Source organism: Rutilus rutilus (assembly GCF_951802725.1).
Source record: "Rutilus rutilus genome assembly, chromosome: 12".
Taxonomy (NCBI): Eukaryota; Metazoa; Chordata; class Actinopteri; order Cypriniformes; family Leuciscidae; genus Rutilus; species Rutilus rutilus.
The window spans coordinates 39,249,691-39,502,807 of NC_140217.1; the positions used below are offsets into that span (position 1 = coordinate 39,249,691).

Genomic DNA, 253,117 nt, shown 5'->3' on the forward strand with positions numbered 1-253,117 from the left:
AGTATTATACTTTCTTATATGGTCTACACACACACACACACACACACGTATACGTATATATACATATACATATATATGTATATGTATATATCATGTATATATGTATATATATATATATATATATATATATATGTATATATATATATGTATGTATGTATGTACGTATGTATGTACGTATATATATACACACATATATATATATATATATATATATATATATATATATATATACACATACATATACAGTACGTACACACACACACACACACACACACACACACACACACACACACACACACATACATATATACACATATACATACATACATGTACACATACTGTATATGGCAGACGCCTTTATCCAAAGTGAATTGCATTGAAGTTTATCATGCATTCCCTTGAAATCAATGACCTTGGCGTTGACTGGCATTACTTTTTTATTTAATTATTTAATTATTTTTTAAATAGTAGCTTTGTTTAAGTTTTACTATAAAATAGGAGTAGCTTTTAGTTTTGCAAGCTACAGATTCAAATACACTAAAAGTTTGAAGAGTTCAAACTCCTCAGATTATAGAGAATCTTTCATTCTGACCGGCTCCATTTATGCGAGTTGTTCTCTAAAACGCTGTGAGTTCTTTTCTTTTATCTTTCAAGAGCAGTCGAGAGTTACTCGAAATGACCTATTTTTTTGACAAACTTGTATTAAGTCACAGAGATATCTCCTGAGATGAAAGGCAAAAATATACACAAGAGTTGTGTTGGCTTTCATGAAGGTTTCATAAGCTATTGATTTAATTTCCTTTTGGGATTCTACTGTCAAAAAAAAGAGAGAGAGAGAAAAAAGTTAGTGTTCTAATAGAGATTTAGCACTGGCGCTCTCCAGTTAAAAGAGCTTAATTAAACAGGCCTCGTCAGGTCGTCTGCTGAGACTCGCTCCAACACCGTGAACCAAGAACAACACAACACAAAAATGTCAAACACTGAAAATGGATTTTTTTTTTTTTTTTGCCTGTGCCAAACTCTTAAAACTTGGACATAAAAATAATAACAAGCTCTGTGACAGCAAGCTGCTGGTCCCTGGGTTTTATGTATAAGTGTTTTACAGGGAGCTTTGCTTTATGAGCATTATGCAATGATTTTAGTGCTTGTCTTTGAGGGAGGAAACAAAATCACCATCCAATTTATTCAGCCGTTCTCCATGACTGCCAAGAACACAACAAAGCGACTTCAGATATGAAGAAAACAGCAATGCATTAGCCTATGTATTTGTCATGTACAGAAGCAGAATTGGTACATTCTTACCAATATAAGTGCAGCTTATTTTAGTAGAGATGCAATCAGATTTATGATTCTCTCCAGGGACGCAAAAAAAATCCCACAGACTCGGAAAACATCTTTCCATTCCACTGCACTACTTTTCCATTGTTTTTCAATATAATCCTGCTCTAGATGGACGTGATTGACCGTTGCACTCGCGCCTCGCGCATGACACGCCATTCTAATAACGTGGCGCTCAACCTTGTTCTATTGCGCTGCACTTTTAACTCTTTCCCCACCATTGATGAAAATTTTCGTCTTTTGTGAGAAAATGCTTCATTGAGGGATTTTCCAGCTTTCCGTGTTTTCACTGTTATACGGTAGGAGGCGCTATTACACATCTTCTGAAAGAGTTCTGAATCTCCTGATCAAAACACAGGCGAAGAAGAAGCAGAAACAAACGATATGTAAGCAGATGCGTTTGTAAAATAACACGATCACTGTGATTTGATCATCGTTCTGAATCCGTTCCAGTTTGATTTTTGACAAAAACTCCGCATTTTGCTCAAAATGTTGCTTTTTTATGCAAATTGTCCACATTCATTCCTTTCAAAAAAGGAATGCATTTATTTAGAATAATATTTATTTATTTTTATTTATTTTTAAAGCAGAGTTCTCAGAGTTCAGAGTTCTTTCTTTTGATGGATTGCATGTTCAGATATAATAATACAGCAAAATATTCTTGGGTCCATTCAACTTTTGTAAAAATGTAAAATAAAATAAAATGCTGGTGTTGGCTGGCACCTTCTTTTCAAGCTGGCGGGGAAAGAGTGAACAGATAATAAACATTCTGTGTGAATCGGCCCTTACTTCTGATTGGACCTGTAAGCAACCAATAACAACTTCACAGAACAGCAAAGCAACTGCATAGCAACATTCTCTTCATTGTGAAACTCAGTCATGTTTCCTCAGGCCAGCAAAGCCTTTAGCAAAACCTCATTAAAACTTAGTTGATCCACAACTCTGGCTTCCCCTGAACACTTTTGACCTTGCATATGTGACATAGCATTTTCTGGGGTTGGTGTTTTGTTGGTGGCCAGACTACAAAAGCAGCAACTGGCCAGTGTTTGTGATCATGAACTTCTAGAGAAATGGGCAATCTGTAGTTCTACAGATGTCAAATCAAAAATATAGTGTGTAGACTCTTGAGAAAAGGCACTTCCACAATACATACTTGTTTTGTCAAAAGTTGCTTAATTCCTTGTCATGATGCTTTAAAGTCCAAACAAAATGAGTCCAGAATTATGCTGTATAAAAACATTTTTCAAAGATTAGTCTCTACTTCAAAATGTCATGTTCAATTCAATGTTACTTGCCATTGCCATTTCTTTGTAATTATTTGGAAATATTTTTTTCAGTGAGCAAAAAACAACAGGATTATCATCTTAAAACATTCGCAATTCATGTTAGAAAACATGGATCCACAGAAATCCTCAAATGTACATTTTTTCAATAGAAAATACACTTTAATTGATATCCTGATTAAAATGATATACAAAATGGTTAGTAAATGTGCTTTCATACATGCATATTACTCAACACAGCGACTTTAAGCAAAATGACAAGCACAGAAAATACCAACACGTCATATAGACATTTTCTCAAAAAGCAGTTTGAAAAAATCATATCAGATGTTTCTCTTCGCCTGCGTTTGACAGTTTACAGCATGAAACACTCAATACCCTCCCTAAAACAATAATGATTTTTTTTTGCTTCCTTTTTCTATTCAACTTACAAGAGCGTTTCTGTATTAGTGCTCTGTAAAAGTTGGGGTTTAAAGTTAATAAGCTGAACAGATTTCTCATTTACCCCTGTCTACCATCTCCTCAATACTGCCGGGAGAAGCAGCTCTCTGGCGCGCAATAAGGGAAGCAGTTAAATTTAGCAATTATCCTTCTCTGGTTATATTGCACTAAGGGAGAGAGCCGAGAAAATGAGAGTCTTTTTGTAGCCTCATTGGATAACCCCGCACGCCTCTTTTTGCCCTCCATGGTCACCCTTCCCCAGGGACATTGTTGTCACTTCGCTTTAGCAGTAACGGTCAGTAAGGCTGGCAGTGGTAATAGCTTTTGATCCAGACAAACCCGTGGCTAAATGAGCTCAGAGGAACTGCCTCCTTGCCGGGGCGATTGCTGGACATTAGTGACTTTCAGGACAAACATCTGCCTTCATGCAACATGAGGGACTTTAGTTTGGAAACTCTCTTGCGATATCCTTTGCCACAACTAGAAGGTTACAAGTTGACTTTATTGGTTAAAGTGCCCCTATTATGCTTTGAAAGGTTCTTAATTTTGTTTTGGAGTCCCCTACAAATAGGTTTACATGCATCCAAGGTCAAAAAACACTTTCATTTTCTCATAATAAACATTGCAGCAACACCTCATTTCTCAGCATCTGAAAATATTTCATCTGAAGATTCAGTCTCTCTAATCCCCTCCTTTCCGAGAGCCTGCTCTGCTCTGATTAGTCAGATGGTTCAGTCTGCTGTGATTGGTCAACTGCTAACAGCGTGAGTCAAAAACCAAACAGACACTATCATATCTGAATTTCAGCTCTGGATCTTCCTCAGCACTGACACACAGTGTTATGAATAGTAACAATGGCATCAGTTTTACATGATCAATTCCAGCTTACTGTGCAGAAAACAGCGTCATCTCGACATGAACAACACAAACCAAACTCTTCCAGTCTCAGATACAACTACAGTGTTTGAGGGCGGAGCAACGTAGATGTTGTTCACAGCAGCCAATCAAGACTGTAGGCTGGCATTACTGACCCAATCAAGACTGGCATTACTGACCCAAGCAAGACTGGAATTACTGACCCAATCAAGACTGTATGCTGGCATTACTGACCCAATCAACTGACCCAATCAAGACTGTAGGCTGGCATCACTGACCCAATCAAGACTGTAGACTGGCATTACTGACCCAATCAAGACTGTAGACTGGCATTACTGACCCAATCAAGACTGTAGGCTGGCATCACTGACCCAATCAAGACTGTAGACTGGCATTACTGACCCAATCAAGACCGTAGGCCGGCATTACTGACCCAATCAAGACTGTAGGCTGGCATTACTGACCCAATCAAGACTGTAGGCTGGCATTACTGACCCAATCAAGACTGGCATTACTGACCCAATCAAGACTGTAGACTGGCATTACTGACCCAATCAAGACTGTAGGCTGGCATTACTGACCCAATCAAGACTGTAGGTTGGCATTACTGACCCAATCAAGACTGTAGACTGGCATTACGGACCCAATCAAGACTGTAGACTGGCATTACGGACCCAATCAAGACTGTAGACTGGCATTACGGACCCAATCAAGACTGTAGACTGGCATTACTGACCCAATCAAGACTGTAGGTTGGCATTACTGACCCAATCAAGACTGTAGGTTGGCATTACTGACCCAATCAAGACTGTAGGTTGGCATTACTGACCCAATCAAGACTGTAGGTTGGCATTACGGACCCAATCAAGACTGTAGGCTGGCATTACTGACCAGTCTTTCAGAATCAGTTCTTTCTTTTAGAAGACAATATGTTTACACTGATATCATATCAGAATGATTTCTGAAGGATCATGTGACACTGAAGACTGGAGTAATGATGCTGAAAATTCAACTTTGATCACAGGAATAAATTACATTTTACAATATATATATATTCACATTGAAAACAGTTATTTAAAATTGTAATAAAATTCACAATATTACTGTTTTTAATGTATTTTCGATCAAATAAATGCAGCCTTGATGAGTGGAAGAGACTTTCAAAAACATTTAAAACTCAGTAGTGTACAGTAGTGTAAGTCACAGTCAAACTTTCCTAACAAATTGATCAAGTTCAGGAATGCACAGGTTTTGCTCATGCTTAAATCTGCAGCATAGCTCCACTGAAGCTCTAACACTTGCTGTCCTGATTAATGTGTTTGGCACAAACTGATTTATTGATCACTGCAAGAAAAAATTTAAACTTGCCTTCAAAGCAAAACAACATCCATTTGTAATCCTTTTTTTTTTTTTTGCTATACATTGTTTTGTCTGTTTTATCAAGTATATTTGTACATAACTTTGGTCAACTGGGTTTAATTGCAAAGTAAATAAGTAAGAAAACATCAGCACCATGAAATCACATCAGGACTCATGTAGGACTCATGTAGGACTCATCAGGAGTAAACAGGCATCATGTACAAAACCGGCTTTTTCCTCACATCCCACGCAGCTCACATGCAATCTAAAACCCCTCTCCGAACTAAGAGCTTTCCCACTTACACCATCACTCTTACTACAGAGACCGAAGGCAGAGATCCTGAAGAAACCTCTGCACTGACCGTGATAGTGATGTACTGTATCCCAGTCTTCAAGGAGAAGGAACTAGATGAAATATTCTGAATGATACCAATCTAGCCTACTATCTGACTTGATGGAATCATAACCACACCATGTTCATTCACCTGGCCAGAAATAGACACTACGCACGATCACTTATGTAGCCTCAGTGGTCACTGCAACTTCCTTTGCATGTGTTTGGAAATGTGATAAAATTAAGGACAACATTAAATCTTGAGGAAATGTCACTCAATTGGACAATACGATCCGTCTTTGTGCTAAAGGTATTTAAAGCTTCTGGAACTCATTACTAAAAATGTATTAAAATGTTATATTTACTATAGTTACACTGCAGAAAAAGATGTTCTTACTTGTTTACTTGTTTTCCACTACAAATATCTTAATTCAAATGATAATATTTTAATATCTTAAGTCATTTTACTTCTCAAGTAAATATAACTGTATTCAAGAATATTTGGATATTTTTACAGGAAAGAACTTTTTTTTTTTTTTTTTTTTTATACTGTGTACTTTTATATTATAATATAATTGTGATTGAGATTTACTAGAAATATAACAGAAAGAGTAGGCGGAATAGAGAATATACCGGAAGCATTCAGTGGGATTTAAGCTGAAATACTTAGGCGGTCGAAGTACACATATAGGGTCCGTTAACTTATGAAAAACAGGCCCAAACCCCAAGAGTTTGGGTCCCATCCACCAGTCGCTTGCAGCTGTCTGTCATTCTCCATCTGTCTGGAGGATCGCTGGTGTTTGCTATCAAAGTGATCCCTGAAGCGCTGTTGTGCTAATTACTCATGTCAGAGCTGCAAACACTCAACGCTGAGACCTAACCCAGCACCTCCTACAACGCAGAGACGCATGCTAACACCCACAACGCAGAAAGTCTCCAGCAGCTTCAGGGGCTTTTACAGTGAAAACAAAGTTATTGTTGTGTCTCTGCCTGAAATGCAACTCTCTTTATGCTTTGATAAATAGAAATCATTTTTGCTTGTTTTAAGCACAAACTGCACTATTTTGATAAACAAGAAAAATCTGTGGAATAAGAAAAATGAAAACATCTTAAGCAATTTTGCATCCTCAGAAAATTCATTATGTTTAAAGGATGTTTCGATATTTTTACTTTTACAGACAAAAATACCAATTAAGAAAAATGCACCAAAAACAGATCGCTCTCAATTAACCTGCAGTACTGGAATCATCCACCGTTACATTTAAAGGGATAGTGCACCCAAAAAAATTAATTCTGTCATTACTCACCCTCTGTATGAGTTTCTTTCTTCTGCTGAACACAAAAGAAGATATTTGAAAGAATGTTGGTAATCAAACAGTTGAAGGTAGACTTTGACTTCCATGGCATTTTTTTTTTTCCTACAATGGAAGTCAATGGACAACAATTTTATTTTTGGGTGAACTATCCCTCTAATAGACATTTCTATTTGTGTTGCCACTTTAATTTCACCAATGTGTCTGAACAAAAAAATAAAATAAAAAGATTTCATTTTAAAATATTTGTTTAATTGTAATGATATTTTATAGCCTTGGTGAGCATAAGAGACTCCTTTAAAAAAAAAAAAATCTTTAAAATGTAAAATTTATGACCAGTACAGAGTGTGTATATTATATTATATATATATTATATGTTTATATATACAATTTAGATATTATACATATCATTTATTATAAATATTAATGAATACGGTATTATTTGTTATATATATATATATTGAAGAAAAAAAAAATCTGAACATTACATTTATAAACTAAAATTATTTACTAGCAAAAAAAATTAAATTTTATAAAGTGGCCCTTTTTTTCTGAATATTCTGAGATGACGTGCAGCTTTGACGCTTTAATCTGCTTCCGTGTAACACCCAATCCTGGTCATCAGCCCATCTTCTGCAGATTTTGCCTATACCACTGCAGAAAACACACTCAGTTCTCTCGAGACCTTTCTGAACGTGATTCAAAATCATGCCCTATTTGCACTCTTGGGCTTCCAAGGAGAAATCGATTGGCTTTGCTGTCATCACGCTGCATCAGAGGAAGAGAATGTCATATTTGTGCTATGTGTATATATATGCGCTGATGAAACCACACTTGGCACTGGAATGGTGTATGAGATTGGCATGTTTGTTCTTGCAGAACTCAAGAAACGCAAATACAAGCCTTGTTGCTGCAAGCCTCGCTTTTCCTGCGATTCAAGGCAAAGACGGGAAACATACTGTTGCATTTATCCTGCTAATGAGAGAATGTCTCATTTGCTCATGGCACCGCTGAGGGCACAAGCTACAACACTGTGCCCTGATCCATAATAAGCCAGCAAAAGTCAGAGAATGAGAACTTCAAGCTTTTCTCCAATTAGGATGTGTTTGCCTGGATAATATAACGCTTCATGACATTCGCCTGCCCTTGGCATTTACGGCACTGTACGCTGGTTCAGAGATACATGTAGAAAATTATGAGGATCTAGCCAATGTTGAGAGAAAAGCCCATGGGGATTGGCTCATTGGGGCACAAGGCCTTGCGGAGGTTTGGCATCGTTCAGAGGCGATAGCCTTTGCTCCCATTGGACTTAAATGGTTATTTTGGAGATTGCACATGACATATGTTCGGACATTTGAGGAAAATGCAATGCAACAACAACTGAAGCAAATGTTCAAAATTGTGGGGGAAAAAAAACCTCTCTGCCCAATTTTGAATCGCCTGCAGCCCAAATTAATATTTGATTCTGAGCAGAAAGTTATTCTCTCAGCTAAAGGCTCAGTAAGCTTGGCACTCATAAACTTAGTGGAAACCGTTTGACGTATTCGCATGCATTCAGACAGTGAACTGGAATCTCCTAATTACTTCCACCACTTCTCAAGTTCATATTTCACTTTGTCAACATCATTAAAGATGCTTGATGCAAACTGACGTGGCACTGGTAACCATGTCAAAGACTTGCGCACATATTCTGCCTGTGAAATGCACTGACGGATGAGCGTTAATTAAATCTTGCATTATGTAAATAATCAGAAAGCAATTTATAAAGCTACACATCAAGTCAGAATCAGCATGTAGGAAACAGAGTTTGTTATTTTGTTAAAGTTCCACTCACCTCTGTCTCTCGTGTCATATGTGAAGAGACGACTCGACGCCCGTGAAGAGACGACTCGACGCTGGCGATATGTTTATGCCCTAAATCAATACATGATTAACTAACTGTATTTCTCTATGTACATTTCTGAAATGCACTTTCTGTAAAGCTGCTTTGAAACAATATGTATTGTGAAAAGCGCTATACAAACAAATTTGAATTGAATTGAATTGAATATGTCAGATGCATTTAAAGATCCCGTAGAATCCAATTTGGAGTTTTGTGGCTTATAATCCATGTTTGTTATAGCACTAACATCTGCTATACTAAAAAAAAAATGGACAAAATGGCCCTTTAGCATATTTGTGCTAGCATGTGGAGCATTTGTCACCAACTATCAAGTGGTTTTGCTGAACTGTGACACACCAAAGACCCTTTGATGAGTCTATTCTAACGTCCTTTTTCAATAGACTGTCAACACCAGGTGATCAAGATTTGGCAGACTGCCTCTGCTGGTAGATCCTGTAATTGCACCAGTGTTGCCAACTATTTTCAATGGAAAGTAGCTGAAAGTTGCTAAATGTCGCTGGATGACGTAATGCAGCCAACTGTTGATTTTTTCTCCTAATCCGTGCTCACATGCTGTATTTTAATATAACGTCACCGAATGTACGATAAAGCTGTTCTGGTCATGAAGTAATTACTTATTCAAACGTGGTTCGTTACGTGGAAAAAGACATTCAACCTTCATAGATTAAACCGATCAAAGCAAACGGGGCATTGTGATGCAACACGCTAATGAACGCTTCAATACAACATCATCATGCACCCGTTCAGAAAGACAAATGTTCCAGTTCACATTGTTTATTTGTATGTGTCCAGTGTAGACAGCCTTAAACAGCTGTGGTGACCAATGCTGATATGTTGGATGGGTTTATTATAAGTGAGACGCTCGCGTTCGTGTGTTTTTAGTTTACTCAATTGTTTACTCATGACACATAGCAACTCAGCTAAAAGTATTCATAATAAGTTGGACCTTTATTGAAAGTACCCTACTTTTACCTGTTGAGACATGCCTTCACAAGCACCTGTGTTTGTGATGTTTGTGTTGAGGAAGGAACAACGCTTTTGCAAAAATATGCTGTATTTTAGTAATCCCGCTATAGGTGCCAGGAGTGTCACAGAAACGACATATTTTAAAGTCCCTCGGTGGTGAAAATCGAGCTTTTAATGTTGTTTATGTGTCTATGTGGTGTTTTTAATATGCTTTAAGACAAACCATGTGTAAGTTCATAAGTCAACACCATTGCTGAGTATTTCCTCCTTAAAACTGCAGTGAACCAAAGACAGTCTCAAAAACACGCTTTGAAATCGCTGGTGTTTCTGACGTCACAAACTACCTTGTAACCAATCAGATCAACGTGTGATCGTCAACCAGTGGATCTCTGAGCTGAGTGAGTGGAGGCGGGGCTCATTTGCATATTCATAGAACCGCCCATACTAAATGAGGCAAGGGTGTCGAGTTACATTCAAGCTATTTTAAGACATGAAGAATGTTTTTTCAAGGAAAAAAACATTTAAATATGTAATTTTGGTGATCAAAGATGAGTTTTAACAGATACAATTATTGACCACAGGGGGACTTTAAAGGTAAAAAGTCCCCCTCAAAAAATACTGTTTCAATTACAGTCATTTTCCCTGCATGTCAGTGAGTCTTTGATTACGGTTGAACGATCACTCATTATAAGATGCAGACAGTGTTTATCTCAATATAGTCACTCAGTAAACAATGTAGGCTGCTGCCACCCACATTTATAATTGCAATATGAATATGCAGTAATTAAATAGCCAGTGTTGTTCAATGCTATCTTGCCCAATGTTGTTTAGATGATGACGGTCTCAGATAACGGCGAACGACAAAAGACATTTGACCTCATCTAACTGACCAAACCGAGAAGAGTTCAGGAATTTAAAAAGGTCATGTTTAAACATATCAGGTGTTCCTTTCGATTAACATGAAAATATGTGAATAAATAAACTGGGTAAACTGTGCAGAACATTAGCATAGAGATTAATTAAGCATAGAGAGGATGTGTCAGCAAGCATGTGTGACTGATTCTGAAAATCTCTCAATATTATCTGCTAATTAATCAGAAATGGAGTCTGAAGTGTGACATAGCGGTCAATCCTTTTGTATTGCTTTTCTTGTGGGGCTTTGCATTCTTATTAAAGCTGGTGGACTAACTATGCTTCTCGCACACACACAAAAACAATCTGGCATAATAATATAATTACAACATTCATTAAACTGATTAAAATGCAATCAATTAAATGATTATTATTATTACTTACAAAAAGATCCTGGTTAGTTTGCATTTGCATGTTTTTCTCCTTTGTTTCATTAATAAAATGTTATGTGAATAAACACTTTTTTTCATAAAAAAAAAACTCAGATGTGACATCTTGACCAATTTCAACAAATTTGCTCCCCGCTGTTGCTTCTGTATGGCATTTCCTCTGTCATCAGCAGATGGCATGAGCAATAAAAACGCATACCTCGAGGTCAGGGAAAGCCGGCGTGTCTTTTTTTTTAGACTTTCGATTTACAGTTTTAATAAAACCACCATATTTCTTTCAAGCTCTTGTATTTATAGAGTGCTGAATTATGCCAGCAAACATTACCCCAGTGAGACTGGAGTTATGGGAACATCACCCACATCACACATGATGGATCTGTCCTCTGAAATATGGCCCGAGGGCCCGTCCTGATGCGGCCTCACAATGTGGATTAACTATCTGTCGGCGCGCGAGAGAAGAAGATCGAGAGTTGAGAGGCAGAGTCGAAGAGAAACATTTCATGTTCCTCCATCAGTAGGCGGGTATTTCTGGCCTGCAACAAATCTTCAATCAAAACAAAAGCACGTCGCAGGTCTTCAGAAACATTCACCTCTGTGTCAAACGTGACTCCTGCTAGTCTGAACCTTTGACTCAAACCCAGCAGAAGAGTAAATCCTTCCCAGATTCAAATTCAGCTCAGGAAAACTTGGGCTCACAGTAAAATATGAAATATGACTGCAAAAGAAATGAAGAAAGAACAAACCCTGTTTTTCAAAAAGCAACATGATATGTTATAATAATAATTCTTTTGGAAAACAATGTTTTTTCTTATTGCAAATGTTGCCATGCATATTGCATGTTTCTGAAGCCAGTGCATGCATTTTGTGGGATTAATCTTCTTATTGCATCATTATGTATCACAGCACTGACAATCAAAATCCAATGTGATGTCACATATGATGCATTAATATACAGTGCATGGTAAAATGTCAACCATTTGAGATGCTATTAGACATATATCATGCATCAACAGTAATATGAACTCAACGTCTGAGTCAAATACAGCAGCACATTCATTATGATGGCTATCTGTGCATTGATTAATTCACTCATCTATGCAGTTTTGTGTCAACAATTAATATTTGTGAAAAAGCTTATTTTTAATCCCGTGTCACTGGATAAACAGCGCTTGTCATTCATGGCACTAGACAGAAATATGATATGCAGAACAAAAATAAAAAATAAGGCATTGTTCTTTGTGCTACAGATAATAATGATTGCTCAAATCATCTTGAGACAGTAAGAAACCCTCCAGACCACTACAGCAACCACACTGCAACATGCGGAAAATTGCGATGTGCTGCGTCTGAAATCGTGTTGTGTCTGAGAAGGAACTTAGCAACTACATGTCAGCTAACTCTCATCAGAGTATTAGTAAACTGTTAGGTTAGGGTTTGGGTTAGAATAAGTAGACGTGTGCTGTAAAGTTACTAACGTCTGTTGAGCATCAAAATAAAGTGTTAGCAGATATTAAGCAGACAGTCTACTAATATTCTAATAATTGCTAGGTGACATTCAGAGTTACATATAGTTGGTATAATGTCTGGTAATGTTTCGATAACCATCTAAATAAATAATGCATGTCCAATATTTTAAATAAACGCACCTGTAACGTTCATAGACACTTGTGAAATATATTACTTACTTTCTATTTTAGTTTGCATTTTGGGACATCACATGTTTTTGAGAGGGTAACATTTGTATTCTGTGCTTTGTTTTGCCTCTTTATCAATATTCCTCGCATGCAACGAGCCATGTCAGTCACTACTTGAAATATGAGAGTTCATCCTCCACACAGATTAAATGTCATCAGCACATTCAAAACCCGCAAATCCTTCCTTCCATCTAGAAGCGTAAGAGTGGCAGAACGGACTCCTCCTCTCTGATTAAAGTGCATGTCGAAGTGTGTTTATGTTCCTACATTGGAGTCTCATTACAATGCATTCATTCGCTGGTCAAAATAACCTCTTCTAGCCCCTTAATCCTGCGTGTGTCTAATGAGGGCCATGCTGGCCTCTTATCACAGCGACAACAGGTCACTGAGATACCTATTTCCACTAATACACCACCTCTCCAAATGATTGAAAAATTATAATCGGCAGTGCCTGGTGTTTGCTTCCTCAAGGTTCATTTCAGATGCTTGGTCAAGTGTAAAATGAAAGATAAGGGGAGAGAGAGAAGGATGCATAAGTGGTGGCAGTTCGTAAACAAGAAAGTAAATGACTATCCGAGTACACGCTTGCTGTCCGCCCCATCATCAGCCCAAACTAAATTGGCTTTGCAGGCTGGCTATATAGGGTGAGGAGGGGGAATATTTGAATTCAGTTTAATATAATGAGTGCATGTTACTATTTGGATGGTTTCTGAAAATGTGGCAACAGAGAATGTAATGGTAGTACACTGCACATTATTAAATAGGATAGGCTTAACAATAAAAATGCATGTTTATTTTTTGATGGAAGTGAACTGTGTATTGAAAACATTAATTTTTGCTCAGACTATCTGCACAGTTAAACGTTTGCAATCTCATTTCAAATAACCACACAATCCTAAAGACCTTCAGGGTGGCGTCATATTATTCTTTTTTGACAGGAATGAAAACGCGACAGCGAGGAATAGAAGTACAGTGTGTGTTCTATGGATTGTGCTGTTGTTTAACAACATATTTCAAAAAAATAAAAATCAATAAAAACTCCATAAAACTGTTTTTGGAGCTGCGAGTTGTGTAAATTGCATGCAATCTAGCAGCTTTATATTGTGCTTACCATTGTAAAGACTGAGTCCATCTAATGAATGACTGAATAAAATTCAACATGACATCTACCCTGACTAAGGTCTCTTCCTAAATGATGATTCAGCTCACAATGGGACTACGGATGGAAATTAGCATTGTGCTAAATCCGGCGTGTTTACGTCAACTTATATTGTACATTCATCAATATGCACTGTCCCATCCAAATAAATAAATGAAATGAGAAATGACACTGGTGATTATATCAAATCAGTGGCTGCATCCAAAAATCGCATACTTCCCTAATATACAGTAGGCAAAAAACAGCATGTAACAATGTCTGAATTCACAGTACTCATAAAAGAGTATGCAAAAAGTACCCGGATGACCTACTACTTCCGGCGTAATTCTGAAGTGTACATATGATGGACACTTTACTATCCCGTGAGGCCACGGGAGAGGATTTTTTAAATGGCGGTAAAGCGACACAACTGATGCTGTTAGGTAACATGATAATGACAGCATTGCAAACGTAGTGTGTACAGATAACATTCAAACTACTTTTTTAGCGGTGGCGAAACTCAAAATGAGTACGTAAAAGTATGTGATTTCGGGTTCGAGCGCAGATCATTACGCCAGTAGGTGGCGACAGTAGGCGCGTTTCCATTACAGATTTGCGCAAAACTTTAGCGATTTTTTCTAAATGTCGACAAAAAACTATTGCGAAATGACGGTGTTTCCATTAACCGATGTTATGCGACTAAAACTTCATTTTTTCCTCTCGCGATAAGTTAAATCATTCCAAAAACCATGGCAACGGACGTTGGTAGGTTTATGTACTATTGTTACAGAGCAGGCTCCCGCACCGCCTCCTCTTCACCACCGGAGGGAACCTTCCCCGGAATATTAACTTTACCCATTGAACTCCATTTCCCATAATACCGCTTACCTGGGACTGATTGCGTTACACACCTGCACCTCATTTACACACACTCATATAAACCACTTCCACACACACATTCAATGCGAAGTCTTGATTCTGCCCCGGCCATCATTTCTGAGCGTTTATTCCTGTGTTTGATTTCTGTTATTGACCTTGGACTGTTTATGGTTTCTGATTCTCTGCTGCCTGCCCTGACCTGGATTGTCTATTGATTCGTGATTCTTGCTGCCTGCCTCGACCCTTGCCTGTTCACCTGGTTTGTCTCTGCCTACTGTGTTTGACCCTGCCTGTCTTGACTACTCTCTAATAAAGCTGCAAATGGATCCCACTGTCTCTGCCTCATCACAACAACTATATCCCAGCCACTGCACTAGCCATTATTATTAATCGAAGGAGATGTATGTGTTTCCAAGCATTAATGAAAAACGACCCTGATTATAGTTGTGAGCGGCACATATGAGGTGTTTCTCCCACATATCTGCTTCGAGGTCTTGATTGTGGCATTTATTTGAGGTTTAGAATTCATTATTCCTGTAATTCTTGCCTGAAATGCGAGCGTAAAAACTTTTTTGCGTTTTTGCGAAATTGACGTTTCCATTGGGCGTATTTTCAATTCGCAATTTCAATTTGCGCAATTTGAAGGGTAATTGAAACGCGGCTAATGACTCTCTTTATGAGTGAGTTATGGAATCATTCAGTGAAGAACAAATCCTTCAAGGAACAAGACTGGTTCAATTAGAGACTGATTTTTTTCACGGCCGTTTTTATTTATATTTTTTTATTTAGATAGTTCTATATTACGATTCACATCCCCCCTATTTTTTGCACATTTTGCATTTTGTTATTTTCTTTAGTAGCGCAATGTTAAAGTTATGTAAATCACTGAAATATTTTTCTTCAGAATCATAACATCGGTTCTAAAGCATTGTTCAGCTCCTACTTCGGCACATACTAAAACGTTGAATTCAAAAATAACAGAGACCATTATTATTGAGAGAAAATTGGTTTTGCTACTCTTTCCTTCATTCAGCACTATCTCACGGGAACCACATATATCTTTCTTCCCTTGTTTTCATTTTCAATTAATTTACTGAATTTACTTTCATCTCAGGGTCTTATAGTCCCCCCCAAAAAAATGTCTCCTGTGTGCAGTGACTTTTGTGTGATGTTTGTAGAAGTGATTTATTCCAAGGTCTCTCTGCTGGGTCGAACTCACTATCAGACCGACTGCGTTGGGTTTCGAGTTTTTTTTGTTGCAGTTTGTCCTTCACGTCTCTGTAATACAATCAGCAATAATCCAAGACTAAACAATGGCAACACTGTCAGTGAAAGGAGCATGAATACTAAGGATCTCAACACAACAAAAATAAGTCAAATAAAATATCAAAGCTTGACCATGACCAGCAGGACAAGCAGTTTGGAAAATGGATGGATGGATGCCATGTTTAATGCATGCATCTTTTCCCTTTAGAAACTACTTCCGGTCCTGCCTATATATATATATATATATATATATACTGTATATAACGCATGCAAGCGAGGTGAGCTCATTGCACAAGATTAATATTCTGTGTGTCAATGTGATCATACTATTTGCACAGTTTATGAACTTGAAAAATCCATCAAAACTGAAGCAGCAATTATCTCAGCAATATGTCCTCGCTCTCGATAAACTAACTGCCCTCTGCCATGAACAGCGATCAATACGGTATTTATTTATAAAGTGGGCATGCATCCTAAACGAAAGACTTATGGGATAGTGCATGCTCTGAATCGCACTGCAGTGTTTCTTTTACTGTTCTCATACTTAACTGTAAGTCATGCTGAATTCACTTTGGATAAAAGTGTTGCTTAAATTAATAACTAATCTCTGTAGTCGCCAGACAGTGACCCAATCTGACAAATGACAGCTTGAACACTAAATGGGTTTCTGTCGGTCAGTGGGATTTAGTACCACAGAACCTTTACATCTCAAACACTGTCACGTCACTTTCAAAGAGTGGGAATAAATTGATGCTAAATACGCAGCATATTTTGAAAATGTGGTATGCCACGTGTGAGTACCGAACAAACGACTCTGTTCTTTAATGACTGAATCAAAAAGACCTCAGGAGTTACCAGTTTGAATCAATCTGAAAAATCCCTTAGTGAAAAAAATGAAACGAATCCCTCAGGATGGTTCGTTTGAGAAGAACCCAATGAATCAACATGTCATGAACTGAACAGCAAAATGCATTTTAGTGCATCGCATTTTTCAATACATCGCCACTTCATTTGGCATAAAGAAAACCAAGACAGGCCTATAACTCTTTGTTCATTCATGATTATCCTGATAAGGCTGGGTGATATTTTACATTTTCAATACTGATATGCAATAAAGTGATGTGTCACTGCTGGTTACCCAGCATGCTTTGTGGCAGAGGTTAAATCAGAGTGTATTTGATCTAATTACTGTCTAGGACTACAAAACAGTGTGAAATTGCTTTCGAGGGGGTTGACATTAATCGGCTGTAGTTGCAGATTTGACAGTAATTTTGCATAGTATGATGACTTGGTGCCATTGTGGAGATCTATGGTCCAAAAAGTGTAGGGCCGACTTGCATGTAATATGTTGCCGAATGCAATAAATATAGAAATTAATCCTTCTATAGCAAGTCAGTTTGGTGTGAAAACACACAAAAACACACCTACACACACTCAATTTAGTGATGAACTATTGTAATGCAGCATTTTTGTGAATCCAAGGGGAAATTAAGTTGTATTGGTTCAAATGTTTTTGTGGGTTACTGTATGCATTGTGTGTTTTCAATTCCAATAGAATTGCAAAGCAATGTGACAAAATACAGAGGAAAAACTACAATGTCTTGATCCAAATTGACCAAATACAAACATATGTCAGTGATATGCTTACACAGACGTTATAAGTGTTTGTTGCGAGACCTTGACAACAAGCTTTGGGTTTGATTAATCAAATTATCATCACACCTATTTTTAACTCTAATGTAAATGTGGTTTTCTGAAAAACTCCAGCGCATCCGAGCAGGACTAATAGGCAGGAGACGAGAAAGTTGCCTTCGAGACACATTGGTGAACACCCTCTAATGACCATTATTTATTTCAGCTGTCTTCCCCTTCCGAGATACTAATCTTACTCTCATCCATTCAGCATGGGGATGCCATTAGGAAAGAGAGAGGGGGTAATTACTATGTCTTGTTAATTGTGAATATAACGGCAATTAATAACGTGCCTGATACAAGTAGGGACAAAAGTAGCTTTATTTAAAAGGTATGGTTGACACAAAGCTGTGTGATTGTGCACGTTCTTTTTTAATTAACCTCTTTATCAGTTTAAAGACTGTAATGAAATGTTTTGCTCAACACAGATGTGATATGGTAAATGAATATCTCCATTGTGCAAAAGTAGGTCAATATAGTAGCTTAAAATGAGTAGGGGAGAGCAGGGGCGAAAGTACCATTTTTTAGAAAAACATCATTTGAAAAGATGATGTTTTAGATAGAGATATATTTTTGCTGTGGTCAGTCACTCACAAGTGTGGTCTATCAATACCAGGTGGTATTTTGTAAAAATGTAGAACGACTTCAGTATAATTTCACTTTGAACTTGAACTTCACAACTCAGAAAGTAACACACAGGTGGGTCAAAAGTAACACAACAATATACAAGCTAGATTTTTTGTGTTACTCTTGTTTTTTTTTTTTTTTGCCTAAATATATCCGAGTATGACCTTATTGAACTGCAAACATATTTTGGCCTTTATCTTTGCTAAATAAAATTAATTTACATTTTCATTTTCATTTTAAATTTCAGTTTCATCAATGTTACCCAACAGTACAAACTTGAATTGTTTAGAATATTTTTTTTTTATTGGCAATGTCAATCTATTTTATAAAATGTTTTTTCAACATGAAAAATATGACAATTTAACTAAATTAGCATAATATAAATTCTCAACATAATGTAACAATAGTCATGTTTCCATCCAGCTGTTTTTATGCATACATTTAAAATGTGCATAAACACATCTGGATGGAAACCCTGCAAATTCATAGGTGGAGGTGGAAAAGCTATAAGGTATGGCTAAAACCTAAATGTGACTAAGGTAAATGGAAACAGATTGAGGGGAAAAAAAAATGGTGACACTGAAATCAGTTGATTTAAATGTGACTTAAGCTTTAAACGCCCTCTCATAAACATCTGGCTGAATCAGACCTCTATCTGTCTTTCTGACCCTCACTCTTGCCATATTCTGTTGGTATAATATGACATAAACATGTTTTAATGAGCAGCAGGACCAAAGAAATACTTGTTTTCAGTATAGCGGGACAAAAGTAACAAGTGTTACTTTCGTCCCGATAGGAACTCCTGACATTTAAACCCGATTTACTTATTGACAAGGCAAACTTCAGGATGTGTTACAGCACTTAATAACCTGTTTGGTCATAACTGTGTGACACATGAAATGAAAAACACAACTTGTAATTAGAAAAAAAGTACCACTTCAGTAATTTACTTATCGTACTCGAAAACTGCTTTCCGGACATAACCGCGGGAAACGATGACGAAATCACGTGCTATTTGGCAGCTCCGTCAAGGGTTGCGTACTGAACGTGCTGTCATAGCTTGAAATGAAGCTCTGAGAAAATCGCTTTGTTACTTTCACCCCGGTTCTCCCCTAAATCATTGATTACCTAAATGTCAACAGTTCACTAGAGCAGTTTTATACATACACAGAATCGTATTTGAAATCACAAGGACATATCTGCAATAAAAATTACAAGAATTGCACATGAAAAGATTTTCATAAGTGGCAGCAAAGGCTAATGAGACATGGACTGAGTTGTCATAATCACCCACACTCATAATTACCATCTTATGGTTAGGTTATTGATTTCACGTAGTGAATCCATTCTGCTGTGGTCAAATGTCAATGTTGACCATTCAACTAGCGGTTACACTCCAATCAAGAGCAATCTGTAGTATTTGTCTCTGTTCAAGGGTTTGCTTTCTAGTGTGAATCCTTTTAAACTCTCTCTCTCTCTCTCTCTCTCTCTCTCTCTCAAAAGAAAAAAAAAACGTAAGTTTAATGATCTGTTTACTCACATCTAGGAGACCGCAAACGAATCACTGCCCTTCTCATTTGCATATGACATTAATAAAACTAATGATGTAAAAATACTCATAATTAATTGTCACATATCTTTCCATTTCAAGCTCGCTTATGCAGCAAAAAGCATATTTATGCATAGTGCAATCAAGAAGTCTGAGAACACGGTGAAAATAGCTGATTTAATACCTTTAAACCTTTATAAAAATATTTAAAAAAACAAAGAAAATGTGAATTTTTTTTTTTTAAATAATTCAGATTCTGCACTATTTTTTAGGTCGCCAATCAAGAATATTATATATATATGTATATATATATATATATGTGTGTGTGTGTGTGTGTGTGTGTGTACAGTAAATGTATAGATCTTATTATAAGCAGTGTTCATACTGCATATGATGTTGTATGATGGATGAGTCCAAATAAATGATGTCGGGAGACGCTGATGTGTTTATGGACTAAAATCTGGCCGCTGCAGCTGTCGAGATTTTACCCCATAACTCCATGCAAAAATTTTTATTGTGATCATTTTCATGAGTATGCTAAACTGCTTGACGGCAGAGAAAAAACTGCAGAACACCTGCTGTAAAACAGCAATAGCACTTTAAACGGGCATCCCTGTAATAACCATCACTTTTCAGCGCTTGGCGTCTTCCGAGGAGAGTATTGACTCGCAGGCATTAGCTGAAAATGGAGCTGATCTATTAGCCTGATGCGCTTCTCACAAGAGTCAAGCACCAGAGGACAAACCTGCCACCGTTTAAGTTGATAAATGAAGGATGTTTCTTCCGTGCAATGTTGTGTTTGATGGATACTGGGTTGAGTATATTTGAGTGGAATATTTAACTGGCTAACCTTTGATTCACCTGTCTCAGATAAGGCTGAAAATATACCACAGTGTCGTCAAATCACAGGAATATATATAGTCCACATCTGTAGCTGTAAAGTCATGTATATGCTAGTGTATTCCTAAAAGTTGATAAAACTCACATTTAGCAAATTTATATATTTGCATTCAACCAAAGACACTGTCAAAAAATGTTTGCAATAAAATACTCCCCTTATTGTCCTTAATACAATCTGATTCTGACCAGCAATATTAAGTAAATCATGACTCACAACTACTGGTTATTTAAAAAAAAAATAACCTTCTAACCTTTATAACCTTTTTCATTATAAGAAATGAGATACAAGAAAGAATACAGCACTTGTCAACATGATGGGTATTTACAAATACATTTACAACAAACAATTAAAAAAATTATATTATGATAAACAATAAAAAATAAAAAATAACTGACTCGAAAACAGTCAAATGACATGGTTTAATGAAACACTGTACTAAAATAAAGGGAACATAGAATGAAAAAATGAAAGCATGAATGAATGAATGAACAAATGCATGAATGAAAGCATGAATGAATGAATGAATAATGAATGAATGAATGAATGAATGAAAGCATGAATGAATGAAAGTATGAATGAATGAAAACATGAATGAATGAATGAATGAAAGCATGGATGAATGAATGAAAGCATGAATGAATGAAAGTATGAATGAATGAATGAATGCATGAATGAACGCATGAATGAATGAATGAAAGTATGAATGAAAGAATGAATGAATTAATGAATGCATGAATGAATGCATGAAAGAATGAACGCATGAATGAATGAATGAATGAAAGTATGAATGAATGAATTAATTAATTAATTAACGCATGAATTAATTAATGAATTAATGAATGAATGAAAGCATGAATGAATGAAAGCATAAATGAATGAATGAATTCATGAATGAATGAAAGCATGTATGAATGAATAAAAGCATGAATGAATGAATGAATGAATGAAAGCATGGATGAATGAATGAAAGTATGAATTAATTAATTAATTAATGCATGAATTAACGCATGAAAGAATGAACGCATGAATGAATGAAAGTATGAATGAATGAAAGTATGAATTAATTAATTAATTAATGCATGAATGAATGCATGAATGAATGAATGAAAGAAAGTATGAATGAATGAATTAGAGTCTTTAGACACTGAGAATTTCTCAAATGCCTTTTTGCAGTTCAAAGATCAGTTGGATGTCAATTCCATCAGATATTGTAAATAATTTCTTTCCTGATCAGCATCATCTGCGTGATGAATCTGCTGTTTGATTTGCAGCATCGCTACTTTCAGCAGCTTTTCGGGTCTCTAAATAGTTCTACGTATTGCGGTTTGTGGATCTCATTGGAATAAGTTCCTCTTCGACCTCTGGGATCTGAAATCGCTGCCAATTTCTGAGGGACTGAAACAAGGTCATGTGTGATTATTTTAGGTTTGTGAAGAGGAAGACTGTACAGTATCAGATGTCCCTGGTGAAACGTCGCAAGCATTGAAGCAACAGAAAGATAAATGATGCTGTCGCATTCTCTGGCCTGACGTATATGACCGAGTCTCCTCTCTGCCTCCATCGCTCTACTCGTTGTTTATAAAAATACAATAGGCTTAAGAAAAGGACAGGTTATGGTGACAATATGAATAACAGCACTGACCGAGGCCTTGAATGTGAATGCAGCTCTCTTGTGCTCATGCATGCATTTTAATAAAGCACAACTGGAAATGTGAAGCTTTTGAAACTCAAAACTTTTTAGACAGGAGATCTCTCCGTCAAAAAAATGATTTGTTTGCATGATAAAACTCTTGCTTCTCCTGATGCTGCAGTGCAAAGTGACATCCTCATTATTTTCAATCAAAGACAAGAGGGTGGGGAGGATGCTAACCTTGCCAATGGCGACTCTGGCGCGCGCGTGTGTGTGTGTGTGTGCTTGGCATCAGCGGGCATGCTGAGACAGCTCGGCGTCAGTCAGCGGCTCATGTGGAGAGAGGTCGCGACCCTGCTCCGAGGAAGCCTCGCTTTGATCAATCCGGAAGACGCACGATAATTTTGGCTTCCTCTGGCCACCAACAATTTAATTAACTTGATTGGGAAATGCAGCGAGCTAGACCTCAGATGCTCTGGAAAGAAATTCTTCTGTCTACTTTCTTTCTAACTGTGCTGCATGACTGAATTCAGTGTGATAATAGTATTTAGTGGACACTTTTATCCACAGAGTCTTCCACAAGACTGCATGTGCAATCCCTGAGGAACGACTCCAGGATAATGTGACCCGGTCAAGGGCAAAGTGGAGATATTAGAGGATTATTACTGCAGTAATACTAATATTTTTCACATCCAGTGCGCAGATTTACACTTTATCTATCTATCTATCTATCTATCTATCTATCTATCTATCTATCTATCTATCTATCTATCTATCTATCTATCTATCTATCTATCTATCTATCTATCTATCTATCTATCTATCTATCTATCTATCTATCTATCTATCTATCTATCTATCTATCTATCTATCAATCACTTTATATACTGTCTATCACTTTATGTACTATCTATCCATCCATCCATCCATCCATCCATCCATCCATCCATCCATCCATCCATCCATCCATCCATCCATCCATCCATCCATCCATCCATCCATCCATCCATCCCCCCATTATGTGTCATTGCCTAATATTGCAATTGTAAGCCAATATATGCAACTGAATTAGTTTCATTTTAATCACTGGCTTCATTACCTTAACCTCAAAGCAGAGGTGAACTTGACCTTTACTGTGGCAGATTCACTTCGACCTAATCAGGCACGCACTAACTCCTTAAAGGGATAGTTCACCCAAAAAAATACAACTCTGTCTTCATTTACTCACTCTAAAGTTGAACCCTGTATGAACACAAAAGAAGAATGCCCTCCATTGACTTCCATATTTTTTATTATTTTTTTCCTACCATGAAAGTCAATGGGTATGTAAACTGTTTTATTCTAGGAGAAACAACTGAGATGTTAAATTGATTTTTCTTCCTCATGGGCCTTGTAAATCAACCCAACTTTGGCTTGCAGTTCAGTTCCTATTCCGACTAAATATATTATTTTCCGAGTGTTGTGTTGTAATTTTAATTCTGAAGACTCAGATGTTTCACTCTAATGGCAGATTTAAACTACCTCACTAGATTTCCAAGGAAAACATCTCTTGAAAAATGCATGTGGAATATAAAACTGACATAACACTGAGAAGACAAGTAACCACAGATTTGATTTACAGCAGAAAAAAAAAATCATCGAGGACCCCATTCTTCTTCTAAATTTTTCTTTGTTCACCAACTCCCTGCTATTTTGCCCAAAATGAAATTGATTTGCATAATGAAAGGGGATCAGATTTACTGTCCGGGGGGAGGAAAGTGTCATAATAAAGGATGTTCTCAGAGGGAGGCTGATGGCGAGGAGCGTGACGAACTACGGGTGGAGAACAGAGGTGAATACGGGAAACAATAAAATGTAATTACTCCCCTCGCCCTGTAATTCCTACTCGTACAAATACCCAGCTTGCGGGCGCACGTTATTTCATTTCAGGAAGGCCACAAAGGCTCCTCTGAGGCGCTGATGAGTTTTACAACATGACAATTCTTTCAATCAGAATTGTTGGAAAAGTGAAATAACAATATAGCTGACTTTGCTAAGCTCGCCGATCTCTCCCTCTCATGGAGGTACAACTAATTACTTTCTCATTCTCATGCTAATATGGGGTCCTCAACACGGAATCTAATTATTCCGTTATTTGTTATATCTCTGTTAGAGGAATGTTAAAGCAGGGTTGAGATGTGTGTCATTGAGATGGAAATGACTTCCAGACACTGTACTGGGGATTGTGTCAAAGCTCTTTAACCAGTCTGCTTTGGTTGAGGCTTTTCAAAGGCTGAATATTATCTTGTACGGTTTGTCCCGGAGGACATCGACGGATAGTTCTCCACAGCAAAGGGTGAGAAATTTTAGGGCAGAAAAATCAATGGCGGATAAAAGCACGAGATCTAAAACTGGTCTTGGTGTTAAAGGTGAAACTCTCCAATGTTAAATAATACATTCAACTATAAATAAGCCATTCGTAAGTTGATTTCCTCGAAAAGTGTCACTGTTGAAAGAGTTTACCCCTTTCACACAGCGCGTTGATCCCGGGAAACTGCCGTAAAATTGCTAGAGTGCCTTCTGTGTGAACGCAAACACGGGATGAGGACCTAGTAACATTGCCGGTGTTGTGCCGAATTTCGACCCCCTGCCAAATTATTACCCCCCTCGTTGAAGTCAGTACCTGATTGCCTAATCCTAACCCCACCCCTAATCCTAACCCCTCCCCCACAACTAATCCTAAACCTACCAATACTAGGGGGGGTAATAATTTGGCGGGGGTCGAAATTCGGCACAACACCGGGATCAGTCCCGGAACGCGCCCTGTGTGAATAAAAGCCAGGACCAATGCCGTAAGCAGAGTGTCGTGGTGATGACGCACGTGCCGTCGCGCGACTCTGTTGCTCTTAGAAGAAAGTGAAAAACTGTTCGTCATCAACAAAGAAAGAACGAAAAATGTCTGCAAACTGGAATGAACGCACTCACAGATTCCGGAAACGATCCCGTGACAAATCCCGGGACACATTATCCGTGTATTTTCCGGAATCTCTGTGTGAAAGGGTCTTTAAAGGGATACTCCACTTTTTTTTTGGAAATAGGCTCATTTTACAACTCCCCCAGAGTTAAACAGTTGAGTTTTACCGTTTTCGAATCCATTCAGCCGAACTCCGGGTCTGGGGGTACCACTTTTAGCATAGCTTAGCATAGATCATTGAATCGGACAGGACCATTAGCATCTCTCTCAAAAAAATTATGAGTGCAGCAGGCGTAATGATATGACGCAGCGCCTGAAAATAGTCTCCAGCTTGGTAACTTCCAACGTGACCGGGACTAAGTTTGTCTAACCTATTAGACCTATTTTCAGGCGCTGCATCATATCATTACGCCTGCTGCACTCATGGTACGGCAGCAAAGTTTCTTGATTATTACGCAGGAGAGTATAGTATAGAGAGTATAGTTCCTAGCCATATCAGCCTAGAAAATCGCAACTTTACATTTTCCGTCGGTCTTAGTACACGATGTAACTACAGAAGAGTCAAGTTTTAAATAGGAAAAATATCGAAACTCTTTGGTCATTTTTTTGAGAGAGATGCTAATGGTCCTGTCCGATTCAATGATCTATGCTAAGCTATGCTAAAAGTGGTACCGCCAGACCCGGAGTTCGGCTGAATGGATTCGAAAACGGTAAAACTCAACTCTTTAACTCTGGGGGAGTTGTGAAATGAGCCTATTTCCAAAAAAAGTGGAGTATCCCTTTAACTAACACAAGCCAGTTCCTTCACTGCAAAATAAATAAAAAAAAAATTCTTACACAGTGTTTTTGTCTTGTTTTCAATTACAAATATCTAAAAATGTATTAAATCAAAGTACATTTGCTTGAGTATCAAAATAACTTAAGATAATAAGTCTTGTTTTCTGGAGAAAAAAAAAGAGAGAAAAAATTAAGTGAATTTATTCTTAAAATAAACAAAAAGAAAAAACAAAAATCTGCCAATGGGGTCAGAAAAATTAACTTAATTCAAAGGGAAAACCAGGAACTTACAAATGTGTTATAATATAATACAAAATAGAATAGAATAGAATAGAATAAAATATAATAGAATAGATTAGACAGTAATATAATATAATATAATATAATATAATATAATATAATATAATATAATATAATATAATATAATATAATATAATATAATATAATATAATCAATAGAATTCAACCATATTCATGTTCTTTATTAAAACATTCACTCAGAGCGGGAATGAGCCATGTGTCCCTCTTCTGAATGACACTGATTTATGCCGAATCAGCTGATGATCCCCTATAGGAAAATCCACATAACTCACAAACAAAAACCACTGTTTCCCCCGTCCAGTCTTTGAGGAGGACGCATGCTTTAACGGTTCCTCTCAGATAATGAAAGAGAGGGTGTGATGGCTCTGTTCCTCAATAATGTATGAGGCTCTCGTCTGCGATGCTGTCACTCCTCTTGACAAATGCCAGGGGTGAAAGGGAAGTAAGTGTGAACAAAACACTTTGTCACATATACAGGCTCTCTGGGCCCTTTTCCTTTGCATGGACAGATATATATGCACATTCCTAATGCCACATCTCTGCAAGCCAATAGCATTTAGAAAGAGGAGACGGCATGTTGACAAGGGCTGTGAGGGTTATGCTATAATAAATACTTGTGCACTATACAGCAGTTACACTAAATAAGATGCATAAAAATGTAAAATGATTTGCCACAAACATTTACCAATTACTATTCAATATGGTCATATATCAGGTTGTCAATAAATAGTTATTTTTTTATTGCATAAAGCTGAAATAAAATAAAATATAAATTTTAGATGAAAAACACCCAAAATTTGGAAAGTTGCTTAAATAATTAATATAATTATGTATCTCAATATGGCCATACATTGTCGATAAAAATGGATTTCAATCCGTGGTGTTATCGTCAAAAAAATACAAATAAATAAATAAATAATACGTTTTTGTTAACTGCCATAAAGCTGGAATACAATAAAGCATGAAAAACTTCAACTTAAAAGTTTAATAAGTACAAATAAGTAAAATAAGTTGAAGTACTAAAATTACTAAAGCTAAAACTGAATAAAAAAAATAAATTAAAGCTAAATGGAAATGTATAAAATGACACACACACACAATAATTGTATTTTAAATAAAAATTAAAATGAATAAAAACTAAAACAAATTTTTTTTTTTACCTAATTCAACTTAAAATCAAGTTCAGATGGTGTTTTTAAGTAGAATCAAGTAATTTCAACGTATTTTCAAAAATCTTGAATACCAGATTTTTATTTTCAAAAATCTCATTCAATTATTTTGATGAGTTAAAATGAAAATAAAAGCTAATTCAAAATATGAATAAACATTTTAATTATACAATCAAAAATTCTATTAAATTTACCATCTGTTGAGAAACTATCACAGGCCTGGAACTTTCTCTCTGATTCACTTCTGTCTGTGTGCTCATCACATGTATCTCAACTGCATCCACTAAAGCAGAAAAAGCTATTACACACTGTTTATTCTAATTAAAAAAGACAAGTGTAGACCTTGTTTCCGGATATTGGACTTCGGTCTCGGCAGATGAGTGCAGATGAGCTGGATTAGGGGGAATTAACTTTAATTTAAGAACACGTGAATTTTCCAGTGAAGAGGCAGCATTATCCCACTTCACTCACTCAGAACTGGCTATTGTTCAAGAGATGTCCGTCTTGAGTGAATGGAAATGCTGATTAAGATAAGCACTAGTCGACAATATCTGCACCACTCTGCTTCACATGTTTATACCAAAACCTCAAACCTCTTCGTTCAGAGAAATAAAGTTAGAGCTGATTTAAGTTAGGAATGCATTTGGTTGGCAAGACTACATTCACACCACTTCCTTGCTAATGCTTGCTAAAGCATTATTTTTTGTTCCTCTTAAACCACACAGAATATGCATGTTCTTTGAGCATTTGCCTAATATGAGGGGTAAATGCATGGCATCTTTAGGTATAAATGGTTCTATTTTTCACAGAGTTGCCGACTGTTGTAACCCAGGCTCAGTTTCCACGGTGGTCGTGATTGGTGCAATCATCGAGGGGTATGAACACTTCAGACACCGGAGAAAGGCTTCTATCCATGTTCCTTCACTTATATCAGGTCATTTCAGCGGGCTATAACAATTTACTCCAACCCAGTAAAACGAGGGCTAGCTGACAGAAATGAGTGGTATATTCCGATATTGGTAGCGAGGGTGATAAACTTAACCTCAATATCCATTATCCTATCTGGATGAAGACGAGCTGAGGCAAAGCTGATCTAAAACGCTGCATGAACTTTATTAAGTATAATTCAGCACGAAGATGATCTAAACAAGCGAAGGCAACGTAACAGTGTTCATGAAACACAAACAACACCAGACAATGAACCAACTAAACAAACGGCAATATATACTGAGAGAACTAATGAGGAACAGGTGTGAGAATCAATGAACAATGAATAAGCATGACAACAAGGAAAACATAAAGGAAACACAGGAAATGAACTAAGAGTCTTTGAAAACAAAATATAAAATGTGACAACTATAACTAATATATACTGTATGTATTAGTGCTGTCAAAAGATTAATCACATCCAAAATAAAAGTTTGTGTTTACATAATATATGTGTGTGTGTTTACATAATTATTATGTATATATACACACACATGCATGTATATTATTATTGAAGAATTTTTTTTTTTTTATAAAATATTTACTCAAATTATATAAACATATATACAGTATATACATGCAAATTTTTTGGTTGTGGGACAGCAGTTTGCACCAAATCTGTAGAATGGCCCATATATATATATATATATATATATATATTCAAGATACTGGAAAAATAATATAGCTGTAATAGTAGATCAATTTGACTAAAATAACACTGTAATCAACACCTCAAACTATTATTTGAACCTCACAGTCATTTGCTAAATACTAAAAACACTGAGCTTATACATCACATGTAACGCCACAAGCGCAGGCCTCTGAGGCTGTATCGATCGAGTTACTCGCTCTGATTCTTCACTGATGCACGACCGTGAACAAATGTACACATGTCTCTGTTGGCGGAGAAACGTTTAGTTTTATGATATTGCAGCGTCTGCACTTCCACAGATGTGCTTACACTCCTCCACCCACCGAGGTTTGGTGTGCAGGGAATTACATTAATTTGACAATAAATCTTGAGGGCGTTCATTGTGGATGGGAACCTGAATTTCAGAGTGCTGGCTGGACACTTTTCTGCTTCTGCCATCATCCAACTATGTCCATCGTCAACTGACTTATGGCGTTCTTACAATTAAAGTTTCTCTGCTGACCTGAGTGTGTGTGACGACACACGGACACAGTCTGCATAAAAATACAGGTCTGGCACGGATGGACTGGGCATTGAGGCAGTATTGACATGGAAACCTGTTGTTGAAACCAGTTTTAAGGAATGGTGCATGCAAAAAATTCTATATACAACGGTATCTCACGACCAATTCGTACGAGTGAGTAAAGTTGGCTAATTCGTACGAATTTGTATGATTTATCTTAACCCACGTGATGGTTAGGTTTAGGGGCGGGGTCAGGGGTAGGTCATTCGTGCGAATTCATACGAGTCGGGGAACTTGTAAAATATGTACGTTTTAGCAAAAATCATTCGAATTCGTACCCTGGTAATCCAGAGTTCTCGCGAGAGCACTAGTTGAATTTTCTCAGCGAGTTACTAGTGTCGAATAATGATGCTCATTAAATATGCCCCTCGATCTGAGCTGCACCAATCACATCGGGTTATCTGATATAGGCGGGCCAGAGGCGAGATGACGACAGCGCTGCGACGTCGAAGTCATTAGTAAACACTGCAAGATGGCTATGGATGAACACCAGTCGTTTGAAACGGCTTTGGCCGCTACAATGAACGAGTTAGACTTGGCTTTTTCTCTAAAAGAGGAACAGAAGACGCCGCTCGAATCCTTCCTTTGCAAGAAGGGCGTTTTTGCTGTTTCGCCGACCGGATACGGTGAGAGTCTAATCTACCAGTTAGCTCCGCTGGTAGCTAAGCGATAACTTGTTGTGATTGGTCGTAGTGTTATCCAATTGCGTGCAGCGAGATTCTCAAATGCACGCTTGGTGCCGCCCCTCGAGCCGGCCGAGTTTCATTAGTCGACGCCTGACCATTCATCTTTCAGATTTAGTTCTGGATTTCCAGGCTATCGAATTCGTACGAGTGAGTAAAATTTGTGTGCGTGTAATTAATAAAATGTTCATAAAAATTGAAATAAAGGTTAGAGATGAAAAGGTTGCTGGCCTGTGTCTGGTGTAATATTCACCCGTCACTTACCCATCACTAGCACACCACTATGTTCTTGGCCACTGGGCGGACAATGCATGACACTCCCATCAGGCTTCGCATGAACTCCCAGTAGCAGTGAGGATTTCACAGGACAGGCCTTGATGAAAACCAATCTCCAAGACTCCAATCTGTCAGTAAACATTTAGAGAGCAGATTACACTGAGAGTGGGTCGTTGTGGGTAAACTGGTAGAACAACAGGTGTGTGTACACAGTGGATCATAACAGCTTGTGTGTGTGGGGGATATTAAGATCACAATTAGCACCGTAATTCACACCGGCACACAACAAAATGCAAAAATATATAGACATAATTTGGATATGAAGTAATGCACATATCAATGCATCAAAAAAGTATGTCACACTTTATATTCACCAAAGTTTCCACACAAATATGAAGCAGCACAACTGTTTTCAACATTGATAATAATCAGAAATATTTCTTGAGCAGCAAATCATCATATCAGAATGATTTCTGAAGGATCATGTGACACTGAAGACTGGAGTAATCACAGGAATAAATTACATCTTAAAATATATTCACATTCAAAAACAATTGTTTTTAATTATAATATTTTACAGTATTACTGTTTTTTACTGTATTTTGATCAAATAAATGCAGCCTTATATATGCACATAACAAAGAAACCATGATGTCTCTGTCACCTGTCAGGAAGACTCTTTTCCCCATCCAATCAAATCCTGCTGTACATCTACATGATTGAATATCCTCATTCACCCAGAAATGTGTCATATTACTGAAGTTAAATGGGTTGGGAACAGCATTTCATGATTTTTAAGCCACTGATACATAACTGATGTGTTTTTGTAATGTGGCTCTTTCACAGACAGTCCTGCTTTATTGAGTTCTTTTCCTCCAGTCTACAGGAATATGGAAGCATGTGTGTCGGCTCTCTTTGTTCTGTCTTTCTAAAAGCCGGCTCCTCGCTTCGGATGCTGCCGCAAACAGACACATTTACACCCAGAGTCTGAATTCCAGCAATGAAGCGACTGGCAGTCTCTCGCTTTCCCTGGAACTCTCACATTGGCAAACATGATGAACTATGAAATAAGCCCAGCATGATGTAAATAACACACTTTACACACACGCAGCAGGAATGCAAATATGCACCAAATGCATTTTCATTGCAGATTACTACTTACAGCAGAGGCTGTCATACGCGTCGTTATCGCACAATCTGACAGACTGTCACTTTGACTGAAGGATGTTTGTAATAGAGATCCACCACACTGTTAGAAAAATCTGTAGAAATTACAGTATTACTGGCAGCTACTTGCCAGTAACTTACTGTAGATTTAAATTGATGTTATTTACTGGCAACAATTTGTTCAAAATTAAATGAACATTAAACATTAACAAGTCTTTATCTTTACAGAATAAAACTAAAATAACAGCCTCATGCAAAGCATTCTGGGAACCAAAATCTGAAGGAAAAAAAAAACAGAAAAAGGTTGATAAAGATTTCTGGTTCCCAGAATGCTTTGCATTAGATTGTTATGTTATAGTTTTATTCTGTAAAGACAAAGTTAATGTTTAATGTTCATTTAACTTTGAACAACCTGTTGCCAGTAAATAGCATAAATTTAAATCTACAGTAAGTTACTGGCAAACAGCTGCACAACTACAGCAAATTTTTTACAGTGCAGCTTTCCCATTCAGCATAATGACTGGCACATGAACACCACTATTTTAGTATCATTGAGATACTAATATAGTTTTTGTTAACATTTTGAAATAGTATTTATTTTTATAGTTTTTATATAGTTTATTTTTTTATAGTCTATAGTTTTTGTTCATTTTCATTTTAGTTTTAGTCATTTTATTACATCAAGTTGATATTTGAATTATTTAATATTTTATTCCAATTAACATTTATTTGATTTCAAGTAGGTAAAAAAAATCAGCGTTCAGGTAAAAAAAAAAAAAAAAAAAAAAAAAAAAAAAACCTCTACAGCATTTATTAATCTTAGTTAATTTCAACATTTACTAACACATTATTAAAAATCAAAAGTTCTATTTGTTAACATTAGTTAATGCACGGTGAACTAACATGAACAATAAATGAACAGTTTAAGTTTTATTACCTATAATGTTATCAAAATATTAATAAATACTGTAACAAATGTATTGCTCAGTGTTATGTTAGTTAAGTGTAACTGAATTTTATTTTATTTTATTTATTGGTATTAGTTTTAATAAAATATTGTTTTTACTATTCGGCATGTGTACAGTTAGATGACTGTAAATAATTAAGGTTTGTATAACAGTTTTAGTAAATGTTTTAGTTATTTTGTGTGATATATCATTTTTATTATTTATTTTTTAATGTCTACATTTTTTAAGTTTTTAGTTGTATTATTATTTTAAACTTAATAAATTTATTTTATTTTTAATTTTTATTTCAAGTAATGATTTTTTTAGTTTTAGGTTTAGTTGATGTATGGAACCACAGAAATGTTTGTAGCCAATCACTTGCACCATAAATGTCATGTGACTAATCTGCAGGAAAATGGCATCAGTACTGATTGGCTAATGACAACAATAACACTCATGCTCAATTTGAAACAGCACACTGGCATACTACGCTCACTGTACGATATCTATACCATATCTAAATAAATATGCAAGTAAATTAGTAAGATTAGTATGCAATTTCAAACTCAGCCAGTGTCTCTCAAGCCCTTCACTTGCCCTGAGCTGTGATGTCAAAGGCAGCAGACACGAAAAATATGTTCACTTCACACTTTAAAAGCCCCAAAAAAGAATCTGTCACTGGTAAAACATTTACTGTATAATATGATGAAATATTTAAGCAATATCAGACGAGCGCTGACTATTAGGCCGACTGTCATTTGGTTGTAAGCACTGAACTTGTATTGAACCCGGAACATTCCATTAACATTCGTCTTAAATTAAACCCGACCGAAGTGGAAACGTCACACCATTATTGACAGTGAAATGTAGAGAGTTAATCGAAGTGCCACAAACTTCAGTGCCCTTATTAGTGTGCATGATGCCTGTGATTCCGGCAGGCGTCTGGCTGGGGGTGTAAAGGGTGTAAATTGGCTGCTGTGTTCCTTCATCGAACTGTAAAGTGGATGTCGCCACAGTTAATTAGTGCAGAGCATTGTCATGACAGCGAGGACCATCAGTTCAGCGAATGCTGACGAAACTTCAGTGCTCGAGGGGAGTGAACTACTTCACCTTTTGAACCAACTAACAGCTTATCCACGTCACTAAAGCATGATATTAAAGCAATAAATCACTCAAGACCCGTGTTGAGGAAAGATCAGTTTAAAAGTAATGTGTTACAATATTGCATTACTCCCTAAAAAAGCAACTAATTGTGTTACTTAGTTACTTTTTATGGCAAATAGAGTGTCACGTTACTTTTGCATTACTTTTTCTCACCTGGGCTTGTTTGTTTGTTTGTTTGTTTGTTTGTTTGTTTGTTTGTTTTTTTAATAACAAAACCCCCAAATGTTCTATTTTTGGCAAACGTAAAGTTCAGAAGTGAAATGAATAAGCCTCAGGAAGGAGATGCACACACACACACCTGTACAGTAAAGGGTGCCGCTCAAACAAACCAAACACAATTGTGCTTTAGTTAAAGTCATTTTTGCTTATTAGTATGGTGGAATATTGGATCATAGAAGGTCAGCAGCGAAGACATTGGTTAATAAAGTGAGATTAAATACACAAAGTATATTTGTGTTAACATTTAATTATTGCAGGTTTGCGTAATATTCTGAGTTTGCATTTCACTATATTTATTCATATTTGAGGAATACTGAGTCTGGTTTTGCGCAAGTGAGATGAGTAAATATGCATGTTCACATTTAGGGCCAGATTTATTAACAGCTTACGCCAGTGCAAACCCTCTTTTGGAATAAAAAAAATACTATTAGGATTTACTAAAAATTAGCGCTGGAAAGGCGTGGACAGGGTCATTTTTGCGGCTGATCTTATTGCATATGCATATGTAGGAATTTCCCTTTCAGACGCAAAATGTATGAGAGGAGAGCATTTAAATGAATCATGCAAGGTGATTTACTAAGGTTTGCACTCTGTTCACCAAATTTACTGGTGTTTGTGCCATTATTTACAGCTAAAAAAAAACACGTCTTACTAATTTGCACTGCTCTTGATAGATTGTGTTGGTCATTATGGAAACGATCCGGCTGCGTCTGTGTTTGCTAATTTGTGTGTCGTCTGTAGATCACACACAGAACTCTACACTCACATTGGTGCTTTCACGGGATTGCGCTCTTATGCTTATTTGCCCTGTTCAGTAATTCTGGCCCTAAGTATAGAACTATAATAACCATCATGTTTCCACAGCGCCTCTGCACTTACGTACTCCCCATTTCTCTCAACATGGGCACAGGAGAGCAGCCAGTCAATAAATGTGAAAACACAGTAACTTGCGTTACTTATTTGAAAAAGTAACTTTGTTGTAAATCTAAAAGTAATGCGTTTCTTTACTAGTTACTTGAAAAAGTCACTTGTGTTACTTGTAATGAATGCATTACACCCAACAATGCTCAAGACTGTCATTACTGCAGGTGAAGGGTTTGTTCCTTTAATGAAACAACAGCATTATGATAACAGTCAATAATGATAAATAACTCACCCTCATGTTACTCAAAACCTGTATGACTTACTTTCTAAAGTAGGACACAAAAGGAGATGTTTAGCAGAATGTCCGAACGTGAATGATGATTTGTAGCATGAAATAAAAAGCACCAAGTAATTCATAAGACATGTGCGTTTTATAGTCTTGTGATGTGTCATGTCATGTGATGCTTTGACCCAAATTTAAAGGGGTCATGAACTGGCTTTTTAATTTTTTTTATATTGTTGTCTGAGGTCAACTTATGATGTTCGCTTGATGAAAATGAATAAGTAATAGGCTATTTTCTACCCTGGTTTTGAGCCTAGCTCCTGAAACGGTTTTTATGGGCGTGCCGCATTGAAGACTTGGAAGTAAACGCCCACTGCTATGATTGGATAACAGTTTTGCATATTATAATTGAGTTTCATGTCATGCGCGGATCGGTGGGCGAGGCTAAACCGGCAGTGTTGAAGTAGGCGTTAATCTTCTTCTGTGGATGCGGGGTTTGAGACCCTTTGACGTCATAGATCCCCACTTTGAAAAACCTGCCGTTTGCTGAGCCTGGTGTCAATAAAAGCTTTTATTGGACTAACAAGGAAGTTTTCAGTTCTGAAACTTACAGGATATTCTTATAGTACGATGACCTTTAATATGTCAAAAGCTCAAGGAAAATTTGATTTCTCAGTTCATCACCACTTTAAATGATTATTCAATCATAATCATTGCTTGTACAGTACATGTAATGCTAATATTCAATTCACACTTACACCAGATTTCTATTTCAACTAAATGCTGTGCTTTTGAACTGTCTATTCATCAAAGAAAAAAAAAAAAAGAAAAAAAAAAGATTTTGGTTTCCAGAGGCATGAAGCAGCACAACTGTTAAACAATTTTAATATAAAACTGTGCATATCATCTATGTTAGAACATCTTCAAACACTTGAATCATAAGACTTATTAAATTGCAGGTCAGCCATGATGACTGACACGAGTGTGTAAGCTTTACATACGGTGAGAATACATATAGACAGAATCCTGCGCTCTTCTATCAGAGACGCGATGGATATGTAAGCTGATAATTGTTCGCAAACAAATCCTGATCGGGAAAACAAACGTTGAGAGTTTTTCTCATGAAAACTCAAAACACAGAACGTTGGTTTCTACTCAAGATCATATTGGTATTCTCGATCTGAAACACAGATAGCCGTGTTTGTTCCAGAGACAATCATTCTGGTTTGTTTTCACCGAGTGATGTTCTACTCTGTCGCCGCGTCACGTTAACGTCAATATTTGCAGATGGATTCGATTTGTTTCAATGCACAATCAATTATAGCAATTGGTCAGGTTGATTTTATAAGGGAGCACAGTGATGTTAATCATCACAAGTCTTCACAGTGTATTATGCTGTACAGACCAACCCGTATAGAACAGTGCTATTGTTAACTAAAACTAAAATTAAAGCTATTAAAATCGTTTAATTAGAAATGTTGCCTTGGCAGCAAATGAAACAAGTTGATAAATAATAAAATGACAAAGGCACAGAACAAAATGACACCAAAAAATAACTAAAATGAACAATAAAACAAAAACATGAATGCTAATGAAAAATATGAATAAAACGAATATAACACTGTAACAAATAATACCTTATTTTTAAAAAGTTACCAATAAGTTTAATTTGAAGTAATAAAATTACTGAAATGAAAATAAATGAAAGCTAAATATAATTATAAAAGACTAATAAAAATGGCAAAAGCATAAACAAAAATTTTAATGAATGCAAAAAAACATAAAAATAAAAGCTAATTCGAAATATTAATAAATGCTATATTAGTATATACAGTAAATATAAAATGAAAATTATCACCAAATTGATCCAATGAGTGAATCAATTTAACAAGAGCAGTTCATTCATTCAAAATATGATGTTATACTATTCTTGGAATGTTGGAATGTTCTCCAGGGAATGTTGACAGAGGAATGAGTCTGTGCTCTTTTAAATTAAATACGAGGACAAAACAGACACACACACACACGTTGCCTTGGAGCGATACACACTCTTGTTCTTCTGTCATTGCATTAGTCAGTGGCTGCATCTCCATGACATTTGCTTGATGAGGTTTTCATTACGGCTTTGGGGCTTCGGAATTCCTTTAACAGCATAATGATCCCGCATGGACGACTGTCAATGAAGATCAAGGTCAAAGAACGCGTAATTCCATTCTGTCATTTCCCTGTTACCTTTTAATAAAACATGAGAAGATTGGATGAATCATCTACGGCACGATTCCATCTTCGGCCTGCATTAGCCTCGTGCTTTTTTTCTGTAATTGTGCGCTGTTTTGATGTCACTCCTATCTGTGTTTGAACGGTTTTGATTCTGCGCAAACACTGTGTTTTGAAACGTCTGTCTAGACTTGCTCTGGGTGGCCACTGACGTGTGCAGGTTTATACACTGCCATAAGAGCTCATCCATCAAACGCAGTCGCGGCTCAAAGCAAAAACAAGCTCCAGTAAAATGAGAACATCTGCTGCTGCACTGTGTGTTAAAGCGACATCCCTGTGTTCAACATCATCATCCGTTCTGCACTTCCTTTTCCTGACAAAACCTCATCCGGGTCATATTTCCCTCCAGGGTGATTATTTTTTTTTTATATATACAATTTGCATAAAGAAAATTACAATGATTTAAGGTTTGTTTTTGCATTGATATAAAAGTGACATTATATTTATGACAATTAACATTTTCTCCTAATATTCTCATTACTGTAAAGCAAAAACAGACACATTATTTAAGACGCAGTATTTCTTATGTTGCAAATTGTAATCATTTTGCATAAAGTAAATCATTTTATTATATATTTTTATAAAGGGTACTGTATTACAATAATGATCACTAAGAACAATGAGAATTACAAAAGCCCAAATAATAATTCTGAATGCAATACAGAGTAGGGATGCACGATATATCGGCCACCATATCGGTATCGGCCGATATATGTTCATTTTTAATGTTATCGGTATCGTCCCATTAAGAACATTTGCCCGACATACTAAAGCAGATAAATAATATATAATTTCCTTCAGCTGAGACGATGGTTTTGAATTGCCTGAAATATGATTGGAATCACTTCAAAAAAAGAAAAATAGGCTACATAAAATTCTAATGAGAACATTATAATTGTGTGTTTGGGACGTGGTTTTTATTGGTGAGACTTTAGTTCTCAAAAATTATATAAAAATTTAGATTTACATTTATCTGCCAATATATCGGTTATCGGCTTTCAAATATAAAGAATTATCGGTTATCGATATCGGCCAACATTTTCATATCGGTGCATCCCTATTACAGACATTATTATAATAAGAATTTGGAACTAAAATGCATGTAATTGCTATTAAAATGTAAAAAAACAAATGAATAATTAGCATGTTTTCGTGAGATTCACTCTTTTTGTGGCACAAAAACTCAGCATTCGAAAAATCTTGAAAAACCGTAAATATTTATTGATGATTTCAATTGTATTTTAGCCATACATCTGCATGTTTGGGTGGACATTGAAGGGTGCTGGTTCTGGGAAAAACACGAGCGCTTCACCCCGTCTTGATGCCATCGCTCTCGTTCACCAGCCTCAACCCAACACACAACGATCAAAAACCAATCGAATCACCCGAGGAAAGCCATCTGGAAACGTCTTGTTGGCACACGCACGAATCATCAATGAACATGTATATCTTGGGATGTCTAAAAAAGAACCGATAAAGAACCCGTCAGATGGCCTCTTTTGTCTCTTGTCGTGTATTGTGCCACGTTGTCTTTCAAGATTCCCCCTTGAAAAGATTCAATGCCGAACGCAACTTCCACAACAAGGGATCTGGATAATTAGTTGAAAAGCAACACAACACACAAAATGTATGACAAGACAAAACCGATGCTCACGAAACCTGCCAAGGAATTATTTCACTTCAGAATCAAAGAAATTTGTATTTTGCAGAAAGTAAATGAAGCCTAGTAATTATTTTTATGACAATTAATCACATTTTCCGTAAATTCTCCATACTGCAATACAAATTACAGTAATTTAACTGTATTTAACTATATTACAGACCAAAGGATCTATTGGGAATAATGAGAAATACAAAACATTTGGAGGGAAAACGTGCTTAATTTCCATAAGCACAATATCACAAACCTTTGCACCCTTAAAACAGACTTCATTATCTTCATGCAAAATGTATTTTCTTCTTTTATTCTCATGATTTGTGGGTGAAGCGTGACCTGGGCATGTTTTCGTGAGATTCACCCCATACTATAGCCGTTACTTTTCTCCACCAGAATCGGTTTCGTATTTTACAAAAAGAGTCTCTAAAAAATAAATACAAATATTTTCAAGACTGATTTACTGTCACTGATAGTTTGCAAACTTGATTCAACAATCCCACCCCAACTCGTGTTTTTTTTTTTTTTCTTCCCCGGTCAACCTTGATTTTTTCCCACAGGATCTTCAGTCTTTGTCTGTCACCCTGACAACTTCAATATTCTTCAAAAATTATGTCCATTTTTTTCTATTTCAGTCCATTGCCAGGATGAATAAATAAATAAATAGAAAGCAATAAATACATAAATATTGTTTTACTTTTTTTTGTTTGTTTTTTTGTTAGTTTTTCTTTAAATAAATACATATTTATTTAAGGTTTTTTTTTTTTTTTTAAATGTTGGTATTTAAAAAGACATTTCCATTGTCTTCCTCCAGATCCCACTGAGTTAAAATCCTTATTTCCACAGATGGGCAAAGAAATCACAAAAAAAAACAAAAAAACCCTGAAACAATGGGAGTTTTGAGTAGTGCATTTGGCACGGCCCCGCTTCTTCTTGCTCTCTCTGACAGGTGAGAAGATGTTGGAGGTTTGCCCAGCACCCGGCCTAATGCTCTTCTCCTTCAATATTTGTCCTGAACTTTTCTACAAGACAAGAAGTCACTTTGCAAAGCGTAACGGGTGACATTTAATCTCTCCGGACTAACTGGGATCCAGAAAAACTTCACTGCGGAACTGTGGGCGAAAGCGTCAGGGAGGAAAACGACTCCAGGACCGGGACAGTAGGGTCTCTGAGAGCGGATCAGGGAAGAGCATGGTGCTAGGACCCCTCTTCTTCGGCTTGGGCCGGGGCGTAGTAGCCCGCCAGCTGCCTGAAGCGCGGTCCCCAGTCGCTGAGGTATGAGAAGTCCTGCTCCGAGGTTGTGGATAGCGTACGGATGGAGCTCAGCGAGAGAGCCGGCGAGCTGCTGCCCTCGAAAGCGTAAGTCTGGAACGAGTCGTAAGGCGGCACCGATAAGTCCGCGTCCGCTTGCTCGACCTTCTTGCGTATGTAGCCTTTGAAAACCGTGAAGTCGGCCGGCCCGCCGTCTCCTACCACTCTGTTTTGGATCCACTGAGGGACGGAGCGCAGGTCGGGGCCAGAATCCGAGCTTTTGACCTCTGGAAAGTCGTAGAGGTTGCGCAGGGCGCTCATGTCGTACGCCTGGGTGTCTTGCTCTCCGCCGCCCTCGTCGTTGTATTTGATGACGTTGTCGCGCATGTCCTCCTCGTCTTCGGACATGCGCTGGCCCTTCCGGTGACGTTTCAGGGTCAAGATCAGCAGCACCAGGACTAAAGGAACAATGAGAGACAAGCAAGAGAGACACTTTATTTAACACATGTTAACATGAGATTAGAGATGACCTCATGTTACGAAGAATCGCATTTTTGAAATATAAAAAAAGTTCCTTGTACTATGAAAGTCAAAAAAGAGAATTTATTGAAATTGACATTCGAGAACATTGTGAACTTTCTGAGGAGGAACTAGAGGAGTAATTAATTTACACTACTGTTCAAAGGTTTGGGAAAATTAAAATGAATAGTTTTATTCAGAAAGGATGCATTCAATTTTTCAAAAATGACAGTAAATAGATGTATACTTTTATATAATATGACCTGAAATGTAAACAAATTAACTTTTTATTCATCAAAGAATCCCTGGAAAAAATATCAGAAATGTTTCTTGAGCCGCAAATCATCATATCAGAATGATTTCTGAAGGATCATGTGACACTGAAGACTGGAGTAATGATGCTGAAAATTCAGCTTTGATCACAGGAATAAATGACATTTTAACAATATATTCGCATAAAAAACAGCTATTTTAAATTGTATTAATATTTCACATTATTACTGTTTTTACTGTATTGTATTTTTGATCAAATAAATGCAGATTTGGTGAGCAGAAGATACTTAATTCAAAAATATTAAAAAGCAAAAACCATTTCATGACACGTTTAGTTTTGGGTTTTGTTTCATGTTAATTATTATTATATATTTTTATAAAGGGTACTGTATTACAATAATGATCACTAAGAACAATGAGAATTACAAAAGCCCAAATAATAATTCTGAATGCAATACAGAGTAGGGATGCACGATATATCGGCCACCATATCGGTATCGGCCGATATATGTTCATTTTTAATGTTATCGGTATCGTCCCATTAAGAACATTTGCCCGACATACTAAAGCAGATAAATAATATATAATTTCCTTCAGCTGAGACGATGGTTTTGAATTGCCTGAAATATGATTGGAATCACTTCAAAAAAAGAAAAATAGGCTACATAAAATTCTAATGAGAACATTATAATTGTGTGTTTGGGACGTGGTTTTTATTGGTGAGACTTTAGTTCTCAAAAATTATATAAAAATTTAGATTTACATTTATCTGCCAATATATCGGTTATCGGCTTTCAAATATAAAGAATTATCGGTTATCGATATCGGCCAACATTTTCATATCGGTGCATCCCTATTACAGACATTATTATAATAAGAATTTGGAACTAAAATGCATGTAATTGCTATTAAAATGTAAAAAAACAAATGAATAATTAGCATGTTTTCGTGAGATTCACTCTTTTTGTGGCACAAAAACTCAGCATTCGAAAAATCTTGAAAAACCGTAAATATTTATTGATGATTTCAATTGTATTTTAGCCATACATCTGCATGTTTGGGTGGACATTGAAGGGTGCTGGTTCTGGGAAAAACACGAGCGCTTCACCCCGTCTTGATGCCATCGCTCTCGTTCACCAGCCTCAACCCAACACACAACGATCAAAAACCAATCGAATCACCCGAGGAAAGCCATCTGGAAACGTCTTGTTGGCACACGCACGAATCATCAATGAACATGTATATCTTGGGATGTCTAAAAAAGAACCGATAAAGAACCCGTCAGATGGCCTCTTTTGTCTCTTGTCGTGTATTGTGCCACGTTGTCTTTCAAGATTCCCCCTTGAAAAGATTCAATGCCGAACGCAACTTCCACAACAAGGGATCTGGATAATTAGTTGAAAAGCAACACAACACACAAAATGTATGACAAGACAAAACCGATGCTCACGAAACCTGCCAAGGAATTATTTCACTTCAGAATCAAAGAAATTTGTATTTTGCAGAAAGTAAATGAAGCCTAGTAATTATTTTTATGACAATTAATCACATTTTCCGTAAATTCTCCATACTGCAATACAAATTACAGTAATTTAACTGTATTTAACTATATTACAGACCAAAGGATCTATTGGGAATAATGAGAAATACAAAACATTTGGAGGGAAAACGTGCTTAATTTCCATAAGCACAATATCACAAACCTTTGCACCCTTAAAACAGACTTCATTATCTTCATGCAAAATGTATTTTCTTCTTTTATTCTCATGATTTGTGGGTGAAGCGTGACCTGGGCATGTTTTCGTGAGATTCACCCCATACTATAGCCGTTACTTTTCTCCACCAGAATCGGTTTCGTATTTTACAAAAAGAGTCTCTAAAAAATAAATACAAATATTTTCAAGACTGATTTACTGTCACTGATAGTTTGCAAACTTGATTCAACAATCCCACCCCAACTCGTGTTTTTTTTTTTTTTCTTCCCCGGTCAACCTTGATTTTTTCCCACAGGATCTTCAGTCTTTGTCTGTCACCCTGACAACTTCAATATTCTTCAAAAATTATGTCCATTTTTTTCTATTTCAGTCCATTGCCAGGATGAATAAATAAATAAATAGAAAGCAATAAATACATAAATATTGTTTTACTTTTTTTTGTTTGTTTTTTTGTTAGTTTTTCTTTAAATAAATACATATTTATTTAAGGTTTTTTTTTTTTTTTTAAATGTTGGTATTTAAAAAGACATTTCCATTGTCTTCCTCCAGATCCCACTGAGTTAAAATCCTTATTTCCACAGATGGGCAAAGAAATCACAAAAAAAAACAAAAAAACCCTGAAACAATGGGAGTTTTGAGTAGTGCATTTGGCACGGCCCCGCTTCTTCTTGCTCTCTCTGACAGGTGAGAAGATGTTGGAGGTTTGCCCAGCACCCGGCCTAATGCTCTTCTCCTTCAATATTTGTCCTGAACTTTTCTACAAGACAAGAAGTCACTTTGCAAAGCGTAACGGGTGACATTTAATCTCTCCGGACTAACTGGGATCCAGAAAAACTTCACTGCGGAACTGTGGGCGAAAGCGTCAGGGAGGAAAACGACTCCAGGACCGGGACAGTAGGGTCTCTGAGAGCGGATCAGGGAAGAGCATGGTGCTAGGACCCCTCTTCTTCGGCTTGGGCCGGGGCGTAGTAGCCCGCCAGCTGCCTGAAGCGCGGTCCCCAGTCGCTGAGGTATGAGAAGTCCTGCTCCGAGGTTGTGGATAGCGTACGGATGGAGCTCAGCGAGAGAGCCGGCGAGCTGCTGCCCTCGAAAGCGTAAGTCTGGAACGAGTCGTAAGGCGGCACCGATAAGTCCGCGTCCGCTTGCTCGACCTTCTTGCGTATGTAGCCTTTGAAAACCGTGAAGTCGGCCGGCCCGCCGTCTCCTACCACTCTGTTTTGGATCCACTGAGGGACGGAGCGCAGGTCGGGGCCAGAATCCGAGCTTTTGACCTCTGGAAAGTCGTAGAGGTTGCGCAGGGCGCTCATGTCGTACGCCTGGGTGTCTTGCTCTCCGCCGCCCTCGTCGTTGTATTTGATGACGTTGTCGCGCATGTCCTCCTCGTCTTCGGACATGCGCTGGCCCTTCCGGTGACGTTTCAGGGTCAAGATCAGCAGCACCAGGACTAAAGGAACAATGAGAGACAAGCAAGAGAGACACTTTATTTAACACATGTTAACATGAGATTAGAGATGACCTCATGTTACGAAGAATCGCATTTTTGAAATATAAAAAAAGTTCCTTGTACTATGAAAGTCAAAAAAGAGAATTTATTGAAATTGACATTCGAGAACATTGTGAACTTTCTGAGGAGGAACTAGAGGAGTAATTAATTTACACTACTGTTCAAAGGTTTGGGAAAATTAAAATGAATAGTTTTATTCAGAAAGGATGCATTCAATTTTTCAAAAATGACAGTAAATAGATGTATACTTTTATATAATATGACCTGAAATGTAAACAAATTAACTTTTTATTCATCAAAGAATCCCTGGAAAAAATATCAGAAATGTTTCTTGAGCCGCAAATCATCATATCAGAATGATTTCTGAAGGATCATGTGACACTGAAGACTGGAGTAATGATGCTGAAAATTCAGCTTTGATCACAGGAATAAATGACATTTTAACAATATATTCGCATAAAAAACAGCTATTTTAAATTGTATTAATATTTCACATTATTACTGTTTTTACTGTATTGTATTTTTGATCAAATAAATGCAGATTTGGTGAGCAGAAGATACTTAATTCAAAAATATTAAAAAGCAAAAACCATTTCATGACACGTTTAGTTTTGGGTTTTGTTTCATGTTAATGTTTCATGTCTTTTATTTTGAAGTTTAGTCAAAGTTATGGTTCCTGTTTGTCATGTGATTCCCTTGCCCACATGTGACCATGTCATGTGCTTCCCCAGTCTCATGTAATGTTTTGATTGGTTCCCTGGGTTCATGTGTTATGTTCTTATTGGTTTATTGTGTCCATGTGCGTCTTGTTAAGTCATTAGACTTTGTGTATATATAACTCTCATGTCACCATTGTATATATTCAGGTTTATGTTCACGCTGTAATAGTTAAGTTATGCCATCGTCATGTTTTGTTTATTTGCATTTGCTCAAGTTTAGTAAATAAAGCTGCACCTGAGTTCACTTCAGCTCGCCTACAGTAGAAATAGTCACAATTAACCTCGCAATGCAAATCTTGACCACGGCAGAGAGGAACGCTAACTAAATCAACCTTTGAATCTCATTTAAAAAACATACGTTAAAGGTGAGCTTTGTAAACATATGCCTCAACATCACTTTTCATGAGAAATTATAACATATTAACAGAGTTTATTTAAAATATGCAAAGCCTACATGTGTCAAGCATCGCAGTTCCCAAGAAAATTACTTATTAGAAAACCAAATTGTCTCAAACAGGAGAAGGAAAATCCATTAACCTCAAATTGACTCTTCAGTAAATAACTGAGCCGCTTGTACAGCAGAAGTCGACTTCTCTCGGTGGATCGCATCACAACACGAGGAGGATATTAACAAACCCAACCTGGCATCTCATCGCAGCTAGGGAACTTATTACCAACCACATCTTAATCTTAATGAGAGACTTGTCCTTTCTGCATCACGAGAACAACGCTCGAAATAATCTCACAGCAGTTTCTATTAGAAATTACCCTTTGCTAAGCTCCGCCCCTCTTGGTCAATTAATTTTCGGTAAAGTGTGCTAAAGCGGTAAAATATATTGACTGGATATTACAGCTTTTTACCATCGCTATAGGACCCATTTCTCAATACTTATTCAAAACCCTTCACACAGTGAGCAGTGAGCACAGCATCAGTCTATGTGGCTAAACTGTGGATCATTTATCATTGAATGCATTTTGTGCCAAAACAATAGCTATGTTTCCATCAGCCTATTTTTTATGTGCATTTTGGGATTTCACAAAAAAAACGCTGGATGGATACGCCAAGATGCGCATTAATTCAAAAAAACATATGCGCTTATTTGAGTCTGATAAATGTTTTATCTCATAAGAAAACATGTGCATAAACTACAATGGAAACACATTGAAAAGAATAAATTCTTTGCGCAATGGGACGGCATAACTGGACTAACCAGTGGACTAACCAGCATAAATTATATATATGCTATTATATATATGTGACCCTGGACCACAAAACCAGTCTTATGGGTCAAAATTTTTTTATTGAGATTTATACATCACCTGAAAGCTGAATAAATACATTTTCCATTGATGTGTTAGGACAATATTTGGCCCGAGATACAACTGTACAACTATGAAAATCTGGAATCTGAGGGTGCAAAAAAATCGAAACATAGAGAGAAATCACCTTTAAAGTTGTCCATTGACGTTGGCGATTGTGCTGCATTCACTCACAAAAATAAATGTTTTATATATTTACGGTAGGAAATTTACAAAATATCTTCATGAAATTTTTGGCATAAAAGAAAAATCAAGATGTTTGACCCATACAATGTATTGTTGGCTTTTGCCACAAATATACCCGTGCGACTTGTGACTGGTTTTGTATATGTATAATTTGGTCCAGTAATACATGGTAATGCATGGACGGCAGTGAATTCTAAACAGTAGAGAGTCGGTCTTGTTTTGTAAAGAAATTTTAAAGGTTTTTGTTCAACAGAATGAGTGACAAAGCGTGTTTGTTGAATGACAACTTTTGCTTGTGTTATGGACAATGAGCTGATTTGAGACATGAATGACGGTCGTGCAAAGTTGGTTAGGAGAACTGTGTGAAGAGTTTTGAAAAGTGACCTAAGTATTGATAAATGTGTCCTACTGATTGCAAAAACCCCCTGAAAATTGCACAAAATCTCTAGAAGGGAGCAAAAACGTGTCAGGTTAGTATATTGCACACATACAGCAACAGCTGCTTAGGCAGGATCGGTCAATAACATTCGAAGGCGGTCAATTGAGTGCATTATTCATGAGGATTTGAGACTGGTTAATAAGTGATATATCTGCCATCCCAATGTCTTCATTCACTAACAATACATGATTGAGAGGAGAAGTGTAGAAAGGATTACAAATAAATGAGACTTTCACAAAGCTTCGCCGTGAGGTGGAGTGCAGATATGATTGAGGAATTAAACATGAACTGAAAAGGCAAACAATTGAGATGGATCATTTAATAAATGAATGAGTCGGAAAACAAAAGCGGCATCCGTCTCAATAAACCAATGAATCCTTAATCTGTGCTGAATTATGTTCATTAGCGTCTGCATTTGTGATCGCATACCGTCTTTCTTACATTTGATCTGTCAGTGTTGTTTAAATAAGCACATAACCGGCGGCTAAACTCACTGCTGCATTCACAGATATGGCTGACTCTTTCAGCTCATAGAAAAGTCCAACCAATTACAATTTAGGGAACACTGATACATTTAATATGGATTTCCGGTTAGGAAAAAAAAAAAATGTCTGACCTAATTCCCTCCATGCCTCTGTTTTAAGCCTCCTAAAAGTGGAGACAAAAGCAGTGATTTAGCAATGTAGGTTACTACGCTTGTGGAGGTTTTGAGATTGACTGTTCAAAAGTAGCTTGCGTGCACAAACCCAAAACCCAAGGTATTAAACTTTATGCGCCCACAGCGTTTGCGCAATGGAAATGATTTATACCTCAAATCACGCTGTTACTTTTCTAAGCAATCAGATTTATGATTTTTTGGTCCAACAGACCAGAATAAAATCTAGAGATCAGAATATCACAGAGACTCTTTTCAGTTCACACGGTAAGAAAACCACCTAGCAACACCCTAGCAACCACCCACAGTGCCCTAGCAACTACATAGCAACATCCAAGCAATCAGCTACAACACCATAACATTGCAGCAATCGCTGGAATAATTGATATTGAGCTATGTGTTTAATTAAGCTAGTTTGCGTGCACTGTGTTATGCTGTAGTTTTAATACAGTGTCATGTTCACAACATCATTGTGTTTTATGATGGTGTGGGATGAAGCGTGCACTGTGTTCAATTTTGCTGTCTGCTTTCTGCCGGACAATACATCGACATTTAATTAAATCTGCTGTCATCGTTTGGCTCTCCATCACACAGCTCATGTAAATGTAAACATTTTTGATGGTTTAAGTATTAAGTACTATACTAATAACATGTGTGGAAACTGCAACTCGAATAGAACGTAGTTTACGTCACAGTCCGGTTGGGTACTAAAAGTCGCAAAACGTTCATTTTGATTTCAAAGGGACTTTATCAGCAACGATACAAACTATTATGATCCATTACCTCAAAATAATGTCTTGTGGTGCAAAGTTCAAATTCAGTAAGTGATCATCTAAATATCATCTGAATATTTCATTAAGCATGTTTTCTCTGGAGGCACATGTCTGATCAAAGGCTATCCATTTTACATAATCATTAATGTTATAAGAGAGCCATTGTCTTGGCTGGCGTTCTAATCTTGAGAGGGAAACGTCTGCGGGTCCGGAAAGGATTTCTTTCATCTTTCCTTTTGAGGACGAATGACAAGGATGAAAGCGCTCAGACAACCATTTATGAGATAGTAGAAAACTGTAGCAAAGTACTTAAAAGTGCTGAAAAAAATCATGCATTTTAAGAAACACTTTTCAGATTTACATTTATTTTCGATGCAGTCTTTAATGTCCCTTTTAAATGCTCTTTGTGAGTTAGAAAAACTCTTGCTCTAATTAACCCAAGACATATCTTTCTAAATACATTCCAAAAATGGCAACACTTCGGGAACACTATTCGCATGCATATTATTAACATTATGGCTGTTTATTAGTACTTATAAAGAACATATTAATGCTACATCCCTTCACCCTACCCAATACCCAAACATAACCACTACCTTACTTACTATTAATTAGGAGTTAACTGAGTGAAAAGACCCTATAGTTGATAGTGAATAAGTGTTACCATAAAAATAAGATGGATGGATGGATGGATGAATAGATTTACATAAGCAAAACATGCATTTGAGGACAAAATATATATCTAGAGTGCAGACTGCACACTAAGAAGCTTGTTTTATGGATGGCTTTTCTGGTAGAACAGGACACACAAGTAAATTAAAGTATGAGCGCATTATGAAGGCTCTCGCTGTGAAGTTGAAGCTAATTTTGCTCGCCATGAACCATCCGTCTAGCGCTGAGCTTTGCAAGCAGCTCCAACCATATGAAAACTGACAAAGCGGTGTACAAACAAGACAGAAAATGAACACACTCGGCCCCTTTCCGGAAATGACAAATCAATCTGATATGGACATTTCCAATTCACAAGCCGTAGCCCACACCTGGAGTTTCATAACTTCCCTTTCACATTTCACAGGACAAACCGGGTTGAAAGAATTATTATTACGTACTGCTGTTTATTTCTTTCAGCCAACACTTTCTGTCAGTGTTTATCTACCCTAAACATGTTCGGAGGAGAAAAGATGGCAGGTAAATTAATCTGTGCAACTGATTTGTAATAGGCCAGTCTGCAATTGTTTACTGACCAACAAAGGGCTAAAAACATGGGAGCGATTAACGCCGCAGACAGAAGCGCACGGCTCCCTGGCTCTTTGATTCAGTATTTTTCCATACGCCTTGGAGAGATAAGTCTTTGACCAAGCTCTCCCTTCATGTTATTCTTCGATTCTGGCATGATCAAGGACTCTAAATGGCTGTGAGCCAGGTAAAGTGAATTGAGTTTCACGGACTGCATTTGCAGTGCATGATGCATACTAAATTACGCTCAGGCATTAAAGTGGTAATTCCTGTGAAGATGCATGCATACAGACTAGTCTTTAGACACATTACGGGATTACATGCATCGATTACATAGGCTGGTTTAGAATTAGCAGGAATTGAATCACTAAAAGGTCGCAGCACTTTTTTCCCCCCCCCAACAACCCAGCACACTTTCTCCATCTGGAATGAGCTGTGAATCCAGACCCCCATCGCGTCCTATGTTGTACTGAAGGTATGGGGTGAAGAACCGCATTATGTACCTGCCTTTGTGAAACATGTTGCGACTCCTTGCCGTGCAGATGTTCGGTTAAGCGGACCTGACAAGACGGCTAATTTACCCTTGGGCGGCCGGTGGCCAGGACTCCCATCATGGCAGATGGGCTGTAATTGGGACGGATGTGTGCAGATGCCTTGCTGCACCCAAATGGATTTATCACGTCACCCTCAGAATGAACTGATGGAGGAGTTGTTTGTTTGAAGGTAATTAGGCAGAAATTTGTTTTCATTCCCTCCTTATCATGCCACAAATTGATCTAATAGGAATGGTGCGGCATTGAAAGAAGGCTGTGATCAGGAGGGACACCCTTTCCCTTCAACGTCATGAGATCTATCCGATCTTTGCACTCAATGCCTGGGAGAAGAAGAGGAGACATTCTGGTGAAACTTTTCATTACATTTAAACTAGACTAGAAAAGACTGGTCTTGACTAAACTAGACTAGCCCACTATGACTTTTATTTCCAAATACAAATTTGATTCCATAAATCAAATCAAATAAAAAGAGAAAAGTTATAAACATTCAAGGAGTGAGGCAAGAGAGGCTGTGCAATCAGAAGCTGTGCTTTCAAACACCTAAGATTTCAAACAACTAGCATTAAACTTTCATACGTTTCTGCCTTTCTGCTTTACTGCTTTACTTCAGTTTTAATTGATGTCCATTTCAGAAGAGGATCATGTCCTTTGGGACGACATTTAAATTGAATTATTAATTAGAGATCAATTTTGAGGTGCTTCGCTCACACATTAAAACTAATGTCAAGATGATGAGATATTTTCGGAGAATGAGTGATATTTGTCCATGAAAAAAACTCACCACCGTAATGCTAGAGTAGTTGCTTAGGCATTGCTATGCAGTTGCTAAGGTGTTTTACCACATTGCTATGCAGCTACTTAGATGGTAGCTAAGTGCTTTCTTACTGTATTGCACTCTCAAGTCTGTGATATGACTGCTACCTTTCAACACGCCCCCTACTTTTTGGCATACCCCTACCTTTCCACATGCCCAATACCATTCGACACACCCCTACTTTCTGAAACACTTCTACCTTTCGGCACGTCCACTACTGTTCGTCACCCCCCTACTTTTCAACACAACCCCTACTTTTCAGCACGCCCCAAATGTTCGACACGGTCCCTACTCTTTGGCACACCCCTACATTTCTGAATGCCCCCTACCTTTCCACACACCCCTTACCCTTCAGCACGCCCCTACCTTTCCACACGCACCCAACCTTTCGACGCGGCTCCTACCTTTCAACACACCCCCAACTATTGGACACACCCCATACTTTTTGGCACACCCCTACATTTCGACACAGCGCCTACCTTTTGACACACCCCCTACATTTCGACACACCCTCTACCTTTCAACACACCCTCAACCATTGGACACGCCCCATACTTTTTGGCACACCCCTACATTTCAACACACCCTCTACCTTTCAGCACGCCCCCAACTATTGGACACGCCCCATACTTTTTGGCACACCCCTACCTTTTGACACACCCCCTACCTTTCAACACACCCCCTACTTTACGGCACACCCCAGTCCTCCACCTTTCAGCACAGCCCCTACCTTTCAACACACCCCCAACCATATGACACGCCCCCTACCTTTCAGCACATCCCCTACCTTTCAGCACGCCCCCAACCATTGGACACGCACCATACTTTTTGGCACACCCCTACATTTCGACACAGCGCCTACCTTTTGACACACCCCCTACATTTCGACACACCCTCTACCTTTCAACACACCCTCAACCATTGGACACGCCACATACTTTTTGGCACACCCCTACATTTCAACACACCCTCTACCTTTCAGCACGCCCCCAACTATTGGACACGCCCCATACTTTTTGGCACACCCCTACCTTTTGACACACCCCCTACCTTTCAACACACCCCCTACTTTACGGCACACCCCAGTCCTCTACCTTTCAGCACAGCCCCTACCTTTCAACACACCCCCAACCATATGACACGCCCCCTACCTTTCAGCACATCCCCTACCTTTCAGCACGCCCCCAACCATTGGACACGCACCATACTTTTTGGCACACCCCTACATTTCAGCATAAACCCCTACCTTTCGACATGCTCTCTACCTTTTAGCATACCCCCTACCTTTCAACACGCCCCCAACCGTACGACACGCCCCCTACCTTTCATTACTCCGACCTGCAGATACCCACACTTGGCTGCAACAACAACTACAGTGAAAACTATTGCAAAAGATGTAGTGATAGCTAATAATAAAAAAAAGTTTATACATCAAATTGTTGCCTTATTAGTTTGTCTTAACCAATTTCATGTTATATAATTACAGTCCTCAACCACGTCCTCAAAGGTCCTGATTCCAGAGATCAACCTGAACATGAACAACATGTTTGACATGTTCGCACTTGACTTCTCCAGAGAGATGATGATGATGGAAGTCAACAGTTTGGACACACTTTACTGAATCTACTTGATATAAAGCCATGTTATTTTAGTATCATTTAGATATGATTATAGTTTTTATTCATATTTTGAACTAGATTTTTTTTATGAATATATATTTATTTAATTACAGTTAAAGTTTTAATATTTTGTTTGTGTGTGTTTTTTTTAAATATGTCTATATCATTTTTATAAAGTTTTATTTCAGTGTTAATTTTAGTCTTTTGTTGACTTGGCAACTAGCTGAAAACAATAAGTTTAATACGTTTGTTATATATATTTTATACAGTTAATGTTTATCTTATTTCAAGTAATGAAAATGTTTTTCATGGTTTTATTTTATAATAATATCTAAAGTTGATGTTTAAATGCTTAAAAATATTATTTTATTCACAAAACTAAATATGTATTTATTTGGAGTGGATAGGGAAGAAAAAAGGCATAAACAATGCTTTCAAAGACTGTATTATTATTTTACAACAAGCTCTAATTCTTTTTTTGAAAAGTCCCTGACTAAAACTATGAGCAATAATGATAGTGATGCTTGACTGAGAAAACATGGCTAATTAAACAGAAAGGATGTGCGTCTGATGACCCGCACACGACTTATAAATGATTTACCGCAGGAAAGATGAGCAACAGGGAGGAAAAAAAAACCCTGCTCAGCTGACTGAGAACAATTCATGTGGCGTACTTTATAAGCGACTGCAGAGGACAGAGAGAGAGAGAGAAAGAGGGATGGGAAAAGCTCTAAGTGGAGAGGAGAGAAATAAAGACAGATATACTGAGGCCAGAAGAAAGTCATAAAACTTTCAGCGATGACAACAGAACCGCAGTCCAACGGCTCTTCGACACGGGAACAGGAGTGCCGTGGATGTCTGGAAAGGATGCTCTATTTAAAGCGCTCAGTGATCCGCGGGGACAGTGGTGCTGATGCTGCTCTTTTCACGAGCTTCCCTTAACTCACCAGTTCTCCACTAGAGAGGCTGGATGTCATTCACTGAGGCCTGTATTGTGTGCGTGTCCGCTCTGCGTGAACAAAAGCTTTCGTACTCTTCCTGATAGAGGATGAGCAACTGCAGTCAGTGGGCAGAGGATGCTGTATGAAATATTGATCAGCTTTCATGTCATTCTAGTTTGGTTTTTTTGCCTCCCGCTGCATTTGAACCCACGAATAAGGTTTTAAAGAATGATGATGGACCATTAAAAGAGTTACAGCGGTCGTAGAGGCAAACATGATGTGTGCGTGAGTGTGTGCGTGTGTGTGTGCGCACAGGCAGCACAAATGTTCAGCACTTGCTTGACTCTATAGGACTCTGCTGGTCTCAATGCGTCCTCAATGCAGATAATAATGCTCAAACACGCATTCTCAAATGGATGTACTTGCATCTTCGAGATCCATCAGTCACCTGGTGATTTCATCAGTTCATTTGTTCACTATAGGATTCAGACCCATGACCTCTGCAATGTTCTACCAGTCAAGCTGATGTTGGTAGTCAATATACTGTCAAATCTGTCACACTGTTTCAAAGCTATACCGATAACATAATATTGAATGCATATAGCATGAGACTGGTGTGACAGAATCACATATCAACACAGTTTGTCAAAGTCTTTCATCGCAAAACCAGCAAAAAACAAACAAACAAAACTTGGTTACTTTTGCATGGTATCCATGCGAGTATGTGATGCAACTATCTGTAACGCACTGTCTACATTCAACGAACTCCACCCACAGGAATTACATCATTAGTGCATAACAAGTTCATCCACCTAAAAAAGTAGTACACGCTCAAAAGGACAATGATCAACACTAAAATACACGCTTTACTTAAGTTTCTTGCCTGCTTGGCTTCCTGAAGCATGCATTTCACATTTGTAGTTAAAGAGGCCATATTATGCCCTTTTACAAAGTCTTGATTTAGTTTTTTTACTAGAACAGTTTTTCATGCTTGAATGTTCATTATTTTTCCCATATTCTCCATTGTTGCAGCTCCTCTCTTCCCAGTCTGTCAGTAACGCTCTGTTTAGTTCCTGTCTCTATGAAGCCCCTCCTTCTGAAAAGCACACTGTGCTCTGATTGGTCGGCTGGAGCAGTGTGTTGCGATTGGCCGAGCGCTTCGAGCGTGTTTGGGAAATGTCCCGCCCCTTACCATGACCGCCAGTTTAACACACTACTAACTAACTCAACCAGGCCCCGCCCCTTTATTCTGTGTATGAATTATTTAAATGAGGAATATTGTGACGTGTTCGTTCCCGGAAGAAAAATCAAGACTACAATGGAGGCGTTTCAGGGAGTTCAGAAACAGAATTTCCATTACAGATTTTCCACGTTTCCATTACAGATTTGGGCAAAACTTTTGCGATATTTTCTAAATGTTGATAAAAAACGAATGCAAAACGACGGCGTTTAAACTAACCGATGCGGCTAAAACATCATTTTTTCCTCTCACGATAAGTCAGTCCAAAAATCATGGCAACGGATGTTGGTGGGTTTACGTATATCGCAGCCACAGCACTAGCCAATATTTTTAATGGAAGGAGACATAAGTGTTTTATCCAACCATTAATGGCAAGGAAAGACCCTATACTTGTGAGCTTGAGTATGAGTATGAGTATGAGGTGTTTCTCCCTCATATCTGCTTCAAGGTCTTGATGAATTGTGGTATTTCTTTATTGTTTAGAATCCAGTATTCCCGTAATACTTTAGTCTTTTATGAGTTTAATAAAGAACTCTGTCTTGTCTTCTGTCAAACGCACCGCGTCATCTACGTCAGGTGACCTAAATACGGAAAAACTGTTTCCGTTGCACACACACACACACACACACACACACACACACACATATATATATTAAAGTTTTGAATTTCATACATTCATTTCTTATTCAAACAAAATCCTGTCATCCAGTATCTCCAGCTTCCTCTTTCATCCACATCAGTACAAAGGACATAAAAAAAATGTGGATGTTGGAAAATAGCAATGTCTTTTCTGTTAACCAAACACTTTTTAATCTCCACTATTGTTTCAATGCAAATGAGCAAGCGTGCCGTTATTGTAACGTAGTGATGTGTGTGTTCAAGTAATCCAGATATGAGCAGATTCTGCGCAATACACTGTATTTAATATATCATGATGACTCACGAGTTGAATATTTGTGCTAAATCTGCACAGATTTGGCTTGTACGGACTTCCCCAGCAAAGTGAGTAAACATAATCACACCCCAAATTGGCAAGTGATCGGACAGCGTTTGAGTTTTACCCGCATTTGGCGGGTTGGCGGGTGTTCATTTCAAACCCTGCTCACAGACGTTGTAAATCAATAAAGAAAGTTGGTGAAGTAAAAGGTTTTACCTATGAGAATGAGGATGCACACCAGCAGTGCGATGAGAGCTCCAGGGCTGAGCGCAGTGGACATGACGTACGCCGTGGCGTTGCAGGACTGGATGGCCCCGTCCGGGTCACAGCCACACACGTGTATGGTGAGGGTCCCCGTGCTGCTGAGGGCCGGAGGGCCACTGTCCACCACCAGGATGGGCAACAGGTACACGTTCTGCTCCTGACGGTTAAAGCCGGACCGCTGCGTTCTGATGCCGGCTGTGTTGTCTAGTGAGAGGAGAGGACAGACAGAATGTTACGTAATCTGGCTCAATATATGCAATCTGTTATTCATACAAAAAATATGCATTATTTTATTACTACTGAAGAGGTGAGCCTGAAATCAGTCTAATTATACAGGACTTTTAATTACGACCAATTAGTCAACTTGCTGTTAAGACAACCCATCAACTTTCAACGCTTTTAAAAAATTAGGGGGGAAAAGTAAATATTTTAGTATATTTAGAAGTTCAGAAGTCGAAACATTTCAAAAAAGAAATGAATACTTTTCCGCAAGGATACATTCAATTGATCAAAAGCAAATTGATTTGACAGTAAAGACGTTTGCACTGTTACAAGAACATTCTATTTAAAATAAGTGATTTTTTTTTTCTTTTTTTCTTTTTTTTCAGCATCACCATTACAGAAAGTAAATAAAATAAAAAATCTTAAATAGAAACGTTTTTTTTTTTTAGTAAAACACTTATATTTCACAATATTACAGTTTTTACAGCATAATACTGTATACAGTATACTCTCAGAAAAAAAAAGGTACAAAAGCTGTCACTGTGGCGGTACCTTTTCAAAAGGTACATCTTTGTACCTAAAGAGTGCATATTAGTCCCTCAAAGGTACATATTGGTACCAAAAGTGTACATATTAGTACCTAAATGGCACATATTAGAACCCTTTTGAAGGGTACTGTCCCAGTGACAGCTTTTATACCCTTTTTTCTGAACCTACACACACATATATATATATATATATATATATATATATATATATATATAGACATATTTGCCCTTTATTCGAATGTTTATAAGCATATTTCGTAGCTGTACTTGGAGTCAATTTAAAAAAATATTTTTACATTTTTTTGTGATAACACCATGAAACATGCCAAACTGTGCGGACATGATTTTGGCCAACCAACGAAATAGTAATAACTGAAAACAACCATAAATTAAACTCACTGCAGGCTTTTAGCAAGAAACAGCAAGTCTAAAGTTCCCCAGAACTGCCCAAAAGCTTTTACAGCGGCTGCGGAAACGCCAGATGTATGAATGTGACTAACACTGACAAACAGCAAAATACTACAGCAACAGCTCAACTAATGGACTTGCATACAGGCACAAAAGCCATCCATCATGCAGGACATTCATCACTGTCACCTCCAGCGCTAGAGCATGACTTACTGATAAATACAGCACGCGTTACCAGATCCGTTAGAGACACGGGGAGTTCTGCTGCTATGACATTGTGACTTGACTGGACCAGTAAATCGTCTCTCATTCTCATAAATAGGCTATAGCGCACACCATTAAATAGGCACCAAATCCATTTCCCTTTCTAAAGTCTCAAAACATCAGAAATGGAGACATTATCATAACCAAACCACCGTTGAGTTGTTTTCCCTGCAATGAGCTGAAGTAAATACCGAGATCCGAACGCCAGTGTGTTTTAAAATGTGACCGAGACACCAGTCATTGATCGGGTTATGTCAAATCCATCAACCAATCATTTATTAAAGAGCAAGGAGCCGTGACCTTTCAATATTAATCTAGTTGGGCCGCGTCTTTCTGGAAAACACCTAAATGACAAAAAGAGGACGCAGAAGGAAACCATTGATTGAGTTCAGCACCTCGTATCAGCATTCAGATTAGTTTCATAATTGATTTCGAGTCATCAAAAGCTGTGAATCAAATTTAGTGCTTACGTTTATAAGGGTTTCTGCACTTTTTGACCGATGAATTACTGTGACCTTTCCAGTCGTTGGATATGGATTTTTAAAAGGATTCATTTCGCTAAACAAGTCATTCAGAGTGACTCGCAAAAAAGAATCGACTCAAAAGAATCATTCGCTCACAAAATAAGACAACAACAATAACTAGCTGATGAAATATTGTAAAAAAAGAGCTTAAAATGTATATAAAGATTTTATTTAAACCCATCTGGAAATAGAAAACACCATTTTAAATTGATGACACCAGGGAAACCTTGGTTCATGCTTGGGCTTTTCAATCAGATTTGAAATGTAAAAATGTATTTATGTGATTTTGCAAAATACAATATACATAATCTTTGAATTTTTACATAATTTACATAACTTAATACATAATAATTAAGATTATACATAATAATTAAGAATGATTTTATTTTTAAATGTTTAAGCAGATCACAACGGCTGCATTTATTTGATCAAAAATAAGGTAAATACGGTAATATTGTGAAATATTATTACCATTTAAATAGGTGTTTTCTATTTGAATATAATTTTAAAATGTAATTTATTTTGTGATGGCAAAGCTGATTTTTAATAGCTGAGTAATAGCTGCTTTGCACAAAGGAATAAATATATGATATATTACAATAGAAAACACTTATTTAAAATTGTAATAATATTTCACAATATTACTTTTACTGTAAGCAGCCTTGGTGAGCAGAAGAGACTTCTTTCAAAAACATAAAAAAAATAAAAAATCTTAATTATTTCAAACTTTTGACCTGTATTAGCATATAAAATAATAAAATACATTCCAAAAAAGTGGATGGATACTTGAGCCAAAATAAACATGAATGTCATCACATTAGATAACAAAATATCACTTAAGACACAGATCCGGTCACTTGATCTGATGAATTACATTCACACATTTATACGAGTCCAAACACTTGTTTTGGGCATCTGTATTTGCCAGACGGAGTCGTAACGTTTCTGTATCACAGGATCAGCCGACTGAGGGCAGAACAGTCCATTTTGGATACAGAATATGGAAAGAGAACTGTGAAAACAAACCAGAACAAAACTTACCGCCGATGCCAAAAACAATCCCCAAACAAACTGAGTAACAATGAACAATGCCCTCTCTTGCCTGCGCTATATGTTCTGTTCCGACTAAAAGCACGCCAACGGGCAACTGGGGAGCAATCGGACACGGGGAATGTTAGTGGCATACGAGGGAAAGACAAATCAAACCCTGGTGAGAGAAAACAGCCTCGTGCTCTCGACTGGCTCCAGACAAGCTGTCCAAAATCAAAAGCCAAAAGATGTTTTGTTTGGAGTCGTCAATCAAATTCCCAACGTGCCAAACAGCTCTCGCTCTCTCTCTCTCTCTCTGGAAAGACTCCGATGCGGCTATTCAAAGCACAAAGTAAGATATGAATTTAACATTACAGTGAAAGGACAGTTGAAACAACAGGAAAAAGTTTGCTAAGAAACCTGCGTTTGTCCTCGTGTGTCGGATCACAGAGGGAGAAGGTAACGCAGCGATGCGCTGTCGAAGAGAAAAAAGTGACAGATTTAATCTGACAGGTTGACAAATGTGTCCATGAAAACAGAAGTATGGGGGATATGGGACGTGGGAGGATGCAAAGTGTGTTCTTTTGAGTGCGCTTGAGAGGGGAAACCTGTGTAGGTGTCATTTTAGGAGAGTTTCTGGGTCATATTTCATCCCCAAATCAAATGAGACAAATGCTGTTAGGCTGCTATTCCCTGTTATACCTCTCAAACAGAGCGCAGATCCGTTCTGTGCCACTAGTAGAACAGAAATGAAACGCTTCACCTTTAATTAACCTTCTTCTTTTTTTCTTTTTTTTTTGAGAATTAAGCACATTTCCCCCAGAATACCTTTAGCAAAATAGAAAAGAATAATACTATAAAATGTATAGATATTATTCAAAATATTTTATATATTTTTATTGTTAATCAATCACTATTGTAATTAATATTAATAATAATATTGAATCATTTACATGATAAATCACATGCATACACACATATATATTTGTTATATATTTGCATATATTAATTATTATTCATTTTACATATATATAATGATATCTGCTATCGTTCACAATGATTTGCATACTGCCTTGTAATTGTATTTTCTCATTCTCCTGCTGTTTGTGCTTGATCTTATCCTCCATATAGACACTTCTGGTCTTTTTGTCTTGATTTTGGGGTTAAATATGACCTGGGTGTTTCTTCAGGATATTCACTCTTTTAATGAACACAGTGTTTTAGTAAACATGTGCATTTCTAACAGCTATGGTTTGTGTGTCTCAGTGTGTGTGTGTGTGTGTGTGTGTGTGTGTGTGTGTGTGTGTGTGTGTGTGTGTGTGTGTGTGTGTGCGTGTGTGGGTCTCCACTCAAGCGTGCTTCATGTGTTTGTGTTTGTGTGGCCCTCACGTGTTCCGCTGACATTTCCCTGGCTCTCCACAGTTGACATTTCCATCCTGTCAGATCAGTCTGGATTTGCCCATGCGTCACATCAACTAACACACATCTCTAAAGAAACTTACACACATCTCTAAAGAGCCTGGCAATAACACAACCCCCCTCAGCCTGACGGGACCGGCGTTTGGGGAAAGGCAACAAATATAAGACTGACAAAGCAAAACAGAAATGAAAAATATACATTTGAGAGCTATCTAAGGAGAAGATGCCCGATTATTTGCAGATGGATTCACGTCAATAATCTTAGCGCGCTCCCAACCCAGATGGCACTATAGGGACCCAAAGTATACTGACAACTAGAATACTTTATTTTTATTTATACCATGGTCTGTCTGAATACTTGATTCTGATTGGCTGGATGGTGTACATTAAAATCTCTCTCTCTCTGTAATTCTATCAAATACATGTATTTTTTATCTATCTATGTATGTATGTCTGTCTGTCTGTCTGTCTGTCTGTCTGTCTGTCTGTCTATCTATCTATCTATCTATCTATCTATCTACCTACCTACCTACGTGTGTGTGTGTGTGTGTGTGTGTCTGTCTGTCTGTCTGTCTGTCTGTCTGTCTGTCTGTCTGTCTGTCTATCTGTCTGTCTGTCTGTCTATCTATCTATCTATGTATGTATGTATGTCTGTCTGTCTGTCTGTCTGTCTGTCTATCTATCTATCTATCTATCTATCTATCTACCTACCTACCTACCTACGTGTGTGTGTGTGTGTGTGTGTGTGTGTGTGTGTGTGTGTGTGTGTGTGTGTGTGTCTGTCTGTCTGTCTGTCCGTTTATTTATTCTTTTAATTTTGTAATTATATGTGTAATGTGTTAATCTGCTAAACATTTGTCAACTTTTGACATGCAATAAAAGCCACAAAACTTCAATTTTGGGTCTTTAAATGATGACTCTTAAAGTCAAAAACAACAGAATTCCCAGTGCATAACAGAAACTCCATGCATATGAATTGGACAGAAATATTAAATACCCCTCATTCTCTGTTTCCGAACACAAACACCAGATGCCACAACAGAAGGTAATGTCAAAAAAGTGACAATGCGGCCTACCTCTCGGGAGCGTTCATGAAAGATTGCATTTGTCAAGTCAGACTTACGCTAAGGTTTATTTTTTTTCTGCCCATATTGGTCTTTTCGGGAGAGTGAATAAACTCGGTTCATACTTTTCTGTCACCTCATGCGGGTCGGAGACAGCGGAGCGTCCTGTCGAGGGAGTGTCGGACACGAAACAGCCTGGAGGAACTGTATCCATGTGATTATCACGAGCGCGGAGTCAAAGATAAGGTGTCCACTTGGGGAAGTTCGCTCAAAGATACAGTAAAAATGCTTTGTAGAAACTCTCACTGGTCGGATGATTCTTTTAACAAAAAAATCCTTTCTAACAGAACATCAGACTCAACAAACAGACCTGATGTTTCTATTTCGCCTGAAGATGGACAGACGGTCTAAACCTGTCCAACACGAGAGGATTAAGCAGAAGACTGTTCTCGTATTGATTTCTCCTTTGCAGGAGACAGACCTGAGCTGTGGTCATCATGCCATGCAGGAGTCAAAGGTGAAATGTCTTTGCAAAAGAGTTACAATTCTGCTTCAATACTCGTAACTGAGCCAAAGATAGTCCGGAAAAAAACCCTGCACCTTTTCTGATGTTAGCTGTAAATTTGATTACATGCCCATTCACTATATGTGGGACCTTTTTGACTAATTTCAATAGATAATAGAGACAGTACTGATCAAATATGGGTTTGATTAAGATTTTTTAAATGTTTTTGAAAATAGTTTCTCATGCTCATGGACCAAGGCTGCTTTTATTTGATCAAAAATACAGTAAAAAACAGCAATATTGTGAAATATTATTACAATTTGAAAGAACTGTTTTCTATTTGAATATACTATAAAATGCAATTTATTCTTGTGAATTTTCAGCATCATTCCTCCAGTCTTCAGTGTCACATGATCCTTCAGAAATCATTCTAATATGATGATTTGATGCTCAAGAACCATTTCTGATTATTATCAATGTTAAAAACAGTTGTGTTGCTTCATATTTTTGAGTTAACCGTGATGCACGATCATTCAAACGTTTGAGGGAATACGTAAAATGTTACAAAAGATTCTATTTCAAAAAAAACTATTTCATCAAAGACATCCAAGAATTCCGCCAACAGTTTTAAACACTCATACAAAAATAAGGACCATTATTAATAATCATCAAATCAACATACTAGAATGATTTCTGAAGGATCATGTGACACTGAAGACTGGGGTAATTATTACAAACTTTTGACTGGTAATGTAAATGCAATATTCGTGCACGTAAAAGAAAACGTTCCAATGCATCCAAAATGTCTAATAAAGAGGTAAAGACCCAGTCTCTCACCCTTGATGTCCCACAGTGTAAAGTGTCGGTTGTTGGAGGCTTCGGGTGCCAGCGTGAAATAAAAGCGATGTCCAGTCTGCGGTTCATCTCTGTCCACTACGCTGATGGTGTGAATGAGCTGGAGAAAGAGACAGAAAGAGATGTTAATAAACCTGCAGCGTACATGCATGAGTCCTCAAATCATAAGTGTTGTTGAATAAGGCGTGCTGTTACGTTAATAAGTGTTCAGATCACACAACAGGTGAAAATCTCACAGATGCACGCTGAAGGAACGTAGACGAGATTGCATGATTACTCATATTTACTAGTCAACTACTCATCCAGAAAAGTAGTCGACAAGTCAATATTTACCTTATGTAAATGACTCACTGTACAGTGTGCAGCTTCAGCGGTCTGTGTTGTTTCAGGCAAGTCTAGAGTACGTCCACACCGCTGAGATGACACCGGTGACAAACCAAAATCTGCATACTACCTATATTGCCAAGTTCATGCAGCTGGCGTTGTCACAAACGGTGCAAACACAAGCCGTGTCTTACAGTTCCTGTCAGCCTCTGGACAATAAGTTGAAGGGAAGGTCTTTTTAATTGCACTCAGACCATCTCAGATGTCCACAGCTCATTTATAATGTGCTTTGTGAATGCAAAACTTTCACTTTTAGGATATTAATAGATTCCAGATATATTCAGGCAACTGTTGGGCACAAACATATGTGGATGCACACAACCATAATGGCAGAACTCAACTAGTCAACCTGCTGCATAACATGTTGCACAACAGTTTTGAACAGTGATCTGTAATGATTACATATCACAAATGATGCACAAGTAAACATACAGTGAACCCGGAGCGTTTTGCAATCACGACGCACATTAGAAACAACGGTGCGGACATGTTTTCCTCTGAAAATGTAACAACAGAATGTCTAAATCTAAAACTAAATCTGCACTGAGCTCTCGGCCTACCAGGCTTTCGAATGACAGTTTCTGTGATAAATCAGAAGTGCAAGGCGAAGAAGTTGCTGTCGCAGTGTGAGTGGGTGTACTTGTGAGAGGCATCGGGCCCAGTTACTACATTAGCCGGTTTGTGAGACAACAGATGGAAGCGTTTAGGAGGGCGGGAGGAACAGAGGCTCGGGAAAAAGAGAGGGAGTGGGCGGCACTTCAGAAAATCCCGCAAAAATTCCCATGTTCTCTCGTTGCTCTTTTCTCATTACACGGTCATCAAAAGGCTCGCACGCCATTTAAGTCAATTTTTAGGGAGGTGATAGAAAATCCAAAAGTGTAATTAGAGGAGAGAGGAGGAAAAAATTAAAATTCTTTTTTCAAAGTCTTTCCTGCTCCCTAAAGTACAAATGAAGTCAGAGAGGAACACTCAAGCTTCCTCGGATTGGAAAATGAAAAGGAAACGCGCGCACACACACACGGAAAGTGAAAGCAAGGACAAATGCTTGAGACGCACAGTAGTATACTCAAAGGAGACCTCACACTAACACTGATGTCTTCCCTTCAAAATGATTAAAGCTGGAGTTTCCAAGAGTGGTAAATGCTTGTCTTTAAGCCTCAGTCCTCCAGGACGCGCTCGGTTTGACGGGGTCTGCTTTGACTCTACCGCCACGGGGAACCTAACAGTCGCTGAAGCTTTTAAAGAAATATTTCACCTAAAAATGAACGTTCTGTCATTGTTCGCTCACTCGCATCGTGCCATTTCAAACCTGTACGCTGGTTTTTTTGTGCAACACTTTTTCATGCAATAGCTCTCAAGCTCCAAAAAACTGATATAAAAGTGGTCTATATTTATGCACTTGTGCACTATATTCCACGTCTTATAAAGTCATACGATAGATTAAGTCTCTCAAATATCATGCTTAATTCTGCATTTTGAAGTGGTGCACAGAAACCATGACTTTTGGCATCAATACATAATATTGACTTTTATACATTTGGCAGATGCTTTTATCCAAAGCAACTAACATTGCAGTCAAGCTATAAATAAATATACATACAAATAAATTAATAAATAAATATAAATAACATCAAAGTGATGCTTTCAAATGTCATTTTAAAAATCTTAACATGAACACAATTAAGAGATTTGGCAGAAGGGAATATTATCAGTGAACATCAGCTTAAATTTCAGTCTGTTTTTAAATAGGTATTATATAGTATAAGCTAAGCATATATTATATAATACTGTATTTTTTACTGTATTTTTACTGTGTTTTTGATCACCATAAACTCTCTTTGTATGCAAAAGATTCTCCAAAATTTGTATTTATTTTATTATTATTATTGAAATCATGGGAAACAAATAACAGACTCAAGGTTGAGTAAAAATGAAAAAAATATGTATTTGTGTGATCTACTTCTTTAAACAGTTGATATATATATATATATATATATATATATATATATATATATATATATATATATATATATATATATATATATATATATCTAGCAACATCTAACGGCACACATTTGAAGGAAACTATCTCCCATTGTGTACTGATGTTTTTGTTTTTACCACTGCAGTAAGAAACACACACACACACACACACACACACTCTTGTTTAAGTATGTTATTTACAGTATGTTTCTGCCCTGAGGTGCTGATACCCCTGTACTGTATAAGAGCTGGACGGCACATTTACTCATGCTGGTTTCAAGCCCACTGACTGTCAGTCACGCTCACACGGAAACATATTCTGGCACAGAAACAGACCTTGGTGTTAACATTCATTCACGGCAGTGCTGTTATCACAGACTGTGAGCTGCACGCAGGCTTGCCAATCATTACCAGAGGAAGTTAACGTAAAGTTAAGTAAAAAAAAAGCCTAGTGTGAAATCCTACTTCTTGTCGTTTGGTGTTAAACACATGCAAACTTCGGCTATACATTTAATCCTTAAAAGGTGGCTTAAAATTTTATTTTCGGTCAAAACAGTGGAAGTGTGGACGGCTTAGGAGTTCAACCTGAGTCATGTGTAGATGCTATTCCCAGTCTCTCTCTCTCTCTCTCTCTCTCTCTCTCTTTCTTTCTTTGGGAGTTGGTCATTATATATATATATAGATAGATAGATATATCTACAGATATAGATATATTTATAGTGTTTCCTTATCACTTAACATCAAATTAAGAAACCTGGTTGCCTTCACATTTTGCACTACAAATTTGAGTTAATACAAACAAAGAGATTAGTTTAATTAATGGAAACTCAAAATATTACGTTATCTAGACAACATTAGTGGATCTAAGTTGATTTGACAAAAGAAAAAAAAGTTGTGATAACAAATCATGAAAATATGTTTTATAGTGAGAGAAAAACACTTTTACAGCACACATCAATCTTGATTAAAAATAATGTCCACATATATTAACTCCTTTGTTTAACAGTAAGTTATATATGTGAACATTAGTTGATGCACAATGAACTAACAAAGTAACAAGATAAAAAAAAAATAAAAAAAAAATAATAATAATCTTCTATTGTCAATAATAGCTAATTATTTTCATTGATGCAACCTTTCCACCCTTATTGTAAAGTGTTGGCAGTTATAAAATAAAAAAATTTTAATGGAGGGACAATTGAAGTATAGTGATCCAACATCAAAATTAACCAGCTGTGACCAGCATAGACATTCATTTGGGGTATAATTAAACCACCAGGCAATGAACCCTGAAATTACAAATGTTCTGGATACTAGAGTAAAACTCCAGGTGTTGAAACTCCAAAGCATATTTCATAACTCTGGGAGTACTTGCAGCTGATAATGTTTATGGCTGATTCCATCCTCAGCAGCTTTAAACTAAACTCTAGCCTATTCTTCCCATGCGCTTCATTATTTGCAGCGCTCCACTTCTGTCTGCGGATGATAATGCATACGCCACAGCGACGGCAGGTCACGTTTAAGACACTTTAATCAACATGCTCCAACTCCAGTGACTGCCGGCATTGTCTGGGGTGCAGAAAACTCCATAAAGAGCCTTACACAAACTCCAGCCACACGACCGAGAAGCAGGGAAACGGGGCATGTTATATTTTAAAGATGTTTGTTTATTGGCCTCTTCCCAGCGTGAAAGAGAAGTTTTGCAGAAGTCCCGCTGAGCGCCTCCTTCCAAACATCCCTCATCTACTGCATCGGTTTGCACTAGTGCTTGTGGATAAAATGCTGCCCGTGAGTTTGCAAGGTTGAGAATTGGGAAGCGGGTATTTTTTTGTTGTTGTTGAAAAAAAAAGCCGGATCCAAATTATTTTCACGGTGTTTGGATCTGTTAACACTTCCTGGGCCTTATTACTTCATTGATGCACCACTCTTATGAACTGCCTTTTCTAGGAATCAGACAAAACAGAATATTTAAGATTTAAAATACTTGCACATAGGCAAAATTCATGCATTTTTTACTAAGCGGATACATATCTGATCATGAAAAGATCCAGTTTAAATGTCTTCCAAGATGCATTCATTATTACTTGAGGCTTTTATATTTTAACTTGCATATATAAATTGGATGTTTTAGCATGTATATGATGTGTTTGGTCTTGGTGGACAGAATACTGCAGCGGCTGCTGTTGATTTCTGGACTTGCTAATAGATAAGTAAGTATGTACGGACATGCATAAATCCTGTAGCAGATCTGGGCAGGTGGAGCTGGGGGAGGTGGAGGGTTATAGCAGGCTGCAGGACTAGACAAGCAATCTTATTAGCTGCAGGATCAGCAGAGGCCAATCAGCTTGTGCCATGCGGTAATGCTGTGATTGCTTGCAGATTGCATGTAAAGAAGATCAGCCTGCGCCCTCTAGAGTTTCATGACTGAACTATACATATGTGTAGAGTAATGTGGTGCTTTCCCATATGTGTAGAGTAATTATTCCACTTATACTACAGTTACCACACCTCACGACATTGTTCAGGTTTTTACCCTTTTAAACACTCTTGTGTGTAGGACAAATTTGTCATGCATTATTAATCATAGTAAATACTATAATAGTACATAAATAATGCTAAAATTATATGACCACATTTACATGACCTAAGCATGAACGTGCATGTATCGGACAGCAATCTGATCCTTCAAAACGCAAAGTGACCAATTGTACAATTATTCAGAAATCGTTTTCATACTTAAGAGAGCGTAACAAAACCTAATAATTTCAAAAAGAATCATTTATTGATTCTAAAATGTAGGACGGTCTGGCGGAGGAAAAATAAGAGCAGAGCAAGTTTTGCACGTTGAAAGATGAAGACAAAAAAGTTTTTCTTTTGAATAGCGTGCACTGATGAATCATTCACAATAAAACCAGGAACATGCATTAAGAATTAAACAGGGTCAGTTCTTCATGTTGACTTTAAGGAACCAGAGTTGTTAATTGGAACGATCCCATCCCTCCTATTTTGTGACCCTCATTTGTTTAATGAGTTGTTGTTGGGTTGGTAAAAAAAGAAATGTGTAAATGAGAAAAGAACATATATGAAAAAGAATAAATGAATGCCCTGAACACTGTTTTCTTAACAAACGTTAATTGCGATGCCAAGGACAGAAACAAGGTCAAATTATATTTCCAATTTTGAGGGCAAAATTAATGCCTGAGGGGGTTTCTGGAGGGAAAAGAAGGAGGGATGGAAAAACAGAGACTTCTGAGAAAGATAGACGGAGGAAAATAATGTGAAGGAGGGGAAGATTGTGAGAGAGAAGCACTGTGTGGGAGTTTATTGAGTGGCAAACACAGCTCCCTCAAGCAAAATCATCTAATTAGATTTCCATCCAACAGCCCCCTCATGACCTCTTAAGCTGAGAGAGTCGAGAAGCCAAGAGTCTCCCAAACGGCTTCACGTTCTCCGGAGGCTTCCGGGACCAAAGGTCTTCTGCGAAAGTCTTCCTCCTTCCCACAGAGGAGGAGGACGTCGACCTCCGAGATGGAACGGGGAAGTTCAAGGATAAAGAGTTTTAATTCCACAAGTTTAAATTTGCGTGAACATCCACCAGCGATGAGGAGACGAACTAATTGTAAGCAGTTGGCGGAGGCGATAATTAAATATACACAGTGCGTGGGAAACCTGGAAACATCTAATTGTGATTTCTAGGCCAGGAAAAGTCAAAGAAATAAAGACTGTAAAGAAATCTCTAATTATGCTCCACTTTAAAATTGGTAATTGGCTAGAAATCGGTGTAAAATAGTTTCCAGTAAAAAAAAAAAAAAAAAAAATACATGTCCATTAATCACAAATGATTGCATGGAAAATCAGTGATTAATCATTTTAGAGAATCAATTTATTTCATTAAAACTGGTTTAAAAAAGATTTGAGTCCCTGTACAGAGAACAAAATTAGGAAATCAATTATCTATTTAGCAATTTAATTAATTAAAAAAAAAAAAATTTTTTTTAAAAATGCAATAAAACAACAATGCACTTAAAATTATTTAATATTTTATTGTTACGTTTAACTACATGTGTAACTCAACACATGCAGATAACAATAAAAGATGTATTTTTCTTTGACTTTAACCACTACAGGAATGTCAGAACAGGTTCACTGCATACAGGCTCCTCTCATTATTAAATCAGAATGGATATTCAAATGAAAAAGCACCATTAACTAGCATCCAAAATGTGGCCAGAAAGCAAAAGGGAGAAGCAAAAGTGTAATTTTCCCTCTTCCACATAAATAACCCTCATTATCACAGCTGACCTTTCTGTTACTCTGCATTTCACACTTCACATTTCAGCCTCCTCAGAGGAAAAAGCGCTGCAAATATATATATATTTATTTGTCAATTTAACACACGATTTATTCATTTATATTTTTACTTTTGAAATAATACATTGAAAATGTATCCCTTACTTTTTAAAAGTGGCACTCATAGTTCTCCATACACCGTGTACAAATAATGTTCACTCGGAAACTGCTCAATTTCACAAACTATCACAATGAAACTGCAAGTTACACGTCGAAGTGACATTTTTAAAGTAGAAAAACTGAAATCGTATATATTCTTGTAAAATGCAGTAATCTGTTTTATTTACAACTCTTAAAAATGATCTTTATAGTGTAGGTCAGAGCATAAGTCCTGTGTTATTTTGTAACACTGTATTATATTATAGTTTTTTTATTAATATTTTGAATTTTGTTTTATTTTAATATTTTCCGTTTTCATTTTCATTTTAGTTGAACTTTAGTTACATTTAATCATTTAGCAGTGATGTGTTTTTCAAAAAATTTATTAGTTTTTCATGTCTATAAAGTTTTTATTCATTTTTATTTTATTTTATTTAATTATATTTAAATTTATTTAATTTGAGCTATTTTAGTACATTAAGTTAAATGTTATATATATATATATATATATATAAATTTTTTATTATTTTTTTTATATATATATATATATATTTTTTTTTTTTTTTTTTGTCATACAAATAAATTATGAATGCATGTAAAAGCAAGAGAGAACCGATGAAATATTAATAATTGATTAATATTTTTGTCAGATAAATACCTTCACCGAGTTTGGTATTTTGTTCACTACGGAGGCCCTAAAGGGACCTTTGCAAAAATAAAAATATACAGACTTTCACGTGTTCACGAGAAACCTTTTGCAAAGGTCCCTTTAGGGGCTCTGTAGGTCTCCCCTCATATTTAAAATATATATATAAAAAAAGAATACTTTCCTCATATTTTGATGGCTAATCAAACTTGTAGGTTCGTTAAAAACAAATATCACTTTTGGCCACTGTATTTTGAATGAAATAACCCATCTGCAGGAGTGGATTGAACACTGGTACAGTGTGTGTGTGTCATCATACGAGCGCGATCCAATCCATCTACACGTGCATGCGTGTGCATGTGAGCCACAGTGTACTTCCCCCCTCAAACATTAATCATCTAGCCGGGACCGTCCCGCGGGAGGACCAGACCCTTGTGATCTGTCACAGTGAGCCGCTCTGTGTCGTTTGATGTCTTGTGTGGAGTCGACAGGCCTCTCGTCCCCGGGCCGTTCTTAGTATTTGCCTTTCCACCCGGCCTTTCCCTGCACACGCCACACTATATGATATCTGTCTCTTCTCATCCGATCAGGCCCGCGTGCCCAAATACCACAGGGTTACGAGTCGAATGCCACACGCTCAGACTGCTTCACATGTCAATCTGAACAAGGGTCAGGCATGTAGATGATGTCGGAAAACCAACGAGATCATGAATGGGACACAGCGTGAATCTGAGACCTCTGGGAGGAAGCTTCAAATGTCTCTTTGTTCATTTGTGTCTTAAAGGCATCTTAGGTCACCGTAACTGTGGGCAGAAATGCGAGTTTAGGGGGGAAAGACAATGGGAACAGTTTACAATAAGTTAACTAACATTATTAACAATGCACTTGTTGCAGCATTTATTAATCTTGGTTAAGATTGGTTAATGATAACACAGCTCATGTCAGCTGAGGTCCATCACGTAATATTAACAGATTGAATGATATATTAGGAGATGTGATTCCTCAATGCTTTAGAAGTTTTTTTCAGTGTTAGTTCATGCTAACTAATGTAATTATTATCAGCTCTAATCTGTTCCCTAATTTTTGTACCAGGGTATAAATAAATAAAAACATGGTAGTAACAAAAGCAACACAATACTACGGTATTATCATGGTATTTTAGGACTACTGCACCTAAAAATGCACGATTGTACCATGGTACTACAATGAAAATAAAAAAAAAGGTGATGGATTTAATTAGAATTCACTCAGAAATTTCTAGCAAAGTTCATACAATAATTACAAAGAAACCGATGTTTTTCCACATCAAAAGTTGTATCTTTTAACAAAGTTAATCAAATGAACGGACAAATAACTGTATTTCTATTATCTAGCATTAACCAGCAATAATAATTGTAAGTTTATGTTAGGTAATGCATTAACTAATGGTAACAAGTTAGACCTCATTGTAAAGTTTTACTGATATTTTAGATATGGTACAATAATAATATCATGCATTTTTGGACAATACCATGATAGCAATACTAATGTGTGTGTTGTTTTTAGCGCTACCCAACTATAAACAAATGAAAACCACGTCCCGTGGACACCGCGGCCTGACACATCTACCTGACACTTAAATCCGCGTGAGCTCATAAACACTTTCTCCTTCCATGTCTAACAGCGGTGTGACATCGCTGGATGGGGAGTCGTGCCCCCGGAGCCAAAGCTGCTTATGAGCGATCGGCTAAGTCCTTTTTCATGTCTCTAGCCCTCTTTCTCTCCCTCTGTCTGATTTATTCACCTTTTACACACAAACAAATACGCTGTGTTGTCATCCTTCAAATGGGATCAAACTCCATGCATTTAGCGGCTTAAGCTAATCTGATTTCACTGTTGTTCTATCAGAAGTGCAAGCGGTGACGCTAGCGAGCGCTAGAGCGGGAAAAGCCAACGCTAGTGTGGCACACCAACAAAGCTTGTAGAGCGCAACATAATCTACTGTGAAATGTGAAGTTTTTGAATCGGACGAGAGGCCATATGAAGAGAATATGGCACGGTTTGCAAATTATACATAATACATAATAAAACTTTAATTCTGTAAGGAATTTCTATAGGTGATTTTCGAGGCACAATCTTCTGAAGTTTGTATTGTGCAATTCAAACGGTCAAAAAACCTGTATACTATAATTGTGAAATGTTAATCTGTTCTCTACAATAAGTTTATATTATTTAACATTGGTTAATGCATTAGCTAATGATCAATTTGTTGCAGTATTTATTAATCTTTGTTAACATTAGTTAATAAAAATACAACTGTTTTTAGTCAGTTCATCTCAGCTCGAATCCATTAAACAATATTCACAGATACAACGTTTGATATTAATAATGTGTTCGTAAATGTTGAAAATGGAACTTTACTGTAAACCTTTTACCTTACTGTAAAATAAATATCATATTTTCAAACAGGGTTATGCATCAAGAATTTAATTGAAAATGTAATTTATAATTCCAAAATTTGTATAATTTTTTTATTGAGCTTGCAATACAGAATTTCAGAATTTAAGGAAGTACAGTAAAGAAATGTTTAAATGCAACCTAAAGAAATTAGTATTTTGTTTATGTATTTAATCATATTAGTTTATATATTTTGTAGGGATGCCAGATATATCAACCACCATATTGTTATCGGCCGATATATGTTAATTTTTTATGTTATCATTATCGGCCTGATAAGAAACTTTGGCTGATATAACAAAGCCGATAAATGATGGATTATTTCCTTCAGCTGAGACACTACAGATGCGCACTGATCACCATGATGGTTTTGAACTGCTTAAAATATAATTGAAATCACTTTTAAAAAAAAGGAAAAAACAGTAAAGTGCAACATGTGCAGCACAAGTCTGTCAGATAGGCTACAGAACATCATTGTAATTGTGTGTTTGGGACAAGGCTTTTAATGATGAGACTTTTGTTTTGGTAATCAGGCTCTCAGAACTATATACAACTTTGGATTTAGATTTATTGGCCAATATATAGGTTATCGGCTTTCAGATATAAAGAATTATCGGTTATCGTTATCGGCCAAAATTTTCACATCGGTGCATGCCTAATATTTCGTAATAAGTTAACCTTAGTGGAACACAGCGGATGAACACTACATTTCCCAGAATGCATCATTTGTGTTGAATTTCTTTGAATTACTTATATTTATTTATTTATTTATTTAAATTCCAATTCAGCTTCTTGTGTGTTGTGGCCAATTCAATTTAAATTCACTCTAATTATTAAATGGAAAGAGAGAGCCAATTCTTCAATTCAACACTGCAATCCTCAATATATAACATAACAGAAAGAAATGCATTTCTCAACTAATTTTGAGCATGTACGATAGTACTAATTATTATACATATTTAAACATGAAGAGTGTCATTTTTCTCTGTTCTTAAGATGAATCGATTGCTGTATTCCTCATTTGTAAGTCGCTTTGGATATAAGCGTCAGCTAAATTAATAAATGTTAAATCAGCTTAATATGCAAAGATACAACAAGTAACCGTTCCCAACTTGTAAGCCAATCTGAAGCTGAATCCACTGAAAAGTGCTCAACACAGCAACACGGCCTCAACCAGCCTGTTGAAAGCAACAAACCAGATATCACTGGTGACAGATTTATTCAAAACGCAACTCAAGTGAAGCACATAAACAAGTTCCCTCTCGTGACTCAGGCGTGGGTAAAAATGATGCATGTAAAAACGCCTCGCCGCTGAAGGATCCGCGCCAGTGTTTATGTGGGGGACGGGGTTTGTGCATCTTAAAGCGCCAATCTCAGGTGAGAGATAAATGACTCTAATTGTGTGTTCCTCCACAGGACTAATTCCCCCCCAATCACCCGAGTGATTAATCACAGAGCAAGAGAGCGTGCGAAGTTTGGACGCACAATCCGCATCTTGCTCTGCGGGCGTCTCTTACTCACCTAAGCCAATTTAGTCGACACAACGCAATGGGGAACCCCCGGGGTGATGGGAAACAAATCACGTAAACATGCTACAGGTTATCGTAAAGCTATTACAAAAGCTGCATCTGAAGCTACAGCAGGGGGCTTCCAAAGAGACCTGCGCTTAATGAGACAAATCTATTATGTTAAGCCATCAACCTCTGTATTTGAGGGCCCGGGAACGCTTGCAATTTTTCACCTTAAATGTGCTTCAGAAACGGCGGGTGTCGCGGCCCTTCGGTTTGAAACTGTCCTGCTGAAAGATGAAATGTCTCCCGAGCTGTTCCACCTTTTTCTACTCGCCTCAGTATATACTGGTATTGTGTAGCGCTCAGTCTTTGTTCTGTCCACTGAGATGCCCAGATGAAAAGCAGCTCCACAACGCAACGCTATATCACAGAACTCATGATCATGGTTGTTGAGGTGTGGGAAACACCCATATTACCCATATATAACACCCATATAGTTATCACAAGAAAGAAAAAGGAAAACTTTTGTGTCACCCTTTCTTTCAGGTAAACTTTTACTTCATCTTACGCTACATAACCTTGTAACCCCTAAAAAAGTCATTGCTGGTGACAATACGGCTTCTCTCGCTAGTTTCCTTCCAGTTCTAGTGCTTTCCAAGAACATTTTCTAGATGTGTGATTTGATGTAGTTTCCACATAAAGTCAACATGAAATCTGAAATCGACTGGATTTTCTTTCTTAAAGGGATAGTTCACCCTAAAATGAAAATTCTGTCATCATTTACTCACCCTCATGTCGTTTTAAACCCGTTTGATTTATTTATTATGTGGAACACAAAAGACAATATTTTAAAGGATGTTTCAACTGTTTTTTGCCCATAATAAGTCCGAAACAACATTGGACCCCATTGACTTTCATTGTGTGGACAAAAAACACTTTGTGATCTGCAAGTCATAAGGGTATGGAGCGAAAATATGGTAGAACTTTTATCCCTTTAATACACATCTTGTGCACGATTCATTGATGTATGCTATTCCAATAAATACAATACAAACAAACAAACCAACATAGACACGTACAATGATAAAAACATATACGTGCATAATAGGTTAAAAAACATTCACTGTGTAGTTGTACTTTTATGTTTTTGAAAGGCTCTTTAGTCTTCATTTTCACAGCTGTCATTCATATTCACATGAATAAATGAAGCTTTATCTCTGGGGGTTTCTTCAGAACAAAAGGGTAGTTAATATAGTGACTCACTAGAGAATTTAATTAATCTCAGGTATGTACTTGCTGGAACAACTATGTTTCATCTGTGCATCACAAAGACTAAAATGCTTGTAAGCAGCATATTTACATTGCTCAACATTTGTATTCTACATTAAATATATATTTAATTTAAATCATTCAAATTGTGTTTCAATGCTTAAAACAATTTTTTTCAAAATTGAGCAAAAAGAAGCACTTCTGCACACCTGAGAATAAAATAAAATCTTTTAATAGTTAAACAACTTAAAAAAAAAGAAAGGAACATTCATTCCTTTCTTTCTCCAAGGATGAAAACGGAAGACTACAAATTCCCTTCTTTCACACATCCAAAAGATGTAGTACAAAGGTAACTAGTTCTTTACAACAACACAAAATCTCTAAAAGTCCTTAATCCCACATAACAGTCCTCATTCGGCGGCTCTATTGTCGAGCGAAGCCCTCAAGCCACGCAGAAAGAAGGATTGCACACAATTTCCCATGACATCTCCAAAAGCAAACAACCTTTTGTTGTTCTGTACATTTCACGGATGCTCAAAAAGATGGGGTGGAAAATGTTCAACCGCATTGGATCAACAAATAAACAGAGCTTCCAAGACAAACAACTACTTAAAAAAACAATTCTGCACAGAGATGAGAATTGGGGAATTGGGGTCACGATTAAAAAAACAAAAACAAAAGACAACCATGATATATATATACAGTATATCTATGAAGACCTCTGATGCAAAAGCCTCTAAAAGCCACCTCTGTCGAAAATTTGATAATAATATTGAGTGAATGCTCTCCGTTCATCAAATACTTTCACTTCAAACCCTCTAAATCCCAGCCTTAACCCATTCAGAAATGCTTGGGTAGAAACCTATTCATAGGAGCCTGATAAAAATGTTAATATTAAACAAAAACTTTAGACGGATTTCGAGGCTTTTGCATCTGAAGTCTTCATATGTAGCTCAGATTGTGACTAATGCCATCGGAAATGTAATGTTAAACGTCTCTACATAACTCGAATGAAAAGAAGTGCCACAAACTACTGTCACATGCAGCACTTGCTCAGTGTCAAGTACATGGATTACTCTGCTATTATTATGTTTAGTTGTAGCTCACGGATAAAGACGTGCAAATGACTACTTTTCATAGTTAATGGCAGTACAAAGCAACACAAAAATATAAATATATATTATATGGCTTCTTCAGAGCTGTCATGTCAGCTTTATTTATATAGCACTTCAAATTCAAAGCAGCTTCACAGTGATAAACAGGAAAATAACAGCGGTAATGTTGTAGATTTGATCAATGAGGAAACAAATTCAATTTCAGCAAACTAGGGATAAACGTTACTCTTTTGAAAAGAGTAACGTATAGTTTAGTGGACTTTATATATGAAGACTAGGAGTAATATTTGTCTTATTCTTCAGAAATACATTTTTTTGTGCTCATGAACAAACAGCATGAAGGTAAATAAAGTGAACATGTGTTCTTTTATTCCACGTGTAAACAAAAGCAACAAGTCGAGACTAGGCGCTGCATGTGAGTTTGCTGCACCGCTGACTGGACACTGCACACTTTCTTCGCAACTAGTTTATAAATTGCCTTTGGGACGAAATGTCAGACGGATCATTCTTTCCAATTGAAAAAGGTCCACAGTCGGAGCAAAGCAATAATGAAACTATTTTGACAAAAAACAGGAAAGCGATTGGCTCCGTACTAAATCTGACACGCCGTGATTGTTCTGCCACGACTCCAATGTTTCTGTCCGGGTTGGGAGGTCTTGTGAGGTCAGCGGAGGTCATGCAGTGTCTTTAAGATGCTTCACTTTTTAGGACACGGCCAAATAGGAAGGAGAGATTGGTGAGTGGAGCCAAACTACATTAGCCCAGCGAGATCAGACGAGATATTGAGCTTTGGAAAAACAAATCTTGTTAGGCGTTGTAAACTGCCGTCAAACTGAATCAGGGAGGCCATGCTGAGAGCGGCATTCCCACAATGCAATTAGACTCTCGCCACTTCATCACGCCGCACACCTGATGTTCCCCGAGCGCTCGGCGACTGATATATACGTATTAACGCTGAGCCCAGCTGTCTGAGAGGAGCCGTCTGATGTCAGATTACATATGCTTTTCATGGAAATGACAATTTTTCCCTTCCAGGTACCAATCGCAGCTGACAGCTTTATCAACACAAGAAGCCATTGGGAACAACTAAGTCAGTGTCTTGTGACCGGAGATATCATCCTGAGGAAATCGACAGCGCACATGCAATACTGATGATTTTTGTGCGGAACAACAGATCTCGTTTCCGCTGCCTTTCAAACGCCGATGCGATCAAAGCGGCGCGGGTCTGGCGAGCGCGATTTCTGATTAGATTGATGAGACTTCTCAATGTGCAAAACACAGAGACGTCACGTTATCTCACCTGGCCAGGCTTGGCGTCCTCGCAGATTGAAGCCTCGTAAGGAGTGGCGAGTTCGGGAGGGTTGTCGTTCACGTCCAGGATTCGGATGCTCACCGCCGACTGAGACGACATGGACTGGTTATCTGAGGGAGACAGAGATGAAACAATCATCATGATGGACGAGAAGTCATATGCAGTTCTAAAAAAAAAAATTACATTATTTTGGCTGGGTAAAAAGTGCCATTGATGAGCGCTGCGTTTTACCCAAAGTTGAACATTCTTCAACTCTCGGCGACCGATAACTCTCAGTGCCTCGTTACGCTCCTGGCGTTTTAAAAAACAATTGGAAAAATACACCAGCCGCATGAAAAAAACACTTTGGTGGCCTATAAGTCACTTTAGATAAAACCATCTGCCAAATGCACACATATATATTCTATATAAGTATTATAAACTGGTTTTAGACCAGTGTATTGTATATAAGTATATTTTGGCAGATTTGTTTGACTTTTCAAATATAAACAAGTGAATAAAATCTGCTAGAGACAACAAATCGGTATATGGTTTTCTCCATCATTGTCTGACTCCGGTTTGAACATAAAAGACTAAACGTTTTTGAAATTTTCAGTTGCTTGCGTGTGAGGTAATCAAAGCTGCTAGGGACACAAGTTGTTGTAGCTCCGCCCTCTGTGCCGGAAGCAGCAGCTCATTTGCATTTAAAGGAACAGACACAAAAACAGTGTGTTTTTGCTCACCCTCAAAAAGTGACAATTTTAACATGCTATATAAAAATATCTGTGGGGTATTTTGAGCTAAAACTTCACATACACACTCTGGGGACATCAAAGAGTTATTTTACATCTCGTGAAAAGGGCATCATACCACCCCTTTAAGTCTGTAACACCGCCAAATATAAAACAGAAGCATTGAAGTATATCACACTACTGTACTGCCATCACAGTTTGTGTCTGAGGCACTTTTACAATAACTATACTCTGTGAATTCATCAGGAATCTAATTTTTGAGAAACATTTTTGAGAAAATTTTCAATTAGGAAGTCAATTAGAAATTTTAATGATAAGAGCACACCGTTTGGGGCTGGCATAATGATATAAACACAGATAAATGGATTCAATATTGGGCTGCAATACCATTTTGATCATGGCCTTATTAAGCTACAATAAAAATGGAAATATTATTGGGAAATGTGTACATAATTAGTTCATATAAGTAAAATGATCTAGTAATTAAAAAAGCTCTCTGTGTTGGGTGCGACTGATCCTTAGCTAAATTCTGTGCTTCATTATTTCATTAGAAATGTTTTAATTTTCACAAGAGATGATTCTCACCACCACAGCAGGCCAAGGAGAGGGCCAGTGTTTTCACTGTAATGAGACATAATTACCTTTTTTAATTAACACAGCTGTAATGCTTGTGTTTATTTGCAGGGATGTACAGTAGTCCACGCATGTTATGTTATTTAGCATATGTAAATTAGGTCTATACTAATTTAAATATGCTGTTTCATTGCCTTGTTTTTCAAGCCTTGCTTATGCATTATAAAACACAAACACATTTGTAAAGCACATACATTTCTGGAAGTCGGCAAATTCACCCCAAAATCAAACGAAAGAAAAGAGAAGTTATTTTATAATAATGATATTATATATTATATATAATGCATGAAAAACAAACAATTGAACAAACAATAAAATAAATAAATGAACAAACAAACAAACAAATCATTTGAAATCATGTAAATTGTAAAGTATTCATCATGGTGTAGTATTTACTATATTGCCTGATATTTAAAGTAAAGTAAAAATAATGCAGGAAAAACTTACAAAAAATGAATGAATGAATGAATGAATGAATGAACGAACGAACGAACGAACAAACAAATGACCGAATGAACGCATGACCGAATAAATATTTCAACTATGTAAACTGCAAAGTATCAATTCTGGTGGTATTTACTTTATTGCCTGATAATTTACTGATTTAAATAAAAAGTTTATTTCATTGTAAAACATTTTCACTTTTGATTCTTTGGTAGATTTGGACATGTTTTCAGGAGAGTCGCCCAAATACACCAAGAAGACAATGGAACAAGTGAGGAACAGATTTCAAGTTGTATTCCCCTAAAGCAGGCAATACTTTCTCCGTGCTTATAGAGCACACATCAGATCTAAATATATCTACCGATGTGTCTGAGATATGAAGAGAAGGGATTTGAGCAGATTACAAGATGCAGGTCTTCTTCTACAGTCCCTGCCCAGCAGATGTTGGACGGCCACATATCTTCATGACATATTACCAGTCAGGTACTATATTAGAAAACCGCCACTTCAATCCTGTTTGAAAGCATGTGGATGGAGCTCGGCGCGCGAGTTACAAGGAAATGAAGTCTTGTGGGGTACGGCAGTACAGTAAATCCAACAGGACGGGAGGGGGATCATACATTTCTATCTCAACAATCTTTGTCTCAAACATGTAGACGGCACAGCAATATACACTGATCGTCAGTAACAGCGAATCATAAATGACTGATGATAGATTTGAAGGAATTATAGTCTGCTCTGATCCAACTTCCACTCCAATATATACATTTAAATGTTCCTTCTCTTAAAAGAGCTTATTTATCAAAGAGACAATTTCTTTCCGATCTCAGTAATATGTGAATAGTATCATCGGAGTGACATGTTGTCCCCTATAGCGTGGGCAATCAAGAACCATCCTGAATACAGGGATTTCAAACAATCGTATCACCTTAACATTTGGCCGTTCTTATTTGAAAGAATATCAAAGATGTGGGAACAGAAGGCTATCACTTTCATTGTTATCCTCAGTTTATATTTAAGACAGAGCTTCGTTTACATGATGAGCCGGAAGCCGAATGTAATACAGTATAAAATGTTTGAGCAGAGATTATTCTGCATTCTGTTTGACTCCGCTGAATCCGAAGAGCTGTCTGCACTTTGTTCCGGCTTTGCTGTAATAAACTACATTTTTGAGATCTTCGACGCCACACATCATTTTTTCTTACACACTGGTTTGCCTAATGAGGACCAGTCATGCTTTTTTCAAGGTTCATCTTTCTTCAGTGTGTAATGTTGCTGTTTGAGCATGAAAAAGCTCTGCAAAGTCCCTCCAACGGGAGTTATTCTCTATACCACTGTTTCTGAACTCCCTGAAACGCCTCCATTGTAGTCTTGAGTTTTATTCTGGGAATGAACACATCACAATATTCCTCATTTAAATAATTCATACGTAGAATAAAGGGGCGGGGCATTTCCCAAACAAACTCGAAGCGCTTGACCAATCACAACACACTGCTCCAGCCGACCAATCAGAGCACAGTGTGCTTTTCAGAAGGAGGGGATTCATAGAGACAGGAACTAAATGGGTGCGTTACCCAAAAGCATCGTTAGCCAACTGTGTTCGCAAGTTCCGTCGTTATCAGCATAGTTCAACGAGTCGGTGTTTCCCGAAACCATTGTTCAAACGAACATTCGCAAACAGCATCGCAAAGTTATTTAGTTGGAACGACAGAGTTTCTAGTTTGCATGACATGTGGACTTAATAAATCCTAATCTTGAGCCAAATAAGCAAGCTGACATTCAGTACATCCTGTGTCTTTAATTTAGAATACATACAAATGTCATTTACGTCTTTTAGTTTGTCAAGAGATTTAAAGCACCGTTTTTGAAGAGTGCGCATGTGCGAATGTGCTCTACTATGTAAGAACGAGCCTATGATTGAATCTGGAAATAAAGCAAAATAACTGAGAAAACTGAGAAATAGTCCTCAGATGTCATGTCTGTAATTTATAGCAAAACATCTAGCATTAATCTGATCTCAAACTGATTCATTTAAAGAAGTTATTACTCCACCACCTGCATGACGTCATAAACTAACGTGGTTGAACGACCAATTTGCAACAATACGGTTTCGGGAAACAGTCGTGACTAGCTAGTTGATTTCTTCAACGATGCATCGTACTATAGTAGTTAAGCAGCGAGTTACGTCGTTGTTCGGACAGACTGGAAGAGAGGGGCTGCAACAATGGAGAATATGGGGGAAATAATGTGTTTTTTTAACAGAAAGTCAAGCCCAAAAACAAAATCAAGACTTGGGGCATAATAGATCCTCGTTAGCTTAATAGTGTGGAGGGTTATTGCACATAGGTCTAAATATAACATATAAAATAAGCTGAATGAAAACTATGCATCCTCTTAGTCTTTCATAAGTTGAAATGAGAGCGGATGCATATTTATTTATTCTTTAATTACATGTTCAAAATGGCCCTGTGTGAATAAGATCCTACATCAGATTTTCTGCATATTGTAAGAACAACATATTTAAACAATGTCTACACAATCTTTTTCATGATTCATATCCAGTTAAATGTTTGTCTCAAAAAAAAAGAAAAAAAAAAAGAACAGAAGCAAATCAAGAAAAAGTTCACATTGCCTTTGGTGCATTTCTGACTCATATGAGCCCCAGTGGGAGTCGACTCGCAGCAGGCTCAGCTTCCCTGCGTGCTAGTTGGCACTGAATGAGTATAACTGACACAGACTGCAGACCTATGGCCTAAATATGAAATTAAACTCATCTTGTTTTATCAGCGCTCCCGGTTGCGCTAACCGTGCCTAATGAGCTTCAAATGTTGAGCAAATTGACAAAACAATATCTCTGTCCTCAACCCACGCCAGAAGACATGAGAAGCACATCCAGGAGCAACAGTTTGGCATGAAAGCAAGAAGTGATTTTTTCCTAAGTCCGGATAAGCTTGAGTAATTTAAAATAGTATAAAGTAGGCTAAATTTAACTTTAATAGTACAAACACTGCTTTATTTTCAGTGCGTCATGGCCACTCAGACAGTGGATGTCAGACACAATAAACATCTCTGAGCTCCAGTCATCGCTGTGGATGAAATGTGTGAATCATGTTGTTGAACTTCATCTGACTCCTCAAGAATAAAACAATCCTCGCCAGTACAGTCAGACTTACTAAGATAGATAGATAGATAGATAGATAGATAGATAGATAGATAGATAGATAGATAGATAGATAGATAGATAGATAGATAGATAGATAGATAGATAGATAGATAGATAGATAGATAGACAGACAGACAGACAGACAGACAGACAGACAGACAGACAGACAGACAGACAGATAGATAAAAAGTTGATTCAACAATTTTGCTCTAAATAATATAATTGCAAGTAAACAAGATGCATCATGTCTGATGATCAACCATAATTGTAAAAAACACAAACATTTTCTTAATATATATTTTTAATTAAAAAGATATCAAGATGTGTAACCCTTTTTTTGTTGTTGTTGTTGTCTTGTTTTAATCACAAATGATTAAATGATTAAAGTTTCATGCTTAACACAAGTTGCAACTGTTTATATAAAACAATTTATCCTCGATGTCAAATCCAACTTTATGTTATTTTAGTAGTTAATCACCGAAAGCATGAACGCTTTAAATTCAAGAGACATTTAAAAATCCAAAATCATCAATTACCTTTGTACAATAACCTATAATGATGATTGACACACAAAATCTGAAGCAAAGCCACATGAGAAGCGGTGAACTCGACGCTGTGTGCTGTCGCTGTACTGTGGCTTTCTCATTAAAAATGAAGCCACAGAGTTTGGCTGTGATTACAGAAGTGTCATTTTTTCGTTACAAATAAACCTCTCCGTATTGCTAATGGTCAAAAAGGGCCAATTTTAGAGCAGGAACATTGAAATGCTTACAAATCCAGAGAGAGTGCAGAGCAGTTATTTTTCACTCTCCACACCAAATGTCCTTTCTGTCGAGATAAAGACACAACTGTGTTCATAGTATCTCTTTACCCTAAGGGTAAGACATAATGGTTTTTCCTCTATTTATCACCTGAAAAAGACGAAGAGAGTAAGCGCGAGAGAGAAACCCTGTCTGCAGTTTGATATCTTACACCCTATCAAACGCACAGAAATTATATGTCAGTCTTCTTCAGCTGATAGGATTCTGCAGCGAGCCATCTCTCTGCCAGACTTTCTGACAGTAAAACTCCAGCCTGGAAGCGTCGTGCCAAGACTTCAGAAAGAAAAGGACCTGATAACTCCCTCTGGACAGAAAAGAAAATTTCCTCCCCTCAAGTCAACTTTCACAGCGCAAGTGCAGCGCATGTGTTCGGTTGGCGCGCGGACGCTTTTGCTACGCCTGCTTTGCCAGGACTAAACCGACGCCCTTGAAAAGATTGAAATTGTATTTATTCCCAGTCGACTGAGGCATATTGAACAGCCATTTCTGCGCATGACAGAGCTGAAAGGTCTTCCCAGATTTTGTCTGAAATATCATATTTACTAATATCACCAGCGATGGCGCATGAAACGTTCTCCACACATCGATCTGCAAACGTAACTCTTCAATGAACACTCATTACGTTCTTGAGTGGAGTGTGAAATTTTAAAATACGAATGTACGGGGGAATTATAAAAAGCATTTCCAAACTGGCCACTCGATGCCTCATTGCCCACTGACTCTGATTCCATATATTTTGCAGTGAACAAGCACAGGCTGAAATTCGCTGTGAATTTTGATTAAGCCATTGACTTCGATAATGATTTTTTTTTTTTTTTTTCTGTAGAAAATGACTTTATTTAGCAGAAAAACCCAGGTCAGTGTTTGTGTCTGAGACTGGGATTGAAGCACTTTCTGTCAACTTTACTGTGACGGTCCTTGACTAAAGCTCAAGATGTGACACAACTGACATGGCAACCATATCTCTTGATAAAAACGAACTGTTCAAAAATGAGATCTGAATGTTAAAAGAGGAAAGAGGGCAAGGGTCACATCATCCCAGCTCAGCTAATACATCTAGATGAAAAAAGATGATGGACGTTTTCAACAAGATATAGTGGCCCCAAAACATATCTGGACACTTACAAATGCATGAATGCCATTGCATTATATCAAGTGTCTGTATTTGTGCATTGTTATTTATTTACAATAAATGACACTTGCATGATATTATATTATCTCATTGCATGTTATCTAATGCAATGGAATTCAGACCATCAGACAATAAACCTTTGCGCAGTTTTTAAAGTTCATTTCTACATCAATCTATCATGCAAAAAAAAAAAATCACTGGGGTTATACATTCTTTATGAACACAATAACTGCTTAGCTCCGTCCACCAATCTAGCTTCGTTATCTCAGCATTGTCTTTATAAGACACTGTTGCAGCATCCCAGAGTGCTTTGAAAATGTTATTTCTGGACGTTCAAAAAGCCACGTTTTTTTTTTTTTTTTATGTTTTGAAAACTAGTTTTTTTCTTTTCTTGGTTATGCGAACTTTAAAAGGATAGTTCATCCAAACTGAAAATTCTCTCATCATTTAATCATACAGTGTACGGGGGGAAAAATACCATGGAAATCAATGGGGATCCATCAACTGTTTGGTTACTCACAGTCTTCATAACTTCTTTTGTGTTCAGCAGAAGAAAGAAATTCATACAGGAATGGAATTTTCATTTTTGGGTGAACTATCCCTTTAATATAAACATTCCATTTGATCATTCTTCAAACATTATTGGAATGTTACTTTTTGAATGTTTATCTTGAACATTCTGAGGCAAACAGTAACATTTAAAATGTTAGATGAATGTCTAACTAAAATGTTTCAGGACAAAAGCATTCTGTATAAATAATGTATTTGTGCTAACGTTTTCAGAACATTATTACCAGACCAGATAACTTTGAACAAACATTCTATTAACGTTACTGGAAGAACGTTTGTTCATAATTTTGAGAGAACCTTGCCAAAACGTTGCCTAAAGTTCTGAGAACGTTCCTTGTTAGCTGGGATCATATCAAACGGCATATTAAACTGAAAGCCATCCCTCTGTTTTGACTTTATTCCTCCGAATTAGATGCACAGAATTGAGGCCACTTCGTAGACGACTGAAAGCAGTTTGCGATTGATGAAGTGAAGTGTACCTGCTTGCACCGCTGTAACCGTGATGTTGTGCCAGCCGGCAGTCTCTCGGTCCAGGATCTTTCCCAGAGTGATGTCACCTGTTACAGGATCGATGTTAAAGATCTGCTCCTGGTCTGTGCTTTGGTCTATAGAGTACCTGGGCATAGAGGACAAATACGGGTTTAAAGAGACATTCACTCAAAAACCTTTTTCTTTGCAATATTTTTTATTTATAGACTGGGGCTGTCAAGCACTGAAAATGAACAGAGCAATCTTTAAGCTGAAAATCTGCACTTCCACTCTAATGCAACTCAGAACTTGTTTGGCATACAGCTAAACATGCAACAAATTCAATACCATAGATGAAGAATAACAGGGAAGAGAGGAAATTGCACTCTACTGTCATGGGTTGTGAAAGCTTAATAGTGCAAAGGTCTATTTTGATACTTTGATGGTGCTCTTATGTCCCTGACAGCAACTGTCACCATCCACTTTTACATCATACATAATTACATACTACAATTAAAAGATGTTACAAAACGGGTTCTAAAACCATGTCACCCACACACACTTCTCTCCAAATGTTCAAATGCCATTTAACCAAATGTGTTATTACTCAGGTAGCTGCTGTAAAAATGTCAACAGTTTAACTGTAACTTGCAAGATGCTCTTCAAACTTTTGCTCTGTCATAATAGTTGTCGACCTGAAAGAGAATATTGATCAAAAGAGATAGTTGGTGCTCACTTTAGAAACCCCTGTGAAAACACAGAGAATCAACTTGAGTTGGATTTGGAATTGAATTAATAATGTATTCTATATTCCAATTCAGCTTCTGAATTTGAAGTGAATTTGAACTGATATGGAACACAGGATGCATGATTGCAATTTGAAATGAACTCTATGGAGGTAAATTAAAATGAACTGAAATTCAAATGAATTCATATGATTGCAATTTTTAATTACATTAAAAAAAGAAAAAGAAAATTAGATTAGATAAAAAAAATGTATATAAGTTGTAGTTTATTTAGTTTTAGTTATGTTAGTACTTCAATATAGACAAAAAAAATAATAATAATAATAATTCCTTGGAAACTAACTGAAATATGTTTTATACATTTTTATATGTATATATTATTTCAAGTTTAAAAAAAATGGTTTTAGCTGTAGTTAATAATAAGACAGACAGACAGACAGACAGACAGACAGACAGACAGACAGACAGATAGATAGATAGATAGATAGATAGATAGATAGATAGATAGATAGATAGATAGATAGATAGATAGATAGATAGATAGATAGATAGATAGATAGATAGATAGATAGATAGATAGATAGATAGATAGATAGATAGATAGATACTATTTTATTTTATTTTTTGATGAAGATTTATGAGTGCACAAACCTAATTCAAGATACAAATTACTTTGAGTTTGTATTCATCATAATTAAAACACTAATTGTAATTTCTAGTCATGAATTATGAGGACAAACTAGAGTCAGTACTTCAATTGCCCTCTCCAAACAAATGATTAATATTTCATACAGTGCTTTGATAAACCATTCCATATTTTCATCCCAATCGGAATACAAACACCTCTGACAGAATGATGAGGTGACCAAACTCAATGAGGTTTTCGTAATTTTTCCCACCGACTCGCTGTACTCACTTCATTTTTTAAGACCCCTGGGGGTTTAATGTCAGCTTCTGCAGTTTTAGACTTTATATGGAATACAAATTTATACAAATTAATTCACTTCTTATTTTACCTTACGCTTATTACTCTGTGCCAATAGGTTAAGGCGGCTCTTTGGAAAAAGTTAAAGTGCCCAAAGGAGATTGCAGAAAAGAACCTATTAAAGCTGAGGTGGAGAAGAGTCTGAATTTAGTCCGTGGAAAAGATTTTTCAACTACATTATTCTTATTGACTTTTAATTGTCATGGAAGCACAAGTGCAGAGCTGGTTGATTTAAAAAAGCCCTTGAGTTGTTCAACTTCTGCATGTATTAATGCACGACTGGATTTAATACATTCTTCATGTATAGATAAAGAACAACAAAAACGTACTGAAATATGGTAATGGTAAATATGGAAATGGTATTCCAGCATGGAAATAATAAGTCCGATTGCTTAGGAAACTAATTGGACATTTTTTTTGAGAAAAATAAAACCTGCTCTACACTGCAAAAACTGATTTTCTTCCTCAGTATTTGGTCTTCTTTTCCAGTACACATATCTAAACATCCTTAAATTGAGATACATTTGAGCAGAAAAATGACTTGCGATATTAAGACTTGTTTTTTGAAAAATGTATCAAATTTAAGCAACCTTAACAGCGACAAATGTCCACACCAAATGTGACACGACTACGAGACGGCACAAAATCAATCCCTAATCACAGCCAATCAGAAGAGCGTGTGGGCGGAGTCTCAATGCAAGCGCACTGCACTCACAACCAAATCAATCCAAAATCACAGCCAATCAGAAGAGTGTGTGGGCGGAGTCTCTCTGCAAGCGCACTACACTTGCAACCAAATCAATCCAAAATCACAGCCAATCAGAAGAGCGTGTGGGCGGAGTCTCTCTACAAGCGCACTGCACTCGCAACCAAAACAATCCAAAATCACAGCCAATCAGAAGAGCGTGTGGGCGGAGTCTCTCTTCAAGCGCACTGCACTCACAACCAAATCAATCCAAAATCACAGCCAATCAGAAGAGTGTGTGGGCGGAGTCTCTCTGCAAGCGCACTGCACTTGCAACCAAATCAATCCAAAATCACAGCCAATCAGAAGAGCGTGTGGGCGGAGTCTCTCTACAAGCGCACTGCACTCGCAACCAAAACAATCCAAAATCACAGCCAATCAGAAGAGCGTGTGGGCGGAATCTCTCTGCAAGCGCACTGCATTCCCAACCAAATCACATCCGATCAGAAGAGCGTGTGGGCGGAGTCTCTCTTCAAGCGCACTGCACTCACAACCAAATCAATCCAAAATCACAGCCAATCAGAAGAGCGTGTGGGTGGAGTCTCTCTACAAGCGCACTGCACTCGCAACCAAAACAATCCAAAATCACAGCCAATCAGAAGAGCGTGTGGGCGGAGTCTCTCTGCAAGCGCACTGAACTTGTAACCAAAACAATCCAAAATCACAGCCAATCAGAAGAGCGTGTGGGCAGAGTCTCTCTTCAAGCGCACTGCACTGGCAACCAAAACAATCCAAAATCACAGCCAATCAGAAGAGCATGTGGGTGGAGTCTCAATGCAAGTGCACTGCACTCGCAACCAAATCAATCCAAAATCACAGCCAATCAGAAGAGCGTGTGGGCGGAGTCTCTCGTCAAGCGCACTGCACTCGCAACCAAATCAATCCAAAATCACTGCCAATCAGAAGAGCGTGTGGGCGGAGTCTCTCTTCAAGCGCACTGCACTTGCAACCAAATCAATCCAAAATCACATCCAATCAGAAGAGCGTGTGGGTGGAGTCTCTCTTCAAGCGCACTGCATTCCCAGCCAAATCAATCCAAAATCACATCCAATTAGAAGAGCATGTGGGCGGAATCTCTCTGCAAGCACACTGCGCTATAAACCAAATCAATCCAAAATCACTGCCAATCAGAAGAGCGTGTGGGCGGAGTCTCTCTTCAAGCGCACTGCATTCCCAGCCAAATCAATCCAAAATCACATCCAATTAGAAGAGCATGTGGGCGGAATCTCTCTGCAAGCACACTGCGCTATAAACCAAATCAATCCAAAATCACTGCCAATCAGAAGAGCGTGTGGGCGGAGTCTCTCTGCAAGCGCACTGCAGAAAGATCAACTTAATTCAACTTCATTCAAAGGGAAAATGGCGATTTTTACTTGTTTTAGGCAAAAACTCCCTTGCATCTTGATTTAAGAATGCTTAGATATTTCTACTGGAAAACAAAACAAAAATGTTATTATTATTTTTTTTTTCAGTGAAGTACCAATGTCCCTCCTGGAGCTCATAAAAAGCCACAAGGAAAACAAACAAATATTTCCTGTCCACATAGCAGGAGTGTGTTTTTCCAGCAGGTACAGTGCTCTCTGAGGGCTCGGTCCACCCCGTGTCCCGCTGGTATTGGGTGGTTCGGGCACAAGAGAGAGTGATGGGGCTCTGGGCAAAGCCCCTGTTTGCTAGCCGAGTCCAATGGAGATGATTAAAGTGGTACCGATGGGCATGGGCTCCATGCCATATGCAGATGTGTGCCAGCCAACCAGCCGAGTTGCTTGCCACGGCGCTGTGCTTTATAACACCTGGAGCACTTTGAGCGCAGCCTCATGCATTTTTAATGGAGGTAATTTGCAAAGGCTATGTGTATGTGTGCCAGAGAGACTATACGGCCAGCCAAAGCCTTTTACTTCCCTTGTGCGTCACCTTTGAGCAGCAGCAATGAGTAAATCATATTTCTGTGCGCTGATGGCTCTGGAGAATAAAGAGCTCTATCAGGATGTCGAATTGCATGACAAAAATGCAGGGCGGGCATCTTTGGTAATGGCAATTCAGATGGCGTGCCCACTGACCACCCGCAGTGCGTTCACTGACCATCTGATGCATTTACAAAAATAGAAACAAACGCTAATTTGATTGACTGGTTCCTCAAGTAACGACATACAGGGTTCTTTATCAATCAACCCGGACGCAAATGATCATTGCCACAGATTAACAGGTTAGACGTTAGAGTCATCAAATATTGAGGAGCAGGTTTTAGTTTGTGCTAGAACACGACGGACCGAACACCACCGGAATTGGATCCGACATCTATTTCAGTGGATCCACCACGAAAATAATTGACCTGTAGATTATAAAATGTACATTTTACATTTAAACCTGTACATTTAAAAACAGGTTAGTTTTTTTTTTTTTTTTTTATGTGAGTAAAAATAGCTTCTGTTAATTGAAATAAAGCTAATATAAATATAAAATAAAATATTAAATGTAGAATAAAATATTAAATATTGAATAAATATTAAATAATAATAATATATAAAATGTAGAAATTAGAAAAGTTTGCTTCGGAAAAAGCTTATTATATATATATACACTCACCTAAAGGATTATTAGGAACACCTGTTCAATTTCTCATTAATGCAATTATCTAATCAACCAATCACATGGCAGTTGCTTCAATGCATTTAGGGGTGTGGTCCTGGTCAAGACAATCTCCTGAACTCCAAACTGAATGTCAGAATGGGAAAGAAAGGTGATTTAAGCAATTTTGAGCGTGGCATGGTTGTTGGTGCCAGACGGGCCGGTCTGAGTATTTCACAATCTGCTCAGTTACTGGGATTTTCACGCACAACCATTTCTAGGGTTTACAAAGAATGGTGTGAAAAGGGAAAAACATCCAGTATGTGGCAGTCCTGTGGGCGAAAATGCCTTGTTGATGCTAGAGGTCAGAGGAGAATGGGCCGACTGATTCAAGCTGATAGAAGAGCAACTTTGACTGAAATAACCACTCGTTACAACCGAGGTATGCAGCAAAGCATTTGTGAAGCCACAACACGCACAATCTTGAGGCGGATGGGCTACAACAGCAGAAGACCCCACCGGGTACCACTCATCTCCACTACAAATAGGAAAAAGAGGCTACAATTTGCACAAGCTCACCAAAATTGGACGGTTGAAGACTGGAAAAATGTTGCCTGGTCTGATGAGTCTCGATTTCTGTTGAGACATTCAGATGGTAGAGTCAGAATTTGGCGTAAACAGAATGAGAACATGGATCCATCATGCCTTGTTACTGTACCACTGTGCAGGCTGGTGGTGGTGGTGTAATGGTGTGGGGGATGTTTTCTTGGCACACTTTAGGCCCCTTAGTGCCAATTGGGCATCGTTTAAATGCCACGGCCTACCTGAGCATTGTTTCTGACCATGTCCATCCCTTTATGACCACCATGTACCCATCCTCTGATGGCTACTTCCAGCAGGATAATGCACCATGTCACAAAGCTCGAATCATTTCAAATTGGTTTCTTGAACATGACAATGAGTTCACTGTACTAAAATGGCCCCCACAGTCACCAGATCTCAACCCAATAGAGCATCTTTGGGATGTGGTGGAACGGGAGCTTCGTGCCCTGGATGTGCATCCCACAAATCTCCATCAACTATCCTATCAATATGGGCCAACATTTCTAAAGAATGCTTTCAGCACCTTGTTGAATCAATGCCATGTAGAATTAAGGCAGTTCTGAAGGCGAAAGGGGGTCAAACACAGTATTAGTATGGTGTTCCTAATAATCCTTTAGGTGAGTGTATATATACAGTATATATATATATATATATATATTTATATATTTTGTTTTATTATTATTATTTATTTATTTTATATATATATATATATATATATATATATATATATTTTTTTTTTTTATTATTATTATTTAAAAAAAAAATTAAGGGGAAAAGCCAACAAACTAAAATGAAAATGAAAACTGAGAATATAAAAATAAAAGCTAATTAAAAATATGATTAAATACTATAATAGTATGTAAATAAAGAGCAAAATAATATTTATATATATTTATATATTCAATACCGATCAATGCTTGTGTATCGTCTGATATCTGATATGAAAACGATATATTATGCATCCCCATTTTAACAAAAATAAAATAAAAATCCATTCTAGATTTTATTGCAGTATAATCAGTAAAGTAACAATGGAGTGAAATTCCAGATAAACCTGCATCTTAAAGGCATATAAAAACAAACTTTGGTCGATCACTTTACACGCCAGTCACGCGGTCTTTTCCTGCATAAGTGTGTGTTTCTCGGCCAGGATAAGCTGGAGTGTGGACCAGACTTTCTGCCTCGAGTCATAGGTCTGGAAACGCAAGACTACACAACAGCAGACAGAAAGTTTTTGCGATTGAGCAGACTTTTGACATGCTTTCCAAGGCCTTGAGGTAAAGAAGCTTTTCTGGACTGTGCATGTGTGTTTGTAAAGAAGGATGGCAGGTTGATAACTGTGTGTGCCAAGGTGCCAATAGTTTGATGGGAAAAGCCTCCGGCCAGCAAATTCCAAGAGCCACACTTTGTTACGCTTCCGTGACTCGGTATATCTCCAGTAATAGGCTCTTCAATGGAAGAAATTGATCCTTGTCTAAACTACGAAGTGGACTGTGGCCAGGGTGTGAACACACACACACACACACACACAAACACAAATAAACAAACTGTTTTGCCTTTTCACTTTATCTCATTGAGGCTCAGAGTCACTGAAGTTGTGCATTGTGATAAAATAGCTGATAAAGCATTGTGGCTGCCAAGCTTAATGATGTATTTAAATGAAAGAACCCTGTAAGATCTATAGCTGCAGAGTTGTGCAACAAAGTTTTGCCCATGCAACAATTTTTCTAAAAATGTCTGGGCAAATTACTACTAAATATTTAAGGCTGCAGTGTTTCTTAACGTGATTTATACATTTATAAACAACATTACAATCACAATCAGTCAACGTAAAGCATCTGCAACCCATTTTAGCTCCTTAAAGTGACACATTTCCGAATGAAACCTTACTCTGAACGATCGAGGAACATCTCCCTCATGTGTAAATCCGTTTATTTGCGGGCCACACTGTACCTGACGGGGACTTTTTCCATGTCCGGATCTTTTGCGATCACGGTTCCCACCCGCACACCCATCCGAGCATCTTCCTGAACCTCCATGATGGTGCCGGCCGGAGGGATGAAGATGGGAGGCTCATCCACATCCGACACGCTGACCCTCACGATGGTTTGGTCCCGGAAAGACCCGAGATCCTTGAAACGAGGGTCCACGTGTTTGTTTACGGCCTCTACGACCACATTATGTGTGCGTTTGCTCTCAAAGTCTAGAGGCTGGAAAGAAAGAGGCAATTAGAAACTCCTCAGGAAAGGATCAGTAACATGTTGTAACACTACATGCCTTCTGTCGTCTGATTTATAGACTTTTTAGAAAGTACAAATATTTTTAGTATAATTGTACAAACGTCCAGTGAAATCTTTACTGATTTTTTATAAAGTAAACGTAAGGATAACTTTTATGTTGTTAGTTATATTTCAAGATGAGCACTTACTTGACTGAAGCATCTTCAGTTTATTTGATTATCCATACATATTTTTTTTGAAAAATCACGAGTATCAAATATGATCATCAGGTTTTTGAGGAAGGTTTATTTGTTCATCTCTCAATCATCATTGCATTGCATTGCATTATGTTTTAAAACTACAGAGCTTTGATCATAAAACTAAGCATTTAAATATCATCTTACTAAGACATATTATTTGCAGATATTGAGTAACGACTGATATTTCTATGCATTTTACGTAAGTAGTTTGTTATAGTGTTATAAAAATCGAATTCATTTACAAGCTATCAGAATTTCATCTTACTTCTTGACCATATAAATATCAACATCTGCACGAAATTGAATATTTTTGCTCAGTTTGGGCCTCTGAATAAAATTATATTAAGAGCTCCATATTTTCACTATATCATATGAGCCATAAAAGCCTGATATATCAAATGTGAAACAAAACATAAAACACATGCAATATTTTTATTTTTTTTTAGATTTTGTCTAATGGTTAAAAAAATAAAATAAAAAAATAATCAGACTATAATTATTTTTCTATGACAGGCTTTTTTAGGGTTATAGAAAAACAATTAATATTTTTCAATATTTTTCAGTGTAAAATTTGAAGTACACCTTTGTGCATCTGTGCACATCTGTTGAATCACCGCTTGATGTTATAAAACAGTAGTTGCACTGAACATCAGAAAGCACACACACACACACACACACACACAATACGGGCACATGAAGGGCAGGACGACCTTCAGAGCGTGAAATGGCACGACTGAGAGTTCTTCCATCTACCTTTTTGATGGTGATGACGGCCTCTTGTGTGTCTCCATCGGTCGAGACCCTGAACAGCTCCCCCCCCTCCTCATCTTTGATCAGGTAACTCATATCCGTATTCTCACCCATGTCTGCATCTGTCGCGATCACCCGGCCAAGAGGCGTCCCAACTCCGGCACCCTCAGAGACCGAAAACTGATACATCTCTGTGAGGGAGACACAGGGCACAACTTTCATTTCTGTTACATTCATGGTGAGAATGCATGCATATTAGGGCTGGGAAAAACAGACGAAGAAACAACCTTTTGATGATATTTATATAATAAAACATAATAATACATATACTTTCTAAGTATGTATGTATTTGATCTAAATGAATTAAAAGCTGGATTTTCTTCAGTCACAGTAAAAATCTAGTTCATGTTTTTACTAAAAGACATTTTTCACTAAATGAACAGAAAAAAAAAATATTTTAATAATTTTCATTTTATATGCACCAATATAGCAGAAGCAAATGCTCACCAAGCTGCACTTATTTAATCAAAAATACAGTAAAAAATGAAATATTGTGAAATATTATGACAATTTAAAATAACTGGTTTTTCTGTGAAAATATTTTCAAATGTAATTTATTCCTGTGATCAAAGCTGAATTTTCAGCATCATTACTCCAGTCTTCAGTGTCACATGATCCTTCAGAAATCATCCTGATATGATGATTTGATGCTCAAGAAACATTTCTGATTATTATCAGTGTTGAAAACAGTTGTTCTGCTTCATATTTTTGTGGAAACTGTGATATTTTTGTTTCAGGATTCTTTGATGAATAAAAAGTTCAAAAGAACAGCATTTATTTGAAATAGACTATTTTGTCACAAAGAAAGAAAGAAAGTCTGCGTATGTAATCATTAAGAATCAATTACTCTGGAGAACATGAATGTGCTGTTCACACCCTGAAGCCGACTGTTACGCTGTATTTACTTTGAAGCAGTTTCAAGAACACAGCACAATGACAAACCTCATTTTAATAAGCATCTTGGCCTTACATAATGTCCATATGTAATATGTTTGAGTGCAGTATGTGTCATAGCGGAGTATAAAGATCTCGGTTTGGCCCACAACGCAAAAAGCAGCTTAATGAATTAGATGCTACAGCAAAACTGGCATAAATGAGGCTTTTGTGGAGAATGAGAGAGGAAAAAAAAGAGGAGAGTCATCGAGATATGGAGAAAAACAGACATCAGGGCATGTGAGACAGTATTACAGCGAGTCTCTTTGCTGTAATAAAGCTAATGCTGCTTTTCCTCTGGAGGAAATGGAAAGCGAGAGCGGAAGAACAGTAGAAAAGGGAAATAATACCTGAATGTGTTTCATTGCTCTTTATACGGTGTGGCTGCAAACACACACACACACACACACACACACACACACGCACGCACACGCACACTCACACACACACACACACACACACACACACACACACACACACACACACACACGTTCCAGACTAAATGTATTAAAGCATTGCCCACATGGTCAGCTCTGATGTGAGCAATGAGACAAAGTGCTTTTTATTTGTCTGAGCCACTCCACATACACTATGGGCCCTATCTTGCACCCAGCGCAATTGACTTTGTACACTTACGCATGTATCATTCCTATTTTGCACCCGACGCACAGCGGACTTTTCCCTCCACAGACGCACGTCTGTAAATTAGGGAATGAACTTGCGCTCCCGGGGGCGGTTCAGCGAAAAGAGGAGGCGTGTTCCGGCGCAAACGTTCCCTGGTGCTATTTTGCAGTTTCAGAAAACAATTCCGCCACTGACCAGGAAAAACCTCGTCTAAAGTCAGTGCGTTTCCAGTGGCGCGTTCAGATGCTATTTTAAGGACGCATGCTTGGCCATAATGTAGCGTGTGCACAACGCGCATACACTTTGCTTCTCTCATCTACACACAGACGCAGCAGTTCACATTTTTGTAAACCATACATAATTACAAAGAAAAATATTAACACACGAGGGAGATCATTGTGGTGTCCATGAAGATGTGAAAAAATAGGCACAAATCTAGCTTACACATTTACCCAAATTATTATACGCCTGTTTAACCGAAGCTAATTTGGCTGGGTTTCTCCATCCCCAATGTCACTTCTCTGTGTTTTAGATTTTAGTCATTTACCAACCCATTTTAGATTTGAGTCATTTATCCCGCCGGTATAATAGCAACAGCGCCCGAGACCCGCCCACAAAGTTACTTGCGTTTTGCGTTTGATACTTTGTTTCAGATCGTTAAAATAGGGCCCTAAAAGTCAAGCACATTGACTAGAACATATATCTGTCAATTGTATACAGTATATACCTTTGAGAATGTACTGTAACATCATTATATGATCTTTTTTTATATATATATAATTCAAGAAAATCAGGCATTATGATGCAACACTAGGAGCACAAAATTCTACATAGGTTTAGTATAATAAGATTTAGTCTACCAAACTAACACAAGCAATTTTTTTTTAAATGAAATTAATACTTTTATTCAGCTAGGATGCAATAAATTGATCAAAAGTGACTCTAAAGACATTTATTATGTTAGAACGCATTTCCTTCGAACTTTCTATTCATCAAAGAATCGAAGATATAATAAGAAAAATAATAAGAAATGCAGCAAATCATCATATTATAATGATTTCTGAAGGATCATGTGACACTGAAGACTGGAGTAATGATGCTGAAAATTCAGCTTTGATCACAGGAATAAATGACACTTTACTGTATATTCACATAGAACACAGCTATATTGAATGGTAATAATATTTCACAATATTACTGTTTTTACAGTATTTTTGTTCAAATAAATGCAGTCTTGGTGAGCAGAAGAGACTTCTTTAAAAAAAAATTGAAAAATAATCTTATCGGCCCCAAACTTTTGCACTGTAGTGTACATTCAGTTATAACATGTAACAAATATATTAAAAATGTATAATAGCGTAGAAAGTACAGCCTCACACAGATAAGATCTACCTAAAATCAACAAGCTATATTTCTAATCAGAAAATCCCTGCCAAAAAGAAGTTCTTTCAGCCAGTGGAATTATTTCGGGCTCCAAGGCTGCCAGATTTGGACAGGGGCTTGAATGGTAATGACCGAACACATACGCCTGACAGGCTCTGACCGACGGGACGTTTGATAGACCTTCAGAACTGACAGCAGAGCTTTAGCGGCGTTCACACTGACAGCCATTTACAGCAACAAAGAAGCCATTCGTTTTCAATCAGAGTCGGTCATTTGAAGGAATACAGCAACCTCGAAACTTCTGTTATCAATTACTCATCCTCACCAAGATGATCTTGGAGGCTCTTTGCAATACTGGGACTGTCAAGCTACAAACTGACAAAACAGCACCATAGAAGTGACAAAATAGCATTTATACGCTTCTGAAGTCATACACTTGCTTTGTGTGTTATGTATGCATTGTATTAGCTAGTCATGGTACATGAATTCAGGTCTGATTTGTGAACAAATCGTTCATTTGAGTTGAATGTTTTACATTATATCAATATATCCAGTTCACATAACCAGCCTAAATGATTTGTTCATGATTCAGACTGATCCAATTCTTCACTGACTCAATGAATCAGCTCATTAGAGAGAACGATTATCAATCAATAACGACTTCAATTTGGGTCATCTTTTTTTTTTTTCATGTATTTATGATAGTTTTATAGTGCTTTTGCATCTGTTTCAAAGCTGGAACATATTCAGTGTCATTCATTGTAATTGCACAAAAAAAAAAAAAAAACAGGACTAGCACATTCAAAATATCTTGTTTCTTGTTGCCTGAAGAAAGAAAGTCATACGGCTTGAGGGAGAGCGAATAATGGCAGAACTTAGTCTAGGGTGAACAAATCCTTTTAATCAACTTATATCATGGTCTGTCTGAATACTTGATTCTGATTGGCTGGAAGGTGCAATAAAACCGTTTAAAAGGTGCAAAAAATCACTGTTCTATATTAATGCACTGTTAACAAGAATTTCCTAAAGGTTGCCTCTCCATTGCTGTATATTTTTCTCCACATAAAGTGTGCAACAGTTTTATGGATAAACTGCCACAAGTGTGATTGATTATTCATAATCATAACGTTTATATGGTAGCACTTTACAATAAGGTTCTACTTGTTAACATTAGATAACTACATAATTTAACATGAACTACAATAAACAATACTCACACATCATTTAATAATAATAATAATTTTATATAACGCCTTTAAAAGTTACATTCTCAAAGCGATTTACGGGAACAAGAAACCACAGCAAGATAGATAGATAGATAGATAGATAGATAGATAGATAGATAGATAGATAGATAGATAGATAGATAGATAGATAGATAGATAGATAGATAGATAGATAGACACAATTCACTAAAATGTTTTAAGATGAAATAATGCATTTTTAAAATCAAAAGCTAGTTTATGTATTAGTTAAAGTACTGTGAACTAACATGAACAATTACATTTTTTTACAAAATATATATATTTTTTTTTTTTACAAAGCTTAATAAAAGCTTTAAAAATATATTGCTCATTGTTAGTTTATGTTAGCCAATGCATTAACTAATGTGAACACTTGAGACCTTTTACAAAAAAAATGTAAACTTTATGGCCTGGTTTCACAGACAGGGCTTAGATTAAACCAGGATTAGACCCTAGTTCAATTAGGACATTTAAGTAGCTTTTATAAACGTGCCTTAGAAAAAAATGCATTTAGTCTGGGACTAGACTAGAAACAAGGAGTATATCTTATTTGTAGGCCTGGAAATCACAACTTTAAAATTCCAAGGCCATTTTCCTCAGAGCCATCATAAAATGTGATGGAGGACAGAGCTGAGAGACATAAACTGGACTCTAAGGACAAGGCTGGCGGCATGCGGCTGACTGACATCACACACTCACTTTGAGGGAAGCGTGGAGGGTTGTCATTAACATCCGTGATCACTATGGTCACAGTGGTAGAACCAGAGAGACCACCCATTTGGCCCGCCATATCCGTTGCCTTGACAACCAGCTCATAACGGTCCTGCGTCTCCCGATCGAGATCCGCCACGGCTGTCCGGATCACTCCTGAAGCCAGAGGAAAGAAGAAGAGAGAGAGAGGCTGGGTAAATGGGTGTTGAAAAGGTCACACGAGCAACGTTACGTGCTTAAAGCCACTAGTTCTTCTTCTTTTGCTTTCAGCATTATCTTCAGTTTAAAGAAAATGTTATGCAATTTAACGTGCTGTTTGGTGATTTTAAATATCGACAGCGTTTCTCAGAAATCACTTACTACACCTTTAACCAGTGATTAACGTTCTTCTTCTTCTTAAAAAAAAAAACAACAAATATTGACATTATTTAATAAACAAGTGCAACTTTATCCTTAAATCTTCATGAACCACCCGCATTTTTTAACTAAAACTGTTCAGTGAAATAAAGCTGAAATAAAATCAAATATAAATGTAGCCTTGGCAACTAACTTCAATAAAATAAGTACTAAAATAACCTAAACATAAACACAAATAAACAAATAAAGCTAAAAAAAAAAAAAGCCTTTTTTCAAGATTTATGCATTTCATTTAATAGTAAATTTCCATCAAACTGAATTGAATAATCCTTACGTATATTTATGTGATTCATATTCGTAATTTTTTTTTTTAAGTTTACATTTAAGTTTAAGATTATACAAAATGTTTTATTTAGCTCAATTTTTTTTTTTTTTTTTTTACTAATTTAATAATTTGCAAGGATTATTCAATTCAATTCAATTCAATTTTGTGTGTAAATTCAAATGCGTAAATCTTGTGTGTAAATAGAAATCTTAAAAAAATAATCAAATTTGGTCAAATTACCGAAGCTGAAATTAAAATTAAAATTAAAACTGAAGATTTAAAATACTAATGAATGCTATAGTAGAAGGCTATATAAATAACACAAAAATTTGGCAAATTAGAAAAGTTGCCATAACAACTAACTCAAATTATATAATCTTAAATTGAAGTACTAAAATTACTAAAACTGAAATACAAATAAAGCTAAATAGAGATATAAAAAAAATCTAATAATAAAAATGACAACAAAATGACTAAAACTTAAGCTAAAATTAAAAAGAAAACAGAAAATATAAAAAGCCAATACAAATAAATGATATTAAATAATACTAAAATAATTTTTAGCTACATGAGATACAAATAAAGAGGCAACTGTCTGACAATTTGAAGTGTTCACACAGATTATATATATATATATATAAAATAATCAACCAAAATATTTTATAAAAAAAACATTCCGTAAAGTTCATCGGACTGCATTTCTAACCGGTGGTTCTGTGTAGAAATAATTATAGATTAGTGCAGATAGAACAAGCTACTCTTATCAACATAGATTAATCATCACAAAGCTCTGATGGGGATTTCAGCGGGTCTTTAATGTAGATGTAAGATCCTGGCTGATGAAATCTTTCACTCATCTTTACTGTAAACCGTGTCCTGCGGTTTGAGTGACAGTGATTTTTAGTGGCTTGTCATATTTCATGTCAAATTCGCCGCATCCAGTCGAGCTCCTGTGACATCAGGACAGAAGAGAGAGCGAGGAAAGGTTATACGCAACAGGTTGTGCTTATCTTTCGCCACCATTCTTGGGGGGAAAAAAGGCGAATTTTGATTTTTCTTCGATCTGAAATGGACCAACGCAGCAGGAGTGTCAGGCTGGCGTGTGTCCTTTACCATTCTCATAATTTCCATGCCTGAGTCGAACCAATGCCATGGCAACAAAGGATAATTGCAGTCCTTCAGAGTAACACACAGTGACATTGTCTTTATTTCATTCCCAAAATATCTTGATTCCAGGACCAGTGTTCCTACAGGAGAAAAGTGGTTTACAGACTTTGAATGACTGGTTTTGGATGTCCTATAATATAATATAATATAATATAATATAATATAATATAATATAATATAATATAATATAATATAATATAATATAATATAATTTTCATATTATATTATTGTATTATGCATTAGAAAAACAATGCAGGACCAATATAAACAGGAATAGTTTTTACATTTTTGTTAAAAAAAAGCACATAACAAACATAACATTTAATTAATTTCATATTATATTATTATATATTATGCATTAAAAAACAATGCAAAAAATAGGACCAATATCTCAAATGTAAATAAAAAAAATAAAAAAAATAAAAAAAATTATACAAAAACATAAACTAACATTTTAATATAATATAATTTTATATGTATTTTTATATTATAGTTTATTTAGCATTGAATATATATAAATATGATGATATATGATGTGATGAAAACAATGTCACAATGCAAAAAAACACACACACAAATAATTTTTTATTTTTTAATAATAATAATAATAAATAAAAAAAATATATATAAATAAATATAAGAAAGTACAATAAATATTACCATCTAAAAAGTAAAACTGTGCATTTGAGAGGAAGTGTGCTTGAATTTTCAGTCACAATGGAAAAAGAATCTTAATGGCTAAAAAAATATGGGTTGAAAAATGACCCAGACATGTTTTCATGCTCCAAACAACACTATTCTGAAACATTCTGAACATAAGATAATAAAAAGGTGCTGTGTTTCTGTAGTCAACAACGAAAAAAAAGAAGAAAAAAACATAAACCATGGCACTCCTTGTGAGTTTGTGCAACAAACAAACGCTCGTCTGGCGGCCTGTGTCAGTTTCTTTGCTTTGTTTCTATCTGCATTTCTTCCTCTCTCTCTCTCTCTCTCTCTCTCTCTCTCTCTCTCTCTCTCTCGTGTCACACCGCTGAGGAACTCTGCATTCCCAGTGAGGAACCGCTAGCCATCGGCAATGTTTGTGTGGAAGAGTACATCTGTGCAAAGAGCTCGCTGCTAAAGATACGTGTGCTGCTTTTAAGAGTCCAGAGCATAATTCTCTCTTTCTCTCTTCAACCACATAAAGCTGCTGACCTGAGGTCAGATCCATTACAAGTACAGTCTGAAGTTGAGCCAATGCAAAGCACTCCACCTGAAAGACTTTTGAAGGAAACATGGAGTTCTGGCTAGATTAGGGTCAGGCATCGGGCAGGATGAACACAAATGAGATCGCCTTAATATCTCAACTGTTTCAATGAAAGCAAATGGAGAAGTCTACTGCTCCTCGGATGTTTTTCCTGGTAAAAAGACCACAGTAATCTCTCTTGTTTCTCTTCTAGATGCCAACAACGCTCAGAATTAAGTCTGCAATCCGAGTCAGAGATCTGGCACATTTCTCATCAAATTCTTCCACGATCAAGCTGCTATCCAGATTCATTTTATAGCTCTATATTCTTAGTTTCTCTCAACGATGGTCTCAATCATGTGTATTGTTCTGGAAAGACATGTAAAAAAATATTTTTGGAGACTTAATGAGCTTTGAAAGAGCATTAAAATCTCCCTCTGGAGTTTCAAACTTGTAAAATGAAGCAAATATTATCGAAATACGCTTTACAATTTCAGTCTTTCCACTTCAAAATTTCACATTTATTTAATGTGTGACTCGCCATTTCTTTGTAATTATTTGTGCAATTTACCAGCAATTTCTGAGAGAAAATTGCTCAAAGTAAATCCTCAGCGTAGAGATCTTTTCCATATCCTGGTAATTTCGGGGCAGCAAGAGGTTGAAAAGCTCCTCTCATTTGAGAAAATTGCAGAAGCAAATGAGAATATCATCAAACGGCTCGAACATGTGGAGAACATGAGATAAGAAACCGTAGTTCAAAAACACCGGATCTAATAAATTGATATTAATATCAATCTCCTCAAATAGCCTTTTTGTATACCCCGTGTCAAAGACTAAATGCCCCGTCCAGGGATTATAACGCCGGTTTTCTGGAGGTTCAGAGAAAGAAACGAGGTCAAAACACGCAGCTCATCTTCTTCCAGCTCATCTAACTGTCCTCAGATCAGTAGGAAGGAGCGTGCGAAAAGTCCAGCGGTTAACGTGGCACAAGCCAAGCCATTTATCATCCGGTGCTCTAAGGTCTCGTGCCCGCCGGCCCGAAAAAGAAATCATTAAAAGTTTAGTGCTAGTTCCCCGGGGATGAACGCAGGCAAAACACACGCTGAGATATTCCCGGGAGATTCCAGTGATGACGGCCAGTTCATGTTTACTTACACCGCTGCATATAGCTCCACCAAAACCTCACGCCAGCAGAAAAACATTCTGATGCTACACTCTTTATAATTATTTCATGCGAGGAAACTGAAAATATTTTTCACAGCATTCAAAAACACACTCATTTATAATAAATGAAAAGGTGTAAAACAAGATGGCGTTCAAAGGCTTGCATGGGGTCAATATGATTTTTTTTTTAAAGTTATTTATAATTATTAATTATTCAGCAAGGATCCATTAAACGGATCAAAAGGGATCAAAATAATATAAAATATATTAAAATAGAAAACTTTACATTTTAAATTGTAAAAAACTATCGGGCCATAAAAAGTCACAGCTTTTCAAAAGTTTCGGGTCACTCAGAAAGGAAGTGTTAGTAAAGACATTTACAGTATAATGTTAAAAAAGGGAAGATTTATATTGCAAATATAACCGTTTTCAACATGGATAATAATCATAAATGTTTGTTGAGCATCAAATCATCATATTATTAGAATGATTTCTGAAGGATCATGTGACACTGAAGACTGGAGTGATGATGCTGAAAATTCAGCTTTGGTTACAGGAATAAAATGCATTTTTACAATAATACAATAGAAATAATTGTATTTTAGTGCCTTTGTAAGCATAAGAGACACCAAACTTTTGAACAGTAGCATATGATTAGGGTGACCATATTCCAGGACATGTCCGGCCGGGATTTCGAGATCGCCCAAAATATCCGGGATACGGCTTTTGCTTTCTTGTCACCATTCATTTTGTTTACATGCACACTTTTTGATTCAGTAGTACTGAATTAATTCCGATTGGTGAATCTGAATGTAGTGTTTACATGAACGCTAAACAAGTGATCGGTTGATGTGCGTTTTAGCATTGCTAAGAAAATTCCTGTGTTTTCGTCTCGATCGGGATCCGTACGAAGCAGAATGCATGACCTGCAAAGCTGGCACGTATGTGTCAGTGTCAAATAACGTAATAATGTAAACATAATGAATGGTGACTGTAGAAAGCAAAAGCCGAATCCCGGCCATTTTGGGCGATCTCGAAATCCTGGCCAGACATGTCCTGGTTAAACAGGACGTATGGTCACCCTACATATGATATATTTTTCTCTTTACTTTCTCCATAAGGAATACAACAAAACAACTTCAATAAAGAGAAAGATCTAACTTGAGGATTCTAGGAATCTAGCTATTTCATTTTTAAAAATAAATAAATAAATAAGAAATGTATGTATTAACTGATGCCATCACTCATGTAATACATCAATGCTAAAAATCTAATTATCTGTGCATCTTTCTTCTTCCTGAACCCTGTTGCACTCTATATTTCTACTAAGAACAAAATTTCACTCAACAGACAATTTGCTACATGTCTAGGAACTCTTTTTTGGCAAACCTCAGTGCTGGTGCACTTACAAACACCTTGGAAAATAAGCTACACTAAATTATAGTACAAGCAGCAGAAAACTATTTCTACTAGAATGACTGTCTGTCTGATGGCTTAAAATCAGTGGGCAATTCACTAGAATGACAAAAAACTAATTTAGTCAACAACTGAAGAGTTGTATTTTACAGTTTCTGAAAGTGAGAGGAAGTCATCGTGCAAAACTTGACACCGTGATGTTTGCATGCAAATGCGCCAATTAAAAGTAGTATCCAATTTGTGGATGACATGCAAAAGGCTTTTGACATGATTATATATGCTCCCATTTATAAGAAATGATTATGTAGAGAACAAATTGATGTGCTTACCGGTTTGTCGGTCAACAGTAAAGAATCTCTCTCCGTCCAGGACGCTGTAAACGATCCGAGCGCTGCTTCCGTAGGTCGGGTCATCCGCGTCCGAGGCCATGACCTTCATCACCGACGTCCCTGTATTCAACACATCAGTTGTTTTACGTTAGATTGTTGTTTCATCAAGTAAAACAATATTTTCATAGACCTCATTTCCATCAAGTTGTAAGCGTTTCCACAGCATTTAGCTGTTCTTTAAGTCAATTTATTCAATGCATTTCCTGAGCCAATTGTGCGCATCTCAACAGCCTCCTGGCTCCCGATACAAAGCACATATTTACATTTAGTCACACGTTTTAACTAAAGCAAAGCCTGCAGCCTATAAAACTTAATGGACCTTATTCCTGAGGGGGAAATGCAATCTTCTCGCACGAAAGGCCCGGAAAACGAAGACGGGGAGAAGATAAGGCACACAGAGTTTAAAGGAGGAGTGTTCAGCCTCATGTCATTCCAAACCTGTACGATTCTCTCTTTTCGGTGGAACACAAAAGGAGAATTTCGCAGGAATCTCTAACAAAGCTCTTTTATCTACAACAATTGCTTATAGTGACCATGTCTGTCGAGCTACAAAAGGGACAAAAAAGTCTTCTGAAGGGATGTGATACCTGTGTGCAAGGAAGAGACTGAAATCTGCTGGTATTCCCTGAAAAATCTGAATGTGAACGGAAATAAGATGTCAGAATTTCATGGAACATCATCAGTGAATAAAGACTTGAATTTAAAATGGTCCAGTACGTCAGAAAGTGAACGCTCGTCCAGTGTAGACAGCGTCAGTCATTATAATGGCTTTTGACGCGACACTCAAACGGCAGCTGTTAAGTGACTGAACGCCAATGGTGCGATGATGTATAACTATTCGTCGAAGTCTTGATCTGGAGGCGGGGATATGCAAATGTATTTGCCTGTGTGACGTCGCAGATCACGCAATATCCAAACAAGCAGTTTTAGGAGCTTGATTAAATAAAGGCAACGGCTATTTATTTACACTAAGTGAAAATAGCATATTTTCTGAGCGATATCTGCTAGTTACACCAAAGTAGCAATAGATTCTATTTACACTAGGTGAAAATAGCGGTAGATTATATTCACACTATGTAAAAATAGCAGTATTTTCTTTGCAATAAGTGTAAATAGTAATTAGAAGCGATTTATACTTATAAATAGTGGCAGATTTGCACCCCAGTGTTGTTGTACATAAAACGATATGCGATAATAACATAGATTGCAAATGATTATATTTATTAAAATGATTAAATGGATGCCACGTTATTGGGACAATAGCCGCTTTCCGACCAAGTAGTTACAGGAACTTAGTTCTAGGAACTGTCCACTTCTAAACAGTTCTAAGAACTACTCTCCTCTAACTACTACTCTTGCGTTCGCACTGGCCAAGTGGCCATAGAAACTGGTAGGAGGGGTAAGGGCGTGACGCAAGCACGGTGACTTTTATTTTGACGGCGCAACTGACTTTTATTTTGGCGGCGCTGAGAACGCCAGAGAAAAAGATTGCTCGCATTCTCTGTGTTTATTAGTTAGCGATCTGTCTAACAGTACTGTTTAATATGTTATTAGATAGAACTGTTATAGAAAGTAGACAGTATATGAAAAAAAGGTTATTAGCCTATCTGTTGCTAGCTGGGCAGATGAACATAATCATGTTTGGCTTGGTCCCCTCAAAGTTGCGTTGGATTTTCTCTTCAGCATAAAGGTTTAGAGACCCATCTATCACTGTTTTCCATGTTTGTATCTAGTTTCTGGAGTAAATATAGGCTATAATCTGTGTGTTTACATTCTAGCTGTTTTAAAAAATGGCGGGTGCTGGTGCTCCGCGTGCGTTCGGTCAATCAGCGTACACTAACGTCACGGGTAGTTCCTATAGTGCTGGTTTAGACCCTACTCTGAAGTAGGACCTAAATTAGTTCCTCCAAATGGAGTTCCTAGAACTAAAATCGTTCCTAGTTCCTGCGGTGCGAACACGCCGACATCCGGGTACTTTAGCCAATAGTTCTAGGAACTGTGAAAAGGTTCCTCCGGTCGGAAAGCGGCTAATAACGCCTTCCCTACACTAACCCCTAAACGATAAACACTATTGTTAAAAACTCTTTTTTTCCACTTTTCGAAGATTTTCTTCATTTTTATTGAAAATAAATGCCTTTCCGAACTGCGTCAAAACTTTCTGCCACACGCCTTACAGCTACAGTATTGCTGCTGTTGACAATCTAGTGTCTTACGCTTTTTGTCTGGCCCAACCAGACGTCAGTGGGCGGAGTTAGTGCAAATAGACACTCCGTTAAAGAAATGTTTTGTTTATAACGAGGAGGACGTTTTAAGCTCTGAAACTCAGGATGTTTTACTGGTACAAAGACCTCTTATACGCATGTCAAAAGATCAAGGCAAATTTGATTTCTCACGTCATGACGCTTTATATACTGAAACATTATTTTCAGCAAACAGGTCTGAAACATCAAGGTGAGTAAATGATGACAGAATATAGATTTTTATTCTAATTATTCCTTTAAGAGACTCTTCAGTGCTCGGCGACTGCACATGTAGTGAAGAAACGGCGCTCAAGGACAACTCCAGCACCTTTATCCAGGCCGATCGGTCTGCAGGTAATTGGTGACAGCTGGTGGTGTCCACTAAAGGTCATGGTTGCAGTCTCTCACGGAGGCCTGTCACGATACTGTCCGGACACATAATAGGCCTATGCTAATTAGGTTAATTAACAGGAAGTGTCAAAATCTCGTTTGTCTTCAGTCACAAAAGCCGCCTCCCATGAGGGCTTACAGAAAAGGACAATGTTTTATCATTAAAGCTAACCACTTTCACCGAAGCCAAACACCCCGATCGGTATCAGTCTGATAGCTTTTCGCTTTCTCTAACCTTCCATCCGTTTCGCGGCCTGAGCCGTGGCGTGAACAGAAGCAAACATCAAACGCTCGGGTAAAACTCGCAGGGTATTCTTACACATTTGCTGTTTTCTGTGTACGGCCACTCTTTCAAGTTCAGTTTTGTTTATAGCACTCTATTTTGCCTAATGGGGCTGTGGAGGCAAAGCTACCGCGAGGAAGATTTGCTGGTGTATCAAGAAAAAAGTCTTTGCGTATCGCCATTCAGAACAACAAACAACTGCCAACCATTTTCAGAAAAAAATGATTAAAAAAAACACGCTTTCATAGCGATCTTCAAAAGATCACGGACGCCTACTCTGCTCTAGGATAACTTTGAAAACCGTTTGCATTGCATTAAAAAACCTGACTGTAAGATAGCATTTCTCTTGTTAACTGGGAGTTGAGATGCAGAAGCCATTTCCTTTCATGGGATTACTTACTTATCTTAATTTTCCACAGGTAATAATCAGCATGAAGCTGTCCGACGGCCCTCCCTGAGTCTAGTAATGCCACTAGTGAAAAACTATATAAATGCAAATGCTATTTTATTGTGTTTACACTCAAACAGGATGAGCAAGCTCGAGCAACGTCTCTTATTAATGCACAGCCTCGGATTCACTAACAGGTCATTAGATCTTGGTTTATGAGTCCTGCGGTGGCTCCTGGGAACGCATAAAAGGAAAACACACTTGAGAAGTTTGAGACATACACAATTATATTACTGGAAACTATTTACCACCATCAGCCGAAGAAAAAAAGCATTCAACCTTGATGCATTAACAAAAGTGTGCATGATTTGATTTTAACATGAACTGTAAAAAATAAAGGTTCTTTACCTTTAGTAAGTCCCTCTGCAGTCAATAACTGTATCCCTATGATAATGACATATTGAAATGTTTTTTGTTTTTTGTTTTTTTCTGTGAAAATAATTTCTTCATTCTTTAAATAGCTTGAATGTAACTCTACACCAATGGTTCATTAGTATATGTGGATATATGAATATGCAAATTAGTCTCCGCCTCCACTCTCTCACAGCAGCTCGGATTACGATACACTCGGACTGTAGTAAACACTATGGTTTTATACAGCCATATATGTTTGAACCCAAATCTGATTCAGAAGAAGGAGAGAAAGAGCGAATTATACAGGTAGGAAAACAAGAGCACACTCAGTTGATACTGTAATAATATCATATTGACGAAATGGATTTGGCAAACACTCCTGTGCATATTTGTGTTTGCGCTCTGGAGAATATCAATGTTTCTATTTACCACATGTTTTTGCAGCGGTGAGCAATGTAGCCAATCACAGACATGTTTGTTGATCTCTTGAATGCAGTGACCAATCAGACGTGTTTAATTTAGTCAGAATCCACGCACGTTCTGCATGCTTTTGCTCATTAACAAAGTGTAGGCATTATGTTAATAAGAGATTCTTTGTGCAATGTAGATTATTGATTATAAGAGAACTTTGTGAGAACTTTTAGTGATTGTAAGCTGTATTTGCAAGTTTATAGGCTACAATCCATTCAGAATTTGAATAAAAGTCGACACACAACGGTAACTGATATGATTATCCTTTGTCTTTACTATATCAAACAGCTAATAATGTGTTGCTGATATTACACAAACCACATTTCCGTTCTCCATCTCAGATTTAGACAGTTGCCTTCTAACAATCAGCATCCTTAGAAATAATGATAGAAAAAGCCCCGCCTCACACGTTAACCGGATTGGTTACATATTTATGACGGTAGGGAACAGGGGTGGTTTCAAAACCGTGTTTTATGGCATCGTATAAAGTATAACATTACCATCCAATACCATGGTACTGCACTTTTTTGCAAGTGTGGTCTGCTTCATTTCCAAAACATTAAAGGTTTCAAGCCTGAGATAAGGAAAAGGCTGCTCGGGAGTGTAATAGTAATGTGTTTGTGCTCTCTGTGTGTTCTACCAAGTGTAAATATTGCTCCAGAAGTAGATGGAAGGGGAAAAAGTGCATGTTTGCAGCCCTTGATCCAGCTCTTCACAGTTATAACCCACACATGCACGCGCACACACACACACATGTTGTGTTTTCATGTTTTATGAGGACTTTCCAAAGACATAATGGTTTTTATACAGTACACACTGTATATTCTCCTACCCATCACACTAAACTTTCTGCATTTTTACATTTTCAAAAAGCATCACTGAGTCTGATTTATAAGCTGTTTTCCTCATGGGGACCAAAAGATTTCAGGATTTGGGATATTGCCATCTTTGTGGGGGGACACACACTACTGTATATAGCATCCTGCAAGAGTGGACTGGGAATTCAATATGTGCAACCTTTATTTAATATTTACTTATTCGTTCATTTATTCATTTACTAAAATAGCTTCAAAAGGACAGCAAAGCAAACGCTAAGAAAACTAATCTAAAATAGCCTAACAAATGTCATGTGTGAGAGAAAAAAAAAGATAAAAATACATGCAGAGTTTTAGCAACAGATTATTCTCTGCTATCGGTTACAGATGCAGTAGCGATCCTTCATCATAGAGGAAAGATTCTTTTTCTTTGCGCTGAAGAAAAATAACTAGACATGTGATGAGAAATATTTGAGTTCATGTTGAGACTTCTGACTCTTACAGACTTTAGTATCTTGGCAAAAATGAGCAACGTTTGAAAAAATTGTTGAGATCTCTTGTGAAACTCTAAAGTAGTCTTTTTCTCAGGAGAATATATGCAGCATTTGTATATATATATATATATATATATATATATATATATATATATATATATATATATATATATATATATAGTACCAGCTTTTGAAAGAATAGTAATGCTTTTGAAAGAAGTCTCTTATGCTCATCAAGCCTGCAGTTAAAAAAAAAAAAAAAAAAAAAAAAAAAAAAACAGTAATATTATGAAATATTATTACAATTTAAAATAATGGTTCTCTTTTTTAATATACTTTAAAATGTAATTTATTTTTGTGATGCAAAGCTGAATTTTCATCAGCAAGTACTCCAGTCTTTGGTGTCTTATGATCCTTCAGAAATCATTCTAATATGCTGATTTATGATCAATGTTGGAAACAGTTGTGCTGCTTAATATTTTTTTTATAACCTGAGATACTTTTTTCAGGATTATTTGATGAATAAAAAGTTAAAAAGAACTGTATTTATTTAGAATAGAAATCTTTTGTAACAATATACACTACCGTTCAAAAGTTTGGGAACAATAACTATTTTTTTTTTAAAGAAATTAGTACTTTAATTCAACAAGAATGTGTTAAATTGATAAAAGGTGATGGTAACGATTTATATTGTTAGAAATGTTTTTATTTTGAATAAATGCTGTTTTTATGAATAAATGCTGTTAACGTTTTACTCATCAATGAATCCTGAAAAAAGTATTCCAAAAAAATATATTAAACAGCACAACTGTTTCCATCATTGATAATAACTGAGTATCAAATCATCATATTAGAATGATTTCTGAAGGATCATAAGACACCAAAGACTGGAGTACTTGCTGATGAAAATTCAGCTTTGCATCACAAAAATAAATTACATTTTAAAATATAGTAAAAAAGAGAACCATTATTTTAAATTGTAATAATATTTCATAATATTACTGTTTTTTTTTTTTTTTTTTTTTTTTTTTTAACTGCAGGATTGATGAGCAGAAGAGACTTCTTTCAAAAGCATTAAAAATAGTAGTGTTTCCAAACTTTTGACTGGTACTGTATATATATAGCATTTAGAATTTCTTTATGAATACATCTATATCTGAAATACAGCTGTATTCATGAACAAATGCTATAATAATTAGTGATTAACTAATTACTGTGTGCTGTGCATGTGTCTAAAATAAAGTCTTTATTATGCTAAACTTAAACAGTTACACAGTCATGAATATTTACAGCTCTCATCTGCAAAAATGTCTTTAATTACCCCTTTAATTTCTACATACAGTAAAATGAAATATGAAACATTGAGTAAAAGGGTGTTGATGTAAAAATTATATTTTGCAAAACAAAACAACACTTATTGGTATTAAAAACAAGCTTCATTTGCTTTTGTGACATTCTTTTCCTAACAATTAAGCACATTAATTAGTCAATTGTCAGTAGCTGATTCAATTAGTATGCTGGTTTTAATTAAAAAACAACATTGAGTCTTGGCAAGATGGGTTTTTTTGTGACTGTATTACATTTACAGTAACCCTAATCCTAAAAGATGTCCTAGTGCAACAAATATAAAATAATAAGCCATGAGAATCCGTGCATTGCAGTGACTTTACGTGAAGCACTGCGGTGAAATCTGACCTGAACATTTCCCAGCGTGATTCACTCCTTGACCAGCGACTCCAGCGAGTGTTTCTATGAGAAGGAAAGCGCTCAGCCCTAGGAAGTAATCACACGTACAGCACTAGAGTTCAGCAGACGTGCCCTTCACCCGCAGCATCCTCCACCTCTTGCTCATATTTGCAGAGCGAGACACGAGGTGTGTGTGTGTGTGTGTGTGTGTGTGTGTGTGTGTGTGTGTGTGTGGATTAAACAGGGCTTGTGTAGAGCAGGCCGGGCCGGATTGTTCTCCTCGGGTAGAGTCTCCACACATACAAGCCTAGATCGGCACAATCATAAAATATAGAACAAACAATAAGCTGATGTGGAACCTCTCCATATGATTCCCACAGTGGACACCTCTGGTCAAGAGACTTATCTCGGGGTGGGAGTGAGATTAACCCACTAGGTGATCTTCGATCAGATGTCATCCGTATGAAAATCTACAATCCAGAAGGTTTGAGATGAAGAGCTGTTCATGGAAGAGCCAAGGGAAGCATGAGCACTCTGCCATACCAAAAGCAGAGTAAACAGCCAATGAAAAATGCATACGCAAAGGACGCGAACCTCTAAAGTAAAATTAAATTGAATGTGCTCGGCCTTATGGAAGACTGCGTGGGAAGCTTCTGCCTCCTCATCCCTCGCTGATGGTAAGATGTATGCATAAATGCACTTGAGTCATCCCTGCTATGGAATGCATTTACATGTAGTCATATATATATATTTTAATATATTGGATAAAATATTAAACTCATGTAATTTAGTCACCAACTTTTGCATTGAAAACCTGACAATTTTTTTTTTTTTATATATATATATATTTTTTTTTTTGTATGTGTCAGCAGTAAAATTAGGGTAATATTGTGCTGCAAAATACAAATGACACACACACACACACACACACACACACACACACACACACACAAAACCCCGTAATAGTCTTAAAATAGACTTAATTTCCTTTGTAACAGTGCATTTTCAGTCAAGCACATTAATCACCCAATTGGCAACAGCTGATTTAATTATTATGCATTATTGTAGTTTGTTGGTTTAAATATATATATATATATATATATATATATATATATATATATATATATATATATATATATATATATATATATATATATATATATATTATTATTTTTTTTTTTCAATGACTGTATTTCAACAAAGGAACTAAACAGTAAGTCAAGAGGCTGTGCATTACAGTGGCTTTACATTAACAAAATATTTTTTATCTATTTTTTTCAGTCTTTTATCAAAATGTTTGACATTACTTTTGTAAAATCCCAGTTTATTGCTGACATCATCCCCCAATAAGTGACAATTTCTGTGAGAAATCAACTGCACAAACATCAGTAAGCATCAATGGATTTGATGAATTAGTTGGTTTGTATCTCTCTAAAACCTTCTTTCCTGTCAGATAAAATAACATAAATCGGTACAATACTTCATTAATAAAATATGAAAGTTAATTTGACATCCTCATGTAATCTAACTGTCAATCCCTCACTGAGCAATGACTGAATCTTAAACGAACACACCGACTTTTTGGGAAGCACTGACCAAGTAGCAGTGCTTCGCCTTCTGAGAATATATTTCCCAGTATGTATACGGTTAGAAGATGGCTGTGTCTCATGTGACCTTGTTATTTGTACACACTGTGACTCTACAGATCACAACATGTAAATAGGAAAATGTTGGCGTTATTTTGTCACTTATTGGGAGCAGTATGCTAGCTGGAGCCGTTTACCTCCAGTCTTTGTGCTAAGCTAGGCTAGCTGTGGGTGCGTCAGACAGAGTTACGGCACGCGCGGAGATGAGAAGGGTATGTAACTCTGGGGGATACGGTGAATAAGCTAAAGTCCCAAAAAGTCGGCGTCTTCCTTTAAGCTCTCACCATCGTGCGAATAATTAGTAAAGTTATAATTAGTAAAGTTGAAGTTTCCGAGCATGACCAGAGCATTTTTATAGTAAAGCTTCCTTAGATGAACACACACGCATATTCATAAAAGCTAAAGAGTTCAAAAAGGCACTGCATAACAGCAATGACCCACTTAATGGTGTCAAGAAAGTGTGTTTGAGTCTGCCAGCCGCACACCAGGGTGAAGAAGACGGAGCAGATGGCCAGGAGAGGTTAGCTCATGCAAGACCAGAGACTGACAGCTATTTAAGAGCTGCAGTCGTAAAGGAGATTTGTGCTAGCGCGCTAAAGCAGTCGGCCCCGCGCGCTCACTTTCTCCTCTATTTAACCCTGTCAGAGTCGCACGCACCCAACGCCCCCAAATCACTCTGCATTATCAATCGTTTAGTGCTCCCATAAAAGCCAAAGTGTTTTCACATGAAAAGTTATTCCTCTCAACACTTGATTCACTTTTCATTCGCCCCAGCTAAAAATGAAGAACACGGGCTTAGATTTGACTAACGGCTGAAAAAATAGAAAGAGGTGGGTAATGTTGTGTTGTAAAAGTCAATGGCCCGCAACCGTGATCCTCGAGGAAGTCCCGCAAGGATTTACATGGGATATATTTCATGCACTTTGACAAAGACGTACTTAAAAAGTCCCTATCCAGGGTGTTTTATAGGACAACTATGCATATTCTTGCAACCATCACTATTGCTATTGTGCTCCAGACTTGCACTGGCAGCATTTTATTCAGTAAATGCTTCTGTAAGAGTAAATGCATGATACAACTGCCTAAAAAGACACAAAAAAAAGATGGCATGCGTAAACTAAATATTTTTAAGGTATTTGCCCATGAATATTCCGCTAAATGAATGAATGACAGAATTGTAATGTTGGGGTGAATTCTTCTTTTCATCAGAGATCAAAAATCAGAAGTATATGGCATCAAAAGCCACAGACTGCCGATGGATTGAGGCAGTGCAGAAATCTCAAAATCTAAGCACACTAAACACGTGCAGAGGGGGATTAGATATTAATCCCATTTTATTCAATTTAACACTGAGTAAAAGCAGATTCATTTTCATTTTGAATATTTAAAGTCAATCTGTTTAAAATAGACCAGAACGCCCCATTTCTCCTCTCGTCCCTTCTCAGAATGTGACAATGTGCGTAAAGCGCTTGCAGCTATGAAGTACCTAATATCTGGCGTATCTTCTTCAGCGAATCCTTTACACACGGTGTGCTTTTTTCTAGTCTCTAGTACTTTATTAAAAAGTGAAGCATCCAAGTTTACAGCAGCCTTGGTTCGGGGACTAATTTCCCCATTCATTTTCTCCATAAGAATCCATCATTAAAGATTTCTAAACCAAACAACCCAGGCTTTGATTTGAACCAAACGTATCTGTAAACTTTGAAATCAACTACTCCTCTCATGATGCATTGCAAAATTACATAATCGGATCAAAAACTATCATGCAATATAAACATATTGGGCCCTATTTTAACGATCTGAAGCGCAAGTATCAAGCGCGAAACGCAAGTAACTTTGTGGGCGGATCTCGGGCACTGTTGCTATTATACCGGCGGGATAAATGACTCTTGCGCCCGACACAAATCTAAAATGGGTTGGTCTGAAGTAGCGTCATTACTCATAGGTGTGGTTTGGGCGTAACGTGAAATAAACCAATCAGAGCGTCATCTCACATTCCCTTTAAGAGCAGGTGTGCTTGTTCCATGGCGGATTGCTATTATAACGGTGGATTTGCCAGACGCACGCCAGGAGCGGTTCACAGCCGAGGAGACCGACGTTCTCGTCAGGGCCGTAAAACACAGAGAAGTGACACTGTATGGGGATGAAATGTGTAAGCTAGATTTAAGCCTATTTTTTCACATCTTCATGGACACAACAATGATTTCCCTCGTGTGTTAATATTTTTCCTTGTAATAATGTATGGTTTTCTAAAAATGAGAACTGCTGCGTCTGTGTGTAGATGAGAGAAGCAAAGTGCATGCGCGTTGTGCACACGCTACATTGATTATGGCCAAGCATGCGCCCTTAAAATAGCATCTGAATAACATGCGCAACGCGTCACTGACTTTAGACGAGGTTTCTCCTGGTCTGTGGCGGAATTGTTTTCTGAAACTGCAAAATAGCACCAGGGAACGTTTGCGCCGGAACACGCCTCCTCTTTTCCCTGAACCGCCCCCGGGAGCGCAAATGCATTTCCTAGTTTACCGACGTGCGTCTGTGGAGGGAAAAGTCTGCTGTGCGCGGGTGCAAAATAGAAATGATACATGCGTCGCTGTACAAAGTCAACTGCGCTGGGTGCAAGATAGGGCCCATTGACTTGAACTATCCCCTTCCTAATGCACTTTAGAATACCTCGATGTGTTTTTGTGCATTAGATGCCGTGACTCCTCTAGAGAAGATGAGCAACGTCAAATCAAATCAGCTCGGACGTCAGAATGCCGGAGTTCAAACCCAGTGACATAACCTTTCCATCAGTGGTCCAGCTCATCAATCACACCCATCCATTATACAGCACTTTTGTCACATGGAGGCATATTAACCAGAGATCGAGAGGCCTGTCAATGTACAATAAGACCGCATGTCACACACATGTTCCTTCAATCACAGGTGAGGATATTCATGTCGTTCAGGATGATTACAGAACTAAAGCCTAAAAGTTACCCCAAACTTTGACACTGTTCTTCTGCTGCCTTGTGAGTGCTGTTATTTCCTTCTGGAAATGCAAATCTGTTTTTGAATATGATGGTGCCGCCAGCTTTGTGTGTCTATTATCTGACACTGTCAGAAACCAGATTGGTAAATCATTCAAACATTCCCTCTAATACTATAGTAAAACTCGTACAAGCATCATATTATTTGTGCATGCATCTGAGGAGTTTTGAAACTGTAGGCAAAGCATTGCTGAATCTTAAATATTTAAAGCGTTACTTTGGCTCTCACAACTCGAGAAAGGGAAGAGATGCATTTGGTTTAATTATTCAATGATAGCTTTACTCAAAACAAACAAGAGTCAGAATTTTCAAAAGGCAGATATATCCTGAGGTGCTTATAATCTAAATATTGAGGAAAAATATCTGTCTTGGCGAGTTTGGAATCATTTTAAACATTTTAAAGATTTTGTTTTTTAAAAGATGTTTGAAAGAAGTCTCTTCTGTTCACCAAGGATGCATTTATTTGATTAAAATTACAGAAAACAACAGTAATATTGTGAAATATTATGTTTTGTGTTTTCTATGTGAATATATTCACTAATTATTTATTCCTGTGATCAAAGCTGAATTTTCAGCATCATTACTCCAGCCTTCAGTGTCACATGATCCTTCAGAAATCATTATAATATGATGATTTGCTGCTCAAGAAACAGCCAAATTGCCAAATATAAAGACTAACATAAGCAATATGATCCTTATAAGCAAACAAAGCATCCTTTAAGCAAACATAAGCAGAATGCAGAGTTCATAAACCTTTTTTTTTTTTTTTGCAAACAAACACAGACAAAAGATCAACATCCTCTATTGTGATTCCAGGCTAATGTGATTAGCAGGCAGTGTGAGAAAGAGAGAGAGAGAGAGAGAGAGAGAGAGAGAGAGAGAGAGAGAGAGAGTCTGAGTGTGTGTGAGAGAATGTGAGTGTTTCTCTGTGTATGTGTCAAATGTGTCAAATGTGTGTGTGTGCGTGTGTGTGTTTTGTCCCTCTCTGCCGGCTCATCAGTGGGTTAGCCAACATGAAGCATCTATAGTGTGTGAATAATATGCACACAAATGCGACTTGGCTTCAACAGCACGCTAAAGGCCATGCATATCAGCGAAGCCACTGGAGAGAGAAAGACAGGAAGAAAGAGAGGCAGAAAATGACAAAGGCGGTAAGTGAAAATGAATATGCCCGGGGCTTGTCCGTGATTACTTTTTTTATGATTATTGCTGAATTCTCTTTGCCGGAGTGGTAAGACGGCGCGCAAGCTTATTAGATCAGTTGTTCACACATCTACGGGGCGAGTTTGCTGGAAAGCGACTACATGTGGTTAAATTATCTCTGTCTGCTGCGTGACAATTAGCCCTATTACCTTCAACCACGCGTTAGCTGGTCGGTTAAAGCTTTCTGGCTGGAAAATTACAGAAGCTCTTCATGTCAGATCAAGGGGACCAGTGGAGTTTAATATGAACCATGAGCCAGGCTTCGCAGTCACACAATACAACACTCAAGATCCCAGTGCTGTTAATGAACACACACACACACACAACCAATTAAAAGTTTGTACACATTTGTCCGGTTAAATGTTTGAAATTAGTTTTGCAAGCGATAATAAATTGTGCCTACTGTATTTTTGATCAGATAAATTCAGCCTTGGTGAGCAGAAGAGACTGAATATAGCAGAACAATCTGAATTATTACAAACTTTTCACAGGTACACTCACACACACACACTCACAAATATACACACACACACATTTGACACATACACAGAAAAACACTCACATTCTCTCAAACACACTCAGACTCTCTCTCTCTCTCTCACACACACACACACACACACACACACACACACTCTCTCTCTCTCTCTCTCTCACACACACACACTCTCTCTCTCACACACACAGACACACACACACTGACATTTTATATACTTTATTTGATCCCACATTACAAGTCAAATTTCATTAGGAATCAAATTTTTTAAATAATCCAACAGATTAAAACAAATCAGCACATTGTTATGGATTAAACCTGTTCTAAGGGTACAGGAAACATCGCCTCTTCCATACAAACATGCTCCCTATAGTTGCTGAGATTGAACAGTACTTTGCCAAGTGTTTGGCCCTTGTTTTAGAAATCCCCCCAATGCAAAGTCCACGGATCGCCAGCCTGTGTACATGACCTAGACTACCAAACACCAGTACAATAAGCTGGCATTTGTATCCAAAGTTCTCAATGATCGATACCAATGACTGATATTTTAGAATCTTAGAGCAGTAAGAATCCTCCATAAACAAGTCAAATGCACATGAAACTTCAAATAGTGTAACTTTTTTTCCATTCTGAGAGATTTTAACAATATCGGGTGTATTAGCAATTCCTGAAAAAGTGTTTGCAGGTGAGTTAAACCATTCAGACTGTACAGTAGTGTGTTTAAAGATCTGCTCATCACCCACACAGGGGACCTGAGCAGCAATGAGGTCCACAAGTCTGTCGTGTCTGGCAATATATAGTCCTTTAAGTGATGAACAACTGTTCATGATGTGGGCCACTGACTCCAGGTGTTGAGGGGGGGCATGCAGCATGCAGAGGGGCGAATGGGTGGAAGGAAACCACACTGATAAGTTGTATTTTGTAGGAAGAACCTGCAGACGTGCTTTTACGCAGAAGGTGAGGATCTCATCACTGATGGTGGCATTGCTGTAGATGGTGTGTGACACAGAGTGGTCCGCGCAGGGCAGTTTTGCTAACTTTCCCTGGAGTTTCAGACTGGACCAGTACTCCATATTTTGAGCTCTTTGAATAGACAAGAGAGTCTGCCTTGATGTTCTAGGCTGGAGCAGGAGAACAGTGTTGGTATGGTGCAGTCTGGCTTCCACGATGACAGATGAGTCCTCTACGACTGCATCAGAGACATCCACAGGTCGACATTGAGAGGTCCACTTCAGGTTAGTGCCTGTTCTCCAGCATAAGTCATTTAAGTCTGGCCAGTCTGATGACACACCAAATCCCTGTGCCCGTCCATCCAGCTTTCCATTTGTCTTTCTTTTAAAGCCCAGGAAGCTGTCTTCTCCGCCGCATGCGTGCAGCACCTTCCGTTTTTTAAAGTCCAGCAATAAAGATGCCCTGGCCATCTGCCTCACGCTGGCATCATCACAGTTCAGCATGTTGGTGAGGTGGGACTGTCTTGTGGCGGTGTACTCCCACATGCAGTGTGGAACTCCAAGCCCCCCGTCCTGTCTTTTCTGAAAAATTAAACATCTTGTAGAATGTGTGTTGAGACAAAGCCATTTCCTAATCACGCTTACGGTTTTGTTGTCCATTTCACGCAATACTTTTTGCGGAATATGGACATTTGCAAAAAGATGTTGAATCTTAGAAAATGCTATGTCTCTTATTGCTTGCACTTTTAGAGTAACAGGAAGAGGTGAAGCATCAATGAGATCCAGTCTGGTCATAAACTGATGTGCCATGTCAGTCACTTGCAGACTCCACTCTCCGGCGATGTTAAACTTGTGACCCAGATAGCTGTAGGTCTCGTGTCTAGTGTACACTCTGAGTGGCTGGTCTAAGATGGTAAAGGAGGGGGGTTGGTCTGCCCTGGATCTATACCAACGGTTGCCACCGCTCCTCCTCTCATAGAAAACTGCACATTTACTGTGCTTTACTTGTAAGCCAGACCATGTCAGGAATCTATCAGTACATGACAACATGTTTTTAATCACGCCTTCATCTCGGGATGCAATGACCACATCATCAGCATAGCCCTGGACTGGGTTCGGTGACAGGACGTGGGGCGGGGCATGTGCACAGAGCCATTTTAGCCACTGATTTATTGCAATGATAAAGTTCACAGCACTCCATGGACAACCAGTTTTGATTCCGACCTCCAGTGGTATTGGTCTGGTGAGGTCTTTTCCACAGATCACTTGTACGTAAGAATCACAATATACATCTTTTATTATGTCCACAAAGATCTTAGGGAGCTGTATGTCTTCCAATGCATCAATCATGACTCTATGAGGCAATGTGCCAAAGGCATCTCTGAAGTCAAGGAAGGCAATGTACAGCTTAGCAGATTCATGCTTAAAATCGTCAATGGCAGTTTTTAAGCAAAAAACATGTTCATTCATGCCTTGTCGCTCAATATAAGCTTTTTGTTTGTTAGACAGAATTCCAGCATCAACCAGCCAAGGTAATATTCTTGAAAGCAGACACTTCATAAAGACTTTGTATACAGATGGCAATAGAGAGATGTCCCTCCATGTTGAGGGATCTTCTGGTACATTGTCTTTCTTCGGTATTCTATGAATGAGTGCTCCCTTCCATGAACTAGGGACTTTGCCATTAATCAAACAGGTGTTAAATATGCTTTTCAATATGTAGCAAGATGTTTGCTTTGTGGCTTTAAGATTCTCGTAGGTAACCCCATCTGAACCACTAGCTTTGTTATTGGGCAGATCTAAAATTACTTTCTCAATCTCTTCTATTGTAAACGCCGATGTCGGTGGCGGCGACTCAGTCATTATGTTGTCTAAGTCATCATTCCACGGCGGTAATTCAAGCGCGATAGTAGTTGGATCAGACTGACATTTTTTCCGATAATAGCTGTACACTCGCTCGGTGTTACCAGTATCTAACGGTGGTGTGGGAAACATGCAGTCATTTAGGATAATGTCAATCGCCTTTGCTCTACGGTGCTGCCATAGATAGGTTAGTTTGTTTTTTCCTACCTTTTGAGGGTTTCTCTGGTGCTGTTGTCTGGCAGACGCAATAGCTGGTTGTATTACCTCGCGCACGTACCGCAGTTGTTTTTCGATCCAATCGGCCGGGTTTGCAACAGGGTTTGATTTGGATCGCGCATAATCATCAAGTGGTAAAGTCCTTAAAATCCGCACTACATACTTGAGTAACGGTAGTCCAAGTTGTCCTCCATCTGTGCGTTTTGTGGAAAATAGTCCGGTTTTGAAGAAGGCCCCATTGAGAACTGTAAACAACTTTGACCACTTCCTGAAATCTCCGGTGAGTACAAAGTTTTGTTTTTCTTGTAAACACTTTGTATCCAGGCCTTTCCTAAATTGTCTTTCGTGATACTGGAAATGTATCCATTCATTTTCTGTCAGCAATCGTTCAAAATCCGTGAACTCAGTAGATAAAATGTTGCAGGCCGACGGTAGATGTTCTAGGGTAGAATCCAGGACTTGCCGGCGGTGTTTGTAAATTTTACCGCTATGTATCGCCTGTTTAAAGGCTAGTTTGATGGATGTTATCAAACACATAACAATGAGTGCTGTGCGTAAAATCAAAAATCACACACACACACACACACACTCTCTCTCTCTCTCTCTCTCACACACACACACTCTCTCTCTCACACACACAGACACACACACACTGACACACACACACACACACACACACACACACACACACACAAACACACTCTCAGACGTACACACTCACGCATACACACACACACACACACGCTCTCACACTCACTCACACACACAGGCACATAGTCACGCACACACACACTCACAAATATACACACACAGACACACATTTGACACATACACAGAGAAACACTCACATTCTCTCACACACACTCAGACTCTCTCTCTCTCTCTCTCTCACACACACACACACACACACTCTCTCTCTCTCTCTCACACACACACACACACACACACACACACACACACACACACACACACACACACACACAATGTATACATTTTATAACATATCAAATATATAAAATAACCATTATTTTGCTAACAAGCAAGGTAACTCCATAACTATCTATTTTATATTGTTTGACACATATAGCTTCAAACGATATTAGCATATTTGTATGTGCAATAAATAATATTTAAATAAGTTCTCAGAAACTTATTATGAACCAAATTTTTCACGCACCTAAATGAAAACGGTGAGTTAGTTTGGCCGAGTAACACTGACCTTATTCCTGAGGCTCTAACAATAAGCCCATTAGAGCAGTTCTGTCCAGCACAAACACAAGCAGAAAACATCAGGAAATGCTTGACTAAGCAGAGCCGTTATTTCATTACACTCGCTGCTGTTCAATGTATAAAACATGAAGTCCACACTTCTTTAATGTATAATTTGACTGAAAGGTGGAGAACCCCACAGGGAACGAAGGACACTCTCTCTCTCTCTCTCTCTCTCTCTCTCTCTCTCTCTCTCTCTCTCTCCCGATGTGCTGAGGAAGCAGGAATTAATTTCAATCAGGAAGTTCACAGCCGTGCAGCGCTGCAGTGATTACATTATTGTAACCTGCATTTAAAAATCTTTTATATCCGCAAACACGCACACAAGAGCTTTGAGGCGCAGCTGACACCAAACACACTGGGAATAATACAAAATACAGTGCCAGTTCATGCACGGTATCCGATGGCAATACCGTGGTACTTTTGACATGTGCATGTACATTTATATACTTACAAAAGTACTATGGTACTACAATGGAACTTTTTTTACAACGCCTCTTTATTGGGCCTTGTGCAACAACGCTGAGGATGCAAAACACAGTGCATTATGAATTGTGATCTGAACCATGAATGGAAACCATAAAAAGACATTGCCTGAAATAAAAGAAACATCAACTAAAAATATATCATTTTCATATAGCTGAAGTTACTGAAGTACTAAAATAACTAAAACTAAATAAACTACAATCTAAAACTTTATAAAAAACTATATAGAAATATTGAAAAAACAAACTAAACTAAATTGCTAAAATTTTAAATAAAATTAAAATAGAAAATCTGAAAATGAAATATAATTGAAAATATTACCAAAAACTATAACATTATATCAATGATAGAAAAATAACGCAGATCTGATCGAACACACAATATTGAAATATACACTAGCGGTCAAAAGTTTGAAACATTTTATTATTATTTTTATGCTTTTGATAGACGAAACAGCACTTCCATTCAAAAGTTTGGGATAAGTATTATCTTTAGAAATATTTTTATAGAAATTAATACCTTAATTCAATAAGGATGCCTTAAATTAAAAAATATATATTTTGAATGTTACACAATATTTCTATTTTAAATAAATGCTGTTCTTTTGAACTTTCTATTCATCCAAAAAATCCTGAAAAATCAAGGTTTCCACAAAAAAAAATAATAATAATTGAGCACTGAAAATGACTGATAATAATTAAACACTAACTTATCATATCAGAATGATTTCTGGAGGATCATGTGACACTGAAGACTGGAGTAATGATGCTGAATATTCAGCTTTGATCACAGGAATAAATTACACTTTACTGTATATTCACATATAAAACACTTATATTAAATTGTAATAATATATAACAGTATTACTGTAGTTTTGATCAAATAAATGCATCCTTGATGAGCAGAAGAGACTTCTTTCAAAAATCTCTAAAATGATTCCAAACTCAAATACCAGTATTTAAAAAGCAACAGGTCCGCATGTAAATCCAGTGTAAAACTGTTCTTAACTGTAAAACATCTTACCGATAGGAGAGAGTTCTGCCACACTTCCGATGTAGGGTCCTTCCAGAAACTTGGGCTCGCTGTCGTTGATGTCCTGGACTTTGATGACGAACTCCGACTCGGGTTCAAGCGGCCCGTCCGTCAGACGGTCTCGTGCTTGAGCTCGCAGGGTGTAGAAGGTCTTCTCTTCGCGGTCTAATCTCTCCGTGGCGTGAATGTCACCGGTGACCTCGTCGATGATGAATATAGTGCCTGCTCCCTCTCCAGAGATAGTGTACTTAATAGAGCCGTCCCCTTCATCCGAGTCGGAATGGATCTGTTGATTAAAGCACAGAGGACACATCCTGAGTGTGTGTGAAGTGGGTGTGGAGTGCTGTTGTTCAAGGGAACTATCTCAAACACTGAACCGGCATTTGAATTGGAATGGCGAGGAAAGACATTTACTGAATTACAATGCAAAGAAAGTAAACACCTGGGGGGGATTTCAGTAGTCAAACACAAGATGCAAAACATGAAGAAAAATCATAATTAATATCTGACATATTTTGTTGGATAGATGGATGGATGGATGGATGGAGTATAGATAGATAGATGGATGGATGGATGGATGGATGGATGGAGTATAGATAGATGGATGGATGGATGGATGGATGGATAAATGGATAGATAGATAGATAGATAGAAAGATAGATAGATAGATAGATAGATAGATAGATAGATAGATAGATAGATAGATAGATAGATAGATAGATAGATAGATAGATAGATAGATAGAACATATTAATATTATATATTAAATATATTTATAATATTAATATAGATATATTTTTTACTTTAAACATAATAATGAATGCAATCATTCAATTATTATCATTAATAAAATAGTGATATTAATGAAAGAATAAATTCTATGAAAACATTGAGCATAAGAAAACGTGCTCTTCCATCATAAAACTATAGGACATTTTTTTAAATATAAGCAATAGTTTTTTTTTATTTAATTTTTTTTATTTAATACTTTATTTTTATTAAATTGAATGAATATTGAACTGTATAATAAAATATTCTAATATTTTGCAATAATTAACATATCAATTAAATTAAAATGTCAATTTAAAACATTGCATATTAAAGCAACACCAAGTATCTTTTGCTCTCGGGGTCCCCCTACAGTTGGGAAACAGTATTGTCTTGTACTGCGGTCGTAAAATCTGTCATGGTAACATCAGGGGATACACGTGCATTTGTTGACAAGCACCCCGAACTCTGCAGGAGTTCTCACGTCTTGGGCAGACTGCCTGCGTTGCGTGTGAAATGTCTTCATCCCAGGTACAGTGGCATATATTTCAGCATGTCATATGAATATAATTTCATGGGTTTTATTTTTTACAAACGCCAAAAGATCGCATAGCTCACGTTTGCAAGCCAGCGTCATTATAGTAGCCTATTGGCTACTGTTTTACAGAATGCTAATTCAATTCAATGTTTGTGTGGTAGGTAATAGCCATATATCGTCAATATTATAATATCAAGCTACCATAGATGAATCTGCAAAGTTGAAAAATGGATTTGCATTATAGCCTGAGGCAAGACACTTTCACCAGAAAAATAAATAAACAAACATGACTATCAGCCTGCAGTCATTAGGCTACTTAGCCTAAAAGATAATTTTGTCCGTCTAATCATGTATTATTTACTTGCAAGAATGTATCCTACCAAACTTGTACACGCCGTTTAGACATAGGCTTACTTCTGACTTTTTTTTTGTTTGTCCGTTGCTGCTTTGGCCATGACAAAAACATACGCACGAAAGCCGGAAAACAAACGCTGGTTGGCCTCTCACGTCCAAATTTGAGGAAGTGGTGGGGGAAGTGACGTATGCCGTAAAGCAGTCGAATTTTGTAGTTCTTTTTGTGCTCGGGTTACTACCCGAACCCCGAACTTACGTAGTGCCAGTAAAAGCGATACAGACCCCGTCAGGCTATGGCAGACCTGTCATTCAACCTATTGTAAGTCGATGTACCATCACAAGGGTCTTGGAAATATATTATGAAGGTTGAAAAACTACATAGTGTTGCTTTAAGGCATTTAAGGTATAATGTTTTTAGAAATAAAAAGAAATAATACATTTATCTTAGAATATACTGTATTATTAAACATCCTCAGCTGTGATTCAGATCCTCATGTGCAGAAAGGCAAACAGTAAACACTGTTCGAAAAAAAAAAAAAAAGCTAAGCAAACGAGTGAACGAGTGAATGACTGGATGAGTGAATGTTTGAGAACACATCATATCCATGTGTAAAATACAGTGATTCATCGTTGTGTTTCCTCGTGAGTTCATCAGTGTGGCGAGTTGCCACGTTGAAAGGCAAAATTCCCAGTTTTCCATCCTCTCTTTCCACACTGACAGCTCCTCTAGCTGTAGCTGAAGCCTCTTGGCATCTCATTGAGTCATTACTATGGCAACAGATGTACGGAAGACATACCGGATATTCACTACAAAGCCTGACCAAATGCATTTCATCATTTACAAAATAATCTGGAAAGAGCCAGTCCTAAAAATGTTACAAAGTCAAAAAAGAAATACCCTTATTTACTTCCCGAATGCTTGTTCCTGCAAGTGTGTTCCTGGTGATTCGTCAGAGCACATCAGGGTTGTTCAGAACCATTCAATTCTAATTCAATGTCTACTCTATTTTTTTTTTTAACTAGAAATGCAAAGTTTGTCAAGATAAACTTTGAACTTGTTTGAAAAGAGAGAGACACAACAGACAAACTCATGATGCATAAATTCAAGTCTGTACATCCCTGCATTTATTCCCTATTAAACATCCTATTTCACACTAAAATATCACATTACAGAAGTGAAATGGGTTGCGAACACCACTTTAACTGGCTAATTGTGTGGTTCAGTTTACGGTCTAATGCCATCTAAGTTTGTTTAAGCGTATTTCACCCAAGTAATGACTTTTTGTTGGACTATATTCCCTTCATCTATGGATCAGTAATGATGGCAGTCAGTTCAAGAATCGCTGCTTTGGGGAGGTGAAGGTTTTTAGACACACAGCCAGCCGGAGGCTCACTGTGTTTAAAGGGAGACGTATTTCTAAACCCAGGCCTGCAAGTGCAGTTTAGAGCCATCATGGGGTCCGACAAACAAAAGAAAAGAAATAAATCTCAAGAAATCACCTCTACATTTCATAGGATTTTCAGAGAGGTGAAAACTGTCAGACTTGCTAAAGCAGATCAAACCAGCAACAAATCTTTTCTTTTCTTTTTTTTAGTGGAGATTATGATGTTTATACAGCCAAAAAGTAAGATGAACTTCAGATAGCGTGTAATGTAAATCAATGAGGTCTTAAAAACAGTATAACAAAGCACTTACAGTACATAAAATGCATCTTAATATCAGTCGTCACTCTATATCTGCCTGTAATGTCTTAAGATGATATTTAAATGCTTTGTTTTATGATCAAAGCTCTGTAGTTTTAAAGCGTAACTCTCGCCAAAAGGCTCTTTTTGTTAATCTACCCGAGTCAAACTTTCGTGTAAAAGCATAATTAGAATGGAAACGGCACTTTTAAGTTAACACTTTATCAGTTAAGGCCTCATTATACTTCTGCGTCGGACATACGCCGGAGCCTATACGCCGTAGGCAACGTGTTGGTTTTAATTTATACTTCTGTGTCATTGTCCGCGTTGACGCGCACCTGGGGAGCATGAAACCCCGAGGGAGGGGTTCTGGCAGACCAATCACAGCGCTTGTGTCCGCGTAGAATTGACGCGTTGTTACATTTTTGGAGAGGTGCACGTCAGGGTACGCCGAAGGGTACGCGCGCTACACACAGCCTACGACGTAGCTACGGCGGCAGTTCGACGCAGAAGTATAAAACAGGCTTTAGTGTTTCCAGTGGCTGTCATTTTGTCAGTCAAAACTAGTCGATCTCCGAATGCAACATAACATGAGGAGCGTACAGATGGAAAGCTCCTAAAGCTTGTTTCCACATAAATTCACGGATAATTTCACGGAAAGTTATCATGCTTTTCATTGAAATTGCAAGTTCATGACATTTCCTCATATGGAGTCAGTTCATCACGTTGCGTTCGGAGATCGACTACTTTTGACTGACAAAATTACAGCCGACGGAAACACTAACTGATAAAGTGAGTCGTACAAAACTTTTCTTTTTAGTAAACTTTGTGTACACAAACAATGTTCTCAATGCTGGAGTTCATGTGTAGAGCCCCTGGTGATACTTCCAGCACAGTTTCATGTTGTGTCGAGCCTTCTTAGTGTTTTAAAAATATCATAGTCGTGTCACAAGCACTCCCATTCAAAAGGCATTTTGAGCTAAAACGAAGGCATTTTGAGCTAAAACGAATATACTGTCAATCTTAAAAGGGGCGTTTCCATTTTAATTATGCTTTTCCACGAAAGTTTGACTCGGGTAGATTAACAAAAAGAGCCTAGGTTCGATTTTGGCGAGAGTTACCCTTTAAAACTTACAATGCAATGATGATTGAGACTGAGAGATGAACAAATAAACCCTCCTCAGAAGCCTGATGATCATATTTGATACTTGATAAAAAATGATGCATGGATAATCAATCTGAACCCAAGTTACTTCAGTAAGAGTTCATCTTGAAGTATTACCAACAATGTAGAAATGATTCTTACATTTACTTTATAAAAATCAGTAATGATTTCACAGCAAAAAAAGACACGTGACGCACGAGCTGAAGGAGGACGTTTTGACTAAAAGGCTTTTTAATCTCTAAATCAGATGACAGGAGGCATTAAGATGTGTTGTTTTTCAGTAAAGGTTTGAGGTGATCTATTGAGATGCAGAGGTTTCTGCACTGCAGTGTTGTAATGCTCCGTCGACTGGATCATTGTGGGATTTCTTTAGCTTCAGTCTCTGTTTCCCATTATAATGTGCCTCTGTCTGTAGCCTGGCAAAATCTGCAAAACAGCAGTGGACAGAGCGAAATCACCCTCTCCATCATCAGCGTGTTAAATATTTTATAAAGCCTTAATTAAATAGCAGCTTCTATCACCCCCGTGGGGATTTTCATTAGGTATTTGTCGTAAAACATGGGAATAACGCAAGCCGGCCTACAATATTGCATTCTTTTCCGTCTCTTTCCTCATTTCAAATCCCACCCTCGGTCGAATAAAACATGCACTTGAAACTATCCTCTTTTTTGGCGTATCAATATTTCAGCAGTAATAAAAAAATGAAATAAAAAAAACTCTCTAACAGGAAGACAAAGAAAGCTGGGCAATATCTCAAGAGCTGGAGGATTAAAAAAAACTATTTCTCCCTGTCTGTTCACAGGGAGAGTTTGTTCAAAGAACGCTCCTGGAGTCTTTTGTGTGCATTAGCGCATATTGAGATCATATGATCAACATCAACATCTGTTCCCCCAATTATGTGCATAAAAATAATACGACAGAACTGCTGAGTGTCCTGGATTTCCTCTGACTCCGCTGCTTTCCCTAATGAAATGAGAACGCACAATAAACATGCCACAGCGGGAGTGAAATGCATCTTTTACCTGACAAACGATGTTATCGGCGGATGGCAGACGGGAAGCGGTTCTTAATCTGCGCTCACATCACACCGCGGTAAACGGTGCGACCGGGGTCTCGTCTGAGCAGGACATGTCAAACCACAGGTCATGTGGAGGTCTTATCCTCTTTAGCTACCTCTCTGCCTAAAATATTTAGTCTTTGATTCATCGGTGGCCATTCACAATATTGATTATACTGCCTTCATTACTTAGTCTTCAACTAAATAGCATCACTTGCATCAGCCCTCGAGCCTGAGCAAGACTGCAAGTAGGATGAAAATCTAAAGAGCTTTTCATAAGAAACACTACAGCTCTGGTGAGATTATTTGCTGTCGACTGTCCACATATTAGGCTCTTTCTATCTGAGATAAGTGACTGACTTGGAGCACTACATATGGAAAACTCACAATTAGCATGACACAAAGTAGATTTGACTCAAAACAGATTCTGACATTGAGTCAGTATAATGTTGAAATGTTGATTAAAAATACACCTGTCGTAAAATCTGACATTTGAAACATAAGTCAGAATTTTTGAACCTTTATTGAACCTTTAGACAAAGTACTAGATGTGTTTTTTATTCAGTATCGTATTTGATACATCAGGCTTTTATTTTATTCAGAGGCACAAACTGAGTAAAAATGCAATTTAGTGCAGATGATGCTATTTATATGGCCAAAAGTATGAAATTGTAATGCAAATAAATGGCATTTGTATAACAGTGTTGCAGACTTACATAAAATGCTTATAAATATCAGTTGTCATTCTATATCTGCCAATAATGCATTTAAATGCTTAGTTTATGATCAAAGCTCTGTAGTTTTAAAACATATAATGCAATGCAATACAATGATGATTGAGAGATGAACGAATAAACCTTCCTCAAAATCCTCATATTTGATAATCACATAAAAAAAAAAATAAAGTTTGTTTGTATATATTAATTAAAGCTAAGTTGCTTCAGTCCAGTAAGTGTTCATTATCAATTATCAAGATTTTCATTATCAATCGCCATCCGTTCTCTCGCGGCTCTCAGACTCGTGTCGTTCTCTCGCGGCTCTAGGCCTCGCGTCGTTCTCTCTCTGCTCTCGGCCTCGAGTCGTTCTCTCGCGGCTCTCGGCCTCGTGCCGCTCTCTCGCGGCTCTCGGCCTCGTGTCGCTCTCTCGCGGCTCTCTGCCTCGAGTCGCTCTCTCGCGGCTCTAGGCCTCGCGTCGTTCTCTCTCTGCTCTCGGCCTCGAGTCGTTCTCTCGCGGCTCTCAGACTCGTGTCGTTCTCTCGCGGCTCTCTGCCTCGAGTCGTTCTCTCGTGGCTCTCAGACTCGTGTCGTTCTCTCTCTGCTCTCGGCCTCGAGTCATTCTCTCGCGGCTCTCGGACTCGTGTCGTTCTCTCTCTGCTCTCGGCCTCGAGTCGTTCTCTCGCGGCTCTCGGACTCGAGTCGTTCTCTCGTGGCTCTCAGACTCGTGTCGTTCTCTCGCGGCTCTCTGCCTCGAGTCGTTCTCTCGTGGCTCTCAGACTCGTGTCGTTCTCTCTCTGCTCTCGGCCTCGAGTCGTTCTCTCGCGGCTCTCAGACTCGTGTCGTTCTCTCGCGGCTCTCTGCCTCGAGTCGTTCTCTCGCGGCTCTCAGACTCGTGTCGTTCTCTCTCTGCTCTCGGCCTCGAGTCATTCTCTCATGGCTCTCGGACTCGTGTCGTTCTCTCTCTGCTCTCGGCCTCGAGTCGTTCCCTCGCGGCTCTCGGACTCGTGTCGTTCTCTCGCGGCTCTCGGCCTCGAGTCGTTCTCTCGCGGCTCTCGGCCTCGAGTCGTTCTCTCGCGGCTCTAGGCCTCGTGTCGTTCTCTCGCGGCTCTCGGCCTCGAGTCGTTCTCTCGCGGCTCTCGGCCTCGAGTCGTTCTCAGCCTCGTGTCGTTCTCTCGGCCTCGAGTCGTTCTCAGCCTCGTGTCGTTCTCTCGCGGCTCTCAGCCTCGTGTCGTTCTCTCGCGGCTCTCGGCCTCGAGTCGTTCTCTCTCTGCTCTCGGCCTCGAGTCGTTCTCTCGCGGCTCTCGGCCTCGAGTCGTTCTCAGCCTCGTGTCGTTCTCTCGCGGCTCTAGGCCTCGAGTCGTTCTCTCGCGGCTCTCGGCCTCGTGTCGCTCTCTCGCGGCTCTCGGACTCGTGTCGTTCTCTCGCGGCTCTCGGCCTCGTGTCGCTCTCTCGCGGCTCTCTGCCTCGAGTCGCTCTCTCGCGGCTCTCGGCCTCGAGTCGTTCTCTCGCGGCTCTCGGCCTCGTGCCGCTCTCTCGCGGCTCTCGGCCTCGTGTCGCTCTCTCGTGGCTCTCTGCCTCGAGTCATTCTCTCGTGGCTCTCGGACTCGTGTCGTTCTCTCTCTGCTCTCGGCCTCGAGTCGTTCTCTCGCGGCTCTCGGACTCGTGTCGTTCTCTCGCGGCTCTCGGCCTCGAGTCGTTCTCTCGCGGCTCTCGGCCTCGAGTCGTTCTCTCGCGGCTCTAGGCCTCGTGTCGTTCTCTCGCGGCTCTCGGCCTCGAGTCGTTCTCTCGCGGCTCTCGGCCTCGAGTCGTTCTCAGCCTCGTGTCGTTCTCTCGGCCTCGAGTCGTTCTCAGCCTCGTGTCGTTCTCTCGCGGCTCTCAGCCTCGTGTCGTTCTCTCGCGGCTCTCGGCCTCGAGTCGTTCTCTCTCTGCTCTCGGCCTCGAGTCGTTCTCTCGCGGCTCTCGGCCTCGAGTCGTTCTCAGCCTCGTGTCGTTCTCTCGCGGCTCTAGGCCTCGAGTCGTTCTCTCGCGGCTCTCGGCCTCGTGTCGCTCTCTCGCGGCTCTCGGACTCGTGTCATTCTCTCGCGGCTCTCGGCCTCGTGTCGCTCTCTCGCGGCTCTCTGCCTCGAGTCGCTCTCTCGCGGCTCTCGGCCTCGAGTCGCTCTCTCGCGGCTCTCGGCCTCGAGTCGTTCTCTCGCGGCTCTCGGCCTCGTGCCGCTCTCTCGCGGCTCTCGGCCTCGTGTCGCTCTCTCGCGGCTCTCTGCCTCGAGTCGCTCTCTCGCGGCTCTAGGCCTCGAGTCGTTCTCTCGCGGCTCTCGGCCTCGTGCCGCTCTCTCGCGGCTCTCGGACTCGTGTCGCTCTCTCGCGGCTCTCTGCCTCGAGTCGCTCTCTCGCGGCTCTCGGCCTCGTGTCGTTCTCTCGCGGCTCTCTGCCTCGAGTCGCTCTCTCGCGGCTCTCGGCCTCGAGTCGCTCTCTCGCGGCTCTCGGCCTCGTGTCGTTCTCTCGCGGCTCTCTGCCTCGAGTCGCTCTCTCGCGGCTCTCGGCCTCGAGTCGCTCTCTCGCGGCTCTCGGCCTCGTGTCGTTCTCTCGCGGCTCTCTGCCTCGAGTCGCTCTCTCGCGGCTCTCGGCCTCGTGTCGCTCTCTCGCGGCTCTCGGCCTCGTGTCGTTCTCTCGCGGCTCTCGGCCTCGGGTCGTTCTCTCGCGGCTCTCGGCCTCGAGTCGTTCTCTCGCGGCTCTCGGCCTCGGGTCGTTCTCTCGCGGCTCTCGGTCTCGAGTCGTTCTCTCGCGGCCCTCGGCCTCGTGTCGTTCTCTCACGACTCTTGGCCTCGTCCTGCTTGCCACAGTGTGCAACAGGTTTACTAGCAGTTTTCATCATGTCGATCATTTAGAGGCCTTAGATATTAGTGTATTAAATATGATCAAGTCAAATCTCACTTTGCAGTCCTCCAGCCACCAGTAAGACACTGCCGATTTAAACTGGGTAAACCATTTAGACCAGGAAAAGACTACCATGGACAAACAGTTAGAGGCTGAATTGGTATTTTAGTGTTGTTACTGTACCATGAAGTGGCTGACGGAGCAGCTGAGCTCCAGGCTGTGTGACCTGCCACCTCTCGGGTCAGAACACTAACAAAGCAAACCTGTTAGCTAGCAGTCGCAGTGAAGGAAGCGAGCCGACACTCCAGATCTCTCACCTCTGATGAGCGCCGAGGCAAGAGAAGACACTGCAGTGCATGGACCGTGACACCAGCGACACGACCAAATGTGAATGAGTGAGACGTGCCGGTCAAAAAGTCAAATTATAGGATATACTATACTATACTCTTGTGCTGAAATATGTTTTGAAGCATTTGAATGCATCTTGGGTTGCACTGAGCTCTGCAATGGGTACAAATATTTTATTTAGCATGAATATTTCATAAACACTCTACCGTTCAAAAGTGTGGGTTCGATAAGATTTTTTAATGTTTTTGAAAGAAGTCTCTGATGCTCACCAAGGGTGAATTTATTTGATGAAATACAGAAATATTATTACAATTTAAAATAAGTGTTTTCTATTGGAAAATATTGGAAAATGTAATGTATTCCAGTGATTAAAGCAGAATTTTCAGCATCATTACTCAGAAATCATTCTAATATGATGATTTGCTGAAACATTTCTGATTATTATCATCTATGTTAAAAACAGTTGTGCTGCTTCATATTTTTGTGGAAACCGTGACACATTTTAGTTTTCAGGATTCTTTTGATGAATAGGAAGTTCAAAAGAACAGCATTTATTTGGAATATAATCTTTTGTAACATTAAATTTAAATGTCTTTACTGTCACTTACTGACCCCAAACTTTTGAATCATAACTGACATTATGTCAGAAGTCCTGCATTTGTTGTAAAAAGAGTAATTATGAACATCTCAAGCAAAAGTTAAGCGATGTTATCGATGCCACATTTCTATGCCATTAATCACTGAGAACTTCCAACGTGGCTTGTGATGAATTTATTTTTAAGGGCCGGATAATTAAACAATTTTCATTTCAGCTCAAACTGCAAAACAAAAAACGTTTGACATTCTCAACCGAGACTTCAACCTAGACATCTGCACATGGGGTCATGACAGCGCAAACCTCATCTGCAGACACAGGCCCTTTGTTTAGTTGAAATTCATTAGCTACACAACACTCTTTCTCAAGTGAAAGATCAAAACATTAATAATGGATTCATAAAGCTTCAGACTGCAATCAACATGCACATTCTGCAAACACCCCTGACATTTAAACTATTGCGATTCATGGATAAAGAGATTTTGCATGAACATTGTGAAACATTTTCAACCAGGAGTTTTGGCCCGTCAGACAGAGCGCCGAGGAAGGCTTAAGAGGAAGAAAGGGTATGAAATGGAGACTACAAAGAGGAAACATTCAAAGTAGGACACAACTTTAAAGCCCCTCTGAAGTGCCTTGCAGCATTACTCAATGTGCTGATGTAATTGAAACTGAAACAGGAAGAGAGGGCGGGGCATATTGAACAGCTCCTCCCCCTTTTAAAATAACCAATAGCGTTTCGATTACACATCACAGCTCGGCTAGAGCCGTTGAAGCTCCTAATCCCTAACCATCCATAATCTCCTCCATATCGCTTAAAAATACAGCATTCTGTGCAGAATTCAAAACGGGTCTGATAAGTTTTGTGGTCTGTGCCGCCTCGATCATATGATCCGCTCTGTGGTGTCCAGGGTTTAAAATTAACACCCGCCAAATGCGGGTAAAAATCAACTGTGGCGGGTAACGCTGTCAAATCACTAGCCAATTTGGCGTGTTACTTATTATGTTTACACACTTTGCTGGGGAAGTTCGTGTATGCCAAATCTGTGCATTCTGCGCATTCAACTTGAGAGTCATCATGATATATTAAAAACAGAGTATTGCGCAGAATCTGCGTATATCTGGCTTACTTGAACACACACGTCACTACGTTACAAATAACAGCGTGCTTGTTCAATTGCATTGAAGCAATAGTGAAGATTAAAAAGCATTTGGTTAACAGAAAGGACATTGCTATTTTCCAACATGCGTGCGTGACACTAACATGAAACCAAACTTCATTCATCTAAATGGAAAGATGTCTGAATCATTCCATATCCCCTTTATAGCGCACGATGTGCCATTCACCATGTAGAAAAGAGTAAATGTGTGAATAAGTGACAGATTACAGCCGCAGCTTCAGCATCTATTTATAGTGTAGGGGGCGGGGCTTCATATTCTAGAGAGCATTTGATTGGACAGAAAATCTGATGATAAGCTGAAGTGCAGAGTGATGTCATCAAAATCATTTATCCATATTGTCGGAAGTGAGAGACTGTTAGTTTTGAATGATAATATCTTCTAAATGTGATTTTTTTTTCATTGTTTGGAAGCACACTAGCTTTATTTAACAGTAAGGCTAACATATTCATACTAAAAGCCAAATAAACTGCAATTTTGATTTCAAGGGGACTTTAACCTGATACTCAGATTCAATAAGCAGTGCATGGAACGATAGTGTGCTTTTAAGATGGGGGGGATGAAATGCTGGAACTGGATTCTCAACCCTAAATGTTGAATAAATAATTGTTTATATACGCTGGCTTTAAATAAATACGTTTCACCTTCCTTTCAAACACAAAAGACAGAAAGTGAATGTTCCTGCATGAGCGTTTGAGCAGGTTCGCCCAAGCCTGCAGGAAATTATTTGAACACGTTGAGACATCCTTGGCATGCACGTTACGAACGCCGGCGTCTGTTCAGCGTCTCAGCACTACACGTTCAAATCCTATCAATCAATGTTCGCCGCTTGTCTGAAGGAAGAGGCTGGCAGCCTTTCAAAGCGCAGTGGAAATCTTTCCACTTTGCTGCGCTGCCCATATGGCGGGATGTTCTTGTCGGTGTTCGCCATGTAAAAACTCTCTTTCCACTGTTCATTTTTTCTGCCCTGCTGCCTTTCCCTGCAAAGAGACTTCTAATATTTATCGACTCGAGGTTTACATATGTCTGGACTTCATGGCTTAACAGTGAAGGCGGGAAAATGGTGCAGTGGCCTTTTCGGCAGGAAATATTGCAACTTTCACTCTCTCTAAGAGCTCTCTGCAGAAGAGGGACTGATGCGTAGAATTAACCTTCACAATGTTCGTCTTTCTCCGACAAGCCTTTTGAGGTTTGAAAGTCTAATGTAAATAGCATAAGGTCACCAGAGGCTTCTGTGAATTCAAGTGCAGAATTCCTCGAACACTTCTGAAGACATTCTTACAAAAAGACATCTGCTGAATAAAAGACTGGTGTCATGAAGCATTATTGGGCTTAAAGTTAATGGGTGCAATTAAAGCTATTAAATTAAAAGAATGAACAAGATACCAAAGCCACTTTAGCAGGAACAAAGGTTTAGAGCAAAAATCCATGTGATAAAAGACAAAGAATAAAGGAAAAACGTCTCTATTCATCTAACTTCGCTTTGGCAGGGCTCATTATCAAAAGTCACTAATGTTCAAACTTTTTGACGAAACTCAACATGAAACTGGACCTTGGCCGTGACATTTCCAGGTGAGTTTTTGTGTTTGATTTGCCAAATTACACTACACAATGGGGGTAAAAATGTGAATAGGTTTGTATGAATGTGCTCAAAAGTCTATTTGTAAGCGAACATTTGCACACTTTTTAATCTACAGTGGTAATGAACTGATTTTGTTTTTTGTTTTTTTTTATTATGTTACCCGAGTATGATTTTTAGAATTTAGAAATACTTTAGAAATAAAAGCCCATTTTCTACCCTGATTTTAGCACTCTGTTTGAAGGGGCGTGTCGGCTGTGAGACTTCAATGTAAACGCCCACTGTTGTGAATATTTTGCATATGAAATAAGTAATGATTTTTGAAGTGTTGATTATAGCGTTATATTTAGATTGTGGCATGAAAGGTTGCAGTGATGAACATTAGAAAGATGACAGACAGTCTGTTGAGCGCGTGAATGCAGTGATCTCATCATTGCAGCTCAGTTTCTGCACTCTCACAAATGCCTTTATCATAACTAACATTGCAAACAAAATGCAAATAAGAGATTCATTGATTATAATGGGTGTTTTGGCAAGAGTCCAGAACTCAATCACTGATAAACTCGCGCTGTTTGATTGACAGCTCCAGCGATTATAAAGGGAGTGTTCTTTGATCGCTTTCTGTATATAATCAAAATTTAAATAACAGATTATTTTCATGGTACTAAAAGAAACAATGTGAAGTTGATTGTCAAGTCAATGGCTTGATTTACTGACGCATAAACAGCAATAAACAATTCTGAGAATGTCTGACTGTACATGGATCACATCAGGAAAAACTGATCACAGATTAGGCATTAGAATTAACGGTTACTTACATGTTGTGGCATTACTGTTGGGTCCATATCTTACAGTAAAAGACTGTTTTCAAAGCCTGCGCCAAAATTTGACGGATTTACCAAAGTGAAATGTACTGAACAAACAAATAAAAGACATTCACATAGTCGAATGCACTATATAAATAATGAATACACATAAATAAGCACTTTCATAGCATAAAAATCCTATGGTAGGTAATGTTATATTTAGTCCAGTTATTCTGTATCTCTCCTTCTCATCTTACTAATGCTCCAGTGGGCGGGGCCAAAGCCGCAATCATGTAGAAGTAGACGTTGATATGATTCTGCAGAGGCCGTCTTTCGTCGCAATACTACGTCATAATGTGACAAAATTCCAAATCTACTCGTTTTCTGAGCTTGGATTCAATAAAAGCTGTTTTGGGACTAACAAGGAAGTTTTGAGTTCTGAAACTTATGGGATGTTTTTACAGTACAATGACCTCTTACATGTCAAAAGATCAAGGAAATTTTGATTTCTCAATTCATGGCCCCTTTAAATGTTATTAAACTGCAACACACATTACGTGGCATACAGATATTTATAGTTTTGCCACGTAACACAGACACATAAAACGTAGGGCTAAGTGAAATTAATTTTACAAATGTATTGAAGAGAGCTGCCAACGAAGGGTCCAAACATTTAGAAAAAATATCATTAGCAGATTAATCACAGGACTGTGCGAAAGGGATTGTTTTAAATGACCGTTACTGATAAAAGGCACGTTGGTCATATTTAATTCTATATCACCCTAATTAAAGTCTTTGATACGGTGAGCAATAGACATACAACACCAGCAGCCCCTATTAATAGTCTCGGCTCATAACTTCAGAGAGAGCCGTAACTCTGGGTAATTTTATTAATAAAATCATCTCTCTCCAGAATACCCCTTCCATTTCCCATATCATCCTTTATGGCTCCCATTTAGACATCAGCTCCTCTTTTCCTGGCACTCACACACAATCTCTTAATTACTGCTGCACAAGTCACTTATATCTCTACACCACACTATGGCTGGGCAATACAGCTAAAACAATTGATCTTATATATATATATATATATATATATATATATATATATATAGTAAAGAAATATCACTGCCATTGTTTTGGGATGGTTTTCCACACTGTTTTTGCACTGAAGGAGCATGGAAGTATAATAAAATAAAAACAGCAATATTTACCAATCCATTTTTAATTAAGTACTTAATATGAAAGTTTTCGATTCATTGCAAATTACTGTTTGAACTTAACTGCATTTTTTTTGCTACTGAAGTTTGCATCTTGACACTCTCGGGAGATCACAAAACTAATCAGATAAAACAGATTTAAAAATAGCATTAAAATTATTGCAATTTTCAATATATATGTTAATTATCACAAATATACTGTGAATAATATAGCCCAGCCGTGCACCACTTAAAAACAAACTTGCACACAAAATCACTTTGAGATTCCTCTCAAGCATAGCTAATGTAGCCAAACACAAGGTGAGAACAAGATCTTAAGAGAACCTGTTTTAGTTTGGCCCTCATAGATATAGAAGAAATTCAAGCCTTACAGCTAAACTTGAGCTTGATCTGTCCTAGTCAACTAGCCTGACACTATCCACACACTTAAAGCATTTGAGAATTGCCTCATTTAAATGCACAGCGCATGCATCTCTCTTGGCTTTCATTGTGCTGCAATATATTTTCCCTTGCATAGAAAAATAAGCAGCAAGAGTGCAACCAAAAGTACGTACGTGACAAACATGCGCCAGTCCTACCTTTCCAACGTAAAGTGGCTCCGTCCCGGTGTATTCCTCCACAACGAAAAACTGATTCCAAACCCATCCTCTCTTCACCCTTTCATGAGACATCGCCCATTGCTCAGGACCTCTTTCCGTCATCCCAACACTAGTTCTTATGGTCTGACCGGACAGCCATCCACAGCACTGCAAAATTCCCAGAGTCACTGCCAAAACCTGAGCTCCTCCTCTCCAGTGGGGAGCCATGTTTGAAAACTCTCTCGTCTCTACATGGGGCAGAAGTTAGAAACTCGTTCAGGATGAAGTTTTCTTCCTAACTGCCTGATTGCTTGAGAAAAGCTCCTTGACTCTGAGGTTGAGGAGGTAAACGAGAGTTCACTGCTGCTCAATGAAACTATAAATCCAATCGGTTTTTGGTCATTTTTTTTTTCCAATCGTAGAGGCCACTGGGTCCTCAAGAGGGCATTTAAGAGGAATCTTTCTTGAGAAGATGAGGCAGTCTCGGTGATACACAGCTATAGCTCCTCCGTTTTGAAATCGGTGTTGGGTTTTTTCAATGATGGGGTACCAATCACAAAGCCATTGAAGTCCTATTTCTTCTTCAGTTGAGTTTTAAGTTGAAGAGCTACTGGTCAAAACTGCAGACATCAATTCCATTGTGAGTCCGGAAATTAATTAACACTCCACGCTAGCGGCATTGATAAAAAGGATGTAATCCAATGTCCTCTATACCTTTTCATTTCCATGTAAGTACATTTCACATCCAAAAAAGAAATCCTCAAATTTCATGGTGCAAGATGTTACTCAAAGTCGAAGGCATCATCACAATCTAGATGTCGAGAGCCAGAGGTCGCAGACTCTTATGCGTCACCGGAGCTTATAAGGTACTTGACCTGCAGGGTTTGAGAGTTTGACATTGGTGAGTTCATGTCGACCTCAGCATCTGATCACCTGTAACACAGCAAAGATAATTGATTAGAGGAGCAAGAGAGCATAATTAAATAGCTATGCAGCTTTTTCCAGTTGCAATAATCAATAGTGAAACAAACTGTATCGATTCTTGGCTTCTTGTTATGGCGTTCTCATTCTCGTTAAACAAATACATAATTCAATAAGTGCCACAGTGAATTTGCAGTCCTCTCCGACACACAAAGTGATTTTAAAGTGGTTGCGGATCTAAACTCTTTAACTTTCTCTCGGATTTCATAGAAATGCAGCAAGAAAACACACCTTCATTTAGGTGATCTACCTGAAAAGCATTTCTGAAGGCAGAAACTTTGTACTCAGCAAGAATCCGGATAATGTGTTAAGCCCAAGAGCAATGTCTTCTGTGTTAGGGAGCCAGGTGTGGTTGGAAAAGGAAAAAAGGAAGGTTTATATATCATGAACTTGAGCCCAAAGCATCTGTCTGCCGAGTTGCGGCCCACGGCAGAAGGCTTACACTGGGGGCTATCTGATTAATTGCATGAGGGAGCACTAATTGGATAAAAGTATTAATCAATTAATTCAATCCATTAGAGCGGCAACCCTAATGCTTAAAACAAACACTGGTCAGGAAGGTGAAGATAAGCTATGGCCCTATTGTGCATCAGCCAAAGCGCCATTGGGCAAGGGAAATGATTAATGGTCTTTGAGGCTTTCAGAATAAGAGAAAAACAACAACATTTAGCATTGGTGAAATGTCACAACCTCAAGGCTAAAAGATTACAGCTCCTGCGGACAAGCGTGGGCCAAGAAAGGCCCTTCAGGATATTGGTTGTTTAACCATTGGCACACGGTTGCAGACGAAAGGCTAACCTTCAGTTTGCGTCATCTAGCTAAGACGTCCTTATATCTTGAAACAGAAACGACCTTCTAAAGAGGGTAAAAAGTTAAACACTGAGGAAAAGGGAATAAAGATTTGCACAAACAACTGACAGCAATTTGCATTAAAACTGTGAACATAAATGGTGAAAAGCAGGACGTCGACACAAAGCTGTCTTGAAAACCTGGTAAAATTAGCACATACTGTGTGTGTTTTTTATTTTTATGTCTGAGTGATAAAATCACCTCATTATCAGCCTTTGGGAAGACAGTTAGGCCTGGTGATCTTCTTTTACCGCAAACCGTGAGTATCGAGAGAGACAGGCTAAGCACAAATGTCCAGAAAGCATTTCAATGTTAAATCGTTATCATGCTAAAAATACCATGTGCAATTTACACAGTAGTAGGTTTCCAACCTATTGCAATCTTATTGCGCAATACCCACACTAGCACTTTAGCAGATGGTAAATAGTGAAACACTGACTTTTGTTTTGACCATGCCTTGTGCATTTCCTAAAGATAAACATGCAGTTTTCACCAGGGTCGCTTATTGAGCTTATTAGCCACCTGCAGTACGGATTCATGCTTGATTTTTTAGCTTATGCAATCTAGCTTTTTTAATAGGGATATTTTTATTTACCAAAGCAAAAGTTGACAAAGGTTTCCTGCACTAACCGTTATATTTTATTTTTTGATGCTAAGGGGTTGTGACATGCGTGACATTTAGCTACGCTTCAACTAGCATCTCAGGTCAAGCGGTGATTCGGGTCACACTTTGCATCTAAACGCTCAGGATGGAGAAATATGAAGTAAAGTTCAGTACAAACAACTGATCCTTAAAATATGTACACAGTTTAGAGCATGTATGGCTGATTACAAACAGAAAACATCAGAAAGCCCCCCCAAAAAATCTCTATTATGACTTCAAACCACAAGCCCAAAAATTGCCAATCAATCAATCAAAAGCATCAAACAGCCTGATTTTACATTTCATTGATCAAATGTAATATGTTTCATCTTTCCAATTAGTGTTGAAGTGTTCTTGTCTTAAGAGGAAACTTCAAAGTAATGTTGTTTATTTCTTTTTGCCTCAAAGAAAACCTATTTAGGGCAAGTCAAGATTAGTTCGTTTTTGACTATCTAGAGTTTCCTGCAAAGGCCTGAACAAGTACATATGATAAATAATAAACTATTTGTATCAAATATTTTTTTCTGGTTTAATGCACTCCTCTGAAGTAGCTTTGCTCAAAAATCTCAACCCTTTGGCGATTAACGGGGGGGGAAAAAAGCAAAAGCTAGTTAAAAACTATCCTAGTAAGCCTCTCATTGTGCGCTCTTGAAATTTCCATGATGAGTACACACAATTCGGCCCTTATTAAGATGTGGTATGGAGCGTAAATGAATTTACTTTAAGGGTCTGGCTCTTCAAGGTTGGTCATTCTCTTGGCTAAGTAGAACGACGTCAATTAGCGAGTTTCTGTGGAAAGGCTGGTCGTGTAAAGCCCAGCAACACAGGCCGGTCTGATACAGTCGTAATGCCTCCGCTACCACCCAAACCGCTATTGGCAAGCCGGACGCACTCATTCGTGACCTATTAGGTCGTGGATTGATTATAAAACATGGCTGCTACTTCTCATCAGACGCCAGCCAGAGAGCAGAGGCCGTGACAGTCGGCAACCGGAGCCAGAGAGGAGACTGATCACCGGCGAGTGATGGGCTTCAGGCCAGAGACAGAGAAAGAGACCATACCTCTCTCTCTCTTCCGACAATCTCCTTTTCACCTGCACGACATCCATCTCTTTAATGGGAATCACCGACCGCCTATCAGCCGCTCCTGCACAAACAACCACGACGCTTGTGAGGAGAAAGCGCTCTTATGTATGTTTTGCTTCCAAATTGGGAATTGCCGGACTTTGTCAAAACCGTTCAAGTGAGAAAAGATCCAAAAGATCAGAGTGATTAAAATCTGGGAGGGTTTTAAAAAGAAAAACAGTATTTGGAAACGAATAGCCTGAGGTTAATAAGCTGAGCTGGCCCTCTTCTACGGCTGTGCGATGTTTTGATGTGTGATCCGATTATACGTTTGCCAAACACTCCCCCAAGCATGTATCAATGCATGAAAGCTCTCATCAAAGCCAAAGCACATGGACTTCTAATGACTGTGGTCTCTTAAAATGAAACCACAGCCGGAGTCGAATTCCCACACCTTGACTATTGCAATCCGACATTTAAAAATCACATATAATAACGACGGCTGATTAAGAAAAACTAAGCAGGCAACATGAGCACTACTATAATATGTGCAATAAAACAAAACACAGGCTTTAAAGTCAACAACACATTCATTCAAGACTTCACTTCAGTAATATGGTGTATTTCTGAGTGAAACAGAGCATCCAATGAGCTAAGTAATGACATGATTTTAGAATCACCATCAACAACATCCTACAATTAGTAAAGAGATATTTTACTATAGGCTACCATTAACCAATGACCAGCACTGCCTAGTTAGCAAACAGAAAAGAAAAGCCCCAAATCAAAGGTCATTAAAAAAAAAAAAAAGCCTATATAAATATATATTAGCATTTTTTAATTAAAAATATTTTTTATTGCACTTATTACCATATCATTTAACATGCTACTTTAGAGTGAACTAAATAGTTGCACCAAAGTTAAGCAATATTTCATTTAATACTGTAATAAATGAAAATGTATAATTGAATACATTTTAAATAACGATCAAATATTGCACATCAGGGTATTTGTTCACCAATTAAGCATCATTAGTTTTAATTACCTGTTTTAAAGAAGAAAAAAAAGGAAAAAACATGGCAACTAACATGAAGGCTATATACAGTAAATGATTATGTAAAAAAAAAAAAAAAAAAAAAGTATAAATAAACCCCCAATATTTTCTCTCAAATACAGCTGCTCGTCAAAATCCACTCAGTATTAGCGGCGCATGTAGAAGTTCATCACGCCACGCACACAAGCCGAAATATTTGGGAATGCGGCATCAATTAGCAGCACTCGCAAACACCTGGACAAGCCTGAATACCTCTAGTGTGGCTTCACTCCTCCATTTGGCTGCGACTCTGAGCTCTAGAGACCAGCTATTATGCCCTGGAATGGGGATCCGGTTAGAAGTAGCCCCTGTCCAAGACACGCTGTTTCCTTGGCAAAGTGTAGTGGAGCGTGTTGTAGGGCCGGAGCGGAGGGGGTGAAAGTGGACTGGATTGGCAGGCTATGGCAGCTGTAATGGATTGAGCATCAAGAGTAAATGGTGCCGTAGCGTATGCTGCCTCTCATTAAGCCCCGTGTTTGCTTACAGGAAGTAATGAGAGGAGACATATATTGTCACAGCCTTAGAAAAGCAGCATTGGTTAATTACATTAATTGTAGTTTGCTGCCTCCTGCCACATCCTCTCTAATTCCCTCCCTTCCTGTATGACTACGATACAGTCTAAGCCCATCTTATACACTTATGAAAAGTTTTTTTATTGGCATTGATGGTTCCATGAAGAACTCTTAGTCAAGTCAAGTCACCTTCATTTATTTAGCGCTTTTAATAGATTGTTTCAAAGCAGCTTTCCTGTAAAAAAGGTTATATTCAAGTGTCTTAGTTCCTATATGCCAAAATCGACGCATTCGTCGCAGCATCCGTCCAGTGAGCCAATCAGATACACTTGAAAACGCAACGTTTAATCCTTCCTTCCACACTGAGACAGCGTTTTTGTCCTGCACAAACTGAGCATTTTGAAGATGCTTTCCCAAGTGGATACATTTTGAAAACAAAGTTTTCATGTTTTAGTGTGGACTGTGAAAACTGAGGTGTGTTTAGTCATGTGACGCATATTGTACCCATAGATATCTATGCTTATACCGGCGGCATTATAGTGTTTTTTTAAATAAATTATTTTGTACAATCTTCATTTTACATCCCGGCAAAGATGACCTAAAATTACTGTTGTTCACAAAACACGATGGAAATTGCATTTGAGGCCATTCATGAAATAGTGATTTTGAGTGCGGCCAGTAAGTGGTGAGATATTTTGCTGATAAAATGATCATGCCAGAAGAATATGAGTAAATGTATTGTGCATGATCTCTCTATATCACCTCAGTGGGCTTTTTTATAACGCTGTGAGATGATTTCCGAAGTTTCAATGTGGACGAGAAACTTTTGGAAAATGCCAGAAAAAAAATATAATTTTCTCCAAGTGTCTCAAAAACACACTTTGAAATCGCTGGTGTTTCTGACGTCACAAACTACCTTGTAACCAATCAGATCAACGAGTGATCGTCAACGAGTGAATCTCTGAGCTGAGTGAGGGAGTGGAGGCGGGGCTCATTTGCATATTCATAGAACCGCGAATATTAAATAAGGCAAGGGTGTCGAGTTACATTCAAGATTATTTTAAGAAAAAAAACGTTTAAATATGTCATTTTGGTGATCGAAGATGAGTTTTAAGGGATAAAATGATTGACTACAGGGGGACTTTAAGGCCTGTTCACACAACAACTATAATAATAACTATATCAGTGTCCACAATAATGTTTTGGTCTTATTTCTTCTTATTAAAAGCACACACTGCAGTTCTGTCATCTGCTGCTTTAAATGATCAAGCTCTCTAAAGTCGTAGAAGAATGAAGAATAAAGTTCTCAAAATGAATATGAAAACTTTATAGTTATCGGTATAGTTACCGTCCTTGGTGTGAACGACCTTTATATGAAATTGCTGTGAAAACTCCTTTTAGGAACCGTTGTTTTTAAGAGTATCCTCCCTTTAGATTCTTCTATTCTGTCCACATCTCGTTCACCCTATTATTTTCTCCATATCTGTCCGTCTCTCTGCAGGCTTTTCACCCTGCGAGCTGCGCAATTACCCAGTCGCTCGTCTCACGGGTGACTGGCAGGAGAGGAAGGCCTGGCGCTGGACAATGATCACTGGTGGAGGGTGTGCAGAGCTGGGATGAGATGGACGCCTCTGGCAAAGGCATGAGGAGGTGGTCAGCCATCTGACAGCTGTCCCCGAGCTCCTTGGGGCCCTTACCGGAGGCAGCGGCCTCTTCTTTACTGGTGCCAAACAAGGGTCAGAGTTTGGTTGGTTGGCTTTATCAGTTAACTCCTGCTGGCACATGCCGTAACTACACCAGATCACATGTTGCTCAGTAGAAGGAGGTCTAGAGAATGTCTGAAAGTTGTATATAAGTATGTCAACCCGATCTCAAGGAAATTTGTACGTATTTTATGAGGTGGTTAATTCATACGTATTCATACATTTTTTGCTAAATTGTACATATTTTACGAGTTGCCCAATTCGTATGAACTCGTACGACCCCTGACCCTGTCGCTAAACCTACCCATCACTGGGGTTTAGACTGAGGTCATACGAATTCGTACGACTTAGTCGTGTGATAGCGTTGAGTATGTCCATCTTTATCCGCATACATACAGTACACTCATGTAAAACAATATCTATGTAGTGCATCTCAACTCCTTGATTGTTTGTATCGATGCAAAATGTAAACTGTATTATCGGCCAGATCTGCTAATAGCGTGAAGATTTTAAGATATTAAACATTAACATTATGATTTTCTGTAAATCTGCTTTAAAAAAACGTGTATTGTGAAAAGTGCTATACAATTGAATTTGACTTGACATTTATCTCAGTGGCACCCGAAATCACACGTGATAATATTGTCAACAAAATAACGGAAAAATGTTAACGCTCAATAAACGCTTTTTCATTTTTCCAACGACAATAAAGACAAGATTACAAAAAAAAACTGAGGCATTGTGATACAATTTTTACTATTTTAGCTAAAAAAACACAAAAATACGAGAAAAACGTAATGCTGCATAATATTAACAATGCACTGAAACTGTTTTTAAAAGAAGAAAAATGAGTTTATGCAAATAATCCAAACATACTATGAGCTGAAAGAGCTAAACTAAACCTCTTTGTTTTTGTTAACTTATACTGTACGCAGGCTGCTATATTGAAATTAAATATATCCACAATATATACAAAATATTACAACTCACACTTGCACATACAAGCAGATGAACTTGAACCAAGTTAAGTGAACGTAAGCTACAATGAAATATCCTAATGATTCTCTAAAACAACATGAACAACTGTCCCTAAAACAAGAAGAATTCCAACACTTTCTACAGCAGAGAATTCTTCAGTACACTCATTATATGTCGTTATTTCTCACACTACAAAGAATCATATCCTTCATGAGTATTTTTGCCTTGCTTTCCAGGTAAAATATAAAAAATCCTCAAGATCAGCAATGCATGAGATATTAAGCCTTTAAGAGATTGTAAATATAAGTGCATTTGTCTTAATGGACTAGCAGGTTGTTGTTGTTGTTGTTTTTTCTTCGTCACTTTTTTGACTTAAACTTGCCTTAAGAATCTACCAGTATGACCAAATGCACTTAAAGACACAAAACTATGCAAATAAGTCCTAATATCGTATGCAGTGTTGCTTTTTAAATAACTGTATAATAATATTTTTTAGATATGTTACCAGGAAATCAAGGCAAAGGCACCAATTAAAAACTTTTTGTAGTGGACTGTTTTTTTAGGTTATATTTTGTTATGAATAAAAAATAATACATTTTCATATTTTAACATGCTCAAAATTTGTTCATTTTAATGTTATTTTTGTTAAAAAAAAAAAAAAATCATTTGAATGAAATGTAAGCAGCATTTAAATTTCACAAAGAAGGTACAAAGACTGGGAGCATCAGACCAGCTGCAACAATGAGCAATTAAAGACATTTTAAAGTCCCCCGTGGTCAATAATTGTATCCCTTAAAACTCATCTTTGATCACCAAAATGGCATATTTCAGTGTTTTTTCCTTGAAAAAAAATATTCATGCCTTGAAATAGCTGAAATGTAACTCAACACCCTTGCCTCATTTAGTATATGCGGTTCTATGAATATGCAAATGAGCCCCGCCTCCACTCACTCAGCTCAGAGATCCACTCGGTGACGATCGCAGTTGACGAGGTAGTTTGTGACGTCAGAAACACCAGCGATTTCAAAGCGTGTTTTTGAGACTGTCTTTGGTTCACTGCAGTTTTAAGGAGAAAATACTCAGCAATGCTGTCGACTTATGAATTTGCACATGGTTTGTCTTAAAACATAAAAAAAAAAATATATATATCTCCAGACCACTAGGTGGCACTAGAGGGTTTGAGTTAGAGACTTCAAATTTGCTATGGTGACAGTTCAGACTGTCCTCTATCTGTGTGCCAAATTTCATAACTTTCTCCCAAGTGGTTAGACTCAAGAGCAGAGGAAGAAGAAGAAGAAGAAGAAGCAGAATAATAATAATAAAAAGAACACTAATGTTTACAATATGTGCCTACACACCTACAGGGCTTGGTCCCTAATGAAAGAATATGACATGGTGAAATATTGTTCTACGTTAAATACAAATTTACAGGACATTTCAAATGACAACTTTTTTTTACAAAATGATCAAACCTCAGCGATCTCAGCAGCGATCTGGGCTTATGCAGCGTTAATTTAACATCGGGCGAACAAGAGACGTCCACCACAGCGACAGCGTTCACGGTTAGCATGGTTATAGGGTCTTACTCTGCCCTTGACAGGGTGTTTACATCCCCTGCGCGCTTTACTGTCAGCTTGCGTTGGAACATTTACCAGTGTGTCCCTGACATATCAACCTGATAACAGCGCACAGACAAGAAGAATGCAATTTAATTTGCTTTGAAACACACTCAGCCACTTCATGCTAATCTCCAGCTGTTTGAATCCCAATACACTCAAAACAAATGTGAAGCATGTCTAGCGATTGACTAGAATATTGACTGAACGAAAAATGCAAATTTCAGATTGACTAGCGCACTGCCGGGGAATCGTTAAGACACTGTTTTCATTTTGATGCATCAGCATGAACGCCACGGAGTACAAAGTTTAGGACTTTGTTAATGCATTAAAATGTCAAAGCCTAAAGAGAATTGCATGCTCAAATCAGCGCGTCTTGAGTATTGATTCTAAAGAATGGGACGAACGTCTAAATTGCAGCGCTGAATGAGATTTCGTTGTGATGTATACTGTCCCGAAAGCGTCCAAATGAAAACTGCAGGCTTGATAAAGCAGAAACTTATTCAGCGAAACAGGACCTTTTGTAGTGGAATAAATAAGCCGGCGAAAACCTATTGTGTTGATCCTTTACAGCGGCTAAATCTCAGCTATTCAAAATGCACGGGCTGCATTGTGCATAAACAATCCAATTGTGAGCTCCTGTCAACGCGCACAACGGTGAGGAGAGAGAGGGAAGGCGACACCTTATTTGACCACTTCATCATCAATCTCCATGTGCAAGTCTTCGGAGAGGGCGAGACCGCATCTCTTCCACAATGCAGTTCATTTTCTGCACGTCAGCTGCACAGCTGGAACATCTCATTGTGGATCCGTGTGGATCCCAGCCGAGAGGAGCAGCCGGCCGTAAGATTCCCATTAGGCCAAGTTTGGGTCACAGAGGCCTGAGATCTTATAGCCTGACTTCTCTCACCTTTAGCTGATCAACTGTAGGAGGAAAATAACCTCGGACCAGACAAACGCATCTGCCTTAAATGAGGAGCTCAGGGATGCAGGTCGACTTGTTTCCACACACTGGGGAAAATGAGCCAAACAGGCAAAGAAATTCCCCGGCAAACAGTGGAAATCCACTCTCCTGTGACCTCAAGGGCTGCACGCATGATGACAGATGTGGCCAGGTAAAAGAAAAATTGCTGAGGGAATGAAAAGCATTGGATCAACAGGGTTGTGCACAGTATAGAGATGAAACATTTTAACTTAAAAAAACTTCAAAAATATCGGCACATAGGAAGCTGAATGGTATTGACAGGCTTCAGATTTCGGTGATTGGAGAGAGAAAAAATATATATAATCTTTTAATATATATAAACCCTAATTCACTAAACAGGAAGTGTAATTTTCTAATTGCAATTTTTCAACAGTACATCATTTTATGTAAACTTTCAACATCCAAAGTTTGTCCCGACTAACTATACTTATTGAATTTCTTTTATTTTCAATTCTAGTTTCTGTTTGTTACCAAAAATTAAATTTTCTTGAAACATTATCTCAGATAATTCTGAATGATGCACAACCCTGGACAACAACACAGTGATTTTACTATTACTGAGTTGAACACAAAGGCTTCTGAAATGTGTGTGTGTTCAAACAAAACGTTTTTTTTTTTTTTTGGTTGATAGTTAACAATGTCAGGGATATGAATATATTGAATCAGGCGGGTGATGATTTAATGCATCTGGACTCGATTGAATAGTGAAAAGTTGCTGTTATTTTGAACCACTCCCCTCCTGAAGAAGTCACATGATTGACGGCCTCTCCAAAGCACTTCTCTCTCTTCGCCACACTTGTCGTTATACAAATCAACAGCTAGCGAGCCCTAAAGAGTCCCTAGTTTATATTTATTTCCCATCAAACACTATCAGACACTACAAACGTGTATTTTGACAGGCCCGGCCCATCTCTCACAAGGCTTCTGGGGATACGCAGAGAAAACTGGCAACCTCTGAAACCCAACACAAACCCTGGAGGAACGAACGGGAGAGCAGCAAAAATGTCCAGATATTATATTACACAAGTCCAAAAATCTCAGAGAAGTCATTATCACACCTCCATCTCAAGCAAGCACTCAGGGCACAATGTGAGCCTACTCTGACTCCTAGCGCCGCAGAGTAATGGGAAAAATCATGTAGATTGGAGTCTTTAGCTTCCACGTCTCCAGGGCTGCTTGCTGAAATTGGAAAAAACAGTGCAGATGGCAGGAGAGCCAAACACATCTCCTGCACTATAAATGGCAGCATCAGGCGAGTGCACGCCAAACATCTGGACAATTGTGTATTTGTCATTTTCATGACCTTTTCAAGGCGATGACAAATCTAAAACGTGGCCGTGGCATGCTTGGGTGAATCTCACCAAAACTAGTATGCCGGTCATATTTCACTGCAAAGTAAAAAGCCTAAGGATCGTATTAAGGAGATTTTTGCCATTGTGACATTTATTGCATGATAGTTAAAGGTACATTATGTAAGAATTTTGCATTAAAATATCCCATAATCTCAAGTCAAGTGTTATATATTTTGTTAAGTTGATTACTTACAATATCCCAAATGTTCCCAACTATTTTTAAATCGTGAGAAAATTGCGATTTTAACCAAGGAAACGGGGCGTTAGAGCAGGGGGGAGCTGGGAGTCGCCAGTCAATTGCGTCATATCCGCGTTACCCTCGGTTTCCGCCCGTACTGCGTGGAGTCCTGCACAAATGCGGAAGTTGTAGTTGTAGCGTCTATCAAGCAACAAACGTTAGCTTGTTTCGTGCTGTCGTTATGGAACACAATTATTCTTTACCGATTGCAGCTGGTTCTGTCGACAAAGCATGCTTAATTTTATATTTTCCAAATGTAGCATTCGGTAATAGTTATGTTTATGTAAGGGAAGTATTATTGCTTTAGATTTGTGTTTAGTTTATTGACATCGTTTATCACGTCTGGTGTTTATGGCCATGTAAATAAATATAGCATGTGTTATACATAAAGATTAATCAGTATTTTGGCAAATGATGTGGGTATGTTCGAATGTACTTTTACAACAATTGTTTAGAACACGTAAAACTGCGCCGCGTTATCACAACAATGAATTCGACATACAGTAACATCTATGATAACCAATGTAGTATTAAACCTTACTTTTCTTGCGGTTAATTCATTTTAATGAAATAAAAGTGTGATGAGGTTCAAGAGTCAGGAAGGAAGAAGACAGGGGTCGGCGTGACTGGGACTCGTACTTTATTCAAATAAAACAAAACAAACAAAAGTCGCGCACAACGCGCATTCACCGTGGCAACCGCGACGGCACAAAACAGTTCAAAAATGAGAGCTCGGATCCACCGGTTTTCTTTCTCTGCGTCCAATTCTCTCTCCAGTCTCTCTGTCGTTCCAGCGCGCGGCTTATAAGCGGTCTCTCCACGCGGATCACTGCAATAAGACACAGGTGTTCGTCATTTGCACTTGACCTACTTGCGGGACGCTCGTCTCTTCTCTCTCCCATTACAGACCGCGCTGAACCACGCCCCCCTCGCCACAAAAAGCATGTCATTATAAAAAAAGAACTTAGCCTCATCCATGAACATGATTTTTCGATTCCCGTCTGACTGATTTACATCCACGGTGGAGTTTAAAACGGCTACGCCGTTGTTGTTGTTTGGAATGTAGCGCCCTCTAGCGGCAGAAAAATCTTGCATATTGCACCTTTAAGCGCATCCCAATCCTATTCTCATTACCATAATGTTCAGAAGTTTACGGTCATAAGATTTTTTATTTTAATTTTTTTAAAGAAATTAATACGTTTATTCAGCCAGAATGCGTTAAAAGGATCAAATAAATATTTCAAATAAATAATATTTCAAATAAATTAACAATCATGGTTTCCACAAAAATACCAATGTTTTCAACATTGATAATAATAAGAAATAAAAAAGCAAATTAGAATGATTTCTGAAAGATCATGTGACACTGAAAACTGGAGTAATAATGCTGAAAATTCAGCTTTGAACTCAGGAATAAATTACACTTTACTATATATTCACATAGAAAAAAAAATATTTCACAATGTTACCGTTTTTACTGCATTTTTGATCAAATAAATGTAGCACTGGCGAGCAGAAAACTTTTCAAAAAATTACCGACCCCAATGATTAAAGTGTGTGTTAATACATATACACATGTTCTGTTTGGAAGTGAAATGTGACTTAGACACGTTTGTGAGTTTTTGGTTTTAACTGACCTCTAAACGCCATATCCTGAATATTTTGTCAGAATGAAAAGCACTTCATTGAAGGCCATCACCCTTATTCTCCGCCGATGACTGACATGCCCATTACTCTTGTCGTCATTACAATATTGGCTAATAAAATCTAGTCAGAGGTTTCCTTCGCCCCAGGCGCAAAATATGTAGCCTATTGACAGAGGGAAATTAAAATAAATATGCAACAAGGACATCAGCCGGAGAAGAGGGAAAATTGGCGTTCGGTGGCGTATTAGAGAGCACATTGAAAGTGCAGAAAGAGCAAGACCCACCATCAAAAGACAAGCAACATTTACTTATTTAGTTTTCATCAAACTGTTCATGCATAAAGTGCAAACAGCCTGTTTGATGGGGTTGCGGATGCAACTGAATGATGATGACACAGTTGTGTAAACATCTGCATCTTAACTGAAATACAAATCAAAGGTTCTGCTGCACTACACAACTAAATCTAGCAGATGCATAATGCACTCATTGACGTTCATTTCATCAACAGCAAAATTTAAGGTTGAATGCATAAAATCATCTCTTTTTTAATCACCTTTTTGCCTTCACGCTCGTTTTAAATGGTCCTGTGGTGTGAGAAATGAATTTTGGAAATATTCCATGCAGTTTTTCATTTACTGTAAAATGAGTTGCATGCATAATAATTACAAAAGAACTAGCAAAATGCTGTTTAAAGAAGTCAAGCAGCAGGATCTCAACTTCCCAAAGGTATTTTTCGTCAACTATTTAACAACTGCACCAAGGCAGAATAAATTATGATGAGAGAGAAAAGCTGGGTGGCATAATAAAATAAAAGAAAACACAACGGATAGACAACACATCTTTCTGTTGCAATGTGCTCGACAACAAACACGCAGCACAACAAGTGCTCTACAATACATTATGCATAACGTATAATTGATGGTCGTTTTTCAGTTTTGACTGGTGCGTTTGAATACAAATGAATGTGATTTCTATGTGTGTCTTGCTCTAGATACACAATCTATTTGTCTAAATAACACACACAGCCGCCTTTTTATCCTTGCTGACTTTCTCAGCGGGCTATGACTGCGCAAACAATCCCATAAATTAGGAGCGGAGCTGATAAATATCTTTAAAGCAAATTTACGAGCAAAACCACCCATTCAAAAACACCCCCAACAAACAGAAAATATGGGGCAAATTTCAGCATATTCTACACTGCTATAAAAGACTAACTCTGTCCTGAATACACAATGAGTCCTCTCTCTATTCTACCCAGAAGAACTAAAGCCTCGTCCACACAGAATAATAATGGCACACTATCCAGTTGCTTTAGGAGCTTTGTGTTGGTAAACTTTAAACTAGTCACTAGTACCATGGTATAGCGATCAGATCCAATTGCACCATGATACTGAATTACTGTCAAATGCATATTCATTTATGGTATTACATATGCACAGCAACATAATAAAACACATGATGCAAAGCTTGCATTCATTCATAGTGCAGATCCTGCGGTGCTGTGCATGTGAGGTAGGCCTATCTGACATCGCTGGACCCTTGGCGTGGCCATGTTGTGACCATATTGTGCAGCTGAATTGAAATATAGGATGGGAGAGTCAGACACTGTTAAACACATGGTCCCTGCTGTGTAGATTATGGCGAGCTGAGAAATCTAGCATTACCGGGAGGCCGTCCCACCTGACCTGCAACACCAGTGAAGAAGAACAAACTGGATGTCTTATTGACCTGTGTGACCACCAAACACATAAAGACAGGCCGGCAATACATTTACAAGCAGCACACTGTCTCCCAGAGATCCGTCACCGCAGATCATTTATCTACACGCCACCAGAGAAAACCTCTGCTCATCTCTGGGTGCTCTTACTGTGTGGGTGATGACGAATATGAGAGCAGGGACAACAGCAACATGATTAGATTAATGCAAGATGTAAGATATAATAAAAGTAAAAAAGTACATTTGCACTAAATGTATATAAAGAGGATTTAATTAAATCCATTCCTTTGCATGCGACTTGCCATTTGGCATTCAATTTGCATTTTCAGTGGCACTTAAAAGACATTTTTACTACCTGGCTTTTACATTCAAGTTAGCATGAATTAAAAAAAAAATAAGTAAAGAAATATTATGCTATTAATATTATGCTATTTTAAAGGTTCCTAATTTTGTTTTGGAGTCTCCTACAATAGGTTTACATGCATCCAAGGTCAAAAAACACTAATTTCCTCATAATGTCCACTGCATTTTCAGCTCTTTACTCTCAGTGTCTAAAACAGTAGACCAAGGATCCGATCTCTCTGATCCCCTCCTTTACGAGAGCCTGCTCTGCTCTGATTGGTCAGATGGTTCAGTCTGTTGTGATTGGTCGGCGGCTTACAGTGCGTGTCGGAAACGATGAGGCCATTATCATATCTGAATTTCAGCGCCGGATCTTCCTCAGCACTGACACACAGTGATGCGAACAGTAACGATGTATTTGGTTTTACCGTATCAATTCCATCCTTTAAGGCGAGACCATAGACTGTAAAAAAATATGGACGTAGTGTCCGTGACGTCACCCGTAGGTTTCTGAAGAGCATTTTTGAAGCCTAAAGTGGGCGGAGCCGGCCGTCGCCATCTTGGCCTTGCGTCACTCCCGGATAACAGAAAATAGGCAAACAGGCGGGGCGTGAGTGGAGCTGAGGAGCCTGGCTATCTGAAATCACCTAGCTCGATGTGATCGAGTTAGCTGATGATGTAAAGCCAATTAAACGTTCCTATTTTTGCCCTTCGAAATATTATAATAGTTAAAAGACATGGCTACAAGTGAGACTGTGTATTACTTCGAGAGTGTTTGTGTGTGACAGTGATTTATGTGCATACATGTCCGTCACTCTTTCATGGTCCGTCAGCGCGGCATTGCTCAAGTTCGTAGAGAGCTTATTCAGTCCATTTTAAATTCGGATTTTGGCCGTCTCTCAAAGGGGTAAACCATAGATATATCGCCTTTGAAGTGCAAGTAAATGCGCTAGAAAATCCGCGCTCATTCATGTGCATTTATTGCATGGACGGAGAAAGCGCCGACGCCTGCATGATTTCATCTGACGGTACATAAGCATGCATATTATAATCCATCTGTCCCGTGAGAGCAGAACGAACGAGTATTTATTGACGTTTTAAATTTGAAAACCCCCTAAAGCAACGAAATTGTCAAACATCCATTAGTGCAGGTTCACGGAGGAAAACAACTGAAATACAGCGCTGGTTGTTCTCTCGAACGATAACGACGGAATCCAAAGACGTGGGCTTTGTACCCAAGTATTAAATTGTATGAAATAATCCCGAAAAAAAGCACAAACACTGCAGAGATGGCAAGTTCAGCAGCAACATTTGCTGAGGTGAAGTTACGGCTAGTAACAGCAGACAAACGGCTAGCACTGACAGCGGCAATCCATCTGTCACTCAAGTGGCCACTGGCCACACCCTTAAATTTAAATATTAATCAACTAAACGGACGAGTTATAAAATAATTCACCCCCCTCACAGTTGTTATGAAGGGCAAAATTAGCTGTATAGACCAAAGCCACATAGAGATCCAGGCTGTAAACATATTTTTTTCTGCTGTAAAGTTGGTAATTTTAACATGAGGGAGATACAGATTTGACTCACTTCTGCAGCCAGGCCAAGCGGCCAGTCAATGAATTGCAGTTTAACTCACTTCCGTGTTGGTTTCAAGAGAGAGACGGGGAGGTTGCCGCTTGGGCGAGACACTACAGGTGAATAGGGTAAAACTTTTAACTAGCAGATATCACCATGAAACTTTCCCAGTTGATTACCTACATTAGGATGAGAAAAAAATGTATTACAAGTTTTCTGTAATTTAATGTTCAAATATGCAAATTAGGCAATATCTAATTAAATATGCGCTAATTTGCATATATTAAAAAAAAATAAAGAAGATAAAAAGATAAAGCCAGGTTAAAAATTATTTTTTCATTGTGTTCACATATTAGATGGGAAAAAAAATCACAAAGAAATTTATGGATATCTACTTTTGTTATCCTGTAAATCAGAAAATACTGTCAATAGCCTTAAAAAATTATTTTCACCATGTTTTTTTTGGAATAAAATGTTAGGCTAGGAATAATATATTTACAAACCCCTCGGAAAATGTCTTCATAATATACCTAGGTAAAAGACTGGAAAGTTTGGTGTATATAGGTGCTACTGAAGTGGAGTATGAGAGAAAAGTCAGGGCTTTAAAGATGTATCATCAGCCAATGAGATTGCGCATTCAGCCCTTTTACTTTCACGATTGGGTGCTGATAAAAAGGAAATGACCATATTTGAATCCGACAGGATTGTACAGGAGAGAGACAGCTTTTAAAGACAAATATCCAAAAATCTCAAAATTGACCTGTAAAAATTGGCCTGCCGTGTCTCACCTTAAACCTGCATTAATGTGGATTGTTTTGGCAGCAGAAAACAGCGTCTTCTCGACATGATCAACACGAACCAAACTCTTCCAGTCTCAGATACAACTACAGTGTTTGAGGGCGGAGCAAATGTTGCTCACGGGCCGTCAATGGCTGGCATTATGCATAATTTGTTACAAACCTACACACGTTCATGCAGCAAGTAAGACTGGAATTATTGACAGACTGACACAGACGCGAGCGGCGAAAAGCATGACACTGTATCGAGTCTTTCAGTGTAAACTGATGTTTTCTGGTAGGCAACATGCATTTCATTCCATTCTCATTTCTTGCAAATGAAAGCACATCGCGACCCGGCGCAAGCCGCTAACGTGATTTCCCAACAGCACATCGCTCACGATATCAGGCTCTGGCAGAATTCAAATCTGCTGCTCTGGAGGGGCCATTCGAGCGCACAGAGGGTGGCCTAATGATGCCTGTGTGGCTTTAATGCTGTTTATGAAGGTAATAATAGTACCGTACAGGTCTAATGACAGTGGTCAAAGTAATAACAGCCCGGCGCACTCGGCGCGGAGGAGCTACTGTGTGCGGAGATTACTCTGTCATTGTAGCAGCAGGTCGTGCGGCTCTCAATGTTCAGGACTGTGATTTGGAGAGCTGAAGTGTGTAGCGTGGTTTGTGTGTCCTTGTGTGTGTGATCTACATGCTGAGATGGACTGGTGCATCATGGGATGCGCTGAAGTGTGTAGCGTGGTTTGTGTGTCCCTGTGTGTGTGAACTACATGCTGAGACGGACTGGTGCATCATGGGATGCGTCCGTGTGTCTGTGTTTGTGATTCTGCAGAGCATTGGATCCTGTTCACTTTCAGAGGCTTGCTTTGAGTGAACGGGAGATGGGGATCCATCTACATTATTCACAATATATCTTTGATGATTTTGCAGACACGTTATATGATTTCACAATGGTTTTAAAACTATTTTTATTCATTTCGAATTCGGCCAATCATTTTTCCTAAAGAACATGTCACCTGATTAGTTTTGTGACTTTCAGAGACTGACATTGTTTAGTTCTGATTTAAACTTCAGTTGCAAAAATCATGTTAGAGTTTGAATCATTTCTGTGAATCAGTTCAAGCTATGAACTCTGATTCAAGAAGATTTGTTTGGGTCATTCTAAAAGATTCACAGAATGATTTATTATTTGGTAACACTTAACAATAAGGTATCATTGTTAAAATTAGCTAATGCATTAGTTAACATGAACTAACTATGATGAGCAATACATTTTTCAGCATTTATTCACCTTTGTTAATGTTAGGTAATATCATTGTTTGTTCATGTTAGTTCACAGTGCATTAATAAGCTATTTTCACAGCATTTTAAAGCTTAAACGCTTCGCCAATCATTTTTTACATTTCTGGGTCTTTAGTGACCCGGACATATATCTAACACACATGGATCTTCCGCAATCGTATAAAACTTACTAAAACTTTAACTAACATTAGATATTTTAAACATAGTAAACAAATAAAAAACTTAGTAGTATCTCAATGACACTAAAATAGGGGGGATTTGATCAATTTTATTTTGCTTGATTTTATCAAAATAATAGTATCTCAATGATACTAAAATAGTAATAGATCATGTATTGCTTGATTTTATCAATCAGGAATTGATTTACATACCAGAATCAGGGATTTGTGACATAATCTGAAAAGAAAAAAAAATGTTTTTGGAATAACACACACCAAAAAGAACATTAAAAGGGTCAATTTCACGCTGACTTCTGGATGTACAAACTGAAAGCATGGAAAACAAAAAGCATTTGGAGATCAATTTGCAAATAATAATGATTGCTTCCCTTCCTTTGGGAACCAATAAAAACAGCTTCCCGAAAGCAATCTCTTCAAGAAAAACAGGGCATTGTTGAGCAGAACAAAGTCATTTGTTGGCATTTGAATAGAGCGATATTTCTCGACATCTCAACAGCTATCTGATGGAATTACTCTGAATAGGCTCTTCCAAAAATAATTACTTTCATTCGAAGGGTCACACGTCCCTTTGTCAGTAGGACCTTTCATCTGCCCCTCAACACAAACAAGCATGCAACAAATTCCGTCCAAACGGCAGATATGGTCGTTTGTTGCAAAGCGTGTGGAAAGGTTTTTTTTTACAAAAAGTGCTAACAAACGCTGCCATCTATGACAGCAAAAAGAGTGGCCGCAGCACCAACTTGACATTCACAGCGGCGCTCGTCTCACATTAATTACAGTACATGCATGAAGTAATGGGGCAAGAAGTGGGTGAAAAGGAGAGAAGAACCTTAAAGTGGACCTCATAGAGTAAAGGACAATTACAAAACCTCTGTGTCGCCTCTTTTCATTCTTCTTAATTACCGGGCAAACATTCCTTCTCCTCTGCTTCATTAGGTCCTTTGTTGAGCAGTTAGTGATGTCAGAGAGAAGATGGAGGGATAGAGCGGCTTTGAAAATATAATAAATTATCTCCAGTGTATAGTGTATAGCAGACATACAGAGAGACGGGAATGAGACAGAAGATTGAATGCAGAGAGAGGGAATTTCTACAAACATCAAAATAAACTTTGTGATTTGATCTCATTCTCTGATTTTACTGCAAAATCAATTGGCATTGCAGTGATCTAGAGAGCAGGGGCAATGTATTGACAATAGCTTAGAAAGTAGAGCATGCCATTAACCAAGGCCAAGATCATGGGTTCGATTCACAGGGAATGCATGGACTGATATATTGCGTATGGTAAACACAATGTAAGTCGGATGGATGGATGGACGGATGGATACTGATTCAATATTTTTTTTCACTTGGAAATACATCACATGATTGATTGATTGCAAAATGATTTGCGACTGCATGCCCTCACACCGACTAGCTTGGCAAACAACAGTTTAATAAACTGCACAGGACTCAAACCTCCACTTAAAACCTGTTTTGTTTGCCCACAGCTGTCCAAAAGTCCTCCAAGTTCTCCCAACTAAGCAACTGTCTTCCCATCTGGGCTTGTTCAGACGCCAATCAAACCGGCGCAGTCTAGAAGCAGGAACATGTGAAAGCAGGAACTGATGGGGTCACGGGAGGGCTGAAGGAAGGGTCCGGCTATGAAGGGCCCTTACAGGCTGCTATGGAAATGACCGTAAAAGCCTTATCCTCACAAAGTTTGGGGAGAAGCATCAGGCAAAACTGGAACTAGGGCAGATGCTGTAATTGTAACTCAGGAGAGGTTGAAATAGAGACAATGGGAAATAAAAATAAGTGTTAGGTACTGGCAAAGCCAAGCAAGCTATACTTCCACTGCTATTCAAACACTTATTGTTAGACGAATAAAAGGCTTAACAAGACTTCTCAGAAAAGCAAAACAGCTTTTATAGTGGCAATTAAAATAGATATACTGTATATGGTAGCGTGACACAGCCACAGCACTAATGGATAGAAAGAAGTGCTGATTCATAAGTGACAAGCAAACTGAATTAATCATAATTCTTACATTCAGACTGAACACTTTCCCCCCGGTTTCACAGACAAGGCTTTAGTCTAGTCCCGGTCTAAATGCATGTTTGAGCTGTACTGATATATCTTAAAATAAGTCAGTGCCATTGTTTTGTCTCCAGATGCACATCAGTAATGCTTGTTTCTAAGGCACATTTACAAAAGCTACTTAAAGGCCTAATCCTGGCTTAATGATTAATATAAGCCCTGTCTGTGAAACCAGACCTTTAATTAGCTGCCTTAAAAACACCTAAATGCCACAGAACATGACCAGGTCATATTTAATTACATTTTAAGGACCATTAAAACCATTCCATTTATCTTTTTCTGAGATTCACCCACACATACATCGTTTCAATGTAGGCTCCCAAACAAAAAAAAAAAGCATATGGCCAAAATCAACAAAGCTTTAATGTTTGGCTGTATATGTTATAGTCCACTAGCCTTTTACTAGATTCAGTGGCCAGAAACGATGCCTTCAGGGCCCATAAACCCTACATGCGCTGACAGCGGCCCGAATGGTGCTTTTCCACGGCTATGACGCCTCTGCCTCGTCCATTACACACTGATTTGGTGTGTGTACACAGTCTGTGTGCCGCATGAGAACACCGTCACCCTGTCTTGTTACATTAATCTTCACTAGGTCAAGGTCAGACGCAACACAACAAAAGCCACAGCCAATCAGCACGCTCGGAAATTTCGCAAGGGCCCTAATTTAATTTATGTTGGCCGGTCTCACCCGCGCTTTCGCAGCCACGTACCGACAAGCGCTCAGCACCGTATTACAATCTTGCATCTGAACGCATTAACGAGTGTGTTAGATTGCCAAGCACAAACAATTAACAGAGCCTTAAAGATAACGTGGTGGGAACTAAAAGCAACAGATTAGCAATGTCTACACTCACCTTTACTTCTGCACGGACATCAGATCTGTCCAACAACCGCTGAGGAAATTTGTGCTTAAACTTTGAATGATGCTGAAATAATGCAAGTGGACATGTCTATGCATTCAGCGTTGCGTTTATGCAGCCAGGTTATTTCATTTCTTATTATTTCATGAATGCTAATAGTTCTATTTCCCCAGCTAGAAATCACGGTTAATAAAAACTACAGGTTCAAAGATTGAAAGTCTCTTTTCATAACTCATTCTTGGCTTTAAGAAAACACAAGATGCCGGTTCACGATAACGCCTTGAATTTTAGCAGAATATCATCACAACGCCACATGAAAGACTAGAATATGATCCCTACTGGAAAATCCGGTCTTAGACCATCTTGAAACAGTAACAGACGTGCTTAAGGTGGTCGATTTGGTTTTTGGAACCGAAAAATACGTACAGAAACATATATTTAGTTGTTGATGTCAAGGGAGTCAAATGAAACTTCACAGTAATTTGGCTCAGATTCATCTGAACACAAAGACAGATGTTAAAGGAACACGCCGACTTTTTCGGGACTTTAGCTTATTCACCGTATCCCCCAGAGTTAGATAAGTCCACACATACCCTTCTCATCTCCGTGCGTGCCGTAACTCTGTCTGACGCACCCACCGCTAGCCTAGCTTAGCACAAAGACTGGAGGTAAATGGCTCCAGCTAGCATACTGCTCCCAATAAGTGACAAAATAACACCAACATTTTCCTATTTACATGTTGTGATTTGTAGAGTCACAGCGTGTACAAATAACATGAGACACAGCCATCTTCTAACCGTATACATACTGGGAACTATATTCTCAGAAGGCGAAGCACTGCTACTTATGCGGAGCGAACTCTCTGCTCCTCACCACGGGGCTTCTCAGCTGCTGCGAGCAAATCACTCCGCCCAAGTAGCAGTGCTTCGCCTTCTGAGAATATAGTTCCCAGTATGTTTTATATATGTCTGAATTGTGTCACTTATTTGGAGCAGTATGCTAGCTGGAGCCATTTACCTCCAGTCTTTGTGCTAAGCTAGGCTAGCGGTGGGTGCATCAGACAGAGTTACGGCACGCATGGAGATGAGAAGGGTATATATGGACTTATCTAACTCTGGGGGATACGGTGAATAAGCTAAAGTCCCAAAAAGTCGGCGTGTTCCTTTAACATGGCCAGGGTATAGGGTATATGACGCCCTCATCCTCAAAAACCATGAACAAAACTCCACAAGGTAAAATACAGTATGACCCACACTAAGTTAAATGCATGTTCACTTGAAGTGAAGATAAATAGGGTTTGTGTCGATGTTGATGATGATGTGTAAGTGAATTATTGGCTTAATAAACAATAATAATACATATACTTACATAACTAACAATAATAGTATTTTGCTTTTAAGGACATTGTTGTTTACTTTTGCGCAGTAAATATTTTTGGTACTGAGTTGAAGCAAACCCAGTTGAGAAGCACTGATGATTTCAGCATTGTAGCATAAAATGTTTATGATATGCTCAAATAATAGTGTCATGCCGTGCTGTCGCTGCCTTAATAGCACAATACTTCCCAGTTCCGTGGCTCCCGTTTGTTCCGGAGTGAATATTCCATAGATCTGAGTGTGCCGATGTGGATACACACAGCACCAGATGCAAGGCAGCACTAGATCACACGCTGCAAAATAAAACAAATCATTGTTTGTAATGATGTGTCCAAACCTGCAGCAGAGTCCCCACTGGGGGGAGAGAGAGAGAGAGAGAGAGAGAGAGAGAGAGAGAGAGAGAGAGAGAGAGAGAGAGAGAGAGAGAGAGAGAGAGAGAGAGAGAGGATATTGGTTTATATGCGCTCACATACACAGCACTGCAGCGCTGACCATCTATCATGCTGCAATGAGAGCAGTGTGTTCTCGACTGCTGTTCTCATTAGAGCTCCAGCCCGAGTGCCGCTGAAGTTACACACCAAAGCAAACAAGAGTTCCTTACTCCTTTAAATTAAAAAGTCCCTCTTTTCATGTCTTATTTATAATGGCCACATGCTTTAAAGTGTGTTCAGATCCATTTCGTTTGGCTGCAAACTAGGTCCCTTTTTAAAGAAATAACCTTTGAAAAAAATTATTCTGTCATCATTTACACATCCTCAACTTTCTTCTGCTGTGGAACACAAAACATGATGTTCTGTGAATCTTTTTGCAGCTCTTTCCAAATAATGACAGGCTTTATTTTGGTCTGTTCTCGTACTTGTTGTGGAGATTTTTTTTATGCTGTCATTTGTGAGAATATTCATCAAAATTGTCCTTTCTGCTCCATGGGGAAAATGACAGAATTCCAAATATATATATATATATATTCTTATATGGAAAAAAGCATAAAAGCATAAAAAAAGTTTTTTGCATAAAATATATATTTGAGTCATAGTTACAATATTTGTGGCATAATGTAAATTTAAATTTTAAAGAAAAAATGCACCCATAAACATTAAGATGCACACTGACTTTTACATGCTAACGTGAGACTATTATAAAGCCATTTCCTCACCTTGACTGTACAATATTCAGTATCTGAACTCCTGTCGTGACTGTGCAAGGCCAGCAAACACTGTAATGTTAGCATAATATGCATAAGAATACAAGAGAACTGCTTTTTACATCCAGAAGAATCCACCCGCAGGAATGACATTTAACCAGCAATTCATCCACTGAGTTCTTCCAGACAACTTTACAGCTCAAATACCAAACATGCTTTTAAGGAAAAATTCATAGATGTGCTCTCACAAAAATACCAATTCCACATTTCTGCTCTTTTTTATTATTTTTATTTTTTATTTAAAAAATGTTTTATTATTTTTTATTTAATTTTTTTGGCAAGAGTCAAAATGTTAGCACGCATGATGTTGACAGAGTTTATCTAGTGTTTTACCTGGCACATTAACTTATTAAAATGCTATTACCGCAGGTCCAATTAACACAACCTAAAATAATAAACACCTTTCTCAAAACATCACTTAAGCGTTTCTTTTTTTCATAGCCGTGACTGTAAATTGCCTAAACTGAATTCTTACATTTCAGTGAGAGAGGAGAACCAAATTGAGAAGGTTTAGCACTTTCCAGAAATAGAAATATCCCATTAATTATTTACATTTTATTATTAAATAAATAAATAAATAAATAAAATTACTTTATTTCAATAGTCCACTTTAGATGTTCTATTGCACTTTGCACCTACATGTCAACTAGCAGTTGTAAGAGTATTAGTAGACTGTCTGCTTAATGTCTGCTAACTCTTTATTTTGATGCAACAGACGTAGTAACTTTGCAACTAAATGTCAACTTATTCTACTAACCCGAACCTTAAAGGGGTCATGAACTGGCTTTTTTATTTTTTATATTGTTGTCTGAGGTCAACTTATGACGTTCGATTGTTTTTTACATTCAAAACCGTCAAAATGAATAAGTAATAGGCTATTTTCTACCCTGGTTTTGAGCCTAGCTCCTGAAATGCTCGGTTTTTATGGATGTGCTGCATTGAAGACTTGGAAGTAAACGCCCACTGCTATGATTGGATAACAGTTTTGCATATTATAATTGAGTTTCATGTAATGCGCGAATCGGTGGGCGGGGCTAAACAGGCAGTGTTGAAGTAGGCGTTGATCTTCTTCTGCGGAGGCGGGGTTTGAGACCCTTTGACGTCATAGATCCCCACTTTGAAAGACCTGCCGTTCGCTGTGCCTGGTGTCAGTAAAAGCTTTTATTGGACTAACAAGGAAGTTTTCAGTTCTGAAACTTACAGGATATTCTTATAGTATGATGACCTCTAATATGTCAAAAGCTCAAGGAAAATTTGATTTCTCAGTTCATCACCCCTTTAACCTAACAGTCAACTAATACTCTAATGAGAGTTAGTTGGCAAAGTAATTGCAAAGTTACCTATAGTCAGTGAAATGTCTAAAGTGGACTATCGACATAAAGTGTAAATAAATAACCATTTAAAAATAAGAACGCTTTTCACCCAACATATGGACTCAGAATAGTGAGTCCCTAATGAGTGGTCAGTTAATTCAGGCCCACACATTCAGACACATCCCAAATTTAGGTAACAGGGTCACAAAAACTGCAACACTTATTTGCAACCACCTTATTTTTCAACACGGAAGTAAGCTGTTTTGTACAGCTAAAAATCACTGGAAGTGGATGACGATGGAAGCATTCAATTTACAAATGACCGTGTCCGCTCTTACTGTATGTTAGCACTTTCCCTGCCATTGATGGAATTTTCCGGCAATCCATGTTTTTACTGTTATACTGTAGGGGGCGCTATTATGCATCTATTGAAATAGGACAGAATATCCAGATCCAAAAGCAAGCAAATAAGAAGCAGAAACAAGCAATAGAAGCATTGCTTACGCTCATGTAACGCGATCATCAGACATTAAACAGCATATAAATCAAAACTGCCTAACGTTACCGAATGAAATGTCAATTAAGAGATGACGACTTTACATTTTTGTGGGTGTTGATGGACTCGATCCACTCGGTCTATGTTTTGATCAGCGTTCTGAATCCCAGTCGGACGAAGTCTTTGACAAAAACACGCTTTTTGTTCAACATGTTAAAAAAAAAAAGATGCATGAAGCTAGAATAATTGTTTTCTCTCTCAGTTGTTTCTTTTGATATATTGTATGTTCATATATTCTTACAACAAAATATTCTGGGGGCCATGAAAGTTTTGTGAAAAATGATCAAAAATACTGACATGGCTGACAACTTGGAGGGGAAAGAGTTTAAAAAATAAAGTGGATAACATTAATGTAAAATTGTTCATACAGTTTCCAACTTGACCTCCCGATATTTTCTGAAGGTTAAGCACGTCCTTCCTCTGATCACTTGTTGAAAAGAAAAAACGTCCCTGTTCTGTCCCCTTTTCTGCTGTGTTGCTTGGAAAGTCCTAGAATAATCCCTCAGGCTAAAGCAGCACACGATACTTCTGCTACACTTTAAACAGATACAGTTTAGTCCTGGCATATTTCTGCTGCGAAGGCGAGTCTGGCAGATTGTAAGAGATGTGATGTGAATACACAAAACGGCGCTTGGCAGCAGACGACAGGAATTACAGGTGTGTGTTATAGGCCTGGTAATTACTCTTAGCACAGGGACTGTCTCTGCTAATGTCTTCTGATTCCTCTGGAAATGTGAGGGTAAACATGAGGCGGTTAATGAGGCCTTCCTCAGATTAGATGCTAACACAGGATGAAGAATTGGGATAATTTAAGCCGCAGCACCTCAGGTTAGTCCCAAATCTAACCTTTAGGATGAAAGCTTGACGGATTATTTTCATTAGTGAGCAGTCAGAAGAACAAGCTTTCCCGAACGAAATTGTGTAATTGACAAAAGCATTATGCAAACCCTGTCTTGACTGTTCTGTTGCTGTATTGCGCTACAAATGAGTAAAAAGTTTGATGAAGTAGCATGTTGGGAATCGCTGCACATGCAACATTTTTCATAAAGATGTAAAGCGTCTCAGTTGGGTGGGTGGGTGGTTGGTTGGTTGGGTGGGTGGTTGGTTGGTCTGTTGGTTGGTCGGTTGGTTGGTTGGGTGGGTGGGTGGGTGGTTGGTTGTTTGGGTGGGTAGTTGGTTGTTTGGGTGGGTGGGTAGTTGGGTGGATGGGTGGGTGGTTGGGTGGTTGGTTGGGTGGGTGGGTGGTTGGTTGGGTTGGTGGGTGGTTGGGTGGGTGGTTGGGGGTTTGGTTGTTTGGGTGGGTAGTTGGTTGTTGGTTGTTTGGGTGGGTAGTTGGTTGTTGGTTGTTTGGGTGGGTGGTTGGTTGGGTGGGTGGGTGGGTAGTTGGGTGGATGGGTGGGTGGTTGGGTGGTTGGGTGGTTGGTTGGGTGGGTGGGTGGTTGGTTGGGTGGGTGGGTAGTTGGGTGGATGGGTGGGTGGTTGGGTGGTTGGTTGGGTGGGTGGGTGGTTGGTTGGTTGGTTGGTTGGGTGGTTGGTTGGGTGGTTGGTTTGGGTGGTTGGTTGGTTGGTTGGTTTGGTGGGTGGTTGGGTGTTTGGTTGGGTGGGTGGTTGGTTTGTTTGTGTTCGGACTGATTACATGTGCTTGACCCTCTGCCTGGTATGGACTATGACCTTGGATTATATTTGTTAATTAAAGCTGCAAGCAGCGATGAAAGGGCCCTCGCACCCGTGCCGCCGCCACCTGGTGGCTTTAGGAAGACAGAGCATGGTTGGACAATGTGCATTTAAGGAGGTATATATAGTAGTTGCTAGCATGTTTAGTATGTTTTTAGCATGCTTAGTACACAATAGTTATGTGGTTAGTACTGCATTACTGTGTTAACCATGTCAGTTTCTGTTGCCAGTAGGTGGGGCTATGTCTATATCTGAATATCGCTATGTAGATGTGTTCGGTGCAGGACTTTTATCAAACATGTGGAGTTTGGGGCAGATTGGACATTGTATGCTTGAGTTACAACAACTTCCTTTAGCATTTCTAGCATGTTTTATGATGTTTATAGCATATTACATATTAATTTTGGGGTAGATTGGACATTGCATGCCTGAGTTACAGCAAATTCATATTTAATTGCAGTAATAGGATGCTTTAACACTTAGCTAAGTATTTGATTGCATGTTTCTAGTATGTTGCTAACATGTTTAGCAGTTGGTGACACTTTTTTATATGTTATTAGGAGTCCAGAATAGTGTTAAACGTCACTTCCTGTTGCCAGCAGGCGGCGCTATGACTATATCTGAATATGAGCATGGACTTGTGTTCAGGAGATAACTATTATCAAACGTGTGAAGTTTGGGGTAGATTGGACATTGTATGCCTAAGTTACAACAACTTCCTTTAGCATTTCTAGCATGCTTTAGAACTTAGCTATGTGTTGCTAGCATGTTTCTTGCATGTTACATATTAAGTTTGGGGCAGATTGGACATTCCATGCCTGTGTTACAGCAAATTCCTATTTAATTGCAGCAATAGCATGCTTTATCACTTTGCTAAGTGTTTGCTAGCATGTTTCTAGTATGTTGTTAGCATGTTTAACACTTGCTGGCACTTTTTTATATGTTATCAGGAGTCCACAAGAGTGTTAAACATGTCACTTCCTGTTGCCAGCAGGTGGCGCTATGACTATAACTGAATATGAGCATGGTCATGTGTTCAGGACAGAACGCTTATCAAAAGTGTGAAGTTTGGGGCAGATTGGACATTCCATGCCTTAGTTACAGCAACTTCCTATTTAATTGCAGCAATAGCATGCTTTAGCACTTAGCTAAGTGTTTGCTAACATGTTTCTAGTATGTTGTTAGCATGTTTAGCACTTGCTGGCACTTTTTTATATGTTATCAGGAGTCCACAACAGTGTTTAACATGTCACTTCCTGTTGCCAGCAGGTGGCGCTATGACTGTAACTGAATATGAGCATGGTCATGTGTTCAGGACAGAATGCTTATCAAAAGAGTGAAGTTTGGCGCAGATTGGACATTGCCTTCTTGAGTAACAACAACATCCTGTTTCATTGAATTAGCATGCTTTAGCACTTAGCTAAGTATTGCTAGCATGTTTTAACATGTTTCTAGCATTTTTAGAAGTCAATGGCATTTTTAACATGTTGCTAGAACGGCATCAACTTGTTAAACATGACACTTCCTGTTACCAGTAGGTGGCGCTATTACTATACCTGAATATTCTCATGTAGATGTGTTCAGGCCATGACTCTTATCAAACATGTGAAGTTTGGGGCAGATTGGACATTCCGTGCCTGAATTACAGCAAATTCCTATTTAATTGCAGTAATAGCATGCTTTAACACTTAGCTAAGTGTTTGCTAGCATGTTTTAGCATGTTTCTAGTAAGTTGTTAGCATGTTTAGCACTTTCTGGCACTTTTTTATATGTTATCAGGAGTCCACAAGAGTGTTAAACATGTCACTTCCTGTTGCCAGCAGGTGGCGCTATGACTGTAACTGAATATGAGCATGGTCATGTGTTCAGGACAGAACGCTTATCAAAAGTTTGAAGTTTGGGGCAGATTGGACATTCCATGCCTTAGTTACAGCAACTTCCTATTTAATTGCAGCAATAGCATGCTTTAGCACTTAGCTAAGTGTTTGCTAACATGTTTCTAGTATGTTGTTAGCATGTTTAACACTTGCTGGCACTTTTTTATATGTTATCAGGAGTCCACAAGAGTGTTAAACATGTCACTTCCTGTTGCCAGCAGGTGGCGCTATGACTGTAACTGAATATGAGCATGGTCATGTGTTCAGGACAGAACGCTTATCAAAAGTGTGAAGTTTGGGGCAGATTGGACATTCCATGCCTGAGTTACAGCAACTTCCTGTTTCATGGCGAAACATCAAAATTTGTCAGGCCGCCGAGGACCCGCCCTTCGACGAAAACTCAAGATCTTCGCAATTTAACGTCGCAAAGGCCTTAAGATTACACTCACCAAATTTGAAGATGATCAGATTAAAACTGTAGGAGGAGTTCGTTAAAGTACGAGGCATGAAAATGGCAAAAAGTGCACAAAAATCAGAGAGGAAGTTGAAAATGGCTGACTTCCTGTTGTGTTTAGAGCTATGCTCCAAGAGACTTTTTTGTAGGTATTAGCTCCTTACACATATGTACCGAATTTCGTACACGTACGTGGAACACAGCGGGAGGCGCACTCCGTTGAACTTTTATAGGTGGCGCTATCGAGCCATTTTGCCCCGCCGAATTCTGAAACCTATATCAGATGTAAATTTTCGCCAGTTCTGACGCGTGTGCAAAGTTTCGTGAGTTTTCGAGCATGTTTAGGCCCTCAAAAATGCAATTAAATGCGGAGAAGAATAATAATAATAATAAATATAGCTGCGAGCAGCGATTACGGGCCCAAGCCGGTGGCACCGCAACCCCGGTGCCTTTAGTTACCTAAAGGCACCGGGGTGGCGGTACCGCCGGCTTTGGCCCTCCATCGCTGCTCGCAGCTATATTTATATATATATATATATATATATATATATATATATATATATATATATATATATATATATATATATATATATATATATATATATATATATTATTGTTCAAAAGTTTGGGGTCAGTAAGATTTTTAATGTTTTTAGGAGAAGTCTCTTCTGCTCACCAAGGCTGCATTTATTGATTAAAAATACAAACAAAAACAGTAATATTGTGAAATATTATTCCAATTTAAAACAGCTGTTTTCAATTTTAAAATATTTTACATAGTAATTCATTTCTGTGATCAAAGTTGAGTTTTCAGCATCATTACTCCAGTCTTCAGTGTCACATGATCCTTCAGAAATCATACTAATATGATGATTGATGCTCAATAAATATTCATTATTATTTTCAATGTTGAAAACAGTTGTGTACAGATTTTTTTTTTTTTTCAAAATGCTTTGATGAATGTAAAGTTCAAAAGAACAGCATATATTTCAAATATATATTTTTTTAACATTATAAATGTCTTTACTGTAACTGATGATCAGTTTAACTCATCCTTCATAAATAAAAGTACTGATTTATTTTATTTCTTTCCCCCAAAAATAAAATTGTAATTATTACTAACCCAAAACTTTTGAGCGGTAGTGTTTAACGTTACAAAAGCTTTAGATTTCAGATAAATGCTGTTCTTTTGAACTTTCTATCCATCAAAGACTGTACACAACTGTTTTCGACATTTAAAATAATAATGAATGTTTCTTGAGTATCAATCATCATATTAGAATAATTTCTGAAGGATCATGTGACAGTGACGACTGGAGTAATGATGCTGAAAACTCAGCTTTGATCACAGGAATAAATAACAGTTTAAAATATATTAAAATAGAAAGCAGCTGTTTTAAATTGGAATACTATTTTACAATATTACTGTTTTTGTTTGTATTTTTAATCAAATAAATGCAGCCTTGGTGAGCAGAAGAAACTTCTCTGTTATGTGCGCGCCACAGACTGCACGCACGTCCGCTTAGAGTTCCGCCTTTTGCCTTCCGTCAATATTACGTTATTAGAAAAATATTTTTTTAGAGAATCGATTTTTTGACATTTGTGAATCGATTCAGAATCGTCCACGTCCGCATCGCGATGCATCTAGGAATCAATTTTTTCTCCCACCCCTAGATTTCATACAACAGGTTAATAAACAGTTACAATTAAGTCACTTACATTTTAGATGCAATGTTGACTGTTTTTGTTCTGTTTCAGCAGCGAAAATAGTTAAACAAAGATCACGGCAGAACCATCACGCATCACGTGTTTTCTCATAACAGAACGATTCAGCATTTTTAACGAATCGGTTGACTCAAAGATTGAATGATCAATCCATAAACATCTGTCTTAATCATGATCGACTCATTCGAACGAATCGTGTGAACGAATGAATCAATGACTCGCTTATTAAGATGGATGCCTGGCGACACCTAATGGCGGTTTAGTGTTGTTTAAAAGCATCATTCTTTTCCACATGTGTGTGATTTGTGTGTGCAACATTATCATTATTTTTCTTTCACTATTATATTAGCGATTTAAAAGCACCCACTCGTGTCACACGTCGATTAACCGGTGGGAAAATATCCCCAGACACATACCTAATAAATGTATATTTAAATACAATATTGGCCTACCTGGTAAAAAGTTTTATATACTATTTTGATGTCCTTTTGGACACAAGAGGGCAGTATAGCCCTATGTTTGCTTTTTTTTTTAACCAAATAGCACTAAATAGCCTGTTTTTAACTTTTTCATTCTTCTTGAATTGCAAAAACAGAATAAAATGGGTTTAGTTGTGATATTTGTATACTTTTATATAGAAATAAATGGTATATAATTACATTTTTAGAAGATTTTTAGTGTTTCCTTTTTGGAAATTACTTTAATCCCTCGCCATAGCAAAACCGTTTGAGATATTTATTATCCATTCACAATTTAGCATATTTAATGTAGTTTCATCATGTTGAAAAAGTTTGGTACGAATAAAATAAATAGTTTAAGAGGAGTGGCTAAAAATTCAGAGGCTGATTTTGCAAAAAAATTCACATTCAGACCAAAATATCTGACTTCCTAATGGCCAGAGCTATTGAATGTAAATTAGAAAGTTGTCCGGCTTGATGAGAACAATATTCAAACTATTTTGTTTTTAACTGTAGTTAAAAGTAACCCCCCCACTTTTGTCAAAAGCATGTTGAAAGTGACACACTTCCTGCTGCCAGTTGATGGCGCTATAACTTTGACTCACAATAGCTACATCCATCTGATCGGCCTCTTACCACGAACACACTGCTGAAGTTTCATCAAGATCAGTTAATGTATGCAGAAGTTATTCCACTTCCGTGTTTCTCTTTTCTCGCCATAAATTCGATTCCTCGCCACAGCCAAACCGTTCGAGATATCAAAAATCCGTCCGCAATTTAGCATCCTCAAAGTCTTAACTACATGCACACCGAGTTTGAAGGGGACACGGTGAATTTTCTAGGAGGAGTATTTCACATTCCACAGCAAGCGTTTTCCAAACAACCCATAATAGCCGACTTCCTGTTGGGCTGGCGTAAAACTTGACCGGGGTAAAGTTGTTCGGCCCGATGAGATCTATATGTGTACCGAGTTTCATATTAATTCATGCGAGCGTGTTTGAAATATGGATCAAGTTTTAGAACCCCGTTCAAGGGGGCGCTGTTGAGCCCCCCAGCCACGCCCGGGTACCAGCTTCAGCCCGGCCCTGATGGCCGTGGGTTCTGACCTGTGTGCAAAGTTTCAAGAGTTTTTGAGCACGTTAAGGACCCCAAAAGCCCCTGAAACCTTGATTAACAATATAAAAGCAATAGTCAAATCCCCCCCTCCCCTCACACACACACAGACACAGAGAGAGGGAGAGAAAATTCTTCAGAAAATCCACATTCAAACCAAAATATCTCTCTTCCTGTTGGTCGGAGATGGTTAATGTCAATTAGAAAGTTGTCCGTCTTGATGAGAACAATACACATACCAAGTTTTGTTGCTGTTGATAAAACTAACCGCCCCATTTATGACTAAAGGTGGCGCTACTGAGCCATTCCAGCACGCCCGTTTCTGAAACTTTGCACATGTCTACTGGCTAATAAATGTGATGTGTCTGTCGAGTTTCATGCAATTTCAAGTATGTTAAGAGTCTCAAAAGCATCAAAAAAGAATATTAAAGTTTGATGCGTTGCCACGGCAACAGTATCTAAGATATCAATAATCCTTTCACAGGTTTACATCTGCCGTGTGTCTACATTATACACATAAAGTTTGAAGCAAATCGGGTAAAAATAAGACACTGATTTCAAAGCATTTTGAAAGTGATGTACTTCCTGCTGCCTGTTGGTGGCGCTATAACTTTGACTCACAATAGTCACATCTGTGCGATCGGCCTCTTACAACGAACACACAGCTGAAGTTTCATCAAGATCAGTTAATGTATGCAGAAGTTATAACACACTTCCTGTTTCATTTTTTCGCCATAAATTCGTTTCATCGCCACGGCCAAACCGTTCGAGATATCAAAAATCCGTCCGCAATTTAGCATCCTCAATGTCTTGACTTCATGCACACCGAGTTTGGAGGCGAATCGATGAATTCCCTAGGAGGAGTACATTAAATTCCACAGCATGCATTTCCAAACAACGCTAAATAGCCAACTTCCTGTTGGGCTGGCGTAAAAAGTAAGAGTACGAAAGTTGTTCGGCCCGATGAGATCTATATGTGTACCGAGTTTCATATTATTACATGCAAGCGTGTTTGATTTATGGACCAAGTTTTCGGACCCTGTTCAAGGGGGCGCTGTTGAGCCCCCCTGCCACGCCCGGGTACCAGCTTCAGCCCGGCCCTGATGGCCGCAGGTTCTGACCTGTGTGCAAAGTTTCAAGAGTTTTCGAGCATGATAAGAGCCCCAAAAGTGCCCGAAAGGTTGACAGAAAAATAATAAATAATAATAATAAATAATCCTACCGAAAACAATAGGGCCTTCGCCCTTTCAGGGCTTGGGCCCTAATAATAAACAGAGCAATTCCAAGAGGGTCCTCACACCATTGGTGCTCGGGCCCTAATAAACTGCGTTTGGATTCTCACTCTTTCTGCTGAATGTTGTCTTACCACCAAATCATTACACACATGATCCATCAGAAATCATTCTAATATGCTGATTTGATGCTCAAGAAACATTTATGATTATTATCAGTGTTGAAAACAGTTGTGCTGCTTCATAGTTTGTTTTTCAGGAACAATATTTATCTCACTTTTTTTTTCCATTATTATTATTTAATGACTGACCACAAACTTTTGAATGGTAGTGTAAATCACATAATGTATAAGGCCATGGTGGTGCATTGGAAAATGTCACCAAAATAATTTCTCCTGATTAGCCTGTATAGACATAGCCTGATTATGCTCTCAAATCACTTCCATATCCGTTTGGATGGATTCCCCCTTCCACTGTCACAGTAATATGATCAAATCATGCAAAGCTAAATAAATATATCCACAAAATCACACATAACAGACGATTATGCCTTCCATAAATCAGTAAAATGACTACATGACGGCTCATTTAGACGTTCATCACACATCAAGTCTAAAGAACTTTGCTCCATTTGGAGACGACAGCAGCCCGGAGGCTCTTCACACAAATCTCCTCAAGAGTGACTTCTATCATTTGTTAGGCACACATCTCCTCTTTATTGTTGATATAAATTTCAGCGCAGTGATGTACGATACGCCCGACGCGCCGCATAAAAGTGTAAAAACCAATATTCTTCTGGGCCATTAACACTCAGTAGGGTTTGAGCCGTTACGCAACAAAGCTAGACACTTCAGAACAGGCGAGTTTGGGATGAATATAAATTTTAACGCCACGCCAGATGACGCATTGCATATTGCCTGTTCTCATCATTCTCGTGCATGTGAGATTAATACAGTTCAAGCTTCAAATTATGTTTGCATTTCCATCAAGATCCCTGTGAGTTTACAGATGTCCGAAAGGAACCGTCACAGCGTTCATTTTGATTACATTTAATCAGTGTTATCGTCCTTTCAGCTGCAGCGCACTGCCGGTCTGGGAGTGTGAAGCATCGAAAGTAAATAAAGAGAAAGGCCTGTCTGTGTGCTGGCGCATGAGAGAGACAGATTCCCCCCCGCTGAGTCAGCTGTGGAGCCCGCAGACAGATGAATGACAATCACGAATTAAAGGCAAACACCAGATCAGATAAACCAGAGCGCTGTGTCTCCAGATGTGGTGCAGATCTCCTGCTGCGGTCAGTATGTTGCACCAGACCTGAAGCTCGTTAACAACATTTGTTGCCTTCAATTACACGTGTCATAAAACCAACAAGTCACACGAAAAAAGACGGAAAAAAAAGAGAATGAAAAAGCAACGTGGGTAAAGCAAAACAAGAGTTGTGTTCCATTCAGTTCTTCTAAATTCCAGTTCTGTTGCTGAATTTGAAATTAAAATTAAAATTAGTACAATTAAATTGGATTGAAAAGAAGTCATGTAACTGCTGTTTTTGTAGTTGCACATTTCAGTTGGAATTACTTATAAACGTTATCATATGCAAACTCGCAAAGAATATGGGATACGGTACTGCCATAAATCAAATATTAGATGTTTTTAATATTGAATGAAAAATACATTTCTATAAACTAAAGCAGCATTTTTTTCTTGTTTTCCAGTAAAAATATCGAAACATCTTTAAAACAAGACATACAGTATTTACTCGAGGATTGAATTTGGAAATTAAAACTCTTATACAAAAGAATAAATAAAATAAATAAAAAAAACACTAAACTTGTTTTATTCAGTTGCAAATGAATTGGGAAAACTAAATACAAAAAAAAAAAACTAAATTAATTAAAGATGTGAAACTATAACAGTACTTAAACAGTACATTCATACAGTACAGTAGATAAATACAGTAGATTTCTCTTGTTTTAAGGTTTTTTATAATATTCTTACTGGAAAACAAGACAAAATTACATACCAATTAGTTTAGGGTTCAGTTCTCACTATTAACTACGACTTTTGCCTCAATAAACTCTTAATTACTGCTTATTAATTATAGTTAGTAAGGTAGTTGTTAAGTTTAAGTATTGGGTGGATTAAGGGATGTAGAATATGTTCATGCAGAATAAGGCATTACTATGTGCTTTATAAGTACTAATAAACAGCCAATATCTAAGTAATATGCATGATAATGCAAAGTTAATAGTGAGAATTGGACCCTAAACTAAAGTGTTACCAGCTCAAATTCATGATATGCAAACATGGACCATGCAAATATCATAAATAAAACTATCCAATGTAAAATTCTTAAGCAAACTGTTTTAACTGACCTTCCTTCATGTCAATTCAACATCATGTGCAGCAATTCAATTCAAATACCTAATTTTAAAATCCCGAGACAATTCTGAAAAACGGCTCATCCTCCATCACCGCAGAACTCCATCAAACCTGCTCCATTTTTCACGTGGTTTTAGACCGACACATGATGGCCCTATTTCATAGCGCCAATTAAATGCTGGCTCTGGTGTAATTAACAGCTGTTTTGTCCACTGATCAATAAAAGCTGTTCATTAAAAATCCCTTTGCTGTCTCCAGATCCCTGGCAAATTTCAATGCTCTGAAAAGGTTCCTGCGAGAATTAACATTGCCTGGAATGAAATTCACAGCCACAGCTGGGCAAGACAAACTGGTTTAAAAAAAGGAAATCGGCTGGGAAATACTTCACAGCAACAGTGTTTTCCAGCCCTCATAAACAAGTGCAGAGTAATCATGAAAACTAACTTACTTTCACCTTGAGGTTTTCCCAAATCGGACTAGGGTGCCTGTATTTCTCTCCAAACCCTGGTAAATAAATCCTGCAAAAATGTTTGGTTTACTCAGTGTTGTCTCACTCGGTCCTTTGAAACCTCTTGAAATATAGATACGGCCACGGCCATCAATTTCACAAAAAGTGAGAGAAAACAAAAGGCTATGAATGTGTTAGAAAATCAATACTCGGCTTCTACAGCCAGATCTTACAACATGACGGATTCAATGAAAAAATATGATGAATATGATCCTGAAATCATGCATTTTACTGTGCACTATAAGTGCATACTTCACTGATAATGGGAAAGCACATACTTTTGAGTATGTAAGACAGTACGCCAGTATTGGGACATGCAGTAGTGCCACATTATAAAACTGTATCTAATGTATAGTCAAGCCCTTTTATTTGTTATAGCTAGAAACCATCACAAACCCCTCTTCTGTAGCGCAAAGCATTGTGGGTAATTGCTCAAAGTAACTCAAACAGCTTGCATGGATTTATACCTAAAAATCTACTTGTCCGGGCACCTTCAACACACTCAGATTTGGGTCAGACTAATCCTAATCCCACATACTGTAAGAACAGATAACCGAGTCATGGGTAATGCCAACTGGGATTCAGTCAAAAAAAAACAAAAAAAAAAACGTGTACTTCCACCAATAGTTATAGGAACTATGAAAACATTCCTCCAGTGTGAAAGCCCCTTATACACCGTTAGCCACAGTGATAACCGTTAACCACAGTATTTTTTTTTTTTTTTTTTTTTGCTTGTTCTTAAGTAATATTTCTCTCTTACAACATAAGATTTGTCCAGTTTTAATCTTTATATGAGGGAAGGGAAGGGAAGGGAAGGGAAGGGAAGGGAAGGGAAGGAAAGGAAAGGAAAGGAAAGGAAAGGAAAGGAAAGGAAAGGAAAGGAAAGGAAAGGAAAGGAAAGGAAAGGAAAGGAAAGGAAAGGAAAGGAAAGGAAAGGAAAGGAAAGGAAAGGAAAGGAATGGAATGGAATGGAATGGAATGGAATGGAATGGAATGGAATGGAATGGAATGGAAAGGAAAGGAAAGGAAAGGAATGGAATGGAATGGAATGGAATGGAATGGAATGGAAAGGAAAGGAAAGGAATGGAATGGAATGGAATGGAATGGAATGGAATGGAAAGGAAAGGAAAGGAAAGGAAAGGAAAGGAAAGGAAAGGAAAGGAAAGGAAAGGAAAGGTTCCATTTGTTAACATTAGTAAGGAAGGACCTTATTGCCTTATTGCAAAATGTTTTCCAGAAAGCAAAAGAAAAAAACATAACATTTTGAAATAGAATAAATTACATGAATAAATAAACTGGATGGATGGATGGATGGATGGATGGATGGATGGATGGATGGATGAACGGATGGATGGATGAACGGATGGATGGACGGACGGACGGACGGACGGACCTTGAACTGCACAAATTATACTGTATACACTGAAAGTAGCTTTCAGGACTATAAATGCAATCACATTATCCTCATGGACTGACAGCACTGTTCAATGAAAATGTGCCTGTGGAACATTATACGCTCCATGAGGAAAATGAAGTATATAAACAGTGCAACAATACTGCCATCCCTCTCAGAGCGCCTGCGAGTGCGGATGTCCTCGAGTTAGAGTATTCAGAATGAGAAAGAGTGACAAGGCTTCTACTGCACACCGCAACTGACATCAAGGCTATCCATAGAGCTTCTCACCTCGCTGTGTATTTTCACTAACACACAAATCTGAATGCTGAAAAAACGAAATAAGAAAAGAAAAAAACTATAGAAATATACAAAGTAAAAGTAAGTGGTCGATATATGACTTGCACACTAAAGTCTGCTGAAGAGGACAAGCACATGAATACCTTTTTTGCTACTTTTATGATGTGTATTTTTTAGTCTAAAAATGTGGCTACATTTAAATACTTTAAAGACCCCTGTGGTGAAAATCAAGTTTTGAATTATGTTTAAACTGTATGTCTATGTGGTGTTTTTAATGTACTGATTAAAAAATTATTCATGATTTAAAGGCGAGACACTACAGGTGAATAGGGTCAAATTTTTAAATAATAGATATCACCATGAAACTTCCTCAGTTAATTACTTACACAAGTATAAAAAAATGTATTACAAGTTTTGGAAATGTGTATGTTTAATTATGCAAATTTGGCATTATCTCATTAAATATGCACGGTTTTGCATATATTTTCGGTAGATAGATCTGAGCATATGATAAAGCCATGTGCAAAATTCTTTTTTCATTTTGTTTACACACAAGATGAAAAAAAAATTCAGAGGGATTTCAGGATATATGCTTTCATTACCTAGGAAATCTAAATATACTGCCCATAGCCTTAAAAAATCACATAAATCAGGCCAGGAATCATTTATTAACAAATCCCTCTGAAAATATCTTCAGAATACTGAATAAAAGTGTATAACTGGAAGGTTTGGTGTACATAGGTGCTACACAGGCTGAGATGTTTGTACTGGAGAATGACAAAAAAACTCATTTTGAGAACGTTTTCAAAGTTTTCTTTATAGCAGCTTGAAAGAACACATATTGAAGGAGTAAACTAGGCCAAAATCTCAAAACTGACCACTGCATGAAAATCGATGTTTTTGCTTGCCGTGTCTCGCCTTAAAGCAACACCATTGCTGAGTATTTTCTCCTTAAAACTACAGTGAGCCAAAGCCGTGAAACCACCCCTGTTTCCCACCGTCACAAACATGTGACCAATCCCGTCAACAAGAGGGCGGGGCTTATCTCCACTGACTATTTATATGATTTAAAGCGTTTCTAAGGATGCTGATGTTTAGAAAGTCTGACTCTGAGATGGCGAACGGGAACATGGTTTGTGTAGCAACACATTATTAGCTGATTGATAATGTAGTCAAGACAAAGGCTAGTCAAATCAATTATCATTACGTGTCTGGCGTTGTAGAAAGTGATACATACAGTATAACTCATAAATATTCTGATACATCAACTTGTAGACGAGCCTGTATAATTCACTTTTCCTCTTCTTCCTCTGAATCTGTTTATGGTTCAAACATAGTATTAAACCAATATTTACATTTGCCAATGTGCAGCGTTTACTACAGTAAAGTTGCCTGAGTGGATCATGTAATCCGAGCTGCTGTGATTGAGTGGAGGCGGAGACTAATTAGCATATTCATAGATCCGCGTATACTAAATGAACCAAGGGTGTGGATATACATTCAAGCTCACAGGAAAAAAATATGTCATTTTGATTATCAAAGATGAGTTTTAAGGGATAAAATGATTGACTGCATGGGGACTTTAAAATTCAATGTTGCATTTTACATGAAAAAAAAAGCACACAGGTTTGGAACGACAAGCTATTCCTTAATAAGGAAAACCAACATTGCATCTTTTCAATATGCAGAGAATCTATGTAATCAAACCTATTTGATACAAGCCACTCTGTTATATATCTAATATCGAATCCAGAAGCTCTGCACTGTTTTTCTTTGTGCGACAGGCACTGAGCGGCGGCTTTTCAAAACCACTTTACAAGCATTCTGCCCCAGTTATCCCTGCGATTGGATTCCCGAGTGGGCCGTATAGGTCCTTCAGTTGTCAGGACTCCTCCTTTGAAATCATGCTTGAACGGGAAACTACCACACAGCTCTTGTTTTATTGCACTGTGCAGATTTTTATTTCTGGGCATCTAGTCAAAAAGCTTTAGATGGTGTAATTATAGTGGTAAATTTCATCACTGATGTGAAAAGATCTAAATCAGCAATCAAAACACGTCAGACACTAAAGACTCTCTAGAAGTATCAAACTAAAAGCCACTTAGCTGAACTTGAGTTTACCAACATAGTTCCTGCTAACAAACGTTCATCATATGAAGTACAGCAGTCCCAAATGCACTGGGACACTTCAGACTCACTTAAAAATGTCTGAATGTCATTGCATACAATAACAAAATATCAAAACAATTCTGCAGGATCTTTGCTTACGTTGCTTTTCTTTAGCATTGTTGCTCAGTCATCATTCAACTGGGGATTTTTAAGTGGGTGTTTTGAAAGAAAAGTGTCTTCTTTACCAGAAATGACATATTTTATCATCTAATGCAACCATTTCAGACATTTCATTTGTTTTTCAGTATGATTTAACTTACTTTTGGCATCACTGTATCTTGTTTAAATGAGTTTTTGCGGATGCTTTCTGATGCTTGTCATGCACGGCGACAAATCTGCCATCCTTTAATTCACCTAATGCTACATTTGAATAGCTAAATCGGTGATAAGTCAATAAATGAGGGAATCATGATATAATTAAACTTATACAAACAATAACACGCCAGTGAAACTGTGGTAAAAACAGAAGCCCGTGGGCTCCACAGTATGAGAAAGAGATTGCTGTGTGGACGAAACCACCTATTAATGTAAAAGGTATTTTTGTGAGGCCTAAAGGTACAATTATATGTGAGTTAATAGACTTTGACAGCATTCTAATTCTATAGAGCATAGACGTACACGAGTGGAATACAGAAACCGGGAATGAACAGAGTACTGCATGTTTTTCAAAGCCCCTGCATTATGATTATAACAAAAAAAAAGAAAAATCACATGCAATATCCAACAAAATTTGCATTTCAAGAACAATTCGAGCAGGTTTCATATCCAATGTTCACTATAATCACATGCAGGAAAGGAAGTGTAGTATAAAAACTAATATATATAAAATGTTTGTGTGATTAGATGTGCATACTTATTGTAGATTACATTCAGAACTGTATTTAAAGTGCAATTTATGTTTCGAAACTGTCTTTGCAATTACTCAGGGATGCATTTTATTTTCTAATTCAATTAATCAACATTACTTTCGCACTCATTCCTTTTAAATAAACTTCTCTTATTGCATATTGCATGGAAGCACATGAATCTCCAAGGTATATGTTTGTGCAACTAACTGTTTACATGCACAGATTTCTATCGGTCTGAATTAAATTAAACCCAGTTGCAGAATCCGAATGCTCTGTCCATTCAATAACAAGTCAACTATAAATTCAAGTATGAAGCAAAGACTGTTAGGAGACATGGTGCATGCATGGAAAGTTTCAAATCTGACTGTGAAAATTGGCAAAAAGTTCAATCAGATGATCAAAAACCTGCATGTAACTTCAGACAACTTACCAAAATCACTTGTTGGTCTTGAAACAATATTTGCATTGGTCAAAGAATCATAAATTGATTCCTAATCATTTACTACTCTTTAAATCAATCAAAGGGAAATGATAATAACGTTGTTTAAGCTCTTAACCCCAGCCAGAAGCTTAACCCTAAAATCTGATAAGAACGTTGATCCAGCACTGAGAAATCACTGTAAGTACTGTAACATGTTTGATATATTACAACACCAACGGCCTTTAAATAAAAAAAAACTGAACACATTCACTTCACTGACACATTAACATAGTTTCCTCGTCATGTCCTACACCACATGATTAGGTTACATTAGCGGAGCACAAATTAATAAACGTTAGATAAATACCTTCCGTGCATCAGATTATGATGCATCATCAATTACAACAAACTGACAGATGGTGAACACACACATTGCCTGCGAGCGCTGGGTGGGTCTCACCAGCAGACGCTAAAGTCTGTAATCCCGAAGAGTCAGCAAAATTTTCTGTGTAGCAAACCCTTGACTTGATTTGGCGCCGGCGACGGGATTCAGAGCGGTAATCTTCTCAGCTCGCGAGTCCTTCCCCCACTATACACCTCTAAATAACAGCGGCCCACTTGAGGGGGATTCATCTTAGTCCATAGTGCAGTGTATGTGTTGTTTCACCACCACAATCACTAAAGGAATTATGCAAATAAAACAATGGCACAAATTCACTCACAAAATCTGTCCGACATGTTGTTCGCATCCAAATCCCCGCAGGTCGCTTATGAACTACGACCTGAAGACTTTCAACAGTGCAATCCAGACTCCTGAACACAGCACACATCTGGATACATGCCTAAACATAACACTCGGCATTATTTGCTTATTATCAGACATTTTACAAGCAATTCATGAGCAACTAATTCCAAGCAATGGCACTGTAGGCCTACTGCCCACTTCAGAAGCGTGACGAAAACTCTTTGAACTATTTTTTGTTTATTACTGATGCAAATTTACACCAAAACAAACTTATGTAGTGCCAATTTTACTGTAGTATATTTGAGATACTTATATACTTTTAATAAATATTATGATTTTTTTTGTTTTATTATTATTCTTTCTGTGTTGATTTTTTTTTTTAAATAAGTCTATATAGATTTGTATTAATTTGTATTTCAGTTTTAGTCTTAGTACATCAAATTAAACTAACTGAAGATGAGAAATTTGCATTGGCATCTAGCTGGAATGAAATCTTTTTTTTATTTATGAATTAAGGATTTAAGGAATTGAAGGAATTTTGATATTTTGATAATTGAATCAAAGTATAAAAATTCCTTAAATTTAAACTTAAATGTAATAAAAAGTTTATTTTTATTTTTTTATGATTTGAGTCTTAGTGTCTGTTCACTATATACCTACTTAGTATACTTAAACATATACTGCCAAAGAATGAGTTAGAAAGTTTGAGAAATCATTTCATTCAAACGATTCAATCATTCGATTCATCAATTCAATCATTCGATTCATCAATTCGATCATTTGATTCACAAATTCAATCATCAGATTCACAGATTCATTCATCTGATTCACTGATTTAATCAAGTGATTGTATAAATTATGAGATACAATTGGAAATTTTATCTGTCACTGTCTAAAGCAGCTTCAATCCTATTTTAGAGGCGAAAATATCAACCCCAAAAAAACAAAATCCAGGTTCCGTTCAGCATGTTCAGTTAGCATGACCAGTTAGCTCACTCATTTAGTTAGCATGATAAGCGTTAACACAAGAACAATTAATCTACATTTTTATATATATTGTATCAAAATGGGCCTAATTAGCTGTGAAATGAGCATCGTTGTGTCACTGTGTTGTATAAGATAATTCACATGCACTACATGTGTTATCCGTGCGAATGGCCATTCTTCTTACTTCCTTCACAAGCGAACACATCCTACATTCATCAGACTCCAGAGTGACTCACTCCCATTTCTCATCCTCTAAGGCCTTGGAAAACACACACACGCACGCACGCACACACACACACACACACACACACACACACACACACACATTCAGGGTCTCACAATAGAGTCTACTTAATTGTTTTCTTACTAAGAGGCAAATTAATTTTCGGGATGTACATCTAATCGCAGCGTAGGGAGGGGAGGTAATTTGTTAATGGAACAGGGAGAAAATGGCAGGCTGGCCTCTCTCGCTCACTCCCGGACGCTGATAAATGACAGAAATCTACTCACACACCCATGTCAGTCTTTTGAAGAGAATCGGGGGGAACTAAAGTGGGTTAAAAAAACACAGTCATTACATATATTTTGCTGTCAGAGCGAAGCAAAGAGCGAGAGAGACAGACTAGAAGAGGAGCTGTATCGCTTTGTTCACCCGGCGGATTGGATAACCCACAGACTTCATTTAATCACTATCTCGCTGTTCCCCCTGAGGTCCTCTCCGCCTCCTCCGGGACCGTTCTGCCTCTGTTTAAGCACTTTTAATTATGTTTTAACTACAGCCTAATCACGCCAACTTTGTCAAGACGAAGCACTTACAAAAATATCCCCCGCCCAACCTCTTAACCGCCCTGAATATATAAACCAGAGGAGGCACTGACTCGCACGCCAGATCATGAACAATCTCATTTTACATAACCTTCTGAAAGAAAAGAGATCAACGTACTACCAAAACATAAGTATCAACTAAGCTGCTCATTGTGAAATCTTCATGATGTCACCGTGATGTCAACAGCATAATGCTGCTATTAAGGGCTTAAGATTTATCAAAACCACAATAGTGACAGGAAAAAAAGAGAGAAAAACACTCACTGCTTTTAATTTATTTCATTGTTCTTTGGGAATAATTGTTTTACTTATTTTAAAAACCTGAAGCGATGTTTACTCATTAAAAAATGAGTCATTAGAAAAGGTCATGTTTAATTTTTTCCTTCCAAAAAGAGTTATCCATTTATTCAATTTATTCAATTTAATTCAATTACAGACCATTAGCAATTAACAAATCCAAAGGAGTGTTTAATTTGTTAACACTTTTTCAATGAATGAGTTTGCTCAATAACTATAGGCCTACTTTAACATTCAAAAATTAAAACTTACAGTATATTATTAAGCAATAAATTGATGAAAAGTGGCATTTATTGCAAATAAATTATGTTCTTTTAAACTTTCTATTCATCAAATAATCCTAAAAAAATTAAATCCATCACAGTTTCCACAAAACTCTGAAGCAGCACAACTGTTTTCAATATTGATAATAATCAGAAATGTTTGTTGAGCATCAAATCATCATATTAGAATGATTTCTGAAGGATCATGTGACACCGAAGACTGAAAATTCAGCTTTGATCGCAGGAATAAATTACATTTCAAAATATATTCACATAGAAAAGAGTTCTTTTGAATTGTAATAATATTTCACTATTTTTACTGTATTTTTGATCAGTATCTGTATTGAAATGCAGCCTTGATGAGCAGAAGAGGAATTTTTCTTTCAAAAATATTAAAAAATCTTACCAACCTCAAACTTTTAAATGGTAGTGTACTAGTAATACACAAGTATATCATGTCAGATTTACACATTATCAACAACTATTAAGTGCAGTTTGGCCACCCAGAGGAAACAACACAGATGCTGGAATTCCTAAACAAACACCAGAACGCTTCATTTATTTATATTCTCCAAAACATTCTGTACAAACACTATTCCATCTCATTCTCTGCCCTCATGTCATTTCAGACCTGTGTGAGTTACTTTCTTCTGCCAAACACATCATGCTCTCGCTGATATTTTCTGAACAACAAGGATTTAGTAACCAGGACTCAAAAATTAAAACAAATAACCATAAAACTTGTATCACAAGGCTCATGCATTATATTCCAAGGCTTGCGTGAGACTGAAACCTAAGCCATTATTCATCGATAATCGGCATAAAAAAAATATTGTGCACAAGTCGCTGATGTCTGATGTGACATTTCAAAGCTAAAAGCCTCAACTTTTCCTAAAACTTTCCTTTTACTGCCTTGAATGCACTGCTGCTTCCTATAAGAAATGCAAATCTAGTTCCATCTGGTATTTAACTAACAAAGCATTTATGAAAATAGCCACGCCCAACCTGCTAACCTTGCTGAATATATATCAGAGATCCCTGCTGCCAGAACAGTCAAACACACACACACACACACACACACACACACACGATCAGCCGCTCTCTAATGGGCTATTGTGTTAGCTGTAATAGCAAGGCCAGATCTAGCGAGTGGAGAAGTGCCTTCGTAAAGTCGTCATGGAGACAGAGGTGCCGGCGCTCTGCTAAAATACTGAGAGCCAGTGAAGTCTGAGAAAAAGCCCAGAGATACGGCCTCTCCCACACAGTTCTCCCATTACATCTAACTTTGTGTGAACTTGTGTCACTGCCAAATTGTGACAGAACAAGCATTTTGTGTAGTCGTCTTTGTGCCGTTGTGCAGCGAGCGCCGAGCGAACCCAGTCAAACGGGTGCAAGTTTGCATGTCTGATGTGGATCGTGCTCTTCTATGAAACTGATTCTTCTGACTGTGATATAGGTGTACTTTTTATAGAAACACTAATAGAATTACAACAGCTTGCACACAACACTTTATAAGGTTCCAATGGTTAAGTACATTTGTTAACATGAAATAACAATGAACAATGCTTTTATCATTAATCAATCTGAGTTAATGTTAATTCCAAGATTTACTAATACACAATGAACGGTTCTATTTTTATTAACTAATGTTAACAAAGATGAATAAATACTGTAACAAAAGTATTTTTTCACTCAAGTGTCCTATTATGCTATTTTAAAGGTTCCTAATTTAGTTCTGGAGTCTCCTGCAACAGGTTTTCATGCATCCGAGGTCAAAAACACTTCAATGTTTTCATAATATACATTTCAGCATCAGCTCTTTTCTTACAGTCTCTGAAACGGTGCAAACAATGATCCAGTCTCTAAAAACTACGCCTTTCCGAGAGCCGACTTTGCTCTGATTGGTCTGTTGTGATTGGTCTCTGTTCTGATTGGTCAGATGGTTCAGTCTGTTGTGATTGGTCTACTCTGCTCCGATTGGTCAGATGGTTCAGTCTGTTGTGATTGGTCTCTGCTCTGATTGGTCAGATGGCCCAGTCTGTTGTGATTGGTCTCTGCTCTGATTGGTCAGATGGCCCAGTCTGTTGTGATTGGTCTCTGCTCTGATTGGTCAGATGGCCCAGTCTGTTGTAACTGGTCGACTGCTTACAGCATGTGTCGGAAACCAAACACCCATTGGCATATTTAAATTTAAACTCTGGATCTTCCTCAGCACTGAAACACAGCGCTATACGAACAGTAACAATGGTGTTGGTTTAACTGTATCAATCTCATCCTTTGGAAGTGCATCACAGTGGATTTGCAGCAGCAGAAAACAGCGTCTTCTTGACATGAACAACATGAACCAAACTCTTCCAGTCTCAGATACAACAGTGTTTGAGGGCGGAGTAAAGTAGATGTTGTCCACAGCAACCAATGAAGACCACAGGCTGGCATTATGCAAATTTGTTCCAAACCTACCTAGGTTTGAGCAAGAAGTGAGACTGGTATTGATGACTCGTTTCAGAGTTCAAAATCGCTTCTTTTTTTTTTTTAGAGAGATAATAACTCCATTTATCGTGCCCTTTGATCTTTGAAACTTTGCAGACCTTTTACATTCACAAAAATAATAATAATAGGGGCACATTCATATTAGTTAATGCATTAACTAATAGGACCTTATTGTAATGTGTTACCCATCTCAGCATGGCACTAACAAAACAAGTGTCTTATTGCATGTTTTGTAAGCTGAGTCGTTTAGAAAAGGAAACGTGCATCACTTATCAGGCCTGATTATTTGGGAAAGAAAGGAAATCCGCATTCTGTGCCGTGTGTGAGTTTCTCAATTCCATGCATATCTGGCATTCAGAAAGGGAAACAAATAACCTTCTGATGCATGTAATGCTAGCTATTTACATGAGGAACACGCCGCTGCAGTGAACAGAGCAGAAATCTGTGAAATGACAAAGACAATAAAAAAGTGAGGAACAACATTCACAGTTTAAGTCGACATGAAATCATTAATGACCCTATTTACTTCTAAAGACTGCTCTTATTGTGAATGATTCATCACTGCACGTTATTATAAAGGAAATGAAAACGTGTTAGTAATGTTTCATTAGCATATAAATAATTTGCTCTACTTTTCCTTGACATAACCTAAACCTTTGTGGGTCCACTGCACAATAACAAGCAATAGCCGAATTCAAATAACATTCAGGTCTCTATTTTGAAGCAGAACGGCCAATTTTCACTATCAAATCAATTTACAATGATTATAATAAAGTCTTGCCTAATATTAGTTCTCATTGCACTCTAAAATGCATCACATTTACGCAGTTTAAGGTTTTTCGTTCTTATCCAAATGCACACAGATCATACACACACAGGCATGCATGAAATGTGTGTGTGCTTTGAAAGTGATTTGCAAGCTTTACTACAGGTAAGTGTCAGTAAGTATTGTGCTTCAAGCCTCCACTTCGCTGACTTCGCATCCCGTTCCATTTCAGAGACATCAGTATAACAGACTACAGACAAGATTCACTAGAGATTTTTCCAAAACGCACAGCATTACAGAATGAGAGAGGTTCCTAACTGCACTGTTACATACTCAAATAAGCACCCAAATAACGCCATTTAGCCAGTGTAAACACATTGCAGGTTTGCAGCCGACGAAAAGCATGAAGCACATTTGAGTTGTGATCAGTGAACAACTTTATGAGGTGGATTTAATAAGGATAAAAATCTCAGCAAACGGAAAAAAAGTGTTTTAAGGTGGTTGCTTGGAGGCAGCATTGAGTTTCTTTTGATAAAAGCATCTGGTTCTTAGGCAAAAGTACGAGCATTCACAGCATCTGGCTGTTTAACAGACACACACATGAAGTCTAATAACTTCAGACTTTGGTTTAACTTCTAACGCCTCCAGTTAGAAAAAAAGATTTTCTATAAGAATAATATACTTAAATGAAATTATTTACAGGTCCTTCCTCTTTAAATAAGCCGTGCCAAGATTGTGAATGGCATTTGAGAGCTATGATGTCCAGTACTTTGGCTCTAACAGCTTCAGATGTAGTTTCCAGTGCTTCGCTATATGGAAAAGAGTACATTCTTTAAAATGGCATCTGGAACTGGAACACAAGAATTATAAAGTCCAAACTTTTTTGATTCACAGACGAAATTAAAGAAAAGTGTTGTAGCGGCACCATGTAAACAGATTTTCCATGCAAAGCTGCAGAAATCAGGGCGGCTCATGAAAAGAGGGCAAACTCCCGGCCAGCCGGTAGAGAGGTTGAGAAAGATGTGCACTGGCACAATAAAACACCGATTTAGAAGTGATTTTAATCTCTTAATCAGAGCTGTAACTGAAGAACCGGAGGGCAGGATTGTCTGCTCGAAGACGATAGCATCCGTGCACGACCCCACGGTGTGTGTGTGTGTGTATTAGGAGATCAGCGTGCTTTAATGTCTCTTCCTGAGGTGATGCTTCAGAAAGCAGCTGCAGCGAGGGATAAACACTCACCATACAACCCTTCGGCCGAGGCCTTCTTCAGCTTTACTCACACATACACACCCCAACAACCCTCCCGCTCCCTTCTCTACGTCTCAAAGACTCTTCTTTTTAGCCGTCCATCTCCTCTGCATTTCACATTCAGTCTGTCTGAGCCTCTGAAGGTTTGCGGAGGGGTCGCTCATGGCAACTGACTCCTGAATATTCATTGTTCTTATTTTCTGGTTGCCTCTATGATTCTTCAGTTGTTTTTTACTTTAACTACCAACATGGCCTTACAAACAGACAGACAGCAATTTTACCACAGATTTAACATTAGTTATATGACAGAGAAATATGTTTCATGACTCCCAAGTGAAAATTCTTATTTTTAAATGTATTATAAAATAAAAATAGTTTTATTTATTTATTTATTTATTTTAAAATAATATACCACTGTTATGAATAATAAATAAAATAAGTATTGAAATAATTATAAAAATAAATCAAAATCAAAACTAAACTAAAAGTCAAAGTAATGCTGATCATTAATTTAATGTGTAATCAATAAACATTAATGTGCATAAAAATAATAATTCATAATAATTGTTTGTTATGAATTATTTTTAGCTATCATCTTCATTATTATTATTATTATAAATAAACAAACTTGTGCCAAAGTAATGCAGATAGTTAATCATATTGTATAAATGTTTTTATAAATTAATAAGAATTGTTTGTTGATATTTTTTATTATTAACTATAATCATCGTTATTATTATTCATATAAATAAAACATGCATTACATGCATGTGTAAAAATAAGAAAATAATACAGTATAGTCAGTTCAACCCATCAAAATTTGGTGTCAGATTTGGTGTCAGGTTTTTTTATTTTTATTTTTTTTATTATGTATAAATAAACAAATCTATTTGAATTAACAGGTTCAGACGAGATGTGAGTGACAATAATCTTTATTATAGACAGAAGCACGGAACCAGGTGTTAAGTAGGTGAGTTGAAAACCAGCAGAAGGATACTGGAACTTAACTGAAGGATAATACTGATGCAGGTAGATGATGGCTGATGACTGGAGATAGACGGAGGACTGGAGATAGACGGAGGACTGAGGATGAGGATGAGGATGAGGATGAGGATGAGGATGAGGATGAGGATGAGGATGAGGATGAGGATGAGGATGAGGATGAGGATGAGGATGAGGATGAGGATGAGGATGAGGATGAGGATGGTATCATGGTGAGTAGCGAGATGAGTCTTATTAAAAGACAACGGTGAGTGCTGAATATAAAGGGGTGAGATGACGAGGTGCAGGTGGTGATGATAATTACTCAGGGGAGAGTGAGTGCAGGTCTGCAGGTGCGCCAAAGAGGATCCTGGGTAATGTAGTGCAGAGACAGACGGTGAAGAAGGTGGTGAATGTGACAGACATCTTATAAATCACATTATAGTTGCCCATTGATTTCTAAAAGCAAGTCAAGAAAGTGATTTTACCACAGTTACAAGGGTTTACGGACATGTTTAGAACACCCTTTACCCGTATTAAAATCACTGTAAAACACAGCTCTGGTGACTCATTGCTTTATCTGACCAGGGCTGAAGGTTTTTCTTTTCTTCTTTTCTTTTTTTTTTTTTTGTCTGATAGTGCCAATGATACAGAAACATTCACAATACTGCAAAAAAATCGACACTGGGTAATATTAAAACCATCCTCTGCCAAAAACCTACTGATAAAACCAAACTAATCTAACTAATCAGATTCTCCAGAGACAGAACGTAGCGAACGCCTCCAACCTATTTATTCGCTCAATTGAACTCGGGTTTCAATTTATGTTTCTAATGGTTTGCTAATCTTAAAGAGTTTCTTCTTCGGGCTCTTTAAGGTGAATTTATAAATATTTTAATTTCAGTATCCCTTCCCCTCAACAGTTGTTGTATTATAGCATTGAAATGTCTCCATTGAACAAACAAGCTGGTTAGATTAAGACTTTTGAATCCACTTTACAGTAGCTCCACTGACTTTGAGAGTTTGAATAGAAAACATATTAAAGCAAGAAATACGTTTCTGAGACTTCCACAGAAGTCCTTCAACAAAGACCTCCACACTTTTTCTTCAAACCCCCAGAAATTCATTCTCCAGTGTACAGCACTTCAAAAGTCAGCTTTGAAAACTAAAGCCTATCACTCAGCTTTTATTCAGAGCACTTACTTAGCAATACTTGTCCTTTCACAATGTCACTTTAGGCGAAAGCAACAGAAACACACAGTGCTGTAGAGTGAAACCCGAGCAGCAAAAACACATCAGCCACACAATTTTGCGCGTGCCATATTAGCAGAGAACACCAAAGTGATGTGAAAGGCCAAGAGAATCCAAACTTTCAAACTTCAAACACGGTTTGATTATTATGAGGCACTTTCTTACAGTCGGCGGGATGAAGTAGCATTATTTACCAAAAGAAAGAAATGCAATGGTGAAAAGAGAAAACAAATTCCCCGAATACCTTTCAGAAGACGGCGGAGGATTAAGCAAAAGCCGAAAGACCACAACGGGTAAAAGATGAATGCGACTACATGGCAAGGAGAGAGAATGTTCCAGAGAAGCGCCTTGCCGTGAGAATAACAGGAAAATGAGAGGGTACTGTACTCTCCTGGTCTCTTTTTATATATATTAGATCAGATCCAATTTACATAAGGAGATTGGTTTGAAGATAGAAGCTCAAGGAACATGGGGGGAGGAAAGGAAATTTAAATGAGGAAGCCTGATTTGAAGATCTTTCTTAAAACACCTTCCTCTGCTAGTTCGCACGTATACGTATGGATGTGCCGCAATAAAGATGCTTCAGCTCACAAGCAAAGTCAGATTTTATATCTAGCCTTACGTTTCATTCTTTGCATATTAGAGGAACAATAGTTCACCCAGAAATAAAGAGTATTTACTCTCCTTCTTTTCAAACCCATCTCCTGTAAATGCAGACATTCTGAAGAATGCTCGTGCAATGCTTTTCCATACAACGACAGTTTGTAATAATGTCTGGCAAGCACCAATAAGGATAAAAACACAATAAAAGCAGCATAACAATAATCCATACGATATATGTCAAGTCTTTTGAAAACATTGTGTTAGGAAAACTGATATACAGTACCAGTCAAAAGTTTGGAAACACTACTATTTTTAATGCTTTTGCAAGAAGTCTCTTATGCTCATCAAGCCTGCAGTTAAAAAAAAAAAAAAAAAACAGTAATATTATGAAATATTATTACAATTTAAAATAATGGTTCTCTTTTTTTAATATACTTTAAAATGTAATTTATTTTTGTGATGCAAAGCTGAATTTTCATCAGCAAGTACTCCAGTCTTTGGTGTCTTATGATCCTTCAGAAATCATTCTAATATGATGATTTGATACTCAGTTATTATCAATGATGGAAACAGTTGTGCTGTTTAATATATTTTTTTGGAATACTTTTTTCAGGATTCATTGATGAGTAAAACGTTAACAGCATTTATTCATAAAAACAGCATTTATTCAAAATAAAAACATTTCTAACAATATAAATCGTTACCATCACCTTTTATCAATTTAACACATTCTTGTTGAATTAAAGTACTAATTTCTTTAAAAAAAAAAAATTATTGTTCCCAAACTTTTGAACGGTAGTGTATATTGTTACAAAAGATTTCTATTCTAAATAAATACAGTTCTTTTTAACTTTTTATTCATCAAATAATCCTGAAAAAAGTATCTCAGGTTATAAAAAAAATATTAAGCAGCACAACTGTTTCCAACATTGATCATAAATCAGCATATTAGAATGATTTCTGAAGGATCATAAGACACCAAAGACTGGAGTACTTGCTGATGAAAATTCAGCTTTGCATCACAAAAATAAATTACATTTTAAAGTATATTAAAAAAGAGAACCATTATTTTAAATTGTAATAATATTTCATAATATTACTGTTTTTTTTTTGTTTTGTTTTTTTGTTTTTTTAACTGCAGGCTTGATGAGCATAAGAGACTTCTTTCAAAAGCATTAAAAATAGTAGTGTTTCCAAACTTTTGACTGGTACTGTATAACTATATAAATATGGTTAACTATTATGACAAACTGCTTGTAATGTTCCTCATTTCTAAGTCACTTTGAATAAAAGCATCTGCTAAATTAAAAACAGATCTGATACAAGACAGAACAAGATTTGATAAATAACTAATAAGTAAATCACTAAATCAAATAAAACAATCAGCAGTCAAATGCTCCGAACAAACATAAAATCCTCTAAAGGCATTCATATGTATTTTGACGTGTATACGCAATATCAAACAAGCCATTTTTGGAGCTTGATTAAATAAATGCTTTGTTTATAATGAGGAGGATGTTTTAGGCACTGGAACTTGCAGGATGTTTTAATGGTACAAAGACCTCTTATATGTCAAAAGATCAAGGCAAACTTGATTTCTCATGTCACGACCCCTTTAAACACGGAAGGAAAAACGTTGTTATGCAAAGACTTCAAAAATGAGTATATGAAGACATAATCTCTGATTGAACTATTCCTTTAAATCTACATGTCGAACAAGCCTATTGGTTGTGGGAAACCAACATAAACACTGCATGCACGAACTTTGTCACTACTATAAGCGTTGTGAGAACTTGGATGATAAATATTACCAACCAAACAACATATAATCAACTTAAACAAGTCCTTGCAGTGGATATAAATTGCCGGGAGACGTAATGTTGAACATGCAGACATATTCACTGTCAATATGTGCCAAATTGTCGGCTAACTGATGTTTTCTGCGTGTAACAATATTCTACACACTCTTGCAGCCACTATAACAGCTGTGTGGCGGCATAAGACCTTGAGCTGTAAAAGCAAACTCTGCCAGCAGAGCTCAGAAATGCATTTGCAAATTTCTCTGACAGTATGAAAGGCCGAGTCTATTCAGTCTGACAAGGCACGGAAAACAGCTGTAAAGAAGCGTGTCGTGTGTTCGCTGCCTCTTCGTTCATGCAAACCAAACTTTTATTGACAAACCGGACAGTGCGCTATAGGTTTAACCACTGCACTGACAGACTTGGAGGAAAAAAAAAACGATATCTACCCGAGGCCATTCAATGGTCCAGACGCTTTCAGACCAACAAAGTGAGATTGACGAATTTACGATTGACGAGCCAGAATGAGCCTTTCTAGTCACACGACCAGCCTCTCATCGTGAGACGGGACGCTGAGACGTTTCCACTGTCACCAGAAGACAATTAGCCTATTGAGGCTAAAGCTGGCTGCTGTTCTAGCGCTATTAGCATCAGCATGCACGGCTTGCCTCCTGGGATTGAAGAGTAAAAACCACATATCCATAATCACATCTGCATAACTGCAGCGTTTATTCTGCTTGGGCTCGAACATTTCTGACTTATGGTTTCACGTATTTAAACAGAGTTTGAGTGAATTACCCAAAACAAGAGCCTTAGCAAGTGCGCACAGAAAGTGTTTATTTAGCTAAAATGCTTAATGCAATTACAACATTGCAGGATTTATTATTTTTCCTATTAAACAAGCACCAGAACATGCAGCTGTGAATGATATAAATGAGATTTCAGACATTTATGGTGCTACAAAATATTAATATTTCAAATAAATGCATACATTTTTTATGTCTATTCATCAAGGAATTCTGGAAAACAATGTATCACAGGTTTCACAAAACTCTGAAGCAGCACAACTGTTTTCAACATTGATAATCAGAAACGTTTCTTGAGCATCAAATCAGCATATTAGAATGATTTCTGAAGTATCATGTGCCAAACTTTTAAACAGTAGTGTACATGTTGATATATATATATATATATATATATATATCTTTGTGCATGTGAGGAGTTTTCTTTTATATATATATATATATATATATATAAGAAAACTCCTCACATGCACAAAGAAATGGACTGACTTCTTTCAGCTCATCACTTTTGGGCATTTCTAAATTCATAAGAGAAGAGACAGAGAGAACCAGTAAGCAAGTCAAGTTTGTCATGGCAACCAGAGATATTGCAACTACAATAAAAGTATCAGCAAATCTTTCAATTAAAAAAAGAAGCTGCTCTCCATCCTGCAAACCATTGCAGAGATGCAAACTAGAAGAGACGGACAATATTTAATTTTATTTTATTTACATTGTTAAGGGTCGGGACGTACCTCTTGGAAACATAGACGTCTGAGGCCAAATGCCATTGGTTCTCTCATATATCATAGTCTAAAATGCATTGCAGGATTTAGAGATGAAAGGCCGTCACAGAAGATTTTCAATGAATAACAAGTCGTATTCATGAAAGCAAACACCCGTGCATTAGGCCTTGTGGTGTAAAAGCAACAAATGCTATCAGCCCCTCATCTCACGAATAACACATAAACATTTCAAAGCTTTTTTAGCCTATAGTTCAGGAGATACCGAGGCATCTGAGGACTAGGAAACTGTGTCAGCTCTCCAACGCAAAAGTGTCTCATTCAGCAATAGCCTTCCTTTACAACCAACCCAGTGCTATTGTCATGCCGGTGAAATAGAACTTAAATCAAACCCTCAGAGAACACCTTTCATGTTTCCGCAGTAATGCCGGCGATATCTCTTGTGACTCAAGTCACGTGTGGAAATACCACAGACTTTCCTTAGACCAAAATGTTTTTGACACGAATGCAGTTTAGCTTGGCAAATGATAATTGCTCAGTACATAACCTTAGGGCCATTGATCGCTTTGGCTCATTATATCTAACGTTCTCAGAATAGCAAGTGCACCTCCCGTGCTCTCTGCGACGGGTTTTACGCTGCAGTATTGAATCATTTCATTAGTTTGGGAGGTAACAGTATGGAATTATACCTCAAATGCTTGCCTTACAAATTAGATTTAATGAGCAAATGTTCTGAAAAGGATTCCTCGGAGAGAGATCCTCGGAGAGTCGAGGCAAAGACTGTATCACGGCATTTGCTTCTTCATATACTGCAAAACTGCCATTGTAGTATAAATCACGGCTATGCTGAGAGTCACACTTTATTTCAACTTTAGACATTCTACTAACTATAAGTAACTTTGCTACTACATGTCAACTAGCAGTCATTAGAGTATTAGTAGGGTAGAGTGGGGGGAAACGCCCCCCTTAAGGAAAATGTGACATTACAGTGAAACAAAACATAAATGTGACTAGAATTGCCATCCCGGTTTTGAGTGACTATGGCAGGAGTTATTCACCAAATATTAAAATTGCTCAGCCGTCATAATTAATTAGTATTTTCACTGAAAATATTTTTGTACAAAGGGGGCGTTTTGCCCCAGCAGTGGGGTAAAACGCCCCCCAAGGTGGGGTAAAATGCCCCCTTTCTTACCAACCAGTTTGCTTCATAGATCAACAGCAAAATTAACAGACAATAGTTTTTAATCTCTAAAAGTAAAAGGCAAGTAATGTATCAACATGTATATATATTAATATTTATTTCAGCAATGTCCAAAATAGCCAAATTTAACTACCTTCCATCAGTGAGCTAACTTTGCTAGCAAGCTAGCTAGTTAATGCTCACTTGAGGTAATTTTTTCATGTTTTGTTCAAATATTTAGATTTTACCACCTAGTTATACTGCATTAAGTGTAAAACAAAGGATTTGATAGACATAAATATTTTATTATAGTAATTATGATAGAGAGAAACTATGCCCCCAGGGGGGGGGGGGCGTTTTACCCCGTTTTACCCCACAAGCTATGACTTTAAAAAAAAATGTTTAATTTTTTTAATATAATTATATTCCTTATAAATACCATATGATCTCAAACTACAGACTTCACTATTCATCTATCATACATCACTGCGATATCCTGCAGAACAATATTGTATTAAACACTTGTTTACTAATGAAAATTATAGCATTTACCCTGTAATCCTCTTCTCTTCAAATGTGTCGCTGGTGTCAGCTTCTCCATAGAGATTTGTATATCCCCGTTATCAACGTAGTGCATAGCAACAGTAAAAATGTATCTCGACTACTTTTAGTGATCATTTTGGGAAAAACAGGTGGGGGGCGTTTTACCCCAGGGGGGCGTTTTCCCCCACTCTACCCTACTGTTAGGTTCGGGTTTGTAGAATAAGTTGATATGTAGATGCAAATGTACTTATAGTCAATAGAAGGTCTGTTGGTGGAGCATCAAAATAAAGTGTTAGCAGATATTAAGCAGACAGTCTACTTACTAATACTCTAATGACTGAAATCTCAGAAAAAAAAGGTACAAAAGCTGTCACTGTGGCAGTACCTTTTCAAAAGGTACACCTTTGTACCTAAAGAGTGCATATAAGTCCCTCAAAGGTACATATTGGTACCAAACATGTACATATTGGTACCAAACGTGTACATATTGGTACCAAACGTGTACATATTAGTACCTAAATGTTACGTATTAGAACCCTTTTGAAGGGTACTGTCCCAGTGACAGCTTTTGTACCTTATTTTCTGAGAGTGTTAGTTGCAAAGTTACCTATAGTTAGTAGAATGTCTAAAGTGGACCATCGAAATAAAGGATGACTGTTACAGTTCTTGAATGATCTATAAATTAAAGGTGATAAAGCACAGAATAAGAGACAAAGCTACAGTGCTTTAAACAGGGATAATTTAAAGATGCAAGAGTGTTATGGTGCAATTTGTCTCAGCTAAAGACAACCTGAGCAGACTAATTAAAGTATCACCACTAAAATACTGAAAACTAAGGGCCAGATAGTTAAACAACTATTGTCAGGATTTACTAAAGACATGCAGTGAAAACTAGGGTCATTTTTGCGGCTGATCTTATTGCATATGCATATGTAGGAGTTTCCCTTTCAGACGCAAAATGTATGAGAGGAGAGCATTTAAATGAATCATGCAAGGTGATTTACTAAGGTTTGCACTAGTCAATTTACTGGCGTTTGCTTTTTCTAAAAGAAAATATTACTTTTATTCATTATCAATTATTACTTCCATCATGGTTTCCACAAAAATATGAAACAGCAACTGTTGATAATAATCAGAAATGTTCCCTGAGCAGCAAATAAGCATATTAGAATGATTTCTGAAGGATATGATGCTGAAAATTCAGCTTTGATCACATGAATACATTACATTTTACAATATATTCACATAGAAAACAGCTTTTTAAAATTGGTGGCCTTGGTGAGCAGAAGAAGCTTCTTTCAAAACCACCATTTTGAACGATAGTGTATATCACATGAACAAGTCAATTTACTAATTGAAGTGTCGGCTACTGGATGACTAGTCGACCATCGTGATCCATCCCTATTTTATGGATATTATTCATCCAGGAGCTGTCAAGCTCCAAAAATAACAAAATTGCACTATAAATGTTTCATAAAAGTAGTCGATCCGTGTTATATTCCAAGTCTTCTGAAGTTATACTGCAGGGATATGAGGCATACATCACTTTTAAGAGCTAGGAGATTTTTTTTAGCAAAGCACACCTTAAATTTAGGTCTGTTTCTTACACATGTGACTTCTGAAGACTTGGAAAATTGGACACAAGTCATGTTAACTACTTTTGCACTGCTTTTAGAGCTCAGTTTTAACATTAAATGATGAAAGAACCTTCATTGTGTTGGATGAACAAACCCTTGGGGTCATACTGATCTTTCCAGAAGCAAGAGCTAGATCTAAAAACAACAGTGTGTTTGTGTGTGTGTGTGTGTGCTGGAGTGGATCACAGTTATGGGGAATCGTTGTCACTGGCCTGGAACAAATGAGGCAGAACACAACAAAGGCTGGACGTCCACGTCTGCAGCACTAATACTAGCGAGAGAACATCGCTGCAATGTTTGATGAGATCCCGACACAGAATCATCAAGAGTCACTCCCTAAAAATAGCACTAATGGTGCAGACGTATTTTTAAAAAACATTTTGAGCTGAGAAATGGAGGATTGACCACAGCTAGGATTGGACACTCAAGAGCGGCTGCCCATCTTAATGCGTTCTTATTGACATTATTGATTTCTCATTTGGTGAGGCTCTTCTGTGCTTTGTGGACTATTTGGTCATTATGGGAAGATGCAATGGCGCATGAAGGCCGGCGCACAGATTCACAGCAGACGTCTGTGTTTGTATGGTTTCTGTTTTGTGCAGCTTATTTAATGAAAATATGATGGTTTATACGAGTGAGAAAATAATACTTTGTCTTGTGTACAACGGCTGAAGTTAACTTGTGAGATTATTGAGATGGAAAATCATCAAAAAGTCATCATTTATTCACCTTTATGTTGTTATAAGAGGACATTGTGATACATGTCTACAACCATATTGTTTGGTTTCCAACATTCTTCATAATGTCTACTTTTGTGCTCTGCAGAATAAAGCAAGTCATACATGTTCGCAACGACTTCATATTTGGGAGAACTATCCCTTTAATTAAATGTTTAATCATAAAGTATGTCATTTTGCTGCCCCACTAGCATTACAAAGCTGAATTATACACGTATAACTGAATAATTCACTGCAATTCATTCTGGCCAGGAACCAAGGACTTGACACTTTCCCTTCCGGCGTGTTTTTTTTTTCTTTCTTTTTTTTCTAAGTTTTATTCTAGCTTAATGCATTATTTGTTTATCAACACTTGATTGTGGGTAAGTTTCATAAAAAAAAAGCAACATTTTGAGCAAAAAGCTGAGAAAAACGTGTTTCGGATAGCATTCAGAACGATGATCAAAACATAGATGGAGTAAATCGAGTCCATCAACACCCCTAATGCTTGCACAGTGCTATAGTTCGTCCTGGGTCGACATTTCATTCAGTAACATTAGGGCAGTTTTGATTTATATACCGTTTCATTTTGATGATCGCGTTATTTTACTTTGCTTACATATGATATCGCTTGTTTCTGCTTCTTCTTCGCCTGTCTTTTAAAGGAACATGCCGACTTTTTGGGACTTTATCTTATTCACCGTATCCCCCAAAGTTAGATAAGTCCATACATACCCTTCTCATCTCCGTGCGTGCCGTAACTCTGTCTGACGCACCCACCGCTAGCCTAGCTTAGCACAAAGACTGGAGGTAAATGGCTCCAGCTAGCATACTGCTCCCAATAAGTGACAATGTGAGTCTCATGTGACCTTGTTATTTGTACACGCTGTGACTATACAAATCACAACATGTAAATAGGAAAATGTTGGCGTTATTTTGTCACTTATTGGGAGCAGTATGCTAGCTGGAGCCTAGTTTACCTCCAGTCTTTGTGCTAAGCTAGGCTAGCGGTGGGTGCGTCAGACAGAGTTACGGCACGCACGGAGATGAGAAGGGTATGTATGGACTTATCTAACTCTGGGGGATTCAGTGAATAAGCTAAAGTCCCAAAAAGTCGGCGTGTTCCTTTAATCAGGAGGTTCTGTGCCCTTTCAGAAGATGTGTAATAGCGCCCCCTACCGTATAACAATGAAAACACAGAAAGCCGGAAAATTTCCGTCAATGGCGGGGAAAGAGTTTAAAAGGAAAAGATTGTCTTGCCATGCATTCTAGGAAAATTCCCTGTTTACATACAGTACATGTCAGTGGCATGATTAATTGCATACCTTTTTATTTGTGTTATTGTATAATCACGATTAATTGACACCCCCAGTGGCCGCTAGTCAGATAAGTTACCTGTTCTGTCTCAAGCTCGCAGTGCTAGTTAACACAGAGCGCCACAGTTGCATTGCATCTCTCGCTGAAGGTTTCACAGAGCGGATCGCTCCATCACACCGTGAGGTCTCTCTGACCTGATCAGCCAGGCTTTGAGTGCCGTTTCCTTCACTCTTATTTGAGAGGTTCAAAGCATTGAGAATGACGAGACAGAACTAAAAGAATCTGTAGTGAAGGATGATCACAGACGCTGTCTCTCTTTAATATTTCAGATGCTCCTCAAACTACACCAGCAACCTCTAACGCGTTGCCTTTAGAGTCACAACTCAAAAATCAACAGGTCACGAATCTATTTAGATGAATCTCGGAGAGCATTTACATCAATGCATTTATGCAGGGGGGAAAAACGAATAAAAATCAACTAAAACGCAACTAACCATGTCATCATGCATACGCTCTTAAAAGGTTTTTTGAACAGTTTTTTCATAGTGTAAAAATCTAAAGACTATTTTTCTTTGTGGAACCATCAATGCCAATAAAGAACCTTTATTTTTTGCTAGATAGCTAAATAAATATAATCTTTTCAGAGGAAGAAGAAAACACTTTACCACATTTTTTACTGACAGGCTTACTGATGTTGAGCATTCAATCAAACTCTTTTGGGTTTGGTAGATCTGCTAAACCAGCTTTAAAAGACCAGAAAATCACAGGCTGTTGAAAGCTGTATATTTTGACAGAAACAGCAGAATTAGAGTAAATACATTCAGCCTCAAAATCAGGTACGAGAAAGCAACATCAAATGTTTTTGTGCATATTCTGAAAGACTTATAATCATATCATTTTGAAAAGTGCATCAGTAGTGATGGGGTGACAACAATAGAATTAAAAAATTAAATGACCAACAAAATGTCCTGATGTTAGTTGCTCAGTCTTGGCTGGTTATGACAAAACCCTAAATGATCATGCATTGATTAGGATGCTGAAAATTACACTCCAACAGAATTTTATGAGAAACAACCGAGACAAAGTTAATATTTAAATGAAGCAGCTACAGTGAGTCTACTGAGGTATACAAGAACAAACTCTGAGCAATGAAATGTTTCCTCTGAGAGGTTGCCGCCACTAATATTACAAGCTCTTTCCATCTCATGCACACTGGTGAAATCAGCCGGAGAGAGAAACAAATATTATTGTTTTTTTAGGAAATGATTGAAGGGCTTATGAGACAAAATCTCTCTTCGCAGGAGCAAGTGTTGAGAGAGATATTTGTTAATCATGCTCCTCTCCTCTCATTGATGGAGTGTTTACCACTTGCTTTTCAGAGACGGCAGCCAATAAAAGCTACGGATGACAGTCGGTGGTGTGCGGTGAGATCATTTGATTCATTTTGCCTTTTCGAAAGTGACATTTTTATTCCATCCCCAAGAATTTGGGGTTTGTTTGCTTGTTTTGTGCAATGCCTCATGCAAGAACTTTTAACCTGGTTTCTCCTGCATTTTAACAGGAAATTACAGTAAAATAAAACGAAAATGAAAATAACCCTTGCAAAATGCGCACAAATGACAGCCTGCCAAAAGTCGCAAACCTCGGCACGCCGCAGGATCCATTTTCAGCTAATGACAGCAGTCATCGCTTTCTGAAACCCTGTAATAAAGATGACTTCGACTGTGCCGTACATATTTTGACTCCATCTCTCAAATCAATCCAAGGACATCATTTCTGTGCTTCAACGTTCCCTGACAGACAAACAGCAGCAGATCAATGGGGTCTCCTGCCTTTCAGTGAATCAACCGGACATATATTTATTTGAGATCCTTTTAAGAGCCGTTCGATCGTACATACTAAGGCGCTATGGGCTTCGCGACAGCATGCCATTAGCAAAGACGAGACCCGGGATCTATAAAAACAAGAAAGCCGGGACACTGACGGGTTTTTTCCATTTAGCCGACAACTGTTGAGGGGAAATGTTGGATCTTTAATGGAAACTTTTTGATTTATAAGAGGTTCTAAAACTCCACGGGACTGAGACATGTTGTTTTTTTGTTTGTTTTAACAGTGGATATTGAGGCTCAACTGGAAAAAAAACAAAATGCTTAAACTCACAGGACTGAAACAGTGAACACTTCTGAGGAATAACTATTACTAAGACATTCAGTATTATCTAGTTACTGAGTTATATCATCGATTTGACTACACTGACACTATTGGATGAGAGCAAAACTAGAACTGAATTGAGCTGAATAATGACATTACTGTCTTCCATCATCCATTTCTCTAATTTTGCAACATCAACACCTGAATTGAATCAACATTAAGCTGAATAACGCCACTATTGTCTTCTGTAGAGCTGCTTAGCTGAATTGAACTCGTTTCATAATTAACTTCACACAGTTATTGAACTAAACTGAATCAACATTAAACTGAATTAAGCCGAATAACGACGACACTATTTTCTTTTTAGAGCTGTTTTACATCATAATTATATTTGATGAAGTTTGCATCACTGATTCTGTTATTTTCCTGTTTATTACTGTGAAGCTGCTTTGAAAACAATCAGTGTTGAATAAAGCGCTATATAAGTTATCCAGGTTAGTAGTATCAAATATTTGAAAGAAGGTTGCTTTACATGGCAGTCAGGCGGCTCTTCTTGTCCAGAATACGTGTGAACAGTGCGAACAGACATAGGGCCCTGTTTTAACGACCTGAAACGCAAGTATCAAATGTGAAACGCAAGTAACTTTGTGGTCGGATCTCGGGATCTCGGGCGCTGTTGCTATTATACCGGCGGGATAAATGACTCTTGCGCCCGACGCAAATCTAAAATGTGTTGGTCTGAAGTAGCGTCATTACTCATAGGTGTGGTTTGGGCGTAACGTGAAATAAACCAATCAGAGCGTCATCTCACATTCCCTTTAAGAGCAGGAGCGCTTGTTCCATGGCGGATTGCTATTATAACGGCGGATTTGCCAGGAGCGGTTCACAGCCGAGGAGACCGACGTTCTCGTCAGGGCCGTAAAACACAGAGAAGTGACATTGTGGATGGAGAAACCCAGCCAAATTAGCTTCGGTTAAACAGGCGTATGATAATTTGGGTAAATGTGTAAGCTAGATTTATGCCTATTGTTTCACATCTTCATGGACACCACAATGATTTCCCTTGTGTGGTAATATTTTTCCTTGTAATTATGAATGGTTTGCAAAAATGTGAACTGCTGCGTCTGTGTAGATGAGAGAAGCAAAGTGTATGTGCGTTGTGCACACGCTACATTATGGCCAAGCATGCGCCCTTAAAATAGCATCTGAACGCGCCACTGGAAACACACTGACTTTAGACGAGGTTTTTCCTGGTCTGTGGCGGAATTGTTTTCTGAAACTGCAAAATAGCACCAGGGAACGTTTGCGCCGGAACACGCCTCCTCTTTTCGCTGAACCGCCCCCGGGAGCGCAAGCTCATTCCCTAATTTACAGACGTGCGTCTGTGGAGGGAAAAGTCCGCTGTGCGTCGGGTGCAAAATAGGAATGATACATGCGCCGGTGTACAAAGTCAATTGCGCTGGGTGCAAGATAGGGCCCATATAGTTTAGACGTAATCATGATAAACATTGCATTTTATCAATGTAGCTGCGGCACATAACATCATACTTTTGAACACTTTTTGGAAACATAAGGTGAAGGCGCACAGGTTTTAGCATTTACTAAAGCAATCCATCAGAGTTAGATGGCGACACGACTGCTATCATAAAGAAAATCTACAAGGACACTATGACATTTTCAGCCTGTTATTTCTGTGCCCTTTTGCCACTTTAATATGGTACAATATAAGAGAAAGGTGGCAAATGCACTAGAGATGAATTAATAAAGGTTATTTCTTAATGTAATTAGATCTCTGAGATGTATTTTCTTTGCAGTAGCGTTAGAAAGCTAGCGTAGCCTGACAAAACTGGCTTGTCTTTGTGCTGAAATGAGATCTAGTTTACGGTGTCAGATGTTTCGCTATAAACATTTTGAATGAATTCATTAAAAGGTTTTTCGCACCGCAGGGCTGAAGTGTCTCCGCAGAGGATTTGTTTCCCCGTGAGAGGTGACCTGTTTTGTTTTTAGCTGTCATCTGCAACCAGTCTTGGGTTCATACGCACAAACACACACTCGTCATATCGCATGCACGCTTTAAACCACAACACGCAATCACCTTTCAAGTACTGTCATCTGCTCTGCTTGCCTTCAACCTGAACTCTCCTGCCATGAGCTGGAAGACAGCAGATGGACAAGAGTCTGTCGATACTTGTCAATACAATACTGCTGAAAGCTCTCCATTCACATGAATAATTGCAATATCAAAGAATGAACTAACATGCTACTGAAAAATGGTAATACTTCACTTACAGCCTTTATATATAATGCATTATAAAAGCATTTTAATGCATTAATTATGCCTTGCAATGCACCTTATAATGCATTGTATGGACTCATGAATAATTCTAACCACAGTTATAATACATTACAATATTCATCTATTCATTGAACACACCTTTAGAAAGTATAATGCATTAAATCACATGACAAACAACCAATTGCAGATGCAACAAGGAATTTGAAAATAGTATAATAGTATAATGCTTTAAAACTTTGGTTACAATTATTTATGATGAGATATAATGCACTATAATGCACAATATCAATATCTTTAAAATGCAGTACACATACAGTAAAGGCTTTACTTTTACATAAAATACAAAAAAAAACTAATAAAAAAGTTCAAAATGAATATGCATATTAATATTATATTTAAATGAATATTCACATTATGCAATAAAATATTAGCTATTGTTTATATTTAAATATCAATTTAGAGAAGCAAATTAGCAACAAAAAAATTAATAAACGTTTGTTTGTTTTTTTATAAAAAAAATAAGGACATATGTATACATATTAAACAGTGGTATCAAATCTTTACAAATATGAATTTAATAAAGGCATTTGGTCAAATGACAGTGATCTGAAAAAAATATGAATGGTGATACCAAATAAATATGAGTTAATATTTATAATATTCAACAGAAACACTGCTTCGTGTAATATAATAATAAAATTAAGCAGCAAAATGAGCAAAAGATCAAAATCGAGCGCGGTATTAGCTCAGACAGGCCATGTAGGCATAGGCCGCAGTCAGCTGTCAAATCGCTCCAACCACTACCATTCTCCTATTAGACCGGGAAGATATATATATACTGTATATACACATGGCATCACTGCTCGGTAAGCATGCTCAAACTGCTCACAACCCTTGCTCTCACCACTATAAGTCTCAAGCATATTACTGTGCACCTTCTGGCTGTCGTCTTCTTTGTTTCAGATTGCAGAGGCTTCCAAGTCCTAGCTGTCACAGACATCATTGCTGAGAGACATTCATCCTCATAGCCAAGCTACAGTATAGACGTCCCGGGATTTACTGCCACGTCTACACGTTAACAATGTTTTACTTTAAAGACATTACTAAACTGTCTTAATCATCTGTATATCACTCAAGCTGATGGTTCCATGGGGGGGTGGGGGGGGGGGTAATGCTAAAGCTCTGTATGTCATTAATTATGGAGCAAGAACCCCCTTAAGGAATCATATCGCCAAAGATAAATTGTGTTTAATAAACCCAAGTAACTTGCCAAAGTGGTCTCGTCTGAACTTAAAAAGAAAGTAAACGTATAGTTTTAATGTATTTAAACAGTATTATCAAATGTTTCAATATAAAATACTAAATTATCAAAATACTAGTCGTCATTGTAATGGTGATTTGATGATGTGATAAATGCTAATATGTTTAGTATTAGATATTGAGATGCACAAATATGCTATAGGGAGAGCTAGTGTTACTGATGATCAGTCAAGCAGGAACGGTTATCAGCCGCTATCAGCCCATATATCAGACCGTTACTCAATAAAACTTGAATTAATTACACTACAAAAAGCAATCTCAAAACATAGGACATTCACATCTGCAATAGTAAACTAAACAACACTCATGAGCATATGACAATATTTGGTTCTTTTTAAACTCTTTCAAACTGATTATCAAAAGATTATCGCACAGACATGCACCAATATTTCTGGGTATCGAGCATCAATTAGTCCAAAAGTACTGATGCTTTAGACGTCTTACTCGACACACTTGAGTGTGTTTCCTCCTGCACACACACATCCACCGAGTGAATGTCCATGCAGCGCACGTGCCCACCTGCACAAACACACGCATGCACACACACTCCCTAAACACGCCGGAGAAATTGCCCAGTTATCTACTCTTGACAGACCAGTAACAACAGGCCTCGTTCGCATCGATCTCGCTCTCCATAGACTCTCTCTCTTTCCCATCACTCAGCAATTAACACAACCAGACCTGACCATGCATTCATTAACACCGGACATCTACCAACGCCATTACAGCGCCTGTTTACTTTCAGCTGGCTTTTCAAATTATCAATCAGAAAAGCAGAAATTGCATGTCCCCTACCTGGCACTGCAAACGCAAAGTAGAGTTAATATCATAGACTTCTTCCATTCATCTCCCATAATCCCCTTCTCTATTGGCTCTGCCTCCTGTAATTATACCCTGAGATTGATATTTGCCCTCATGGCCAAATGGATATGCATCTTCAGAGAGACTGTCCAGGAGACTTTCATCTGACGTACTATTTATCTACCCATTGATAAATTATAGCAGCTATTGGGTATTGATAATCAATATACTTATGTCTCAATAATGTAATTATTTGATGGGCATGCCATGCCTATGTTTTAAACAGTCAAAAAAAATTACCATTTACAGTAAAATCAACATATTTGCACACTAAAAATTAAATACCAGCTTGTACCAGGATACTATGGTAATACCACATATTTTGCATATTTACCATAATGGCATAAAGGAACCAATGTTTCCATCTGAAATCCTCGTCATATACTTTTTTTTTTTTTGTACATGTGGTTATCATGGCTAAACTAGTCAAGCTGGTCTACAAAGTCTAAGAAATAAAATCATTAATTTCAAGTATATGTATGAAATAAGTGGGGGGGGGGGGGGGGCAACTGAACAAGGATAAAGCATGCAACAAAAAAAAGGGAGGAAGAAAAGCAAGATACACCTACTGTATATCTGAGAAATATTCTTTGAAAACAACTGCCAGTAATGATAGTAATCATTCTAATATGTTGATTTAGTGCTTAAAAACATTGTGCTACTTAATAATAACTTAATATGCTTAATATACTTACAGTATATTATAGTATATAGACCTACATTTGTGACGTTGATGGTGATGAATAGAACGTTCAAAAGAACACATTTTTTTAATTATAACATTTTTTATTTATTTTTTATTCTCTTACTCTTTACTGTAAATTTTTATACATTTAATGCATCCTTCCTGAACAAAAGTAGTAATAATAAAAAACAAAAATGGGAATAGAACTATCTTCAAATGTGTGTGCATTAAACACAAAATCCAATTTTAATCCAATTTCTGTTCAAGTTTCTCAATTATGAAAATATTCATCTGAATAATATAAAAGGATCATAAAAGGTGTCAGTTCATGCAAATGTCCTCTGTATACTTTCATGCATGAAAGTATGCACTGCATACTCTTGTTTGCATTTTAAATTATGCTTTGACACATTTCATAAAGCAAAGTTTCTCAGTTAAGACAATGATCATAAAAGTTGTCAGTTCATGCAAATGTCCTCTATATACTTTTATGCATGAGTATGCACTGCATACTTTTGTTTGCATTTAAAATGATGCATTGACACATTTCATAAAGCAACGATGAACTGCATTATGCAAGCGCCTGAATGCAAATCATACTCGCGACGCAAGCTCAGGGTATGTTTCGTGAAATTTAAACAGGTCTGGCTTTCTTTCTGGTCTGTAAAAGCGTTTGCGTTTACTTAGAAGTAGAACAATAAAAGAAAAAGAAAATAATGTCATTTCATTCAACTTCAAGGCCGCTAGAGAGTATGCAGCATGTATTTACACTAGTGAGCGAAGTACAGTGCAGATCAAAAGGTCCACTGAGTTTTTCTATAACAGTTCTGTCGTCTGAAATCAATGCGGGATCAAGAGCTGCAGCATTTATGAGTTGTAAAAACATCCCTTGTTCTTTGTAGACGTCAGGATTCCTGTTTAACTTTAGACTTACTAACTGAAGAAAAGGAAGGCAAATTGTAAAAGGCACGTGTCCAGACCGCCAGGATCATAATGCAACGAGGATAAAACGAACCCGAACGCTCATCATGTGGAACAAGACTTCAGATTTAGGCAGAGCAGCTTTTGTTCGGCGTCCACAGCAAGCTGAATCATCATGCCATTTCACTGATGAGGCCTTCGTCAAATCACTGTTGCTTTCTGAGCAGGCCATGCGCCCATACGCAAAGTCCCCCAAAAACCAGGCTTTCTGATCCAACTCCGGCTGTGTTCAGCAGCACATGTTGACTCCGAGAGGAAAAAAGAAAAGGAAAAATGCTTATTTTCTGAACAAGAGCTCCCAAGATAGCGCTCTGCTTTGAGTAGCAATTAATGCATTTTCTTGCTCAGTGGCTTGTCAAACACATTAATCTGTGGCAAGGGTGAGAAGACAGAAGCAAGCGAGTGCACGGGCGGAAGGTGATATAAGTAAACAATATAGCCATGAAGTGATTTGTCGTTCAAACAAAGCAGCATTTAGTTTGATTGATGTGCGGCACAAGCGCATGAGCGACAAGCCGTTTAACCGGCGGCGTCATCTAACACGAATTAGCCCACGTCCCTGAACTACAGATTTCTCTCTGCAATTAAGTGAATGCATAGGCTACCATCTCTAACTCCAGCTAACACAGTAATGAGGCATTATTAATGAGAAGCAAAGCAGAAATAAACCTGTAACTGTGTTCTTATTTAGCGACTTATTAGAGTTTCCTTGGAACAAATTGGGCTTCTTTCTGCCTCTGGTGAAAAGACCACCATAATGGGAAACTAGCCTCCCTTTCAGGCTTCCTAATTATCTTAACCAGCGAGATTACCCTGGTCATCAAGCTCAGATGCCTATAACAAAGCAGCACTGCCCAGCTTGAACTCCCAGGGATATTCATCTCAGAATGTTCTTCTTGGAAATGTGCAATCCCAGCACAGCTTCAGGTTGTCATACTGGTAATTGGAGCATGGCTATAGCTTAGACCAGAAAGAAACTAGTTATGTTAGCATTTTCAGTTCATCATACAATAAGGTAAGCACGCACTTTTAAGAACATAAATGCATCAATAAGTCAATGTTCCTATGTTGCATGAAAACAGAACGTGTTCAGCAAAATGTCTAAATGTTCATGCACATGGAGAACAAATGTTAGCATTGTAAAAGCAAACAAATGCAAAGCTAACAGTAGCATTTATTCAACCACCTCAGATTTTCTAATGCACACAGAACTAGTCCTGGCATTTTATTCAGCGCTGACAGATAGATATGCATTCTAACACATTTTCAGCATTTAAACATTAGATGCGTAAAATCGAACATTATGTAATGAGGAAGTCAAGCAGAGCCAAGCATTGGGAATCTATGGGGGAAAAAAACTAAATTTTAAGCTCAAATAAAGCAGAAAAGGCGGCGATGATTAGGCATATGGAGCTGTTCTCTATAAACATACAGAGCTGCAACTTAATCTCAATGTCTGCAGAAATAGAGCAATATCTTCTCAGCTTAATTTCGCCTGAAAGGGCGAGGAATCCATAGTCTCCGGGGTCTAATGCTGATAGACTCCATTTTGCCAAGAATTAAGGGAGGAAAATAACAAATTATGCATGTCAGCTTCAGCTATTAAAGCAATTTACAGAATAAAGTAAAAACTCCCTCAAATAGTCTCAGAGCAATTTGCTGAGAGTCTGACACTACAAAGACGCTGGGAATGCAAAGACGCTGAGATGAAGATGGCGAGATGAGCAGATCAGGTGTGTACGAGTTCTCTCTTGTTTTCTGTAGGCTATGAACCTTAATGTTTTACAATGAGGTTTACAGTTTTCAATCCTGACATTTGCTGAATGTCTGATGATCTTGCGCAAAGACATTTAATAGTCTGCTGGCTTTTTTTAAGATTTCAGTAAAATATCATTATACAGGTATGTATGTATGTGTGTGTGTGTGTGTGTGTAGTCCTGGTAAACCCTACATTATGAGGACAAAATGTCCACACAAGGATGGCAATATCCAAAATCCTTGTCTTTGTGGGGAAATTTTTTGGTCCCCATGATGGAAACAGTTTATAAATTGTTTTTTTTTTTAAATGTAAAAGTGCATAAAGTTTTCTGTGATGGGAGGTTTTAATGGTGGGGTTAGTGTAAGGGCAGAGAATATACAGTTTGTACAGGATAAAAACCATGTGTTCATTTAAAGCAGATTTACCACATTCTCAAATACAGACCCAGCGAACAGCAAACATTTTCAGAATATTCTAGCAAGGTGTTCTCAAAGTTATGGACAAACATATTGCTCATTATAATAGTCGCTCATGAAGCATTTTATTCTGAAATCTTTTAGTTGGATGTTTGTCTAACGTTTTTAAATGTTACTACTTGTTTCAGAATGTTTAGAGGACATGCAAATGTAACAATCCCATCATGTTTGCGAAAGTATAAAATGGAATGTTCCCTTAATGTTTGAACTTGGATGGTTTGAACTTTCAGAAATAATGGTTTCAAAACTTTTTTTTTTTTTTTTGAAAATAATTTTGTTATCTAGGCCTGTACTATAATGGAGCATGCATGTACAATACAATTTTCTCTATGTAACTAAACAATGTTCACATTCAAGTACAGTCAGTCGGACCTGAGCATGGTTGCCAAGGTGATTCTCTATGATTGCTCAAATCATGCTGAAGTTCGATACTTAGGGTTGATGATTTGAGCTGCAAATCATCATATCAGAATGATTTCTGAAGGATCATGTGACACTGAAGACTGGAGTAATGATGCTGAAAATTCAGCTTTGATCACAGGAATAAATTACATTTGACTATATATTCACATAGAAAACAGCTATTTTAAATAGTAATAATATTTCACAATATTACTGTTTTTATTGTATCTTTGATCAAATAAATGAGCAGAAGAGACGAAATCGCAGAAATCTTAGCGAACCCAAACTTTTCTGGTTGTCAGACAGCAGCCATTAAATCAAACCCTGAGGTGTTCTTAAATGCACTGTCAAACAAACATATCTTGCATCCTCATTCTTATGAATTATTAACCAAAAAACTATATCAGGGAAAATAGCTGGAGACGGAGAGAGATTTACATTCCCGCAACTAGCATTTACTCCAGACACACATTTGAATACATTGGGTGTAAAAAGCTTGTTAAGACACTGGTGGCTGGGAAGGTCAGACACACAAAGAAACGCATAGAAAAATGATCACACTTACTCAGCCCATTATATCCATAAATAGGATAATGACTAGGCTGAAAGTCACAGCAGCGGATTGATCTCAGAGATATGAGAACGTTTGTTCGTGTATTTTCTCTTCTTCGTTTGTCTTCTTTCCAGCTCAGTGAAACAGAACATGAACTTAATGTGAAAGGTGCAGGTCTCTAGTGTGATTTATTATTTGTTATGACTTCACTGGGGAGATGCATTAATAATATGGGAGCTGGGAAATATGCACGGATCTAAATACGGCAAAACCCAGAAGAACCTGTTGAATATTCAACCTTCATTCAAGAACAATGAAGGCCAGACGAACAAATGTTAGGGCTGCTATTATGAACCAATATATACTTGCAGTCAGTGCTGTTCACGTCACAGACGTGGAGGCGCAAATCGAATGACGCAAGCCTTTCGGAGGCTGCACTTTGTTTTACAGTACGTGTACTTACTGTGTACTTTTACTGGGTAATATTAGGTAACTACATGGGTTAAGGTTAGGTTCAAGGTTAGTACTTAGTTATCACCCAGTTATTGCAATTACTATAATATGTATGTGCATGGGGAACAGGACAGTAAAATAAAGTGCTACCCTTTCCAACGGGAAAGAAAAAATTAATTATGAGAACGCCGCTTACTTAGAAATAAAAATGCAATGATCATGTTGATTTTGCATGTTGAGCTATGTCATGACTTGAGGTATTTCTGGTTTAGTTAGCACAAATTCAAGAGTTATTTTGATTCCTATTGCATGAATGCTTTCAAATCCTAAACTTCAGCCAAACTTAAACCCACACTTAACGAAAAATTACAAACGAGATCTTATTTACGTCTGATTTGTTCCTACTGGACAGCGGCGAGATTAAAGCGGTGGTATAATGCCCTTTTCACAAGATGTAAAATAAGTCTCTGATGTCCCCAGAGTGTGTATGTGAAGTTTTAGCTCAAAATAACCCACAGATATTTTTATATAGCATGTTAAAGTTGTCACTTTTTGAGGGTGAGCAAAAACGCACTTTTGTGTCTGTTCCTTTAAATGCAAATGAGCTGCTGCTCCCGGCACAGGGGGCGGAGCTTCAAGAGCTTGTGTCATTTTACCTCACACAGACATGCACTGAAAATGTCAAAAACTTTTTAGCCTTTTATGTTCAAACCGGAGTCAGATGATGGAGAGAATCAAGAAGAAGTGACAACATGTAGAAAGCAACAGGACATTTCTGAACGGTTAGTTGATGAATTTATGTAGATGATGTGTAGTTATCTTCTAGTCATTGATTAGCATATTCTGTCTTGATAATCTATAAATCACGTTCCCGAGGGTGGGGTTTATGTAAATTGTAGGGTTGGTGATGTCATTAACCCGGGAGGAAGCTTGTGTAGTCTCTACCAGCCGTTTGTTGTAGTCTTTACAAAGGAATTTTTTTAAAAGCAAATATCTCCCTTTGCTTTGAACTTTGAGCGTCGTAACTTTGCAGATGTTGTTTATGCTCAAACAGCAACATTACACACTAACTAAAGTTAGAAAAGTGAAATCATAATCAACCACACCTTTTAAATGGAGCATCTCAGATTTTCTCCTGAGAAACAGTCTCACCTCAGTCTCAAAAAGAGATGCCAAGATACCAAAGTTTGTGAGCAAAAGTCAGAAATCTCATAATGAACTCACACATTTCTCCTCATATTCTCGTAACATCAAATAATCTGAGCTGCTGTGCACATTCAATTTCAATACTCTTGCTGTATGACAACCATTGACTCATTTGTGTCTATTTTTAGTCTTGAGACAAAGCTGATATTTCAAATACAAATAATTGAAAACACCATTAAGTCTCCTGAGCCAAGAAAGAGCAACCGTGGAGCAATAAAACTTTCCTCTGTGAGACTTAGATTTACATGAGCGAAGACCTGGCCAAAACTCATTAAATACCATAAGCAACGCTTACACATAAGTCTCGCGTCGCGCGCTTTCAACATAATTGTACTCCAATTTGAAACTTGCAGGTGCTGTTAATGAACAACATCCTCGCTGACAAATGTTGCTCTTAAAAGAAATTAAATTTGGCCCCAAATTCCAGCATCGTGGGTGACAAATGTGGGCTCCTATAATAACCTCTCGCTGTGGGCCGAAGAAACCAGATCAAATCAACATTTAATGGTGCTTCACGTAGAACTGGAACCCTGCAAATACCCCAACATACACATGTAATACAATAATACTCATTTATGTACAGTATATAATACTTTTATGAGGCAAGGATGCATTCAATTGATCAAAAGGGGCAGTAAAGACATTTATAATGTTTCAAAAGATTTCTATTCATCAAAGATTCCAAAAAAAAAAGAATAAGGATCAAATCAGCATATAAGAAATCAACATTTATTGGTGATTCATGTAAAACTAAAGATCTGCAAATACCCATCACATGCAATATAATCATATATATATATATATATATATATATATATATGACCCAAAATCAACCTCAAATGTCAATGAACAAAAAAAATGTTTTAACAAATATTTATATTATATTATATTATATTATATTATATTATATTATATTATATTATATTATATTATATTATATTATATTATATTATTATATTATATTATATTATATTATATTATATTATATTATATTATATTATATTACAAATTCACAAGATCAAACTCTGTCAACTGTCAATTGACCCTTCGCTAAGCCCCGCCCTCATTAGTTACTGTTGCTACGCCTGTCAAGCTTTTGGGCCTGGCACGTCTATTACAGTATGTATGCACCGGTTTCAGACATTCCCAAGGAGATAATTAGTCATTTTTAGCGAACAGGTGAAAATCTGAGAGAGCAAGACAAAAGGGACTGCAGTATGCATTCGAGGGATATATCCACGACATAATATGCAACCGATTAGAGAATAATTTCATCAAAATTGAAGCTAAAGTCTAGATCGTTAGGTCCCAGCGCAAGCAGCAGACGCCTCATACGCTGACCATTCAAATGGGAAACACACAAATTGAGGAACAGCTATGTGCATGCACAGCAGGGTGGGTGAAATTTGAAAATCTAATATTTATAAATCAAACAGCTTATCCATAAGTATTGTGGAATAAACACAAGACATTAGCCTGACCACTTTGCAATGATAACATTCTCCCGCTTATATTTTTAGTGTGCCAGGCTACAGCTCACACGTCGTGGGTCACATAAGTGACTACTGTTATGAACTGATTAAGTTTGCACACCAACCTTTTCCTTGGAGATCTCCGGCAAGCCCCCTGGTGTTCCCTCCTTTTACTAACTACCTTTTACTTTTACTAGAACTAACACCGGGAGAGTCGCGATCGGATTGGGGTAGGCTACTAGTTTAGCCGTCGATTAACCAAATGCTGAAATATATTTTTAATTAACGTTAAGTTATGTCAGTGAGCCTCCGTCTTGCCTTTAATCACACTGCTTGATCCACGAGCTGGACAATAACTTTATTCTAGAGCTGCTATAAAGTCAAAACACTTTACTTTTAATTTCCTATTATCAATGTAAAGCTGCTTTGGAACAATCTACATTGTTAAAAGCGCTATATAAATGAAGATGACGCCCGGCATTTCTCCCCTTGGGTTTTAGGTTTCGGGAAGGGAACAAAATCCACCACCCCATCCAAACTTTTAGGATACCGGGTATCAGATTTGCACAATCCATACGCACAGCGCTTCGGCATGTTTCCCTCGCTGGAAAGCTTGCCAGACCTCCCGCGTTACGGTTGCTAAGCCACGATTGGCCAGTGGCGGTTTTCAGGCGTGGCTTAGCGAAGGGTCAATTAACAAAAAATTTATATTTTTCTGGCTAAATTTGAGGCTTTATTTTGTTATTTAAGGCTGTCTTTACATCATTACAGTATTATAATATAATATAACATAACATAATGTAATATAGTACTGTAATATGTAATGCACGCACATAAGATGCACAACAAATTTATGAATTTCCACAATTATTACTCAAAACGCGATCTCAAAATGCCCAAATACTGTGCAGAATGATAAATCAATTTGAAGAAAGCATTGCATATATTGTGACAGCAAAACTGAAGTAATAGGCCAAACGTAGAAATGAAATGTAAATAGATAACTGGACCGTAAACACTGTGAGTATTTGAGCGGTGCGTAAACACATGGCCTGCCCCAAACTCACAGGGCATCCGCGCTTTCATGTTCCTTCATCCGTCCGTGGAGGAATGGCTTTGGCACACCCTGTGGTTTGCGGGTCTTTGGGTGGACTGACCTCAAGTCCTCCAGGCCTGTCAGGGGCATCTTCCTCAAACCCCTGAGTGATTGTGCAGCTTCAGGTGTCACTGGCTCCCAGCAGCCCAGGTTGAACCATGAATAATGGATCTGCCATAGAGCCGGAGCCCCCGGGGACCAGCGCAGGCCAGCTCAGCGTGAGCCGCATTAAAGATGGGCTATTAACAGCCTCTGATTCATAGAGCTGGCCGACTCCACACGAAACACCATTAGCTAACTGGGCTGAAATTGCATAGTAAGACAGAATATCCCATGCATTCAGGTTGTTTTCTGCAGAGACAAAGGTCTAAGTGGATGGTAAAGAGACGGAAACCGGAGGAGACGTTTTGATGGCTTCAAAAAGTGTCTATTGTGTCTTTTCAGGATGAAAACTTTCAGTGTAATTGGTTCAAATACACTACTGGGTGAAAACAGGTGGAGTTGAATGTGTCTGCGCTTCTTTCCTTGGGACGTCTTTGATCAACACTTCACGCACCAGCGGTTGCACCAGACCGCCTAAAGAAGACTTTGAAGCCAATAGTAGTCTGGCAAGGCTATTTAGACTGGTAACAACCTCGCACAAATGCACAGATGCCCAGGTCAGCGGCGGGATGGAGTATCACGTTGTTTTCTCATTGACAAAAGACTGTTTGTTGTCGTCTACAGCAGATACACTGCAGAAAATCGTAGTATTTTGGTCTTATTTTCCAGTTCAAATCCTTGGAGCACAATCAATTTACTTAGTTTTCAGAGAAAGTATCTTCAATATTGAGTGTATTTGATCTTATACTGCATTGGCAAAGACAAGAAAAAAAAGACTTGATATCTTCATTAATTTTGCTTTTTAAGCAAATGCATCTTCTTTTAAGATATTTTTACTGGAAAAGAAGGGGGGAAAAGTTAAAAGCCTCATATAAAGTAATTATTTGCCGGATACTGACTTTATTTGTCAATACTCTGCTAACAATGTGTTCCTGGTCTTATTGTGAACAAATAATCAGTACATACATACAGTATATATATACAATCATTCAAAAGTTGAGGTTGGTTTTTAAAGAAATTAATACTTTTATTTAGCAAGGATCCATTAAATTGATCAAGAGTGATGGTAAACATTTCTATTTCAAATAAATGCTGTTCTTTTAAACTTTCTATTCATCAAAGAATCATTTGATGAGAGTCACAGGGGAAATAAATACATTTAAAAATATATTAAAATAGAAAACAGTTATTTTAAATCGTAATAACATTTCACAATATTAGCATTTTTATTGGGTGAGCTGAGCATAAGAGACTTCTTTCAGATGGATGGATGGATAGATAGATAGATGGATGGATGGATGGATGGATGGATGGATGGATGGATGGATGGATGGATGGATGGATGGATGGATGGATGGATGGATGGATGGATGGATGGATGGATGGATGGATGGATGGATGGATGGATGGATGGATGGATGGATGGATGGATGGATGGATGGATGGATGGATGGATGGATGGATAGATATAGATAGATAGATAGATAGATAGATAGATAGATAGATAGATAGATAGATAGATAGATAGATAGATAGATAGATAGATAGATAGATAGATAGATAGATAGTCACCCAACACCAACTGAAAGTCACTAGAAGGAGTGACGCGAGTCGTGGCATTGTGTGCATCCCCAGTTATAATATGGTCGTCTAGCAGTGTAAACCAGTGTAAAGCAGTGTAAACCAGCACAACAAAGCCTCTCTTTCTCCAGTACACAGAGATCTCTGTGATAGTGTGGCGCTCTCTGTGGTCAGACTGTCCTTGTTAGCAGTTCCTCCATGCACCGCTCTCACAGGAGCCATAGAGAAGACGCTATCGCTCGCCGACATTGAATTCATTTAGGATGCAGCGAGGGAACGCTGGGAAAAAACAGTACGGATTGCTGGATGTGCAGCAAGTTTACATCCACGGGCGCATGGCAGCGCTCCCAGACTTTCAGACTTATCAAGCTCACTGCTCATTTGCTGCAGATTTCACAGCAAATATTGATGAGTTCAAACATTTGTACTGAAGTGCTACTTGGAAGCGACATATTTTTGAATTATTGTCGTCTTTATCAAACAGATGATTTCGTCTGTTTTGGCACACTGCATGACGGACGCTTATCAGCTACACGAAAAGGCATTTTAGCATACTTAGGTGCCTCAACTATTTTCTTCTCCTATATCTCTCTCTTATTTTCCAGATACAATATATAAAAAAGCCTTGGAAAAATGTACATTTACTTGAGAAGCAAGACCGCATGAGATTGTTAGATAGAAAATATAATGAGAAACATCTGAGACAAAGTTGATGCTTCAATGAAGCAAAGCTGAGAACTCCAAGTCTCCTGAACTATGAAAAAGCAACCCATGAAAACCAATTTGAATCTTCAATTCATGTGGACTATTGAGACTATTGATGAGTCCGATATTTCAAACAACTCAATCTGTCAACTATTACGCTTTAAGAAATCGTTTTTTCCTCATGTTTATGAGTGTTCATGTTATTTCCACAAAATAGCTTTATTCAGCTCGATTTCTGAGAACTATTTTCTCATTTTACTCCAGTTGTATTCAGTTTTCTTGATATGCTCTTGGTGTTTATCAGTGTGAATGTGTTTTTTCCACTCTTAATGCCGAGTGATATCCACACTTCGTTCTTCCTCTGGTTTATGAAGTAATAATGCCTTTTCAGAGATCCGACATAGACACTATTGTCCACAAAACTTGCTCAGACCCAACAGCAGCAGCAATTATGCTGAAAATATTAATGCGACAGACAGTATGAAGAAATAACAGACCCATTGAAAATATTTCATGCTTTTGCAATGACAAAATATGCAGTACATTCTATGAAAGCTAAGATGCCTTTCCCTCACTTATGTCTCTATGAATCGGCTGGACGAACAGTTTTCTTTTCTCTGTTGATGCATTTCCTATTGAAATGGCTATTGAACACCTTACAAAACATGTCAGGTTATACCACAGAACAAAATATGCACTCTTATAAAATAAACTCCAGTCACTTTTCAATCAGTTGATGCTTGAGAGAGAAAAAAAAAAAGTATGAGCATTAAAGACCAAAGCCATGATTTTCTACGTACTATTTTCTCAACACTTGCAAAATAGATGAGCTCAAAGCTAAAGCCAAAAACTCAAATTCTGACGTTGTGGGTTTTAAATCTGCTGCATTCAATTTTGCACATGAAAATGCAAGAAGTTTAACAGCCAGAATGTGTTACCCTTTTGTTAAGGGTATCTAAGTCTGTCAGACTGTCTCTAAATCTATTCAGATCCAGGTCTTTCTGTAAAGCGCAGACGGTGAGCTGTTAGACGAGCCCAGACGGACAGCTGGCTTCACACTGAATAACAGGTATCAATAGAACAAAACATGCTGCATATGACGGCCAAAACAGGATTTACTGAGAGCAACAGTGGAAATTATATTCTTAATAATCATCAAATATCATCTTAACCAGGTTTACTTGAGAAAAAACCTCACAACAACAACAAATGTTCTACAAATGCTTACAAGAAAGGAGGGAAAATGGTAATATTAGAAAGATACACTTAAATTTCAAGATTTCTTTTATAATCTGAAAATGACTCTAAAAAAATGACCTTCATTTTTTAGACAGACAGACAGACAGACAGACAGACAGACAGACAGACAGACAGACAGACAGACAGATAGATAGATAGATAGATAGATAGATAGATAGATAGATAGACAGACAGACAGACAGACAGACAGACAGACAAACAAATAGATAGATAGATAGAATAGATAGAATAAAAGACAGACAGATAGATAGATAGATAGATAGATAGATAGATAGATAGATAGATAGATAGATAGATAGATAGATAGATAGATAGATAGATAGATAGATAGATAGATAGATAGATAGATAGATAGATAGATAGATAGATAGATAGATAGATAGATAGAATAAAAGACAGACAGATAGACATATAGATAGACAGACAGACAGACAGACAGACAGACAGACAGATAGATAGATAGATAGATAGATAGATAGATAGATAGATAGATAGATAGATAGATAGATAGATAGATAGATAGATAGATAGATAGATAGATAGATAGATAGATAGATAGATAGATAGATAGATAGATAGATAGATAGATAGAATAAAAGACAGGCAGATAGACAGACAGACAGACAGACAGACAGATAGATAGATAGATAGATAGATAGATAGATAGATAGATAGATAGATAGATAGATAGATAGATAGAATAAAAGACAGGCAGATAGACAGACAGACAGACAGACAGACAGACAGATAGATAGATAGATAGATAGATAGATAGATAGATAGATAGATAGATAGATAGATAGATAGATAGATAGATAGATAGATAGATAGATAGATAGATAGATAGATAGATAGATAGATAGAATAAAAGACAGACAGATAGACATATAGATAGACAGACAGACAGACAGACAGACAGATAGATAGATAGATAGATAGATAGATAGATAGATAGATAGATAGATAGATAGATAGATAGATAGATAGATAGATAGATAGATAGATAGATAGATAGATAGATAGATAGATAATAGATAGATAGATAGATAGATAGATAGATAGAATAAAAGACAGGCAGATAGACAGACAGACAGACAGACAGATAGATAGATAGATAGATAGATAGATAGATAGATAGATAGATAGATAGATAGATAGATAGATAGATAGATAGATAGATAGATAGATAGATAGATAGATAGATAGATAGATAGATAGATAGATAGAATAAAAGACAGACAGATAGACAGACAGACAGACAGACAGACAGATAGATAGATAGATAGATAGATAGATAGATAGATAGATAGATAGATAGATAGATAGATAGATAGATAGATAGATAGATAGATAGATAGATAGATAGATAGATAGATAGATAGATAGATAGATAGATAGATAGATAGATAGAATAAAAGACAGACAGATAGACAGATAGATAGACAGACAGACAGACAGACAGACAGACAGACAGATAGACAGATAGATAGATAGATAGATAGATAGATAGATAGATAGATAGATAGATAGATAGATAGATAGATAGATAGATAGATAGATAGATAGATAGATAGACAGACAGACAGACAGACGGACGGACGGACGGATGGATGGATAGATAGATATATAAGGCAAAACTAACTGCATCAAGTAAATGTTATTCAGAAACACCTTTGTCTGTGGATTTCTTTTTGCCTTTAGATGTCAGAGCTCTTTAATAGAGGAAATCAAACTGAAACAGTGGGATTAATAGTGGCGTGTATGAGAGAAGCTTTTATGGAGAAATGAAGCGATGAATGGACAACAAACAAACAAACAGAACCATAGAGGTGGTCACCAAAGACATGGTGTGTCCACAGGCACAAAGCCAGACGCAAATCAATTAGTCGTCGGTTTGGCAGCGTTGACCGTTCCAGAAGCACGAGGAGGATTCGTGCCGAACAAGAGACACGCATTCAGACCTGCAGTGACGCAACAGTGGATTTATGGCAGCGGAGACCAGATGAAATACACAGTTGCGGCTCCTCATGGGCTGCCAGCAGTGTGAACACACACCTCCTCTTGGACACACACTCCTGTTGTGATGGATGAGGGTTTGTACACATTCTGTCCACTATATAATATTCCCAGAGCAGTGTTGGGAAAACACATCAATTACAAGCTACTCACAATTTCAAATAGTTATATTACAGTCAAAGTATTATCTTTATTCTGTTATCGCAAGGTCTATTCTTTTTAAAGAAATTATTACTTTTATTCATCAAGGACACATTAAATTCATCAAAAGTGACAGTTAAGACATTTAGAATGTTACAAAAGATTCTATTTCAAATAGATACTTTTAAACTTTCAAAATATGCTGAAAAAATGTATCACAGTTTTCTTCAGAAATATGAAGCAGCTCAACTGTTTTCAACATTGATAATAATCATATATTTTCTTGTGTGTGTGTGTGTGTGTGTGTGTGTGTGTGTGTGTACTTGTACAACTATCTTTGTGAGGACCAGTTTGAGTTTTAGACCATTGGAGGGAGGACAAAGAGAATAAAGTGAGGACATTTTGGCCGGTCCTCACTTTCTGAGAGCCTTTAAAGGCCTGTTTGAGGGTCAAGACTTGGTTTTAGGGATAAGGTTATAATGAGGTTAAGGGTCGGTTTAGGGTCAGGGGTCGGGTTAGGCACTTAGTTGTGATGGGTAAGGTTAGGGTAAGCGGCTAGAGATTGCAATGTGTCAATGAATGTCCTCATAAAGATGGTCCTCATGTGTGTGTGTGTTAATAATTTACACTAAATGCAACTAATATAACTATAAATACCGTTACAAAGTTATAAAATGCAGATTTACCATTTAGGGTTTGGATTGCCATGAGTAAACAAAGTTTTTGGTTTGGTTTTGTTCATGTAAGCTAGTAGCGCCACAGCTAGTTAAACGCCAACACTGCTCAGGGTCGAGAGACAGAACGTCATCTGACAGTCAATTCAACATAAAAGACTCTTGACCCACCCTGATAAGTGGGACATTACACACGCCACGATTAAATAATTAAATGAAATTACTTTTCCCCTCCAAACATCGTTTTTATTTGTTTCAGAGATCAGCGACACACTGCCGTCTGTCCACCCCCGCGCATGCTAGCAACATCACAACTATATCAGCACGACGAGAGCACACAGAAACTCGTTTCAATATGCCACACGTCACAACTAAACACACAGGCTTCAAATGCAAAGCTTTCATCTACAAGTCTGCAAAAAGCACAGCAAGGAAACGCAAGGCATAAATAATTAAGCAAAGGCAAATCGCTGCGTAACCGTAAGCGTCTGGGAAGCGTGACATCTGACGGATCCCAATTGAACGGCGCCGCCTTTCCACTCCAGGTGTTGTTATCGTTTATCCGTGTTGGAGACCTTGTGTGTAATGAGTGGTTTATCAGCACGTAACAGGCGCCTTTAGTAGTAAATCACCGGCGGTAAACAAACCTGGGCGATGACGTGACACTGTACCTCGCCAGATAAAGCCATAATTAAACCCACCGCTCTTATCATCACACGGGGAATTATGTCATTTAAATCTGCGCCTTGTAAAGTAGCCGCCTGAACCAATTACGGGAGGCTCGTATGTGTCTCTTTCAAATGTCATTTTCATTTAGAGTAGGAATAGTTTGGGTTGATTGCAATAACCGAAGGGAAAAATTAAATCAGAAATCCATCTATATGTGCGATGGGGTTCAGATGAAGGTTCGTTCTCTCAGTCTTTAACTGATGTATTTTAGAGGTGACTGGAAAGTGACGTTAACAAATGTTTGGATGTTTAGTTTTTTTCTCTATAAAGGCAGCTTATATAAATGTGGCAAACACTAAAATAGCACCATGGTATTACTAGGTCAAACTGTCAAGAACATGTTAGGTTAGATTTCTCCTCACAAAGAGGAAAGAAAACAAAACTAATAAAAAGAGATTTACAATTTAGATACAATTTAGAGATCAAGCCTATTTTATTTTCATGACGAGCACCCTTGTCCACCATTATTTTCATATTTTTTCTCTAAATGCACATATAAGCTAATCAAATAATAATTTCAGTAAAAAAAAAATTACAATAGGGGGAACTTTGTCATGGGGAAAAAATTACAGTAAAATAATTACAAATAAATGTAATTAAATTTAAAATAAAATAAAATAAATCTCTTAATATATAATAATGTGTGGGTGAAATATGATCCAAATATTTCTTTGAGGGATTATGTTTTGATGGAAATATAGCACAGTAATACCATGGTATTCCTTGCAGTCGCTTGGAGCACCATGTAAATTTAATACATGTAAAATGAATACAACAATTTTCTGTTTTACAATAATGCTAATCTTTCTATTATTATTATAAAAAAAAAAAAAAAAGCAATCTGTGCAAATCGTCAAATATACACTTCAGCAATCAAGCTAAATTACCAAGACATGATATTACCATAAAACATATAAAGGAGGGGAAAGCGTGTAAATGAGTTGTGATAACTAGCATGCATGCCCAGACATCACCGCTGTTAACAATATCGTCAGGATGTGTGTAGACCAGATTTACCCCTGGCAATCTACATTACACGTCCAGCGCCGGACACGTTCATTAAGCAGAAATGACCAGCGCTCCATTTGCCTCCAAACTATTCACCCATGACCAACAGAAAGGTCACGGCTTTGGACGCGGCGGACTCGCATCTGGCTGAAAATAGAGCGTGAAAAGGCACTGTTGCGACGCGCTTCTGTTGTTGACGTCCTCTGCATCAAACGAGGAGCGTCTGGCCATCTCGAAACTGCACAAAAGACAATGCCAGAGACCGGCGTGCACCGCGATGTGTCAAGAATGATCTCTCATGCTCAACAACAACAACTCCCATCACATCACATCAGAGTAAGAGCCGAGCCATCGTGATTACTGTCAGTCTGTGGGAAATCTCCCATCCTTGGGTTTTAATGAAGGAGAACTGGGGCAGTCCGAGACCGGCTCAGATGAACCGTCGTGTCTCTCGGGTATTAACTTACAAAGCAGTAAAACAACAGGGAAACGCATGCAAAGTCCCAGCGGCTCGTCCCGGCCCGGCACCACCCCTAATCTCTCCAAGATATGCATCATTGGATCAAATCCCACTGTATCCTCAGATTAAACGTGCGCTTATAACAGTGTGATATTAAACACAGATGTGCGGTGGTCATATCATAACTTCTTCACATTGAAAGAGGAGTTTATACGGCTCACAGGCCTGCTGATTTACAGCAAACACAGAGAAACACAAGCTCACATTAGGGCTGTCGATTTACCAGCGTAGTTCATCTTACATTTCATAGAGTTGACTGGTGATGGATTAAAGATATCAGGGCAAACATGCCCCTGTATGACTTTTTTGTCTCATATTTATATCATATGATATAGCAATATCACATGATTAACGTGCACAATATCACACCAGTGCAAATGTGATATTGATTTTATACAACAGTTCAATAAATAAGAAGTTAATATTGTGTTTAATTTTAGACACAATATTGTCAATTTTGCTAAATTTTGCACATTAAAAAATTAAAATAAACTTTTGGGGATTTGGTGCAGAAACCCCCCCAAAAAAAAAAAAAAAAAATGTTTGATTTGAGCATAGAAACAGAACAAGCCACGTTTGTTATCCAGTGTGAATGTAGACAGATACACACACACACACACACAACTAAACATATTTCAGTCAGGACTACTTTGAGAATTAAATGCATTGACAATCTTTGGATTTGGCGAGAGGCTTCGGCTCTAAGACAGCTTGAGATACATCCTTAAACACAAAATCCCCCAAGCCTTTTAATAACCAAATGTGTCTTAGCATATGTTTACAGAAGGAGATACAATTATTACATACAGAGTTTCTATTCAGAATCCGCTGCTCTATTATGAAGATGCCAGGAGGTGAAGGGGTGGAGGTGGTGTAAATGCGGAGCGTTCGTTGAATGAGCTTAAATACTATAGTAGATGAGTAGGAGGAGCCGAGCGTCAGCTGATATTGTTGAGCGATCAGTGTTCTGAACTACGCCTGAATTCGATCACTCAAACTCTATATGCAGCAAAATAGGAAATTCAGAGCACATACACTTCAATACACAGCGAGACACAAATCCAGATATGATTACAATCTGGATGTTCAATTGTCGAGGCATACATGCTGCCATATCTATACAATGTTTTTACGTAAACATTCATACTTAAACCCCATCGAGCATCTCCCACACTATAATGAATGCTATCCTTTCTTTAAAAAAAAAAAAACACACAATATATTCATGTTATTGTCAGAATGTGGCATAATCTGATACAACGCAAAGCACATAATAACAGGCTGGAACGTTCATCTGCACATGCTATTGTGATGCATGCATCCGTATGCACTCATAAACCTCTCCATACATGCGGCATAAACATAAATCCACCAATACAGCTTTTGTGTTGTCACTAATTTACATTTTAACAAAAGAGCAGACAATCTAGCAAAAAAGGAAACATGTTTATATACTGTGCATTATCAATCTGAGAGTGTGTTTCTATATCAATGTTTATCGTAGAATGTGCTGATCATGAATCCGGGCTCTCGTGTTTTATCATATTAACTGTGAGACGAGAGACTATCCGACCTCACACAGCTCCCACAGGAAAATCATATTGCTCTTTCATAGCTCGCGAGTCTTAATAGAGTCTTTAGTTTAGTGGACCACCGATATGAGTTTCCCAATACCAGTAGATGCTAGAGAGGCTTATGTGATGCGGATTAAATGTGATATTAGATCATACAGAATAGTGATGCACCGAAATGAAAATTCTGGACCAAAACCGAAAATTCTGGATAAAAAAAATATATATATATATATATATATATATATATATATATATATATATATATATATATATATATATATATATATATAAAACGTAAAATTGTACAAAATATTTGACTTTTTCATTTTTGACTTTTTTTTCTTTTTCAATATTTGATTTAATTAAAGGAGAACTCCGGTCAATTTTAACATTGAGCTCATTTTTTTGTACATTTGGAGTGCTGTCAATACAGAGAACAACGACAAAAATCGGTGTTGCCTACACCGAGTTATTCTATTTTTAAAATTTGCACCCTGTTGACTTCAATGGGGCAAGTAGTAAACCTGCTTTTAGCCTCTTGACATCCTTGATGTGTCATTACAAGTGCACAGGTCATGTGAGTGATTCCTTCAGAGTGAACACGAGTGAATCTGACTGCAGTAGATGTGAAAGATATGTATAAAAATGATGTTATTTAAGCCAGCGCAAATACCTGTGTTTACATCCTGTTTTCGGTTGAAGTCCAAAGTAGTCGATTGCCGAGTTCACGCGCGTGATCATAGGTACTAAACCTATGCGCGTGAACTCGGCAATCGACTACTTTGGACTTCAACCGAAAACAGGATGTAAACACAGGTATTTGCACACAAATTACAAATTTTAAAAATAGAATAACTCGGTGTAGGCAACCCCGATTTTTATTGTTGTTCTCTGTATTGACAGCACTCCAAATGTACAAAAAAATGAGCTCAATGTTAAAATTGACCGGAGTTCTCCTTTAATCTGAATTAAATGAATTTATAAAAAAAAATTGTCTGTTGAAATTAATTAATAAAACTTTAAATAAACCTTAAATATCTATAACAAATGTAATTAAAACTTACAACAAAAGATTGTTAATAAGATAATAAATAAGAACAAGTGAACTTGTCTGAAGTGTAAATTAAAACATGAATGAAAAAATATCTTGGTTAAATGATAATAATAATAATAGTTTATTATCATTGTTGTTGTTGTTGTTGTTGTTTGAGAAGTACATTTCATTACAGTAATATATTTCTGTCATAATTTTTCAAGTTAAACCAAACTTTTACTGTGCAATTTTTCAGTTGATGATCTCAACTATTTCGGCCCAAACCAAAATGGCTGTTTCAGACCTTTTGTTCTCTTTTTGCTCTTGTATCATTAATTTCTCAGGAGAAAGAACTGAGGAGGAGGAGAAATCTCCATGTGCTTTCTGTTTTATCACATTAATGTCTAGGAGAAACAATCGACATATTAAAGAGATCTTCTTTCCCACCAGCAGTATAGCCTATCTCCCTCTGCAGAGCAGTTTGTGTGATTTAGTCAAGCTTTTAACTTCCCGTTTCACATACACACACACACACACACACACACACACACACCTGAGCCGTAGACCATCAGCTGGAGTCGTGCAGCCTGACAGCAGGCAAGCTCTCTTTTCTCTCTCTTTCTTTCATGCCACCATCATTCTGGTTCAGTCTATCACACACACACACACACACACACACACACACACACACACACACACTGTCAGAGATAAACTGCACACTGTCACTGAAACACTGCCGTCCTCAAGTCAGCGCTCAAGACGGCATTAGAAATCTCAATGCATCTGCAATAATGTCACAAAATACTGTTTTGCTGCCAAGTTTTGAATGTCATGGAGTGACTGATAATGCAAAATAAACATGCAATGGAAATCACAACTCTACTTCTGTAATGTCACATTTAAAAAGAAAATGTATTTTCAATAAGGAAGAAAATACAGAAAATATTACAGTGCTGATTTTATCCATTAGGAATTAATGTATGAAAGATCACGAAGAGAAACGTTGGAAAAATTTTCACAATAAGACTTTGCAAATTCATAAAGACAAACTTTGTGTCCAGAAAATACAATTTATTTATTACCGTATTTTTTTTAATTTTTTTATTTTTTGCATTTTTATTGAGTTTTTTTGCATTATATTATAATGATGCGAATTTCTGGGTGAAAATGTGCTTCATCATATAATAAAACATTTTAACAGTTAAACATTATATTACATTACATTACATTACATTACATTACATTACATTATATTATATTATATTATATTATATTATATTATATTATATTATATTATATTATATTATGGAAAAAATAAGCAATGTGGGGGCAAAATATGATCTAGTTAAAATCTTTACTTTCCTAATTGGTTTCATAATAGAAAAAAAAAAACATTATGAGAATAAATAGGAAAGTAATTAGACTTCAAACCTTTCAACAAAAAAACTAATATTAGATCTTCATAATATTTATTTATCTACTAATTACCAAGTTACCACAGTTTTGATTTTGTTTAGTTTTTTTGCGATGGAAAAACTTACACACACACAAAAAAAAACAAGGCTTTACATTTTTAGCAATGAGTCTATGTTTTAATATTAGTTTCAAATGTTATTTTTTTTCTATTTTCTATACAGGCAGTCTAGTTTTTTAAAGGCTGACTCATATCATGAGTAATAAGGTCATTATTTCACACACCATCACCGGAGCCGAATACAGACTGAAGTCCTCGTCCCGGGGTCACAGGAGGGGTGTGCGACTGGGATCAGAAAGGGGCATCAGCGGACCTGATCAAAGCTTGCCTGAGATGGCAGGGCTCGTGTCACACTGGTGATGTAGGGTCTCCGGCTTGACCAAACGCCACTCGCTCACAAAGTCAACACGCATTCGCAGAGATTGGAATTCCTCAAGCTGTGCCGGGCCGTCTGCAATAGCCATAATCAAATATGAATGGCTCCAGTAATACCGCCGCGCTCTCGAAAGATAGAGGTGAACAACGGGCAATAACTCAACAAGATGAATCATTTTCAGGGAGATGTTTGGTATTGAGGGCTTATTTTGATGGCTACCGCGAGCGAAGGGACGATGCAGTTCATCCAATCAGAGGGGTTTGTGTGTGGGTTGCAGTTCAGGATGATTCTTGAGCATTTCGGAGAGTCGCTGGCCATCCAGTTTCCCAGTCTAGAGGCCTAGGAACATTACTAGACAGAGAACGTCGAGTCCGAACACACACTCTGAAAAATGCTGGGTTGTTTCAACCCAAATTTGGGTCAAATATGGACAAACCAAGCCGTTGGGTTCAATTTTTGAATTTTGACATTTTTAACCCAACGATTGGGTTCGTCCATGTTTGACCCAAATTTGGGTTGAAACAACCCTGCATTTTTTAGAGTGCATCCAGCATCGTTGGAGATGGGTTTTCAGAGAAAAGCCTGTAGCCACACATGACCCGCTCCAGCCCTGAAGTGAACACAGAGGGATGAAAACCTGCATAATTCTGCAGCATTTTAAAATTTAAGACCGGATGGAGAGTGAAAGTTTTTAAGAGGGAAGAAATGAAACCGAGAGAGGGAAAAAAAAGACCTGAGAGGTTCAATTCCAAAAGTAAAGTCAATATAAAATGACTTCTACAACCCATTTTACTTTTATAATATGATGTTTTTGATTTCATGTTAACTTCTCCTGAAAGTAGATCTCTTTCATATCTCATATATATATGATGTTGCATAGATAGTATATCCAACATTATCCACATACATACAGCTATATGTGTATATACTGTACACTCACCTAAAGGATTATTAGGAACACCTGTTCAATTTCTCATTAATGCAATTATCTAATCAACCAATCACATGGCAGTTGCTTCAATGCATTTAGGGGTGTGGTCCTGGTCAAGACAATCTCCTGAACTCCAAACTGAATGTCAGAATGGGAAAGAAAGGTGATTTAAGCAATTTTGAGCGTGGCATGGTTGTTGGTGCCAGACGGGCCGGTCTGAGTATTTCACAATCTGCTCAGTTACTGGGATTTTCACGCACAACCATTTCTAGGGTTGACAAAGAATGGTGTGAAAAGGGAAAAACATCCAGTATGCGGCAGTCCTGTGGGCGAAAATGCCTTGTTGATGCTAGAGGTCAGAGGAGAATGGGCCGACTGATTCAAGCTGATAGAAGAGCAACTTTGACTGAAATAACCACTCGTTACAACCGAGGTATGCAGCAAAGCATTTGTGAAGCCACAACACGCACAACCTTGAGGCGGATGGGCTACAACAGCAGAAGACCCCACCGGGTACCACTCATCTCCACTTCAAATAGGAAAAAGAGGCTACAATTTGCACGAGCTCACCAAAATTGGACAGTTGAAGACTGGAAAAATGTTGCCTGGTCTGATGAGTCTCGATTTCTGTTGAGACATTCAGATGGTAGAGTCAGAATTTGGCGTAAACAGAATGAGAACATAGATCCATCATGCCTTGTTACCACTGTGCAGGCTGGTGGTGGTGGTGTAATGGTGTGGGGGATGTTTTCTTGGCACACTTTAGGCCCCTTAGTGCCAATTGGGCATCGTTTAAATGCCATGGCCTACCTGAGCATTGTTTCTGACCATGTCCATCCCTTTATGACCACCATGTACCCATCCTCTGATGGCTACTTCCAGCAGGATAATGCACCATGTCACAAAGCTCGAATCATTTCAAATTGGTTTCTTGAACATGACAATGAGTTCACTGTACTAAAATGGCCCCCACAGTCACCAGATCTCAACCCAATAGAGCATCTTTGGGATGTGGTGGAACGGGAGCTTCGTGCCCTGGATGTGCATCCCACAAATCTCCATCAACTATCCTATCAATATGGGCCAACATTTCTAAAGAATGCTTTCAGCACCTTGTTGAATCAATGCCACGTAGAATTAAGGCAGTTCTGAAGGCGAAAGGGGGTCAAACACAGTATTAGTATGGTGTTCCTAATAATCCTTTAGGTGAGTGTATACTATACAGTATAGCAAATCTCAACTGCTTTCTTGTATTAAAATGTAAAGTATATTATCACCCAGCTCTTTAAATAAAGCACTGGATATTCACTGAAAATAATTTGGATTTACTTTGCTTGTAAATTTCACAAATAATTACATATCATCGCAAAACTATATTATCGTCCAGCTCTAGTCTGCTAAATGTGACGAATGGCATGAATATATGAAGATATTATAAACGTTATCTGTGAAGCTGCTTTGAAACATTGTGCATTGTGAAAAGCACTATAGAAATAAATTTGACATGACATATTTCTTAGACAGCGCTGAGACTGAGATGAAGAGCAAATTGAGTGTTTTGCTGAAGTCTCCTGCTTCTTCTGTGAAAAAGAGTCCAGAAATCTCACATGCATCTCCTCTAGAGTTTCAGAAAACATCTCAAAATGTGTTTCTCAGATTTGCAAAGACACCAAAGTCTCGATACGAACTCAACAAATTCTCCCGAGACCAAATGATCTGAGTTATCCACCATCCTCTTACCATACATGCATCTATTTTTATTTCTTCTTCAACAGAGAAACATGCTTAAACTCAGAACTCATTTCTATTTAGAGACATATTAAGGAGACATTAAGTCTCAATGATAGAGCAACCTTTGAGCAACACAACTGTCCTCGGGGAACTCTAAAGCAACCGCAGATGGCCTGTTTAGTGCTGGTTAATTACTACTGAAAATCTACAGCTTTCCAACTGAATGCCATGAAAATTAATTATGGTTAATATACTTATTTATATCTATTTTGTTTGTGCGTCTGCCAGGAAGCACTGCGGGCGACGTATACGGACCATTGACAGAGCAACAAAGCGGAGCATCTCTCTTTCTCCAGAAAAACACATCCATGTCTGATGCAACTCATAAAGAAGCCCGCGTGAGACATTCTAACATGTATTTACTGCCGACAAATGCCAACTCATCCAGCCAAGCTAAATTACCATGGTAACATCCGACCGGATGACCAGCATCGACGGGAAAGAAGAGAGCTGCACTCTGAGACTGTGAGGAGGGAGTCGATTTCACATTTGATTGTTTTCATTCCAGTCAAAACCGACAGATTTCACTCTCACGTCTCCTCATGATGATCGATCATGTACAGTGGGATCCAAAAGTCAGGGAAATGCTGCAGTTTTGTCTTTTTTTATGTCAATGTGTCATGCAACATTTTTCAACAAAAAGTAAAGGGTGCAACGGGGCTAAAGACACGTCCTAAGAAAAATGTGCTTTTCACTGCTTTCATAGTGTAGGATTGGAGAAAAAAAATTATGGTTTTATTGAACATTGATGGAGCAACAGATTGTTTGTGAAAATAAATCATAAAAGGTTTTTTTTTTTCTTTTACTTATAAATGTATGTGGTGGCAAGGTTGGCCTTTTACAGACACACAGGGCAAAACACACATTATTTATACACATACTTTAGTTAAAATATGTTTTTTAAATGCCTAAGTAAGTACTTGCTCACAACAATCACTTTAGCAAAGTTGGTACTATTTTTGGTTTATTTATATATATATATATATATATATATATATATATATATATATATATATATATATATATGGTTTAATACACTGTCATTAAAATATACAAAATTATTTTAAAAGGTAAATATTCTGAAAGCACTGAATGAGATCTCATAATAATTTAATAAACTTTACAGTAGTAACAAGTAAATATGATGTTTTATTATATGATATGATTAATATAATATTTTTAAATATGATGGATTCATTATAAACATGGTGGTTATCTCTAAGGTGGAAACCCAACTTAATATATGATACAACAAATGGAAAAGTCAGCCAGCTGTTTATTATCATATTAATTACTTTGCCTTTCGCCCCGACAGAAGGGGAACTTTTACACCAAATAGCATATTTTTACGTTATTGAAACCTTTTGCTTAAATTACCTTGGAAAAAAACTGAAAATCATTAACAAGACCTTTGTCTTAAACCATAGTCAATAACTGTATCGATTCTCATTTGCTACAACATTTGAAAAACATTATATATTAGAACGAATTAGCACAGGATTAACTTTGCGATCGCGTCAAGGATCAGACACATTTCCACGTTCATCATCAAAGGGGTGGTTGATTATGATTTCACTTTTCTAACTTTAGTTAGTGTGTAATGTTGCTGTTTGAGCATAAACAACATCTGCAGAGTTACAACGCTCAAAGTTCAAAGCAAAGGGAGATATTTTCTTTTAAAGAAATTGCTTCTTAAGGACTACAACAAATGACTGGTAGAGACTACACCACATTCCTAGAATTTACATAAACCCCGCCCCCTGAACACGATTTATAGATTATCAAGACAGAATATGCTAATCAATGACTAGAAGATAACTACACATAAGCTACATAAATTCATCAACTAACCGTTCAGAAATGTTGTCTACATGTTGTCACTTCTTCTTGAGTCTCTCCATCATCTGACTCCGGTTTGAACATAAAAGGCTAAAAGTTTTTGAAATATTCAGTGCATGTCTGTGTGACGTAAAAGGACACAAGCTGTTGTAGCTCCGCCCTCTGTGCCGGGAGCAGCAGCTCATTTGCATTTAAAGGAACAGACACAAAAACGGTGCGTTTCACCCTCAAAAAGTGACAATTTTAACATGCTATATAAAAATATCTGTGGGGTATTTTGAGCTAAAACTTCACATACACACTCTGGGGACATCAGAGACTTATTTTACATCTTGTGAAAAGGGCATTATACAACCCCTTTAAGAAAAGCGGTAAGCCATCTAGTGGTTTAAAAGAGAATAAATGCGCCTTTAATATCAGCAACAACTGGAATGAAAACACAGATTGATACATTTGTGAATAACATTTACTGTATGAATGAGCCTAAATGGTTTTGCATCTTAGGATCTGTTTACACCTCGTCACATGCGTTTTTACTGGTCGGATAGATCGGATCTGATCTGTTTCATTTACACTTGACCACATAAATGTGTCTCTGCAAAACTAATATAAATCTGATCTTTCAGATGCATTTATAGATGCATTTACACTTGTCCAGTTTGGTTCAGATTGCGTATCAAAACCACCTCATGAAGTTAAATCAGTCTCCAAAGCGTTTCAGAGGGATTTACACCTGGTCTTTTCAAGATCAGATAGATATCCACTAAGAGAAAACGTATGAAGTGACCTTGAGTGCCATAAGCCCAACGTTTCCCACATTACAAGCTAAAAGCAGCACGTCTCACGGAGGTCTTTAAAGATTTTACCCAGCGCTTCTACCGCTACATGCAAAACATCAATAATTAAGCACAATGCTTTTTGAGGCTCTGTTGCATAGCACAATAATTTAATTTGGTCCATATTCAAATAAAGACTCGTTCTCAAGGGTACCATTTTGAATAACAGTAATACAGCCTGACAGAGTAATGACAGTAATTATTGAATTATTGTTGTGGTGCTCCAAAAAACGCTTGAAAAAGCCACTTGACCTGCATGTAATCACTGTCACCTGAAAAATACACACAGCTTTTCATTTTATAACACTGATGTTTGCATGCTTCACGATTGAGGCAAACTCATGTTCATTCTAATAATACGCTCTTTATTTCAAAGGTGTAAAGCCTTGTGGATAATAGACTGAGGATGGAATGAATGAAAAGTGAGGTTTGAAACAAAGCAAATTCTCTGCTCAAATCAACATTCCTGTGTTAATATGTGTGCAAAACATCATAACTTGCTCTGCATCTGAAGCTACTTTCCAAGTCTGCTGATGTCACTACGGCCACAGTGTGTTATTGGATGATGTTAATCAATGGTCAAATAGAAAATCAGCCATTGTTTTAGCAAAACATTAAGGTCTCACTAATCCAACTCCAAATTCAATCAATTCCCAATGTATAAAATCAAATCCAGTCATAAAAATATCTTGTTTCACTCTGAATTACATCACATTACAGAAATAATCAAAGAAGTACACAAAATACACACCTCTGACGTTGCTCTTGTTCAGGCGAAAAAAAAAAAAGTTGAACGTCCATTTATTGAGTTTTTGTTTTTAAGTAGAGCAAATGCAGCCAGAAATTATGTAAATACATATGAAAGTCAGTTAGTTTCATGTTTAATTCAATGTGTTGCTTGACGTTTCTTTGAAAATATTTGAAAGCAAAACAAAATCTCAGTGTGATAAAAATTCACATATTTTTTCAGAATCATAAAACGTTGCTTATTTAAACAGATCCCAGATTTCTCAAACATTTCCGGACCCCCTCCTTTATATGTTTCTTTTAAGGTATCCACAAAGTCCCTACAATAGAAATGCTGTATGTTTTGCTGAACACTGGATGCAAAAGCCATGTTGACTATAGGATATATAAAGATTCAATTAAGTTTTTATTATGTTTAACTTTACAGTAAGCTGTTATCAGTGCTAAATGTTAAGCAAACTATTCTGCTCTGCTGTGAAACTTCACCACGTTCATGTCGCCCACTCTGCTTTACAACAACAGTGAGAAAGCAGCCGTTGTTTCACGGGCGACTGGCTGAAAAGCCCACACAGTCGGGGAGGCAGCGAGGCCGGAAACACGGGGGGTCGCGTTCCTTTGGCATAAACCGGATCTCGGAGCAGGTGTGGGACCGTAACACAGCAGATCATTTAAGCAAAGGTCTGCGGCAGAGGCACCTAAAGCAGGTGCAAAACTGCAGAGCTCCAAAGCCAGACCGAGATCAATTAAACGGGCCTGATGGTCCTCCTTCCAGGAGTCATAAAACCGCTCTCATTTGTAACCCATATCTGTCATCTCTACCGCCCCTCAGGCAACATACATCAACGCCCTCCCCCCTCGCCGTCCCGCTGCGCTAAGGTTTATACTCAGACTCAGTAAAAGGTAATCAATGGTGTCCGTGGCACGTCGCTTCTTCCACACGATCTATCAAAGAGGGCCGCGTGTCCGAGCCTTTACTCCGAGGACCCGAAGGCGACACTGCCAGTCACGAGACATATATCAAGACGAATCTATAACACATTAGTTTATGTGAGTTTGCAGCATGCATGTGCTTGTGTGGAAAATATGCGGACAGGAGCGCTACTGACAGGCCTCTGCAGTCGCATTATATCGCATATCAACATAACTGTCAATAGCACTCAGCGAATGCATGGGAATGCAATGACACTCATTAATATTGCCACATCACTCTGTTTATAATTGCGTGGCAGCATTAAAAATTAATGTGATAATTACATGCAAGCTAGGATATACTGACGCAACTCAAGTTTCATTAGCTGCGGATAATCCGAGGGCGCAACACTTTAAGGCATCTCTGGACATACATCACTCGCCTAATCGGATAATCTAAATCACTGATTGGATATCGAGTTCCAATGCGGGCTCCGAGGGGCCCGATGGGGAGCTGGGTAAATGACAACAATTAGTGGGAACAGAGCCGAGGCGCTTGAGGATTAAACTGAGATCATGTCGACACACAACAAGGGGCACACAGCCACCGGTTCATGAACGCGAGACGAAACTCTGTCAACACACTACTAAACTGAGTTTTTCCCACACACGTAGAAGACATGTGCTCGCTCAGGAGACAAACCTTTAGAGATGTCGACGTATCGATGTGGATAAGCAGCACGCGGTCAAAGATGCCTTGCTCTTACTGGAAACTACAAGATAAAGCAAACGTGTAAACGTGCAGTGGGGAATGTGGTTTTAAGCAATCCAAACGCATAGAAAATCAATCATGGGTGCAGAGATAGAATGCAACTAATAGTGCCATTTCTTTACTTATTGAAAAAAGATCATTCATTTTGCAAGCACAAATTAAAACTAAGACATCTACTGAATAAAGACTGCATGATGCCCTTATGATTAGCAAAATTAACATAATTAACCATTCTATGCATTAATTCGTCTATGCATTAAAGCATATCATCTGCATGCGTGCATGCATTATCCAATTCAGAAATAAGAAAAGTTAATTACTGACTTAAAAAGAAAGGAGGGTTCTCATTGTGATATTCATTAAACACTCAATTATCTCACAACAAAAAGAGCATGACGTAATTCAGATAATCAAAGGGCATGCTACATCAAAATACTGTTTTGACCATAATCGTAGAGCCTAAATGTTATTTTGGGGAGTTTCTAAACATCAGAGATGCTCTCTCATCCTCTACACAGTCAAATTCACATACAGCAGTCGCATATGAGACCATCACTTGACTATTAAATGGCATTATTTTAATGACAAATGTCGAGAGCGCATTACAGTGTTGAAAAATACAAGCAAATATGCAGTACAAAGAAATACAGAAATGTCATATTTAAGAATATGCACATCATGGTTAATATTGCAAAGTTGAGAACTGTAGCCCCAAAACGCTATTGACAACACTCTAAATTATCTACCAAAACAATAAATCACACCAACAATCAATCATTTCCAGTCTAATTGAGCAGATTTAGATTGTGATCAATAGGTGATCACTCCAGTAACACACTAAGGAGCCAAGCCTCCGTTCACTCAAGCACACGTACAGAGAGAGAGAAGTTCAGTTGATATTTCTACAATACTGACCTGATATTAAATTATGAGTTACAGTGGTGGGAAAAGCATGGTCACCTTTAAAATATGCATCGATCAATGCAAAAGAAACAAAGAAACTCATGCACTTCAGATACAAAGAGTCAATACAGGTGAAAACGGGACAAGCTTAATCATCTGCATCATTATGTCAATATTCTTCTTTTACTAAATATGATAAACTAGAATGTTTCATAACATAGTGTGATAATTTGTACAAAACCTGTATTCACCCTATATTGCATTTGTATATACAGTAGCCTATTATGTATAGCCTATATGTTGGAAAATACCGCTAAGTTGACAAATAGACAACATGTTCTGCAATATTTTGAACGATCTGCCAATGAATCACTGCCATTAACAATCATTTCGATCTATATCAGCAGATTTTGATAATGATCATCTCAGTCGGTGTCTAAAGAATATAAAGGCAACTCTTTTCAACTTTTCATTCTGGCAAATACACATATCGATAATACCGGAAACAAAAGACGCATTAAAGATAAAACGGCTTATTGATTCAGACACAAACTACCGGCAACAAGTTGCGCGTAACCCTTCTATATATGCCATGATCTGCCTTATAGACACATCTCCAGCCGAATTATACATCTCAGAAGACGTTCTGCATAAGAATCCGAGAGTTGGACACATGCAGTGGCTATAAGTCTCTGTAAAAGCATAAGTTTATTGAGAGGAGCTTTACCTGAAGCGCAGTCACAATGAAGCCTCGGCTGTGGATTTTACGCACTGTGTTCCGGGTATTTCGAGCTGCTCTTGTATAACGGTACGATCCTCAATGCGGCGCGGTGTGAGCGCTGGGGACAGACGCGATGCGTTGCGATGCGATGCGATGCGATGCGAAGCTCGCGCTCCTCTCCGCCGGCGCGCGTGATGAGAGTCTCTTCTGTGTCCAGCGCGCGCGTCTGACAGCAGCGCGCAGCCTCGTGCGGTGATCAGCAGAACTGACTGAATAAGAGCAGGACTCACTGAGAGTTCACACACTGCTGTTTGCACACTTCTGTTACACCCTCTGTGCATGCGTTATGGCAGAAATGTTTCATTATACCTTTCTTGCATTAAAGTGCATGGACCTCATTCATTTTTCATTGCATATACCGTCTTTTATGTTCTTCTCTGTTTATGATGCTGTCAAGATGTTTATATTGCATCTTCTTGTACATTAGTACAGTAAGTGCTCCTGTAAATCAGGGAAAAAAATCAATAAAGCTCTACTGATTCTGGAAACTTGCTGTTTGTTGTGTTACAATAACAAAATGCACACAAAAATGTTAAAAACAGAGGAACAGCGGCTTTAAAACATTAGTCTAATGACACACAACCGATTATAGCACTAAGCGGTGGGGCCAAATGCGACAGCGCAAGTACATTTAATTGGGAAAAGCATTTAAAAGTCATAAATGGACATATTCAATTGCTTACTGAACTTTTGACCATTAGGTGGTGATGTCACTAAATTGATGCAACTAATTATTGTTAGGGAATTGTAACAATGACGCATGATGAATTCGGAATCTCATATACTCGCATTCTCCTTTTGCAATAGAAGGATCTTTTTAAAGTAGTAGGAGTAGACTCATATGCTATATGCGGTTCCGAATGCAACATACAAAGTTTTGTGTCAAGCATTGCAAAGACGCAAACCCGGCAATTACATCATGGAATTATGGATGTGTAAAATGTGAATGGTCTGGACTATTAAAATGATTTTCCATGATAGTCTGAAGATGATCTAAATTTGGTGCAGATTCGATGAATGCTGCAGAAGGAGATAAAAAAATTAGATTTGCAACATATGGCCATGCAACATGACCAATACTGGATAGATGGGTGTTACTTTCTATATGATCTATGGAAAATTAAAGAGAATCTTGTGTCTGGAGTTATGTTTACCATATATTAATTTTCCATATGAACTACCAAAAAAATGGGGAATCATTATCCACTAACAAACGGCTGTTTACCTGATTGAGTTGATGGTTCTCCATCTCTGTTCTGTGAATTGTGGACAGCAGGGGAAAAAAAGCCTATATTTGCTGTTCTATTGCACTTTATTATTGCATTTCATAAACCCTGTACCGCCATAAACAGTAGCTATAAGAAGCAGTTTGTTGATCCAAAGAACTAGTGGTGAAGGACTTCATTTGTCCTGCTGTACATAAGAGACAGTGAATGGAGGAAGGATCTCACTGACGCCACGGCAGATTTCCTTTTTCCCCAGACACCAGACACACGGCATAACAAGACCAGCAGATTGTGGCATCATTTACCGTGTGTCGGGGGTTAAGTACCTCGCTGAGGAGGTCTTGATCAATATCTCACCTAGCGGTGAACCCGCAGAGACAAGTACTGAGTGAACGGTGAAACGTCTGTACGTCACAGCCAGAAGAACCAACAACACCCTCCAGATTTCATCTGGCACAATGCTCCTCTGTGTAGTCCAATGCTTGCTTTTACAAATGCGACGGAGCTAATGAAGGCTTTGTGCTTCTGATACAGCAAATCCTTTCAGTTCACCCAAAATGAAAAATTCATGATCGAGAACCAATCAGTACATCAAATTCAAGCCTTCTAATTACAGCCGATTTTAAGCAAATAACTTACATTTCAGTCTATTCCTCGCTCAAAGCCATTGCATGACTCGAAACACAGCTTGAGAGTCATTTTTAATGTTAAAATATGTGGTCACTGTAATTTAACACGTACAGAAGAAGAGCTGTCATTCAAAATGTTCTCCTTTTGTGTTTTGCAGGGGGGAAATAACAGCCTACAGGCTTGGAACAACATGAAGGCGCGTAAATAATGACACAATTTTCATTTTTATGTGAGCTGCAGCATTAATAAATCAGCAACATTGTTCAAAATGCATTTGTTCCTCAAAACCTCGTCGTTACTGTGATTCAGCACTTGTGACAACTAGCCCCGGCCTCCCTTAAAAGCCCTCTGTATCCGGAGAATCTAATTCTAATCGAATGTAAAAATCTTTTAACCACAGACTGGTGGTGCTAGAGCATCTTTCTCGCTCTTCCTCATTCACATCCTCCATCTCTGAACGTTACAAGTAAGTTACAGCCCTGTTTTACCCATAACATACCTTGACTTACGGATGCGGTTCATCCATCATTGTCTCGCATGAATTTGCTTGTCATATTTCATCCCTCCCTTTCTCTGAAGCCATAAATATCTTGTCTTGGGAAATGCTGACTATAGAAATAGCTTCTAAATATTACATGTATATATTTTTGTTTGCAGGATGTTCTAGGCGTGGAGTCTGTAATCTTTCAAACCTGACCAGAGGAAAACAAACACGTTCATCATGCGGTCAATGAACAGAACATCGCAAAAGGCCAAACAAATGCTTTAGCAATGACATGTCTAATTCTGTTTGTACTTTGGATTTACTCCAGCAGAAAAATGTGCATGCAGTGTTGGGGAATGACTCACTAAAACAGCGATGCTCCTGACAATTACTGAATATATATAGGTTACACTTTATTTTAAGGTGTATTTGTTACACTGTAAATATAGATTTAAGTGCTGAGTAATGTTAAGTAACTACATGCACTTACTATAGGGTTAGGATTAGGGTTTGGTTTGGTTTAGGGTTAGTTGCATGTAATTATGCATAATTAATAGTTATTACTATAGTAACTACATGTAACATGTAACAATGACACTGTAAAATAAAGTGTTACCTATACATATATATATATATATATATATATAACTATATATATTTAACTAAATATATTTCAGTGAAATTTAAAATTCATCCATTTTTAAAAGTCACGTTTCACGTATTAAACTGTACTTTTTGTCCAGTGTTTGTTTTTTTTATTTGAAATAAAGCTAAAATAAAATAAATAAAAAATATATTAGATCAAAACTAAACAAAAGTTTGAACTGAAGTTTAAAGTTGAAGTTCTAAACTTGCCAATTTAAATAAATTAAAACATATTTAAAAACAACATATCAAAATTAGTCAAAACTAAACATAAAATGAAAACTGAAAATATAAAAAAAGCTAATCCAAAATATTAATAAAAACTATAAATGTTTACAAATAATACTAAAATAACATTGTTTTTTGCAGTGAGCATTGGTGCCATTTTGCTGTATAGATAGATAGATAGATAGATAGATAGATAGATAGATAGATAGATAGATAGATAGATAGATAGATAGATAGATAGATAGATAGATAGATTGCACCAGATATATTGAAGACTAAACAGTAAATACATTTATAAAAATTACTGTTCCCTATACTGTAACATCAGGAAGATGAAAGGTCCACAGAAGATGAAGACAAGGATGAGATGATGCAAGATTTAATTTAATATTAAGAACAAACAGCCACCACGTGAGACAGTGTGCTGTGCACAAACAATAACCGACCAGGAGTGCAGGTGAGAGAACGACTTAAGAAGAAACACAAACGAGGATAATTAATCACACACACCTGACACATATGAACTAATGATAACGGTAACCAAGGAGACAAACGAGCGGTGAGAATCTGAACAAAGACACATGACAAAAGAAAACAAACTGAAAGTCCATGAAAACTAAACACACTGAACACACTGCGACAGCTACATAGACATCTACAGTGACTGCTTTACTAAAGAGTAACTTGACTGCAGTTTAACTACTTTAAATTACAAGTAGCTTGGTAAATAGTTTCAAAGTAGCTTCCCCAACTAATGCAAAACCAGCTTCTGTGACAGACACTGAATTTACATTCCCTTTCTAAGAGAAACTGTGAAAAGGTGGAGAGAAAAATGTCTCTTCACAGAGTGCAGCTTTGCCTTTTCAAAGTCTGAACAAAAGGACAGAGAAATATGGAAAATCCCTCGACATCACGTAGAAACGGTGTAACTCACTGATGTGTCGTCCTCAAAGTCAGCAGGTACATGAAGCGACAGGTCTGGACTGCTGGAAATGAAGTGATCGTGGTGATCTGGGTCTGGTGGCGATGAAAGGTTCCTGTGCACGACTGAGGTTCAATCAACCAAGACACATCAGAGATCCGGCCAACGCAGAGAAACCAACACCGTTTCAATTTCTAAAATACCAAAATGATTAATAAGTGTAAAGCCACCCACCTGCCCCAAAAACGAAACGCAGTGAGGTTTCATTTCTAGCAAATCTCTCGCATCACCCTTCACTGGCACTGTCATCGCAGAACGTTCATATAAACAGACATTAAAAATCATTAAACATTAAAAATCAACCTCAGTGGAAAAAACCCATATAATTCACCGCCGTTTCCACCTGAAATTAACGATATAGTAAAACACCAACAATTTATAATCCTTTTCACAAATTATGATTAAATGGTTAGATTATCAATACATAAAGACTAATTTTGAAGTGGTTCCTTGCACAATACTATATCACGAGCTTAAAACACTTTTAGCACAGTGCATGATTTGTAAACTAGTACATTTTGATGTTTGCATCACTTAACCAGCTCCATAAGTGTGGCTCTTCTGACGTAGTAAACTTGCTCAGTAGTCCAGCTGATACAGCATTGCTCTTGTGATGTGAAGCGCTCGAGCTCAAAGACTTGGAAAAGCTAAAACAGTGGGCCCTATCTTGCACTCAGCGCAATTGACTTTGTACACCGACGCATGTATCATTCCTATTTTGCACCCGACGCACAACGGACTTTTCCCTCCACAGACGCACGTCTGTAAATTAGGAAATGAACTTGCGCTCCCGGGGGCGGTTCAGCGAAAAGAGGAGGCGTGTTCCGGCGCAAACGTTCCCTGGTGCTATTTTGCAGTTTCAGAAAACAATTCCGCCACAGACCAGGAGAAACCTCGTGGACCACACGAGGGAAATCATTGTGGTGTCCATGAAGATGTGAAAAAATAAATCTAGCTTACACATTTACCCAAATTATTATACGCCTGTAGCCTGACGTCGTCATACTCAGATTCTAGTCAGAATGTGAGTCTGATACTGCTCCATTGAGCTTTGATTATGGGGCGTGTTTCAACCGAACCAGGAAGGAAAATGCCTCTGCACTCAATTGGATAGACCTACAACCAATCAGAGCAACGGAGTAAGTTTTCATTCATGTTTCCGATCGACAAATGCCTTGATCGCGGTTCTCTGTTCCTCTTTTAAAATGAATGCGCTGTCGATATCTTCTATAACAGACGCGATGGCGGAATCTACACATGATGTTTCATAAACAAAGTTCGGCAGGAGCACGTTCACATAATCAATCCAATCAACTTGTCATCAAACACCATGTCTACCCTATCAGCATGAGAGGAAACATTTTTTCACTCTCTCAACTCACCTAACATTCCTTGACAGTTTTCAGCATCCCTCCACTCACTCTCGGCCTGTTCTTCCACAGCCAGGAATATGAGGGTACTGGGTTCGGGGGGGGTACTGGGTTCGGGCCGAATACCGAGCCCGGAGCCTCTCCTCGGACAGCACGTCAAATATGCATTTATTCTATCTGACTTATTTGTAAGTGTGAACTCGTGAAATCTCAATTCTCAAGCGGCTGTCGTCTTTGTTGTTAACGAATTCAACCCAAGCGCTCGTTGGTGACGTAGATGATTACGTTGCTCATCTGTCCATCATCGTATAAAGCCCGCCCTGACAATTTGATTGGTCCGAACAATTTTTGTTCGGGCATAATAGCTCCTCAACGGAGCGAGTCCAGACCGAACTTTCCGAACAAAAAATTTTGTGGGCGGGGCTAAGTTCGGCTGGCATCCAGGCTAATACGCCTGTTTAACTGAAGCTAATTTGGGTGTGTTTCTCCATCCCCAATGTCACTTCTCTGTGTTTTACGGCCCTGACGATCTCCTCGGCTGTGAACCTCTCCTGGCAAATCTGCCGTTATAATAGCAATCCGCCATGGAACAAGCGCGCCTGCTCTTAAAGGGAATGTGAGATGACGCTCTGATTGGTTTATTTCACTTTACGTCCAAACCACACCTATTAGTAATGACGCTACTTCAGACCAACCCATTTTAGATTTGCGTCGGGCGCAAGAGTCATTTATCCCGCCGGTACAATAGCAACAGCGCCCGAGATCCGCCCACAAAGTTACTTGCGTTTCGCGCTTGATACTTGCGCTTCAGATCGTTAAAATAGGGCCCAGTGTGTTTTATCTCACATTTGCTTTGATTAACACTGTCGGTTAGGTTTAATGTAGGGTTTAGTGTAGGTGGTACGTTAATATTTTCAATAGCGATTGGACATTTCTGAACTGCTGTGATACAACATAATAAAACATTGCCAGATTCCCGTTCATTTTAACCCAGAAATACGAAACACTCTGGCAAAGATTCACATCAATGCCATTGTCAGACTATAAAGGACAGTGGTCTCTTAGTAATTTTCTCTCTTAGCATAAGTGATTATCCCATTAGCATGTAGCAGCCGTGTGCTAGTGCTGTCAGATTCTCAATGTGGGTCTTTCACACTGAGTCGCCTGTATTTACTCTGTCTGTCCTGTCATAGATTAATTGAAGCAAGGATTGTGCAAACTTCAAACATATTCGACACATCAGACTGTGTAAGTCCCTGAAAATTGGTGCATCTTCTCAAAGTTGACATTTTCCAGTTCATTACAGATTACAGAACGCATCATAATTAGTCCATTATTAACTAGAGAACTGTTTCACAAACAATATACAGACTCAAAGCATCGATATATCCAGGAAAACTCATATAAATATGACACACTTACTGTACTTTAGTATAGTCACAAGAAACACTTGTACTGTATGTGATCAAACATCTCAATCTGTTCATGTTGACTCACCCCAGGCTTACCTAAAGCAAAGCAATGCTTGACTATGCAGAAAGATGAGTACATTTGTGCATTTTATTTCGTTTAAGTTTGTCATTTATAGTGCTACATTCTACAGAACCAGTTTCTGAAATTGTAGCCTGTTACAGTCAAAACAACAGTCAACAATATAGAGAAAAGGGAATAAATTAAGAAGGTTCAAGATGCATATTTAGTATTTTAGGAATCAGTGTTTATACGCGAGGGGAAATTCTTATAGAGGGTCGGTATACCCTTTATATTATAGATCATTTAAATACCCATGTGCTTTGTCATTGCCTTATCTCCAGATTAGGACTGAGCATAAAGGTAAAGTGTGTGAAGTTTGTCTGAAAGAAAGAAATAAACAAATTGCATGTATAAATACTTTGCATTTTGCAATTTTTGGGGATTTCTTTGGGGTTTACTTTTCACTTTTTCATTTTCTTTTCTTTTTTTTGGGGGGGGGGGGGGGGTGTTAAATAATCAAATACTGCATTTTAAACTTAAATATAAATTATATTTAAACTGTTTTTTGTTTTACATAAAAATAACAATATTACCACTGGGTGCACTCTCTTTTTGTTCATTCACCAAAAGTCATCAAAAGCTGTGAGGCTTTACAACATCAACATTATGCTTTGGCAATCAGAACGTTACCGCGATATTTGGGTTAATGTTGCCCTCAGGAAATCTCGCAATAATGCTGTTTTCTGGCGCTGCCGGCCAAGATAAATCCTTCTCTACAATCACAAGAGAGAGAGAAAAACATGAGAAAGTCAGAAATGAAGAGTTGTCAGGAGAGACTTGAATAACCCACCAAACAAGTTAACATCAAATCACTCTTTATACTTGCTTAACATTTTTCTGGTCTTATTGTGCACAATTTATCAGTTTTTCCAAAAATATTCTGCAATAGATCACAACACTTAATCACAATCCAGTCATTCCCAATGGATAAAGTCAAGTCCAGCCTTACATTTTTCTTGCTATATATCTTTTCACATGTCAAATTACAAAAGTAAATTGTTTGATGTTGACTTTAAGCAGAAGTCAAACCTTTGCATGATTCAATACAATAAAACTGTCAAGAACGACACACACTGAGCAAAAGTGTGTGTGTGTGTGTGTGTGTGTGTGTGTGTGTGTGTGTGTGTGTGTGTGTGTGTGTGTGTGTGTGTGTGTGTGTGTGTGTGTGTGTGTGTGTGTGTGTGTGTGTGTGTGTGTGTGTGTGTGTGTGTGTGTGTGTGTAACTATCTTTGTTAGGACCAGTTTGAGTTTTAGACTATTGGAGTGAGGACAAAGAGAGTAAAGTGAGGACATTTTGGCCGGTCCTCATTTTCTGAGAGCCTTTAAAGGCCTGTTTGAGGGTCAAGATTTGGTTTTAGGGATAAGGTTATAATGAGGTTAAGGGTCGGTTTAGGGTCAGGGGTCGGGTTAGGCACTTAGTTGTGATGGGTAAGGTTAGGGTAAGCGGCTAGAGATTGCATTGTGTCAATGAATGTCCTCATAAAGATAGATGTACAAGAGTGTGTGTGTGTGTGTGTGTGTGTGTGTGTGTGTGTGTGTGTGTGTGTGTGTGTGTGTGTGTGTGTGTGTGTGTGTGTGTGTGTGTGTGTGTGTGTGTGTGTGTGTGTGTGTGTGTGTGTCAATGCACTTGTACAAGAACGACACACACTGAGCAAAAGTGTGTGTGTGTGTGTGTGTGTGTGTGTGTGTGTGTGTGTGTGTGTGTGTGTGTGTGTGTGTGTGTGTGTGTGTGTGTGTGTGTGTGTGTGTGTGTGTGTGTGTGTGTGTGTGTGTGTGTGTGTGTGTGTGTGTGTGTGTGTGTGTGTGTGTGTTATCTGCAGTTTGATGGACACAGACAGGAAGTTCCACCTCTATCGTTGATCAGGATCTGTCCGAGTGTCTCTCAAACATTAGAAAGCTTTTCTACCTCTCGTCTTTCCCCACAGCGTCCACACTGACACGACAGATCGGGTCCAGAGAGGTAGAAATGGACTGGCTTGGACGATTCCACTGAGCTGATGATCTTCCTAAATTCAACTTCATCACCTTTAAAATGCAGCAACTCTTTCAAGAGGTCCTAAAAAGGCAGTCAGGGTCAGGAATGATGTAAAATGCCCTAAATATTGCAAAAGTAAACATAGTTACAGTATGGGTTTAGTGCAGACACTGTAATGATCTGTAGCTGTCAGTCTCACAATGGCCTTCATTCATCAAAGGAGAAGAACAAATCTGTGAGAATTCATTTGTAAAAACATTAGAGATGAATTCTTTTATTGTTGCACTGAATTTAACACCACAAGGTGTCATATTCAATTCAACGTAACAATTTATGCCATAATGCACGAATGACTTATATACAATACATGCATTTATATGCTAGAGTCAGCAAATATTGCCCATTAACAAGTTTCGGACATTGCATTCAATGCAGACCACACAAGCAGAGCGAGAAAACACGGCATGATGAGCTAGACTACATTTTTTTTTTTTTTTTTTTATAATACAGCGAATTAGATCTAGGAAAGGCAATGAGTCATTTTCTAACAATCCGGCATCCAAAAATAGGCCTACTTATTTACCGCATTAATCTTCAGGAGACAACGTACAGGCTATATGCAATTCAGTTATTTCCAGTGGAAAGTTCTTTTAGTCACATAACATTAGGAGGCCGTTGCATTATAGCATGCACATTTGCTGCCGAACACAAAAGGCAATTTTCTGTGCTTTTCAGACTACTTAAACGCGACAACTTTTCACCGCCGACAAAGGCATGACAAGTACAGGTGCAGGTTTGCAAACGCGTGCAGGGTTGCAAACACAAGTATAATCGTGTGCGCTCATATGGAGAGGATGTGCATGGCAAAACCAATATTGCTATAATATATATCATCCATTCTTATGTGCCGCAGGGGCAGCTGTTTATAGTGTTAGTCCAGGCGAGACTCCCTATAGAATGCATGTCAAAACACTGGCGAATTACAATACGCCTGTCAAGAGCATCAAATGTTAATACACATTATGCATGGAGTTTTCCTCCTTGTTTCAATGCTTAATTGCTATTTAATAGTCTGACAGCTATTGTGCATGGTACCTATTGAGAACATTGATGGGGAGTGTGTGCTCAGGAACAAACCTTCATCATTATCAATTATGAATTGGTTTCTTTGGAGGATGAACCGAGCAAAGGCAATCAACCAAGTGCTTTAAACTAAAGAGACGTTTCAATTGTTACGTGTACGCACAATGAAGAGTAGCACAAATGCTAATTACTACACAAATTTAGCTTTTTAAAAACTAGCGACTTCTTGGCATGCAAATCAGCAAACTACTCTATATTAAGTTGCATAAATAAATGAATCAGGCAAAAGAAACTGTTGTATCAGCAACTGTACGTTATTTTCATTGCACACAGTTGTTTGTTTCTAAACCAAAGTACTCTACTGACTATAAACCATATCGATGGCACCGTCCACCTGGAAACAAGGTTTACAAAAAGTATTGTGTTTAAATCATGTCAGTGAATTTGCTCAAAATACCAGATTAGAAAGATATTCAAAGTTTAGTCTGAGACACTTGAGTAAATGCACTAAATATGATCCTTCTTTGATTTCCGAGTTACATTTGCATTTATGCATTTGTGTGCATTTCTCCAAAGCGATGGGACACATTTAAATGAATCGAACCCATGATGGCGTTGCAAGCACTAAAAAAGTGATTAATTTGTATATGATTGAAAAAAATCCAAGATATTTGAAATGAACCAAGACATTTGCTTTACTTGTTTTCCACCCCCTTTTTTTCTACCACAAGGACCGTGTGGAATTACGGTGAGGGAAGTTGTAATTATCTGATTGGTCAGTTTGAATGTCTCACGTTTGGGTTAAAGTCACATGGTCAGGGAAAGGATAAAAGAAGATGTAGATTGTCTCTCTTTTATG

General features: G+C 38.0%; 1 protein-coding gene across 2 annotated transcripts; it reads right to left on the bottom strand.

Moving 5' to 3' along the window:
- Positions 1-40,550: 40,550 nt before the first annotated feature.
- On the bottom strand, positions 40,551-242,270 carry cdh22 (cadherin 22). Of its 2 annotated transcripts, XM_084425677.1 has the most exons (12): positions 242,049-242,270; positions 141,011-141,943; positions 125,542-125,836; positions 106,120-106,239; positions 100,125-100,292; positions 95,185-95,372; positions 93,906-94,162; positions 86,320-86,456; positions 78,335-78,456; positions 63,224-63,341; positions 56,356-56,607; positions 43,709-44,646 (listed from the first exon to the last, which is right to left on the bottom strand). In XM_084425677.1, the coding sequence occupies exons 2-12, from the start codon at positions 141,236-141,238 to the stop codon at positions 44,135-44,137; spliced, it is 2,397 nt and encodes a 798-aa protein (XP_084281803.1). In that variant the 5' UTR covers positions 141,239-141,943; positions 242,049-242,270; the 3' UTR covers positions 43,709-44,134. The 2 variants fall into 2 exon arrangements, with proteins under 2 accessions (XP_084281804.1, XP_084281803.1); XM_084425678.1 differs by lacking the exons at positions 43,709-44,646; positions 242,049-242,270 and adding an exon at positions 40,551-41,153 and having other exon boundaries at positions 141,011-141,326.
- Between the last annotated feature and the right edge of the window lie 10,847 nt (positions 242,271-253,117).

What these genes read in the sequence shown, in the direction of transcription:
- cdh22 (XM_084425678.1), bottom strand. Translation starts at nt 141,238, where the DNA reads ATGGCTCCCCACTGGAGAGGAGGAGCTCAGGTTTTGGCAGTGACTCTG. An exon ending in TACACTGTGGGACATCAAGG is followed by an intron (nt 56,608 to 63,223) that starts GTGAGAGACTGG and finishes TCCTCTCACTAG; the next exon opens with ACAACACAGCCGGCATCAGA. An exon ending in GTGCATCCTCATTCTCATAG is followed by an intron (nt 41,154 to 56,355) that starts GTAAAACCTTTT and finishes TTGTTCCTTTAG; the next exon opens with TCCTGGTGCTGCTGATCTTG.